Source organism: Dama dama, chromosome 20 (genome assembly GCF_033118175.1).
Source record: "Dama dama isolate Ldn47 chromosome 20, ASM3311817v1, whole genome shotgun sequence".
In the NCBI taxonomy this organism is placed as follows: domain Eukaryota; kingdom Metazoa; phylum Chordata; class Mammalia; order Artiodactyla; family Cervidae; genus Dama; species Dama dama.
Genome location: NC_083700.1, coordinates 51,473,843 through 51,762,200, shown reverse-complemented (window position 1 = coordinate 51,762,200; position 288,358 = coordinate 51,473,843). Strand labels below are relative to the sequence as shown.

General features: G+C 38.3%; 2 protein-coding genes and 1 pseudogene across 3 annotated transcripts; 2 read left to right on the top strand and 1 right to left on the bottom strand.

Annotated features, from left to right (window-relative positions):
* Positions 1-49,069: 49,069 nt before the first annotated feature.
* HFM1 (helicase for meiosis 1) lies at positions 49,070-252,945 on the bottom strand. Its single transcript, XM_061168448.1, has 40 exons — positions 252,772-252,945; positions 158,709-159,292; positions 155,242-155,361; positions 149,291-149,403; positions 147,774-148,074; positions 140,987-141,252; positions 140,681-140,728; positions 130,731-130,801; positions 130,170-130,302; positions 129,278-129,429; positions 128,636-128,713; positions 128,285-128,443; positions 126,088-126,288; positions 125,916-126,004; positions 121,101-121,144; positions 120,893-120,994; positions 120,344-120,489; positions 119,296-119,390; positions 118,560-118,693; positions 117,700-117,747; positions 115,764-115,844; positions 108,892-108,983; positions 107,321-107,427; positions 107,180-107,227; positions 95,894-95,991; positions 95,679-95,807; positions 90,122-90,207; positions 89,803-89,886; positions 89,527-89,684; positions 88,053-88,156; positions 87,449-87,595; positions 66,655-66,735; positions 66,292-66,407; positions 63,186-63,265; positions 62,072-62,175; positions 56,702-56,815; positions 55,277-55,367; positions 50,163-50,274; positions 49,918-50,069; positions 49,070-49,177 (listed from the first exon to the last, which is right to left on the bottom strand). The coding sequence occupies exons 1-40, from the start codon at positions 252,943-252,945 to the stop codon at positions 49,108-49,110; spliced, it is 5,112 nt and encodes a 1,703-aa protein (XP_061024431.1). The 3' UTR covers positions 49,070-49,107.
* Positions 132,233-132,947, top strand: LOC133040239 (LIM domain transcription factor LMO4-like; annotated as a pseudogene).
* A 614-nt stretch (positions 252,946-253,559) lies between the features above and the next one.
* CDC7 (cell division cycle 7) lies at positions 253,560-280,054 on the top strand. 2 transcript variants are annotated; one of them, XM_061121402.1, is made up of 13 exons: positions 253,566-253,668; positions 254,036-254,236; positions 254,322-254,517; positions 262,817-262,900; positions 264,631-264,766; positions 268,153-268,246; positions 268,332-268,474; positions 269,478-269,730; positions 270,367-270,462; positions 271,242-271,420; positions 272,229-272,311; positions 276,869-277,018; positions 278,291-280,054. In XM_061121402.1, exons 3-13 carry the CDS (start codon positions 254,427-254,429, stop codon positions 278,686-278,688), a joined length of 1,707 nt encoding a protein of 568 aa, XP_060977385.1. In that variant the 5' UTR covers positions 253,566-253,668; positions 254,036-254,236; positions 254,322-254,426; the 3' UTR covers positions 278,689-280,054. The 2 variants fall into 2 exon arrangements, with proteins under 2 accessions (XP_060977386.1, XP_060977385.1); XM_061121403.1 differs by lacking the exon at positions 254,036-254,236 and having other exon boundaries at positions 253,560-253,668.
* The last annotated feature ends 8,304 nt before the right edge of the window (positions 280,055-288,358 follow it).

Genomic DNA, 288,358 nt, shown 5'->3' with positions numbered 1-288,358 from the left:
TTTGCTGACATCGCTGCTATTTATTTTTATTTGTTCTGAGAAAATAGCCAATAATGTCCAATTCACTGAATTCTGCAAACACAATGTCTCCCTCTCAAAAATGGCAGTAAATACTAGCACCTTTGCATGTAGCTCACAAAAAGTCCAGTGTCTGAAGCTGGACGGGCTTCCCACACAAGGCCCAATTGTTTGAGTCTCCTCTCACGCTTGCAGGGGTGTTTCTGAGCAACAAGCCTGTGATCCAGTCTGTTATTTAATTTATGGTAGAGGAGCCACTGAGCACAGTCCTAAGACAAAGTCAAATAAATAACATTGACTGGGATCTACTGATGAAACCCCTGGTCAGCAGGATGATGACCTCCCAGAAATGTCCATTTCCTAATCCCTAGGACCAGTGAATATGTTATCTTACATGGCAGAAGGGGTCTATTGGCTTGCTGGGGCTTCTCTAACAAAGTACCACAAACTGGGTGGCTTAAACCACAGAAACTTAGTTTCTCACAGCTCTGGAGGCTACAGGTTCAAAATCAAGATGGGTCCTTCTGAGGGCTGTGAGGAAAGCCTTTGTCAGTTCCAGGCCTTTCTCCTGGACTGTCTATTCCAGGCCTCTCTCCTGGACTTATATCTTCTCCTTGTGTTTCTTCACATCATAAGGAAATCAATCATATTTCATTAAGACCTGTCCTTCAGGACAAAATCTTCACTGATTACATTATGACTCAATTTTCAAATAAGTTCACATTCACTTCCATCTTTGAATCTGGGAGACACAATTCAACCCACAATAAGGTACTTTGCAGATAGGACTCAAGTTAAGGACGATGAGATGGAGGGATGACCCCAAATGATCCAGACAAGCCCAGTGAGTCCTTAGAAGTGGAGAACCTTTCCTTCTGTGGTCAGGAAAGAAAGCTGTGATGACAGAAGGGTGCTAAGAGCAAGCAACACAGCTGGCTTTGAAGGTGGAGGAGGGGCCACAAGGCAGGAAATGGCGGTGGCCTCAGAGGCTGGAAAAGGCAAGGAAACAGATTCTCCCGCAGAAAGACCTCAGCCCTGCTGACACCTTGACTTAGCCCAGTGAGACCTGTTGTCAGACTTCCTACCCACAGATCACACATTTGTACTGTTTTCAGCCACTCGGTTTGTGGTAATTCGTTACACAGCAATCAAAAACGAATACAACCCCATCCCAACCACAGCCCCTAAATTCACCACTCAGGCTCCCATCCCCCGTAAGTACTGCCTCTCTTCTGGGAGTCACTCTCCATAGAACTTCCCCCGCGGAACTGATCAGAGCTGAGTCAGGCAGGCCGGGAACACACACCGCGGCTCTGTAACAACCTAGAGGGGTGGGGAAAGGTGGGAAGTGGGAGGGAGTTTCAAGCGGGAGTGGACTTATGTACTGCTACTGCTACTGCTGCTAAGTCACTTCTGTCGTGTCTGACTCTGTGCGACCCCATCCCTGGGATTCTCCAGGCAAGAACACTGGAGTGGGTTGCCATTTCCTTCTCCAATGCATAAAAGTGAAAAGTGAAAGTGAAGTCGCTCAGTCGTGTCTGACTCTTCGCGACCCCAGGGACTGCAGCCTACCAGGCTTCTCCGTCCACGGGGTTGTCCAGGCAAGAGTACTGGAGTGGGGTGCCATTGCCTTCTCCGGGACATATGTACATCTATGGCTAATTCATGCTGATGTATGACAGAAATAAAAGCAATACTGTAAAACAATCACCAATTAAAAATAAAAAAAATACCAAAAAAAAAGAAAGTCAGGTTTGGTATCAGCTTCCTGGCAGAGGGTCTGGCCAGCCCACGGCCCCTCCACTGTGCACCCCGACTTCAGAGTAAGACCAGACAGCATGGTCAGAGGAGATGCTCCTGTCCGCCCGGAGCTGACAGAGCAGGATGGACAGTCTGGAGATCTTGAGCTGAGGCTCTGGGACCAGGAGTTGGGAGCTGGTTTCTGTTAATGACAGAGATATGGAGGGAAGGTCTGTGTGTTAGCACTGCTGAGGGTCTGGGCGCCGTGCTGTCCTGCCTGCATCAGTCTGCAAAGAGGTTGCATGACTGGCCAGGAGCCTGAGCACTTGGCATTTGCTAATCCAGAAAGTCCAACCAAGGCTGCACTGGAGACAAGAAGTGAAAAAAGTGACAGTGTAGTTGCTCAGTCATGTCCAATCCCATGGACTGTAACCCACGAGGCTTCTCTGTCCATGGAATTCTTCAGGCAAGAATACTGGAGTGAGTAGCCATTCCCTTCTCTGGGGGATCTTCCCGACCCAGGGATTGAACCCAGGTCTCCTGCATTGCAGGCGGAGTCTCTACTGTCTGAGCCATCAAGGGGAGAGAATGAAAGGGAGCGGCAGAAAAGGCCAGGGCAGGATGTTGCCATCCATCCGGGGTGGCAGGAGGAGGCTGCCACTCCCGGCTGAAAGAGGTCTCAGAAGAGTTTCCGGGTTCACTGTTAACAATGAAGTGTTGTCAAAGGACTCCGCCTTTTCTCTCCAAATCCAGTAACCAATTTCTGGAGGCCTCATTTTCTTCTAGAAGAGCTAAACCACACATCTCTTACTGTAGGTGGTTCTTGCCCTTATCTCTCCTTACACAAAGGCTGGCGAAATACTCAACTGCCTCTCAGTGCTTTTGTTTTGTTTTAACATGTTTGATTTTTGAAAGCTGTTAAGACCTAGATTGGAAACTCTTAGATGATCTGATCCTCTCCGGTGTCAGGATGCTTAAACAAGGCTCTAGTCTTTCCTTTGTATCTATTCCATCAGGAACTGCTGGAGATAAAAGCAAATGTCTTAGAAAAGCAAGTGTGACATCTGGTTCGCTATCAGGAATAAATCTCTACCTGCCAAGCAAGACTGTAAGGCAATCTGGAACCAGTTACTATGCAAACTTGTTTTATTTCAAAACCGTATATCACCTGACTTACCTTTCTATTTATTGCCTGTCTTGAATTCTGTTTCAGTATCAAGACGCTCCTAATGAAACACAGTTGACCTGAGTTTTGAGGTGAATGGTGAGAAAGGAGTTTGTCAAAAGGACTTAAAGGGAAAGTGCTCTTATTTCCTCTAGCTTTTGTGGCTGCAAAGTCACCCCAGAAACCAAGCTGCAGTTCTAAAGGAAGGGAGGGAAACTGGTGGTGCTCTGATGCCCAAAATTCCATCATAGGAGCTGGTTTGAAGACGTAGTAAATGAGCAGTACATCCCTGCACAGACGGGTAATGTGGGGTCAGGTGCCGGTCTGGCCACTGCCTGGTGTGTTGAAGGGTCTCGGATGGAAGATGCTGGAGAGCAGTCCTGTGCTTGCATGACCTGCTCTCAAGTGCCTCCCTCCCTCCCCTGTCCGGGCATTGGCGAATTCCTTGAGATGACTTTCAGGTGATGGGGGCAGCTGTCGGCTGCTGTATGCTGAGCAGAGAGTGCCCCAGCTTTTCCAGAGGCTTGTGTCTTCCCCAGTGAGTATTTGATGTGCAAGAACCCAGCAGAGCCAAATGGCAGGCAAATCCATACATCCTCAGCGTGAGAACATAAGACTGGGGCACAGTAGGCCTGTAACAGGACCGTTGTTTATACAGCAGCTTTCAGATTTTCTTACTTCCTGTGTGTTACCCTGTAATACCCTTCAGAAAATCCTGGTGAAGATGCTGCCGTCTTCCCCATCTTACAGATGAGGACATGGTGCAAAGGGCTGCCTGACTTACTGTTAAGTTGAAGTGCGCCTCAACCCCCTTTCTCCTGACTCTGATGCAGGGATCTCAAACTCAGATACCCGAAGGAGCAGGGGAGTGATTGTGGGAGAACAGTGGCCTGGAGAGCACGCGGCCCATCCTCAGGGCAGCATCCCTCAGCAAAAGAGGTGCTGCCACCTGAGAACTCAGGTCCAAAGTTGCCAGAGCCTTCCAGTTTTTGATTCCACAATACGGATTTGTGTGTGTGTGTGTGTGTGTGTGTGTGATGGCAACTTATTCAAAATGTTTGATAAAAACTAAAGAACAGGACTTCCTTGGTGGTCCTGGGTCTGACTCTCTGCTCCCAGTACAGGAGGCCCGGGTTCAATCCTTGGTCAGGGAACTAGATCCCACATGCTGCAACTAAAGATCTTAAGTGCTGCAACCAAGACTCAGCATAGACAAATAAATAAATATAAAAAAACCCCACAACACACACACTGAAAACAAAAACAACTTTCTGGGTCTTAAGTAGCTGTCTGAAGGCCCTGTCTTGTTTGCCCCCAGGTTGCAATGTCTGCTGGTGGCTCATTTTACATTAACTGAGCACCTACTATGTCCAGGGACTCTGCTGAGTGCTGGCAAACAGGAAGAGTCCCTATTTAAATGGAGTCAATTTGCTGGTGGAGGTTCCTTAATCCATATCCACTGAGTATCTATTTTACATCCATATCTACTTTAGACTCAGCTTCTAGTCCTGGTCACATGCTGGCTGCTAGAGTTTGGAAAAAAACCACACAGTTGCACAACAAGGTGACTGTTTTTAATGCCACTGACTCTACAGTTAAAAACCGTTAACATGGTGAATTTTATGTTATTTATATTTCACAACTATAAAGTCATGCTATAAAACAATGTAATTTTTATCTTCAGCAAAGATAAAATCTAAATGAGAAGAGAAAATTTAGTGCTATCAAATACTTACCTCAGCAGATATCTGAGCAGCCACTGTGCATGAAGCACCAATCTAGGTGCTAGGAATAGAAAGTTGCAGGAAATTAGTTCCTGTCTCCAAATGTAGCTTCTACCCAGAGATGAGAGTAATGCTGGAAGCAGCCTAGGTGTTTGCAGTTGATAGATGATAACTCCTTGCCAGGCCCTTTAGAAAAGGCTTTGTGTACACTGGCTATTTCATAGGAACCTCAAATGAGCAACCCTATGGGCCTGATACTATTATCAACCTCATTTTACAGAAGAGGTGACTAAGGCTCAGAGAGGTCAGCATCTTGCCTTAGGTCACACAGCACTAGAGAGTGGAGAAGCCAGGGTTTGAGCCCACACACACTTGACTCCAGTGCCCACAGCAGAGGGGTCGTAAGGCGGCTGGTGTAACCAGCCAGCAGAGATCCATGGGGCTCAGGAGACAGAGAGCTGAGGAGGCTGGGCAAGATGGACCGAGATGCGAGTACCACACCCCGTGCAGGTAAGCGTGCTGCCAGCCTCCTGCTCCAAGTCCACCGCAGCTTCACAGAGCTCATGTCTCAGTCTGCGTGGCTTGCAAACAGCAGAAATGTACTGCTAACAGTTCTGAAGCCCAGAAGTCTGAGATCAGGGTGCCAGCACCGTCAGGTGGGGGCCCTCTTCCAGGTCACAGACCTCTCCTGTGTCCTCAAGTGGCAGAAGGGACGAGGGAGCTTGGTGGGGTCTCTTGTATAAAAGCATGCGTGCACAGCTGTGTCCGACCCTTTGTGACCCCGTGGACTGTAGCCCGCCAGGCTCCATTCTCCAGGCGAGAATACAGGAGTGGGTTGCATTTCCTCCTCCAGAGGATCTTCCTGACCCAAGGACTGAACTTGTGTTTCTTGTGTCTCCTGCACTGGCCAGAGGATTCTTGGCCACTGTACCACCTGCAAGCACTAATAACACTCATGAGGCTCTACCATCAAAACCCAATCACCTCTCAAAGGCCCCACCTTCCAACACCATCATCTTTGAGGATCAAGATTTCAGCATATGCATTTTGGGGGACACAAATATTCAGTCCATAGCAGCCATGAATGCTAATTTCTAAAGAGGGAGAGATGGAGAAAACGGGGAAGGACATGCTGGTCACCAGAAGCAGTTTAACACAGGGCAGGGGCGGGGGCTGCCCATACTGTGGAGCCCTCAACGCCCAGCTGTGACAGCAAAGGGTGACGTCACACACCGTGGGGGACATCTGAGGGTGATGGCAGCCGTGGCAGGGCCCGGGTACCTGCCTGGAGCTGGTACAACCTTAGCAACAGACACCCCGCCTCACCACGGGACTGGAGGAAGTCGTCAGGTACCATCTAGCAGTTTAGTGGGCTCAAGTTGAAGACTCTTCAAGTAATGGGATGGTTGGCTTCCAAGGGCGCCTGGAGGTTCTACCAATATGCAGGGGGTGAAGACTAAGAAATGCAGTTGGGTGTAGCTGATGCAGCGCTGTTTTGGGCAGATGAACTGAACTGTAGATACAGGGGATATGACACTCAGCCAGGCTGGCCTGAGGCACATGTCACTCACTCCATAAATACTGAGTATGTTCCATGAGTGCCATGCTCTGCTTCATTTTTTGAATTTTTATTAAAAAATATTTAAATCAAGGTGTTTTACTGAAGTATAGTTGATTTACAATATTAAATTAGTTTGAGGTGTACAGCATAGTGATGCGGTATTTTTACAGGCCATGCTGTTTTCAATGTTGGGGACACACCAGTGAACAAGGCAGGTGAGTTCGCCGAGGGCAGGTAGAGTTTATTATTTGTATGGATAATACACAAGTTAAAAAAGTATATGTAATAAGAAATTTTCAGATAGTGACAAGCATATAAAGACGACAGGGGAGGAGCTTGAAAGTGCTGGTGGTCACTAGGCTAGCTAGAACATTTAGGGAAGGTTTCTCTGAGGAGCTGACTTGGAGCTGAGACCTGAATGGTGAGATAAGTGTGGCCATGAGTTGGCACGCAGAAGGCAGAGGGGGACGTGGTGCTAAGGCCCTGGGGCAGATGTGAGCTCACTTTCCTACAGCTTTGAACATGTCTGAGGAAAGGAGGAAGGTCAATGTGGTTGGTGGGAAAAGAAAGGTGAAGAGATGAGGTTGGGAGCGGACCAGACCATACTGGGTCTTGCAGGCTCCAGGCCATAAAAGCACATGTTCTGGAGCAGCCTCAGCACTGAAGCAAGGAAGGAAGACGTTTCTGGACCAGCTGGGAAGGGTCCAGGGAAAACAAGCTGGGCCACAGAGTGAACTCCTGTGAGTCTGGTTGACCGTCCAGGTTGCAATGTCCAAAGGGACATGGGCAACCCAAGCTGGGTACAACAGGGCGTGGTCATCTTAACGCGAGGTGCCCCTCTGCAGAGCAGAATGTAGACGCCCATCTAGGAAGTGCCCAGCCAAGTCAGCCCCGGCCAGTGGTGATGGGGTGGAGGTAGAGGCAACACAGGAAAAGATCCCGGGCAGGTTGACAGGGCCTCTGTGGGTTTCAGGGCTAACTGGGGAAGAGAAGCCAAAGCCCAGGTAGCCGCTGGGTGAGAACGCTGAGGGGCTGAAGGCAGCTGTAGCGGAGGAGGGTTTGGGGGAAAGGTGATGGCGGGGCACGGGCTCCAAGCTCAGTCCTAGGAGGAGCACTGGCAACAAGGCTGGTTTGGGCGCCACCTGCTGGCGGGACGCAGCTGCGGCTAGTCTCCCGGTTCTAGTCAGGACCACCTGAAGCGGAGGCCAGAGGGGACTTCGTGATCGAATTCTTATTATTTCAGTTTTGTTTAAGGTATGAATCCAATAGATGCTAAATTTTCTGTGCAGAAATTTTAAAGTAGTATCAAAAACAGGGGAAATGACTCAAATTCCTTAATCACTTGAAAAAGACAAAGGATTTGCAAAGAGAATTTTTACAGTGAGCAGTCATCAAATCCCTTCTTTCACAGGGTTGGTGGAGGGGGGCAGTCTGTAGCTATTCCTTGCATCAAGCTTACAGAGAGACTCCAAGGAGAGTGCTTAGAGAGCGTGATCGTGTTTCCTGAACAGAAAGACACTGGACTAGGACCTGACTTCTGCCTACAAGATCCAACACACTTGAAATGGGCTGTCTGCCTAGGAAAAGAGAGTAAAAATAAGCAGTTGCTGCTTCAGGCAGAGTTAGTAGGGGCAAAGAGTGTGCGTGTGTGTGATGTGTGTGGTGTGTGTGTAGCCAGGTGTGTGATGTGTGAGTGTGTTGTATGTGCAGTGTCTGTGTCGTGTGTGTGTGATGTGTGTGGTGTGTGTAATATGTATGGTGTGTGTGGTATGTGTGTCGTGTGTGTCTGGTGTGTGTGTGATATGTGTGTGGTGTGTGTGTGCACACAGGGGTGTGTGTGTGTGGTGTGTGTGTGGTGTGTGTGGTGTGTGTGCACGCGGGTGAGTGTGTGTGTGTGTGTGTGTGTGTGTGTGTATGCATGCCCCCAGATGTTTTGGAAAAGAGGAGTTTTTGTTGTGAGGTGGTTGTGGTGGTGGTTGTTTTTCAAGGAAATAGCAGGTATTGATGTAAATAGCCAAGTATAATAAACATCACAGGTGGTGCAGTGGTAAAGAAAACACCTGCCAATGTAGGAGATGCAAGAGATGTGAGTTCGATCTCTGGGTCAGGAAGATCCCTAGGAGGAGGAAATGTTTACCCACTCCAAAATTCTTGCCTGGAAAATTCCATGGACAGAAGAGCCTGGTGGGCTACAGTCCATGGGGTCACAAAGAGTCAGAGGCAACTGAGCACACAATAAACATGACAAGATAGGAAATATTATGTTTCCCAAAGTGAATGTCTATTTTTTTTCTGATTACAAAAATGTTGCATGCTAGTCAAAATTTAAACATCTCAGTAATATCCACTAGTAGAAAATTAATTTCTCCTTTATTCCCCATGCTGGTCTTCAGGCCGTTTCCATCGGTAACAATCCCCTACCTTCTGGGGTTCGGTCTTCTGCGCTGTGACCAGCAGGTGGCAGCACGCCACTGCATTAAAGGGACTCAGACACGACGTCGATTGGAGAGGGAAGTTTCTGCCAGCAGAGAGCTACGTAAAATGGATTTAAATGTTTTTTAAGTTTTAAAAAACGATGTCAAGAAAACCTCCAGAAATTTTTTTTTTTTACATGTTGAGAAATGGTCAGTTCTGGCCACTATGGCCTAGATTATTGCCCCTGAGCACTGAGATTTTGAGAACAAGAAAATAAAAGTTTAGAAAACAAAGGAAACTTACTGGCTTATGTAATTGAAAAGTCCAGGGATTTTTTTCTGAGGAAAGGGTTATGTGCTTCAGGTCTGGCTTGATCTGACTTCATTCTATCATTAGGGCTTTGGTGCTGTTTTCCTGATGTTTTCTGCTCTCCACAGCCAGCTTTGTCCTAAGGCTGCCTTTCCTTCTGCTGGAAAACGGTCACAGCAGATCTAGCCCTCATACCTGCACGTTTCACCTTCTAGAATGCCTCTCACCCCCGCCTTTGCACTGTCCCTCCAAATGCTGCCTTGGATCTCAGCAGCCTGGATCAAATCACTTGCCCTTTCTGAAAGCAAACACAGTGATCGGGGGATGGAGTTGTGTTCATTCACTGGAGCCTGAGTTTCATGCCCCACGAAAGCAGCCAAGATTCCCCTGAAGTACATGGACTATGTTGGGGTGAGGGAAATACCTGGGTGACTAAGAAGAGCTAACATGGGGGGAGGCGTGGATGTTTGGTGGCCACGTGTGGACCATCAGCGTGACTCTGGTACCCTAGGTCTTGGGGAGTCTTAGTGATCACCTGGGAAAGGCATAGGACCAAATCGCAAGATATCAAGTCGGACAACCTCTTCCAGGCCTGCCCACTCTGAGCCACCTTCCACCCAGCCAGCCCCTGAAGGGCTTCTCCAGGCTGCACATTTGACTGAACATTTCTCTACTGAGAACCCTACTGATGGCTCCTGTTCTCCAAGCTCACGTCTTTAGCATGGCACATGAGGCCCTGAACCCTCTGGTTCCCAATTTCTCCAGCCTCATCATCAGCCGCTACTATCTCCAGCACTCACTTTAGCCTCCAGCCACCCTGATCTGCTTGTTCGTGTCTTCACTCTGATGGCAAGGTCTTTCCATTTTTCTCACCTGAGTCGACTTCTCTTCCTCCTTCCAAAGTTAGCTCATGTGTCACCATTTTCTCCAAAGCATCTTCTGTTGATGCCCCCAGGGTGCATGCTGCCCTTGCCCTTGGCCTGAATACCACACCGGGTGAAAATCCGCAACATGGCTTTAACTACATAGTGTTGCAAAGATCTGCTAGGCATGGGCCTCCCTCTCCTGAACTGTGCAATTCTGGATGGCATAGGACTGAGGCAGGTGCTCAAGACTTGTTTAAGGAACTGCTGGAAGGCATTTTCAACCCTCCTCTGCAGCACGGGGTGGGGGTGTTTTCTTCTATGGGAGGCAGATAGTGGTTTTTTCCCCCTGAAGAACTGAACTTCCTCAGTCTACTGTCCCCCGCCCCCCCCCACCCCCGCGCCGAATCCCACCATCCCATTGGCCTGAGTGATCTTCTAGGATCCCTTCTAGTCTTAAAGTATATGATTCATCACTGGAAATAGCACTGGAGCCACAGAAAGTCCCACTGATCAAGTTGGTGGAGAAGCTGAGCTTCCTTCTACAGAAAGTCAGGAGTGGATCATTGGAAATAGTCCCGGGTTTTGGATGTACTATGATCTAAGTCATACAAGCTTTCCATAGTCTGCAATCACTCCATTTTATTTCCTCCAAAAAAGGCATTTTCATTTTTGCAGAGATTTCTAATTTTTTTTCTTTTCTTCCTAGTTTCCTGGCTGATGTGCTAGGGTGGAAAGGTCCCAGTGTTCCATGAATTGGCAGGGAGGTCAATAGAGTTGGGCCATTTGGAATGACATTACCATGGCTACTAAGGAAAGTTCGCATTTGTTGAAAGCTCACTTTATTACCTATCATTTTACATATACAAATGCATTATAAATTATCATGTGTGATTCGATGTTTACAATATCCTGTGAGGTCACACCAGTATTATCCCCATTTTACAGATGAGAAAACTGAAGTACAGCAAGGTTACATTGCTTGCCTAAGGCCGTGAAGCTACTCAGGAACCAAGACAGGATTCAAATGCAAGCACTCTGGTCCCCCAGACCCCAACCACCATTCTGTACTGCCAGTCTTCTCCAGGCTGTGTAGGATGAAGGAGGGAGGGGGCATCCAAGCTGGTGGGACCTTCCCTGAACTGCCACCCGGGCAGCTGGATTCAAATGACCCGACCTGGCCCAGCTGGACCCACCCAGGAGTCTTTGCATGTGGGTGCTCAGTCGCTCTGTCACGTCTGATTCTTTGTGACCTGAAAGACTGTAGCCTGCCAGGCTCGTCTGTCCTTGGGATTTCTCAGGCAAGAATAGTGGAGTGGGTTGCCATTTCCTTCTCCAGCGACTTGTCTTTAAAACACCCTACATCCTGATTATGAGAATTAAAATGCCTGCTATAGATCAATCACATGACAATCTTCAGAACACATCACAAGCTTTATTTCACTAGAGACTGACAGTGGCTCTGTGACGGAGGTGTATTAGCTCCATTTTACAAGAGGAGAGTGTGAGGCTCCACAAAACTAAGTGGCCACTCATGTGCCCCTAACAAGTGGACAGAGGGCTGGGACTTGCTCTGGGGCGCCTGTCTGTGAACTCAGAGCTCAAACAACACCCAGCCAGGCTGCTTCTCCCCTCGCAGCCCCTGCCCAGCGGGCCAGGCAGGTCTGATGATGGAGATACCTGCCTCTGTGTTGAGAGTGACCTTTTGCCGCATCCACTCCCAGTCTGTGCCCACTCCCTTTCCTCCAAACATCCCCTTTGCCCTTTGCCTAGAAATGTTTGAAGTTTGCCTCTGAGTCACTGACTAATCTCAGCTGGTAGCCAGTGTCCCCTCCCTCACTTCATGGGTCATCATTCCCCACATCCCTTCAGAGTCCTTGGGTCTGTGGAATTTCAGGGACACTAGAGCCTGAAGTGCTGGCCAAGGTCAGACTTGCACTTTGCCACCTTTTCCAGAGTCCATCCAGGCTCCCTTAGAGCCAGCACTCGGGGGAGAGAAGTATGAAGGTCATATTTCTAGTCTTCCTCTCTCAGAGTAGATGTTGATTAAGGCCTGCCATTTGGTCATTCAAATAATTAAGGAAAGCTCACTCCAGGGGAAAAAAAAAAAGGCCATCTCTTTTTACTGGAGTCCCTGAGACCCCCAGCAAATCACTTCTCCTAAGTAAGTAAACCCAGTCACCCTCTCTTACCCGCACTGAGACCTGGACTGTTGGAGGCAAGTCAGCGGCATTGAGCCATCCTGAACAACATTATTATGACTGATAAGGACAGTTCACATTGTGTGTGTGTGTGTGTGTGAAAGAGAAAGTTTTACATTTATTTTACTATGTAAGAGAAAAATAAATCCAGTGCATCAAATTTTTGCAAATTACTGCTTGAAATAAGGCCAAAGAAGCAGTAAGTTAAAAAATGGGAGGGGGAGAGTTGCTTGTTATAACATAGAAAGTAAATAATACAGATGGAACCCAGGTATAACATTAAAAATTGCTCATACGGATGGAGGGGTTGGGGGAGGGGAGATCCAAGAAGGAGGGGATATATGTATACATATAGCTAATTCACTTTGTTGTACAGTAGAAACTAACATGATATTGTAAAACAACTATACCCCATAGGTTTTTTTAAATTGCTTATATGGTGTATGAATATTAATAACTAAAATTTGGGAAACACCACTGCCCGCCACTGAATCCTCACAAAATTCTGTGACAGACAGCTCACATTTTTTTTTTTTTTTTGAGAGCTCATTTTGTTAGTTAAGCTTCACTGAGCTCTCACTAGTGCAAGATATCATTTTAGTATATGTATAGATCACTTGATAGTCACAATCTTATGAAGTAGGCACCATTATCATTCCCATTTTACAGATAAGGAAACTGAGGCATACGAAGGTTAAGTCCTTGCCTGCGGAATGAAGCTAGTTCGAATAAGAGTAGCCAGGAGCTAAGACCAATCCCTGCTCCACCTCCAACTCCCCAGGCAGGTGGGCATATCTATCTACTCATTTCTTTGAGTATTGGCTAAGTTCAGGGCATGCAGAGGAAATAAGGCATAGGCCCTGGTCTCTGTAAGTTTGGACTTCCCAGGTGGTTCAGTGGTAAAGAATCTGCCTGCCAATGCAGGAGACTCAGGCTCCGTCCCTGGGTAGGGGAGACCCCCTGGAAGAGAAAATGGCAACCCACTTCAGTATTCTTGCCTGGAAAATTCCATGGACAGAGGAGCCGGGTGGACTACCGTCCATGTGGTCACAAAGAGTCAGACACGACTGAGTGACTCTGTAATTTCAATGTCTGACTTCCTGATAGTGAAGACAGACATGTGAGTTACAGCACAAGGAAAGAAGTGCTGGGAGCTGGCAGGTAGGAAGTGTGAGGGAACAGAATGGGGAATTCACTGAGACAGGAGGATGCCACACAGGGGAGGTCCAGGTGCCAAAGTTCAGAGCCATAAATGAGGATATTCTTACTGGAATGGGGAAGGTGGCATATAGCTACCAAACAGCTGAATGACCCCCAAGATTCCCAGCCACTGGCCAAATACTCAGGTGCCCCTTTCTGTAGAGATTCATGGGCAGGTGATGGGAAGAATTACCAGGGGTGTTTCATGACAACATGAACCCCCTCTCTGGGCCCTCTGAAAATGCATGCTGTGGTTTTCTGATATTTTCCGTTGTGTCATGAAATTTATGACTGATCTCACAGAGCAGCCAGAAGGTTCGGAGGCAACTGATGATATATGTGGGCCTTCTAACTCCTTTGAGAAATGATTCAATTGTGTCTCTTAGAGTGATTTAATCCTAAATATTAGGCTGGAACGAATAGGAAATGCAAATCTGTCTGTTCTGTTTAAGGGTTTTGCACTCGTTGATAGTTTCAAAACTATCATGCAGAGAAACAACGTATTTTAACAAATAAATCTTGTTGGAAAATGTAGATGCTTTGACAAATTAGGAAGTCCACCAAATCACAAATTTCTTTGTCAACTCTTGCTTCCAGCTGGCAAGCAATTAAAATAACATTCCAAGAAGGTTTAACATTCATGATTACATTGTTTGATTATTGCGTTTTCTGTGTGTGTGTGCTTAGTCATGTCTTTGTGACCTATGGCCTGTTGCCCACAAGGCTCCTCTGTCCATGAAATTTTTCAGGCAAAAATACTGGAGTGGTTTGTCATTTCCTCCTTCAGGGGATCATCCCAGCCCAGGAATCGAACTCTTGTCTCCTGTGTCTCCTGCATTTGCAGGCGGATGCTATTGCACTTTCAAGATAATGGTTTTTCAAAATTCTATCTTGCAGCTAAAAATTAAATAGCGACTTCTGGGTATGCATGGCATTCTTTAATAAAATGAGACCCAATGCAATATTCTCAGAGGCTGAGCAGTAATATAGAAGAGATTTACCGTAGTCCAGATGAGTGAGATCACTGATCCTATAGAATTCTTATTATTTTCTCAAGCTAAACTCCAGGGAATGCTGGGAATGACCCCACAAGCTCCATTTACATCTTCCAGGATCCTACATGGGCTTTTCTCTCCCACGTGGATACTAGAAGAATTCTTGCGGTCTTTTGGCTGTGAGCTGGGGAAAAAATGCCTCCTTAGGGAAAGCTGTGGATGGAGCTGTTTATTTGTGTCCACTGTAAAAATGTACCTCTGAATTTTAGAGCAGTGAAATACTATGTTTGACACTATAATGATGAATACATGCCACTCTCCTTTTTTCATAACCTATAGAATGCACAACACCAAGAGTGAACTGTAAAGAAACCGTGGACTTTGGGTGATAAGGACATGGAATGTGGGTTCATCAATTAGAACAATGTATCACTAGGATGGGGGAGGTTGATAATGGGGGAAGTTATGCAGGTGTGGAGACACTGGGTATAAGCAAACTGCATATGCTTTCTGCCTAATTTTGCTGTGAACTTAAAACTGGGCTTAAAAAGACCCTTTGGGCAACTCAGCACAGTATAAAGCCTTTCCCCCTAATTCTGGCAACCCTGACCCTGCCAGCACCCCGTATTCTCAGACTGCTCCTTCCTGATCCACTACATTTTGTGCCAGATCCGAACACTTGACTTTATTTCTTGATTGTCCTCAGGAGCTGGATGTCCAATCAATGTTTGTGGTGGAGAGTCCAGTGAGTGCCAGACCCTGGCTTACATTTGGGTTCAAGCTTGGCTCAGACCCCGTCTTCAGGATCTACACTGAAGAGGCCCCAGGTGAGTTTGCATACAATAGTAGGTCTGATGTGCTTTTCCATATCGAATATTGATTTGATTTAAAAAATTATTTACTATACCTAAAATAAGCTAAGAGGATAAGGGGAATAAGATCAGGAAGATGGCAGATTGTAATTACTTTTCAAAATATATAGTTTTATATCATTTCTCATTCTTGTTAAAATTATCCAGCATCTTTACCATATCACCTACAACAAAAAATTGTTTTGTACTTTAAAATTTAAAAAAAACTCATTTACAAATGTCCTGAGTGGTAGATCCATCCTGTGTCCATTTATCAGAACAAAGAGAACAGAAGCCCCTGGGAATGAAATCCACGAGTGCTGGCAGCATCTTCCTCCCTGGATTCACCTGCTTCTTGCAGCCAGGCTAGGCTGGGTGGAGTGGGTAACAGACAACTACAAGCAGCTCTAGCTTAGCACAACGAAAGCTAGTCTTCATCCACCCAAAGTCCAATGTGAATCTCACTGGCTGGGCAACTCTGCATCATAGGCTCGCGGGTCCAGCTCCTGACATCATGTGCAGCTCTGACATCCCAGAATCCTTTGCTCCAGGCACAGAATTAGCAAAGCCGGGGACCATGGAAGAGCCTGCGAGGCATTTTGGGGGCCAGGCCTTCAAGGCATTGCACCTCTGCTACATGCAGTAAGGAAGCCACTTCCACTGGGGAGGATTTTGAAGCTGAAAGGCCATTTTCATTTTTCCTAGAATTTTTATACTCCATCTACCAGGCTTGTTTCCTTCTATATCGATAGTCAGTCATTAAACCAGAGACACTTTGCCACAAATGTTCTGAGTGGCCCGCTTCCTGGCCCACGTCTCAGGAAAGACCTCTGTGTTAGGACAGGGGGTTCGCATGGGACAGCCTTTTTTATTTTTCAAGAAAGGGATAAAATAATACACAAGAAAGGGATAAAATAATACACAAAATACAAGTATATATGCAGCAAGAATTCTATAAAGGAAACTATTGAAAAAACAAACCCATCCTATTTTCCTGGGACCCATAAATCAGCCCAGAGTATGTGGCATATGCTGCATTGTAGGCCAATCTTAAGTTTTAAAAACATCATTCTCTTCCTAATTGGAAGAAAATATGTGGTTCCATCTAAAACACTTGATTCATAATTAAAAATGTATATCATATATGCTCAAATATAAGGTGAGGACTTTTTTCCTATAAAATTATCCCTTGGTGAGAATTCCCTGGCTGTGTTTAGGATTCTGAGCTTTCACTGCCATGGCCCTGGTTCAACCCCAGGTTAGGGAACTAAGATCTCATAAGCTTCATGCATGGCAAAAAAAAAAAGGATTATCCCTTGGTAAAGAGAAAGTAGCCCATATTTATGACCTCAGAAAGACTCTCATGAGGCTGCTCTCTTAATTACTTTCATGTAAATAGCAAAGTACTGCTTGGGGAAGATTCATCCATGTTAAAGTGGGTCCAGCCCAACAAACTCGGACATTGGGTACTCTTGGCCAAGGTATCTGTAGTGTGAAGATGAACACAAAGGGCTGTGTCCAGTTAACTTCCAGGGTTTCAACTAGCCTTGGTTAGTTTTACATAGAAGCATCAGTTTGTATTAGTTTGGTTTCACTGAACATCCAAGTCATTTAGCTCTTCTTGTTCTGATTCCATAAGCCTTCCTCTGACCCCAAGCAACCTTCTGATGATGATGCCGTGTCTGCCTTCAGGAAAAGAATATACTCGTCATGTAGGCTTTTGAGCATTTTGGTCCCTAGGACAGTCGATTCTTGTTGCCAATTAGTACTCTGGCACATTGCTTTTATTCTTTAGCCGCATTGCTTGGCTCTGTGTGTGCGTGTGTGCTCAGTCATGTCCAACTCTTTGCCAACCCTGTGGACTGTAACCCATCAGGCTCCTCTGTCCATGGAATCTTCTGGGCAAGAGTATTGGAGCTGGTTGCCATTTCCTATTCCAGGGGATCTTCCTGACCCAGGGATTGAACCCGTGTCTCCTGCATTGGCAGGTGGATTCTTTACCACTGAGCCACCTGGGAAGCCCCCACTACCTGGCTAACGTGGCTTTATCTAAAAAATAGGTCTGCTTTAGGTGGATTATTCTCAATATGCAAGGCTGAATCTAGACTAGCACATGGATAACCCATAAAGGCAGTGGTGGCCACAGTCAAGGCTTCTCTGAATATGGACAGCTGATCTTGTTCTTCAAGAAAATTTTTTGACTTACTGGGTGAGTGAAGGAGGGCTACTTTTTTATATGACAGGTATTTTCTGTTTCAATTTGTAAGCTATCAGTCCCCACCTCTACACAGCTCTAGGTTGCTTCTTTTTAGTGTACCAGGAATGAATTCCGCACGTAATACCCCAAATTTCTATGTTACTGGCAATTCTGGAGGCAAGAAACTTATCTTTTCTTAATAGCAATTCCTGAAAAGGAAATCACAGTATTTTTACAGCTCAGTTTAAGAGCTGAGCTGTGATGTAAGCTATGTCCTCCAGGTACAAAGACAAAGACTGTGGCCGATGAGGTTGACAACCAATACTTTCTTTTTTGGTGTAAAACCTCCTCCCCATTTTTAGGGCATGTGCTTCTTGGCAGGCTCTCATGTACACACACATGCATACATGTGTATAATTCTGAAATAAAGCTTTGATGGGTTCTTGAGTCTGTCTTTTTTTTTCTTTGACAACTCTATTTACACTTGTTAAGTTAGCTTTCTATAACCAAGGGAGGCCAGTTTAGACACAGGTTTTAAATAAAAACTGAAAATATCAGGAGCTGCTGCTTTCATAGGAACTTAGAAAATGAGAAAGTTTCTCAGACAGTTTTGTGGGGCAGGAAAGCAGATGTCCAGTCATATGTAACATAACAAACTAAGGGGATAGTTCTGAAGGAAGTGCTTCTAACTCCCTGCAATGTGATCACATGGCATCCTGTCCTCTTGTAACTTTTTGTTTTGGTTGCAGTTAATCAATTATGGAGGTACTGGATTAATGTCTGTATTCTTTCAGGTTCTAAGAAAGCAGGGACTGTGTATGACTCTTTTTCCCTCTGAAAACTCAGCACCTAATACAGTGTCTTACCCTATAAAGATGGAAGATGGTTGGCAAATATTAGATGACTGGATAATATACCATCCAGGGGACTATGTCTTTCATTTTTGAACCTCTAGTGCCTAGCAGAGAGCCTGGCATAGCAGGGATTCAGGCATCAGCTGTGGAAGGAAGGAAGGAAAGAAGGGAGAAAGCAATTATGACAGGGAGAGGTCACCTCCATCCCATGAACTCCTGTGTAGTTGGACTTGAGGATTCCTGATTAATATCATCAAAGGGAAAATCTCCTTCTGTTAACAAAAGATATGAAAAATAAACAGAATGCCATCTAATTTAATTTGAGCAGCAAAGCAAGTGACTAACGAGGCATCTCTGTATTTGGGTAGGAGGAGGATTCTCTAAGTGCTATCTGGAAATGGCTTTAGTTACTTTGGTGACTGTTATAGTCTTGTGAGAATAATCTCCTCTTAATAAGGACAATTACTTAGATTTATTACTCCTCTGTGGTCTTGTTAAAGATCTAAGAAGAATCCTATTTAAATGAAAGAACAATAGGAGCTTTTTAAAGGGAACAAGATTTAATTAAAACCCAAGCACTGGACTGGTACCTCTGTGCCTGGGTGGCAAAACTGGGTTAAAAAAAAAGCAGAGTAAATAATGGCAGTTACTTCACCTACTTTTGGGGAAACAGGTCCGTTTTGAATGAAAAGGCCTCAAAAGGTTATATGTATTCAGATTACACAAAACATGCCTTCTTTGAAGGTGGCCTTTGGAATCAAGTCCTCCCACTTTGTTTAATGAATTATCCTTCAGAATGGAGATAATGAGCTCCATTACCTGCTGGGGCGCCTGATCTGAGAGGCAGAGCTGGCCTGACTGATGGGAATCACTGTGATAATAGGCGGTGGTATTTAAAAAGTACTTTATAATGTTCCCAGTGAGGACCCAGAGTGCTCTCAAAGAAATACATTGTGCCAGGGTCCCACCCCCACAAGTAGAGAGGCTCAGGGGGGAACTCAGGGTTCTTCCCGCTTGAATAACAACAGCAAGATTTGTTTGGAAAACCCCAAAGCTCTGACCCTGGGGAAATGTCATAAAAATAACTGATATTCTAGAAGCTAACCAAAATAATAGAATGAAAGAAAGTAAGTGTGGTAACCCATCAGATGAGAGCCTAATAGGCTGCCGTGTGTGCGGGGGCCTTGGACTGACGGCTTCAGCTTCCCGGCTGTCTGATGCGACTGTTACCGTGTTGGAGTAACACACAGAAATACAGCTCTCTGCTGTCTGTAGCATTATTCTGCCCTAAATAAATAACCAACAGCAGTCATTTAGATGCATTTTGGGTGACGATGGCACATGGGAACTCAAGTCATGTAACGTGAGCCAGAAGTATTTCCACATTAAATTATATTATTGAAAACAATGAAGGCGTAAACAAGGGGTGGGGTGGAGGCGGGGAGGCTCTTTCTTGGCTTATGAGGTATGTTCTGATTTTATGTCACCCTAGTGGTCAACAAATGTCATACCAAGAACAGATGAGCACTAAATGAATCTCTTCTTGTGATGATTATAACAAGACTGTAAAATGGAAAACAGTAAATATAACTCATCCTTATTAAGACTCTCTGGTATTTGTTTCCAGCTAGAGCTCCTAACAAGAGAGTAAACAATACTTGGTCTCTTGTGATTGCTAATTAAAATGCAATAAATTATGGAATCAATTTAAATTCTGGATCAGCTCTACCGTGGGTTCAACAAACCTCCTAAATTTTATCTTCCCCTTGGGGTCTCTTTTCCAGAACCTGGGATGGGGGTGCAGTGTGTGTATGCCTGATCTCTCTCTTTTGTTTGCTATTTAATTGCTGGTGGCCCCTTTCAAGGAAAGAAAGCCAACAGCAGGATGAATTCCATCATCCTGGCATATGTCTTCCCTGCCTCTGAGGCACCTCTTTGCTTTTGGCTTGGTGTTTAAACCAGGATAAGACTTGGAATTGCTGCTCAAAGTAGTTCAGTGGCCTTGGCAAGATCCCAGGAGCAACCAGATAGCCGGGCTTCCCCCAGTCCTGTCTGGGCCCAGCAAGAACAGTAGGGTTTTAGTGGTCCCCTTACATGCCTAACATAGGAAGGCCAAGTGTTTGTCAGCAAGGCCAGCAGGAGAGGAGGCTAGTGCCTCTAAGAGAGGAACATATAGATATGATATAGGTATAGATAGGTAGATATAGTATACAGTGTACAGTGATATAGATGTAGTATCCTAAGCCAGAAATAGTTCTGCATTGAATTTATATACATATATATATATATATATATAGAGAGAGAGAGAGAGAGAGACTTATATGTACATAGATGTATATATAGTTCTATATCTATATATATAGCTAAAATATATAGTATATATAATGTTTACATATCTATACTATGTATATCTATAATATAGATATATATATTTTAAATTATATTAAAATTGTATAATCATAAATTATATAATTAACAATTACAAATTACTCGGAATAAGTACGGAGAAGGCAATGGCAGCCCACTCCAGTCCTCTCGCCTGGAAGAGTACTCCTCTCCTATGGGCAGAGGAGCCTGGTGGGCTGCAGTCCATGGGGTCTCGAGGAGTCAGACTGAGCAACTTCACTTTCACTTTTCACTTGCATGCATTGGAGAAGGAAATGACAACCCACTCCAGTGTTCTTGCCTGGAGAATCCCAGGGACGGGGGAGCCTGCTGGGCTGCCGTCTATGGGGTCGCACAGAGTCGGACACGACTGAAGCGACTTAGCAGCAGCAGCAGCAGCAGGAATAAGTACAAATAATATGTAGTTATTAACATATTAATCTATAATATGTATTATCTACATACTATATCTATTGATCTATATATATGCAGTTTTGTTTTGAGGCTATTTTAAATCTAGTAGAACTCTGCAAGAAAGGAAAATATTCTAAGCAAGATTTATCTGAGAAAAGCAAAGCTATTTTCACACATGTGATGGCAGTTCTTTCAAACTGTCAGCAAGAGGACAGGAATAGCCTGCTGTAACTTATGAGACTAACCCCAGACACTGGACTGAACAGAGACGCATGGAGCACTTTTCTGATCGTTCCTTTTTGGCACCAGCATGGAGCAGGTGAAGCATGAAAAAGAGTGTGTATGTTTGGTCCAGTCAGAACACAGTTCAACTAGGGCAGTCTTGCTAGGCACAGTTCCAGGTAATACTACAGTTTATGTCAGAGCAAATATACACATAAGTGTGCTTTTTTCTGGTTTAGAAGATGTCTACTTTTCTGCATCCTTCAGATAAACAGCATCAGCACTTTCATCCCTTTCTACCTGAGAAGCAAGCTTGTCATAATAGGAGACTTGCCACATCCCGGCTATTACTCACCTGTAACTCAGGAGGATTATTTTCTGTCTTGCTTGAATGTGTGAGGTGTTCCCATCCAACCAGTACTTAATAAAGTTGTATTGGTTATTTTCAAGGCAAAGGACATTTTCATCTTCTCGATAGGGTCCCTTTCAAAGTCATCATAATGTAGGGGAATAAACAGAGATCTCAGAGTAAGTCAGAGTGCATGTGTATCTTCAGTTGTATCTGACTCTTTGCAACCCTATGGACTATAGCCCATGGACTCTCCTCTGTCCATGGGATTCTCTAGGCAAGCATACTGGAGTGGGTTGCCATGCCCTCCTCCAGAGGATCTTTCTGACCCAGGGATCGGGTTGCATCTCTTACATCTCCTGCATTGGCAGGTGGGTTCTTTATCATTAGCGCTACCTGGGAAGCCAGAATAAGTTAGAGTTGGGTTCAAATCTCTGTTTTGTCTTTTATTAACTGCATACTCTTTAGCAAGTTTGTTTTGCCATATATATAATGGGGTTAATAACGTCTACCTACTCAGGGCTATTATATAGCCTAAGCAAGTTCTTGTATGTAAAATGCCCACAACATCCAGTAGACTAAAAGAGCAATTTAAATTTTGGTTTTGTTTATTCTATTAACTTATTTTTATACCTATATATCATCTTGTATATTAAAAAACCCTAAGTACCACCCTCTCTCAGGCTTCCCAGGTGGTGCTAGTGGTAAAGAACCCACCTGCCAATGCAGGAGACACAAGAACCTTGGATTTGATCCCTGGGTCAGGAAGATCCCCTGGAGGAGGGCATGGCAACCCACTCCAGTATTCTTGCCTGGAGAATCCCATGGACAGAGGAGCATGGCAGGCTACAGTCCATGGGGTCACAAAGAGTTAGACATGACTGTAGTGACTTAGCAGGCACGCACAACTCTCTTTCGTACCTATTGCCCAGGTTATTTTCTTAGGGTAATAAGAAAAGAACTTAAAGTGCAAAGGATGGTTTTTCTTTTCTCAGAGACCACACATACATCTGCAGAGGCAGATGGGTAACTTTCCAAAGTTCCTCAAGCTTCAGATCATCATCATAACTAAGAAGGGAACGTGCCCCAAGTGAGATCATTAATGTGCAGTGCACAGTAGAAGATATATTCCTCCCTAACCTGTAACAGGGCTTCCCTGGTGGCTCAGATGGTAAAGCGTCTGCCTGCAATGCGGGAGACCGAGGTTCGATCCCTGGGTTGGGAAGATCCCCTGGAGAAGGAAATGGAAACCCACTCCAGTACTCTTGCCGGGAAAATCCCATGGATGGAGGAGCCTGGTAGGCTACAGCCCATGGGGTCGCAAAGAGTTGGACACAACTGAGCGACTTCCCTCCCTTTAAACTGGGCCCAGCAGCCTGCTGGTCAGGATGACCAAATTCTGTGTTCTTGTGTGGGAAGAAAATTAAAAACCAGAACCCAGCAATCACTTTCTCTGATCCAACACTGTGGTAGCAGCTAATGAACATTTAATTGTGTATTAGTTTCATTCCACCCTAGAATATTTGACAAGAAAACTGTCGGCAGAGCTGCAAACAACAACCAGAAAAGACTGCATCTCTAGGAAAAATAACCAGGTGACAAAAGGAGTCTCTTGCTCTGTCTGTCTAATTGCCCTTGTATTTCTGACCTGACGGTGCCCTGTGCAGTGGGCCTTTTCTGTATGTCCTCATTCTTGGGTGCATAGTCACTCAGGAGTCCATCTTCTCATTTCTTTCTCCTGCTGGATGACCTTTTTGCCTCTGGTATAGCTCAAAGATGATGGGGTCCTGCAGAGCCAGTGCCAAGTCCATGGTCAGGAAGATGAGTTCAAACAATGTGGGCAAGAGGGTAGAAACCCCAGGCTGTTGAAAGGCTGTGGGTGGACCACTGTCCTCAGATAGGAGAAACACTGTCAGAAAATAAATGCTTCCAGGTGCTAGAAGAGGACAAGGAAGTCCTTTTTTTTTTTTTTTTTTTAATCACAGAAGTTACCAAGCTTAATAGATATAAAAAAATTAAAAAGAAGAAGCCCACAATGAAGATACTTGACTTTAGCGCTTTTTAAAAATTAAAAATAAGGAACGCAAAACACTTGCCTTAACAAATCTGGCATTGTTTTATGGCTGGTGAAGGGGGTGGATATGAGTGAAAGGATATAGAAATCTGAGGGATTATAAAAGAGAAGCTGGGTTCAGGCACACATCAGGCAATCCCTTGAGTTCCAAATACATCTTTACCTTTAGGATCTAGAAGAAGGCGAGAGCGCAGCGCCTGTGTGAAGCACCAGAAGGAATCTTTGTAAAGCTGGTGTTTCCCAAGCAGCGCAGGTCAAAGAGGAGACCCAGCTCAGACAGAGGGCAGCCTGCAATCAACCCGTTCGGTAGGAAAAGAGCCCCAACTGGATGCTGAGGTAGAACGAAGAAAACCTGGTCAACCCTGGGCCAAAGCTGGAGAGAATTAAGGTGAGCGGAGCTCAGGATCAAGGAGGACAATTCCGGCCACGTTCCCCCCCCCCCCCCCCGCATGCGCTCTCACATCCGCGCCACACACTCGGGTCTGGAGACCATCGTTATCCCTGTTTACCACATTCCTCAAGAGAGGCCCCAAACTCAGTGATCATTCCTCGTACCCTGGACACTTTATGCACATTCAGTCCAGTCTGTCACATCTTCTGACCCCCTCTCTTCTCTTCTCCTGAGGTTCTTCCGCTGTGCTACCTGGAATTCACTGTCAGTTGGCAGCAATAGGCCTAGTCAATCCTCTGCTTGTCTTACTTCACGCTGACACTTGCTCTTCTGAGGACACTGCTTCTCTCGTGACTTTATGTGGTAGTGGCTCCCCGGCTTCAAATTAACGATCCTTTCCCCCTTTCACTGACCCTGAAGTCCCTCATGTCCTCTTTTCCCAGCTTAAGTCTATGTTGGGTCATTATAGTCACTCCCAAATTTAAGCCTGGCCTTCTCGCCTAAGCTACAGTCGGACACCCACTTGCCTATGTGACATCTCCACTAGTGGGTTTCTCAAGCTCTAACTTGTCCAAAATCAAGCTCAAAATCTTTCACATCTGCTCTTCCTGCGGTCTCCTCTGTTTTAGTAAATGGCGTCCCTTTCTTCTAACTGCTCAGGTCAAGACACTTCTTGCCATCTTTAGGTCCTTCTCTGTGTGCCTCTATTGAGATGTAATTGACATGTAACAGTGCGTGAGTTAAAGGTGTACTATATGATGATTTGATAAATGTATACACTGGGAAATGAGTACTCATCCATCACCTCACTTAGTTACCTTCTTTTGTGGTGAGAACATTTAGCTTCTACTCTTTTAGCAACTTTCAAGTATATAATAGAGTGTTGCTAACATAGTCACCATGCTGTATATTAACACACCCAAAACTTACTCATTTTGTAACTAGAAGTTTGTACCTTTTGACTGCCTTCACCACATCCTCCACTCCACCATCCAGGCAACCATCCATCTACTCTCTGTTTCTGTGAGTTTGTTTCTTCTTTCAGATTCCATGTGTAGGTGAGATCATACAGCATTGGTCTTTGTCTTGTTTCACTTCACATAATGCCCTTAAGTTCCATCCATGTTGTTGCAAATGGCAGGATTTCCTTCTTTCTCTTGGCTGGATAATATTCCATTATATATATAAATACACCACATTTTCTTTATCCATTCATCTGTGGGTAGATGTTTAGGTTGTTCCATGTCTTGGTGATTGTAAATGATGCTGCAATAAACATAGGGGTACAGATAATCTTTTCCAGATAATGATCTCATTACTATCTCATTACTACTAGATATCTGAGTGATTCTCTCAGATATCTACCTAGATATTGAATTGCTGGATCATATGGTAGTTCAATTTTTACTTTCTTGAAGAATATTCAAGATTTTCTAGAGTGGCTGTACCAATTTACAGTCCCACCAACAGTGCACAAGTTTCCCTTTTATTCACATCCTTGCCAACACTTGTTACTTCTTGACTTTTAAATGACAGCCATTCTGACAGGTGTAAAGTGTTAACTCATAGTGGTTTGGATTTGTGTTTCCCTGATGACTAGTGCAAGGAGATCCAACCAGTCCATCCTAAAGGAGATCAGTCCTGGGTATTCATTGGAAGGACTGATGCTGAAGCTGAAACTCCAGTACTTTGGCCACTTTGAAGAGTTGACTCATTGGAAAAGATCCTGATGCTGGGAGGGATTGGGGGCAGGAGGAGAAGGGGACGACAGAGGATGAGATGGCTGGATGACATCACCAACTCGATGGGCATGAGTTTGAGTAAACTCCAGGAGTTGGTGATGGACTGGGAGGCCTGGTGTGCTGCGGTTCATGGGGTCGCAAAGAGTCAGACATAACTGAGTGACTGAATGAACTGAATTGATGATTAGTGATATTGAGAACCTTTTCATGTACCTGTTGGCCATTTGTACATCCTCTCTGGAAAAATGTCTGTTGAGGTTCTCTGAGTCCTTTCTTTCTCTCATATCTCATAATCTGTCAATAAACCCTACTGGCTCTACCTTAAAACTACACTCTGGGTTTGACCACTTATCACCATCACCACCATCACATGAGGGTCCAAGCCACCCTCTTCTTTTGCCTAGATTCTGCCAGAACTTCCTGATTATTCTTCCTTGCTATCCTTCAGCCCATTCCCCACACAGCAGCCAGAATGACCCTGCTAAAACTAAAACATACTGGGTCACCACTCAGCCCAGAACCCTCCTACGACTTCCCACATGGTGCAGAGTAAAGCCAGGTCCTTACCAAGCCCTGCAAGGCAAAGCTGATCTCGTCCCAGCCCTGCCCGCATTCCAGCCTCGTCTCCTGCTTTTCCCTCCCACCTCTGCTTCTGCCACAGAGGTCTCCCCACTCCTCCTCAGGTGCCAGGAGTGAGCTTCTACCTCATGCTTCTGCACTTGCCTTTCCTCCCTATCCTAAGTTCAAACCTTCTCGGAGAGGCCTTGCCCTGGCCAGTCCAATAAACCCCACTCCAGACTCCTTTTATTCCCCTCCCTGCCTTATTTTTACTCTTTATCACTGCCTAACATACTTATCTTTTACATACTGTATCTTTGCTCTATTTTATCTATTTATTTTCTGTCTCTTTCAGACAAGCAAGAGATTTTTGTCTCTTTTCTTCACTACTGAGTCCTCATTGCCCCAGATACTGCCTGGCAAACAGTTGTGTAATAAATGGGTGAATCCCCAGGCTCTGGGAGTGGGTCTTTGGAGACAGCACAAAGAAGGAAGGTGGAATCGCACTGCAGTGGTGGTGGAACCGCGGTTTGTAGGAAGAGAAGACACGGGAGGGAACCTGGGGGACAAGTTCCTTGAAATGAGGGCCTGCCTCATGGCCCCCATGATTTCCTCAGCATCTGCCACACAGCTAGGCCCCAGCAGCGGCTCAGAAATATTCTCCCAGTGAGCATACTTGCTTTAGATTGAAGAAATCTGAGAAAGGAATGGGGCAAATACAATCAGAGTTGTGATTTTAGAATCTGCCTATAAATCCTCAGGTTACAAGGAGTCTGTCACTTGGGTACCCTCTTGTGAGGCCACCTTTTTCTTCAATATTTAAATAAAAATACCTCAAGTCTTGTGGGGCATAAGCTATGGGAAGTCCAGTAACCTTCCCCAAAGGATCTTAGTAAACCCTTGGGCCGCTGCTCTCTCAGTCACCCCTCTCTCTAACCTCTCGGGCCTGCCAACGCTCCACCTGACGTGTGTCAGCATCATCCTGGGCTGCTCCTCTCTCTCATCCCGTGGAGACCACCCCTGTGAGCCCTGGTAATACAGCGTCTGCAGCAGGCTCATTCTAAGATTAGGGTTATACAACAATTTTGTTGTTGTTTAGTCACTAAGTCATGTCTGACTCTTTTTGTAACCCCATAGACTATAGCCCGCCAGACTCCGCTGTCCACAGGATTTCTCAGCCAAGAATACTGGAGTGGATTTGCCATTTCCTTCTCCAGGGGATCTTCCCAACCCAAGGATTGAACCCAGGTCTCCGACATTGCAGGCAGATTCTTTACCAACTGAGCCACCAGGGAAGCCCCCTATACAACAATACATGACACATTTAACATGAAAACTTGTTATCCCTGTTCCTGAAAGTTCCTGGTCTTCCCTCACTGACCACCACTGCCCCCCGACCGGCCCCAGCCCAAGGTTTCTCCCTGCCCTACTTTTCTTCTCGGGCCACACACAGACCCAGACAGGATGAGCCTGGCCTGTATGTACACCTTCACTTCCAATGTCAGGACACCGAGACCAGGTCTTACAAAACTGTTTCCATTTCAACTAACTATGTGTGAATTTGGAAATATGGTTTGGATTATCTCAATTTATTATTTTGTGAGCACTATTTCCAACCTGGAAATGGTTACAAAATTGCTTCCTTCTCAACCCAAACGTGTGGTGGAAAAATTAAGAACAATTCAAATGGGTCTCACCTCACCCAGGAGCCAATAATTCAAACTACAAAGTCCCATTCAAACCCTGACTTTATCAGCCACTGTGGATTAAGGGGAGGAAAAAAGAGAAGGTCAGGCATTGGAGGGGATGCCCCAGCTGTTTGCACTCACTAGGCCATGGGGTGTGGGAAGGAATTAAAGCTAACAAAGATCTGCTTGCACCTCACTTCAATCATACATGTTTTAGGGATCAAGTTGCAAAAAGCCACTTGCGTCTAAGAGCAGGCTTCACTTAAGGAGGACAAGCTGGCCTCCCAGCCACCTCTGGAGGATCTCTAGCCTGAAGATCAGCAGTGTGTGTGGCTTGTGATTGTGGATCAACACCCATTCTACTTCAGTTCACCTAAGGAAGCAGTTCTCATAGTGTGGTCTCCACACCAGCCACATCAGCATCAGCTTTACCTGGGAACGGGTAGACACGGACCTCTCAAATCCCACCCAGACCCACTGAATCAGCAAGCTTGGGACTGGGGCCCAGGAATCTGTGTCCTCAAGTCTGAGGACCACCGACTTGGCCTTCTGTGCAGCCTCTATGCAAAGTCAGGCCTCTAAGCCTGGTGAAATCTGATCGATCCTTTTCATGTAAAAAACAAAACAAGAAAAAAGAAGCCTAACTTTATTTTTACAGAGAGATGGACAAAAAAGGCACAGAGAGGATGCTGATGTGATGATCTAAATTACTAAGCACAGCAATGGTCTGCGTGTCCATGTCTTTGGAGGTCAGGTGCTGGTAAGGTCAGCCCTCCAGTGACCAGCAACGGATGCACAAATGAATGAAGAAGTCCCGTGAACTGTCCACTGAGCTGTCACAATACCCCAGGGTCCTCTCTTAGAACCAACTCACTTTTAGGTGTACCTGGTAGAAGCCGTGGCCCTCGCAAATCTGTGCCAAATTCTGTACCAATATCCCTCCATCTCACAACCCTAGACAAGAATTTCTTCTTCGTTTTAGAAACAAGAAATCTCAGGGAATTAATTCTTCACGTTTACACAGGAAGTAAGTGATGGAGCTGGAATTCATCTTAGAATGCTGAACCGCAAAATGCCTGCTCTCTCTCAAGGCAAAATCCTGCCTTGTGTGGTTAGAAGTGGTGAGGGGGGTTAACAGGGCAGCACACGGGGCGCAGGAGGAGGAAATGCTCAGGCTGTGTGTGTGTTAGCCACTCAGTCGTGTCTGACTCTTTGTGACCCCATGGACTGTAGCCTACCAGGCTCCTCTGTGTATGGGATTCTCCAGGAAAGAATACTGGAGTGGGTTGCCATTCCCTTCTCCAGGGGATCTCCTCAACCCAGGGATCGAACCCGCGGCTCCCGCCTTCCAGGCAGATTCTTTAGTGTCTGAACCACCAGGGAAGCCAAGGCAAAGTGGGGCCTGAAAACCACAGCCCAAGAGCCTCAGCAGCCACTACTGAGTGCTAACTGGTGACAAGAATTTATTTTCACAAAGAAGTTCGTATGTCTTCACTCAAATCTAAAAGGAAGGGAAATATGCAATTATTGTAGAAATGCTAAAATGCAATATAGTTACACTGAATGGATTAAAATTTAAATATCATTTAGGGAAGACTGAGGGAAAACAAACCCATTTCCTGATGATGTTGGCTAGATAAAGTGTCCCTGCAGTATACTTCTATTAAGCACACGGTGAGCTTTTGAAGAATGGGTTTAGTCTTCAGTTCTGGACGGGTGAATAGTGTATCCATTTCCTGTATTTCACCCCATGAACTTAAGCAATGATGCTCAAAGAATTGCTTCTGCAGTTTGGGCAGTCAGTATACACCTGGAAATGCACTTTAGAGAGTTTAACTGAAACCAAGCAAAAGTCAGCACTTGGTTATTACTATTATTGTTTTAATAAGCATCTTCAGCAAACCTACCAATCTTCCCTTAAAAAAAAAATCTAATTCTTTTTCTCTGATGACAAGGGAATAACGTATGAAAATATTGCCTTGCAGTACAAAGAATGATGCAATGACAGGCAACACTCAAACCGGCGATTATTTAGTACTGGGGCCTCCTGCCTGTTTCTAACATGTTGATTAGCTCTGCCCTTGCCAGGCGGGGTTGTGTCTTCCATGTGAAATGCTAGAGAGAGCAGCTGCATTCCTATTCCAAGGATGGAAGAAACATTAATTATTCTCTGGAATCCTATGGGGTGAAGTGGGATTTTTTTCTTCCTTCCCTTCCCCAAACACAACAGGAGAATTATTTCCTAATAAAACTTCCACTAGGCCAGACTAGTGTAGATGGAACATAATTTTTAATAGGCAGTGGCCTGGAACCTGACAGATACTGGCAGAGTGGGTGCCCCTGTTTTAAAAAGCTGAATGTGGCTGACAGTAATGCCACCACTTCCTTACGTCTATTAGAGTCAGTGTAAGGTTAGACAAATACATTCCCACCAGCACAAAATAGCAACCTTCCAAAATGTATGTCAGTGGTATATTTACAGCCAAATCCAGGAGGGGCTTGTACTTCTTACGCTGTTCCCATTAATGAGACAAATGTCAGCATCCATAAGCTATTTTTTTGTTCCTGCTTATCAAATCTTTCAAAAAATTGATAACTAGTCTTTATAGATTGTGAAAGTCAGATATAACTCTGAATGTATTACCTCACTGGACCCCTTGGGGTAAACTTATCACCTGGAAACCATTTTACATGGACGATTTGACTTTCATGTGGAGTGTCATAGTGCACCCTGGATGGAAATCTAAAATAAAATATCTGGACTACAACCTTCCTCTTGGTGGGATTTATGATTCCCTCAGTACAATAATTTTGAAAATTGTATCCCTTATGCTACAAGACTTGATATATTATTAACTGCTTGAATTGGAAAAGCTTTCCAATAGGCTTACGTGCTATCTAGAGGCATGGATTAATTTTTTTGGAACTACAAGCTTATCTCCAACTGTTTTTCAGCAGTCTAAACTGCCTACTTCATCTTCTGTCTAGAGCAGATGAGAGTGTCCATCTCCTCTCTGGCAGCAGAGATGGGAGGCTCATGCTTTTAGCAGAGCTCTTCCGGAAGACGATGACCATTGATCCACTGGAGAATCGGTTGTGTTCAGTTAATCACACCCCAGAGAGACCTGAATCCACTGGTTCTCTTTCTATTTCTTGTGGCGTTTTTTGGTTTTAATTCTACTCTGGCAGAACTGAACTGGTGTACAGAGAATGCTGATAGGAGGGAGTTGGTGGGGGGGGGTGCGGAATATTGTTTTTGTGAGCCTAGGGAATAGATTTTTGTTAACTTTAAGGGACTTGTACTGCCACAGGGAAACTATCCACCTTCTTCTGCTTTCATGGCCCCTCCCCCTCTTCTCATCCCAGACACTGTGCCTTGGAAATCAGCCATGATTTTCTGGTGTATAAGAACCACCAGACTGTCCAAAGGCAGAGAGACCCAGAAAGCTTCCCATGGGGCTCTTCTTATAAGGCTCTTTCCCTTCAGCCATGTCAGCTGGGTTGGGAATACATGGAATTATCTGTTTTACAGTCAATTCTGTATGTAGTCAAGATAAGGCTAACTGTCCTAACCTGGGGACAGCTTCTATAACCACTAATTCTGGGGACATGAAAGTGCAGGGTTTGGGAGCACACTGCAGTAAAAACCAACATGTTCTATGGCCCAAGGTGCTAGGAACATGGGGACGTATTTAGGATCAGTCACATGGCTCAGTGGTGAAGAATCTGCCTATCAAGCAGGAGACACGTGGGTTTGACCCCCAGGTCAAGAAAATCCCCTGGAGAAAGAAATGGCAACCCACTCCAGGATTCTAGCCTGGGAAGTCCCATGGACAGAGGATCCTGGCGGGCTACAGCCCATGGGATCACAAAAGAATCAGACATGACTTGGCGATTAAAAACAACGCCACAAGAAAATTTGAAATTCCCTGAAATTTCACAGCTCATGTATGAAAGAATTAGAGGCTCTCTCCAATTTGATAACAATCCTAAAACTTTGCATGATGTTACATATAACACATTGTAAAGATGAAGTAAATTTTAAAAACTATCATTCATAAGAAACAAATTTTTATCAACTACATTACAGGGTAGACTGAACAGGTAGTCAATTGTAGAGAAAGTGTTATAAAGGTGTATCCAATTAATCAATCAAAGTAAGTTAGTTTTGTGGCTTTTGTGAGGCCTATAACTTGCTGTGTTGCTTCTTTTTTATAATTTGTTCTGTTTTTCTCTCCACCTAAGTAAATATTCACTTTGTACTCAATTTTGTATCAAAAATTTCCAAATTGAATAAACTTTAGGCTTCACAATATCTGGATCTACCCCTGGATGGGTTAATTGCCCTTCTCTAGTAATGGGATGCCAAATTTTGGGTAATATAATCATCTCCTATGTATAATCTAATCAATTCTAAGACTAAGCTTTATAGAATTTATAGTTTTAAAATCTTGATTAAACCTAGAGCTTTATATAATACCTCTTTATGGAAAATATATAGAATATATCAGCAAATCAACACTGAGATACTTTTTTCAGGTTAGCATAACCGAGTTCTGTAAAAGTTTTAAAGTTCTCTGTGAAATACATCTACTTATGGTGAGTTTCTCAGTTTTTCTTTTTCCAGACTTCCCTGGTAGCGCAGTGGATGGGAATCCACCTGCCAATGCAGGGGATACAGTTGGAGCCCGAGAAGATTTCACATGCCTTGGAGCAACTAAGCCCGTGCACCACAACTTCTGAGCCTGCACGCTAGAGCCCGGGAGCCATAATTACTGAATCCTGAGAGCCTAGAACCTGTGCTCCACAAGAGAAGCTACCACAATGAAAAGCCTGTGCCCTGCAATGAAGAGCAGCCCCTGCTCGCCACAACTGGAGAAAGCCTGTGTGCAGCTATGAAGACTCAATACAACCTAAATAAATAAATTGTTTGTTTTCTTTGCTAGCTGTTTAATTATTTATTCATCATCTTTAATTATCTCTTTTAAAAGTTTATATATACCAAGGACTTTCATCATCCAGTAAATGTTAACACTGAAGGTTTAAAAATATGTTGAGGATTAGTTACCTGACTCATTTAATGAATAAATAATGCAGTGATCAAATGCTGAATTGATATGAGTAAAGTCTGTTACTTAAAGGATCACAAGATACTATTTTTCTATAAGAAAATCTAAAGTTATCACTTAAGGGATCATAATTTACAGGAAAAAGTTCTCCCTGAGAAGGGTGCAGACTGGCTGGCAAGGTGAAGGGGTTGGTATGTATTTCTCTGGCCTTCCCAGCAGACAATATACAACAAGATAAATAAGTTCTATCTTGCAGGTGAGGAAGGAGCCGATAAGCATTGAACTGATGCACAGCCAAAATTGGGGGCAAATTTCAGAGGAATTCCTTTGGCCAGCATGCGGAACACTTGCCTGGAAGCAGTGCAGATGATTCCAGGGTCTGTCTCTTACCAGCTATGAAAAGCCACAGGCAATTTTTAAACCTTCTGTGTGTTAACTTTACTGGATGATGAAAGTCCTTGGTATATATACACTTTCAAAAGAGATAATTAAAGATGACTAATAAATAATTAAACAGCTAGCAAGGAAAAGAATGATTTATTTATTTCATCTGCACTGGATCTTCATTGCTGCACACAGACTTTCTCTAGTTTCAGACAGCGAGGCCGTTCTTCCTTGACCAGGGATTGAACCTGGGCCCCCTGCATTGGGAGCATGGAGTTTTAGCCACCGGGCCACAAGGGAAGTCCCCCTCTCCACTAATCTTTTAGCCAGGGTGTTGGAAAAACTTTAGAATATGGAAACTGGAGCTTCCCTTGAGTGAGTGACTGATTGCTCAGTCGTGTGTGACTCTTTGCGACCCCATGGACTGTAGCCCACCAGGCCAGAATACTGGAGTGGATTGCCATTCCTTTTCCCAGGAGATCTTCCTGACTCAGGGTTCGAACTTGAGTCTTCCGCATTGCAGGCATATTCTTTACCATCTGAGTCACCAGGGAAGTCTTTGGCTCTTCACAAAAAAGGTTGACCCTGCAGAGGACAGAGTGAAAGCAGAGAAATCACTGCTGTCTCCTCCCCGGAGGTTCCTGGACATTCAGCCCTCTTCGTTAGCTATACAGAAAACCAAGTTTGCAGTTGGTAACTTTGGCTGTCACTGAGCCTATGCATTTGTAGAGCATTTAGCTTATTGACCTAAATGTTCTCATGTTTAGGAAAAAAAAATGTAGTCTAATTAATTCACAATAAAAATCTTCGCATAGAAGATAAAACTCATCTAACCCAAACAGAATGGAATATGTGACAGGATGCAGTCATCAGCATGCAGCAGCCTTAAAAATTACAATATCTGACCTTAATATGTGTGAATCTATCAGGATTCCATTGTCGACATGTATATTTTTCAATATTCTTCTCTAAGCTGAAATCATGTCATTTATATGCAAATGACCACATCCTCAGCAGCTGCTGCTTCTCCGTTGAAGCTGAGGGACTTATTTGCACTTAATAAAGCCTCATAAATAGGTTTTGCTTCTAAAAGGGTGGGGAAGCAGGAAACCCATCATAGCCTTTTACAGTTACAAGCTTCTTTTTGTTTTGAAAGCAAGCGGACACCTCTAAGAGGATGGTTCTCAGTTACCAAAAGGAACAGGGCTCCTCACCCAGTCAGCTTGCCCCTTTTCTGCTTGGGAAACAAATACTTCCGTCCTTCTTGGTACCTTCTTCCCATGGCCATCGCCAGTCTGCATCTGGGTTATGATTTAATCCAGACTCTCGTACAAGGAGGACTGCTCTCTGAGTGGAACCTCCAGCCAGGTGGGAAGAGCAGGTGTCCAGCCCCAGGAGCCCTCAGGCCCCCTCAGGCTGTTCTGTCTGAAAGGAGAAGGAGGAAGAGGAGAATTCCTCCCCAAGTGGAGGAGAATTTTTCCTTTTATGAGTTATGAGTTTCCCTTTAAAACACTCCACACAGGGAAGGGACAGCATATGGGGACTGTTTGTACCCTCTGAGGGCTCAATCAAACAGCGTTAAAGGAACATTAAAAACTCAGCTGAACTCAGGGGGTAAGTACATAGAAATTCTCCTTCTCTCCTCCCACTCCCATCCTCCTAGCTGGTCTTCTTTGTCAACAGAATTGGATGGAAAAGGAAAAGACTATATGCATTAGGTGTCCATATAATATGAATTCTACCCATTTTCTATTAACGCTCCCATAAAACCTTCCAGGCTTCTACACTGGGGTCAACAGAAATGTTCAATTTACCATTTAAGACCACTTAGGACATGCTTTAAAAAAAAAAGAATATTATAGGATAATTGTCTCCTGCTGTTAGATGCTAAGATAAACCTGAGGCACTTATGAAAAATAAATAATGATGGGAAGCAGGTCATTTATTTTTAAAGCACCGTGCTGCTGATTTGGTAATAATGACCTATTATCCCTGTCAGAGTAATAGAGTGTTCCTGGAGTTTCAGTTCTGGTGTGTAAGCAACTGGCATGATAGAGATGATTACACTGTCTGATAAATGTGTATAATCATTGAATACACTGGTTGACAATACTATCATTAAATTGTCACCAGCTAGGCAAAGAGACAAACATCTCTACCATATCAACCTATCAGAGATGTTTATAACTGTGAAAACATCCAAACATAATACTAATGTAAAAGACACACACACACACATAAAAATCCAGCTACTAGGAGCAAAATGTAGCCAGAGAAGAGCTGACAAGAAGGGATACATGGTCCTTTAGTCAGGAGTCCTGGACTCTAGTCTCATCTCTCTGAGCCTCAGTTTCTTTAATTTTAAAAATAGAGATCATATCTGTCCTGTGCACTTCACAATATTATTATTGGTATCAAAGTTGTAAAAAATACATAAGTGAAGTGAAGTCGCTCAGTCGTGTCCGACTCTTTGCGACCCCGTGGACTGTACCCTACCAGGCTCCTCCGTCCATGGTATTCTCCAGGCAAGAATACTGGAGTGGGTTGCAGTTATAAAAAATACAAAAAACACAAAATATACAAAATGAGTATATATGCTCAGTCATGTCTGACTCTTTGTGACACCATGGACTGTAGCCCACCAGGCTCCTCTGTCCATGGGGTTCTCCAGGCAAGAGTACTGGAGTGGGTTGCCATTTCCTCTTTCAGGGGATCTTCTTAACCCAGGAATCAAACCGGTGTCTCTTACATCTGCATTTCTAGGAGGGTTCTTTATCACTAGCAGCACCTGGGAAATCCCCTGCAATCTTTATCAGCATCCATTTCCAGAATTCTTTTCATCTGGCATCACTGAAACTTTGTGTCTGTTAAACAATAACTTTCAATTCCCCCCTCCTCCCAGCCCCTGGCAACCACCATCCTATCTTCTGTCTCTATGAATTTGACTGCTCTAGGAATATAAATGGAATCATACAGAATTTATCCTTTTGTGTCTGGCTTATTACACTTTGCATGATGTCCTGAAGTTTCATTCATGTTGCAACATATGTCAGAATTTCCTTCCTTTATAGCTTAATAATATTTCATTGTATATATAAGCTGTTCTTGCTTATCCATTTATCTGTTGACGACTACCTGGGTTCCTTCTACCTTCTGGCTATTGTGAATAATGTCATGGTTTATATGAATAAGGAAGTAGAAGTATATTCTATTTATGAGTATTCTAAGTATGAATATGTTTCTTTAAGACCTTGTTTTCAATTCTTTTGGGTATATACCTAGAAGTGGAATTGCTGGATCACATGGTAATTCTATGGTTAATTTTTGAGGAACTCCCATACATTTTTTACAGTGTCTGCACCAGTTACATTTCCACCAGCAGTGCACAAGGGTTCCAGTTTCTCTATGTTCTCAACAAGTCTTATTTTCTGTTTTTTTTTTTTTTTTTAAATAATGGCCATCCTAATGGGTATAAGGTGGTATACATTGGCTTACTTTTAATACAATGATGTACAAGAACCATTGTCTAATATTATCATGAAAATTTTCACATTTGGGATGACATTTTCTTTTATTTTTATTGAAGTATAGTTGATTTACAATGTGTTAGTTTTGGGTGTACAGTGAAGTCACTGAGTTATTACATACATATTATCTATTCTTTTTTCAGATTCTTTTCCCTTACAGGTTACTATAAAATATTGGAATGACATATTTTTTAACCATAGATTAGATACTAATTTGCCAAGTATGTTTACAACTACGGTTCAGAGTGATTTAGGAACTCCTCTAATACCTGTTATACATACATATACGACAGGTATATTACAGATATAGCTTCAATGGAAATTTGCCCCCTGGAAATTATTTATATGCTAAATTATACATATAATTCATACATACATGAAGAGTGATACTTAAGAAGTTTTATAATTTATACGCATGCAGGATCAGTCTCTCAGCTGTGTATGATTCTTTGCAATCCCATGGACTGGAGCCAGTCAAGCTTATCTGTCCATGGAGTTCTCCAAGACTATTGGAGTGGGTTGCCATTTCCTCCTCCAGGGGATCTTCTGGACCCAGGCATCAAAGAAGGGTACCACTGAGCCACCTGGGGAGTCCCCAAGTCCCAAGTGTTTTACTCTTGCTTAATTTTGCATACAGAATCGAGGATAAATAGGTGAAAAGATACTGTGCATGGTTGTAAATACCTTTTTAGAAAATGTTTTTGGGTTTTAAAAACCTGGGAGAGGGAAATTAACTCACAAAAGGACTGATTTCTTCCCATACTCAGGAACCCTCACCAACATTCCATTTTGCAAAAGGCCTAAAAATGAACAGGAACAAAATGAGCCTCTGCTGCAGGACCTCCAAGTCTTGACTTACAGGCACAGGAAAGTCATTTCAGTTCAATTAAAATGACATCAGTGTGGTTCTGGGCCATAAGCCCATTGGATTCTGCTGTGACAAATGGTCACATATTTAGTGGCTTAAAACAACACAGATTCATCACTTACAGTTCTGGAGGTCAGAGGCCTCCTGGGGATAAAATCAAAGCTACTTGATTTTAAAACCCAGGGCTTCATTCCCTCCAGAGGATCTAGGGGGAGAATCCATATCCTTGCCTTTTTCCAAATTCTAGAGGCTGCCTGCATCCCTTGACTTGTGACCCCTCTCTCCATCATGGACTTCCCAGGTGGCTCAGATGGTGAAGAATCTGCCTGTCACGCAGGAGACCCAGGTTCAGTCCATGGGTCAGGAAGATCTCCTGGGGAAGGGAATGGCTACCCACTCTAGTATTCTTGCCTGGGAAATTCCATGGACAAAAGGGCCTGGCAGGCTATAATCCGTGGGGTCGCCAAGAGTCAGACACGACTCAACGACTAACACCACTCCTCCTCTCCATCAACGTGGCATCTTCAAATTCTCTTTTTCTCCCGAGCTCTGCTTCCACCCTCATGTCTTGTCTGATTCTGACTCTCCTGCCTCCCTCTGTCATTTACAGGGACCCTCGTGAGTAGGCTGGGCTAACCGAGATAATCCAGGATAATCTCCCCATCTCAAGATCCTTAACTTCACATCGGCAAATTTCCTTTTGTATGTTATTGACATACTCACAGACTTGGGGATTAAAATGTGGACATCTTTGGGGGCCTTATTTTGTCTACCTCAGGTATGGATTACACATTCTTTCCTCAGTCATAGGGCCTAGATATTATCTGTATTTTACTGTCAATACTTCAAATGGGACAAGCTGGTATTCGGAAAAGCCAAAGTTAATCAGATAAAAAGCAGATATCAGCATGCACTCTTTCACATCACCAAGAGAATCAAAACAGTATGACAGTAAATTTGACTTCTTGTCATGTTGAATTCTTCTTTCAGTGCTACATTATCAGAAAGAGGCAGTATTGTTTTAATGTAATTTATATAGTGCCTTCCCCTGAGTGATGAACCGAATATTCCTCAGTATCCTTGGAGAATTAGGCTATCTCTTTTTATCCCAGCTCAGCCACTCCAGCAATATAATATGCTGCACTATAACATCTGTGTGCAAGAAATAAATCAGACTCACTAAATTTAAGGATGTTCACTTAAAGAAATTCTTTGGAGTTTTTTTTCCTCCTCACTTGAAAATGCTCTTCTTTGGGTATTATAAAGCCATTGACCCATATTAGATTAATTAGGTCAATTAGCCTTTAGGTAGTAATTACCACTCAGATGGCTTTGAATAGTTCCTTTTTAATAAAGGTGTGCTTTGAAAAGAGATTATCAAATTCCTGCCATGTAGTAGCATTAAGGAAACATGCATTTAGCAGTTCTTTCTGCAATGTGGTTTGGGTGTAGCAGTGACACTGGGTAGAAAAAGCTTAAGGACTTTACCTTCATGAGTTGCTTATTCACATTCAACCGTTGTTAAAAGCCACATGGGTATTTTCTGTTCAGAGAAGTTGTTGATAGCTCTGAATGTTGAGCCTAATTCAAAGCAACTCCCTCTCTTTTTCTAACCTGTCGATAGGAATTCCCACATTTTTAGACTGTCACTGGCCCCAGCACCTAAAATGGGACTCCCATCAGCCAACACATTTATCTGAAACTTTTTGCTTTCTGCTTCTCTCCTTCAACAACATTCCCATATTTATGTTAACACTGACAATAGCTGCCACTTAATGAGTATTTGCTAGGTTCCAGACATTTCACTTTTTAAAATGTTTCACTTATTTATTTATTTGGCTGCCCTGGGTCTTAGTTGCAACACATGGGATATTTAGTTGCAGCATGTAGGATCTAGTTGCCTGACCAGGAATCATACCACAGGCCCCTTGCATGGGGAGCGTGGAATCTTAGCCACTGGGCCACCAGGGAAGTCTCCCATTGCACGTTTGTTATTCATTATTCCTAATTGTTACCATGAGTTAACAGTTATTTGTTGAAATATTTGCTCTAGATACTGGAGATAGTCAAGTGGATATCCTTTCTCCACATGATAGTTGAGGAAACTGAGGCAGAGGACCTTAGTGAGGCGCTCAGGCCCTGGACAGGGGTCGCTGCAGGCAGCCCAGGGGTTTACAGGGAGCCCAGGGTCTGTCTGGCTCTGCGGCTCCTCCCACCCCACCAGTCTGCTCCAGTGGGGAGAGGGGTACTGGAACTGCTGTCTCCTTTCAAAGCTGGGTTTGAAAACTCACCGGACTGTTTGGTACGTAAGGTTGCTGCTGCTAAGTCGCTTCAGTCGTGTCCAACTCTGTGCGACCCCGTAGACGGCAGCCCACCAGGCTCCCTCATCCCTGGGATTCTCCAGGCAAGAACACTGGAGTGGGTTGCCACTCCAATGCATGAAAGTGAAAAATGAAAGTGAAGTTGCTCAGTCGCGTCCGACTCTTAGCCACCCCATGGACTGCAGCCTACCAGGCTCCTCAGTTCATGGGATTTTCCAGGCAAGAGTACTGGAGTGGGGTGCCATTGCCTTCTCCGACATAAGGTTGCTAATGAACTCCAAATCTTTGAGGAAAGTTTAAAGGCACTTTAGGAACCAGGGTGAAAAATAGGTAACTCACAATTACTTAGAACACAAGTTTGACCCCTAGTAAATTAAAGGTTTTAATTTTTTTTCAGGAGTCTGATACACATACAGGTGTAAAAAAGTTGATGTACTACCTAAATGAATACATATAAATGATGTGAGGTGTAGTTCTAGGTGCATCCTTGCTGCTGTTTTTATGAAGTGAAAGTAAAAGTCGCTCAGTCGTATCTGACTCTTTGCAACCCCGTGGACTATAAAGTTCATGGAATTCTCCAGGCCAGAATACTGGAGTGGGTAGACATTCCCTTCTCCAGGAGATCTTTCCAACCCAGGGATCAAACCCAGGTCTCCCACATTGCAGGCGGATTCTTTACCAGCTGAGCCAGCAGGGAAGCCCATAGTTCACTCAATTTCTGATGTTTGGATCATGAAGCAGTGCTAAATTGTCAGTTGTGCACTGACATCATCATGTTTTGTAGTCTTTGATTTCCCATGGAACAGAAAGGACTCTGAGCAAACTTACTCTATTGCTGAGGTCTGGACATTTCGATCACCTGGAATATAGAGATAACTTTGTTTCTGTCAGTTTGTTCTACAAGTGTATTAAGTTTTAGAACCTAAAGCCTAAATAAAGTTTTAGCTTCCCAGAAGAATCAGAAATTTTCATATTGGGAATGTAAAAATTGAGTTTCTGGAGGACAATTTGACAATAATTTGTTTCAATAATTTAAAGGTACATTTCTAGTGAAAGATTAATGTAGAAGAATGCTCATTGCAATACCAGTTATTAAAGAACTGAAAACAATCTAAATATATATGAATAGGGTAGTCATTAAATGTTTTGCACACCATGTTCATTCTGTTGATACATGAAAACTGATTATGTATAACATTTATATTATATTGCTAAATGAAAATAAAGATAAAAAAGACTATAATTTCACTTTAAAGTGTGCATGTGTGTATCTGGATGACTGTATTTCAAAATATGCAAACTGTGATTACCATCCAGTGGTGGGATGGAGGGTGATTTTAACTTCTTTGTACATTTCTGTATTATCTGAAATTTCTTTTATCCACATTTCCCATTTAGACCACTCAAACCACCCCCCACTGACAACAATTCTAATGCATGATATAAATCTTTGAGTCTGCCTATATTTCTATAAAATATATTTTCTTGTTTTTTTGTACATATACTTTAAATTTACTTAGATAGCTTCACATTCTATATCTTAACATTTTTCACCTAGTACTCATTTTTAGGCCTCTGTTGCTATGTGTACTAGTCTATTGCTGAATTATTTTCATAGTATAAGTACTATAAATAAACATATGTTATTTTCATAATCAGAAAAAAATCCAACAAAACTCTTTTTATTGAAAAGATTTCTTCTAACATAAGAGCATAAAACCATAAATTACATGATTTTGTAAATGGAATATCCAACTGGAGAATTATTTATTACACTGAGAATTTTATTTTTCTAAACACCTCTACTTTAGAAATGTATTTGGAATATGTAACTTTTTTCCATAAGTGTAGAAAATTCAAAGAGCAAAGAGAATATTTCTATGAAGACCCTAAAGTAATTTATTTTAGGAGGCAAAAATTTCAAAAGACAAAGTTATTTTGATAGTGGAAAATAGTGAAATGAACTTAATAAAGTGTGTTCTCACTATATATTAAAAATGAAATTAAAATCATTTAAAATAAAAGAAATATGACATTGCAATGCAAACAGAAATTGAGGAGAATCCCAGAAGGATAGGAAATGGTTGATGGACAGCACAGGAAAATGAAAAGACAACTGGAGGAAGTAATAAAGCCTATGGGGAAAAACTTGAAATTTATATACTGAAAGTTCATAATTTTCAAGATAAAAATCTAATAACAACTGATAATCCTTTTCCTTTCTTTCAACTTTAATTTAAGGATAAAAATAGAACTTTTAAGAATTACTTTATACAATCATATTTTTATAAGATAGATATCAAATACTCTCAGTAAGATTTGTGTTTAACTTTCAAACTTCTCAAAACAGTATATTCCTAATTGAGAGACGCAGAAAAAAAAAAATCACATGTAACTATTTATTATGTGAGAAAATGGCAAGATGAGAGTCACATTTCAAGCAGATAATGCTTAAGTCCTATGATCCTGGAAAATGTCACAAATAACTGGGTTTCTTCTCTTTCTTTTTTAGGGTAGTTTTCACATACAGCAGACAGAAAGCTTTATGACACAGCACTAGCAGACAAAACCAATTTGTCTTTACAAAAAGGATTTTGTTGAACACAGGCTCTCCTCTCTCTCTTCAAAATACTGGGTTTCAAAATGAAGTCATTGACCTAGGAAAGATAAACAACTAGGCTTCAGGGATCTGGAGGCAGGACAAAAAGCAGGTTAAAGAACAGAAGCTTAAGTGTGAAAACTGAAAAACAAAATAATTACCTGAGGCTCAGTGCCAAATGGGAAGAAGAGATGTCTACTGATGTTGACAGGTGACCTGCAAAAGGGACAACCCACTCCAGTATTCTTGCCTAGAAAAATCCCATGGACAGAGGAGCCTGGCAGGCTACAGTCTGTGGGGTCACAAAGAGTAGGACATGACTGAATCGACTCAGAACGCACATACACATGTATAAAATATATATATAACATATACATAATATATACATAAGAGAATTTACCTCATAAGGCTATTATAAAGATTAAACGTATATGCCATCTATGTTCTATGTGCCAGAAGGCCTTACTTAGGAAGTTTTTTTTAAAAAGAAAGTATGTTTAACATTTGAGCATCCACCTGAGGCTCAGATCTGAATTTTTATGCCGAGATTAGTGTAATTGCAATGTTTTCCATAGATCATATTGTATCTGAAGATATTGTTATTAATAATATTAAGAAATGAGACCTCTTGCACAAATCTATCACTATTAATGATAAGTGAGTAGAAATATGGTCAAGAAGTTGTATAAGAGAGAAAAATCAGAAAACAGATGCAGCTAGAGAGCCATTTGCTGAGGTGCAGATATTCAGTTGCAGAGAGCTAATTCCCAAACTAAAACTAAGGAGAAGAGGCATAAGTCATCATCACCATCCTCACCATCATCTCATGACTCAGATAGCACAAGAGAGTCTCAGTCTTCTGATTCTGAAAGTGCTTCTGAAGATAAATTTTTAAAACGAAAAAAGAAACATATGAAAAAAATTCCTGAAAACACAAAAAAGGAAAAATTAAAGAAAAATGCATCTAGTGAAATGAGACTGAAAATCTTGAACATGACTCCAGTCTATTGTCCATTCAGAAGAGATACTCCTATACTTGAAAATAGATTCCTACCAGGAACATGAGACCAGAACCTCAATGGAAAAGGAAAACCAAAAATCAAATGGTCAAGAAAATGACCATGTACATGACAAAAATAAAAATTTGATCACGTTATCAAGCAAGCCCTAGGACAAATGGAGGCAAAAGTGGATGAGAGTTGTGCAAATTAATTTCTATTTTGTCTCAATTTTCAAGTTTAGAGACCTGTTGATGAATTTCCTTTGTTATTTCTGTATTTTCATTGTTTTTAGGTTTTTGGCTTTTTTTTTCTTTTTAATGTGACTTAAACTTGAGTTGATCTTTTGATAATCTGTAACCTGAATAATTTGTCTTGCTAAAATTTTAATACACTTGAAATGAAAAAAATTGTAGCAAAATTCTTTTAGCTTAAAAAAAAATTCTAATTGGTAAAAGTTGTTTCCAAAGTTAACAATTTAGAAATAATAAAAACAAAGGTGACTTTAGTCATTTATATAGTTTTAAAGGTTTGAAGCCATCTAGTGTCACAGGAGGTAACTTCAGGCAAAATGTTAATGTCAGCTGAATTTTAATTCCTCTTTTAATAAAACATTTTATAACTACAACATAAAATTCATGACTAGGTTTATGGACACTTTTCTAAATCTTTCAGAATGCTATGTGGGGTTTGAGTTATTTTGTTTGGGTTTGTTTGGGTTCATTTTGTTTTGCTGAAGTATGTAGGGATTTTTAAGGCAGGTGTTAGTTTAGGGAAAGGTTTCTGAATTGAAATGTGAAAATAAGAAAGACAAAGATTGCTCTTTTGAATGATCTGCTCTAATTTTAAAATTTTATTTATTTATTTATTTAGGGCTGTGCTGGGTCTTCACTGCGTGCATGCTCTTCTCTAGTAGCGGTAAACGGGATATTCTCCAGTTGTGATGCATGGGCTTGTCATTGCTGTGGCTTCTCTTGTCGGGGACTTTTAATTAGTTAATTGATTAATTAGGGTGTGCGGGCTTCAGTAGTGAGGCACATGGGCTTAGCAGTCGTGGCTCCCGGGCTCTAGAGCACAGGGTGGAGAGTTGTGCCACAGGCTCATCTGCTGCGTATCATGTGGGATCTTCCTGGATCAGGGTCGAACCATGTCCCCTGCATTGGCAGGTGGACTGCCTTACTGAGCCACCAGGGAAGCCTGAATTATTGCTTTTACATTACGTTAATAAAACAAAACTCTACAGGGCATCGTAGTGCCTCTCAAAGCTACATAACAAAATACCCAGTTGATGTATGAGAATTATAAAGATAATTTAGACAGTTGGTGTAGAAAACCTATACTGAGAGGTAATTAAAGAAGAGCTATACCACCGTGCTACATTTAAAATAGGAAATATATGTGCAGAAAACCAAGTAATCATCATTAGTCTTTTATAATTGTCTTCTGGAATGGATCCTCTTATAATTCTGATATCATCCTCTTCTCTTCCTTTCCAGTGAAAACAAGTGCTTCCTACACTTTAATGTGCACATAATCACCCAGGGTCTTGTTAAAATGCAGATTCTGACTCAGAAGGTCTGGAGGGAGGCCCAAGACCTTCTAATCAACTCCCAGGGATCTCCCATGTTACTGGTCTTCAGAACAGACTGTAGGCAGCAAGGTCTTTAACTACTGGCAGCCAGGAGTTGAAATACCAAGAAATAATACGTGCCAGCGTTTTCCCTTTTGTTTTGTTTGTTCCACTAACTAATCAAAACTCACACTAAATTCTTAGCTTACTTACTTAGCTTAATTCTAAGTTAGCTTAGTTTACTCATCTTTGCCCTGATTTCCTCCTCACTGGTACCTTTTCTATACATAACTGTTACTAAGATGCATTGGTATCCAATGTTCTCCCTCTAAGTTAGGGGTCCTTGAACAGTATATTCCCTACAGTTCCTGTTGCTCCTATTTTCTAGAAATGGAGTCTTGGTAAAGAGACTATTTCATAATCTACTAAGGAGTAAATTGTGATAATATCTAGAAAAGTGAGTAATCCAGTGATCATTTGTATTGGACTTTAGAATGTATTAGAATATGCCAAAGATTTATAATTACATTTTACTTATTGTAATATTAAAATAGATTTGTGTGCTCTGACCATAAACCAACTAAGAATGTTGGCGAGAAGGGAATGGGAGTGGAGGGGACCTATTTGAAAGCATGAGGAAGTATATATAGGAGGGAGGTCTAAGATTAAAATCTTTTCTATGGATGATAATCTGTGGAAATCAAGAGTTCATTATTCAAATCCTATGTGATTTAACACAATTCAGATATGACAACTAAATATTGTATTTATCTCACCCCTTCCCAATGGGTTATTTGAAGTGCTGTTAAGGACAATTTCTTTTCAGTACAAATAGTTACCATTCATTGAACACATACTATGTATCAGTATTTAAACTAAGAACTTTCTATGTAGTGGCTTACTAAATTCTCACTCCATACCTATGAGGTAGCTGCCAAACAGTCAATTAAGGACATTTTTAATCAAAAAAACTTCTGAAAATTTAGCCCAACAAAGATTTTTGTGAAAGCTCTGTTGTATGGTTCATTCTATAGGAGTAAGTTAACCCAATGTATTTAGAACATAACTAATATTTTTTTCCAGTCCTTCACTTTTAGTCTGTGTGTCTCTTGTTTTGAGGTGGGTCTCTTGTAGACAGCATATATAGGGGTCTTGTTTTTGTATCCATTCAGCCAATCTTTGTCTTTTGGTTGGGGCATTCAACCCATTTACATTTAGGGTAATTATTGATAGGTGTGGTCCCGTTGCCATTTACTTTGTTGTTTTGGGTTCACGTTTATACAACCTTTCTGCATTTCCTGTCTAGAGAAGATCCTTTAGCATTTGTTGAAGAGCTGGTTTGGTGGTGCTGAATTCTCTCAGCTTTTGCTTATCTGTAAAGCTTTTGAATTCTCCTTCATATCTGAATGAGATCCTTGCTGGATACAGTAATCTAGGTTGTAGGTTGTTCTCTTTCATTACTTTCAGTACGTCCTGCCATTCCCTTCTGGCCTGGAGGGTTTCTATTGATAGATCAGCTGTTATCCTTATGGGAATCCCTTTGTGTGTTATTTGTTGTTTCTCCCTTGATGCTTTTAATATTTGTTCTTTGTGTTTGATCTTTGTTAATTTGATTAATATGTGTCTTGGGGTGTTTCGCCTTGGGTTTATCCTGTTTGGGACTCTCTGGGTTTCTTGGATTTGGGTGGCTATTTCCTTCTCCATTTTAGGGAAGTTTTCAGCTATTATCTCCTCGAGTATTTTCTCATGGCCTTTCTTTTTGTCTTCTTCTTCTGGAACTCCTATGATTCGAATGTTGGGGCGTTTCACAGTGTCCCAGAGGTCCCTGAGGTTGTCCTCATTTCTTTTGATCCTTTTTTCTTTTTTCCTCTCTGCTTCATTTATTTCCACCATTTTATCTTCTACCTCACTTATCCTATCTTCTGCCTCCGTTATTCTACTCTTGGTTCCCTCCAAAGTGTTTTTGATCTCATTCATTGCATTATTCATTTGTAATTGACTCTTTTTTATTTCTTCTAGGTCTTTATTAAACAGTTCTTGAATCTTTTCAATCTTTGTTTCCAGGCTATTTATCTGTAACTCCATTTTGTTTTCAAGATTTTGGATCATTTTTATTATCATTATTCTAAATTCTTTTTCAGGTAGATTCCCTATCTCCTCCTCTTTTGTTTGACTTGGTGGGCATTTTTCATGTTCCTTTACCTGTTGGGTATTTCTTTGCCTTTTCATCTTGTTTAGATTGCTGTATCTGGAGTGGGCTTTCTGTATTCTGGAGGTCTGTGGTTCCTTTTTGTTGTGGAGGATTAACCCAGTGGGTGGGGTTAGACGATTGGCTTGTCGAGATTTCCTGGTTAGGGAAGCTTGCGTCAGTGTTCTGGTGCGTGGAGCTTGATTTCTTCTCTTTGGAGAGCAATGGAGTGCCCAGTAATGAGTTTTGAGATGGATCTATGTGTTAGGTGTGACCTTGGGCAGCCTGTATGTTGATGTTCAGGGCTATGTTCCTGCGTTGCTGGAGAATTTGCGTGGTATGTCTTGCTCTAAAACTTATTGGCTCTTGTGTGGTGTTGGTTTCAGTGTAGGTATGGAGGCTTTTAGACAGTCACTTATTACTTAAAGTTCCTTGTAGTCAGGAGTTTTCTGGTGTTCTCAGGTTTTGGGCTTAAGTCTCCTGCCTCTGGAGTTCAGTTTTATTCTTCCTGTAGTCTCAGGACTTCTCCAACTATACAGCCCTGATAAGAAAACTTCTAGGTTAATGGCTAAAACATTCTCCCTCTACCAGGCACAGTACTTTTCACTTAGCAGATCACAATAAGTGTTCTTAAATTAAACTGCTTTTTCTTTAGTGTCAAAGTCTATGTATGCTAGATGAGCAGACTGCAGTGAACCAATTTTTCATTTTAATGGTGTTTAATAACCTTTAAATGTTGTAGCATGATTGATTCAGATGCAGAAACACCAATCGTAAAGATGACTAAAATAAGGGCTTGGTTGCTCTTACTTTTCAACAGAGACAAAGTCTCTTTTACTTGTTCTAAGTTTAATACATATGATGCCTCATAAATGTTTACTAATAACAGCCAACAACCTCATCTTCTTCTCTATTTCTCTTTCCTCTAAGGCTTTTATATCTGAAGAAAAATTCCTAAAATTTCTGAAGTGGCTTCAACTTCACACTGTATCTATAAATAAATTAGATAATAAATACTGCTTACAGTGCCTATGATACTACTTATTAATAAAGAAATCTGAGAGATAACTCACTGGAAAATAATATCAAATAGCTTTTGCTGTATTAAAAATCAACATAACAAAGTTTTAGAATTCACCACATTGAAAAACAAGTTAAAGGAAGACAGTCTACACTGATTGACATTTCCTTTATTATTGCTTGAAATGATATAAGAAAAGGTTCAGACAGCCACTGGATTCTTAAAAATCTTTAGTAAAAAAAAAATCCTTTAGTAACTTAATGGTGAAACATTGATACAATAAATAGATTTACTGATCTACAAACATTTTGCCTTCACAGAATTTCTTCTTTAGAAAATATTAAATTGATTCTGGTCTATATCCAATTAATAACCAAATAATTATTTCTAAATGAAGCTTAATTATCAGCTTATGAAACAAAGCCACTGTAAAAGTGCTTTTCAGGAAGTTACAATATTACGGGGGGCGGGGGGCGGGGGGAAATCAGTCCAAATATTTTGTTGCAAAAAAAGTCAACAAAGTTGGTCAAATCCAAGAAAAAAAATCTGAACAAGTATGAACTACTTTTTAAAAATAAAAATCATTCTTTGTAAGTAGGTGTCTTTATACTTTGTCTTATTAATATAAAAAGCATTTTTGTCTGTTTTAGAAAATACCATCAAATATTCCCAGAAAAGACTTTATTTCATCAGCTTCATCATCAGGATGAAACCTACTGGGGGGAAAAGCAAATGTAAAAGTAACTATTTTTATAACACAAATTTATAATAAATAATATACTAAAATATTAAATGGATAAACTTGAAGATTGCTGAGAGGTAATTTATCAAATGAACTTCAATATGCATAATCTTATAGGAAGTCTGGGGGAAATTAGAGTTCATGAACTATTAAAGGTAGAGACAAGTATATTAGATAGATATTTCTTTAGACAATTTGGAAAGTAGTGTCATTTAATCAGTCAACAGGTCTCCAAACCTTGACTATTCAAGAGGGAGAGGGGAAATTGCTAAAGGTAACCATAAAAACGATCAGCAGTAGGGGCACTGATTAGATTTAACCTGACTTCTTCTTTGAACCTGTAGAATTATAACAGAACTTGGTGGCTGAAAAACAACTAGAACATTAGAAAAATTAACTGATCTCATTTCTCAAGTGACCTCATATTTCATATTATCAACATATTATATTCAAATAAGTAAAAAAGTTTATTAATGTAATACAGTGTTTTAATTACTAGCATCAAATACATAGGTTCTCAAAAATTGAGATATTTGACATTTTGAATTATCTTAAGGAGCTTAGTTTACCAGAGGTCTAAAATTTTTACATCTTTAAGTAAATAAAACATGTAGGTTCTGATCTTTAAAATGAACCAAGGGAAAAGGAATGCTGAAATTCTTTGTAGAAAGCTTTCACTTGTATAGTCTTAAAATATTTTTAAAGAGTTCTTACCTGAAATCAGTCTCCTTTTTACATTCACTTCTAATAAAGCAATCCACTTTCTTATTAAAATTTGAAGAGTTTGATATTTTTTCAGAGCGAGTAAAGCATAGCTTTTCAATCTCTGGTGACAGACTTTGTTGTTTTCTTTCTTGTAAATGGACCTATATTTTGAGGTTAAAAAAGTCAGCAACCATTGAAGGTTTAACTATTCAGGCAGTATTTAAAAGAAAAAAGAGAGAAGTGTTTCTTCTTATAATACTTGCATTTCCAGATTGTTGAGGTAATTGTGTCATGGAGGATGCACCAAACTTGGACATAGCAGAATTTGGTAAATAAATATCTGGCTCCTCATGTGATGAAACAAAACTAAAAATCAAAATGAATTACTTGATCAAATATGGCAAATAAGAGAAACAAACCATTCTAATTTAGATCAACAGCAATTCTTTGGAAAATATGATTAGTTTATCATATTTATCACCCATACAATTGATGCTCTATTTCGTAGACTCATGGTGAAGTTGGTGTATCTCCTTTCTTTTTGACAAAAAAGCAATTTATATATTCCAAATTAAATACGAATACTACTTTTAAAGGCCTACAGAAACAATCATTCAGCAGTTTTCATTAGAATTGCATCTTATGCTTAATCATCTGTCGTCAAGCAGTCCATAAATCTTCTCTAAATCCCATTTGCTTAACTTTTAGTATCTTTTCCCTATTCTGGTCTCACTGTAGACAGGCATCTCTAGTTATCTTCTCATGAGTAACTGTATATTAGTGTTCATCTTTAATCTTTTATATTAAATTCATTCATTAAAAAACATTTATGATTCACTACCATATGCCAGATATTGTACTAGGAGCTAAGTATAAGTAGTAAACAAATCTTTAGGAGGTTATCATCTATAAAGGTGCAGACAATAAACAAACAGTAAACATAATTACAGATCCTGAAGTGATATGAAGGAAATGAACTTAGTAATAATATAGTAGGTAACAGTGTGGAGCACAAACCCACTTTAAAAAAGACGGTCATGGGTGCCACTCTGAGGAGGTGACAATTTAAGCTGACACAGGCTAAAGTGTGACAGTCATGCAAGGAGCCATAAATAGTAGATGGTGTAGGGAAGAATCACACATATTGCTCGGACAGAATCTTTTTACCTCTTATAGCAAGGAATGGCAAGGAATTAAAACAGTAAGAAGATTATGAAAGGAAGAGCATGTGTCTCCTTTTCATCACAGACCCTCAGCTCTCACAGGCCTTCCCAGCAGCAACTTCTGGGACCAGTTTTTCAGAGGTGTCTTGATAGAACTCCATTTTAAACCCACCTATTTTCTGTTGGTCACTTTTAAACTCTTCCAAAATTACTTGTACTTTTCTACAGTTGTGGTGCACAACACTGTTCATATGCCTTGTTACTTTCCTACTGTGATCTGCCTACTTTCTTTACACCCATGGCTTTGTTTCACTGTGATGCTTCTGATCTGTTTACTCTGTATGACTTAAGAGTTAGAACCAATGAATGGAAATGATAAAAAGACAAATTTTAAAAGCTAGTGAATGACCTGAGAAATCCAAACATGAAACGAGCACTGTAGAATGAATAAGCTCCTGGTCACTGGAATTGTCTTGGTGGAAACAGCATCATCACTTGCCAGTAATGTTGGATGGTTATTCAAGGACCCAATGGAGGGGAGACTAAATGACATTTAATTCCCTTTAACTCTGGAATTCTATGAAATCTATGATTCTGTGATGTTGATACTAATGTTCAGTAAAATGACTAAATAATAGCAAAAATATCATATAACACTTACAAACTTAAAAAAAATTTTCAAGTAGGAGAAATAACTCTTTAGAAAACTAAACTCCGAATAAAAAGTTACCAACATTTCTTCTCTGTGGGAAAGTTTTGGCTCTGGCTATAACTTCTTTCCCTTAAGTTCTAATCAGGTGCAACATACAAATGCATTTTACATTACAAAGATACTTTATGTTGAACATTCCTAATATTATTTTTTCAAATGTCTCATATGCTCTATATCCTTAAATAATATTTATGTCTAACCACTTGTCATTTATGCTTCCCTGCTCCTTTACTGCAATAGTCTATCAATTTCTAAATGTACTCTTTGTTATCTATGAAACGACTCAAACATCCAATTCTATCTCTCAGTTTCTATCACCTCTGCCCCAGCTGAGGCCTTATCATGGCCTGTCTTTCTCACTGGCCACTATGCTCCTGGTGATCCCACCCTCTACAATTCATTCTACATATCACTGCTGCAATGGTATTTTTCTGATTGAATTATATAACCTTAATAGTTATAAGCTTAAATAGCCTTATATAGCTTAAATATCTTGGATGGTTCTTCACTGCCTACTATGGAGATCAGAACCCAGAGCCAACTAGGCTATAATGGGTCTATAAGCATTATTATTATTTTTTAGATAACAGGTGCTGCAGATACTTAAAAAAATTAGTTGTCAAAATTTAAATGTCAGGAGATGTCACATAAATTTTAGATTCTTAGCTTTTTTGAAAAATCAGAAAATCTGACAACACTAGACTTACAGTTCCTGCACTGCAACACCTGGTTAACTCTGAGCAGTGGTTATTCCATTTATAGGGGGCACTCTGCAGTTAACCTTGGCCCATCAGATCTGGAAGCAGTTTGAGTTTGTGAACCCTGACCTACTGGATACAGCACAGGTATCTAAATACGGCATTCATGGCCCCTCACAGACCTCAGCAATCTCAGCCTTAATTCTGTGGCAACATAGACCCATTTTACTGACCCTTGAGCACCAGATACCTTTTCAAACCTTATCCCTTTACATACACTCTTCTACCTGGAATGCATACAGTTCAGTCGCTCAGTTGTAACCGATTCTTTGTGACCCCATGGACTGTAGCATGCCAGGCCTCCCTGTCCATCACCAACTCCAGGAGTTTACTCAAACTCATGTTCACTGAGTCGGTGATGCCATCCAACAATCTCATCCCCTGTCATCCCCTTCTCCTCCAGCCTTCAATTTTTCCCAGCATCACGGTTTTTTCCAATGAGTCAGTTCTTTGCATCAGGTGGCCAAATATTGGAGTTTCAGCTTCAGCATCAGTCCTTCCAATGAATATTCGGACTGACCTCCTTTAGGATGGACTGGTTGGATCTCCTTGTAGTCGCAGGGACTCTCAACAGCCTTCTCCAACACCACAGTTCAAAAGCATCAATTCTTCAGCGCTCAGCCTTCTTTATGGTCCAACTCTCACATCCATACATGACTACTGGAAAAACCGTAGCTTTGACTAGATAGACATTTGTTGGCAAAGTAATATCTCTGCTTTTTAATATGCTGTCTAGGTTGGTCATAGCTTTTCTTCCAAGAAGCAAGCATCTTTTAATTTTATGGCTGCAATCACCATCTGCAATGATTTTGGAGCCCAAAAAAATAGTCTGTCACTGTTTCCATCATTTCCCCATCTATTTGCTATGAAGTGATGGGACCAGATGCCATGATCTTAGTTTTCTGAATGTTGAGCTTTAAGCCAACTTTTTCACTCTCCTCTTTCACTTTCATCAAGAGGCTCTTTAGTTCTTCTTCACTTTCTGCCATAAAGGTGGTGTCATCTGCATATCTGAGGTTATTGATATTTCTCCCAGCAATCCTGATTCCAGTGTGTGCTTCACCCAGCCCAGCGTTTCTCATGATGTACTCTGCATATAAGTTATATAAGCAGGGTGACAATATTCAGCCTTTCCTGATTTGGAACTAGTCTGTTGTTCCATGTCCAGTTCTAACTGTTGGTTTTTGACCTGCATACAGATTTCTCAGGAGGCAGGCCAGGTGGTCTGGTATCCCCATCTCTCCCAGAATTTTCCAGTTTGTTGTGATCCCAACAGTGAAAGACTTTGGCATAGTCAATAAAGCAGAAGTAGATGTTTTTCTGGAACTCTCTTGCTTTCTAGTTGATCCAATGGATGTTGGCAATTTGATCTCTGGTTCCTCTGCCTTTTCTAAATCCAACTTGAAATTCTGGAAGTTCATGGTTCACATACTATTGAAGCCTCACTTGGAGAATTTTGAGCATTACTTTGCAAGTGTGTGAGATGAGTGCAATTGTGTGGTAGTCTGAACATTCTTTGGCATTACCCTTCTTTGGGATTGGAATGAAAACTGACATTTTCCAGTCCTGTGGCCACTGCTGAGTTTTCCAAATTTACTGGCATATTGAGTGCAGTACTTTCACAGCATCATGTGTTAGGATTTGAAATAGCTCAACTGGAATCCCATCACCTCCACTACCTTTGTTCGTAGTGATGCTTCCTAAGGCCCACTTGACTTCACATTCCAGGATGTCTGGCTCTAGGTGAGTGATCACACCATTGTGGTTATCTGGGTCATGAAGACCTTTTTTGTATAGTTCTTCTGTGTATTCTTGCCATCTCTTCTTAATATCTTCTGCTTCTGTTAGGTCCCTACCATTTCTGTCCTTTATTGTATCCATCTTTGCATGAATTGTTCCCTTGGTATCTCGAATTTTCTTGAAGAGATCTCTAGTCTTTCCCATTTTGTTGTTTTTCTCTAATTCTCTGCACTGATCACTGAGGAAGGTTTTGTTATCTCTCCTTGCTATTCTTTGGAACTCTGCATTCAAATGGGTATAGCTTTCATTTGCTCCTTTGCCTTTCACTTCTCTTCTTTTTTCAGCTATTAGTCTTCTCTTTTGTACCTGTTAAACTCGGTTTTGTTTTTGTAATGTTTATTTATTTTTGGCTGTGTCTGATCTTAGATGCAACACAGGATCTTTGGGATCTACGTTGCAGCAGGGAAGATCCTTCCGTTACGGCATGTGGGCTCAGAAGCTGCAGTGCGTGAGCTTAGCTGCCCGGCGGCATGTGGGATCTTAGTTCCCTAACTAGGGATCGAACCTGTGTTCCTTACACTGGAAGGCAGATTCTTAACCACTGAACCACCAGGGAAGTTCATCTCCCTGTCAAACTCTTATTCAGTTTTCACATCTTGTGAAAAGTGAAGATTCCTCACCTCAGCCCCTGAGACCATGATTCAGTAAGCCTAGCATGGGGGCCCAGGAATGTGCATTTTTAATGTGTTCCCCTAGGAGTTGGACATAACTGAGCGACTAAGTGCGCGCGTGCGCGTGCACACACACACACGGTAATTTTGATTTGTATGATCTGACAAGAGGACTTTGAGAAAAACTGCTCTAAGATTAAGAGAGCTTAGCTTGGCTGATACCCTACTGCTTCTCTGCCATCTAATGACATGATCCTCCTCTCTACTTACATGTCATGAAAATATAAAGTCATAAGTATTTGAAACCAAAGTTCTAAAACTTGCCTCTTTGACGTTTCTCTTTGGAATTGGCCTTTTGATTCTTGGAACGGTAGCTTACTTTCCCCAGTACCTGAACTCAAAGTGTTTCCAAATCCTAGGTAAAGAGATAACATTTGAGATAAAATACCAGGAAACAGATGAATAAAGCTTTTCACAAGTTCTACAAGGACTCTCTCCAAACAGATATGATCTGGTTAAAATGAATGAAAAATTCTCAACAATTAAATTTACTGGGCATATTTAAAACAAAGGAGTGAAGCTAATGGAGTAAAACTACATAACACATATGTTAGCTTATTAGTCACTATAATTAAAAGGCCCCCAAACCACTTTTATTCATTTATAAGCCATGTAAATGATCAAGTCGAAGTTATTCAATATTTTCAGTGATCTGCAAGGGGTGATTTCCTGCTGTCAGCCATCCTGGGACAGAGTCTCTCCAACTCGCTATCTTGTCTTCTACTTACCAAGGTTTTCACTTCTCTGTTTTACTGAAATAGGCTGAATTTGCCAGTAACTCAAAGGCCTAATTCCATTATTTTTGGATTGTATATGATTTAAACACAATATCTAATACAGGAGAAACTAATCTTTTCCTCTTAATTATTTATACCTGAAAAGCCAATTCAGGTATTATTTCTGGTAGAAATAATATTTTTATGTTGTTTACTAGCATATAGAAATATTTTAAAAAATGGAATATTTTAAAATACAGCAATTGTTTACATGTCCATCCTAAACTCCCTAACTATTGCCTCCCCCATCCTCCTCCCTGCCCCTGCCAACCCCAGCAACCAGCAAGGACCTACTGTATAGCACATGGAACTCTGCTCAGTGTTATGCGGCATGGATAGGACGGGAGTTTGGGGGAGAATGGATACATGTATGTGTATGGCCGAGTCCCTTCACTGTTCACCTGAAACTATTACAACACTGTTAATCAGCTATACCCCAATGCAAAATAAAAAGTTCAAAAAAAAAAGGAACATTTTTGTCTTTCAAAAACATTACCAGACCATGTGAAATCTTAAAATGGAGAGCAGGATAGTCTCTTTTATGAGGGAAAATTTAAGAAATCTGAATTTGAATATAGCCTTTAACAAGAGAAAGGACAACAGAATAGAAAAAGCTCATTTGCTATATCATCATTATGGAATAACCTTGACCTCTGTCCTAGGGATAGGAAATGTTATTTGTGAGAGGGCCACATTTTTAGTTTTGCTAAAAATTATAATCTGAATAAATCAAAGCTAATTAAGTACATGCACCAAAAAGGCAAATAAAATTAGTTTCAAAAACTTGACTGAAAAACATTCGAGGAATTTCTTATGAATTATTTCATTCTAAAATACATACATTTCAAATAAAATACATACAATACATATATACAAAAATACATACAAATGAAATATATTTCATGCTATTTACCTGATGGGTTTGTCTTCTCAGTTTCAGCTGAAAAGCTAGTAATTTCTATTAAGTTTTCATCATCAAAGTCATCCCAAACTTCATTTCCCAGTTCAAAGTTCACTTTCAAAACTTCTGAAAATGAGAAATTACTTTTAATCACATCTGTCAAATCCTGGTTTCCAGATGCATTAAGATTTCTGTTAAACAGAACTGTTTGAGGGACTTTTTCACTTGAAGTTGTAGAATAGGTCCATCGAGAAAAATCTGTCATGTGTTTATATAAGTAAGTATAGGTACTTTTAAAACCATAAGCATTATTATGTATTGACATATGAAACACATCTTTCAACTGTTAACACTAACAGAGGTCTTTAGTAGTAGTTTTCTAAAGCACTGGGGTCAAGCACTATTGAGTACTGTAGTCAACCAATTTTATTTACTACATTACATGTAGTGATTGATTGCTACACTAAATTTAATTTTCAAGGTATTTTTCTAGATAAAATTAATTTTCCCTCTTAATTCCTTCATAAGAATAAGATTGGATTGTAACAGCTTCTAAAATGGGCTTCCTCTCCCACCTCTCTTCCTTACAAGTAGTTAATTTTGAGTATTGCTATGAAAACATATCTTTATTTTTCTCCTGCTAAAATATCCTCAGTGTTATTCACTGTATATAACCAGGGTTTAGAGCCAGACTACCCATTGTATATCCATTGTATGTAGCCTGGGTTAGAGTCAGACTACCCAGGTGAAAATTCCACCTCTCTGATTTACTGGTTGGATGATTTTAGACAAGTAATTTAAACTCTGAGCCTAGTTTTCTCTTCTGCAGAAATGGGATAATAATAGCATGTAACACGTATGATTATTATGGAAACTAAATGTCTTTACCTGTGCAGTTTCCATAGTAGTGTGTTAATAAATAGTCAATAATTTGCTTCTCCAAAAAATTTTGTGCATATATATGTATTTATTGTATGTAAAGGATGTGTGATTGCAGTCATGAAATAAAAAGACACTTGCTCTTTAGAAGGAAAGTTATGACCAACCTAGACGGCATATTGAAAAGCAGAGACATTACTTTGCCAACAAAGGTCCGTCTAGTCAAGGCTATGGTTTTTCCAGTAGTCATGTATCGATGTGAGAGCTGGACTATAAAGAAAGCTGAGCACCAAAGAATTGATGCTTTTGAACTGTGGCGTTGGAGAAGACTCTTGAGAGTCCCTTGGACTGCAAGGAAATCCAACCAGTCCATCCTAAAGGAGATCAGTCCCGGGTGTTCATTGGAGGGACTGATGTTGAAGCTGAAACTCCAATACTTTGGCCACCTGATGCGGACAGCTGACTCGTGAAAAGACCCTGATGCTGGGAAAGACTGAGGGCAGGAGGAGAAGGGGATGAAAGAGGATGAGATGGTTGGATGGCATCACCGACACAATGGACATGGGTTTGGGTGGATTCCGGGAGTTGGTGATGGACAGGGAGGCCTGGTGTACTGTGGTTCATGAGGTCACAAAGAGCTGGACACGACTGAGCGACTGAACTGAACTGAACTGAAAGGATGTGTAGCACACAATTTACACATGATAATATACATAGCATGCTCAATTGTAAATTCCACACATCTAACTGATTATCACTGAATGTTTTCATTGAATTTTGCCAAACTCTTGTATCTATCAACATATGGTTGCAATTGATAAATGTAGCTCTCACATTCATTTGTCAATTCAAATGTTGGTTGATATTTTTGTTGATTTTAATAAAAGTTGGAGAAGGAAACGGCAACCCACTCCAGTATTCTTGCCTGGAAAATCCCATGGATGGAGAAGCCTGGTAGGCTACAGTCCATGGGGTTGCAAAGAGTCGGACACGACTGAGCGACTTCACTTTCTTTCTTTAATAAAAGTAAAACAAAAAAGATGTGTTGGAACTTCACTCATTCAACCAAAGACTTAAGCAACTTCTTTGCTGAATTAGATAATTTTCCAATGCTAGAAGAATATTCTTTCAATTTTCCATGCTATCCACAATGTAAGGGCTACAGGCATGACACTGACAAATCTGCACTTTTAACATTTTCTCTGTCACTTTCTTAAGTATAAACAATAAGTCAAGCCATGATTTGTATTGTCTGCTGATTTCTATGATGTAAAGATTCCCACTATGACCGATTTCAAGCTACCAATGTGACACAACTGAATGTAAAGTTGGGAAGAAATGCACAATAGCACCTCTTTATGAAGTATTTCCATTGTACAGATACAAATATAGATGTAAATCTCATGTGTTAGTGTTAGTCACTCAGTCGTTTCTGACTCTTTGTGACCTCATGGACTGCAGCACACTAGGTTCCCCTGTCCATGGAATTCTCCAGGCAAGAATACTGGAGTGGGTGGCCATTTCCTTCTCCAGGGTATCTTCCCAAGCCAGGGATCGAACACGGTCCTCCTGCACTGCAGGCAGACTTTACTCACTGAGCCACCAGGAATACAGATAATAGTAAAATGTAGTAGAATAATGAGGAAATGGTTAGTTTTTAATATTTACAGTCTTAGTTTTTAATATAATTTATTTAATTGAAACTTTATATAATTAAACTTTAATAATGCCTGAAAGAATCCCCTTATACTCTCACAAGCCGGTATAAGCTCACTCCAGTAAAATTTTTCTTCACTTTAAATAACCTCTACACTATCCAAAACTTTCTTTATCCTTTTACTCTACCTCCAACTCCAGTTCACATTATTCTACTTTTGTACCTTGATAATACATACATATCTATGTTCTACAAAGAGAAGTAGGTACAAAGTACAATGGAAATATAGAGATATAGAGAAGAGGACCATCTGGCTAGATGGGCTGCTGCTGTTTAGTTGCTAAGTCATGTCCAACTCTTTTGCGACCCCATGGACTATCGCCCACCGGCTCCTTTGTCCATGGGATTTCCTAGGCAAGAGTGCTGAAGTGGGTTGCCTGCTATTTCCTTTTCCAGGGGATCTTCCTGACCCAGAGGGATTGAACCCAATTCTCCTGCTTGGCAAGCAGATTCTTCACTACCTGAGAAGCCCTGGCTTGATGGGGACTGGCAACTAAAGAAGGAAGAGATGTGAGCATATTTGTATGCTGGAAAGAAAGAGACCATAAGGAGAAGATATTGAAAATAAGGGCAAAAGAAGAGACACAGCTGGTCTCCAAAAGTTCCAGAGGAGGCAGAACTGGAAAAATTAAGATTACAGATGAAAGGATAAAATTTAAATAGAAGAAAAGGTAATTCATTTTTTTAAAACAGTTAAGGATGAGTACAGAAACAGAGAAATATATAGCTGTGGGGTGGAAAGTTGAAAGAGTTCATATATTATAGGTTTGATTTTCAATTCTCCACTGATAACTAAAAGTCAATTTCATTTTATAGAAATGGTATTGCTTGGGAATCAAGAGATATGGAATCTATTTCTAGCCTTGCCATTAATTAGATATGTGATTTTGGACAAGTCATTTAATCTCTTTGAGTCTTGGCTTCTTTCACTGTAAAATGAGAAGTTGCACAAAGGTCCCTTACAATTTAAATTGTACAATTCAACATGCTTTCTCATATAATTTCTAAAATCTTTTCTTCTTCTCTTCTTGAACATGGAATACAGATGATAAAAAATGCCATGTTTTTCTTAAAACAGTCTTAAGAGCAATATTTGAATACATTTAAAATATGTTTTGCCACCAAAGACTAATGTGTAAAAAGTATAATGAATATACTCAATTACTATTAATAATAGTACCAGATACTATACTAAGAGCTTTACACACATTATCTCATTTAATCCTAAAATTCCTAAAATATAACCAGATGATGAAATTGAGACAAACTGGGTAAGTTTTGAAAAGTCATTCAACTACTAAATGAGATAGGATTTGAATCTAGACAGATTATTTCTATATCCTGCAAGTTTAATTACTATATTATACAACTTCTTTAAAAAAAATGGGGGAAGCATTCAGTAAAAGATGGGTATAGTTATTATTGAGGTTTAAAGTATTTAGATGAGACTTTTGTATCATAATACAAATCACATTTGGAATGGTGGGTGGGAAAGAAATAAAAGTAGAAAAACTATGTAAAGACAACATGAAAGTAATCAGAGGGAAGGATAAACTCTGGTTTGGAGAAGGGCAGGGGATAGAGTAGCTATCCAAGGAGTAAGTTAGAGGGCTATAGGTTGAAGAGAGATAAAGATAAGAGGGCTAACAATCTTACACTTTCTATCCATATTGTAATGATATTTTTCAGGCTTTCAACAAATTGGATAAATGCTCTGATATTCTAGATGAGGTCAGGGGATTTTTTTTTTTTTTTTTTTTGATATTGGGTCTAATGAGTGCCACAGCGTCATAAGGGGTGGTGGGTACTCAAGTCCTTGCCTACTTCAGATCTTAAATTATGGCTAGTGACAGCAATAGAGTGAAAGAATGAAAGAAAGGGTGGCAATAGAAGTAAAAAACAATACACATATGAAATTGTTTTCAGAAAACCCCAAGCTTACCATTTCTATGTATAGGTACTTGAATAAACAACTTTATGGCCAGAATTATTTCTTACATGTTTTAACAGACTGGCTATTGGTACCATGATCCAAAGAAACGGTACTATTAATGGCATGATAAGGACTAAGGAGGAACCAGGCCCAACACTGAAGAATTTATATGCGTTATTTCATTAATTTAATGACAGACACAGATATAAAGCAAATCTATTTTACAAATGTTACAAATATCCCATAAACTCGGTTATAGTCTCACATTATCATAGAGACTGTAAAAAATCATAGTTTTAAGATCTACAGAGATATTAAAGTCACTAAATTTTCTATTCCTTAATTTTAAAGATAAGATTAAGCTCAAAAGAGGTTAAATAATTTTACCAAGGTCACACAGCTATTTTGTAAAATGAAACTAATTTTATAAACAAAAAAATTATTTCAAATAATTCTAAAGACACATAAAAGTAATAGTTTGGCATTTTAATACTTTAAATGTTCAAAGAACCCTTATATTCTCAGCTTTTCCTCATATGATCTTTTTAAATTAATTTATTTATTTTAATTGGAGGCTAATTACAATATTGTGAAGGTTTTTGCCATACACTGACATGAATCAAATAGTCAATGCTATGTAGGAAAAGATTTTAAAAATCTGTGACAGACACAGAAAGACCATCTGAAATAACAGACCCAAGAATTTGAAACTGGATCAATAACTGAAGAGAAAAATGTTGACAAGTTAGTAATGATAATAATTTTAGATGTTGGTTTTTCAATAACATTGCTTGTTAGTCCAAAGTAGTGATAAATCATATTCTCTCTCAAGTAAACATCAACAGTAATTTACCTTTGTCTTGATATGCCGATGGTTGTTGTTGACCTTTTGTATAGATCTCACGCTGATCCCTCTGCTCCATTACAGGCAATTCAGGTGTGTTTAAATATTCTGACCTTTATAAAGATAAATAAAACCATGAAAATGTTAAAGAAAATATTACAATTAATCTGACTTTGAAAACTACTTATTCATTTAAGTGAGAAAAAAATTGGTTCATCTACTCAGTACTTCTATGATTAACTGTACTAGCCTGAGTAGTAAAGGGTTAAAAAAAATCACTGTTTAACGGAAGTGACAACTACTTAGGTCATGTAGTCATCTTCACATGCCCCCATAGATTCCCGATATCTGTGTGTAGCCTTAAGAACTTATTGCTAATGATTCTTTCAGTTAGATAACAAAAGCTAGGATCTCTTGAAGTACTGTTGGCATCTATTCTGATTGGTCAGTGGCTGTTCTGTACTGACTGTTAAGCATATTAAATGCCATCCCAGCATATGGAATGCCCTTATCTGGAAGGGAAATTACATATACTGTTATCTTTCAGGCATCATAATATAGGAAAAGAATGCTGAGTTCTCATCTAGAGCCCTCTGCTTACTAGGAATATGAGTTTTGGTTATTTCATCTATATAATGAGATAAAAAATACCTTGATTTATAAGCCAGGTTGTTGCTAAGGTCAAAAGAAATAATGCACAAAAGCTCAATTTTTAAGTTATAAAGTATTTTATAAATCTGAGATATTATTAATATAGAGTGGGCCCTAAACAGAAAAGATTGGACTTTGTACACTAACATGATTTCCCTTTTTAAAGTATACTCTTGTCACCTGTTAAGTTTATAAGGTAGAGAGAACCTGAGGGCATGACACATAGGATGACTAGCTTTTCCAAGAAAGAGATGATTTGATCTATGTTAAAGGTATACTATAACTACAGAGTTCTAAAAAAACCTGGGGGTACAAAAGATAAAACTCTTATGGTGTCATTATCTCATTATAAAACTAACTAATTACTATGATTTAAAGGTAGCCAGTAACAATCTTTCTCTGAGTAAATGATTATTTGGAGAAACAATTTATGATGAATAGTTTACCTCAGATATTAACATTATATTTGTACCTTGCTATACTGGGAAGAGAAGGTTTTGGAGCAAAACCAAAGTCTTTAAGGTCCACACTTGGAGATTTATTCATCTGCATCTATTAATGAAAAATAACAAGTTCAACTATCAATTTCACATCAATACCTTTTAACAAATGAGACAAACAGCAAAATTCTTACTGACATATATAGTCCCAAAACCAACAAATTATAAGAAACACAGGCTAATTCTCAATTCAAATCTCCTCCTCAGGCCCTTCTTAAATGCTGATATTCTTCATGGTTCTTCTTCACTAGGCCATCTTCTCTTTTCACTCTACACATTCTCAAAGATCTCATTTGTTCCCATGGCTTCAGCTACCATCTACACATGAACGACTCAAATCTGTAGCCCTCTGTAGATTTGAGCTCAGTTCTCTTTCCTGATTTTCTAGTTCAGCTCTCTCCTGACTTTCAAACAGCTATATCCAACTGTTTATAGAACATCTTTACCTAGACATCTTGTAGGCCTCTAAATTCAGTATTTCTCAAACGAACTTATCATGTCTCTATTCCTCCAAACTTGCTTTCCCTTTAGAGTTTTTACCCTAGTGAGGCCCCACTTTTTCCCCAATCGCTCAAGCCAGAAAGTGAAAGTGAAGTCACCCAGTCGTGTCCAACTCTTTGTAGCCCACCTGGATCGTCCATCCATGGGATTCTCCAGGCAAGAATACTGGAGTGGGTTGCCATTTCCTTCTCCAGGGGATCTTCCTGACCCAGGGATCGAACTCAGGTCTTCCGCATTGCAGGCAGACTCTTTACCGTCTGAGTCACCAGGGAATCCCAGAAGGCTAGGCATCATCTTTAACAATTCCTTCTACTTCACCTCTCATAAGCAATTAAGTACCAACGTAGCTGATTCTACCTCTGAAAAATATTTTAAACCCAGCCACTTCTCTCCATTGCTACTGCCACTACATGAGACTAGGCCATTGTCTTGCCTGGATTACTGCAAAACCTCCCAAATGAATCCTTACGCTCTTTTTCTATTATCTTTAATCCATTCTCTACATTGCATCCAGAGTGAACTTTACAAAACAGCCACTGATTAAAGTCCTTTAGTGATTTCCCTTTCAGGATAAAGTCCAAATCTTTAAAATAGCAAAATTGTTTTCATGATCGGGATCCTACTTATTTCTTCACCCTTATATGTCTCCACCCTCCTACTTATACATGAACTCCAGATATACTGCATTACTTCAGTTTTTAAAAAGATCTGTATCTCTTTCTCTGCTCTGGGCCGCTGCATATTCTCTACATCTGAAATAATTTTCTAACCCTCTTCACCACAACTCTGGTATTCACCTCTCTCAATCCTTGGCTTATGCCTATATATCCTTCAGGTCTTAGTCATGTTTATCAGGAAACCTTTCCTGGCCTATTGAAAATGGAGTGAGTGTACTTTCTATGTAAGTTCAAGTTATCTTACACTTCTGTCACAGAATCACTCATCACACTATGTTGAAACATGTATATTATCTAGGGTGAAACAGATCACCAACCCAGGCTGGATGCATGAGACAAGTGCTCAGGCCTGGTGCACTGGGAAGATCCAGAGGAATTGGGTGGAGAGGGAGGTGGGAGGGGGGATCAGGATGGGGAATACATGTAAATCCATGGCTGATTCATGTCAATGTATGACAAAAGCCACTACAATATTGTAAAGTAATTAGCCTCCAACTAATAAAAATAAATGAAAAAAAAAATAAAAAAAAGAAAAAACCTACTTACTTATTTGTAGCCTTCACTCAACTCTAAGTTCTATGAGGACTGAGACTAAAACTCTCTTATCATTGTATCTTCCACATCCACTATAGTGCTTGGCACATTCTTGGTGTTCAATGAATGTGAAAAGTAAGGAAGGAAGGAATGATGTGAAATAAATATGAAAAAAAAGAAGGAAAAACTTGGGATACTAAAAAATAATTGTCTCAGAAAAGGTGGTTGTCATTTCAAACTGCAAACCTCTCCATGTTTCCCAATAGTCTCCGTATTTTAGCTTCAAGACTCAGAATCTTCTTTTTATTAAAAAAAAAAAACAACCCTAGAAAAGAAACCAGTCAATCCCGTAGGACATCAACCCTCAATATTCACTGGCAAGACTGATGCTGAAGCTGAAGCTGAAGCTCCAATACTTTGGCCACCTGATATGAAGAGCTGACTCATTGGAAAAGACCCTGATGCTGGAAAGACTGAGGGGAGATGGAGAAGGGAGAGACAGAGGATGAAATGGTGGGGTGGCATCACCGACTCAATGGACAAGAGTTTCAGCAAACTCTGGGAGATAGTGAAAGACAGGGAAGTCTGGCGTGCTGCAGTCTATGGGGTCTCAAAGAGTTAAGACATGACTTAGAGCTGAACAACAACAGAAAAGATACAGGCGCTCTGTCATTTTCTTGGCTCTGTTCTGTGGCTTGATCAATTATTTTGCCCTGGATATGATGACCAAGGCTTAGAGTTAATTTGCTAGTGACTTACCAACCAGAAGGAATTCCCATTCCTTCATCACTTGAAAGGGAGACTCTTGCTCAGTACTCATCTAGGAGAGTGATGAGTCACTCTCATAAGTCACAATTAAAATCAGCTTTAGACTTTCCAGCCCAGTCCACCACAGATGGAGCCACGAAAAGGCAAGAGGATCTAGTTTCAATTGCTGAACCAAAGCAAGCCACATACCCCTCTCCATTTCCCCTTCTCTGGTTTAAAAAAGTAAAAAAAGGCTAATGAAGGAAAGGTTTGTATAACTATGCTCCAAAAATGGATTTATAGATTATTAAAAATTATAGTATCTTTCCCTATGGGCTTCCCTGATAGCTCAGTTGGTAATGAGCTATCCTGCAATGCAGGAGACCCCGGTTCACTTCCTGGGTCGGGAAGATCTGCTGGAGAAGGAATAGGCTACTTATGACTGAGTCAGACATTTCCTTCACACTTTCCTTATAGAAACTATATTATGAAAAAAAGTCATATTCCTAGTCAAGCAACTCTAAAGTACTTCTGTGGATACCTATCTAATTGATACACAGAATAATGGGATACTCATATACATTTAACTATAGAACAAGGGATAAATATTAAAACTAACCTTCAGACGTTTAACTGGAGGAAGAGATGAAACAGCATTTCTATTTCTTAAATCAGATAAATATGAAGAAATTGTTGATTCTTTCACTTCTGACTTCTGTGCAACTCCAGTTTTACCTATGAAAGGAAATTCTAGATTCTTTAAGTTCAATTTTAGGTATCATTCAAACAAGACCAAATTTCTGCAACATTTCTAATCTAATATTTACTTTTAAAAAATGTTGTCCACAAAAGAAATAAAAATTATTTGAGTTATAAGCTGCATAATACAAATATCATGCATAGATAAATAAGGATATGATTACTATTCCCCAAAGACCTTTTAATTTTTAAAATCTGAAATAAACTGTTTTATGGAACTCACAGCAGTCATGTCCACATGTAAGTTTATTTTTACAGTGATGATTACATTCTCGGTTCCCAGGTTTTTTGCAGGCAGTCATTCCTAAATCAATAATAAGGGGGGGAAAAAAATCTCTTTTTCACTGTATCTATTAACACAACTGTTAATTATAATTAATTTTTTTTTTAATTTTTATTATTATTATTTTTTTTTCCAGTGGGTTTTGTCATACATTGCTATGAATCAGCCATGGATTTACATGTATTCCCAATCCCGATCCCCCCTCCCACCTCCCTCTCCACCCGATTCCTCTGGGTCTTCCCAGTGCACCAGGCCGGAGCACTTGTCTCGTGCATCCCACCTGGGCTGGTGATCTGTTTCACCATAGATAGTATACATGCTGTTCTTTTGAAATATCCCACCCTCACATTCTCCCACAAAGTTCAAAAGTCTGTTCTGTATTTCTGTGTCTCTTTTTCTGTTCTGCATATAGGGTTATCGTTATCACCTTTCTAAATTCCATATACATGTGTCAGTATGCTGTAATGTTCTTTATCTTTCTGGCTTACTTCACTCTGTATAATGGGCTCCAGCTTCATCCATCTCATTAGGACTGGTTCAAATGAATTCTTTTTAATGGCTGAGTAATATTCCATGGTGTATATGTACCACAGCTTCCTTATCCATTCATCTGCTGATGGGCATCTAGGTTGCTTCCATGTCCTGGCTATTATAAACAGTGCTGCGATGAACATTGGGGTGCACGTGTCTCTTTCAGATCTGGTTTCCTCGGTGTGTATGCCCAGAAGTGGGATTGCTGGGTCATATGGCAGTTCTATTTCCAGTTTTTTAAGAAATCTCCACACTGTTTTCCATAGCGGCTGTACTAGTTTGCATTCCCACCAACAGTGTAAGAGGGTTCCCTTTTCTCCACACCCTCTCCAGCATTTATTGCTTGTAGACTTTTGGATAGCAGCCATCCTGACTGGCGTGTAATGGTACCTCATTGTGGTTTTGATTTGCATTTCTCTGATAATGAGTGATGTTGAGCATCTTTTCATGTGTTTGTTAGCCATCTGTATGTCTTCTTTGGAGAAATGTCTGTTTAGTTCTTTGGCCCATTTTTTGATTGGGTCATTTATTTTTCTGGAATTGAGCTTCAGGAGTTGCTTGTATATTTTTGAGATTAATCCTTTGTCTGGTTCATCACAAGCAAGGAAATCGAAACTGTCATCAAAAATCTTCCAGCAAACAAAAGCCCAGGACCAGATGGCTTCACAGCTGAATTCTACCAAAAATTTAGAGAAGAGCTAACACCTATCTTACTCAAACTCTTCCAGAAAATTGCAGAAGAAGGTAAGCTTCCAAACTCATTCTATGAGGCCACCATCAACCTAATTCCAAAACCAGACAAAGATGCCACAAAAAAAGAAAACTACAGGCCAATATCACTGATGAACATAGATGCAAAAATCCTTAACAAAATTCTAGCAAACAGAATCCAACAACATATTAAAAAAATCATACACCATGACCAAGTGGGCTTTATCCCAGGAATGCAAGGATTCTTTAATATCCGCAAATCAATCAATGTAATACACCACATTAACAAATTGAAAGATAAAAACCATATGATTCTCTCAATAGATGCAGAGAAAGCCTTTGACAAAATTCAACACTCATTTATGATTAAAACTCTCCAAAAAGCAGGAATAGAAGGAACATACCTCAACATAATAAAAGCTATATATGACAAACCCACAGCAAGCATCACCCTCAATGGTGAAAAATTGAAGGCATTTCCCCTGAAATCAGGAACAAGACAAGGGTGCCCACTCTCACCACTACTATTCAACATAGTGTTGGAAGTGCTGGCCACAGCAATCAGAGCAGAAAAAGAAGTAAAAGGAATCCAGATAGGAAAAGAAGAAGTAAAACTCTCACTGTTTGCAGATGACATGATCCTCTACATAGAAAACCCTAAAGATTCTACCAGAAAATTACTAGAGCTAATCAATGAATATAGTAAAGTTGCAGGATATAAAATTAACACACAGAAATCCCTTGCATTCCTATATACTAACAATGAAAAAACAGACAGAGAAATTAAGGAAACAATACCATTCACCATTGCAACAAAAAGAATAAAATACTTAGGAGTATATCTACCTAAAGAAACAAAGGACCTATACATAGAAAACTATAAAACACTGATGAAAGAAATCAAAGAGGACACAAACAGATGGAGAAACATACCGTGTTCATGGATTGGAAGAATTAATATTGTCAAAATGGCTATTCTACCCAAAGCAGTCTATAGATTCAATGCAATCCCTATCAAGCTACCAACAGTATTTTTCACAGAACTAGACCAAAGAATTTCACAATTTGTATGGAAATACAAAAAACCTCGAATAGCCAAAGTAATCTTGAGAAAGAAGAATGGAACTGGAGGAATCAACCTGCCTGACTTCAGACTCTACTACAAAGCCACAGTCATCAAGACAGTATGGTACTGGCACAAAGATAGAAATATAGATCAATGGAACAGAATAGAAAGCCCAGAGATAAATCCACGAACCTATGGACACCTTATCTTTGACAAAGGAGGCAAGGATATACAATGGAAAAAAGACAACCTCTTTAACAAGTGGTGCTGGGAAAACTGGTCAACCACTTGTAAAAGAATGAAACTAGAACACTTTCTAACACCATACACAAAAATAAACTCAAAATGGATTAAAGATCTAAATGTAAGACCAGAAACTATAAAACTCCTAGAGGAGAACATAGGCAAAACACTCTCCGACATAAATCAAAGCAAGATCCTCTATGACCCACCTCCCAGAATATTGGAAATAAAAGCAAAACTAAACAAATGGGACCTAATGAAACTTAAAAGCTTTTGCACTACAAAGGAAACTATAAGTAAGGTGAAAAGACAGCCCTCAGATTGGGAGAAAATAATAGCAAATGAAGAAACAGACAAAGGATTATAATTAATTTTTATCCACCTCTTTCCTTTCTGGTGGTATAAAAAGATCATGATTTTCACACTTCCTCAAAAATTAACCCATTTAATATGTATTTTCAAAAGATATTCTGGTAACAATCAGTCCCTGCCCACCATTAGCTCTATCCCAGCTTTTCACAAGAAGCACTGAGTCACCTATAAGTTTCTCTTAACCTCCCTAATATAAACAGAATTAAATACCACAGAATGTCAGTTAATTCTTGCTGAATGAGGTGGAGTTTTGAAACTTTTTTTCTACTTTATACTTAAGCCTGAAGAATCTGGAAAGAAGCAAAACTCATGGCATTTTATTGGCACCAGAGACAGCAGCTAATAGGACACCATGCATATTTAATAAATGTTAGAAATAAGTGCTTTAGGGATATAAATAATTTGCTATATGAATTCACAGAAAGGAGAGATTGCTTCCAGCTTGACCCCTGTAAGTTAGAATTAATACACCTAAATACATAATTTAATTTTCATTTATTATATTTAAGTAGGCTTTTTCTTGATTCCAAATGTCCAAACAACATTTAGGAAGGGAGAGACATTTAAGCTGATCCTTGAAGGACAGACATGGTCTGGACATGAGAAGGGGACCACAGGAAGACGTCCCAGGTACAGAGCATGATATCCAAAGGCAGCAAACCACAGACTAGAGAAAAGAATTGGTATATTTTCATTGGAGCACAGATTTTTAAATGAATTAGATGTGCTGGAGATAGTGAAGAGCTTTGAATACTTCTGTAATCTTCCTGGGACCTTTACTCTTCATTTTCAGTGTGTTACTCAATCAACCTTTTTCAAAGCATGGCATATCTAAACAAAAATAATATCTATACAGCACCCTGGGGTAAGTGAATAAGGCTGCTCACCATATGAGGGAACTAGTTAGATGCCATGAGACTGAGGAAATCAATGTATTGGGTACTGAAAAGGTAATAAAATATTACTGGCAGCTGGAAGCCGATAGCTAAACCATAGTGTTCCCAATTGAACATAAACAATTTTGGCAAAATATAAACAATACTCAGATAAGGCCACTCGATGATTATAATGGAAGACAGACACGAGACTACTGTATAATTATTTCTGAAAGTAGAGACAAGGACACTGAAGAACCACAAAAATAACTAAACATCTCCCTCTTCTGGCTAACGCAAATGACTACTATTTCTTTAATCCATTCATCTCCAAGACAAGACATACCAAAATATCCAATACACTACTTGCCAACAGCACCCAATCTAGAACTGACCTCTGCTTTCCCTAAGTCCTTCTAAGAATCGCCTGGCACAAGCTGAACTCCTTCTGATTCCCTGAGATGACCCCCAGTTCTGCAGATGCTAAACTCTCCTTTGAGGCAGCAAGTTAAAAACTACCTAACTTTCTTCAAATATGGGCTTCCCAGGTGGCACAGGGGTAAAGAATCTGCCTGCCAATGCAGGAGACACAAGAGATGCAGGTTCAATCCTTGGGTCAGGAAAATCTCCTGGAGTAGGAAATGGCAATCCACTCTAGCATTCTTGCCTGGAAAATACTACGGACAGAAGAGCCTGATGGGCTACAGTTCATGGGGTTGAAAAGATGGGATATGATCTGAGCGACTGAGCATCATCATCACCTCAAATACAGGTATGCTCCTAGCGGCCCTTGTCTGAAAGTTTTTAACATTATATTTTACAAGGTGTGCCACAGCTTACTGGTTGAGAAGTTTTGTCCCAGTTCATGATCTCTGATTTCCCTGAATCCAGTCCTACCATGCTACACTTTATTTTATATGCTGTTGCTTAGTTAATCCTCCCAAAATTCAGCTCTGATCAGACCATCTGCTCACTTAGAAACATTAGTTACTTCCTGCTGCCAACAAAATTAATTCCATATTTAAGGTCCTCCACGATGTAATTCTTATCATCCCTTTTAGAACCCACGTTAACCCTTACCATCAAAATATATCTATTTGCCATTAGTATTCAAACAGTTCCAAGCCTTTCTATGATTGTACCTCTGATATTGCCTCTTGTCTTAGAGACTTTGTCTACCAGAAGCCTATCAACTTTTAAGGCTGACTCAAATAGCACCTCTATCATGGAGATCTAATCATTAGGAAATCACTCTGATTACCTAAATTGGAAGTGGTTTCTCTCTCCTTTGAGCCCTTATGGCATTTCTTTGTCCCTCTCACTAACTGTATGCTGCCTCATACTTAATGTATTTATATGAAAAACACAATAAGGAAATATAGGGCACCCTAAACTAGAGTAAGATAGCATGAGTCCTAATATGGGCTGTTCTCTGTAGAAAATAGGGGTTAAAAATAATACTGTTTTGTTATCTCACAGAAGTAAAAAGATAAAATGAAATTATGTATGTGATTGCATTTTAAAATCAAGTAATAAAAATATTAGTATATGTATTAACTCTATTATTACATTAACTAAAGGTTATACAAGTATAGAAGGAGAGGAGCACAATGCTATATATAGCTATATATAGCTCTATATATATAGCACAATATAACAGGGGAATGGTCTGGTTAGGAATGTTTTGGAAAGCTCCTCTAAGGAAGTAATAATTGGACTGAGGACTGAAAAAAGAGCAGCATTTACAGGGGTAGGAGAAAGAATGTTTCAGGCAGAGGGGATAGCATATGAAAAAGCCCTAAGACAAGGGAAAGCAAGGCACACAGAGAAATTAAAAGAAGGTCAATGTGGCTAATGCTCAGTAAATAAGAGACAGTGCACGAGATAAGACTACATTGGTAGAAAGATCAGTCTATGTTCCGCGGGAAATGGCTCTACCATGGCACGCTGGTGATTGCATGCTACCACCTAGGCAAGGCTCTGCTAGTTACAGAATGCCCTCTGATCTTCCCTGGGACATGTCAAGATATGTGGTCTTGTGAGGAACTGTTTGTAGGCCATTTCTCATCTGCCTCCTTGGCTTGTAGGAGGCTCCCTATCTTGCATAAGGCTGCCAAGAGGCAGTTTCTCATCGGTCTCCTGGTTCTAGTCAGGCATACGACTGTCCACTTTGCCTCTTTCAGGCACAGCTATAGGCTATAAAACTATTTAGCTATAGCCTAGAGTTGACTCCTCAAAAACTTATCTTTCATGTTATCTGGCCCCTCCAATTCAGTGTCATCCTGTGAGATGATGGATACATGCAGCTGATATCATGCTGATCTTGTTTTGCCACCTGTGTAAGTAATAAACTGTCTAAACACATTTGGGTCTCTTGGGTCCTTACTAGTCAACCCTATTGGAGGTGAAGCAAGACTTACATAGCAGCTGGCACCCCACTGCTACTTAGGAACTCACTGTCTATGTGATAATATGGAAACTTGTTGAGAATGTTAATGATTTGTATTTTTATTCTAAGAGCTATGGGAGCCACTGAAGTGTTTTAATCAAAGAAGGAACATAACTGAATCTGCATTTTGAAAAAGCAATCTATGGAGTGTAGTATGGAAAATGGATTTGAGAGAGGACAGAATAGATGCAAGAAAACTAGTTAGGAGGTTACTGTAAGAGAACAGATTTGAGAGCACACAGAGTAGATAGAAGAAAATTACGGGAACAGTCCAGAGTGGCAGTATTAGCAGGTTCAAAGAGAACGGACTAATTTAAGAGGTATACAAAAGGTAAACGTATTTTTCATGCAGAATCAAGTTAGTGTTTTCTTTCTTGAGCAATATTTTATTTTCCCTGAAGCTTTACTGCCTTCCTTTTAGTCTAGCAATGTCTACCTTAAGTTTCCTTATTAGTTCATTCAATATTCCAAAGATAAGGACAACTACATGAAAACACCTTGCCCGCTTACTCCCCCTCAATAGTTATCTCTTTTCTAGAGCCCTCCAACCTCCTCCCAATGCAATCTAGGCCTGTACTATAGTTGTCATCCTGGAACTTCCTTTCATTAAGCTCCTGGGTTGAATCTACTATTGCTGGATTCTTTGACTTTTTCTTTATTGTTTAACTGTTTTGTTTGATTGTGCTTATCCTTGAACAACTGCCTGAGAAAGGATGTATGAAAGTTAAAATTTCTGAATAATTGAATATATTAAGATATCTTTACTTTGACACTTAATTAATAGTTTGGCTAGGTATAGAACACAGGGTTGGAAATCATTTTTTTCCCCTGGACTTTTAAGTCCACTGTCTTCTAGCATCCAGTATTGCTGAAGAAAACACTAAACTATTTCGATTTTTGTTCCTTAGAAGCATTTATGATTTTTTCTCTATCCATGATGCTCTGAAATGTTGTCTTCTTTGTAGGTCTTCTTTCATTCATCCTAACTAGCATTGTGCTAAGTTGCTTTAGTCATGTCTGACTCTGTGCAACACTGTGGACTATAACCTGCCTCCCATGGCTTCTCTGTCCATGGGATTCTCCAGGCAAGAATACTGGAGTGGGCTGCCATGCCCTCCTCCTGGGGGTCTTCCTGATCTGGGGATGGAACCAGCATGTCTCTTAAGTCTCCTGCATTGACAGGTGGGTTCTTCACCAGTAGTGCCATCTAGGAAGCCATAAATAAACCCTTTTGATGTGCAGACTTATGCCTCGCTTTAAGTCTAGAAAATCTTCTCAAATTATTTCTTCTGATTTGCTTTTTCTGTGTTTCTGGAACTCTTATTAGTTGGGTATCAGGCTGCAGATTGCCCTCCTGTCTCATGTTTCCTGTCTCTGATCGTTTTTGCTTTCATTCAGATTATACTGACTTTATCTTCTGGCCCTCCAGCTAGGCTATGTTTTTTTTTTTGAATCATAGTTTTTACTTCCCTGTGCTCACTCTTCTCTAATTGATTTTTTTTCATGGTATCCTATTGTTTTATAGTTGCAATTTAATCTTCAATTTGTCTGAGATTACTAATCTGTTTATATTACATCTGTGAATTATCCTATTTTTCTTTTATCCACTTTCTGTTTACTTATTTGGGGCTTTCTTTCACATGTTCCAAATTTTCTTTGAATATCTCTTTATCCATGGTTGTCTGCCTATGCGGCAGTCCTATTATATCTTCACAGATGAGAAAATTAATTCACAAAGAGGTGAACTAACATGTTCAAGACTATGCAATAATAAGTAGCAAATTTCAGATCAATTTAGGTAATCAGAGTAGGTAAAATTCAGATTAATTCAGGTAATTAGATTAGGTAAAATTCAGAACAATTCAGGTAATCAAACTCCAGAGGCTGATCTCTCAACCACCCTGCTTTACTGGTTATAGCAGTTGCCTTACTTCTCCCCCCATATGATGCATTTAATTTACTTAGTGATGAAATTTTATCAAGTAATTACTTACTTGATCAAAGTGGAAGAGGAAAGCAAAAAAGCTGGCTTAAAACTCAACATTCAGAAAACTAAGATCATGGCATCATGGCATCAGGTCCCATAACTTCATGGCAAATAGATGGGGAAACAATGGAAACAGTGAGAGACATTATTTTCTTGGGCTCCAAAATCACTGCAGATGGTGACTGCAGCCATGAAATTAAAAGACGCTTGCTCCTTGGAAGAAAAGCTATGACCAACCTAGACAGCATATTAAAAAGCAGAGACATTACTTTGCCAACAAAATTCTGTCTAGTCAAGGCTATGGTTTTTCCAGTAGTCATGTATGGATGTGAGGGCTGGACCATAAAGAAAGCTGAGTGCCAAAGAACTGATGCTTTTGAACTGTGGTGTTGGAGAAGACTCTTGAGAGTCCCTTGGACTGCAAGGAGATCCAACCAGTCCATCCTAAAGGAAATCAGTCCTGAATACTCATTGGAAGGACTGATGTTGAAGCTGAAACTCCAATACTTTGGCCACCTGATGCAAAGAACTGACTCACTGGAAAAGACCCTGATGCTGGGAAAGATTGAAGCCAGGAGAAGGGGATGACAGGGGATGAGATTGTTGGATGGCATCACCGACTCAGACATGAGTTTCAGCAAGCTCCGGGAGTTGGTGATGACAGGGAAACCTGGCCTGCTGCAGTCCATGGGGTTGCAAAGAGTCGGACATGACTGAGCAACTGAACAGAACTGAATTTACTTAGGGAAGGAATCCATGGTTTATAGGGTGGGAAGAATAGGAGGAAATGCCTTGCAGGTTGTTTTGCAGTAAGGGATAAGGAGTCACTTTGTCCCTTATCCAACAACATCTAATAGATGAACTTATAAACATTACCACACGATGGTGCACAATGACTATACACATTTGTTACCAGTGGTGGAAATTATAACTAGGATCTGCAAGTCTAATTATATAGATTCTGGGGACACCCCAAAATTTCAAGGCAGAGTTGAAAGAGTTGACAAGTCTTGCTAGGAATGAGAGCTTTATTCCAGTTAGTTTATAGAATACTAACCTATGGATATTACCTAAGTGACAGAAACTTCTATATTTCTTTTAGAAATGATACTTCAAAAACATAAGTGCTCCTCCACCCACACTCCACTCCCTAAGTTCTGAGAATTGCTGAATTTGTCTTATTAACAAACACAAGCTTACAGAGATTTATAACTGGAAAAATAAGGTTCTGAGAGAAACTTGACATAAGATGTACATTTAGGTATCAAATTAACAGATCCCATACTCCATCATTATCAAAATCTGAAATGTATGCATTTTCTTAGTTCTGCCACATAATATATTAATTTATATGTTTTTAAAGCTCCAGTTCCAAGTATTTAAAGCAAAAGAAATCATTAATGTGAAATAGAAATGCATTTGAAGTGAATACATAAAATTACTTTAACAAGGTCAATAATGACCAATAAGGTAAGGTCAGGTAAGATTTTTTTAAAAATCTAGAAAAAAACAAATTAAAAATAGGAGGCATCCTTGCCATATTTAGGTTCACATCCTAACTATGTGTGCACGTGTGCATCAGTCATATTGAACTCTTTGTGACCCCATGTACTATAGCCCGCCAGGCTCCTCTGTCCATGGGATTCTCCAGGCAAGAATACTGGAGTGAGCTGCCATGCCCTCTTCCAGGGGAGCTTCCCAACCCAGGGACAGAACCCACACCTCTTCTGTCTCCTCTATTGGCAGCTGGATTCTTTAGCACTACTGCCACCTGAGAAGCCCCCCTCTTAACTATAAATTCAAATAATTTGGATGTTCATAAGCTTCTGGAGTTAATATTTTTAAAAGAACATTACTTTCATTTTGTAGTTCCTGATATATGCTAATCACATTTATGCACTTTATAATTTTACTTTTTAAATGAGAAGACAAATCTCCTTTTAATTTTTGTCAAATATTATACTATCATTTTGTTATTTATCAAAAAAAAGGGTAACACTGATGAATTGGAGTCCTTGATTTGCAATTTAATGAATATATACACTGAAAACTATAAAGAAAAGCAGACTGCCTTTTGACTAGTATTTAAATGTACACACTTCCGAAGTGCTTGGGCACTGATATTATCCTTGCATTCTTCAAATACATTAAATTTTCATACTCAAAAGGCATAGCCAATGCAAATGAACTTATTAATGTCAAATTAATTTTATTCAAATGAAACAAAGCCCATACTTCTATTTGAGAATGCATTTAAAGTATCAGTTCAGTTCAGTTCAGTCGCTCAGTTGTGTCCAACTCTGCGATCACGCCAGGCCTCCCTGTCTATCACCAACTCCCGGAGATTACTCAAGCTTATGTCCATTGAGTCAGTAATGCCATCCAACCAGCTTGTGCTTCTTAAAGGATAAGAAGTTTAAATGCTAAGAATAAAAGTTAAAACAATTTTTACAACTGAAAATGTGTATTTTCACACTATCTGATCTTAAAAAAATAGCAAAAATATTTTTCCTTAAAATTTACAAAAATTTTTATCTCTTGGACTATAACTACAGCTAAAAAATGTTTTCAAAGTGTTATAGGAAGCATAATAAGAATTTTAAATTCTATTATGTTACTCTAAGGTGCATACTTTTGTCTAAATATGGTTCTACAATTTGACAAAATAAAATAATAAAATAATTGTTGAAACTGAAAGCACATTTGGAAACAATCATTTACGCAACTAGATTTTCTGAACTAAATATTTTAACATTTAATAATATGGTCAGACAAGAGGTCAGAAAAACAGAAATTTGTATTGTTTTGAAAGGCTATTTTCACAACCTTAGTAGGGTAAATCTATGATTCCATCATTGTGTAAGTTTACTGAGAAAGAAAATGCAGGTAGTGTATGTATGTCATACATGAAGAGATAATTATACATCTTTATTTGGGGATATTTGATTTGTATATAAGAACTGAATTATATATCCAGGATGTATAACTCAGATATAATTCAGATATAATGTATATTTCAAATACAATCTGACTGTATAAATCAGAATGTATAATGGGATGGTTGTATATATAATATGTGCATATGAATGGGCTATGTGTATAATAAAACACTTGCCTGATAGGTGGCATCTTTGATCTGTTTTCTACAGGGTCATACTGAAAATCTGGGGGACTTTTGCTCTTAAAAAGTCTCATGCTAATACTAAGTATAGTAAACATCCTAATTTTCACTACAGTTGCAAGCAACAAAACAATTCAAGCTATTTTAAACAAAAACAGCTACAATAAGAAACCCCCTGTGGGTGTGGTGGAAATGTATTACATTGTTGATCAGTCAACAAGTCAAGCCGGACTCCTTGTGACTCCATGAACTGCAGCACACCAGGCTTCTTTGTCCTTTACTATCTCCCGGAATTTGTGCAAACTCATGTCCATTGAGTCCATGATGCCATCCAACCATCTCCTCCTCTGACTCACCCTACTCCTCCTGCCCTCAATCTTTCCTAACAGTCTTTTCCAGTAGTACTGGAGCTTCAGCTTCAGCATCAGTCCCTCCAAAGAGTATTCAGGGTTGATTTCCTTTAGGATTGACTGGTTTGATCTCCGTGCTGTCCAAGGGATTCTCAAGAGTCTTCTCCAGTGCTCAGCATTCTTTATGGTCCAACTCTCACATCTGTACATGACTACTGGAAAAACCTTAGCTTTGACTATACCGACCTTTGCTGGCAAAGTGATGTCTCTGGCTTTTTAATATGCTGTCTAGGTTTGTCATAGCTTTTCATCCAAGGGGCAATCCTCTTTTAATTTTGTGGCTGCAGTCACTATCCGCAGTGTCTTTGGAGCCCAAGAAAATAAAATATGTGACTGTTTCCACTTTTCTTTCATCTATTTGCCATGAAGTGATTAGCCTGGAGGCCATGAACTTCGTTTTTTGAACACTGAGTTTTAAGTCAGTTTTTTTCACTCTTCTCTTTCACCATTATCAAAAGGCTCTTTAGTTCATCTTCATTTTCTGCCATTAGAGTTGTACCATCTGCATACCTGAGGTTGTCAATATTTCTCCCAGCAATTTTGATTCCAGCTTGAGTCTTCCAGCCTGCCATTTTGCATGATGTACTCTTCATATAAGTTAAATAATCAGGGTGACAATACATAGCCTTGATGTACTCCTTTCCCAATTTGGAACCATCCATTGTTCCATGTCCAGTTCTAACTGTTGCTTCTTGTCCTGCATACAGGTTTCTCAGGAGACAGGTAAGGTGGTCTGATACTCCCGTATCTTTAAGGATTTTCCACAGTTTGTTGTGGTCCACACAATCAAAGGCTTTAGTGTAGTCAATGAAGCAGATGTCTTTTTTGGAATTCCTTTGATTTTTTTTATGATCCAGTGGATGTTGGCAATTTGATCTCTGGTTCCTTTGCCTTTTCTAAATCCAGCTTGTACATCTGGAAGGTCTCGGTTCAGGTACTGCTGAAGCCTAGCTTCAAGGATTTTGAGCTTTACCTTGTTAGCATGTGAAATGAGCACAACTGTATAGTAGTCTGAACATTCTCTAGCATTGCCTAATTTTGGGATTGGAATGAAAACTGACCTTTTCCAGTTCAGTGTCACTATTGAGTTTTCTAAATTTGCTGGCATATTGAGTGCAGCACTTTAACAGCATCATCTTCTAGGATTTGAAACAGCTCACCTGGCTTTCCATCATCTCCACTATCTTTGTTTGTAGTAATGCTTCCTAAGGCCCACTTGACTTTACACTCCAGGATGTCTGGCTCTAGGTGAGGGGCCACACCATCATGGTTATCTGGATCATTAAGGCCCTTTCTGTATAGTTCTCTGTATTCTTGCCACCTATTCTTAATCTCTTCTGCTTCTGTTAGGTCCTTTCCATGTCTGTCCTTAATTGTGCTCATGTTGGCATGAGATTCCCCCTTGGTATCTCCATTTTTATGAAGAGATCTCTAGTCTTTCCCATTCTATTGCTTTCCTGTATCTCTTTGCATTGTTCACTTAAGAAGGCTTTCTTATCTCTCCTTGCTATTCTCTGGAACTTTGCCTTCAATAGGATATATCTTTCCCTTTCACTTCTCTTTTCTCAGCTATTTGTAAGGCCTCCTCAGACCTTCCTGCCTTCTTGCCTCAGACCACTTTGCCTTCTTGCATTTCTTTTTCTTGGGGATGGTTCTGGTCACCACTTCCCGTACAATGTTATGAACCTCTGCTCACAATCTGGTTCTTCAGGCACTCTGTCTACCAGATTTACTCCTTTAAATCTATTTGTCACTTCCACTGTATAATCATAAGGCATTTGTTTAGGTCATAGCTGAATGGCCTAGAGGTTTTCCCTACTTTCTTCAATTTAAGTCTTAATTTTGCAATAAGCAGCTCATGAGCAGAGCTATAGTCAGCTCCCGGTATTGTTTCTGCTGACTATATAGAGCTTTTCTATCTTTGACTGCAAAGAATACAGTCTGGTTTCAGTATCGACCGTTTGTTGATGTTCATGTGTAGAGGTGTCTCTTATGTTGCTGGAAGAGGGAGTTTGCTATGACCAGTGCATTCTCTTGGCAAAACTCTGTTAGCCTGCTTCATTTTATACTCCAAGGCTAAACTTTCCTGTGACTCCTGATATCTCTTGACTTCCTATTTTTGCCTTCCAATCCCCTATAATGAAAAGGACAGCTTTTTTTTGGTTGTTATCTCACAGAATCCAAAAGCAGTGGGGCAGCTAGGGATCAAGAGGGACTGAAACCAGTAAATGGAAAGCCAGGAGAACTTCAGCTCTAGCGTTCTCACCTTCCCTTCCTTCTGTACCTTTGCTTTAGTCTTCTCTTACATGGTCCAGCTATCTTTGATCATTTCTGTACATGGGAAAGGATCACTACTGATAGCCTTGATTTTATATACTCTCCGTGTAATCCTAATTCTTAATTGTTTTTCTTAAATGGAAGTATCTCTTTCCTTCTAGGAATTTGGACTTTGGCCTGAATAAAAGAAGGTTACGCTAGCTACTGATAATTTTGCTGTTGGAAAAATAGCGGCCAGAATGAAGGTCCAAGGAGAATGTAGTATAAACAAGACAAACAACCTACTTGCCCCTTTCTCCTGGAATTACTAATCTACTTTCTGTCATTATGTATATGTCTATTATAGACATTCATACAAATGGAATCATACAATATCTGATCTTTTGTGACTGGCTTCTCTAACTAGGATGTTTTCAAGGTTCGTCTATGTTGTAGCATATATTAGTAGTTTATTCTTCTTTATGGCTGAGTAACATTGCACTAAACGAATATGCCACATTTTACTTATCTATTAGTTGATAGATATTTGGGTTGTTTCTATTTTTTGGCTGTTAGGAATAATGCTACTATAAACATTCACATACACATTTTTATGAGGATTTTTTCATCCATTTGGACATACACCTAAAGGAGGAATTCCTGGGTCACATGGTAATTTTATGTTTAACTTTTTGAGCAACTGACAAAATGCTTTCCAAAGCAGCTGCACAATTTCATATCCCCACTACCAAAAGTGTGAGAGTTTCAATTTCTCTACATCTTTGCCAACATTTGTCATTGTTCATCTTTTTTATTAAAGCCATCCTACTGGGTGGTAACACCCTGGTTTTGATTTGAATTTCTGTATTGATTAATGATGTTGGACATCTTTTCATGTTGTATATTGGCCATTTGTAGCTCTTCTTTGAAAAATATCTACTTAAATTCTTTGACCAGTTTTAATTGGGTTGTTTGCCTTTTTACTTGTTGAGCTGTAAGATTTCTTTATATATACTAGATACTACTCTTTTATCAGATATATGATTTGCAAATATTTTCTCATTCTATGGATTTTTTTCCCACATACTTTTTCTTCACTTTCTTGATAGTTTCATTTGAAGCACAAAACTTTTCAATCTTGATTGATAAAGTCCAATTCATCTGTTTTTCCCCCCCTTTGGTTGCCTGAGCTTTGGGTGTCATAGCTAATAAGCTACTGCTTAATCCAAGGTCATGAAAATATACATCCATGTGTTCTAAGGGTTTTACAGTTTTAACTCTTATCTTTAGGTCACTGATCCATTCAGAGTAAATTTTTATGTATAGGATGAAGTAGAGGTTCAAACTAATGCAACTGGTTATCAGATGCCCAGCCATTTTTGGTGAAACACTACTCTTTCCCCAATGAATTATTTTGGCATCTTTGATCAGAATCAATTAACCATAGATGTACACATTTATTTCTGTACTTTCAATTATATTCTATTGGTCTATTATTATACCAGTACTACACTATCTTGGGAATCACTGATGGCTCAAATGGTAAAGAATCTGCCTGTATTACGGGAGACCCAGGCTCGAACCCTGGGTTGGGAAGATCCCTTTGAGGAGGAAATGGCAACCCACTCCAGTATTGCTGCCTAGAGAATCCCAAGAACAGAGAAGCATAGAGGGCTATAGTCCATGGGGTTGTAAAGAGTCAGACACAACTGAGTGACTAACAACATAACACAAATACACTACCTTGATTATTATAGTTTTATAGTAAGTTTTGAAAACAGGAATTGTGAGTCTCCATGTACGTTCTCTTTTTGAAGACTGATTTGGCTATTTTGGGTCCATTACATTTCTGTAAGAATAGAATCAACTTGTAAATTTCTGTCAAAAGAAGCTGGAATTTTGAATAGGGATTGCATTGATTTTTTTGAAATAATTTGGGAAATGTTGCCATCTTAGTGATATTAAGACTTCCAATCCACAAACATGGTATATCTTTCCACCTATTTACATCTTCTTTAATTTCTTTCAATGGTGTTTTATAGTTTGCAGGGCTCACATCTTGCACTGTTAACAAAATGTTAACAAAACTTAACATTTTGTTAAATTTATTAAGCATTTTATTCTTTTTTGATGTGCAATTTTTAACATTGGCTCTATATTCAGTGATGTTTCTAAATTTATATATTAATTTTAATAGCGTGTCCACAGAGTCTTTTATATTTTCTAGGTACATAATCATGTTGCTTTCAACTAATGATAGTTTACTTCTTCCTTCCCAATCCTTATCCCTTATATTTCTTTTTCTAAATAGTTGTACTGACTAGGACTTCTATCACAATGTTAAAAAGAAGTAGTAATAGAGAAGACATTTCATCATTCTCCATTTAAATAGGAAAGTTTAAAAAATATTTCAATGTTGTGTACAACATTTGCTATATATTTTTAATAAAAAATTAACACTGGATTTTTGTCAACCTTTTTTTGACATCCATAAAAAGGATCACATGTTTTTTTCCCCTGTTAATGTAAGAATTATATTGATCCATTTTTAAATGCCAAGGCTTTCTTGCACAGGTGGAATACGCTATACTTTACTGTATAATGCTTTTTAAATATGTAGCTAGATTCCACTTGCTAATAGTTTGAACAGTTTGAATAGTTTCTTTTAATGTCCTGGCCAAGTTTTGAAATCAAAGTCATGCTGGCTTTTGAAAATTAAAACAATAGAAAATATTCATTTTTTCTAAAAAAGTTTGGGTAAGTTTTACATTGCTGTGCTGTTCTGTGTGCTCAGTCATGTCTGACTCTTTGTGACCCCATGGACTATAGCCCACCAGGCTCCTCTGTCCATGGAATTTTCCAAGTAAGAATATGAGTGAGTTGCCATTTCTTACTCCAAGGGATCTTCCTGATCCAGGGAGCATAGCCACATCTCTTGTATGGTGGAATATAACATAATCCAGAATCTGCAGATATAATGTCTGCCATACAATAAGAACTTATGAAACCTGCAAAGAGGCAGGACCATATAACTCATATTTAACTGTATAAGAAAATGAAGTCATTTGAACCTCAGGATTTCTTTGTGGAAAGATCTTTTTAAATTTCTTCAATTTTATTACTAGTGCCAAGACTACTCAGATTTTCTATATCTTCTGTCAGTTTTGGTAAGATTTCTCCTCAAGGTATTTGTTCCTTTTTACTTAAATTATGTCAAATTCATTGGTAAAGTTATTTATAATATCTTGGCAGATTTTTTATGCCTATAGGATCTGTAATGATATCACCTTTTTCATTCTTGATATTGTTAATTCATGTTTTATCTCTTCATTTTCAGTCTTCTATGGTCTTCTGTGCATTTATCTCTTCTTGGGTTTGCTGAAATTCTGAATCTGTGGGTTGATGTCTTTCACTGTTTTGGAATATTCTCAGCCTGTCTCTTTGAATACTGCATTTGTCCCATTCTTTCTCTACTCAGACTTTATGCATATGTTAGCATTTTGAGTATTATACTCTTTTGTGTTCTTTCTGTTCTCTTATCTCTGGGCTTCCATTTGGATGTTTTCTATTGATATATCTAACAGTTCATAAATCCTGTGTTTGAACATATCCAAACTAATATTAAACCTAACTAATGAGTTCTTCACTTAAGATACTACATTTTTCAGTTCTAGAAAGTTCATTTAAATCTCTATGGATTCCAATTTTCTGGTGAAAATTTCCATCATTTCATTCATTTTATATATTTCCTCCTCCTACTTTCTTGAAAATATTAATCACAGTTATTTTATAATCTTTAAATGCTAACTCTACCATTTGAATCACCTACAGGTCTGTTTCATTTTCTTATATAGTTAATTATGAGTCATATGATCCTGCCTCTTTGCAGGTTTCATAATTTCTTATTGTATGGCAAACAATATATCTGCAGATTCTGGATTATGTTATATTCCACCAGCAAGGATTTGCTTTTTTCTTTGTCAGGAAAACATAGTGAATGGCTGATCCCACAAACTGTGTGATGCAGCCCCAAAAAAGTGCAGTTTGGTGCTATTAATCTGATAAATAACAACTAACTGTTGTGTGTATAATGTAGAATAAAGAAGATTAGTGGCATTCTATCATTTTTGAAATCATTGAGAATCAAATTTCTCAGCATAGCAGAAAGGAGATACAGATCGTTGAATATAGATCATTGACTTTAAGGATAAATACTATAGCTCTGAATTTGATTTGGACATTTAACTATATATCAATTATGCATTTTGTCTTTAAAAACAAAAAATCACATATTTCATAATTTTGTGCATGGAAAAAGGTAAGAGATAATCTCTCAATGGCAATGAGCTCCTCAAGCACACAAATTATTTATCATGAAAAGAAACCAGGGATCTTTAGAGAAAAGGCTTATTACAGATCTGAGGCTGGAATTATAAAAGGTAAGCCTAGAACATCATATCATCCCATACAGCACGAAAGCTATCAAAACTACTAAGGACATAGCAAAAGGATTCAGGAGCCAATCTGGTATATCTAGATGGTATCAAGATGATATATCTATATTTATTAGTAATCAGCAATTTGAACATTACCTCAGTATTGGATAATAATTAGTTACCATTAGTTTTTTATGTAATGCAGTTATTTTTTCTTAAATCCTTACCATTTACAAATATATACTAAAACATTTATGGAGGAAATAATATAATGTCTGATTTTCTTCAAAAAGATATAAGGGGAAATATGAACAGAAGTACAGATGAAACTATATTAGCCCTGAGCTGATAACTGTTTAAGGTGGGTGATGGGTACATATACACTTCTTTCTACTTCTCTATTTGAATGTCCCATAATAAAAAAAAAATTGTCACTGCTTTGTCTTATCAAATCTGTTAATTCTTATACATCACTTACTGTATCCCTAACATGGCCATAAGAATGGAGTGGGTATGAAAAGGGAAAATATATATAAAAAACTAGTCAATTTTTTTCTCCAAAAATCACCCCAGAAGATTCTTGAGCTTTCTTTGAAGAAAGGAGTACAAATGCTGCAGTGTCTCTTTGGAAGGAGCCTGAGGTTCAGCAGCAGCCTAAGTGAACCTCAGCTGAAACGAATTGTGACAACGGTATTCAGCCAGCAGGGATATTTCCTGCAGATGCACCCAGATGGTACCGTCAATGGGACCAAGGACGAAAACAGCGACTACACCCTCTTCAATCTAATCCCTGTGGGCCTGCATGTGGTGGCCATCCAAGGGGTGAAGGCCAGCTTCTATGTGGCCATGAATGGTGAAGGCTATCTCTACAGCTCAAGATCAAGCCCTGAGCCTTTCGAATGGGAGCACTGACTTCAAGACCCTAGACTACCAGAGAACTAACCCTAGAGAGTATCAAATAGTGAGAACTCACACAAAGGAAACGACCTGAATACAAGACCCTGCATCACCCAAACACCAGTAGCACCCTGTGAAGGACATCTCATCTAAACAACAAACAAAACAAAAATATAAACCCAATCATCAGCAGACAGGATTACCACCTTACTCAGCCTTGCCCATCAGAGGAAAAACAACAACAAAAAACAGCACAAATCTCACCCTATACAAAGCTTACACAAACCACTGGATCAACCTTAGGAGGGCAGAAACCAAAAGGAAGAAAAAATTCAACCTTGCGGCCTGGGAAAAGCAGACCTCAAACACAATAAGCTTAAAACAAATATTGAAAAGGCAGAGAAATACTACACAAATGAAGAAACAAACTAGAAACACAGAAATCCAAATAAATGAAGAGGAAGTATGAAAATTACCTGAAAAAGAATTCAGAATAATGATAGTAAAGATGATCAAAAACCTCAAAAACAGAATGGAGAAAATGCAAGAATCAATTAACAAAGACCTAGAAGATTAAAGAATAAATATACAGAGACAAATACTACAATTACTGAAATTAAATACTCTAGAAGGAATCAATAGCAGAATACCTGAAGCAGAAGAACAAACCAGTGAGCTGGAAGATAAAATGATGGAAATAACTTCTGAAGAGCAGAATAAAGCAAAAAGAATGAAAAGAACTGAGGACAGTCTCAGAGACTTCTGGGACAATATTAAACGCACCAACATTTGAATTATAGAGGTCCCAGAAGAAGAAGAGAAAAAGAAAGGTTATGAGAAAATTTTTGAAGAGATTATAGTTGAAAATTTCCCTAACATGGAAGAAAATAATCAAGTCCAAGAGAGGCAAAGAGTTCCATATAGGATAAACCCAAGGAGAAGCATGCCAAGAGACATAATAATGAAACTAACAAAGATTAAACACAAAGAAAGACTATTAAAAGCAGCAAGGGAAAAGCAACAAGTAACATACAAGGGAAACCCCATACATTTAACAGCTGATCTTTTAGCAGAAACTCTGCAGGCCACAAGGGAATGGCAGGATATATTTAAAGAACTGCAAGGGAAAAACCTACAACCAAGATTACTGTACCCGGCAAGGATTTCATTCAAAACTGATGGAGAAATAAAAAATCACCACAATTTGACAAATACTAACTATAAGAATTCCTACTATGTATTATTAATGCAATTATTAGAAAGCCTAAACATCTAATTCCAGAGTATCCACAATCTAAATGAAGCAATACTATCCTGATGATACCATCCCCAGCCTTATATTTGCTTTAATGCAAAACAGGAATAAACACATCTATTTACCTTTTTTGGGCCCTGCTACAGTAGATCTACCTGAATGTTTAGAATGGGAAATCTCTGTTTCTGATTTTTTTTGTATAATTATTTGATTTCCAAATCTCTTGGGTCCTAAGTAAAAGACTGTAAATTTCCGCTGTATATCAAGTCCAACTGGAAAAAGAAAAAAAAGCATACAAATGCTTACGTCATATATATTCATGCATGAGACCACTTATTTGTTTTTATACCTCTTATATTTTATACCCTGTTGAACTAAAAGGTCTAACAAGTTCAGGAAATAAAAATGTTTTAAAGAAACTTTAAAAAAGTATAACAAATGAAAAAGTGCACATCTGTCATAAAAGTAAAAACCAATGCTCCTACAATAATTGAAATTTACCTTAAAAAATAAAATGTCTATAAATGAACAGATGAAAATTTAATTTTATTATCCTAGTTTACACTGTTTTTACATACCCAAATACAGGAAACTTCCTTTAAAATTATTCATTTTACTTAAATTATTTTTACACAATATCACTTATGTTGTTTTTCTGTTTACATAAAGGAAATTTTTAAGTGCTATCATATTTTTTACATTCATGTATTCATTATTTCAATGACTTACCATATTCTGAACTAATTAGATTTATGCTAAGATCTTCAGATTGAAGAGCTCTCCTCACATCAAACTTTTTAGCCCAATTTCCAGCTTTTAGCAAAACAGAATCCCTGAAAAAATAATGTGTCACTTAAATTGTGATCTTGAATGTTAAATGAAATAATAAACTAATCATCAAGGGCCAACTGATACTAAGGTATGTCCCATCTGGTAGTAAACTTAAGTCAGTTTCTGAAAACTACTTTCCCCAAGTTCTTTGGATAGGGAAAATGGAATTTCAATGGAGCTACCATTTCCATAATTTACTTAACTATATGTTCACCCAACAGCTGGTTCTAAGTTGCATACAATCACTTCAGGCCCACCTGTACATACAGTTGTTATTGACAACCTATGATCTTGCCCTTAAATCACTACCACTTTTAAGTGGCTATACATAAGTTACATGGATTTCTGAAACTTTGAGTATTGTTTTAATGATATAAAATAGTTTGTACCTAATAACATCATATCACCAGCAGTCAATTCTGTGACTGAACTTATTTTAGCCTCCTATAGTCAAAGTCATTAGATTTACTTGTCACAGAGAATAAAGATTTATATAATTTTATATTCTCTGTAAGTGTATTATGGCTAGTTGCAGGAGAGTAACTATTAGTGAAAAGCATATCCTTAATCAGTCACTGTAGCCTCTTTAGGATCCTTGCATGGGGGTTTTAGGAAAGTATCTTACAGTACACTGGCAACAGTCAGGAGATTCCCATTCCAGTTACTACCATATTGAACTTACAGGTATGTTATATGCTTAGGAGCATAGACTCTGCAGTCAGAATGCTGAGCTTTGAATCTAGTTTTTGCTATAAACTACGTATATAACGATTAAACAGTTCAATACCTGGAACTTACTAAGTGCTCAAAAAGTATTAGCTGCAGCTACAACTATTATCCTCAGAGTTTGCTTATGACACCCTGGGAGAAAATATATAGGAGTATCAGAAAAAAGGCTGAAGTAAAAATTATAGAATGATATGCTAGAGAACAAGATATAAGGCAAGGTATCTCCTTTATCTATTGTATCTGGTTGCCTGGATCCTACAGTGGCTCTAGCAGTAAAATTTTAATACAGAAATAGAAAATATATTTTGAAGATTGCACTCAAAGAGTAATAAGGTCATGAATTATAGGAGAAAAGCAACAAAATAAGATAATTCAGCAATAATGAATTAGAGCTACTCCTAAAGGTCATTTATCACTGGTTTCAAACCAAAGACTTTATACTTTGTTAAGCTGAGTACTAAATAATCTAAAACAGATCTAATATTAATACCTTCTTTAATAGACAATTTCTTTTATCCCATTATAGAATCAGGAAAATGTAATTTAATTGACCCCACCATTATTTTACTACTCTTTTCTTCAGCAGAATCTTTCTTTTATAATACATGCTTAAAAATAAAATAAATAGAAATTTCATACTTACATAATTTTGTGCTTAAAAACCAGTTGATTATCTGCATCCCCTATGATCAAGGTGACATAGTGAGAATTTGGTGCTGTTCTTTTAGTTTGTAGCTGTTCAAAGTTTCTTAATGTAACAGTCACTAATATTTCTGCCATGGTATCACTATATCTTGTAATCTTTAAAAAAGGATAGGCATAAAATGTGTTAAAAATAACCTTACTACTTAGCTCCAAATCAGTTATGGGTAGCTTTATTCCTGAAAATCAAAACATATGAAAAATAGAAAATATTTACCTGTTCCACTTCAAGTTCATATTTTGGTAGATACATCACTGTTTCTTTTATCTGAGTTCCAAAAGGGGGATGTCTATTTAAAATCTAAAACAACATACTTATATCATTATGTTCTTACTACAACACTAAAAACTCTTTTAGTAAAATACCTTTTAGAGTTAACAATTTTAATACCCTTATTGCCCAAAATTTTAAATTAAAAATACATATGACTATGACCGGGAAAATCATTTTTTTAGTAGAAATAAAGATATAAAGGTCAGGCTTTGGAATATATACAGAATTCAAGTAACATTAGGAATAATTAAATATTAAATACCAGCTCAAGTTCCCTTGCATCTGTTTCTTCTATTTTTTTAAAGGAAGTCAAACCTGCATTTACCATAGCATTTGATAATGTTATACCTGTGGAAAATTAATCAAACATAGTTTTTAAACAATACATTTTAAACTAAATCTACACTTAAATATTTAACAACTACATTACTAAAAAAAGAAAATCTGAGAGCAGACTAATGATTTTTAAAGTTTCAAAAAGATATTCTCAATTGGATTGATTGGACTGTGACATTATTTGGTTCTTCATATTTATTTTTTCAAACTTAAATAAAACACTCATATGCTTTACAAAATAAAGAGGAATTCTTTGATTCACGTGATGTATCAACCTTTAGTTTTACCTTGTCATCCACGGAGCAAGTACCAAGAAACATCTATGGTTATACTCGTGTTTTTTTTTTTTTAAAGGCAACATGATTCAGGGATGGAATAGTGTTTTATGAAGCTATGGCTTTCTGAGCATTTGTCTTAGAAATTGAGTTCTCTCTCTGTTGCTGTACTAATTTAGATAATTTTACTCTTCTGCCTAAAATTTCCAATGTCTTCCCATTGCATTTAGAATAAAGTGGCAATTTCAAACTCTCTTACCTATGTGACTTGACCACAGCCTACCTCTCCAATCTAATTTCCTGCCATTCCCCTCTTGCTGACTATACTGCAGCCACATCAGCTTTAATTTTGCTCCTTAAATACATCAAGAGCTCTTCTGCCTTTGTACCTTTTCTGTTTCTTTATGCATTTAAGAAACTGTAATTTTTAATTCTTATACTCACATGAATGAATTTAGCCAAATCCTCAAATAGAAAATATTGTCCGAAGTATAAATTTCCAAAGTAGTACCACCTTGTTTAAGGAATATATATTACTGGGGAGGGTATGATACTTCTTTCCTTACTCAAAGTTGACTATTTTTGAGAATTTCTCTTACTCATTCTTAAGACACAACTCCTAGTATTCTTAATTCCTTAATTTTAATTTCCATTTTCCCTTATAACCTTTCCTGAGTTTTAATTTTTAGTTGATAAACACTGTTGAAAATCTACTTGTATTCATTATTTTCTCCTGATGCTCAACTTACTTTTTTGTTTGGACTCTCTCACTTTTCTATTACATGAATTTTGCTGGGCAATATTTGTTTCTTTCTGTTCAGCTGTACTGAGGAAGTGTGAAAAACGCCTGTGTTCAACAATTTGGAAGGGATAAGACGCAACTGATGCCCAGACTGACAGTATTCTAGAAAGTCAGAAAGACTGACTTCTTCAAATATAGTGAAATTTTATTAATAATCATTTTTATGGATAATTCATACTTTAATGATTTTGCTACTGGTGAGCATTTAAGATTATGCAATTATAAATAATCTGTACCTTTGTACAAATTTATATTTGTACCTATATGTGTACCTTTATATTTCTATAAATTTAACTGTTAGTGAAACAGCTGTTTTAAAAAGATTGTGCATTTTAATTGATATTGTTAGACTTAAGCTCCAACCAACACTGCATGAGCATGTTCATAACCTTATTTTATCTCCTACAAGACTTGTAGTTTTTGCTCATTTGGTGAGTGAATATTTTTTCATTTTTACAATTTTATTGACTGAATATAACTGATTTACAATAAACTCGACATGTGATTTTGTGTGTTTATGTGTGTATGAGAAACTATCACTACAACCAAGCTAATAAACAACACTATTGCTTCTAAAAGTTTTCTTGTGCCCCTTTGTAATTTGTCCTGCCCTTCCCACACTGTCCCTAAGCAACCACTGATCTGCTTTCTATTACTATTCTGTTTCCTAGTCTTTCATTTAAATGTAATTAGTCTGGCTTCTTCTACTCTGTATGATTATTCTAAGATTCATCCATGTTGGTATTTGTGTCAACACTTCATGCCTTTTTATTGCTGAGTATAGCTGAAACTCCATTACTTTGGCCACCTCATGGGAAGAGTTGACTCATTGGCAAAGACCCTGATGCTGGGAGGGATTGGGGGCAGGAGGAGAAGGGGATGACAGAGGATGAGATAGCTAGATGGCATCACCGACTCGATGGACATGAGTTTGAGTAAACTCCAGGAGATGGTGATGGACAGGGAGGCCTGGCATGCTGCGATTCATGGGGTCACAAAGAGTCAGACACAACTGAGTGACTGAACAGAACTGATATATATCCATACCATGGGATATAACACTATTTTCCATTTGCCTGTTCATAGATATTTAGGCTGTTTTCCAATGTCTTTGTTACTAGAATTGTGTGTCTACATGCTTTCATGCTTTTCTTTCTCTTGGGTACCTAACCATGACAGGACAGGTGGCATGGTAGGTTTATGCTGAACTTTTAAAGAAGTAATCAAATGGTTTTCCAAAGTGGTTTTAACATTTTACATTTCCACAGTGAGAGTTCCAGTTGAACCATATTCTCTCCAGCACTCTGTCAGTTTTTAATTGTGTACTGTGTGTACTGTATAATTTCAATTGTGCTAAATTAAATTAATTAAATTAACAAATTTAATAAATTGTGATAGATATAATTAACACATTTAATTTTAATTGTGTGGATGTGTACTGGTATCACATTGTCATTTTAATTTGCATTTCTCTTATGACTAATGATGTTGAACATCTTCTCAGGCACTTATTTGCCATACACACATCTTCTTAGATGATGTGTCTGTTTCAATCTTTTTGCCCACTGTTTTATTCAGTGGTTTGTCTTATTATATATTCTAAGTATAAGTCCTCCATCAGATATATGTTCTGCAGATATTTTCTTATAGTCTGGTGGCTTATTTTATCTTCTTCCTCCTCCTTCTTTAACAGTATTTTATGAAAAGCAAAGCTTTGATTAAATCCACTTTTTTTTCTTTTATAGTTTGTGCTTTTGCACTGATTCTAAGACATCTCTGCCAAATCTAAGATCACTTGCTGCCTCTGAAGATAGAGGAAAAGGGCTATGATCAAGGAATCAAGTATTCTTTAGAAGCTGAAGGCAGGAAAATGGATTCACCCCTAAGGAAAACAGCCTTGCCAAACCCTGATTTTATCCCAGTGAGACCCACATCAGAAATCTAAAGAACTTTAAAGAAAATAAATTTCTGGTGCTTTAAGTCACAAAGTTTGTGCTAATTTGTTATGATGGCAATAGAAAACTAATATAGCACAGTTTTTCTAATTTTAGCTTCTGATTTTTTCTTACTAGTATGTAGAAATAAAATTAATATTTACATATTGACCTTGTATCCTTCAACCATGCTTAACCTCTCCTACCTCCCATGGAATTTTCTACATAGATGATCATGTGATCATGTATTAATAAAAACATGCATACTTCTTTCTTTTCTAAACTGTACGCTTTTCTTTTTTTTTTCTTGGCTGATTGTATGGTTAGAACCTCTAGTATAATGTTTACTGGAATTAGTAACAGCGGGCATCCTTATTTCATTCCTGATCTTAGAGGTAAAGCATTCAGCCTTTCACTATTAAATATAATGTTAGCTATAGGTTTTTCATAGATGTCCTTCATCAGTTTGAGAAATTTCCTCCTTTTTTAAATTTGTTGAGAGTTTTATTAGAAATGGATTTTGCATCTTGTCAAATTTTTTAACATCACTGAGATGACCATCTGTTATTTTTTTAGTTTGTTAATATGATAAATTACACTGATTGACATCAAGTGGTCAACTCATCTTGTATTGCTGGAATAAACCACATTTGGCCATGATATGTTCCCCCTTTTATTTATCACTGGTTCAATTTGTTAAAATTGTATAAAGAATTAGTGCATTTATATTACTAAGGGCTACTGGTCTGTCCTTTTCTTGAATGTCTTTGTTAGGTTTTGATAACAAGGCAATGCTGACCTCATAGAATGAGTTGGGAACTATCACCCCCCTTTCAAATTTTCTGAAAAAGTGTTTAGAATTGATACCGCTTCTTATAAAATGTTCAGTAGAATTCACCAGTGTAGCCTTCTATGCATGGGGTTTTCTTTGTAAGTTTTAAACTACAAATTTATTTAATAAATATAATCCTACTCATGCTGTTTCTGGAGTGGGCTCTGTCAGTTTGTGTTTTCAAGGAATTTTCCCATTTCATCAAAGTTGAGGAATTTAATGACATAAGGTGTTTTATAACATTTTCTTTCTATCATTTTGTTATCTATAAGATCTACAGTTATATCTCACATTTTTGTTATTGGAAATTTGTATCTTTTCTCTTTCTTGATCAGTCTGACTAGAGTGTTAATGATTTTAAAATAATCATCTTTTTGTTTCATTGATACTTTTGTTTTTAATTTATTTATGTTCTTTCAAAATTCTTATTTTCTGCCCACTTTGGGTTTAATTTGCTCTTTTTCTCATAACATGAAACTGAAATCACTGTTTTGAGACCTTTCTACTTTTCTAAGGTAAGTGTTTTAGTGCTATAATATTAATAACCATTTTACCTAAGTTCAAATTTTTCTGAAAGTTGTGATTTCCTAAATGTTGTATGTAACCTCCTCCCTAATTCAGAAATCTTGTATTTGTGGAGTGGGTGTGGCATTTGGTTTGCCAGGACTTAAATACTGACAGGAAGGTGAGCCATTAATCAAGAAACTTTCTTCTACTTTGACCTTACTTTCATGATCCAATCTCCACCTTCACCCCAGCTCCCAGGACTGGTCAGCTCCTGACTGATTTTCTTCACTGATTTCAAACTTCAAGGAAATACAAAGTAGTACTTCCTCAAAAAATAGTTAGAGATCTTTGTTCTAAGGAATAATCAGAGAACCCCTAGCAAACCATTACCTAAAGTTTTAATGTCCCCAAGATGCATATAAAGTTATAAAGTTAATAAGATTATCAGTCATGACATAACAACTGTCTTTTTGGGGTCCTTAGCTATCTAAGAAGGAGTAGGGTCACAAAGTCAAAGACACCAAACTGGAAAATTCCAAAGTGTTTGAGGCATATCCCAGTCTTTGTAAATAGCACCCTCTAGAGTTTTTGAGTGTGTGTTCTGAGCTAGATCCCAACAGACAGGAAATAAATTTGTCTAAAGATTTTTATAGTATCTCTATGAAAATCAGTACTAACATTGAAATGTTACTGAAAAAAGAGAAAAAGGTATAAATAAGTGGCATAATTTTTTGTAATGAATTAGGAGTGACCAGGACTGCTAGCTCTGTACCTTGTCATTGAGATCAAAACCAAATAGTCATAAAAGTAGAAGAAAGAACACAATATAGTTACCTAATTACTATTTCAATAGTAATAGTAAAATAAAATTTCACTCTTGGTTTGGTTTCAGAACAAATTTTAAAATAAGAGTATTCATTTTTATTAGATTTCCAAATTGATTTCAAATGCACTCTTTAAGCAGAAGAAAATGAAAATCAGATTTTCAAGAGAAGGAAAGTACAATAACTTACTTAGGCCCATAGGCACACTTTTCCTTAAAGGTCTACCATCATAGAACAATTTTCCTAACAGTGAAATACAAAAATAAATGGCAGACATTGATACACTGCCTACCTGTACTCAGTACCTACCAATTTTTTCCAGCTGTTTGGATACATGTGGAGAGTTTTCCCAAAGTTTACACCTAAAACATTTAGCTAAAATCAAACTGTTCAATAATACAGCAAACTTTTCTTGAGTAGCCACAAAATCTGATAACCCTAAAAAAAAAAAAAGTTTCCAGTATTAAATCTAGTATACTATTTTACTGGGAAAATATTGAAAATCTAACAAGTCTGTAACATACATCTTGTAATTCGTGAGCCATTTCTGAAAATCTTTGAGGTATCTTGTGTCAAAGCAAAGTCTTGTACAGGAATGCATCCTAGCTGAGCCTGAATAAGACTGGGGAAAGAAAAATTTCATTATTTCTTTTTAAAAATTACTATCTCACAATATTTGACATAGTGACTTAAGTCCGTCTTCTTAAAATTCCTCTCTGCCTTGATTTCTGTGACATTATACAGCTCTGTATCTTTTATCATTATTGTTGCAAGTCATTGCTGACTTCCTCTTCCCAACCTCTGAAAGGTCACTTCTTATTTCTCTACTCTTCTTTATTCACTCAACCTCTCTTTCTCTCAAAAAAATCTCATTTCTTCTCAAGACTTTCATTATAATCTCTAGACTGACAAATTTCAAATGATCACAGGGCACTTGCACTTAGACTGTTTTTCCTTTCCACCTCAACACATCTAAAATTGTTTCCATATTTTTCTCCAATAAAGCTCTGTCTTTGAACTTTACTATATATAAGTACTATAGAAAACAACACAATTTATATAATCAACAAATATTTACTAAGTGCCTTCTGAGTGGTAAAGCATCCTGTTAGGTGCTGAAGATTCTGTTCAACATTTGAAGGTTGGTAGCTTATTAGTTCCCTTGGTATCTCTAATTTTCTTGAAGAGATCACTAATCTTCCCCATTCTGTTGTTTTCCTCTATTTCTTTGCATTGATCGCTGAGGAAGGCTTTTTTATCTCTCCTGGCTATTCTTTGGAACTCTGCATTCAATACCAAGGGAACATTTCATGCAAAAATGGGCTCAATAAAGGACAGAAATGGGATGGACCTAACAGAAGCAGAAGATATTAAGAAGAGGTGGCAAGAATACACAGAAGAACTGTACAAAAAAGATCTTCATGACCCAGATAATCACGATGGTGTGATCACTCAACCTAGAGCCAGACATCCTGGAATGTGAAGTCAAGTGGGCCTTAGAAAGCATCACTACGAACAAAGTTAGTGGATGTGGTGGAATTCCAGTTGAGCTATTTCAAATCCTGAAAGATGATGCTGTGACAATGCTGCACTCAATAAGCCAGCAAATTTGGAAAACTCAGCAGTGGCCACAAGGACTGGAAAAGGTCCGTTTTCATTCCAATCTCAAAGAAAGACAATGCCAAAGTGTGTTCAAACTACCGCACAATTGCACTCATCTCACAAGCTAGCAAAGTAATGCTCAAAATTCTCCAAGCCAGGCTTCAGCAATATGTGAACCAAGAACTTCAAGATGTTCAAGCTGGTTTTAGAAAAGGCAGAGGATCCAGAGATCAAATGCCAATATCCGCTGGATCATCGAAAAAGCAAGAGAGTTCCAGAAAAACATCTATTTCTGCTTTATTGACTACGTGAAAGCCTTCGACTGTGTGGATCACAATAAACTGTGGAAAATTCTGAAAGAGATGGGAATACCAGACCACCTGACCTGCCTCTTGAGAAACCTGTATGCAGGTCAGGAAGCAACAGTTAGAACTGGACATGGAACAACAGACTGGTTCCAAATAGGAAAAGGAGGACATCAAGTCTGTATATTGTCACCCTGCTTATTTAACTTCTATGCAGAGTACATCATGAGAAACGGTGGGCTGGGTGAAGCACAAGCTGGAATCAAGATTGCTGGGAGAAATATCAATAACCTCAGATATGCAGATGACACCACCCTTATGGCAGCGAGTGAAGAGGAACTAAAAAGCCTCTTGATGAAAGTGAAAGAAGAGAGTGAAAAAGTTGGCTTAAAGCTTAACATTCAGAAAACTAAGATCATGGCATCTGGTCCCATCACCTCATGGGAAATAGATGGGGAGACAGTGGAAACAGTGTCAGACTTTATTTTTTGGGGATCCAAAATCACTGCAGATGGTGACTGCAGCCATGAAATTAAAAGATGCTTACTCCTTGGAAGGAAAGTTAGGACCAACCTAGACAGCATATTAAAAAGCAGAGACATTACTTTGCCAACAAAGGTCCATCTGGTCAAGGCTATGGTTTTTCCAGTGGTCATGTATGGATGTGAGAGTTGGACTGTGAAGAGGGCTGAGCGCCGAAAAATTGATGATTTTGAACTATGGTATTGGAGAAGACTCTTGAGAGTCCCCTGGACTGCAGGGAGATCCAACCAGTCCATCCTGAAAGAGATCAGTCCTGGGTGTTCATTGGAAGGACTGATGCTGAAGCTGAAACTCCAATACTTTGGCCACCTCATGTGAAGAGTTGACTCATTGGAAAAGACCTTGATGCTGGGAGGGATTGGGGGCAGGAGGAGAAGGGGATGACAGAGGATGAGATGGCTGGATGGCATCACCGACTCGATGGGAATGAGTTTGAGTAAACTCCGGGAGTTGGTGATGGACAGGGAGGCCTGGCGTGCTGTGATTCATGGGGTCGCAAAAAGTCGGACACGACTGAGTGACTGAACTGAGCTTATTAGTTGATTATTAGAAACAAGCAGTTGCTTGGCTATAAAAATTTGAGTGGTGGTAAGATTGGGTGGAGGCTATGGTTTTTCCAGTGGTCATGTATGGATGTGAGAGTTGGACTGTGAAGAAAGCTGAGCACCGAAGAACTGATGCTTCTGAACTGTGGTGTTGGAGAAGACTCTTGAGAGTCCCTTGGACTGCAAGGAGATCCAACCAGTCCATCCTAAAGGAGATCAGTCCTGGGTGTTCGTTGGAAGGACTGATGCTGAAGCTGAAACTCCAGTACTTTGGCCACCTCATGTGAAGAGTTGACTCATTGGAAAAGACCTTGATGCTGGGAGGGATTGGGGGCAGGAGGAGAAGGGGATGACAGAGGATGAGATGGCTGGATGGCATCACCGACTCGATGGGAATGAGTCTGAGTAAACTCCGGGAGTTGGTGATGGACAGGGAGGCCTGGCGTGCTGTGATTCATGGGGTCGCAAAGAGTAAGACACGACTGAGCGACTGAACTGAACTGAACTGAAGACTGGAGAAGGAAATGGCAACCCATTGCAGTGCTCTTGCCTGAAGAATCCTAGGGACGGGGGAGCCTGGTGGGCTGCCATCTATGGGGTTGCACAGAATCAGACATGACTGAAGCGACTTAGCAGCAGCAGCAGCAAGAGGGGAGAAAAGGAGTTACTATCTATTGTACCTACTGTATCTCAGGTTTTTGCTACCTCTTTTATCTGTTTACTTATCTAACCAGGCCTTGATATGCAAATCCCCCTAAGATTCTAACTAAAATTATTAGACTTGTATTTTCTGGGGAGATCTATTATAAGATCAAAAACTGGTATACGAAGAGAAAGGGTAGAATAATTATATTTCATGGCTTGCTTTTTGTAAACAATATATGAAAATAGGAAGAAGCAACTAACTCACATCTCAGAATGGATGTATATAGCTGAAACTATAGAGTAATTGGGCTTCCCTGGTGGTTCAGTGGTAAAGAACTTGTCTGCCAATGCAGGAGACATGGATTTGATCCCTGGGTCAGGAAGATCCTCTGGAGAAGGAAATGGTAACCCACTCCAGTATTCCTGCCTGGGAAATCTCGGGGACTGAGAAGCCTAGCAGGCTATAGTCCATGGGGTTGCAAAAGAGTCGGACAGGACTAAACAACAACACAACAGACTAATTACCTTTTTTGGCTATAATATATGCTTCTGAAAATTATTTTGTTACGTCTATTTAGAAATGGTTATACACCCCAATGTTCACAGCAGCATTATTTACAATCACCAAAGAATAGAAGCAACCTAAGTGTCCATCAACAGACGGATGGATAAAGATTGTGGTACATAAATATACAATGAACTAGTACTCAGCCACAAAAAAAAGAATAGAATTTTGTAATTTGCAGCAACATGGATGGATTTGGAGTCATTATGCTAAATGACTGGAGGAGGGCATGCCAACCCACTCCAGTATTCTTGCCTGAAGAATCCCCATAGACAGAGGAGCCTGGCAGGCTACAGTCCATGGAGTTGCAACAGTTGGACACAACTGAACGACTAAGTACAGCACAGCATGCTAAGTCAAATAATTCAGACAGAGAAAGACAATTACTATATGATATCACTGTTATGTGTTATCTAACAAATAAAACAAACTAGTGAGTAAAGCAAAAAAAAGAAACAGATCCAGATAACAAACTAATGATTACCACTGGGGAGAGAGATGGGAGCAGGGCAATATAAGGGTAGGAGGAATATAGGATGATTATGGAATTATACGAAATCATGTGTGTGAAACTTCTGAAAATTGTAAAGCACTGGCAGGAAAGCTATGACAAACCTAGACAGTGTGTTAAAAAGCAAAGATATCACTTTTCCGACAAAGAGCCATATAGTCAAAGCTATGGTCTTTCCAGCACTCAGGTACAATTGTGAGAGCTGGACCATAGAGAAGGCAGAATGCTGAAGAATTGATGCTTTTGAACTGTGGTGCTACAGAAGACTCTTGAGAGTATCCCGGACAGCAAGGAGATCAAACCAGTCAATCTTAAAGGAAATCAACCCTTAATACTCACTGGAAGGATTGATGCTGAAGCTGAAGCTCCAATACTTTGGCCACCTGATGCGAAGAGCTGACTCATTTGAAAAGACTCTGATGCTGGGAAAGATGGAGGGCAGTAGGAGAAGGGGGTGACAGAGGATGAGATGGATGGATGGCATCACCAACTCAATGGACATGAATTTAAACAAACTCTGGGAGATAGTGAAGGACAGGGAAGTCTGGTGTGCTGCAGTCATGGGGTTGCAGAGTCGGATATGACTGAGCAACTGAACAACAAAAATTAGAAATTAACAACAAAAGAATGACTATTTAAAAAAATTACTTTAAAAATTTTTAGCAATTTAAAATAATTTTTAAAGAAGAAACCAAACTAAAAACTAAAGAAATTATAAACTATTTAGAAAGAACAGCAATAGACTTAGAAAACCTATAGAACATTAGATTTACCACTCAAAGTGGTACTAACTGGAAAATTTGTCTGACATATTTTATAGAAAATTAAAAAAAAACAAAATAAATGGAGAAAAACACAGTTGAAAAGATTACAAAATGAAGTAGATGGGAGAAAAAATAAAGAAAAAATGAGAAATTAATGAAATAGAAAATTATAGTAAAGATAAAAATGTAAAATTAATAGAATATTAAATATGATAAATAAGTCAAAAATAAATGGCTTGAAGAGATCAAAATTTAGAAATCTCTAGCAAATCTGATTAAGAGAAAGGAGATGATACAAATAATATTAGAAATTAGAAAAGACATATATTTAGAGGAAATTTTACCTTATTAGAGAACAAAATACGTCATGTCATAAAAACTGACAAGCTGGGTGAAATGAATAGCTCAGGAACATATAAATTAACAATGATTTATTAAAAAAAAAGCTAGAAACCTTCAAAGAACAAAAAATATGAAATAAATTGCAGAGAAATCCAACTTTTAGATTCAGTGACAATGGTGAGCCATAACGGGTTGCTGGCTCTCCTCTTTGAACTCAAGACTATTTTTACAAATAAGTGAGAAAGAGGTTGATGGATTCCAGAATCAAATCCAAAAAGTGTGAGAAATTCTCTGGTGGTGAAACACTAGAAACTTGACAACTAAAACAGTAATGAGACAAAGATATTTGCTCTCTCTGAAACTAGAGAACATATAATAAAAGTTCTATCTACAACATAAGATAGTTTCTTATCTATAAGATAAGAAAAATAGAGTTATAAACTATTAGAAATCAAGAGATAAAACCATCACTATTTATAAATATGGCTGTCTCTCTAGGTAATCCCAGCAAACCATCTAAAGGACAACTCATTGTTAAGGGAGTTCAGTGAGAACCAGGTAAAACAATCAAAATTGTTTTTGACTGACTATAAAAAGGAGTGTAAAGGACTCACAATATCAAACTCTATAAAATACCAAGAAATAGACCTATCAAGAAATATAAAACCTAGTTCTAATGAGGTGGATGAAACTGGAGCCTATTATACAGAGTGAAGTAAGTCAGAAAGAAAACACCAATAGAATATATTAATGCATATATATGGAATTTAGAAAGATGGTAACGATGACCCCATATGTGAGACAGCAAAAGAGACACAGATGTAAGGAACAGACTTTTGGACTCTGTGGGAGAAGGTGAGGGTGGGATGATTTGGGAGAATGACATTGAAACATGTATATTATCATATGTGAAAGAGATTGCCAGTCCAGGTTCGATGCATGAGACAGGGTGCTCAAGGCTGGTGCACTGGGATGACCCTTAGGGATGAGATGGGGAGGGAGGAGGAAGGGAGGTTCAGGATGGGGAACACATGTACACCCATGGCTGATTCATGTCAATGTATGGTAAAAATCACTCCAATATTGTAAAGTAATGAGCCTCCAATTAAAAAAAATTAAAGAAGAAATATAAAACCTAAATGATGAGTTATAAAATATCACAAAGACAGAAAGATCTGAGTAGATGGCTAGAGATATCATACTTTTAAATTTCAGTACTGAGAAAGAATAATTCTTCCAAAAATTAATCTATAAAACCAATTTCAAAAGGCCTTTTCCTAGATCTTGACAAACTGATTCTAAAGTTCATAGGGAGGAAAAATGCAGGAATATTCTAAATGTTTTTTAAAGAACAGTAAGAAGGGACTTGCCTCACCAGATAACAAAACATGCAATAAAATGGTAGTAAGTAAAGCAATGTGGTAGTGTCACAGCAACAAAATAAACAGACTAACAGTAAGTATCCAGAATGAGACCCTTAGGAATTTAGTTTATGTGAAGATGGCATTCCAAATCAACAGGCAGAGAGAGAAAGACAACATATTTATTAAACACTCCTGACTGTCTTTCAGGGATGAAATATAATTAAATTCCTAATTCATATCATACATAAAAATTAACTCCAAACCTATGAGAAGCCTTCAGATAAAAATCAAATGATTTTAAAGTATTAGAAGAGATGACAGGAAAAATCCTATGATCTTAGGATATGTGGCAGACTGCTTTATATACATAACATTCGTTTTCTATTTCCATCTTAATAGCAGAATCCTAATTTTAATAAAGGCACACTAATAACAAGACATTTCTCTGTCTCCTTTGCACTTGGCTGTAGCCATGTACTCAGTGTGAAAGTGTTATCTGAGACTTTCAAGAAACCTACTGAAAAGAGAAAGGATATTCAAGTGTAATAAATGGCTGAAGCTCTAGCAGTCATTATGGACAATGAGATGACCTTGAAATAGAAGTCATGTGTGGGATAGCAAGGCAAAAAGACAGGAATACAGATTTGAAAATTTTTTAATATAATTTTTTACTCATTAGATTGACAAAACTTCAAATATACAAAACAAGTATTGGAAGGATGTATGGAAATCATTCTTTTTACAATATGGATGGCAACTGTAAATAAGAGAAGCTTTTTGAATGCAATTTGCATTAAATATTAAATCTTCTCATGTATACCCTTTCACCTGGAAATTCTTGAAAAATATGACATAAATACAAGGAAGTTCATTTCAGCCTTATTTGTAATAACAAAAATTTATAAGCCACCTAACTCTTCATCAATAAAAGAATGGTTAAAAATTACAGTATGTTCATACTATAGAATACATTGCTGTTAAAATACACACTGGTATTAAAATAAATGAGGTTAATATGTGGAGGTACTGATACAGAATTTTCATATCACAAGAGCAATAATTACAGTAAGACCTTTTTATATACAGACATGTCTATTAGCACATATTAAATATATATGTACTAAATAAATAGAAAGGAAATTGGAATGACCCACAGAAAACTACTGATAATAGTTACTTCTGGGGGTCAAAGGAGACCTGATTTTTTGCTTTATAAATTTTAATTTTGAATCTTTAAAAATGAATCCATGCATTACTTATTATATAGGTAATTGATATAAGAATTATATAAGAAGAAACAAATATGAAAAGAAATCACTGATTTGGAAATATATCCTATAAGTTCATTGAAAAATACCAATTAAAGAAAACAGAGCTAATGCTGAAGAGGATAGACCTCAGAATTATGAAAAATTAAAAAACAGCAATAAAGGGCAGAAAGTTGAAGGATAAAATTTTTAAATTAAGAGGATTAACACCTGCCTATAAAAGAACCAATCTGAAATTCAGCAAAGTAATAAGAATATGAGAGACATGAAAGTGGTATATATTAGCCTTCATTACCCACCAAAAGACTGTACATTTTAGATTAAGAAAATACCCCCCAGCCAGTCACTCTTCCTAGTCATATCAAGTAGTGACATAAAGTGGAAAATTACAAAAGGAAGCTAATTTATGATACATATGTGTGCATGTGTGCCAAGCATGTGTGCCAAGCTAATTTATGATACATATGTGTGCAGTTGTGTCGACTCTTTGCAACCCTATAGACTATAGCCCTCCAGGCTCATTTGTCCATGGGACTCTCCAGCCAAGAATACTGGAGCGGGCTGCCATGCCCTCTTTCAGGGGATCTTCTTGACCCTCAGGGATCAAACCCGATCTCTTACATCTCCTGCATTGGCAGGTGGGTTCTTTACCACTTGCGCCATCTGGGAAGCCCTATGATACATATAGAAATAATTATAAAGGCATGAATTTTAAGAATCTGACAGTCCTAATCAAAAGAATGCATGATCCAATCCAAGGCAAGGTAAGTGAAAGCATTAAAATTACAAATATAGTGTTCCCAACAAGATGCTTGTGTAAAAATACCTTGATTTAATTTGACTCATTAGTTAATGCAACAGGGTATATTGTGAAATCCATTGTGAGACTCAGGAGACCTAGATTCTAATTCTACAGCTGCCCTCAGTATAGCACCATAACCTCAAGCAAGTCACAACTTACCTAGGCATCACTTACTTCATTTGTAAAATGAGAGGATTGGGGTACATGATCTCTAAGTTCTGCATGATCTCTAGGGATATTTAAATTTCTAGAGAAATATGGCTAAGAAACAGAACACTAATTTCTGCCCTCCAAGCTGTAGATCTGCCTGATGAGTAGTATACAACAGTGAGAAGTTTGTTTCTGAGATGTCAAGGTATTTGGGAAATAAAGTTTAATAAGACTTTAGGAAGTATCCTAGAGAAAGAGTGACCTCCCTTAGCTAAGGAGACAAAAGGAAATTCTTTGGCCAACTGGTTTTATTGAGCCCCATGAAAAAAACCATTTTTACTTTAAGTCACATGGTCTAAATCAAGTTGTTTAACACTAAGATATAACTACTCAGAAAACCAAGCACTTGATATAGCAGAAAAAGTATCATTGCTTGTGTGATTGCAAACTGAGTAAAGTTATTACAAGCTACAATATCATTTTAGTTCACTCTTCCAATTACTCTCCTCTATACAGACTTCCCATTCCTGGCAGAACAGTCACCCCATTATCACATATGCATGCCTTTACTCAGGTTATTTCTTTTAATATATCTTTCCAAGAACATCACTATTGTTCTACAGATATTTACTACATGTGTTTTCATACTGCCCATTATTTTTATACACATGGTTCTCATTCAAGCCAACTTGAAAGTTCTTGCGGATGAGAAGCACATCTTCTTTCTATTGTCTACCATGCCTCAACAGATCACACTCTCAATGTTTGTTGATTTAAAAATTCACAAATTATCTTTTTAAATTAAAGACAGAGTTTGGAGAAATTAATTTTACATCTGCATTCCGACTCCTCATTCTTATGTAAATGTTCTTTCTTTGTATTAAGGAAAACAAATTTAAAATGTTTTCAATTTATAAAAAACCTTCATAAATATGAATCATGGACAAGTAATCAGTATTTTAAGACATTTAACAATTAATTTTCTTAAAGACAACCTCTTTAACAAGCGGTGCTGGGAAAACTGGTCAACCACTTGTAAAAGAATGAAACTAGAACACTTTCTAACATCATACACAAAAATAAACTCAAAATGGATTAAAGATCTAAATGTAAGACCAGAAACTATAAAATTCCTAGAGGAGAACATAGGCAAAACACTCTCCGACATAAATCACAGCAGGATCCTCTATGACCCACCTCCCAGAATATTGGAAATAAAAGCAAAAATAAACAAATGGGACCTAATTAAACTTAAAAGCTTTTGCAGAACAAAGGAAACTATAAGCAAGGTGAAAAGACAGCCCTCAGATTGGGAGAAAATAATAGCAAATGAAGCAACAGACAAAGGATTCATCTCAAAAATATACAAGCAATTCCTGCAGCTCAATTCCAGAAAAATAAGTGACCCAATCAAAAAATGGGCCAAAGATCTAAACAGACATTTCTCCAAAGAAGACATACAGATGGCTAACAAACACATGAAAAGATGCTCAACATCACTCATTATCAGAGAAATGCAAATCAAAACCACAATGAGGTACCATTACACGCCAGTCAGGATGGCTGCTATCCAAAAGTCTACAAGCAATAAATGCTGGAGAGGGTGTGGAGAAAAGGGAACCCTCTTACACTGTTGGTGGGAATGCAAACTAGTACAGCCACTATGGGGAACAGTGTGGAGATTCCTTAAAAAATTGGAAATAGAACTGCCATATGACCCAGCAATACCACTCCTGGGCATACACACCGAGGAAACCAGATCTGAAAGAGACACGTGCACCCCAATGTTCATCGCAGCACTGTTGATAATTGCCAGGACATGGAAGCAACCTAGATGCCCATCAGCAGACGAATGGATAAGAAAGCTGTGGTACATATACACAATGGAATATTACTCAGCCATTAAAAAGAATTCATTTGAATCAGTTCTGATGAGATGGATGAAACTGGAGCCCATTATACAGAGTGAAGTAAGCCAGAAAGATAAAGACCAATACAGCATACTAATGCATATATATGGAATTTAAAAAGATGGTAACGATAACCCTATATGCAAAAGAGAAAAAGAGACACAGATGTACAGAACAGACTTTGGGACTCTGTGGGAGAAGGTGAGGGTGGGATGTTCTGAGAGAATAGCACTGAAACAAGTATACTACCAAGGGTGAAACAGATCACCAGCCGAGGTTGGATGCATGAGACAAGTGCTCGGGCCTGGTGCACTGGGAAGACCCAGAGGGATGGGATGGGGAGGGAGGGGGGAGGGGGGATCGGGATGGGGAACACATGTAAATCCATGGCTGATTCATGTCAGTGTATGGCAAAAACCACTACAATATTGTAAAGTAATTAGCCTCCAACTAATAAAAATAAATGGAAAAAAAACACAATTAATTTTCTTTACCAATTTACTTTCATTTCTCTTGTTTTAATCCTTCCTTCCATTGGAAATCTGGAAATAAACAAGGCAAACTTTTATTATTATTACTTATTTTAGCTGAATGAAACCTTTTTAAAAATTATTTTAAACATTTAATTTCTGTACCTGATAGTTACCCGATTTGGATCTTTGTTCAAAGTATTCAATGCTTTCTTTTCATTTATTCTTAATTGTACATCTAGAAATTCCTTGCAGCTGGCTATCATTGTGACCTATAAAATTTCAGCATTTGTTCATTTGGTTATGTCTATTCTTTACTTCTTTTCTCTCATTTATTTTTCTGTACTTATTTATTTTTAATGCTGCTTTGGGACATCACATTTAGCACATTTTGCCTTATACATGTTGCTTCTTTAAGGATTCATTCATTCACTGACAAATATTTACAAACACCTGTTATGTATGCCAAACTCTGCTACACACTGGGACTATAGCACTAAGACTGTAAAGATTAACAAGATGAAATTTAAAATATTCAGCCTAGCATATATCACATGATAAGCACTCAATAAATGAAGATTTCATTACTATCACTATTACTACTATTATATTATTGTTCAGGTTTCTATAGTTTGCAAATTGTTATACTTACTGAGGATAAGTTTTTAATAAAAAAGAATGCTGTTGGTATAAAGAAATTTGTATTCTAGAACCTACCTAATTCTCCCAGATAATTTTGAGCAAAGCACTCTGCTTTGAGTTCTCACACCTGTAAAATGAAACTAGAACCTTTTCTAATTCTAATTCTCTTTTACACTTACAGATCTCAAAATCAGATAGGTTAAAGTTAACTTGATTTCTTCTCAGTTAAGAATAACATTCAACACAACACTGTAAATCAACTATACTTCAATAAAAAGTAAATTAGAAGAGTATTCACATGAAAATACAAGCCTTCTACTCATCAATTTTTGTACAATTTTTAGTATCAATATAATAATCTTATTGCAATAATCAACTTAGATATTTTAAATAAAAAGTTTAAATTTGAGAATTTAAATGACTTTTAAATATAAAAGTCATGTTTCATGTTCATATCCCCAGTTAAGGAAGGAAGAAGCAATATAGTTACAGGTGCCAAAAATATGACTATGCTTCTATTCACTGCTACAAAGGTACCCCACTGGCAATATTTTAGGATAGCTTGTTTTTACTTCCCATTTTCTCCAAAATTAGTTCTTTTTTCTGGCCTATCATCAATACCATTCTCTTTCTACTGTTATTGTTATCCTGATGCAAAGGATTTAGGGAAGAGTTGCAAGTAACAGGCATGTGTCTTTCATTCATGGCAGACTTTCCTAATATATCATGCCACACCATCTTGGAATCATTCTCAACATATTATACTTGGTGGCCACTACCAACGTAATCAGAATTATCACGTAAGTTGAAAGGTAGTTGCTATCCTTTCTTCGGGTATGTATATAAATTTTCTTAGCCCTAATACAAAGATGCTAATGGAAATATAGTCTAGGGAGTAATATTACACATTTAAATTTAATTAATATTCCATAATTAAAGGCAAATAAGGAGGAAAAATATAAGCACTACTAGAAATGCTTTCTTTTCTGCTCATTTATTCTTAAATTGTAGGAGATCTACAAATTAGTCGTTTCCCCCAATATTATTTTATACTATATCATTGTATACTTATTTTCTTGTGAAAATTAATTTACCAGATCTGACAAAGTTTCTTTTCCACTGATTGTACAAAATTTCTTCACTGTCTCAAATGTGATATAATACCAAGCCATCAATCTTCCTGCCTCTGTAGAGAGAGATGGAAAAATAAACATTCCAAGTCAGCTGATACAACTTCCATTTTCATCAGTTTAACACACATTTCTTTAGCATCTCTACTGTGCCTTTAATAGCATCAGGTAGAAAAGACACCGAAAAATCTAGAAAACAGTTTCTGGAAGCTACAGTTTAGCTGGGGAGACAGCCACATGTGAAATAGCTAGACTAGAGGACAAAATTAAGTTAATAATAATGTTTACATATACCAACTTATGTACTGAGGAGATTAAGCCTAAGAGAATGGTCAGTGTGGGATTACCTTCTACAGAAAATGGGCTTTGAGTAGCATTTTAAAGTAAGCTATAGGCCTTAGCAGAAAGAAATACAGCCATTATGACCTCAGGAAAGAACAAGACTTGTTTATCAAAAGAGTAAAGTTAAAAAGACTATCTTTAGAATACTCTAAAGAGAGATATAGCTTAATAAACATACAACTACAAATTCAGGTCAAACTGACTTGCTTGAAATACTTGAGCTACCACTTACTAGTTATTAGGTAATCATGTGCAGGTTACTAGTTTCTTAAAGTAATAGGGGAATGATAGAAGCATGCATCTCATATGTTTATCATGAAGACAAATAAATGCAATAATATACACATAGTACTTAACACAGTGCTTAACATTAAATAAATGTTGCCTACTTTTATTATCAAAACATGATGAGTGATAGAATATGGAGACTCTGAAAGATGCCTGAAATGCTATTAAAGGAGCTTAGATTTTGGTTCTGATTTGTAAAATAACAGAGGACCACTGAAAATTCTTGAGCATTATTTTAATGAAACTGGAATTTGAAACTAAATTGTTTTGGAAATAAAACATTAGCTTGGCTGAGGGTAGGAGGATGGGCAGAGTGAGGATAAGTAATTGATGAAATGGAATTCACTTAAAATGTTACTGGCTTCAATTATAAGTTGTCAAAAACAGCACAAAGAATTTCAGTGAACACACAGAAAACAGCTGAGAAGAGGAAAATGGTATACTGCTTCTCAAGGAAAGGTCTAATATTTACCTATGTGCTACAGGTTTTGCTGAAGAATAAAGAGTGTGACATTCCATCACTTAGAGTCATCAGGAACAAGGTACAGTGGACAGAACTTAACCTCAGGAGTAGCTACTTTCTCAGTTAGGAGTCTAGTGAACATGTTCACCCAAAATGTGAGTAATGCAGTGGTTCATAAAAGTGATATTCTAAGAGCTGTGTGTGAGACAGTGAGAATATGACTACCAAGAGAACTAGTATATATTATATTTGAAAGTGAAAGTCGCTCAGTCTTGTCCAACTCTTTGTGACCCCATGGACTATACAGTCCATGGGATTCTCCAGGCCAGAATACTGGAGTAAGTAGCCATTCCCTTACCAGGGGATCTTCCCAACCCAGGGATCTAACCAGGTCTCCTGCACTGCAGGCGGATTGCTTACCACCTGAGCCATGCTCCTCTCATCCTGCGCTGTGTCGTGCTAAGTTGCTTCAGTTGTTGTCTGACTCTGTGTGACCCTACGAACTGCAACCCACCAGGCTCCTCTGTCCATGGGATTCTCCAGGCAAAGAGTACTGGAGTGGGCTGCCATGCCCTCCTCCAAGGGATCTTCCTGACCTAGGATCGAACCCCTGTCTCTTATGTTTCCTGCATTGGCAGGTGGGTTCTTCACCACTAGTCACCTGGGAAGCCCCTTCTTAGATGTTTATAAATTACTATAGAGTATCTCCCTGCTGGAGAAAATGAAAGTTTTTGAGAAAAGGCTTATATTTGCTGGCTGATTAGTAAGAATGAAAGTTACCTAGCTAAGGTATATAAATAACCTAGAAATGACTATGAAGAAAATCAGTCAAGGGAGACAGAATGGAAAGAATTTTAAAAGATTTGCACGTGAAGAGAGAAAATAAAGAGACAACTCACTATCAATATAGCTTTTGAATGATAAGTATTTTCATAGTAGCAAACATATGTATGTCAAAGTAGAAGTCATAGAGTTGGAGTGAGGAAGGGAACTAGAGGTGATGAGAATGCACCTCTCGTATCTCCTCCTGCAAGAAGGGCTCTAATGGATGGTCCCGGCTGCTATGTTACGAATCTATCATATGTACACACCAAGATCACACTTTTCATGAGGTGCTCCAAACAAATGACTGAGCATGGCAGGAATATTAAGGTAGACCTTAATGGGACTCCTCGGATGGGCAACTTTGAATTAAAGATTCCCCATCAACTTTGCCAAATGGTCTTAGGACTGCAATGCAGGACAGAATTCTCCTTCCTTTTATCTTTCCTTCCTTTCCTTCTTCCTTCCTTCTCTCTCCTTCATAGAGGTTAAGATTTGCATCCCAGTTTAATGACTTTCTGTGCCTCTTGCAGTTACTGTCCATTTTCATAAGGTTGTTAATCCTTAAATTTGCACAAAATAAGACATGGTCTTTTGAGCTCTCCTTCCATATACATTAGCAGGCAGAAGAGCTAAAAACCCAGACAAGAACACAAGCATATAGATAAAAATACCTAGAGACTTGAGTATTATGATTACAAATTAAAAAGGCAAAAGCAAGAAGCAGAATTACTGGAACATACAGACTTATTTAATACAAAAAATACACAAACAGATAAAAGAAAATAATAGTAAAACAAAGGATCATGAAGTCATAAAAAAGAATTAATTAGAAATAATATGCAAAGAGCATCCACCCACATTAACAGTAGGCTTAGTAATTATGATGGCAAAATCACTTCAGCATTCTTGCCTTGAGAACTCCATGACAGTATGAAAAGGCAAAAAGATATGACACTGAAAGATGAATTCCCCAGTTCGGTAGGTGCCAGGAAGCCTGGCATGCTGCAGTCCATGGAGGCACAAAGAGTCGGACATGACTGAGGAACTGAACAACAACAACAAAGTAATTATGAACCAACCCCTCTGCTGAAGGCAACCAAATCAGAAAAATGAAATACATGAAATATCTTTTACTAATCATCAAAGAACTAACATGATATTTATCTGGGAGGGCACTTAAAACCAAAAGAATAAGCACACACAAAATATTTATAAAAACTGACCACATATGGGTCCATAAAACAAGTCTCAACAAATCTCAAAAGACTGAAATCATACAGAGAACATTATCTGATACAAAGCAACTGTATCACATATCAAGAACAGTGACAATGAAACTAGAAAAGAAAAATAATTAGAAAACCATCAGATGTACAGAAGTTACAAACCAGATTTCCAAATAATCCATAGGTCAAAGAAGAAACAGTGGAAATTAGAAAATACAACAGATTGATAACGAAACTATTACAAATCAGTTAATAAAAATTCTTTTTTATTTATTTTTATTTATTTTTATTTTTTAGTTCTACCAGTTTATTGCTACCAACCCATCTCCCTCCACCCTCGTGCACACGTGCTCAGTTATGTAATCCCATGGACTTCAGCCTGCCAGACTCCTCTGTCCATGGATTTTTCCAGGCAAGAATACTGGAGTGGGTTGCCATTTCCTTCTCCATGGGTTGCCATTTCCTTCTCCAAAAAATTCTTATCCTTAAATAAATACATAGTATTCCTATATTTTTATGTAAACCTTTATTTCCTATAAATATATAATATATGCATTCCTATAAATTCTCGTATAAAACTGCATACTAAAAATAACAACGCTTATGGAAAAAAAGTATTGAGGCAAACAACAAATTCATACAACATTGTAACAAAAGAACTAACCTAAATAACCCTAATAAAAATACTAGCACAGTTAAAAATACATGTTAAATTCCTCATAAAGAAATAAGTACATTCATGTATATATAACACTTTGTGTGTGTTTAAAGTAACTGAATGGTTTAAGGTGTAACAAGAGTTGAGTATGCTGAGTTAATAAACACAAAGGACAAAATATCCAATGATTGCGAATTGCATAATATGTGTTTTCAAAGCAGAATATATAACCAACCTCAGCACAGAGGAGTAGGTAAAAGGGCATCATGCACAATAATTCTTCTGACAATTCAGCTGCATTCAGCTAGAAAGTATATTTTATGTTAAGCTGCTGTGATGCTAAATTTTATGTGTCAACTTAACTGGGCCATAGGCTGCCCAGATACTTGGTCAAATATTATGCTGGGTGTGTTTGTAAGGATGTTTCTGGATAACATTAACATTGAATTGATACACTGAACACTGATAGAACATTAGTGTTCTTTGCAATATTAATGGATATTCCATTTAGAACATTTCTCTGGGCAAATAAAAATGTAAAAATCCTAGGCTAACTATTTTTCCTCTTAGCACATTTAATATGCCATTGAACCCCATGAATCTCCTAAAGAAGATTTAGAGTAAAACTGCATTCTCTATTTCAGTTTGGAATCTCTTCCCTACACCCTCAGAATACACACTGAGATAAACTGTGAGTATGACACAAAGATCTGAATAGATTTTCACTATATTATTTATTGAAATATCACTCTCAGGGCAGTAGTTCTCAATTTTATGTGCAAAAATGCATCCAGGGTTCAAGCTTAAAATCTAAATTACCAGGTTTTACTCCTAGAAGTTGAGGATTTTAAGTCTGGAGTAGGGCTCATTAGTTTCATTTTTAACATAACAGCACTCTCAGATGATTTTGAGAGTAAGTAGTTAACCCAACCACACTTAGGAAACATTACTCTGCTATGTGATAAGGAATATTTTCAGCTCCAAGACTGGATTGTCCTTTTGGACACATCCTGCCTAGACATGCAATGAGTGAGGAGTGAAAGAGAAACCAAAGACATCAAACATTTTATAATTTTAGGCTTAACAAACTGGTTAGGCTATTGAGACAGAGGGGCAGGTAGAGATATTTTCCTAACATTGGACAAAAGAGAGCAATAACTCATGTTTTCAGAATTTTTTTTCCTATAAATGTTCACTACCCTATTTGATCATCATAACAACCTAATAAGGTAAATATATATATTATATACTCTTGTAATATATATTTTTATTTTGCAGATATGTATTAGTACTAAGGCTTAGTGAGTTTAAGGTCCCAGCTAGCATAGTAGCAGAAACAGAACTGAAATCCAGGTATTTGAAACAAATATTTTATGTTCATATCATTGTACAGTATTCCAGGTCAAATTAATGGCTATATGCTTCTGAGTGTCAAATTTCATGTCATATATGTAAGAAAAGATTTCCAATAGAAAATTAATGGTCAAATGTTACAGTAAAGGTGAAAGACCAAGATCAAAACCACAATTACATAATGACTATAGCTTAAGCTGTGAAGGTAAATTATGTTTTCAAAAAAATTATCATAAACTGAAAATAAAGGTCCAACATCTGCATGTTTAAGAAGCCCATTGTAAGGCAAAAAAAGTCAGCAAACAGAAATTCATTAAAGAAGCAAAAAAAGAGAATTAAAAGCAAGTTAAAAAGAATAAAATTAATCAAGTAGTATTCATTGATGAAGAAAGACAGCAAATAGTATATCAATTATTAGGTATGTTTAAAGGCAGAAGAAATGGTATCAGTGGATTCAAGAAGTTCCACAGGGAAAGAATGACAGTGGGAATAAGATTCTTGAGAGTTAAAGTATATAAAGAATAGATGATGAAGTTATATTAGTGATCCCTCCTATTGTATAGCACAGGAGGTACTCTACTCAGTACTCTGTGGTGACCTAAAAGGGAAAGAAACCCAAAAAAGAGGGAATATACTAATATGTATATGTATAGCTGACTCACTTTGCTGTACAGTAGAAACTGAAATACAACATTGTAAAGCAACTATATGCCAATAAAAATATTTTAAAAATAAAGTGACAGGGTTAAAAATAAAAAAGGAAGAAGTTATATTAGTGATTCTCATGCCTCCTCAGTGAGACATCCTAGAATACAAAGAAGGTAATTGTCACAAACAAATTAGATTTACCAGAATGAGGACCATGGGAGAAGAAAAAAAATGTTATAAATCTAGGGCTGAAAGTTAGGGAGGTAAATTGTTTTTAAAAACCTTATACAAATAAAGACATGACACAAAATCATACATTGCTATGGTATGGTTGCAAGTACAGAAAAATGCATTTAAAAATAGAAGGAGACATGAAATGCTAGATAGTCATATATTGATTTTTTCAAACTTTTCTATGCTTCCCAATTTTTATTAGGCAAACTCTCTGTTTTAAAAAAGATTAATTCGTTATAATGAAGTCAATATTTTTCCCCAAGAAACTTCTAATCATGTGTGCTAAAAACTACAAAACATTCTTTATTGCTTCTATTATACCCTATATAGAATCAAACTCTTTCTACCCCCTTCTGATGTCTATGTTAGAAGCTTTCTCTATCTCCTTTATACTTTAATAAAACTTTATTACACACACACAAAAAAAGAGAGAGGCAGAGACAGAGAGAGAAAGAGAAGGCACCCCAAGTAACCATCTTTATAAGCCTTGTTTGAATAAGTAAGAATTGGCAAAAGTTTAGCTACAAGAGTTACAATGGGACTGAAGCAACCCAAAGATTTGAACTTTTCAATCCTCTGCTAAAAGTCACCAAAGTTAGTGGACACAAATTTCATGCCTGTCAAAAAGGCAGCTCTATAATCTTATAAATAGGACTCATAATTTATCATGCTAATAATGATGATACCCTGTTGAGAACTGAAACCACAATTTAATTTTACCATCATCTAAATTTTAGTGGAACAAATATTTCAATTTAGTCTTAATTGTTAAATTTACTAACAACAATGAAAAAATTACCAGTTGGTTTGAAATTAATATCCTCATCCATTTTTATCAGGTCCAGAGATGACAAATCATTCAGATTCTTCAAACACAATTCTGTTCAATTGTAAAAAACACATTTTAACTTTAGTAAAATAAAGAAGCAACAAAAAACAGAATTTATTATTAAATATTCTGTAGTTGTGTTTCTGTGTAATTTTTCTGGGAAGAACTGTAGTCCCTACTTAAGTGGTAAAAACAAAACAAATGAAAAAATCTTATTTAAACAAAAGAGCCACCTAATACACTGAAAAATTTTTCTAACAGTAAAAATAATAAAAATAACACTCAAGTGATAACATTTACAACTTAAAATGATTTATTTGTATTATCTCATTTAATCCTCAAAAAGACCTGAATGAAATTGAAGGTTTAGGCTATGTAAAAATGTGAGATGTGTTCCAAGAATAAAGAGAGTGCAAGGACCTGAAGGGGAACAGCTTGATGTGGGTACAGGCAAGGGGATATCAAACAGGACTTTGTGGTGAAGGTTTGCATTTTATTCTCAGTGTGATGGTAAAAAGCTGCTTCCCAGGTGGTGCTAGTGGTAATGAACCCTCCTGCCAACGCAGGGGACCTAAGAGATGTGGGTTTGATCCTGGGTCAGGAAGATCCCCTGGAGGAGGCCCCCGCAACCCACTCCAGTATTCTTGCCTGGAGAATTCCATGGACAGAGGAGCCCAGCTGGCTATAGTCCATAGGGTCACAAAGAGTCGGACACGACTAAAGTGTTTAGCAAACGCACAGATTGGTAAAGCTACTGGAGAATACAGAGCAAGAAAATATAACCAAATTTAGGAAACAGCATAATCCATGCTAAGGATCCTTCCTAAGAAATTTAAGGCACACCTCCAAGGAAACTAAAACATTCTATCCAGTTACATAATAAATTGAGCTATTCATTATAGGGAAAAATTAGCCACTCTATAATAACTGAAAATAAGACAAATATGAACTGTTACCAATAGTTAAGAAAAGTTAAATCATTACAGTTACCAGAATATAGCAAGATATTTCTTGGTAATATTTCATGAAGTATTTCTCATTTCATGTGTATTTGATCATTTTGATAAAAACAAAATACGCTTTTAAAACTCCATTTCAAATTTAGTCAACACAGAAAGCATAATACAACTATTTTACAGATCTGTTTCTCAACAGCAGCATTATTAATGTAAGCTATCGCTTATCAGCATTTTTTAACAATATATTTATTCTTTAAGAATGATAATTTTACTACTTCATCCTTATCTCTGAATTTTTATTTGCCATATGTGTATATACAAGTAGAGAATAAATTAAAATTGGCTAAATATTTTTAGGGATCTAACAGTTTTTTCTTTTACTGGAAGACAGTCTCAGTACAATGTAGAGGCAACAATTTCTACTCCTAATAAATGCTCAACAATCTTCTGATATTTTCAAAGATATGTAATGAAATACTGAGTTCAAAAATGAAGGAATGAAAATACTCATTTCAAAAATGAGATAATGAAATTAACTGAAAACTAAAACTGAGGTTTGACAGGAATACTTCATTAGAACAGACTGGGATAAGAAGCCCATAATCAAGCTAGGCTTATATTTTCAATTAAAATTAAACTAGAAAAGGAAAATAAATAATAAAATTGTATATCTATAGGCAACATTTCCAAAGACCAGGATCATTTTTAAAAATAAATTAACATGTCATACAAAGGAAGATATTCTGATAAAATTAATAGATTAATTCAGAAAAAAAAGTGTATGTGCAAAGCTTTATTTACCTGTGAAAAAAGAAATCTATATATTTTTTCTGCAAATAAAGTAATTTAAAGAAATATTTTACTGTACTATTCCTATTTTCATAATAACTAGACCTTTTCATTAAAATTTACAGAATATAATTTTTTTAGAAGGAAATGCATCTAACCTTGTAATTTTGATTCAATTCCATCTTTGCTCAATCCAGATGCAAAACCTATATAAGTTATGAAAATTTATTAAAAATAGAATGAGATTTATTCATCCTTAGAGGCTTACTTTGATACCCCAGTTAACTAGAAAAGAGTAGTCTAACTAAATCTTAAATAGAAAAAAAAAGTACCTTAAAGTTAAAAAAAGGCTTAAAGATCTATAGAAATAACCACTGTTGTGAAATCCTTTCAATATCAGTTGGCTTTCTTTTGTTAATTTTATTGTATAGGAATACTACATGTATTTTTTCCTTTTACAGATCTGAAACTTTTGAACCTGTGGAATTAGAATGGTATTATAGCAAGTCAGGTTTTAATTTGATATTCTGCAATCCCAAGTATTTTTATTTTATAATCTTTACCACAAAAAAGAACCCTCTAGAACCAACATAACCACAGGTGTTATTAGCTTTAGAAGGAAGATGAAAATTCCAGCAGCAACAGTATTACCATATATTTTGGTTTGAACACCAGTTCAGACAAAATTCAAAAACTGTTTTTGATTTTAGCCATCAGGGAAGCCCTTTAACTTATCTTAAATAGTTCTAAGCATTTAAAAACTTTTTACTGGAGACAATTTTTTTCTAAAAGGTTTATCTTTAACGGTGTTGATTTCAAGCCTTATTAAAGGACTAGAAGTAAAACAGATAAAGATTTCTCATGTTTGTCTGCTCTTGCCTCTAAATGTATTTGTTATAGTTGTTACTTTTACTTCTGCTACCTATTAACTTCTATAATCTATTCTGTGACCTATTAGTAAAAAATAGGCCCAATTGGCTTGATAAAATTACTACTTTTCAAAATCAAAGTAACAAACCATAATGAGATGGATTTTTCAAGGCTCTGATATAAAGCAAGGTTGATCGTATCCATTCCAAAGCAATATTCACATTTGTGATAGTATGCAATACTATCTCTGCATTTAAATGCTCAATAAGATGTCTGTGCAAACTAATGGGGAAAAAAAATTTTTTTCATTAGTAATATGTATTTCAATGTCATAAAACATTGTTTAGAATAATATTTGAATAATTTAATGATACAGTTGAATATAACTGAATAATATTGCTACTTTAATAATTCACAAAAGTTAATTTTCAAAAATACGAGTAAACCTTAATGTCAGTTTTACTTTTCAAAAGTTATAGATTTCTTTCTACTCCATGACTCTAGAAGACAACATTGCTTTAAAAAAAGGGTGGGGAATAGATTACATCCTATTTTCCCCAAGAGTATGATAATCAAAGACTTTACTAAAAGGTCTCAGGTTACCCGTCTCCTATTATTATGCAAATTTTAAAGATGTGAAAATTATATTCCTCTTATTACTAATTTGGCCTTTTATAACAAGAATACATGCAACTGCATGCTGATAAACAATGCTAAACAACTATTACACTGTCTTTTACTAACAATTAATTTCTTAAAAGAACAAACTTTCTAATTAGGTTATTGAAAAATTCCAAGAAAATGGCCTTAGAAAATCCCTAATCTATTAAAAGGAAAAATACAAGACATACTAACATTATTTTTTGGAATATTTTACATATTACCTGCTTTCTACAGTGTCACTGCAAGCTAGCATCTGAATATACTTCTCTTTTGTGCTTAACCGAGTCATAATAACTGCAGTAGCTGTAGTGTCAAACTGGAAGAAAAAAAAAAAGGGAGACATTTAATAAAGAAAAGTACATGTTGATACCAGTTTTCTTCAATAACTCAAGATTTTCATTTTATATTAAACAATTGCCTGTCTTAAATAACAGGTCAAAAAGACCTTAAAAATGCTTCTGAATTGAATGTTAACTGAAAATTTACCTTAAAATCCTCCCAATAATATAGACATAAAAATACACTTTAGTTTCAATATAACAATTTTGGCAATAGTAAAACCAAAACAAACTTAGGTAACTGGTTAAAAGCTGCAAGATTTGGTGTAATTCACATATAATCTAAATTATCCTATAAAAATTATAAATTTGTATAACATAATATTTTGTTATTCTCTGAAGACATTCCTCCTAAATTTTACCTTAGTACATATATGAATGACTTTTTCATTCAAGAATTTGTCAGATTAGGCCATGTTTTGTAATGTATATGGGCTGATTTTTAATTGTCACAATATCTGGGGACCACTACTGGCATTTTGTGATAGGATCCAGGGATGCTACATGTTCTGCAATGTCCTATGCAACAAAAAACAGTCCCATCCAAAATGCCAACGGCATTTCCATTCAGTATAAAAAGCAAACAAAACAAAACAAAAAAATCCCCAAAGCCAAAAAAAAAAAAAAAAACCCAACCCAAAAACCCTGTAACAGCATATATATTCACAAACTCAATCATTCATCAACAAGGAGTTCAGAGGGAGTGAAGGGAGTACTTGAGATTTGTGAAGGGAGCTATGTGGGACTTTTGGTGAGACTTGTTTTACGTCTACTCCTCCATGATAGTAGTAGATTTTCTTAGTTACATTTATTTTTAAACCTACTCTAAATGTGAAATATTAATCTTTCATTTAACATAGAATACACATTTCTTTTTGCTTTTTACATTGTCTTTAAAATGAATTACAAAAAGTGAAATACTGTCACTTACTTGAGGTCGACCAGCTCTACCAATCATCTGTAGAATATCTGTTTCACTGTATTCTTCAAACATTCCTCCAGCATAATGCATTGTAGATTTTATAACCACTAAGTGAGCAGGCAAATTGACTCCCATGGCTAAGGTACTGGTAGTAACTATCAAATTAAAGAATATTACTTTTAAGTCATATAACTTTATTGTTTCAGGTAAAAGTTTTCTTATGAAAGATATATTTTTATAAATGTATAACAATAAAAACTTATATATAGGAAATTTAGAATAAAAAGAAAGAAAAGAACATCACCATGTAAAATAATATATCTTAAAGCTGAAAAACTACTAATTCCTATTTTTCAAACTGCACAGTGTTTGCTAAAATAATAAAGAACTAAAACTGCAAGAGAGTTTACTGTAGCACGTATTTATACGGGTAGTTATATAACTTAGATTCTTGGAAGAAAAACAGAAATAAGTAAGAATACCTGAGTTTTTTCTTTTTTTCTCTTAAAATATTTTCCAAAAGACCTTATAATATCCACAAGAAAAAGGTTTACTTACAAAGAACTGGTATATCTCCAATAGTAAAAGCTCCTTCAACTACTTTTCTATCTGACAGTTCCATACCAGCATGATGATAAGCAACACCATGTATTAAGATATCTACAAAAGAAAAATGTCATCTGTCATGTACTTTTAAAGTTAATTAGTAATTGGTTCCTTTTATCTATAGCTGAAAATATGATTTATAAATTATCTCTAAACCTACCTCTCAGTTTTGAATCTTTTATGGAATATGTGCACTTTTGTAACCTATTTAAAAAACACAAAATTATTGAGTTTTTCCTATTAGCATCAAAAACTTGGATAGTGTATTACTTAATTATTTTGAAGACTACAGATATCAAAATATGTTTATAACATCATTTTTCAAAAACCATCTTCAATAAGTAAAGACTATCTAACTTTTACACTGAGAAGTCCCTAATTTTACCACTAGGCAAAACAAAAACAAAAACCCTTATATAATCCAATTTTTAAAAGGGAAGAGGACCTGAATAGACCTTTTTTTTCAAAGATGACATTCAAAAAAAAAAAAGATGACATACAAATGGACAACAGGACAAGAAAAGGTGCTCAACATCACTAATCATCAGGGAAGTGCAAATCAAAATGACAATGAGACACCACCTCACACCTGTCAGAATGGCTATTATCAAAAAGACAACAAATAACAACTGCTGATGAGGATATGGAGGGAAGGGAATCCTTGTGCACTGCTGGTGGGAATATAAACAAATGCAGCCACTATGGAAAACAATATGGAGATTTCACACAAGTTTTAAAATAAAACTACCATATGATCCAGCAATTTCATTCCTAGGTATTTATTCAACAAAAATAAAAACACTTAATTCAGAAAGATATATGCATCCCTATGTTCACTGCAGCATTTACAATAGCCAAGATATGGAGGCAATATGTGTCCAACAATAGATGAATGGATATATAAGATGTGGTACACACACACACACACACACACACACACACACACACGTGGAATATTACTCAGTAGTAAAAAAGAAATGAAATCTTGCCATTTATTTGTAACCACACGGATAAACTTAGAGGGTATTATGCTAAGTGAAATAAGTCAGATAGAGAAAAGCAAAAATTATATGATTTTCCTCATATGTGGAATCTAAAAAACAAAACAAATGAACAAACATAGAATAAAAATAGAGTAATAGATACAGAAAACAAACAGGTGGTTGCCAGGGAGGAGGGGGGAGCAAAGGGAGAGCAAATGTATAAGTGAGATTAAAAAGAACAAACATACAGTTACAAAATATGAGTCATGGGTACAAAATGTAAAGTGCAGGAATACAGTCAATAACTATGTATCAATATTACCTTATATAGTGACAGATCATCATGACGATCATGACAATCGTCACTAGACTTATTATGACGATCATCTCGAAATGTACAGAAAACACCAAATCACTCTGTTGTAGAACAGCAACACTGACCCCACAGAGTTGATGGTCAATTATACTTCAAAAAGGAATAAACAAATTTTCATGGAAAAAGATGGTGGGGAAGGGGAACTAGATGAAGGTAGTCAAAAGGCACAAACTTCCAGTTATAAGATAAATAGGTTGCTGTTCAGTTACTAAGACATGTCCAACTCTTTGAGACTCTGTGGACTACAGCACATCAGGCTCCTCTGTCTTTCACTATCTCCTGGATGGCTCAAATTCATGTCCATTGAGTTGGTGACACCATCTAACCATCTCATCCTCTGCCATCTCCATCTCCTGTTGCCTTCAATCTTTCCCAGCATCAGGGTCTTTTCCCGTGAGCTGGCTCTTTGAATCTGGTAGCCAAAGTACTAGAGCTGTGCTTCAGTAACAGTCCTTCCAATGAATATTCAGGACTGATTTCCTTCAGGACTGACTGGTTTGATCTCCTTACAGTACAAGGGACTCTCAAGCATCTTCTCGAGCCCCACAATTCAAAAGCATCAGTTCTTCATTGCTCAGCCTCCTCTGTGGACCAACTCTCATTTTCATGCACAACTACTGGAAAAACCATAGCTTTGTCTATACGGACCTTTGTCAGCAAAATAATGTCTCTACTTTTTAATATGCTTTCTAGGTGTGTCATAGCTTTCCTTCTAAGGAGCATTCATCTTTTAATTTCAAGACTGCAGTCACCACCAGCAGTGATTTGGGAGCTCAAGAAAATAAAATCTGTCACTGCTTTCACTTTTTCCTGTCTATCTGCCATGAAGTGATGGAACCAGATGTCTTAATTTTAAGTTTTTTTAATGTTGAGTTTCAAGCCAGCTTTTTCACTCTCCTCTTTCACCCTTATCAAGAGGCTCTTCAGTTCCTCTTCACTTTCTGCCATTAGAGTGGTATCATCTGTATACGTGAGGTAGTTGATATCTCTTCTTAATCTCTTCTGCTTCTGGTAGGTCCTTACCAGTTCTGTCCTTTATCATGCCAATCCTTACATGAAATGTTCCCTTGATATCTCCAATTTTCTTGAAGAGATCTGTCTTTCTCATTCTATTGTTTTCCTCTATTTCTTTGCATTGTTTATTTAAGAAGGCTTTCTGATCTCTCCTTGGTATTATCTGGATCTCTGTATTCAGATAGGTATATCTTTTCATTTCTCCCTTGCCTTTTGCTTCTCTTCTTTCCTCGGCTATTCATAAAGCCTCCTCAGACAACCATTTTGCCTTCTTGCATTTCTTTTTCTTTGGGATGGTTTTGGTCACTGTCTCCTGTACAATGTTATGAATCTCCATCCATAGTTCTTCAGGCACTCTGTCTACTAGATCTAATCCCTTGAATGTATTTGTCACCTCCACTGTATAATCATAAGGAATTTGATTTAGTTCATACCTGAATGGCCTAGTGGTTTTCCCTACTTTCTTCAATTTAAGCCTGAATTTTACAATAAGGAGCTCATGATCTGAGCCACAGTCAGCTCCAGGTCTTGTTTTTTACTGACTCTATAGAGTTTCTCCATCTTTGGCTACAAAGAACATAATCAGTCTGATTTTGGTATTGACCATTTGCTGATATCCATGTACAGAGTTGTCTCTTGGGTTGTTTGGAAAGGGTGTTTGCTATGGCCAGTGTGTTCTCTTGACTAAACTCTGTAAGCCTTTGTCCTGCTTCATTTTGTACTCTAAGGCCAAGCTTGCCTGTTCTTCTGGGTATCCCTTGACTTCCTACTTTTGAATTCCAATCCTTTAAGATGAAAACTACGTCTTTTCTTGGGGTTAGTCTAGAAGGTGATATAGGTCTTCATAGAACTGTTAAACTTCAGCTTCTTCGGTATCAGCGGTTGGGGCATAGATTTGGAGTACTATGATGTTGAATGGCTTGCCTTGGAAATGAACTGAGATCATTCTGTCTGTTTTGAGATTGCACCCAAGACTGCATTTTGGACTCTTCTGCTGACTCTGAGGGCTAGTCCATTTCTTCTAAGTGATTCTTGCCCACAGTAGTACATATAATGCTCATCCAAATTAAATTTGCTAATTCCCATCCATTTTAGTTCACTTACTCCTAAGATGTTTAATCCTGCAATCTCCTGCTTGACCACGTCCAATTTACTTTGATTCAAGGACCTGTATTCCAGGTTCCTAGGCAACCTTGTTCTTTACAGCATTGGACTTTACTTTCACCACCAGACACACCCACAACTGAGTGTTGTTTCTACTTTGGGCCAGTCGCTTTATTCTTTCTAGAGCTATTTATTAGTAATTGCCCTCCTCTCTTCCCCAGTAGCATACTAGTTACTTTATGATCTGGGGTGGGGTGGGGGGCGCTCATCTTTCTGTGTCATATCTTTTTGCCTTTTCATACTGTCCATGGGGTTCTCCAGGCAAAAATACTGGAGTGGGCTGCCATTTCCTCCTCCAGTGGACCAAGTTTTGTCACAACTCTTCCCTATGACCCATCCATCTTGGGTGGCCCTGCATGACATGGCTCATAGTTTCATTAAGTTACAGAAACTCCTTCACTGTAACAAGGCTGTGATCTATGAAGGGGAAGATAAATAGTTACTAGAGATGTAATGTTCAATATGATAAATATAATTAACACTGCTGCATGTTATATATAAAAGTTGTTAAGAGAGTAAACCCTAAGAGTCTCACCACAAATGAAACATTTCTATTTCTTTAATTTTGTATCTACAGGTATGGATGACAAATATTCACTAAACTTAATGTGGTAACCATTTCATGCTATATGTAAGTCAAATCATTATTCTTTATACCCTATACAGTGCTAGATGTCAATTGTATCTCAATAAAACTGGGGAAAATAAGGAAATGAATAGTTAAAAATAAAACCATCCAAAAAAAGAGGGAAGACCCCCGAAAGCTCAGGAAACACTTTCACTATGAGAATACTACCAATTAACTCCCTGAAGTTAACTAAATTTTTTCAAAATGTAAAAAATTCTTAAATTTAAATGCATGCTATGCAGAAAAACTATTTTAAAAAAAATCTATGGAGACCAAAGTAAACAAAATGTTGGGTATGTTAGACAAGTTTAGAAACCTTAGTAACAGAATCTTGGATAGAAAGAAACAGTAGAATGTTAACATTTAACAATTAGGTAGAAGAAGTGAAAAGGGACTTAGACTGAGTAGAAAGCAAAACAGGAAGAAACGTGGTAGACAGTAATCATGACAACACACAGACTGGTGTTTTTAAAAAAGGTGGGAGTGGTCAAATGTGTTAGAGGCTCCTGAGAGATGACTTGACAAGATTGGCTTTAGTAAAAGATCACAACAGATGGATTGGAAGTGAGTAAAAAATGAAGAAATATGAATAATCTTTCAAATATGGCTTTGAAATAAAGAAGACAGGATCACAGTTGTACTAAGATTCATTGTCTTATTAATCCTCCAAATTACTATTATCCTTATTTTACAGATGAGGAAGCAGGCTTGGAAAAGTCACGTACTTGAAAAGGTCAACCCAGTTTTCTCATCTCATTTAGGTTATCCCTGAAAGTCTTTCTACATACAAGAAAATATTTTTAAATATACCTCTGTTTCTGTTCCACAGTCATAATAAATTTTGCGTCTTTCACAAGAACAGAAGCAGCCTGTTGCACACCTTTCCTTGTTGCACAAAACTAAAAATGAATGAATAATTTTTATATTAATCATATTAAAAATTAAACACTGCATTAAAAAATAATCAACCAACAATTCATACCACAAGTGTGGGTTTCTGATCAGAGTATGTTTGTATAATACTGGCAATTTTGTAGTTGAGGGTTAAATCAAACTTGAATTCAGTTTGGTTATCACTGCTGGGAAACCCAAGAACCACTTTCCGAAGTTTCACTGGTCTATGTCTCTCATCCATTTTCAGACACACAGCAGATCTTTCACCATCTGAAAGCCATTCTGCAATCTTTAAATGACAGAAACACACACAATGAATTTTTTTCTAGTAAAGTTCTGTGGCTAAAATGCCCAATTGCAGATCACCTTAAAGTCAAGGTATAAAAATATTTAGTCAAGTAGTCTTTTTCAATATTACATATTTTAAAGACACTATTCAATTGACATATTGGTAAATATTTTCAATTAGCAGCGTTTCAAGATTACACCAACTTTTTAACATGATAAACTTTCAATTATTATTGTTTTGTTTTATTTTCCTCCTATAGAGTCCAAATTAAAATTAATTTCAGCAAAGAAATTTAATTTCTCAGTAGCACTGTAACTTCTTTGCTATTTTTCAGAACTATGCTCCGATATAGCTGACACTTCTTTTGTGTTATACTGAATACCAGCTGAATATAGCAAAGTAATGATTGGTATAGGCTGGCAAAGGTTGACAACGTTTCTAAACAAAGAACAAATAAACACTTGTGAGATGGAAATGCCAAAAGCATATTTCAGACTCAACTCTAGAGTCCTTAGTTAATTTCTGGAACTGTGGAGAGCAATCCTTAACTTCACATAGACTGGTTAGGCTTCATGCTCTGCTCTGAAACTGTTTCTTTGACAGGAAGATTAATGAGTTTCTAATTGCATAGGAAGGAATTATTAAAACATCTTCAAGGCTCTCATAGGTAGGGATGAGAACACGAATTTACAATTTGAGAAGGCCAAGGATAAAGGCAAAAACTGAGGAACAGGACTTATAGAAAGAGACAGACGGTGTTCACAGAAGTAATGATTATCACAAAGGGGAAGAGAGTTTGAAGAATTAGAGTACTGATATTTAGTAACTGCTTACAAATCAATATAAAAGTTTAGTATCCCAGTGTGAAAGAGGACAAAGTCTATGACCTGGCAAGTTGCAAAAAAAAAGAACTTAAAGTGACTGCCTAAAATATTAAAAATATTTACTTCAGTAGTAATCAAAGCAGTACAAAATTTTAAAATAAGGTACTATTTATAAATAATAATAACAATTTATAACAATAATTTCATTACACTATCCAGCATTAGACTACAGATAAATAGCTGATGGTAGAAATATAAATGAATGTAACATTTATTGACATGGAAACACTAAAAAGTAGCATGCAAGTCATAAATGAGTATTCATATTATAAATTCATCAAAACATCTAGAAGGACAAATGCTGGGTTTTTGTTGTTTATACATACTTTAAAATTTTCTCTATTAGTCTTGAATATAAGCAAAACAAGTTGTCATTTTAAAAATAAAAATGATTAACTGTGTTAAAGGCAAAATTTTACACTAGATTAGACAATACTGTATAGCAGCTTTTATGAAAACAACTTCTAAGAATTAGCTAAGGGAACAAGTCACCTTACAAGTAGGCTGTTAAATAAACAGGAGTGAGAAAGCAGAGTGAGACTGTCCTATTTTTCAAGCTTGCCAAAAAACTGAAGAAAAAAGTAGGACATGTATTTGTTACAGAAAGTATAATATTGCACAATTATTTCTTTACCTGTTCGTGTACCCTGTTAACTGTGAGATTCTCCTGAAGAGCAGGGTCTATATGTTTTCACTTTTGCATCTATCATGAGTGCCTATGACAATTCCAGGCAAACAGAAATGGGGGAGGTGGATGGCAATCATTCAACTAATTATTTCTATTTTCTATCATATTTGCTAGACAACTAGAATCAGCTGATTACAACAATCATATTAGTCAACTTATGAAGTGTCTAAAACCCATGAAATTATGACTTTTAGATACTAATAAACAATGGACTTGCACCAAACATACTTTATTAAATCCACTCAACCAAATTTCATGGTCTTAATACTGTCATATCTATGAGATCTAACCATAACTTTCCACAACATACCTTCCAATTAAATTGGTTAGGTGATTATAGAAAAAAACTCCTCACTTTTCTCTAAGATTAAATATTTCACTAAGCCATAAAAAAAAAAACTGATAGATTAAAATTCTAGCTTACATCCTCAGCATTTGGAATTGTTGCAGATACAGCCACAAATCTCATTGGAATAATACTGTTGGTATTTTCTACAGCATGAGATAAAAACTGCACAGTTTTCATTCTGCTGACTACAACTTCAAGAGTTGGTCCACGATTTTCATCTTTTACAACATGTACCTGAGGAAAAAATTAAGACTCATTAGCTAAAAATAAAAATCTATCTAGTCAACTAAAATGTAAAAAAATATTAAACACACTTCCCTAAGAAAATAAGCATTTTCCCCTTGAAGGGATAAAGCACGTATAGAGTCTTTCCATTCAAATCATCTCTTTGTGTTTATATCTGAAAGTGAATAATGTGTTCATTACCTCATCAATGAGAAACAATCGAACCAGCTGGACCAAAGAGTTGTCTCTCCATTTTCTAGTCATGCTATCCCATTTTTCCTGGAAAAAAAAATGCAAGTGGTTTAATATGATAAGGAATTATAATAAGTATTATTAAGATATTGATAAAATTTTAAGATGACATTACAGATGATGGGCAATATTTTAGTTATTAATGTTCCAGTTAATATTGATGTCTTAAAAGTATCCAAAGAGACTTAAGGAATTTTGATAATATTGTGTTTAAAAAACTGAACCCCCATTTATTTTTAACTTTAATTCAAAATTATAGTCTAATTACCCTTTTTAAGCTCTGCCAAGGTCCTCCCTCTATAATACATAATATTTGGATAAAAGAATACAGCAACAAGTATGATTATAAGTTGTCCACAATAACAAACTGCCTATCCATATCTTTTGCCAATTTACTCCCTTTAGTTGTTTATCTTTTACTAATTGACTTGTTACTGTTCCTTATATACCCTGAACAGTAGTACTTTTTGTTTGTTTGCTTCACATTGCAAATACATTCTTCTACTTTGTATTTCCTTTTAGTTTTTATTCATGGTAAAGAGAAAGAGATATTTTCTAAAAAACAAAAATATATATATAAATAACACCTACTGGAGTTGTCATAATAATATGGGCATGCTGAATCTCAAATAGGTCATCCATTACTGTATCTCCAGTGAGTTCTTTACAATTCAATCCTATTGGTCCAAATTTTTTTTTCCAATCATCAAAACGCTGACTACACAGGGCTTTTATTGGTGCCACTGCAATATAAGATATCCATTTTGAATGTCAGTGCAATTTAAAAATTATTTTCACAAATGTTAATAAAGTTAGCACACATCTAGATGCTACCTAATATTTATAAATTAAAAGTTAATAACATAAACATATTCAGAAATATAAAGTTAATCACTGAGCAGAACTAACAAGATAAAATTGTTCAGGAAATTGTAATTAATAGTGAAGAAAGGTAAGGCAGGAAATTATCACCCTTTATGATCACTGTCTTTTTTTAACCATGTGTATAAATTTGGGGGGCTTCCCGTGTGGCTCAGATGGTAAAGAATCCACCTGCAGTGTGGGAGACCTGGGCTCAGTCCCTCGGTTGGGAAGATCCCTTGGAGGAGGGCATGGCAACCCACTCCAGTATTCTTGCCTGAAGAATCCCCATGGACGGAGGAGCCTGGTAGACTACAGTTGACAGGGTTGCAGAATCATGACATGACAGAGTGACTAAGCACATAAATTTTTTGATGAAAAAAATTTTAATATATATCTTAAAAAGGAGAGTAGAGGGAAATCTGGGAAAATGTGTTTTGAAATCTGGGAAAATGTGTTTTGAATTCAATGTTAACAGGACCAAATGTGATATGTCTTTATTTTAAAAGTATGAGAAACTAAATAATAATTCTTATGTATTGAATTTGAACTTATTTCTTACTTTTACCTCAATGGTTTTTCATTATTATGATTATAACTCTTTCAATATACAGATACTTACTGTAAACAATTTTAATGTTTGACCATGGCAATGGTACTTCCATTAACAGTCTTGTTATAGCTAGTTCAAACACTACAGTTTTCCCAGAACCAGTTGGAGCACAAATCACGAAATTCCTATCTGTATAAAGAAGCTAAAAAAATAAAATTTAATCAATCATAGGATAGAATTTTTCAATGCTCAATTTGTTAGAAAATATGCCTTAGGAAGAGGCTATGGAATAATAGTTCAAATAACTTCTAAACTTACTAAAATAAGCTTGCTTTAGATCCGCCACTCTCAAAAATTAATACTATTAATAATTTATCATCAAGTTTTGTCAAAGTAATATGCTAGACCTAGAAGTAAATAATTTATTTAGCTTTCAGAGACAAAGTCTAAACAACCCACCTATGAAAATTACATGTGTTCATTTAACAAACATTTTTTGAGCTCCTATAATGTACCAATCACTGATAGCAATAAGGACATAAAAATGAATGTGATCTGGTTCTTGTCCTTAGAGAGCACACAATCCAGTCAGAAAAGGTAGACAGGTAAATAATTAAACAAAATACTTACATCATCAAAGGCTTTGGACTGTATATAATTGAAATATGGGAATTCTTTGAAAATACTTCTAAATTTAGCAGCTGAGAATAACATTAAGGAGTCAAATATTTCAAAATTTTAAAAACTGGTTACTCAACTGAAAAATTAAATCAATATTGACTGACAATATTTAATTTTGAGGCTTTAATATTTGCTATTTTGGCATTGTAAGAAAGGGACAGACAGCTATAGAGGGAAGGATGGAGATGGCACCACAAGAGGCTCAACTAAGAGAAAGGATCAGTGAACTTAAAAGATAGGACAGTGGGATTAATGCAATCAGGGCAGCAAAACCAAAAAGACTGAAAAAGAGTGAAATTAGCTTAAGAGACTTATGGAACAACATCAGGTGGACCAATATACACATTATAAGGGTCCCAGAAGAAAAAGAGGTAAAGGGGAAGAAAGCTTATTTAAAGAAATAATGTCTGAAAACTATCCTAGCATGGGGAAACAGACATCCAGATCCAAAAAATCCCAGAAATTACCAGAGAAGGTGAATCTCAAGAGATCCATATTGAAACACACAGTAATTAAATTGTCCAAAGTTAAAGACAAAGGGCTGCCCTGACAGCTCAGTTGGTAAAGAATCCATCTACAATACAGGAGATCCTGGTTCAACTCCTGGGTTGGAAGATCCACTGGAGACGGGATAGGCTACCCACTCCAGTACTCTTGGGCTTCCCTTGTGGTTCAGCTGGTAAACAATCCACCTGCAATGCGGGAGACCTAGGTTTGATCACTGGGTTGGTTAAGATCCCCTGGAGAAGGGAAAGGCTACCCACTCCAGTATTCTGGCCTGGAGAATTCCATGGAATATACAGTCCATGAGATTCACAAAGAGTTGGACACAACTGAGCAACTTTCACTTGCTGAACAAAAGACAAAGAGAGAACCTTAAAAGCAGCAAGGGAAAATCAACTCATTACAAAGGAATTCCCATAAGACTATGAGTGAATATTTCAGCAAAACCCTGGTGCAGCAGATTGTGGAATTATAATTTTTGGGTATGGAAAGGAAAAAACTGCCAACCAATTCAACCAAGTAAGAATGTTTTACTTAGCAAAGTTTTCCTTCAATTCTGAAGAGTTTTTGCTAGAAAAAAACTGAAGGTGTGGCAGCAGTTGCTGCCGCTGCGACGTGCTGCACGGGCCGAGGGCTCCTGCAGCTGCTCGCGCGGAGCCGGAGGCGGAGAAGAACCGCGAGGACCGAGGCTGACACTTCTGCTCCCCGCCGCCAGCCACCTAGCGCGGGCCCCTCCAACCCAGCCTCAGAGCTGCGCGTTTCAAAAAAAAAAAAAAAAAAAAGGCAGCCCTTAGTCCCTTCCTCCCCTTTCCTGCTTCTGCGATAACATTCCCCCCTCGCTCCAGCTCCGCCAGCCGAGGCATCCCTTCCCTGGAAGCCGAGCGGCTTCACTCGCATTTCGCCGCCGTCGCCTCTTGGAATATTGCAAGATAAGGGAAAAGCAGATCATGGTGAATCCGGGCAGCACCTCCCAGCCGCCCCTGGTGACGACCGGCTCCCTTTCCTGGAAGCGGTAGGCAAACTGTGGGGGCAAGATTGCAGACCGCTTTCTGCTCTGTGCTATGGACAGCTACTGGCATAGCCGGTGCCTCCAGTGCTCCTGCTGCCAGGTGCAGCTGGGTGACATCGGCACGTCCTGTTACACCAACAGCAGCATGATCCTTTGCAGAAATAACTACATTAGGTTATTTGGGAATAGTGGTGCTTGCAGTGCTTGTGGACTGTCTGTTCCCTGCGAGTAAACTCGTCATGAGGGTCCAAGGCAATGTGTATCATCTTAAGTGTTTTACATGCTCTACCTGCTGGAATCGCCTGGTCCCGGGAGATCGGTTTCACTACATCAATGGCAGTTTATTTTGTGAACATGATAGACCTACAGCTCTCATCAGTGGCCATTTGAATTCACTTCAGAGCAATCCACTACTGCCAGACCAGAAGGTCTGCTAAAAGGTCAGAGTAATGCAGAATGTGTGCCTTCATCTCAGATCTTGTTCATCACTGGTGGATCCCATGTGTCTTCAGTAGACAAGTCACCTTTGTAGCTAGCACCAGTGCCAGCTCCATGCCATTGCACCTTCTTTAGTCTTGTTTGCTTTTCCCGCATTTATTGGTGTATTAAAATGACTGAATATGAACATTAAGGACTCCGTGAACTTGAGCTAATGGGAGACTGTAGAGAAAAATGAAAAAAGATCCACTGGAGGACATCTTTGGAGGGGGGAGGTGGGCTTGGGAAGAGGGAAATGACTAATGAAGCTAATTAAAAGAAGCATTCAAATCTGCTTTCTACCCTCATTAACAATTAGCAGGGCACTGGCCAGAGTTTGTACCCTGTGTTTTACCTTAACAACATTCTGTTTGCTCTTTGTATATTTAAGTGTTGTAAGGAAATGTTTCAATCAAAACTGAACATGAGATAAAGGAAAAAGATGTGGCTTTTGTGATAATTCTATCACAAACACTTTTACTGTATCTCTGTAAAATACATTGTATGTGTGCATATAAGTGTTTTTATTCTATTGTTGCTACGCCCATGGCAAAGACAAAAAAATTGGAAAAAAAATCAGGCTCATAGCAGCTACTATGTAGAAATTCCCTCCTACTTCTAATTTGCTGAATGAAGAAAAAAGGCTTTTATTTGTGATATTTTCAGAGACATTTGCTCTAGTATGGTGTATTTAAATAATAAAAGTTTAAAAGAAAAAAAAAAACTGAAGGTGTTGGTTACCACTAGACCAGTTTTACAAGAAATGCTAAAGGAAGTTCTTCAAGCGGAAATGAAAGGATGCTAATTAGTAAAGGTAGTTAATCACTTATAACTCCAGTATAATGGTTAGAAGATAAAAGTACTATAATAATTTATTATTGGATACACAATTTTAAAAGATATAAATGTGGCATCAGAAACAAAATGTGAGGAAGTGAGTATAAAATTGTAGAGCTTTTGTATGTGTTCAAATTTTTTATCACTTTAAAAAAGACTGTTAAAATTGTAAGACTTTTTAATGCAAGTCTCAAGGTAACTACAAAGCAAAACTCTACAGTTGATACAAAAGATAAATAGAAAAGAGCAAGAACATACCATTATAGAAAATCATCAAATCACAAAGGAAAAGAACAAGAGAAGAAAGAAGCAACAGAACTACAAAATGTCAAAATACATTAAAGTAGCAATAGTAAGTCCATCTCTATCAATAAATACTTTAAAGGTAAATGGAATAAATTTTCTAATTAAAAGACATAAAAGTGACTGAATGGACTTAAAAAAACAGGACTAACTTATTTGCTGCCTACAAGAGATTCATTTCAGCTTTAAGGATACACATAGATTGAAAGCAGAGGGATGAAAAAAGATATTCAATACAAATGGAAATCAGCACATAGTAGAGACAGCTCAATTTATATCAGCAAAATAAATTTAAAGACAAAAACTGTCATAAGAGAAACAAAGAAGTCATTATACAATGATAAAGCAGTTAATTTATCAGGAAGATAAAGCAACTGTAAATACTTATGCACCAAACATTGGAACACCTAAATATATAAAACAAATATTAACAGATTAGAAGAGAGAAATAGACAGCAACACGATAGTAGTAGGGACCTTCAAGATGCCACTTTCAACAATGGATAGATGATCCAAAAAGAAAGTCAGTAAGGAAATACTGGACTTAAACTATGCCTTACACCAGATGGCTCAAACAAATATATACAGAGCATTCCTTCCAGCAGAAACAGAATATACATTCTTCTCATGTGCCCACAGAACATTCTCCAAGATAGATCACATGTTAGGGCACAAAATAAGTCTTAATAAAGTTTTAAAAGAAGACTGAAATCATATCATGCACCATGTCCAATCACAATAACACAAAACTAAAAACTCAACTAAAAGAAGAAAATTGGAAAATTCACAAATATATGGAGATTAAACAATAAGCCCCTGAACAACGTGAACAGGGTTAAAGAAGAATCAAAAGGGAACATACCCTGAAACAAATGAAATGAAAACACAACATACCAAAATTTATAGGATCCAATAAAAGCTGTTCTAAGAGGGAAGTTTATAGTGATAAGTACCAAAATAAAAAAAAAAATCAAAAACAACAATCTAACTTCACACCTCAAGAAACTAAAAAATGAGGAACAAAATAAGTCCACAGGTAGTAGGAAGAGGAAATAACAAAGATTAGAGGAGAAATAAATAAAAAGAAACATCAGAAAAATAACATAGAAGGTCAATAAAGAATAAATTTATTCTGGAGAATAAATTTAAGTAAAAGATCTGTATATTGAAAATTATAAGACATTGATGAAAGAAATTGAAGACAAAAATAAACAGAAAGATATTTAATGTTCATGGATTCAAAGAATTAATATTGCTGAAAGTCCACACTACTCTAAATGATCTACAGATTCAATGCAATCTCTATCCAAATTCCAACTGCATTCTTCATAGAAATAGAAAAAACAAATAAAAAATCATAGAAAACCACTAAAAAAAAACACACACACAACCCATATAAAGCAATAAATACTAAGAAAGAAGAACAAAGCTCTCTAGCTTTGCTTCCATAATATGCCCTGATTTCAAACTATACTACAAAGCTATGGTAATCAAAACAGTATGATATTGACATTAAAAACAGACATATAGATCAATGGAACAAAATATCCAGCCCAGAAATAAACCCATGCCTATATGGTCAATTAACTTTCATCAAAGGACCATGAACTAGGAACAGATACTCTCTTCAATAAATGGTGATGGGAAAATTGGATATCCACATGCAAAAGAATGAAACTGGACCCGTATCTTACATCATATGCAAATATAAGCTCAAAATGGATTAAAGACTTTAACAGAAGACTTGAAATCATAAAACTCCTAAATGAAAACAAAGGGAAAATGCTTCTTCATACTGGTTTTGGCAATGATTTTTTGGATTTGATACCAAAAGTGAAAGCAACAGATGCAAAAATAAACAAGTGCAACTATATCAAACTAAAAAGCTTTTGCACTATTGAAGAAACCATCAACAAAATGAAAAGGCAACCAATGGAATGGGAGAAAATATTTGCACACCACACATCCACCAAAGGTTAATATCCAAAATATACAAGGAACTTAAAAAACTCAAAAAACAAATAATCCAGTTTAAAAATAGGCAAAGGACCTGAACAGACATTTTCCCAAAGAAGGCATACAAATGGCTAACAGCACATGAGAAGGCACTCATCATCCCTAGTCACTAGGGAAATGCCAATCAAAATCATGAGATAGCACCTAACACCTGCAAATCAAAAAGATAAGAGAGAAATGCTGGCAAGGATATGGATGAAAGAGAACCCTTGTACACTACTGGTAGGGATATAAATTGAAACAGTCATTATGGAAAAGAGTATGGAGTTTCCTCAAAAAATTCAAAACAGAAGTACCTATGATCCAGCAACACTTGGGTTATATCCAAAGGAAACAAAAGCAGTATCTCAAAGAAATGTCTGTACACCTGATTTCACTGCAGTTATTATTTACAGTAGCCAAACCATGGAAACCATTAAGAAATGAATGGATAAAGAAAATATATATACCACAGACTATTATTCAGCTTTTAAAAAGAAGGAAATTCTGCCATTTGTGACAATATGGATGAAACATCATACAAAGTGAATTAAATAAGAGAGAGAAAGACAAATCCTGCATGATATCACTTATAAGTGGTATCCTAAAAAAAAGGTCAAACTCATAAAAATGAGTTGCCAGGGGCTGGGGATACAGGAGAAACATAGGCTGGTAAAGAATACAAACTTTTTGCTATAAAAATATTAAGATATGAGGACCTAATGTATAAAACAGTGAGTAGAGTTGAAAATAACTGTATTATTTGCTGAGAGAGTTGAATTTGTGTTCTCACCCAAAAAAAATTTTAAAAGGTAAATATGTGAAGTGACAGATGTGTTAACTAACTTGATGGTGGGAAACTTTTGTAATGTATATGTTTATCAAACTACCATACTGACACTTTAAATATATTATAATTTTATTTGTCAATTATACCTTAATAAAGCTTGTGTGGAGGAGGAATCAAATATTTCCAGTCCCCAGTCACATTCCATATTCTGAAAAGAACTTATAAAGTCCTTGTAGAGAAACAAGACTATCCAAGGGTTATACTTTGACAATAAGATCTGACAGAAGAGATGCAAATATATATGTGAAAATATATCAAAACTAAGCATGAAGTTTATCTTTTCCAGAGTGATATTTTTTCTTATTCATCTTGACTAGGCCACTTGATTTTTATCTCTTTTTTAAAATCCCAAATTTCATTTTTTTTAAACTGTTATGTTTCATTAGCTGATATATATTGTTGCTGGTCACTTCACCCCTTAATTCCTTTGTTTTTGGTAATTTAGTTGTGCTAAGTGGTGGATTTAATTGTAATTATCAGCATATTGGCTCAATAGGAACTTAAATCAGCCTTCCTCTAAGAAAGCTCAAAAATATTAGTAGATATAAAGAATAAACTGTCTCCTTTCCAGTTAAGAGTCTATTGCCAGTTGGGGAGATATTAGTACTTACATGGTATTAGTCTTAGTCACATTTGTCAACTACACTTAGTAAACACTATGCAGAATACATTACTAGATTTAGAAAGCTGAGAAAGTTATAAATAAAGAAGAAAGTGAGTTCCAGAAACTGAAGCTGTTACAATCTATTAGGAGATATAAAACAAATAATACATTTCAGAACACAAGTATGTAGTTATTTAAGCAATTACATTTTTATAAAGGTATAAAAAATTTGACAGATTGTGGTAAGTGAGGCTGTTAAAAGTTAAACCAAAGCACATTATAGCTCTGCTCAAATTCCCCCATTTCTCTCAAAGTATATGGCCACAAGGCCCTACATAGTCTTGCCTCCCCACTTCACCTTTGTGTTTCTGACCTCATGTCTACTACTCTTGCTTCTGATTCATTTCCTCCAGCTTCTTTTTCTAAAGACCTACCCTGATTCCTGGGCTTCCCTGATAGCTCAGTTGGTAAAGAATCTGCCTGCAATGCAGGAGACCCTGATTTGATCCCTGGGTCGGGAAGATCTACTGGAGAAGGGATAGGCTACCCATTCCAGTATTCTTGGGCTTCCCTTGTGGCTCAGCTGGTAAAGAATCTGCCTGCAATGCGGGAGACCTGGGTTGGGAAGATCTCCTGGAGAAGGGAAAGGCTACACCCACTCCAGTATTCTGGCCTGGACAATTCTATGAACTGTATAGTCCATTGGTTCACAAAGAGTCGGACACGACTTCACTTTCACTTTTCTTTCTTTACCCTAATTCTTCTATTTAATTCTAATCCTAAACATCTATTCCAGCATTCCCAATTTAATCTCCTTTACTCTGCCCCATATTTCTCTTTTCTCATATTATTTATCACCTTCTAAAATACTATAGGACTTATTTATATACTGTTAAAATTGTTCCCCACCTTCATCTCAAAAATGTTAACTTCTCAAGGGTAAGAATTCACTGTCCGTTTTCTTAACTGGCATATCCCAAACCTAGCACATAGTAAGAACTCAATTTATGCAGGTTTGTATATATTAAATCAAGCAGATAACTCACAAATCTTTAGTTTACTTTCAGTTGTATACTGTGTCAGAATACTCATTCCAAAACAAAAATGTAATACTGAGTTTATCAATCCATCAGCTTTTGAATGAATCTCATTTTTTCCTTCAAAATATATCTCTTCCTTTAAAATATTTATTTTTAACAAGCCCACAATTTGGTCATCATGCTGGTTTTTCTCTCATTAGGTAGTTCCATGTCAATTTACACTTGCAAAAATGAATCTATGATTCAGAGTAGACGTAAAATCAGTTTTCTAGCTTATGAGAAAACTCAGCTACTAAGTACATCATTTATCATCACTATCAACACTTGATATCGAATTTTTCCTTTTGTCCAACAAATTCTCACTCCCAGTAGTTACGTGTTATAATAGTGTATGGGGGGGAGGGGATGTCTACAGACCTGAAAATGACAAAGTACTGTGACAGATCAATGTGATCAAACTTCTACAGTCCTCAGGATTCAAATATAGCAAAATTCTATCAAATAATCAGAAAATAAGTCCCAGAAATCCCCAGAGTCTCAAATTACCATGAGTAAGATACAGTCTTCCACTTTAAATACACACTTGGAAACAATAAAGTATAGTAAGTTCAGTGAGTTTGACAGAAAATGAATACAAGGGACACAAGAGTAGGCAGCAGTCTTAACTAACAAAGAGACCTAAATAGTAAAACCACTTCAGCTGTGCTAAGATAGCAAGAAAATCTTTAAAACTCTTCAAAAATAAGTGTCATAAAATGGCAAGTTTAGGTATGGGATAAGAATTTCCCATCATACAGATAATGAAACTAGCTTTAACTGTTTACTGCTAACCTGTTTCCTGCATTCCCACACCAGAATTTATTTAGGTCACCAGAGAGAAGGAAGTGCAGCGAGATTGAGACGCCGTGATGAATAGGAGCCCTAATGGCTAGCCATGTGTGACATTATATCATCATTTATAACCCTTCTATAATCTTCTCCTCCCATTCCACCCATTCATTTATCTGCATTGGAGGCAACTTTTCACAAGTGGCCAAGCAAACATTTTCTAACTATACTTTAGAATTATCTCAGTCCTCAGGATACCCAGGATAAGAATCACTCATCCCTAGATTTCTCCAGCTCAACTACCTAATATCTGAAATTCAGTTTCTGTTTTGCCAACTAGATCATTACTTTTGTGGATTCTAGAACATTCCCCAGCTTTGAGTCACTAATTCCATAATCCTAAAGCATGGTTTTGGTAATGTAACTTGACTTGCTCAAAAATACTTCATGGTTTCTCTTCATGGCTTAATAAATGGCATTAAATGATCTAATCCTACTATATCTACCCATCATTATTTTCTATTAATATTACCCTTTTAATCATAACTTTTTTCACCCAAGCTGGAATTCTTGTTCTTTTCAAACATATTCCATACTTTCTTATCCTCCCCCTTCCTCATGGGCTACTTTTTTGCCAGAAAAACTTCCCTACTTTATACGGCTTTCAACGTATTTAAAGATAAAGAAGATATACAAGACTTGGTCCTTGCCTTCAAGGAGTACATAGGTCAAAGGGAAATAGTCACAGAAACAGCTGATGAATTATAAAATAGAATAAATATACTGTAACAGACACACACTAACTATCAAAGAAAAAATGTTATCTTAAGATACGTACCCAAAACATACATACTCAAAATATTTACGTTGGAAATGCCCAGAAATATAAAATAGTATAAACTACAAATTAGGTTCTTTCAAAAATTACTCAATTTGTAAAAATGTCCCCAATCCATAGAATGTCCCATTCTCAGTCATTTCCCCTACCCATGTTTATACCAATACCTAAAGCGTAAGAAATTATCTGTATCAATTTGTAAGTAAATATACTAAAAGTTCATTCAATAATATAAATCTCATATCTGTACTTGCCACTGACTGGTAACCAACAGTGCACAACTGGCACCAGTCTGCAGATGACACTTTTAGTAGCACTATCACACATATTGGGACTCTTACATGACCCAAAAGATACACATTTCCCTCTTTTGCTCTGTCAGCCAAAACAAACAGAAATGCAATGAAATAAAATGTTTTAAAATTATGACTTCAAATATAATGCTGATGTAGTAAAATACTTTGCTGCTGCTGCTAAGTAACTCCAGTCGTGTCCGACTCTGTGTGACCCCAAAGACGGCAGCCCACCAGGCTCCACCGTCCCTGGGATTCTCCAGGCAGGAACACTGGAGTGGGTTGCCATTTCCTTCTCCAGTAAAATGCTTTAAAGGATACGAATTTCTGTGACAGCCTTCAAGGAATCTAAACCTTTTTCTGTTACCCCTAGGGAAAAAAAAGTCCTACATTCTTATGGATATTTTTAAACTTTTCCATAAAAGCTACTTTAATAGAATTTGTATAAACTTTTTACTAAGAGCATAGATAAAACAATATTAGATCACAGGTGAAAAAATGCAATATAATAAATTGCACACAGAGTGACAACCTACTCAAATTTATTTTTGTATTCTTACCTATCTATACTAAGAAATACAGACTAGACTGTACTCATAAAATCAAATGAAAAAAGCAAGAAATTACCTTGAACTGTATGAGGCTGGGATGCAACTGGAAAAGATGGTGCTCTGATTATGCCTTCTCTGATTTCAGAAGCAAAAAGTGTATCACTGGCTGTCAAAATGTTACAGTCTGCATATTGAGGTTTATACTTACTATTGCTACCATTCCATGATTTCCCTTTGTTCATTTCTGTTTGGACAATTTTCACTGAGCCAATATTAGAGTCCGAGCTTGCATGGTCATTGGAGTAAGCATCCTCATGTATATTATCAGATATTTTAAATAACCTGCAAAAAAATTTGCATATGTAATCGTTACTTAGAATGTAAAAAACTAGCATAAAATTGGTAACTTTAAAAATACCTATAGATCATGGCTTATTAGAACACAAAAGCTAATCATTCTCCTAAAGTATGATTTGTTAAATTTACCGATTATGGCTTATTAGAACACAAAAGCTAACCATTCTTCTAAAGTATGATTTGCTAAATTTACCACCAAATTATGTCTTTTCACTTTCTTAAAACTCAGATAAATCCATCTGTGGTGGCCAGCCTCTGAGACAGCTCCGAGGATCCTTGTATCCTGGTGCTCACACTTTTTTGGAGTCACCTTCTTTGAATCAGGACTTGCCTATGAGACTAGCAGAGTGCTGTGGAAGGACAAGCATGTGACATCTAAGGCTAGGTCATAAAAGACTGTCACTTCCACACAGTCTCTTAGATCATTCATTCTGAGGGGACCTAGCCATTATAACATGAGAACACTGAAGCAACCCTACAGAGCAGCCCATGTGGACAGGTTCTTGTCAGTAACCAGCACCAACTTCCCAAGCACTGTTCAATAATAATTTGAGTGTAAGAAATGGCTCTCTGCAAAGTTCTGTAAAACAAAGAAAGGCCATCTTTATAACTGTAGTTTACTGTAGTTGACTGATTCAAAGACAATCCATCAAAGTAATTTGTTCACGGTAGCCCTAAGGGAAGAAGTGATCAATAAGATTACTAATAATACAACACTAGCACGTTATAGAATAAGGAAGAGAGCTGACAGCGGGTTATCAGTCTTATAGAATTGGGTAAGGAATGACACCCAAATAATTATGATATGAATACAAAATATTTTCTGTTATTTTCACTATTAATCTTAATGATAGGTTTTTTTGTGTTAGTCACTTCAGTTGCATTCAACTCTTTTTGACCGCATGGATTATAGCCTGCAAGGCTCCTCTGTTCATGGGATTTCCCAGGCAAGGATACTGGAGTGGGTTGCCATTTCCTCCTCCAGTGGATTTTCCTGACCTAGAAATCGAACCTATGTCTCCTGCATTGCAGGCAGATTCTTTACCATCTGAGCCACAAGGGAAGCCCAACTTTTTGTATGAGAACAGTAGTCATGTATGGATGTGAGAGTTGTACTATAAAGAAAGCTGAGCACCAAAGGATTGATGCTTTTGAACTGTGGTGTTGGAGAAGACTTTTGAGAGCCCCTTGGACTGCAAGGAGATCCAACCAGTCCATCCTAAAGGAGATCAGTCTTGTGTGTTCATTGGATACTCATTGGGAGGACTGACACTGAAGCTGAAACTCCAATACTTTGGCCACCTGATGCAAAGAATTGACTCATCTGAAAAGACCCGGATGCTGGGAAAGATTGAAGGCGGGAGGAGAAGGAGACGACAGAGGATGAGATGGTTGGATGGCATCACCGACTCAATGGACATGAGTTTGGGTGAACTCCGGGAATTGGTGATGGACAGGGAGGCCTGGCGTGCTGCAGTCCATGGAGTCGCAAAGAGTCGGACACGACTGAGCACCTGAACTGAACTGAATTGAATCTTTCAAAAAACTAGAGACATGTATTCTGAAACAAACTATAGAGCTGCATCCTCCAACGGCAGCAGTTCTGCTTTTGAAGACAGAAAATTCAAAAACAGATGGTTAATCTTCCATAATACAACAGAATCCCATTTTAAAATGGTATTGAAAACAAGGAAAACACTGATGCCAACAGTGCTATATGCTGTGATATAACTTAAAAGCACAGATTTTGGAATCAGACAAATCTGGGTATGAATCAAAAGCTCCTCCACTTTCTATCTGTATGACTTTAAAGTTAAGAGTTTGAAACAGATTTTTCAAACTGTAAAAATATTATCCACACAACTACTTATTTAAATTCCCTGAACCTCAGATTCTTCCTAGGTCCTTTGGCTCTTCCACTCCACACTCTCCTTTGTCCTTTGCTTCTTTACTGAATTTTATATTTACTTCCTGGTCTTAACAAAAATATTTATTTGCCCTGGAAAACTCTCGCTCTTAAAAAAACTCTTAAGTGGACAAAACTGCTAATTCTCTCACATTTCTTCTCCACACTAAATTTACACCATTACTTTTCCATTCTCTCACAAAAGTATCTGTGCTATCCAGCTATGCAACATTGTATTCCTCCTTACTGCATATATCCTATATCACCCTCTGGTCACTTTAGAATCTTTTCCTCTTAATTACAAGCTCTTCCATAAACTGAGTTGTTGTTGCTGTTCAGTTGCTCAGTCGTGTCGGATTCTTTGTGACCCCACGGACTGCAGCACACCAGGCTTCCCTGTCCTTCACCATCTCCCAGAGTAACTGAGTTACTTCACCATTTACATAGACAACCCATTCAAAATTCTACCCTCTACGTTTCTTAGCCTTTTATCTCTAGTAGCTTTCTCCCTCATCTGATTTCAGTCACCTACTCTCCCACCTTAGATGTTATCATTATCCTCTTCTCAAAACAACAATTTTAAAAAATCATTTTCTGACCACAACCTCTTATCCTTTTAGCTTGTTTGCTCAAGGTACTAATGAGGTCAAAAAACAAAATTACTATAATTAACCTCTTTATTTTCTCCCAAACTATCTTCCCCTTCACTTTTCTCAGGTACCTTGAATACATTTAATACCATGGCATATGTTTTCAATCACTCTCTTATCAATATTCTAAATCCCTCTCCCCTTTTATACTTTTATCATACTTATCTTGCAAATCTAAAATTCTATGTAAATCTATCTACTATTTTTTCATAATTGCAGTCAAGTGGTAGAACACTATTGAAAAAAGCACAACTGTTAGGTAGATGAATAATATTCAAATTCAAATTCACCATCAGCCAAGACAGAAGAAACAAAATCAATATACAAAAATCAATTGTATTTCTACACACCCTCAATAGACAATCTGAAATTCCATTTAAAATAACATCAAAAAGAATAAAGTACTTATGAGTAAATGTAACAAAATAAGTATAAGGCTTGTCCACTGAAAACTACAAAATATCTTTGAAAGAAATTAAAGAAAACCTAAATAAGTGGAAAGGTATCCCATGTTCACAGATTGGTAATCCTAAGTAAAATGCTTTCTTAAATCTGTGAGTAATTCTAGCAAAGTATTATACCGAATGCACGGTAGTGGGAACTCCCAAATTTGTAGATCACAAGGCAGAAATTTGGGTAGCCTGTCACCCTATTTTGGATAAGGAAATGGCAACCCACTCCAGTGTTCTAGCCTGGAGAATCCCAGGGGTGGGGTCGCACAGAGTCGGACACAACTGAAGTGACTTAGCAGTAGCAGTCACCCTATTTGTGACTGGCATTTGAAGTAGGGTAGTCTTGTGGGACTGAATCCTTACTTAACTCTTGGGGCCTGATGCTAACTCTAGGAGTTAGTAAGAAAACTGAATTGTATTGCTGGACACCAATTGGTGTTGAAGAATCAGATAAATGGATGGTAAGAAAATACTCCAGACTTTCCATTTATGGTCAATGGATTATCAGTGCAAGTGCCATGTCATTCAATGGGGAAAGAACAGTTTTGTTTTGCTTTTAACAAATGGTGCTGGAACAACTGGATACCTATGTGCAAAAGAATGAAGCTGGGTTCCTACCTTGTACTATATTGAAAAATTAACTCAAAATGGATGATAGACCCAAATGTAAGAGTTAAATCTTAGAAGAAAATGGAGGAGTAAGTCTTTACAACCTTGGATTAGGCAATGGTTTCTTAGATAGGACACCAAAAATCCAATCAAAAATTAGAAAAATTGGACTTCATCAAAATCAAAAACTTTTGGGCAGCTAAGGATATGAACAGAAAAGTGAAACACAGCACACAGAATGTGAGAAAATATTTGCTACTCGTATAATTGATAAGGGATTTTCAACCAGAATAAATAAAGGACACTTACAACTCAACAATAAAAAGACAATACAATTTAAAAAAAAGATAAAGGATATGAATAGACACTACTCCAAATAAGATATGCAAATAGCCTATAATCACATGAAAAGCTGCCCAACACCTTTAGTCAGCAGAAACACACAAATCAAAACCACAATGAGACATACATCACACTCATTTTGTATGGCTATAATAGAAAAGACAGACAACAAGTACTAGCAAGGAAGTGGAGAATTTAGAAACTTCATATACTGCTGACGAAACTGTTCAGCAGTATAGTTACTTTGTAAAACAATTTGGCAGTTTCTCAAAAAAAGATAAATACACAGTTAACATATGACCCAGCAATTCCACTTCTAAGTATAAATCCAAAAGAATTAAAATATATTTGACCCTTGAACAACATAGGTTTAAACCGCATTAAAATCTACTTAATACTCGCATTTTTTTCTTCTTCAATAAATACTACAGTACTATATGATCTGCGTTGGTTGAGTCCACTGATACAGATCTACAGATAGGGAAAGCCAACTATAAAGTTGTACTTCAATTTCTGACTTCCCAGGAGGTCAACACCTTTATTAAGCCCTGTGTGTTCAAGGGTCAGATGTATATATTCACACAAAAACTTACACCTGAATTTTCATGGCAACATTATTCATAATAGCAAAAAAGTGGAAACAACTCAAAAGTTCATCAATTGACATATCAATAAACAAAATGTGATATACCCATTCAATGAAATGTTACTGGCCATAAAAATAAAGTACTGATGTATGACAGAACATGGTTGAACCTGAAAATGTTGTGCTAAGAGAAAGAAGCCAGACAGAAAAGGCTCCATTTATAATATGAAACATCTAGAATGGGAAAATCCACAGAAACAGAAAACAATTAGTAAATGCCAGGGGCTGGGTGACGGATGGAGAAATGGGGAGTAACTTAATGAGAACAGAGTTAGTCTGGGGCAGTAAAAATTGTATAGTAGTGATGGTTGCACAACTCTGTGACCTTTCTAAAACCTATAAATTGTACATTTCAAAATAATGAATTTTATGATATGTGAATTACATCATAAAAAATTTTATTTAAAAATTCACAAACATCAACCTCAACTGGGACCTTCACAGTGTCCAACAATTCTACCATTATTCTAATTAGATTGCTTTCCCATTCTCCGTAATTTCTTCCACTCTTCTCATACTTGCTCAATACCCCTTCTTTCCCCCTCAAGCTCCACAGATGACTTCATCTCTTATGTCACAGAAAAAACAAAAACTATCTCTTCTGAATCCTAAACCCATATATCCAATTGTCTATTTGGACAATTTGTAAGTACTTAAAACAACATGTACAAATTCGTACTCATCACCTTCCCCTATTCTTCCTTTGCAGTTTCTACATCATGAAAGAACACTATCATCCTTCATCAATCTGGCCCAAGTCAGACACCTAGGAATCAGGTCGTAGGTCAGGCTACCATTTTCTCTCATCTAGACTAATAAAATAATCTAAATGACCCTTCACAATGTATTTCAGTTCTCTTCTAATTTATCCTACTGGGGCAAAAATGGACTTTAAATAAAAAAGAATATCTAATTTTACTTCTCTGCTTAAAACGTAGGACCTTAGGGCAACAGTTCTCAAACTTTTGTGTGCCTAACAATCATTCAGAAAATGTGTTAAAAATAAAGATTCCTCGGTCCCATCCCTACCTTGATCCAGAGTGTGATTCAACAGAACTAAGGAGCCAGGAATCCAAAATTTTAACAAGCACTCCATGTGATTCTGATGCAGTGAGTTTACAGGCCACAATTTAATAAGCACTACCTTAAAAGTACAAATTGTTTCACTCCCTACAAGATTCTGAATGACTTGACCCCTCCATACTTTGTCTCTTAGTATGCTCTCATTCTCTCTTACTTTAAACTAGAAAAATTTCTAAGAATAAGCCAAGCTCTGAGCTACTTTAGTCCTTTTGCACAGACTATTCCTTCTGCCTGGAACACTCTCCTTTATTTGCACTCAGCTTGACTTTACTCTTCCTTAAATTTACAAAACCATTTCTTCAGGGACATCTTCCCTGATTGTGCAACAGATTAGGATCCCATATTAATAGCCATTCTCAAACAATGGTCAAGATTCAGAGAGTTCATAGGATCAAAACAATTTTCCATAACACTTTTTTCCCATCATTTTAATTTACAATATGGTTAAATATCAATAGATATAACCCCCAAAAGCAAAAGCTCAATGGGAATCCTCAATAATTTTTAAGTGGAAAGGGGTCCTGAAAACAAAGTTTGAGAACCTATGCTCTAACCATATATCTCATCAAAATAATTGTCATACAAAAAGTATTTAATTATTTTTATTTACTACTTGCCTTTCCCTCGATAAACTGTAAGCTCTCTGAAGGCAAGAACCTATGGCTAGAACTCAGTTAAGAGTGTTGAGTACACAATAGACCTCTATTTGTTGTTGATTTTTTTTCTCATTCAGATTCTACCATACTTCAAACTTCTGGACATACACATAAATATTCAACTGTATCACTGAATATCATTTATTTCATTTAATTAATTACCTTTTGCAGAAGGCTGACGCACTCACTCCTGTATCTTGTACAGAATTAACTAACTTTGTATCATCCGGAACACTTTTCTCAAGTTCTGTCTCAGTGCCAATGTGATTTTTGCATTTCTGAAAACCATATGTCAGCTTGCCAGCAACATGTAAGTCATGGTTACCTGCCCCTCCTAAATTTAGATCATCTTCTTCATATTCATTAGAAGGGAAGTCAAACTGGAATTTTCGAGTTTGTGAATTTTTGTCTTCATTAGTTATCTTTAAATTTGACGGTAACATTTTTGATCTTTTATTCTGACCTACAAAAAAGAAACACTTTAATTACTACACATTCTCCTTGAAAACAAACTTAAAAAATGATGACAGAAAAATTTAATAAAATTTTTCAAAAGAGCTTACTAGGTGAATATGAAAACAACAAAATGATCTGTAATACCATATGTGATTTTGAAATACAATAGTTGTTATTCTTATGGTACATCATAACTGAAGGATAACCCGAAATTAGTTAAGAATTATTGAAATTTAGTTTGAAATTTAAATTAAGTTTACACTGTAAAATAGGTTTAATTTCTGACCCACAGAAATAACCATAACTGGAAGTGGGTTGCAAGAATACTGGGGTGGGCTGCCATTTCCTCTTCCAGGGGATCTTCCAGACCCAGAGGATTGAACCCATGTCTCTTATGTCTCCTGCACTAACAGGCAGATTCTTTACCACTCCACCAACTGGGAAGCCCAAAATCAAGATAACAGAATGTTTTCATCAAGGCGACAGAACTTTAAAGGTGTCTTTACAGAGACTTTATAAGCATCTTTGAAAGTTTGGAAGGCATTTGGAGGCCTTTTTAGGCCTTAAATTTGCCTTATCATTTACACTATACTAGTATACATACATATTATATATATGGGTGTGTGTTCTATTATAACACACAATAGAATTACTACATTCTATATATAATTTGCTATATACAAGAGTATAAAATATATAAAAATTTTGAGACTTAATAATAAAATGCACATGCATGAACCTACTACTTAATTTAAAAATCAGTTTTACCAACAATATCACATTAGATCACATATACTATTTGAGTGTGTTTGTTTTCTAACTTTGTAAAGATGATAACAAACTATATAGTTTTTGCATCTTGTTTTTTTCACTCGATATATTTCATGAATCTGGTTTCCAAAACCAGAGGATCCTACCTTTAGTAAAGTCTAAGACAAAAACTAAATAGTGACAGTTTTAATGGGATGAGGAAATAAATTCACTGAACAATATAACAGGTGTGTGTGATAGTATATTTTGTGCCTGCAATATATATATGTGTGTATATGTATTTATGGAGAAGGAAAATGTTTCAGATTTTAAGGTTTGGTGAGCACTATTTTGAATAAGTCTCTTTCATTTTATTCCATTAAAATAAAAGAAATGAATATTTCAGTATTAGATTTTTTACACTGACATGAGCTGAATGGGTTTGACTTCACAACTTATATGTGATAGTTTACCTAACAGTTTATGACTTTCTATTTCTTCCTCTAATGCCTGAGTATCTGGAATTTCTGAAATCAGTGGAGCAGGTGGAAGAAACCAATCCAAAGATTTTTCACTGTCTAGGTGGCTATATAAAGTACAAAAATATAAATTTATGTTAACATAGATATAACATCAGAAACTCCATATTTATTAACTAGACATAACTCAGTTACAAACTGGAAAAGGTCAGTTTTCACTTCAATCCCAAAGAAGGGCAATGCCAAAATTGCTGCACAACTGCAGTCATTTCACATGCCGGCAAGGTAATACTTAAAATCCTTCAAGCTAGGCTTCAACAGTACATGAACTGAGAACTTCCAGATGTATAAGCTAGATTTAGAAAAGACAGAGGAACCAGAGATCAAATTGCCAGTATCTGTTTGATCATAGAAAAAGTAAGGAAATACTAGAAAAGCACTGACTTCTGCTTCATTGACTATGCCAAAGCCTTTGACTGTGTGGATCCCAATAAATTTTGGAAAATTGTTAAAAAGATGGGAATACCAGACCAGCTTACCTGCCTCCTGAGAAACCTGGATGTAGGTCAAGAAGCAATCATTAGAAATGGACATGGAAAAAAGGACTGGTTCAAAATCAGTAAAGAAGCACATCAAGGCTATATACTGTCACTCTGCTTACTTACCTTATATACAGAGTACATCATGAGAAATGCCAGGCTGGATGAATTACAGGGTGGAATCAAGATTGCCAGGAGAAATATCAATAACCTCAGATACGCAGATAACACCACCCTTATGGCAGAAAGTGAAGAGGAATTAAAGAGCCTCTTGGTGAAGGCGAAGGAGGAGACTGAAAATACTAGCTTAAAACTCAACATTCAAGTCAAAACAATCTTGAGAAAGAAGAATGGAACTGGAGGAATCAACCTGCCTGACTTCAGACTATGCTACAAAGCTACAGTCCAAGACAGTATAGTACTGGCACAAAGACAGAAATATAGATCAATGGAACAAAGTAGAAAGCCCAGAGATACATCCACACACCTATGGACACCTTATCTTTGACAAAGGAGGCAAGAATATACAATGCAGAAAAGACAATCTCTTTAACAAGTGGTGCTGGGAAAACTGGTCAACCACTTGTAAAAGAATGAAACTAAAACACTTTCTAACACCATACACAAAAATAAACTCAAAATGGATTAAAGATCTAAATGTAAGACCAGAAACTATAAAACTCCTAGAGGGAAACATAGGCCAAACACTCTCTGACATAAATCACAGCAAGATCCTCTATGACCCACCTCCCAGAGTAATGGAAATAAAAGCAAAAATAAACAAATGGAACCTAATTAAACTTAAAAGCTTTTGCACAATGAAGGAAACTATAAGCAAGGTGAAAAGACAGCCTTCAGAATGGGAGAAAATAATAGCAAATGAAGCAACTGACAAAGAATCTCATAAATATACAAACAGCTCATGCAGCTCAATACCAGAAAAATAAACGACCTAATCAAAAAATGGGCCAAAGAACTAAACAGACATTTCTCCCAAGAAGACATACAGGTGGCTAACAAACACATGAAAAGATGCTCAACATCACTCATTATCAGAGAAATGCAAATTAAAACCACAATGAGGTACCATCTCACGTTGATCAGAATGGCTGCTATCAAAAAGTCTACAAACAATAAATGCTGGAGAGGATGTGGAGAAAAGGGAACCCTCTTATACTGTTGGTGGGAATGTGAACTAGTACAGCCGCTATGGAGAACAGTGTGGAGATTCCTTTAAAAACTGGAAATAGAACTGCCATATGACCCAGCAATCCCACTGCTGGGCATATACCCTGAGGAAACCAGAATTGAAACAGACATGTGTACCTAATGTTCACCGCAGCACTGTTTACAATAGGTAGGACATGGAAGCAACCTAGATGTCCATAGGTAGATGAATGGATAAGAAAATTGTGGTACATATACACAATGGAATATTACTCAGCTATTACAAAGAACACATTTGAATCAGTTCTAATGAGGTGGATGAAACTGGAGCCTATTATACAGAGTGAAGTTGTCAGAAAGAAAAACACCAATACAGTATATTAAAGCATATATACGGAATTTAGAAAGATGGTAACAACGACCCTATATGTGAGACAGCAAAAAAGACACAAATCTAAAGAAGAGACTTTTGGACTCCATGGGACAAGGTGAGGGTGGGATGATTTGAGAGAATAGCACTGAAACATGTATATTACCATATGTGAAATAGATCACCAGTCCAAGTTAGATGCATGAAACAAGGCACTCAAAGCCGGTGCACTGGGAGAACCCAGAGGGATGGGATGGGGAGGAAAGAGGGTGGGGAGTTTGGGATAGGGGACACATGTACACCTGTGGCTGATTCATGTCAATGTATAGCAAAAACCACCACAATATTGTAAAGTAATTAGCCTCCAATTAAAATAAGTAAATTAAAAAAAAAAAAAACAGCATTAAAAAATCTAAGATCATGGCATCTGGTCCCATCAGTTCAGTTCAGTCGTGTTCGACTCTTTGCAACCCCATGGACCACAGCACACCAGGCCTCCCTGTCCATCACCAACTCCTAGAGCTTACTGAAACTCACATCCATCAAGTCGATGATGCCATCCAACCATCTCATCCTCTGTCGTCCCCTTCTCCTCCTGCCCTCAATCTTTCCCAGCACCAGGGTCTTTTCAAATGAGTCAGCTCTTCACATCAAGTGGCCAAAGTATTGGAGTTTCAGCTTCAACGTCAGTCCTTCCAATGAACACTCAGGACTGATCTCCTTTAGCATGGACTGGTTGGATCTCCTTGCAGTCCAAGGGACGCTCAAGAGTCTTCTCCAACACCACAGTTCAAAAGCATCAATCCTTCGGCTCTTAGCTTTCTTTAGAGTCCAACTCTCATATCCGTACATGACTACTGGAAAAACCATACCTTTGACTAGACGGCCCTTTGTTGGCAAAGTAATGTCTCTGCTTTTTAATATGCTGTCTAGGTTGGTCATAACTTTCCTTCCAAGAAGCAAGCGTCTTTTAATTTCATGGCTGCAGTCACCATCTGCAGTGATTTTGGATCCCCCCAAAATAAAGTCTGCCACTGTTTCCACTGTCTCCCCATCTATTTGCCATGAAGTGATGGGACTGGATGCCATGATCTTCGTTTTCTGAACGTTGAGCTTTAAGCCAACTTTTTCACTCTCTTCTTTCACTTTCATCAAGAGGCTCTTTAGTTCCTCTTCACTTTCTGCCATAGAAGTGATGTTATCTACATATCTGAGGTTATTGATATTTCTCCCGGCAATCTTGATTCCAGCTTGTGCTTCATCCAGCCCACCGTTTCTCATGATGTACTCTGCATAGAAGTTAAATAAGCAGGGTGACAATATACAGCCTTGACGTATTCCTTTTCCTATTTGGAACCAGTCTGTTGTTCCATGTCCAGTTTTAACTGTTGCTTCCTGACCTGCATACAGATTTCTCAAGAGGCAGGTCCCATCACTTCATGGCAAATAGACGGAGAAAAAATGGAAGCAGTGACAGACTTTACTTTCTTTGGCTCCAAAATTCCTGCAGTGACTGCAGCCATGAAATTAAGACACTTGCTCCTTGGAAGAAAAGCTCTGACAAACCTAGAAAGTATGTTAAAAAGCAGACACAATACTTTGCTAACAAAGGTCTATATGATCAAAGCTATTGTTTTTGCAGTAGTTGTGTACGGATGTGACAGTTGGACCATAAAGAAAGCTGAGCGCCAAAGAATCTATCCTTTCAAATTGTGGAGGTAGAGAAGACTCTTTGAGAGTCCCTGGGACAGCAAGGTGATCAACGCAGTCAATTCTAAAGGAAATCAGTCCTGAATATTCATTGGAAGAACAGATGCTTAAGCTTCAATACTTTGGCCAGCTGGTGCGAAGAGCCAACTCATTGGAAAAGATCCTGATCCTGGGAAAGATTGAAGGCAGGAAGAGAAGGGGATGACAGAGGACGAGACAGTTGGATGGCTTCATCGACTCAATGAGCATGAGTTTGAACAAACTCCAGGACAGGAAAGCCTGGTGTGCAGCAGTCCATAGGGTCACAAAGAGTTGGACATGACTGAGCAACTGAACAACATTCAGTTACAAACTCTTAAACTTAATATACTGCCTTTCTGTGATGACTTTGCTTTATCCTTATAGAGCAACGTATAGCATTTCCCTATACGTTCTCAATCTTTTTTCCTTGTGTGTCATGGGATTAAAGATACTGCTCTGAGGTATGCTACCTAAATAATCACTATAACTCCATTTTATTTTCTCCAATTCAAATACTGTGACAGGGATCTTAAATCTGCTCCAATATAAAAAAAGAAAGTAAAAAGTCATTCCAAAACTTCAGCATCTTAACCAATACAAGTTAACAAATTACTAATGATACATTGGACAACTAATCATGGATCATAAGTGTGTAAATGACACCAAAACATTACTACAAATTAACGTCTTAACCCAAATATTCCTGGTCCAAAACCATCTATGACAACAGAAAAGCCAAGAAACCAGTTGAAATTGACAATTAGTTTAAAAACCTGTAGTAACTGATGAGATTTTGTCACCCTATTGGCATCTGCCTATTGCCTTATTGTTCAGCTGTGATCCTATTAACATGTAATGTTTTAATTTTTCCTTTCCAACCTAAGTTGGCTTGTCTTTCATTAGAACAAAGATAAGTGTTAGGAAACAGAAAATAAAGTTGAGAAGAACACCACATAAACTGTCTAAGCCAAGTCCTGAGGATTTGATGATCTTTTTCCTTATTGCTTTGTTTAGGGTTTTATCTCCCAGAAGAGGCCGTCTTTCACTTTTCTACATCGCATAGCACCTCAAACAAAACTACACAGCTCTATTTTCCAAATCAAAAATCTGCAACACATTACCTGACAATATCGAACAGAATGTCTGACAATACACCAAAACAAGTGAAATTTAGGACTATGTCACAGAGTTCTAAGATCATCACCAGGGTCAATAATTCTCTAGGGTGACTCATGTGTGTGTGTTAGTTGCTTAGTCCGACTCTTAGGACTCAGCAATATAGTCCTACTCATGACTGTTATGTGAAGTCTGAAGGAAATAACAATACTTTATATTATTAGAAGAGCAAGCATATGTTCCAAATTTGCTGATGCCAGTCCTGATTAACAACTGTCATTCCATTTGGATGCACTCTTTCACTCTCAAAAGTGTCCCAGTCTGAATTTCATGGTCACATTATTTATGAATGATTCTTCCATATATGTGTTGAACCTCAAGCTGACTATAAGTTTTTTTAAAGTAAAAGTCTTTATAAAGTCTTTACGTCTTATTCAGTCAATATTTGAATAAATGAAAGAATAATGAGCAATAAATAATTTACATCAATGTTTCACTAAAAAAGAATAGAATACATAGAAAATTAGAATTAAAATGATTCACATGTGAAAATCCTTAAAAGCCAGTATTTAACAGACTCCCTACTCCCCAATTCATATCTCCCTTGGTGTGACATTTTTATTTCCACCCCTGCATTGAACCTGCATTGAATCTGACTACCACACTTGGCCTTTGGCACACTGCCCTTTGTTTCCAAAAGTTGCCATCATCACTCCTTGTCCTGAGCTACTCTTTGACCATTACTTTCAGTCTTTACTTTAGCCAAAAGTAACTTGAACAAACCAGAAATGCAAATAAATGAAAGCCAAACAGGCAAGAATCTATCCTATTTTTAAAATTATAACATATTAAACTTCAGTTATTCCCTTATACCTGAACTCCTAGTTTACCAAGTATATGCCTGAAATGTCATTCTGTTGATCCCTTATTTTTTATTTATAAATTTATCAAAGATAAAACTAAAATGCCGTAAGAATAAAAAACCTAAAACAACAGACTATTATTTTTTAAAGCAGACTTACTTTTCAGCTTCATCTGTTTTTTCAAAAAACAAATTATCCAAGGAAAACATGGAGTCATTTGATTCCAATATTGTTAAAAGCTGGACTTTGTCATAAATCTCAAAAAATACCAAAATCCAGCTTATAGCCCATTTACAAAGATGTAGGAAAAAACTGTCTAGATCCATAAACTATAATTATTAATTTCCTAAAATAACCACAGACAGTCTTTCAGTAGTGTCTTCTGCAACTTCCTCCTAAGTGCTTAAATAGTCAAATACATGATTCTGTTATCCACTCATTCACACATAGTCACACATGTATGCCTCTCTTCATGCTGCACAAATGCTTAAAATGTGTTTTCTTCCATTCTCCACCTGACATAATCCTACCCATACTTCACGGTACAGGTCAATGTTATTTCTTCTTCAAAGGCTTCTTTGAATTTGTCCTCTTATGGAAAACAGAATTAGTGACTCCTTTTAGGCTCTTAAAATACTTTGTTCATACCATTATTTTTGGGTATAGTGCATTTTATTGTGATATTGTATAGGATAGTACATTTTATTGTGAATGTGTGTGTTTCTAAAAATATATTGTGTACATATGCAGGGATTTCCTTCAAAATCAAGGGACAGAGTAGGCTTGCTTCAAAATAAATAGGAAAATAATTAAGGAATACTGATGAAAAAGATTGGCAATGAGTTAATAATTGCTAATGCTATGTAATAGGTACGTGGAGTTCCTTAAAATGTTGTCTATTTTTATATATGTCTAAAGTTTTCAAAATAAAAAAATTAACAAGTTTAACATATATATGTTTATATTCATATTATATAACACACACATATATATGCTTAAAAAGATAATGTTTACATTCAGCAGTGTTATCTAAATGTAAAGGATAAAAACATTCAGTATTGGCTACCCGAAAAAATAATAAAAATCTGGGCTTCACAGGTGGCGCAATGATAAAAGAATCCACCTTCGAATCCAGGAGACACAAGAGACTCAGGTTCGATCCAAGGGTAGAGAAGATCCCTGGGAGGAGGAAATGGCAACCCACTCCAGTATTCCTGCCTGGAAAATCTCATGGACAGAGGAGCCTGGCAGGCTACAGTCCACGGAGTTGCAAAAAGTCAGACACGACTAAACACACTCTCACACACCCACAAAAGAACCATGTCTCTAAGTAAGCAAGTAAGTAAAGTCGCTCAGTCGTGTCCGACTCTTGGCGACCCCATGGACTGTAGCCTGCCAGGTTCCTCTGTCTATGGGATTTTCCAGGCAAGAGTACTGGAGTGGGTTGCCATTTCCTTCTCCAGGGGATCTTCCCGACCCCCTGCACATCAACACTACATCTCAATTTTTTTTCTGATTTCTGAAACATAAAATTCTACACGACAAAATATGAAATCAGATGCACATATCATAAAATATAAGCCACATTTCTATTTATTCTGTGATAGTTAATATACTGCAAATCTTTCCTTAGGATGGAAACTAAAATCAAAGACACTATATGAGCGCCATCTCGTGGGGAAATCATTACCAAGCCAGAGCAAGTCCCTTCAATTTTGAGCCATCCCTGATGTGATGAAGAGACATATTATTACATCAGGAAGTATGTAGGGAAAAGAGAAATGTTTCCACATGTACTCCTTTACAAAATGCTACTAACAAAGGGCTAAATCTGATTATATTAGGACTGTTCTTACTTTATCAGAATATTGTAGGGGTTTTCCTTTGTTTAGTTATTGGGCTTTTCTCCTTTCCATCTGTTTAGCATAGTTACCCTCTTCATTTTTCTCAATTTATTAATCATTTAGTCACCAAAAAAAGAAAAAAAGGCAAAGTTCAAACAAATTAGCATGGTTCTATAAATGTTTTAAACAATTTAATTATATGAAAAATAGAAGCATAGGATAACAGGGCAGAGAGGCAGAAGGGAGTTACTCAGAAATTCTAACTGGAGTCTTTAACATCTTTAAAGAATTTCAAAAATTGAAAACAATTACTTGATAAAGTATAAACAAAAATGCCAGTCATGTTTCTAGAGCATTTAAAAGTAACCAATAAAATGTTCCTTTTCTAGTCTTAGGAGAACTATGTAATCTTAAACAACAGAAAGAGTTTTCAAAATTAAAACTCACCAGATCACTTTTATATGGCTATGCTTCCTCAGAATGTAAGTAGAAACTCTTAAGGTTAACACACATGTGTTTGAACTCTTTATTCTAAAAGAAGCTGCAAGCAAAACAATAAAACTGCATATTAAAAATATTTCTGAAAAAATATTTCATAAATTAATCTAAAAACCTCCTACATAAACAGCAAATATTTCCAAGAGAACTTCTGTTTTGATGTTTAGTTCTGGCATAAAAGAGAATATAACTTGTTTGGGTCCATAATAAAAACACTGTGTATATATTTTCATACTGATGCAGCCCTATGAAAGAAAACATCCTTTCTATCTAAAATACTGCTTCCCCAAATTGTGCATTATTTTTCTTCACAGCACTAATTTATAACTGCTCAGTTGTTTATCTTTCTCCCTGTAGAGAGAGTCAGTTCTTTTTATTACTAATGTATTCCTTTAGCTCATAGCAGATGATCCATAAGAATTCTCTGTGGAATAAATGCATTAGCAATGTTCAGTTTACAAAAATAATTTTAAATAAAAATAATTTTCCATCAATTCTGAGTCTTAAAATTTTACCCCCCAGATCTTTAATGGTCAGTTTTAAAATGTAATTCTTTTCTAGTTCAAGATACATGCAATCAAATCATTAAAGTTTTAAAAGACCATAAATTTGACACTTGAATTATGTAAATAAATGTTTTTAAAAACATAGGCTTGACAAGGGACCTTGCCATACTTCAATATGAGTTTGTTATTGAAGAAATGATAGATTTTGGATTTTTAGGTTTAGAGTTAGATTTTCTGAATACGTTTCTGTGTTAGATATTACAAAGTTCTAGTTTCAGCGTGTATGAAATTGTTATTTTACTTTTTAAGTGTTTGCTTTTGCTCTAACCACTCTTAAAACACTTAAAACTGTTTTTGTAACTACATAATTTGATGAGTGTTGAGATGATCTACACCTTACCTAATTATTTTAGTGACAATTTACCTTACTGTATAAAATGTTCAGATCCGATAGTTATCTCTAAAAATTTTTACTCTCAGAAATACACATTTCAAAAGTGCAGAAACCTAGACATGAAATACTGATTTGCCAAAAATCGGTAGTCAGTGAAGACTCAGACCAACATTCACTGGCAAAACCAACCGTCACAAATGACTGCAGGGAAGTAAGTTTACAAAATGAACGTGGGAACAAATTACCACCCTGAGTCTCAGCCAGAGAGAGGTCTTTACAGTAGGAGGCCTGATCTCCACCACCTGCCCGGTGAGACGCCAGGGACCGAAAGGCTACAGCAGGAACCGAACTGAGGTCTGAGGCAAAAACACCCCCTTGATGTACCCTAAATCCGGGCAAGCCCACCCCAGACTCCCGGGCGCGCGGCGGAAGGCTTCCGTCTGGGCGAGTGACCAAGACGCGGGCGCGAGCGCCGCCACCGCACCCGGGAATCTAGGGTCGCGTCGCTGCGGACTCACGGCTACACGCACGCAGGCCTCCCGCTCCGCCCCGGACGTGAAACACACTTTGGAATAAACACGCGGGACTCCGGGAACCGTCAAAGCAACGCACAAGTCCGCTAGCGTTGTGGGCGGGCGGTCTGCCAACCTGTCCCTCACAAGCCGGAGCCGCCTCAGGCCTCGCCTCGCACCTTCTGACTGGAAGGCGGCTGAGGAACCGCGCGGGCTGGGGCGGGGACGGGGTCCCGCCGACGTACTACACCTCCCCGCGCCCGCCTCCTGCCGCCCGACACTCGCCTTGGAAAATCGACCACTTCCCGGCAGCCACCCTGGCCTCCCTCCCCGCTGGGTCCCTGTTCTCCCCTCTTTTCCTTCCTGTGAGAGCCCCGAGTCCCAGTCCCCACCTTCCTCAGCGGGCGTCCGGGCTCCCCCGAGGTCACCTCCTCGCCGGCCCTGGGAGCCGAGCGCCTATTCACCGGCCCAGAGGACCCCCAGCCTGGCTAAGCCGAGCTCCAAGCAATGGATCGCCGGAGCCCCCAACCTCTCCCTTCCCGCCTCTCCTTGTTTTCTCCAGAAGTTTATAATCCCTTTTAAATATATGGCTCTCCGGATATTGTTGCCTATTTTCATTGAATAGAATGCTTAATCCTTCCCTCAGCTGTTGGTAATTTTAGTTTCCCTCCTTAAGAATCGGTCTGAGGTACCTCATATACATGGATTTATGGATTTAGACAGTGTTTGTCTTATGTCTGGCCTATATCATTTACCATGATTGTTTCAGAGTTTATCCATGTTGTAGCAAGTATCAGAGTTTTATTCCTTTTAAGATGGGCTTTTCTGATAGCTTGGTTGGTAAAGAATCCGCCTGCATGCAGGAGACGCTGGTCCAATTCCTGGATCGGGAAGATCCGCTGGAGGAGGGATAGGCTACCCACTCCAGCCTTCTTGGACTTCCCTTGTGGCTCAACTAGTAAATCCGCCTGTGATGTGGGAGATCTGGGTTCGATCCCTGGGTTGGGAAGATGCCAGTGAGAAGGGAAAAGCTACCCACTCCAGTATGCTGGCCTAGAGAATTCCAAGGACTGTACAGTCCATGGGGTCGCAAAGAGTCAGACAGGACTGAGCGACTTTCACTTTCATTCCATTTGTGGTCTTGGAGAAGACTCTTGAGAGTCCCTTGGACTGAAAGGAGATCAAACCAGTCAATCCTAAAGAAAATCAGCCGTAAATATTAATTGAAAGGGCCGAAGCTGAAGCTCCAATACTTTGACCCCCTGATATGAAGAACTGACTCATTGGAAAAGACCCTGATGCTGGGAAAGATTGTAGGCACGAGGAGAAGGGGAGGACAGATTATAAAATGGTTGAATGGCATCACCTACTCCATGGATATGAGTTTGAGCAAGCTCTGGGAGTTGGTGATGGACAGGGAAGCCTGGCGTGCTGCAGGCAATGTCCATGGCATCGCAAAGAGTCAGACAAGACTGAGTCGAGGAAACTGAATTCCATTTGTAGGTATAACCTCGGATATGCACCACCCTATGGCAGAAAGTGAAGAGGAACTAAAAAGCCTCTTGATGAAAGTGAAAGAGGAGAGTGAAAAAGTTGGCTTAAAGCTCAACATTCAGAAAACGAAGATCATGGCATCTGGTCCCATCACTTCATGGCAAATAGATGGGGAAACAGTGGAAACAGTGGCAGACTTTATTTTGGGGGGGGCTCCAAAATCACTGCAGATGGTGACTGCAGCCATGAAATGAAAAGACACTTACTCCTTGGAAGGAAAGTTATGACCAACCTAGATAGCATAGTAAAAAGCAGAGACATTACTTTGCCAACAAAGGTCCATCTAGTCAAGGCTATGGTTTTTCCAGTGGTCATGTATGGATGTGAGAGTTGGACTATAAAGAAAGCTGAGCACCGAAAAACTGATGCTTTTGAACTATGGTGTTGGAGACGACTCTTGAGAGTCCCTTGGATTGCAAGGAGATCCAACCAGTCTATCCTAAAGGAGATCAGTCCTGGGTGTTCATTGGAAGATCTGATGCTGAAGCTGAAACTCCAATACTTTGACCGTCTCATGCGAAGAGTTGACTCATTGGAAAAGACCCTGATGCTGGGAGGGATTGAGGGCAGGAGGAGAAGGGGACGACAAAGAATGAGATGGCTGGATGGCATCACCGACTCGATGGGCATGAGTTTGGGTAAACTCCGGGAGTTGGTGATGGACAGGGAGGCCTGATGTGCTGCGATTCATGGGGTCGCAAAGAGTCGGACACAACTGAACGGCTGAACTATAATGAACTGAATGACTAATGATGTTGAGCATCTTTTCATGTGCCTTATGGCTATTTTAATATTCTCTTTGGGGAAGTGTCTATTCATATCCATTGCTAATTTTTGTGCTATTTGTTTACTATTATTTTATTTTTTTATCTTTTATTATATATTTTTAAAATATTTTGGTTATTAACATGATTTGTAAATATTTTCTCCTATTCAGTAGGTTTTCTTTTTGCTTTCATGATAGTATCCTTTGATACACAAAAATTTTTAATTTGGGTGAAGTCCAATTTATTTTTTTCTTCTTTTGTAAACTGTGCTCTTGGTCATAACTGTAAATTCACTCCCAAATTCCATTATCATGAAGATTTACTCCAATGTGTTCTTCTGAGAGTTTCAATTTTAGCTCTTAAGTTTAGGTCTTTGATCCATTTGAGGCATACCGTGGACCAACAAGTTGTATTTATTTCAAATAAAGGGGGCAGGGTGTCTTGAAAGACTGGAAGAACTTAAAAAACAAAAAATAGATGTTTATGACACAGGAACAAATAGATTTCTGCTAATACAATTGATGCTTTAGGTTCTGGCTCATAAAGTCAACATAATAAAAATTTTCTCTACTTTGTAGCTTTCATTCTTTTTAAACTCTGGTCAAGAGAAGCTGATAATTGAAAAATTAGTGCTAATGGCAGTAGAGAAGGAAGCACCAAGAAATGTTGTAACTTCAAGACTATTTTTCTCTGTATGACAGACAGAAATATGTTGTGCTATTGTCAGACTTGGAGAAGAAAAGGTAAGCCCATTTGGGAGACTCTGAAAAGTGTACAGTTAATATCTGAGGAAATAAAAAGGAAAAGAAAGAAATCAATCTGGTATGATGGGATTCATGGGAGGAAAGAAAAATTCAGAGGTTATGCACAATCATGTAAAAGAGTCCAATGCTATCTATACATTTAATAGATGCTTAAATAGAAAAAGCATGAAGGGTTCATAGTCAAAAGTTAGTTGTTCTTGAGGGAAAGATTTAGTAAGTCTCTATGTAACCAAGAAAATAAACGAAAAATGTTAATTAGAAGTAATTCCTTGAGTTCCAGCTTCTAAGAAGTATGTTTAATGATACAAAAGAAACTAGTACCCATATTTTAGGAGATCCATTTGCTCCGTTTGCTTGTTTTTAGGCAGAAATTGAGTCTTCAGTCAAAATTAATTTAAAATGTCTGTTTTCTGGTTTTCTGTTCTCCAAAGCCAAGAATGTTGATTTTAATGAGACCGCTGGATAGGGTGCTCCAATTAGACCCGGAGCCAAAGCATCTCCCAGCCACAGCTAGCCAAAGTGTATTAATACAAAGAATATAAGCCTTCCATAGAAATCAGTTGATAAAGACTCAGTATTCAATGGCTGTTGTTTTTCTTTCTTGTAATTACATAAGTAGAGTCTAAAATGTAACACAAATCTTGAAGTAAGAAGCAAACATGCCAGAACAGAGGCTTTGGGACAGTATTCCACACTGGAATAGAATTATTTCCTGATTAAAACTTTATACCCATTTCTTCAGAATGAGTAAATGGAGAGGGATAACTAGTGCACATTCTCTGTGGGTAGTTGTATTTAGATTTGTGTAACAAGTTGTACACACTTCTCCTTACAGAGTATACTGCGTTTAGTCATTCTTAGCAAATTCTTCTGCCATTATTGTAAAGTCCCTGGGTAAATAGGAATAGACAATTTCTTCAGGTGATTAGAATCTGAAGGAGGTAGGCTTTACCTGAATGGCATCCAGAATCTTATATAAGACTGTCTTAATAAAACATGGGATATATCTACAAAGATTCTTTGAGGGAACTTTTAAAAGCCACTGACAGACATTTTTAAAAGATTTCTAAATATCAGGGGTCAGAGTATAAAATAGATTTTAAGAACAGACATTCTTTGTTTTGTTTTTATCTAAAGATAACAGTAATTAGCAAAGTCTTGCAGTAATATGATCAAATTGTTATGGTTAACATGTTAAATTAATATGATTAATTTAAATTGTTTATATACTGTTTAGAATTAAGATTGTTTCTAGAGGTGATTGTATCACCATTGTGTCATTGGGCTTCCCAGGTGGTGCAGTGGTAAAGAATCCACCTGCCAGTGCAGGAGATCCAAGAGAGGCCAGTTCAATCCCTAGGTCTGGAAAATCCCCTGGAGAAGGTAATGGCAATCCACTACAGTATTCTTGCCTGGGAAATCCCATGAACAGAACTGAAGGGCTACAGTCCATGGGGTTGCAAAAGAGTTGGACACGACTAAGCATGCATGCACATTATATCATTATTGCAAATAAACAGATTTGCAATGTTACAAGTAACCTGTTGGGCTTCCTAGGTGGTGGTAGTGGTAAAGAACCAGCCTGCCAATGCAGGAGACATAAGAGATTCAGATTCGATCCCTGGGTGGGGATGATCCCCTGGAGGAGGTCATGGCAAACCACTCCAGTATCTCCATGGACAGAGGAGCTCGGCAGGTTGCAATCCCTAGAGTCACACAGAGTTGGATGTGACTGAAGCAACTTAGCATACATGCAAATAACCAGTTAAGATACTGGACAGATTGGAGTTAGGACAGAATAACAGAAATAAGAAACACCATGAAGAAATAAGAATAATGCATCTGCCTAGAATCCTTTCCAGGAAGCAAGAGGGAGTGGTGAGAGATACTACTAAAACTAGCAGGTAATTATTCATTTGTGATATATATTGAGTTAAGATGTATTTAAGCATGGGTTATCTCAAGTTTAAATATGTCAAAGCACTGAGAAAGCCCAGTACATGTAATAGCATGCACTTTGTTCCAGGGAACAAAGTTGGGAGTGCTGTATCCTTGTCTGCCCGGAGCCTGAAGCCACCACAAAGAAAAATAGACACGTCAGTTTTCTCACAACAGTTGTCACTATGAATAATCACCAGAGAAGTGAAAGTGAAGTTGCTCAGTCGTGTCCAACTCTTTGCGACCCCACGGGCTGTAGCCTACCAGGTTCCTCCATCCATGGAATTTTCCAGGCAGAGTACTGGAGTGGGTTGCCATTTCCTTCTCCAGAGGCTCTTCCCAACCCAGGGATCGAACCCGTGTCTCCCACATTGTAGGCAGATTCTTTACCATCTGAGTCACTGTTGTTTCTCACAACAGTTGTCACTATGAATGACCACCAGAGAAGGGAAGGGGCTAAATCTGAAAATGTTCTCTTGCAATTCTAGCTGTTTGTCCCCCCTGCCCTGACCCCCCCAACCCTGTTGCCCTGCCCTAAGGCCTGGGAACATGAGATAACTTTCTGGAGGAAGAGTGGGTATAACAAAGTGCATAAGGAATAAAAGTAGCTCAACGGATGCTGAGGTTAAGGCCCCACCTTACCCCCAGTACTAGGCACCAGGAGAAGACATTTCCATTCAGGGAGCAGCAGATTCATGAAGAAGCAGCAAAAGAAGGTGTAGGGACCAGGTTGTGGAGGAGAGGCTACTAAGCTATGCTCACAGACCACTCCCAGGGCCTGGCCCTGCTAAGCCTTCCAGAGTGGAAGGTCCCACCCTGATAGAGCTCTGCTGGCCTCGGAACAGTGCGTAGCCTGAGCACAGGCAACAGTATGAAGCAGCGGAACTGTTACCATGGCTGCAATGGCAGCTGAAAGTAGGAGGTATGAATCAGCCAGGAAAGTGTGCCTGTCTTATGAAAAGTGTATGCTATTTGTGATAGTTGACAGGACTGATTGCTAAAGCCAGGAGAGTTTATGAAGCCCTTCCTCCAGTTGCCAGCTGGGAAACAGGAGGGACATTTGGGTGGGGAGTGTCAGAGGAGCTGGGATTCTGACAATTAGGAGGTATGGTTTCAAAGTAATAACTTGCTTTGTTGTCTTTGGTGGGGAAAAAGTCACTTGCAAATGTTACCTTGCTTTATCTAACTCAGATTAGTGACCTATGAAACACCAGTGTCACAACAAAATATATATAGCACTCTATAGCTTAAAGCATTTGTTCATTCAGTGTATGGGGAAAATGTCTAAGAATTCGCACAAATAGTTAAGTGAGGGCCTGAGACAGTAGACGCATTGTCTGTGTGTGTGGATAGAGTGGATCCAGTGTGGATGGAGAATATATGTATTTAAAAGGAATGTTGTCCTTCTACTAGAAACTAGAGTGGTGTGGGTTAAAGCAAGTCCAGGTGAGACCATTCTGGCCAAGAACACATTCCAAAAGGTGAAAACTGTTGTCTTAAGAAAATACATGGAGATTGGGAGGGAAATAAAAACCCTATATGCCTAGGAAACAACAAGATAAAACAATGATTAATGTGAAAGTGAAGCAAGTTAATGTGTATTGTTAGAATTTTTTCAGATAACTGTGGAATAAAAAGAGCTGTCAAACTTGCAGGTGTTATTGAACATTAGGAAGTGTACTTGCCTATTTTTTGTGTCCCTTAATTAACAGAAGACTTAAACAATTCTATCCTAGGAAAACAATTACACCATTAACTCCAAAAAAGAACTCCTGCCAAATCCCGTAGCCTGTGTTCACACTTTCTATCCCATCAACACTTGTAGAAATGCGCAAGTAACCAACCAGTCGGAAACTTCTTTGTGGGTTGTTTTGTATCAGAAATCATTTGGGGAAGCTGTGTTTTGTTTTGTTTTTTTCTAGATGATTTCATTGTATTCTATATTTCTGTAATTTTATGTTAAAACAGTAAGTGGACTTGTGATGTCACATAATGAATGAATATTTGCATAACTGTTCAAAAGTTTCCCTTTAAAAACTTACCTTTGAAAAATAACAAAAATGTTCTACTAAACAATGTTGAAATATAACAATTTGAGTTTTGAAGTCATTCATTTTGCGGAAAATATGTTCCTGTTTTAAACAAACAAAAAGAAACCCTAAGATTTTAACTTGTCCTTATAAATAAAGAGCTTACTGCTGCTGCTGTGAAGTCACTTAAGCAATATACTAAATCATATTTAGAAGCAAAAAAAAAAAATGGCAACTAAGATTATTAGACCTAAAAGTTCAGATAAAATTGAGAGCCTGTGTTTGTCTTCTGTAACAAAGTATCTCCTTAATTCAAGAAAAAAAGAAAAAGAATCCAGCATCTGATTTAAGTATGTGAAAGTGTCGGTCCTGTCAGATTCTTGGTGACCCCAGGGACTGTAGTCTGCCAGGCTCCTCTGCCCATGGAATTCTCTAAGCAAGAATACTGGAGTGGGTTGCCATTTCCCTCTTCAGGTATTTGGGGAAGTTTTAAAGAAATAAATTATTTGGTAGGCCATTATCTATAATACTGGAGAATTAGAATTTTTTTCCTGGATTGAAAAAAGTACCATTCACACAGCTTATCTGAAAATGTATTCAAATGAAGAAATATTCCAGAAATTAGAATTTGACTTTTAATATAGTAATTTTGGCTGGATTTCTCTATGCCTGGCTTTTTCTACATTACCATATTGTTTCCTTTGAACAGCAGTTGTCACTAATTTGGTTGCAGTTGTTGTATTTAAATATTCAATTAGAAAAAGTTTATTGTTAAAATCTCTGACTTTGAACAAAGTCTTATTTCATTTGAAACATATGCTGTTACCTAGAGTGGACTTAAAGTATAAAGAAGATACATTTTTCCTTAGACTTCATTCCCAAGTGGCATTTTCTCAACATATTCATATATACAAATGACATAAAAAATATATTCAGCAAAGCATCTTCTAAACAACTCTGAAATTTTTTAATTTTTAATTTCACCCAACTTAACATCTGAGCTGCCATATGTTTTGAATTTTTCCAATCCATAGAGATTACATAGCAAGTCGCAAACCACATGACTGGAAAATCTAACAACCAAAGTTAGGGATCATTAATCTTTACACAAAGGGAAAAATGAACATCCCTTCAAACACATATCTGATACAAAACTAAAAAATTATTTTCAAGTCACAAAATGTTGGTGTTTCTTTTCACTTCCATCATTTTTAAGCAGAATGTATCAGTTGATTTATATTTCCTAATTGAGAAAGTTTCTCAGAGGTTTCTTACCTGTGCTTTCATTTTCAGATGCTAAAAATGAATAAAATCTTGGGTCAAATAAATAATTCCAGCTCCTTTTTTATACTGAGAGATTGATTTGCTTAAGATCAAAAAGCCAGTCACACACTGGCAGGCAGAACCAGAGAACTCAAATTTCCCTATACCTGTCCCCTGCTCTTTCTAAAAGTATGCTATCTCCCTTGAACAAGTCTAAATAGATAATGTACAGCACATTGCATTTAGTTTTGGAAGATTCTTTTTATCAGTAATGTTGACAAACTAAAGTATATTCAAAGGTGGGAAACAGGAAGGTTAAATAGCTTAGGAATTACATAATTTTTTTTAGAGTCAGAGAGTGGGGAATTGGGGAGAGGTGGTATCTAATATGGAGAATAAAAGACTAAGAGAAGTATGGTGCCTCTTTTCAAACATTTGAGAGATTCTTACAGTGTAATAAATAATTTGATCATGCTTTTATAGGTATGGTTTCAAAGGGCAGAACCAGGACAGAATTAGTTAAGGGCTGTTACTGACTGAGAAATAGATTTCAGCTATGGAGAATGATATGAAAAAGGCTTTCTCATTTTTTTCTTATCAAATATATTGATAAATAATTTATGTACAAAACTGCATCCATTTAAAACATACAATTGAATCAGTTATGACAGTTGTATACATCTGTGAAATCATCATCTTAATAAAAAATATTGAACATTTCCAGCATCCCCAAGACCCTTCCTCCCTTCTGTAAAGATATCAGAAGATGCTTAATGGAGAATCAGGACTTTCACCACTGCCCAACAATGAGACCACGTACCCTTCACACTGTCAGTGGAGACCACAAGGTGAGTTGTAACATGGGCCTCTGAACAAAACATTCAAAAAGTGGGGATGTTTATTCCAGTTATAAAATTAACAAGTTATGGAGATCTAATGTCCAGCATGGTGATTATAGCTAATAATAGTGTATTATACACTTGTTGCAAAGAGAATAGATCTTAAATGTCCTCACCACAAAAAAAGAAAGGCGATTATGTGACAGGATGGAGATGTTAGCTAATGCTATGGTAGTAAACATTTACAATATATAAATGTATCAAACCAACATATTTTAACCTTAAATTATACAATGCTGTATGTCAATTATATCTCATTAAAGCTGGGAATAAATGTTTTTTTTCTAATCACATAGTCCACATTTTGCCTTCAAAATTTGTCTAAAAAATAATCTCTCTGTTCAGTCTCCAGAATCCTCAGGTAGTTGTGTTTTTCTGCATTCTGTCCAGAGTTATAACACTGCTATTTGTGGGAGGATTGGTTTATAAGATATTCAGCTTCTCCATACCCAGAACAAGACTTACCATTTTAAACCTTGCATATTACTAAATATTGGGCCGAAATACGTGATTTCCTTGCACACACCAAGATTTGTATGAAACTTTCTTAGGATATAGTTAGTGACAACCTCAAACCAGAAAAAGCAAGATTATTTTTCAGTAATTACTCTGTGTACTCTAAATCACGAAAGTCTCACATTCTACACTAACACTCCTACACTTTCAATATGATAATATAAACTTTCAAAGTAAAATTTTTAGGATGACTGCCTTAGTTACTTTAAAAAGAAACTTCTACCTTCATGTTTTAAATAGTAACTATATTTGGCCCTCCGTATCCATAGTTCAATGTCCTCAGATTTAACCAGCTCAACCAATAGTAGATCAAAAATATTTAATTCCAGAAATTTCCAAAGAGCAAAACTTGAATTTGCTATGCACTAGATACTGAGGGATGTCTCCTAACATTTAAAGTGTTTGCTTCTTTATCTTCAATGATTTGATTTTGAACAGAGGAAACAGAAAATCTTAAAGACATAGATTTAGAAATCTTAGTAATTTGAAAAATCAGAATTGGGACTAAAACTTCACTGAAATTTTAGCACACATTTGGTAGTTTAAAAAATTATGATTTTTTGAATTTGATAAAATTTCATGACAAATGATATACATATGTAAATCTGATAGGAACAAAGTTCACTTGTATGCTGTTTTGATAGTATATGTAAAAGAATTTCAATTGTTCTGTTTTACTCTCTTCATTCTTTCTGAATCAATATTGCTAGATGATTACCAAAATTCATTTTTTCTATCTTCCAAACAACTGGAAAATATATCTGGACTTCTCCAGCAAGAGATAAGATCTGTGACTCCCACTCGCAGTTAAGTGTAGCCACATGACTCTATTTCTGCCAATAAAATGTGATGCAAGTGAAGTGTGTCACTTCTGACACAGATCATAAGATACACTCTTTTCCACTAACTAGCTAGAACTCATGTGCATGATGGTAAGTCGCTTCAGTCATATCTGACTTTTTGCGACCCCATGGACTGTAGCCTGGCAGGCTCCTCTGTCCATGAGATTCTCCAGGCAAAAATACTGGAGTGGGGTGCCATTTCTTTCTCCAGGGGATCTTCCTGACCCAGGGATGGAATCTGTGTCTCTTGCGTTCACAGGTGGGTTCTTTACTGCTAGCACCACCTGGGAAGCCCAGCTGGAATCAATAGTGATGAGCTTTTGATCATGCAAATGGCAATAGTGCCCCAGAAAACAGCACAATATGATAGATGGAACATGAGTTCCTAAACGATCAGAACCAGAGAGGCTGTCTACCAAGCTGGAACACTCACAGCAGACTTTTACATGAGAGATGAATAAACTTTACCTTCTTTAAGAAACTGAATTAATATTAGGTTTCTTTCAGCAGAGTAGCCTTACCCTGATTAACACACCCTGCTTTTGGTCTGAGTTTTTCAAGGTGATGGTACAAGTAGGGAGAATAGAGTAAGCAGCAGATTCTACAATTGTTCTGCCCCATGCAGACTTCCCTGGTGGCTCAGTGGTAAAGAATCCGCCTGCAGTATAGCAGGCACAGAAGACATGGGTTCAATCCCTGGGTCAGGATCCCTGGAAAAACCATAGCTTTGACTAGACGGACCTTTGTTGGCAAAGTAATGTCTCTGCTTTTTAATATGCTGTCTAGGTTGGTCATACCTTTCCTTCCAAGGAGCAAGCGTCTTTTAATTTCATGGCTGCAGTCACCATCTGTGGTGATTTTGGAGCCCAAGAAAATAAAGTCTGTCACTGTTTCCACTGTTTCCCCATCTATTTGCCATGAAGTGATGGGACCACATGCCATAATCTTTGTTTTCGGAATGTTGAGTTTTAAGCCAGCTTTTTCACTCTCCTCTTTATCACTTTCATCAAGAGGCTCTTTAGTTCCTCTTCGCTTTCTGCCATAAGGGTGGTATCATCTGCATATCTGAGGTTACTGATATTTCTCCTGGCAATCTTGATTCCACTTGTGCTTCCTCCAGCCCAGCGTTTCTCATGATGTACTTTGCATAGAAGTTAAATAACAGGATGACAATATACAGCCTTGACGTACTCCTTTCCCAATTTTGAACCAGTCTGTTGTTCCATGTCTAGTTCTAACTATTTCTTCCTGACCTGCACACAGACTTCTCAGGAGGCAGGTCAGGTGGTTTGATATTCCCATCTCTAAGAATTTCCCAGAGTTTGTTGTGGTCCACACAGTCAAAGGCTTTGGCGTAGTCAATAAAGCAGAAACAGATGTTTTTCTGGAACTCTCTTGCTTTTTCGATGATCCAACGGTTGTTGGCAATTTGATCTCTGGTTCCTCTGCCTTTTCTAAATCCATCTTGAACATTCTGGAAGTCCATGGTTCAGGTACTGTTGAAGCCTGGCTTGGAGAATTTTGAGCATTACTTTGCTAGTGTGTGAGATGAGTGCAGTTGTGCAATAGTCTGAACATTCTTTGGCATAGCATTTCTTTGGGATTGGAATGAAAACTAACCTTTTCCAGTCCTGTGGCCACTGCTGAGATTTCCAGATTTGCTGACATATTGAGTGCAGCACTGTCACAGCATCATCTTTTAGGATTTGAAATAGCTGAACTGGAACTCCATCACCTCCACTAGCTTTGTTAGTAGTGATGCTTCCTAAGGTCCATTTGACTTCACATTCCAGGATGTCTGGCTCTAGGTGAGTGGTCACACCATTGTGATTATCTGGGTCATGAAGATCTTTTCTGTATAGTTCTTCTGTGTATTCTTGCCATCTCTTCTTAATATCTTCTGCTTCTGTTAGGCCCATACCATTTCTGTCCTTTATTGTGCCCATGTTTGCAAGAAATGTTCCCTTGCTGCTGCTGCTGCTAAGTCACTTCAGTCGTGTCCGACTCTGTGTGACCCCATAGACAGCAGCCCACCAGGCTCCCCCGTCCCTGGGATTCTCCAGGCAAGAACACTGGAGTGGGTTGCCATTTCCTTCTCCAAGGCATGAAAGTGAAAAGTGTAAGTGAAGTCGCTCAGTCGTGTCCAACTCTTAGCGCCCTCATGGACTGCAGCCTACCAGGCTCCTCTGTCCATGGGATTTTCCAGGCAAGAGTACTGGAGTGGGGTGCCATTGCCTTCTCCAAATGTTCCCTTGGAATCTCTAATTTTCTTGAAGAGATCTCTAGTCTTTCCCATTCTGTTGTTTTCCTCTATTTCTTTGCATTGATCACTGAGGAAATCTTTCTTATCTCTCCTTGCTATTTTTTGGAACTCTCCATTCAAATGGGTATATCTTTCCTTTTCTCCTTTGCCTTTGCTTCTCATCTCTTTGTATAGCTTCTCAGCTATACAAAATAAGGGCTTTCCTGATGGCTCAGAGGTAAAGAATCCACCTGCCAATACAAGAGACATAAGAGATAAGAGTTCGATCCCTGGGTCAGGAAGATCCCCTGGATTAGGAAATGGTAACCCACTCCAGTACTCTTTTTTTTTTTTTTCATTTATTTTTATTAGTTGGAGGCTAATTACTTTACAATATTGTAGTGGTTTTTGTCATACATTGACATGAATCAGCCATGGATTTACATGTATTCCCCACCCCGATCCGCAGCCCCCCCCCCCCCCCCCCACCTCCCTCTCTACCCAATCCCTCTGGGTCACTCCAGTACTCTTGCTTAGAAAATCCCATGGACGGAGGAGCCTGGTGTCCATGCGGTCGCAAAGAATCGAACATGACTGAGCGACTTCACTTTCAGGTCATCTTTCTTTTCTCTCTTTTATCTTGCAGATATTTTCTCCCACTCCATAACTTGTCTTTTCATCCTCTTAACAGTGTCTCTTGATAACAAAAGTTCTTAATTTTAGTGATGTTCAATTTATCAACATTTCCTTTTTTGGTTAGTGACTGGTTTAAGAAATCTTGGACAACTCCAAGTTCATAAAGATATTCTCCTATGTTATCTTCTAGGAGTATTATTCCTCTGCTTTACACGAGAACTGATTTTTTTTTTTTTTAACGAGAACTGATTTTTGAGTGTTGACTTTCTACATGGATATTCAATTGACCTGGCACTACATGTTGAAAAGAATATCCTTTTCCCCACAACATCAGCAAAGATGCAGTGGCATCTTGGCTATGTATATTAAGTGTGAATTTATGTCTGAACTCTATCCTGTTCCAGTGGTCTATTCGTCTACCCTTGTGACAACACCACACTGTCTTAATTGTGGCTTTAGAGTAAGTCTTGGTATTTGGTAATAACAGTTTTTACAACTATATATTTTAAAACTTTCTCTTTATATGTATTTCCATATAAATTTTATAATTAGTTTGTCAAGTTCTAAAAAAATAAAAATTGTGCGGCATTTTGGTTAGCATTGCATTCTCAGTAGGTGTATCCAAGAGAATTGAAAATCTTGCACTATTATTATTATCAGATGGTTTCCTGCTTATTTTTCATTTTCTTTGTCTCACAAATTGGGATATAAGTTCCATGAGAGCAGAAACTTTATTCTTTTTTTAATTGCCCCTTCCAGAGCCTAGAGTAATACCTGGCACATTGTATGTTCTTAATAAATAGTTTTGAAATAATTAATTAATAGTCTAACTAAGATACCTTTTTTATTCTCCTCTCCACCTTTTTTTGGTCAACCCACCTCATCCTTCAGATCTGAAATCATCTGCCAGTTCTTCAGGGAAACTTTGCCTGATCTCAAGAGTGAGACAGGCTCCTCTGTTACCTATCACTTGTTATGACATCCTATACTTTTTTTTTTTAGCACTTACCTACATACAATTATGTAATAATGGTCAACATTAGTCTCCCATGCAGAAAGTAAGCTCTGTGAATGTAAGGACCAAGTCTGTATTATCTGTGAATGTAAGGACCAAGTCTGTGCTATCCTGGCACTTGGCCTGGTACCATGCTCAAGGCAGATATCAAAAAAAAAAAAAAATTATTATTCTCTAGAAGAGGCCTACTTAAAATCAGAAGTTATTGCCAACATTTTTCTATCCTAACATCACAAATCTCTCTAGTTGTTTCTGCTGCTTTTATCTCCTAGATTATTTGGTGGGCATTCTCTACCAGATTTCCTGGGGTGGGAAGCGAACCCTTCAGGACCCCTACCCAGAGTGGTTGAATCAGGACACTCCTGAACTGGAACATGGAATGGTATGTTGCTAACAAACTCTGCAGTAATTGTTGCAGTGGTGAGTTTGGCACTCACTTCCTTGGATTACATTCATGACACTGCTGCTTTATCTCTTGCATGCCATAATTTTTGTAACACAGCTCTGGGTCCAGTTTCTCTCATCATCCCTGCTCATGTCATCTTCTGCTTTTGCTCTCAAGGCTGCATTTTTTCTTCAGCCATCTGCCCTCCAAGGACAGCTGGAAGACCACCCTGACTGCCTAGTTAAGAACCTCATTAATCTCATCTTTATCCTTCTGGTCATGCTGACCACCCGGCTAGAGGGGTCACACACTGTCACAGCTCTCTGATCCAGCTTCAGAGACACTGAAAAGGAACTCGCCTAAGAGTTAGGGAATTTTGAGCCAGGAAACCAGAATTTGCTCTCTGTGTGATCTTGAAAATGTCAGTTAACTGCTCTTCACTCCAGGTGTAATAATAATACCTGCTTTCCCTACCTTAGGAATATGAGGATCAAATGATATGATGCATCATGTCAGAATTTTGTAAACTATGAACAGATGTATAAATATTAATTATAATTAATAATCTCAGCCATCCAACTCTTTGCATGATGAGACGGACTGTTTACACACTGTGTGTTTAATGGGAAATTATATCCTTCCTAGCATTGCTTTGTTCCTCGTAAGAAATAAACCAACTGGCTAACTGTTGTCTTCTCTGACTTCAAAACTTCCCATATACTGTGGTTCTGGCTACAGAGTAAAATCTGTTAATACTTTTGATCTTTTCTATTTTTCATTACTTATCTGTATGGGTTACACAAAATTGCCTTTAGGAGCCTGGATTCAGTCAATCTAGGGTAAAAGCAATATTTTTCAAGTAATAAAAGTAGAAAAGTCGCAAGTTGTTCTTTTGAAAAGCCAGGAGGGGACTTCCCTGGTGGTCCAGGGGTGAAGGCTCTGTGCTTCCACTGCAGAAAGCATGGGATCAATCCCTGGTCAGGGAACTAAGGATCCCGTGTTATTCATGGCAGTGGCCAAAAAAAAACACAAAACCCCAAAGTATTAACCTATTAGGTGAAACAATGATTGCCACTTCTGTAATGAACTCTAATGATCCCTCCCCTGTAGTCTTATCACCCAATCCTATTGATTCTAATTACTAGTTAATTTCCTCTCCCCTTAAACTCTACTGACATTGTCTTGTTTAAACCTTTCTCATCCTTAATGCCAACCATTAGAATTCCCTCCTGAGTTAATTAACTGCCTTTGTTTGTTGCCTTCCAGTTCTTTCGCACTGCCATCAGGGGTCAACAAGCTATGGCTTATGGACCAAACAATGACAGTCCATAATATTTTAATAGGACATAGCCACATTCATTTATGTACATTTTGTTTATGGCTGCTTTGGTGTCACAGCTGCAGAACTGAGCAGTTTCAAAAGAGACCAGGTAGCCATGCAGTGGGTTGAATGATGGCCCTTCAAAAGATGTGCATGTGAACATGTTCAGTTGCTTGGACATATCCGACTCTTTGTGACCCCTCCAGGATCCTCTACCCATGGGCTTATCCTGGCAAGAATACTGGAGTGAGCTCTCATTTATAGGAGAACTTCCCAATCCAGGGATTGAACCTGATGTGTTTACTTCCACATCTCTGGAACCTGTGAATATTACCTTTTTTGGGGAAAGCATCTTTGTAGATGTAACTAAAGAAAGAATCACAACATCATAGATTATCCAAGTGGGCAGTAAAGTCACTGATAAGCATCCTTGTTAGAGACACACCTCAAAGGCATGTGAGGGTGTGATTGAATGATGTGGCCAAGGAAGGCAAGGGATGTCTAGTCACCAGGAACCGGTAGACACAAGGAACAGAATCTCCCTGCCCCCAAAAGTCACTGGAAAGAGTGCAGTCCTGCTGACACCTTTATTCTGGACTTCAGTTCTCCAGAACTGTGGGGGAAAAAAAAAGATTTCTTGATATTTTAAGCCACTAGGTTGTGGTAATTTTTTTTACAATAGTCCTAGGAAATTAACCCAGTTCACAGTTCTAACATTGACTGTCCAGTACTTTAAGATAAGGTTTGTCAATTCTTGCATTTAGAGTTATCTTTTCTAAAATACAAATCGAACTTATTAGCACAATTTGTGAGAAACTTAACTAAACCCTACCTCCTTTTCCAGCTTCATATTACCCACTTTTCCTCTTTATTTTCTCCTCCTTTCTTTTCTTTTTTTAAATAAACCTTTAATTTAGAATATATGTAGATTTAGGGACTTCCCTGGTGATCCAGAGGTTGAGACTACGCCTTTCAATGCAGGGGGTGTGGGCTCAATCCCTGGTCGGGGAGCTAAGACCGCACATGCCTCACGGCCAAAAAAACAAAACATGAAACAGAAGAAATATTGTAACAAATTCAATAAAGACTTTAAAAATGGTCCACATAAAAAAAAAATACAGAATACATGTAGATTTACAGAATAATTGCCGAGATAGTATAGAGGATTCTCATATACTCTGAACCCAGTTTTCCCTTATTAACATTTTACGTGTCAACTACAAATTGGCACTTACCAAGAGCATTGCCAATGACTGAACAACAAAGGCATTTGCCATCTGCCTCTATGGAGATTGAACCCCATGCTGCTATAGCTGTTGACCTTCAACAATCCCAGAGGGAGTTTAGGGTGGAGAGAGTCACTCTGTGCTCCAGGGAATCTAGTGGGACGGGTCTTTAGATAGTTGGATGTTTTTAGCACAGATTTTAAGATCTCAATCCTTGCATCCCCTCATATCTAGAGACACACTAAATCCCTTCATGGTGACATCAGACCCTCATGACTAACAAAAAAAACCTTTTGTAAATTGAGTGCTTCACGGTATTGAACTCCCCCTTCCCTTCACCAAAACCTTATATGTTGACTTTCCCCGACTGCTGCTTTGGAGCAGTCTCTCAGAGCTATATGAGTTGCTGACTTCCAGGCTGGAACCTGTGAATATTACCTTTTTTGGGGAAAGCATCTTTGTAGATGTAACTAAAGAAAGAATCACAACATCATAGATTATCCAAGTGGGCAGTAAAGTCACTGATAAGCATCCTTGTTAGAGACACACCTCAAAGGCATGTGAGGGTGTGATTGAATGATGTGGCCAAGGAAGGCAAGGGATGTCTAGTCACCAGGAACCGGTAGACACAAGGAACAGAATCTCCCTGCCCCCAAAAGTCACTGGAAAGAGTGCAGTCCTGCTGACACCTTTATTCTGGACTTCAGTTCTCCTCATTTTGCCCCAAATAAAACTTAACTGACAACTCTCAAGTTCTACATCTTTTTTAGTCGACATGAGTATGGTACAGTTGTCACAGTTAATAAAGCAATATTCAGTTCAGTCGCTCAGTCGTGTCCGACTCTTTGTGACCCCATGAATCACGGCACACCAGGCTCCCTGTCCATCACCAACTCCCGCAGTTTACTCAAAGTCATGTCCATCGAGTTGGAGATGCCATCCAGCCATCTCATCCTCTGTCGTCCCCTTCTCTTCCTGCCCCCAATCCCTCCCAGCATCAGGGTCCTTTCCGATGAGTCAGCTCTTTGCATGAGGTGGTCAAAGTATTGGAGTTTCAGCTTCAGCATCAGTCCTTCCAATGAACACCCAGGACTGATCTCCTTTAGGATGGACTGGTTGGATCTCCTTGCAGTCCAAGGGACTCTCAAGAGTCGTCTCCAACACCACAGTTCAAAAGCATCAAATCTTTGGCACTGAGCCTTCTTCACAGTCCAACTCTCACATCCATACATGACCACTGGAAAAACCATAGCCTTGACTAGACGGACCTTTGTTGGCAAAGTAATGTCTCTGCTTTTTACTATGCTGTCTAGGTTGGTCATAACTTTCCTTCCAAGGAGTAAGCGTCTTTTAATTTCATGGCTGCAGTCACCATCTGCAGTGATTTTGGAGCCCAGCAAAATAAAGTCTGACACTGTTTCCACTGTCTCCCCATCTATTTGCCATGAAGTGATGGGACCAGATGCCATGATCTTAGTTTTCTGAATGTTAAGCTTTAGGCCAACTTTTTCACTCTCCTCTTTCACTTTCATCAAGAGGCTTTTTAGTTCCTCTTCACTTTCTGCCATAAGGGTGGTGTCCTCTGCATATCTGAAGTTATTGATATTTCTCCCAGCAGTCTTGATTCTAGCTTGTGCTTCTTCCTGCCCAGTGTTCCTCATGATGTACTCTGCATAGAAGTTAAATAAGCAGGGTGACAATATACAGCCTTGACGTATTCCTTTTCCTATTTGGAACCAGTCTGTTGTTCCATGTCCAGTTCTAACTGTTGCTTCCTGACCTGCATACAGGTTTCTCAAGAGGCAGGTCAGGTGGTCTGGTATTCCCATCTCTTTCAGAATTTTGGATCACAATAAACCACACAGTCGAAGGCTTTGGCGTAGTCAGTAAAGCAGAAATAGATGATTTTCTGGAACTCTCTTGCTTTTTCGATGATCCAGCAGATGTTGGCAATTTGATCTCTGGTTCCTCTGCCTTTTCTAAAACCAGCTTGAACATCTGGAAGTTCACGGTTCACATACTGCTAAAGCCTGGCTTGGAGAATTTTGAGCATTACTTTACTAGCGTGTGAGATGAGTGCAATTGTGCGGTAGTTTGAACATTCTTTGGGATTGCCTTTCTTTGAGATTGGAATGAAAACGGACCTTTTCCAGTCCTGTGGCCACTGCTGAGTTTTCCAAATTTGCTGGCATATTGAGTGCAGCACTTTCACAGCATCATCTTTCAGGATTTGAAATAGCTCAACTGGAATTCCATCACCTCCACTAGCTTTGTTCGTAGTGTTGCTTCCTAAGGCCCACTTGACTTCACATTCCAGGATGTCTGACTCTAGGTGAGTGATCACACCATCGTGATTATCTGGGTCGTGAAGATCTTTTTTTGTACAGTTCTTCCGTGTATTCTTGCCACCTCTTCTTCATATCTTCTGCTTCTTTTAGGTCCATATCATTTCTGTCCTTTATCAAGCCCAAAGCAATATTAGTACATTATTAACTTAAGTCCATTCTTTATTCAGATCTCCTTAGTTTACCTGTTTTCCAGCCCAGGACCTCATTCACATTACATTTAGTCATCCTATACCTTTCTTTTTCTCTCTTTCCTTTCCATCTTTTCTTGTTTGTTTTTTCTACTCTGTGCCAAATAGTAGGCATATAAACAAGCATGGCTTCTGCTTAGAAAGTCCAGTGAGGCTAACTGAAAATGAAAAGTGAACAAATTAATTAGTTAATAGAGTCAAGATAAATGCAAAGAAGAATGTGAATAGGAGACAGACAGAAGCCACATTTAACAGAGTCATATTAGGGAATAACTCCATCTGATTATTATTATTATTATAATTTTGGCTGCGTGGCATGCAATATCTTATTTTCCTGACTGGTAATCAAACCCATGCTCTCTGCATTGAGAGCACGGAGTCTTAACCACTGGACCCACCAGCAAATCCCCTGATTATTTTTTAAAGGTTATTCATAGTGACAGTAAAAGTTGCAGGAGAAGCACTCATTAAGGAAGCTATTGCCATCGTTCAGGTTAAAGATGACAATGGCTTGACTTGAATTTTGCAATGGAGATGGAATTAGAGATAACAGCCACATTCCAGAGTTATTTTTGAGGTAGAAACAAAGGGTCTCGATAAGTGTAGCTGTGGATAAGGATGTTCTATCCTCCAGCCATACTAATCACTTGTTCCTCCTCATACTTCCCTTGATAGGGAAGGTTCCAAGCTCTCATAATTATTGAATCCTCTCTGGGTAAATACCCTTTTCTTCCCTGGTTGTTTTACTGGTAAATAATTTCTCTTCAATATTCTGTTCTCTTTAATATTTTTCACCACTTCTGCAAAGCCTTCCTCTACTTTGCCTCTGTGTTCCTCCCTCCACCCCACCTCTCTGAGTGAGGGATCTTTCCCCATTCTGTGCTTATAGCAGTCTACACTGGTTTGTGGCACCCTGCATTGCACTGCTATTTGCTTACATATCTGTCTTTTGAAGGCGTCATGTCATATTCCTAGTACAGTCCCTGGCACAGACAGGAGTAAATGAATATTTAATTGATCCCATCTTTACTACAATTTTGGGCTTCCTGTGTGGCTCAGCTGGTAAAGAATCCACCTACAAGGCAGGAGACCTGGGTTTAATCCCTGGGTTGGGAAGATCCCCTGGAGAAGGGAAAGGCTACCCACCCCAGTATTCTGGCCTGGAGAATTCCATGGACTGTATAGTCCATGGAGTCACAAATAGTCGGACATGACTGAGCAACTTTCACTTCACTTCACCTACTGTAATTTCACAGAAAGGGAAAAAGAATGTTACTGACAAATTTCATGTTAGAAATCATTATAAAAACCATCACTGGCAAATCTAAAATATAAATAATGTCATCCACAATGCACTTATTACTTCTGATCTTTTGTAACCACATTCCTTGTTAAAACTTGTAATTTAAACAAGTGTCTTTTATTCTAAAATATATAGAACTCTCTATTTAAAGAGACATCTATACAGGAGTCATATTATTTTGTAAAGTTTCAGTCTTCATTTATTAATTCCTTCACTCTTTTGGTTTCAAGTAAGAACCGAGTCTCCATGTCTAAAATTTAAGAATCACTCAGGTATATCAAAGAACTGAAGACCCAAACTTTGATTAATCAAAAGTTTATGGAGATGTTCTTAAATGTGTGTATGTTTCAATTCCTTTTCTTTCAGAATACTGCCTTCTGTTGGATCTCATGAAATTAGGTTATGAAAGAGCAATATTGCATAGGAACCTGGAATGTTAGGTCCATGAATCAAGGCAAATTGGAAGTGGTCTAACTGGAGATGGCAAGAGTGAATGTCGACATCCTAGGAATCAGCGAACTAAAATGGACTGGAATGGGTGAATTTAACTCAGATGACCATTATATCTACTACTGTGGGCAGGAATCCCTTAGAAGAAATGGCATAGCCGTCATAGTCAACAAAAGAGTCCAAAAAGCCGTACTTGGATGCAATCTCAAAAATGACAGAATGATCTCTGTTAGTTTCCAAGGCAAACCATTCAATATCATGGTAATCCAAGTCTATGCCCAACCAGTAACGCTGAAGAAGCTGAAGTTGAACGGTTCTATGAAGACCTACTAGACCTTTTAGAACTAACACCCAAAAAAGATGTCCTTTTCATTATAGGGGACTGGAATGCAAAAGTAGGAAGTCAAGAAACACCTGGAGTAACAGGCAAATTTGGCCTAGGTGTATAGAATGAAGCAGGGCAAACACTGATAGAGTTTTGCCAAGAGAACGCACTGGTCATAGCAAACACCCTCTTCCAACAACACAAGAGGAGACTCTACACATGGACATCACCAGATGGTCAACACCGAAATCAGATTGATTACATCCTTTGCAGCCAAAGATGGAGAAGCTCTATACAGTCAGCAAAAACAAGACTGGGAGCTGACTGTGGCTCAGATCATGAACTCCTTATTGCCAAATTCAGACTTAAACTGAAGAAAGTAGGGATAACCACTAGACCATTCAGGTATGACCTAAATCAAATCCCTTATGACTATACAGTGGAAGTGAGAAATAGATTTAAGGGACTAGATCTGAAAGACAGAGAGCCTGATGAACTATGGACGGAGGTTTGTGACATTGTACAGGAGACAGGGATCAAGACCATCCCCAAGGAAAAGAAATGCAAAAAGGCAAAATGGTTGTCTGAGGAGACCTTACAAATAGCTGTGAAACGAAGAGAAGTGAAAAGCAAAGGAGAAAAGGAAAGATATTTCCATTTGAATGCAGAGTTCCAAAGGATAGCCGGGAGAGATAAGAAAGCCTTCCTCAGCGATCAATGCAAAGAAATAGAGGAAAATAATAGAATGGGAAAGACTAGAGATCTCTTCAAGAAAATTAGAGATACAAAGGGAACATTTCATGCAAACATGGGCTCAATAAAGGACCGAAATGGTATGGACCTAACAGAAGCAGAAGATATGAAGAAGAGGTGGCAAGAATACACAGAAGAACTGTACAAAAAAAGATCTTCACGACCCAGATAATCACGATGGTGTGATCACTCACCTAGAGTCAGACATCCTGGAATGTAAAGTCAAGTGGGCCTTAGGAAGCATCACTACGAACAAAGCTAGTGGAGGTGATGGAATTCCAGTTGAGCTATTTCAAATCCTGAAAGATGATGCTGTGAAAGTGCTGCACTCAATATGCCAGCAAATTTGGAAAACTCAGCAGTGGCCACAGGACTGGAAAAGGTCCGTTTTCATTCCAGTCCCAAAGAAAGGCAATCCCAAAGAATGTTCAAACTACCACACAATTGCACTCATCTCACACACTAGTAAAGTAATGCTCAAAATTCTCCAAGCCAGGCTTTAGCAGTATGTGAACCGTGAACTTCCAGATGTTCAAGCTGGTTTTAGAAAAGGCAGAGGAACCAGAGATCAAATTGCCAACATCTGCTGGATCATCGAAAAAGCAAGAGAGTTCCAGAAAATCATCTATTTCTGCTTTACTGACTACGCCAAAGCCTTCGACTGTGTGGTTTATTGTGATCCAAAATTCTGAAAGAGATGGGAATACCAGACCACCTGACCTGCCTCTTGAGAAACCTGTATGCAGGTCAGGAAGCAACAGTTAGAACTGGACATGGAACAACAGACTGGTTCCAAATAGGAAAAGGAATACGTCAAGGCTGTATATTGTCACCCTGCTTATTTAACTTCTATGCAGAGTACATCATGAGGAACACTGGGCAGGAAGAAGCACAAGCTAGAATCAAGACTGCTGGGAGAAATATCAATAACCTCAGATATGCAGAGGACACCACCCTTATGGCAGAAAGTGAAGAGGAACTAAAAAGCCTCTTGATGAAAGTGAAAGAGGAGAGTGAAAAAGTTGGCCTAAAGCTTAACATTCAGAAAACTAAGATCATGGCATCTGGTCCCATCACTTCATGGCAAATAGATGGGGAGACAGTGGAAACAGTGTCAGACTTTATTTTGCTGGGCTCCAAAATCACTGCAGATGGTGACTGCAGCCATGAAATTAAAAGACGCTTACTCCTTGGAAGGAAAGTTATGACCAACCTAGACAGCATAGTAAAAAGCAGAGACATTACTTTGCCAACAAAGGTCCGTCTAGTCAAGGCTATGGTTTTTCCAGTGGTCATGTATGGATGTGAGAGTTGGACTGTGAAGAAGGCTCAGCGCCAAAGATTTGATGCTTTTGAACTGTGGTGTTGGAGACGACTCTTGAGAGTCCCTTGGACTGCAAGGAGATCCAACCAATCCATCCTAAAGGAGATCAGTCCTGGGTGTTCATTGGAAGGACTGATGCTGAAGCTGAAACTCCAATACTTTGACCACCTCATGCAAAGAGCTGACTCATCGGAAAGGACCCTGATGCTGGGAGGGATTGGGGGCAGGAAGAGAAGGGGACGACAGAGGATGAGATGGCTGGATGGCATCACCGACTCGATGGGCATGAGTTTGGGTAATCTCTGGGAGTTTGTGGTGGACAGGGAGCCTGGCGTGCTGCGATTCATGGGGTCGCAAAGAGTCAGACACGACTGAGTGACTGAAGTGAACTGAACTGATGTAACTTATTTAATCAGCTTGATTTATAAATTTAATTAGTCCATGCTGATTTTAAGGGTGGTTTTCTTCTTTTTTTTCATTTTATGTTTGAGTATAGTTGATTTACAATATTGTGTTAGTTTCAGGTGTATAGTAAAGTGATTCATTTATACATATCCATGTATCCATTCTTTTTCAGATTCTTTTCCCATGTAGGCTATCACAGAATATTGTCATCTTAATTATCTGATAACTTTAGCCCAGAATCCCTTCAAAAGATATTTACCTTGTATTTATTTTCATATTAGAAACATGACTCACAAGCTGGTCACATTTTTATAAATAGTAAATACTACATTTCCTAAAATCAAGGGCAACTTCCAACAAGTATGCCTTGTTCAAAGTTTTATCAATTCCTTTGAAGATTTTCTCAGAAAAAAAGAAATGATATTCTGCTAGATTCTACAACATATTGTAATATACAATACCTAAAAAGCCTGGAATTGAGGTTGCACAAATGTAGCTAATTTTCAAATCTTTTAAGACATCAGAGTCTTTAAAATGTTAGCTAATTCTTGCAAAGAACTACTCTAAATATCTCAACTCCAGACTGGGAGTCAGAAAATTATGGCTTATTTTCAGACAACAAATATTCAGAGTTATTCATTAAATGTATACAAATAACTTGCTATTTGTTTCTATTATGTGTAGAATTTGCTGATTTCTGTTTACTTGTTAGCTTCAGTCAATAATACCAATTTAGATACTTGAATTGCTGGAAAGCAGTACCTCATTATGTTGAACATACTCTGTTTTGTATTTTGGATACTAATGTGCATGTATAGAGATGTTTTTAAACATTTTAAACATCATTTAAATATTTAAATAATAACACAGCAACCTTCAAAAGTTCCTTCTGGGAAAACACTTTCCCCCCACCAACAACATTGTCAGACAAGATAGTCAGATGGGCCATATTAAATTGAAAGTTCTCTTGTAAATAATCTTTCACTATTAAAGAATTCTGACCTCTGACCCTGCTTGTTTTTAAAGAGAAAAACTGCCTCTTATCTATGAGGGAAGCCTATCTTTCTGAAAAAGAATATCTTGGTCCCATTAGCTAAACAAATAGCTGTAGTCTGGACTCCTCTTTGGGTAAGTTTCCTCTGCCACCACCATCTCCAGAGTTTAGATGGGAAGCCTTTTGTTTGCATTCCAAAATGGCTCTGTTAATATTTAGACTAAATCGACTATGTCTAAGTCAACTCAATCAAAGTGCTGTTAAAGATCTTCAGGGCAGAGTAACTTACAACATCTTTAGTGGTAACTATGAGAATGGGAATAAGAAGGACAGAGAGAAGGAGGAAAAAAAAAGAGAGAGAAGAAAGAAAAAGGCAGGGGGAGGGAAATCCTTAGGGAGCTTTGAGAACAATGGTCCCTCTTATTAAAACATTTTTCCAATCTCATCAAGATTTGAGCAGATGGAAACCACAGAATGTCTGGGTATGTTCCAATGGCCCTTGAGTTTCTTTTGTACTACCAACATGCCCAGATTTCATGCCCCTTTAGAAACTTGGCTCTGGCTGAAACATGGACAATAACCAAATTCTTTCCCTCTTTTCTCTAAACATAAATGGAAGCCCTCATATGGTGAATGTATATTCACCATAAATGTGAAATTGCTTAGGAAGTATCCAGAGCAATCTCATTAATAGGAAGTAGAAATATTCTGGTTACCAATTTCTAGAAACACAAAATTAAGTCTGTAGGATCAAGGCTGCTAGTTGTTATCCAGTATCCGTTCGCTCTATTTTTGTAATGAAACCACTGAGTTTTAGCTGCTCAGAATATAAGCTACACTTACCAATCTGCCTTGCAGCTAAGTATAGTCACATTACTGACTCTGATCTGTGGAATCTGAGATGAAGTGATGTATGCACCTCTTGATCTGCCCTTAAAAGGGAAAGGATCTACCCTCCATGATTTTTTCCCCTTTTTGTACTAACTGAAATGCAGAAGTGAGGCTGAATAGTTTTAAGCAATGTGTGCATGGGAAATACCTTGTGGCAACATGAAAGAAGCATCCTAGATTCCTGGATACTCACCAGGTTTCCTGAAGCAAAAAGCTACCTTTTAGCCCTGGACTGCCAACCACCAGACTGTTACACAAGAAGAAATAAAGAAATAAGTGTCTACCATGTTTAAGTCATTAATTTGGGTCTCAATCTAGGTACTGTTCCTATATTCTGAAACAGACCACTATGCCAGTGAATTAGCCAGGAGAATAACAAAAATAGCCTAACGTTGAAAATTATGTTCAAAAGGATGCAAAGAAACTCAGATGTAGTCAAAACATTAGCATCACAAGTAAAAAGTTGAAGTTTATAATAGCCAGGACATGGAAGCAACCTAGATGCCCATCAGCAGACGAATGGATGAGAAAGCTGTGGTACATATACACAATGGAATATTACTCAGCCATTAAAAAGAATACATTTGAATCAGTTCTAATGAGATGGATAAAACTGGAGCCCATTATACAGAGTGAAGTAAGCCAGAAAGATAAGCACCAATACAGTATACTAACACATATATATGGAATTTAGAAAGATGGTAACGATAACTCTATATGCAAGACAGAAAAAGAGACACAGATGTATAGAACAGACTTTTGGACTCTGTGGGAGAGGGTGAGGGTGGGATGTTTCGAGAGAACAGCATTGAAACATGTATATTATCTAGGGTGAAACAGATCACCAGCCCAGGTTGGATGCATGAGACAAGTGCTCAGGCCTGGTGCACTGGGAAGACCCAGAGGGATCGGGTAGAGAAGGAGGTGGGAGGGGGGATCGGGATGGGGAATACATGTAAATCCATGGCTGATTCATGTCAATGTATGACAAAAACCACCACAATATTGTAAAGTAATTAGCCTCCAACTAATAAAAATAAGTGGGAAAAAAATAAAATAAAATAAAAATAAAAAATAAAAATATATATTTTATTCATTGATTGATTTGGCTGCATCAGGCCTCAGTGGCAGCGTGCAGGACCTTTTGTTGCAGCTCATGGACTCTGGTTGAGGCGTCAGTGTCAGTGGCTGCACTGCACAGGCTTCACTGCTCTGTGGCGTGTGGGACCTTGGTCCCCCTCAGGGATGGAACTCACATCCCCCACATTGCACACTGGATTCTCAACCGCCAGACTACCAGGGAAGTCCCTGGAAGGTTTTTAAGATAAAGAGTCTCCCAGAATTGAAAGAGACACATGTACCCCAGTGTCCACTACAGCACTGTTTACAATAGCTAGGGCATGGAAGCAACCTAGATGTCCATCAGCAGACGAATGGATAAGAAAGCTGTGGTACATATACATAACAGAATATTACTCAGCTATAAAAAAGAATGCATTTGAGTCAGTTCTAATGAGGTGGATGAAACTGGAGCCTATTATACACGGTGAAGTAAGTCAGAAAGAAAAACACTGATACAGTATATTAATGCATATACACGGAATTTAGAAAGATGGTAAAGGCAACCCTATGTGCAAGACAGCAAAAGAGACACAGATGTAAAGAACAGACTTTCGGACTCTGTGGGAGAAGGTGAGGGTGGGGTGATTTGAGAGAATAGCATTGAAACATGTATATTACCATATGTGAAACAGATCACCAGTCCAAATTTGATGCATGAAGCAGGGCACTCAAAGCCGGTGCACTGGGACAACCCAGAGGAATGGGATGGGGAGGGAGGTGGGAGGGGGATTCAGGATGGGGGACACATCTACACCCATGGCTGATTCATGCCAGTGTATGCCCAAAACCAACACAATATTGTAAATCAGCTTCCAATTAAAGTACATTAATTTTTTAAAAGAGCACTTACAAGATTTTTATTTTAATTATGCTAATCTGTTTTCAAAATAATATTGTGTAAAAGCCCAAAGTAAGAAGCAAACAGGAAGCAGAATATTCTTCCTAAGGTTGAAGCAGTTGCCCTGACCCAGGATTTCAGTTGCCCAAATTCTTTGGCTTTTCTGAACCTCCCTTCTCAGGCTCTGGAGGGTTATTCATAGCAAGGGGTTTCTTGGTGTCTTAGAGGTTCCATGAGGGCTCATTTAAATGCCATATTTGTACTGTTAGCAGTTTGCTGTACTCATCAGTGATAGCATTCATATATATTTGCTTGGATAGAAAATATTTATTTCTTAGTAGAAGGAAATGGTAATCCCTTTTAACCAGTATGTAGTACCCTTCATTTTGGTAAATATCAGTTTAAATGAAGTGCTGTTTTTCCCATGGTAGGTGTATTAACAGCAAGCACTGATTTCTTTTCCTGAATGTAGATATAGAATTTCCTCCCTTCAATCTCTCCATTTGAAAAGTATTATATAATAGTGACATTGAATATTTGGTTAGGTTCTGAATAAGAAGTTGTTTAAACCTTTTATTTTTGGTTATAAAAAGAGGACCAAAAGAATGCTTTACATCTTCCTAACTTTTAGCATTTTTTCCAAAGATGTCTCTCTCTTTCTCATCCACTTTTAAAACAAGATTAGCTATCTACAGGACGCTAATTTCTGAGTCATTCTCTATATTCAGCCACTTATTCAGAGTATGACTATTGCCTTGGGTTTTGTTGTCTGCAGACCATTTTGAAGATGAATCCGAACACTGAGTTCTGAACAATCTTCTGGCCAGACCCAGAGCCACAGTGTATATTACAATGTAAGACTTGTTAGTAATGGAAAAAAGAATAGAATATTTTTTTACGAATGTGCTTATATTTTCTGGTTGAAGACAATAACTTCTTTAATATGAAAAGTATGTACACCTTCTTTATAACTTTTGTAACCCATAATTAATATGAAATCTTACCCAGGTGGTGCTAGTGGTAAAGAACCCTCCTACCAAAGCAGGAGACATAAGAGAAGGGGGTTTGATTCCTGGGTCAGGAAGACCCCCTGAAGGAGGGCATGACAACTCACTCCAGTCATTCTTGCCTGGAGAATCCCATGGACAGAGGAGCCTGGCAGACTACAGTCCATAGGGCTGCAAAGAGTCAGACACGACTGAAGGAACTTAGCAAACACGCAGGCATTTACCATCATTAGGAAGAAAGGGTAAACATAATTTCCATGCCAAAAAATAGAAAAGAAAACCATGCTAGATCAAATAACTCAGCTAAATGTTTCACAGTAATTTGTGTTGATAAATTATTATCATTTGGTAAAATTAGGAATTTTATGATACCACTTTCCAGTTTATTCAATGCAAAATTTAAAACCACCAAAATTGGCATCGTTAATGCTGCAAAAGTTCTTTTTTTTTTTTTTCAAATTTGTCTGGCCTTGGTGTACTATCATGCTCACTGGAAATAAAACTTCAAGAGTGAGGAGAAATAAACGGGGTCCAAATTTTTCTGAGTCTGTAGTACTTTCATCATAGTGTTCCTGGAACAGGAGGAGAGTGGGGATAGACAAAAACAGCTTCAAGGAACTAGCTACTTTGGAACACTAAACCACAGTCCCTGAGCACATTCTATTTTAACAATAGCCACAGAGCCCTTTCTAAAGAATTGCCTCATCTTTAATATTTTAAACCCAATGCCTTAAGTGATATACTGGTTATTTTCCTCTCTCTGGATGATTCTTACTTTGATGAGTTGCTTTATGTCTCTGGATTTCAGTAGATGGTCTGCAGGGTATGGCAAAATATTTCACGTTTGGTTGCTCAGATTTCTATACACTTCTGACAAGCTGCTGGATTTATGGGCAAAGCAAGATTTTCTCTGAATGTGCTTCTTTGTTCTACCTTGGGTTTTAAAATAATTTTCCTATAAATCCTCAACCTTTTTTTTTTTTCTTATTGGAAGTGAATAAAAAGCAAACAGAATCCTTATTATAGCTTACTTTTCACCTAAGCAGTACAAAAGAAGATCTTTCAAAATCCATAATCTTTGTGACTGAAAGTTTATGGCTTTCAGTTTCTTACAAATGAAAGTTTGTATTATAGAAAAACTAACTTGAGAAAGTGTTTTCCAAGGTTGGTGCACAGTAGGTGCTTAACAAACTCATGTTAATTGCTTTCTTTTGAGACCATCAGGAGGTTCTTCTTTCTTCTATCCACAGAATCATTATTATGCTAAAGTTATCCTTAACACTCTCACGGACTTGGAATAATTATACTTAATAAGCATCTGCATGTGTGCATGTTCCAGTCACATGCGACCCTTTGTGACCCCACGGACCACAGCCCGCCAGACTCCTCTGCCCATGGGATTTTCCAGGCAAAAATCCTGGAATGGGTTACCATTTCCTCCTCCAGGGGATCCTCTTGACCCAGGGGTTGAACCTCTGACTCTTGCATTGGCAGGCATATTCTTTACCACTGCACCACCTGGGAAGCCCCAGCAGCATCTGACTACCTACTGTATTCTGAAATTGAGATTTCAAAGCCATCATGGTGTTCCTGAATGGAAAGAGGTGGGGAGGGAGCAGCACAGGGTGTGGCTGGTAGCACGCTCTGGCACTGCCCAGACTTGTTTTGGAGTTAGTGCCCCTAGATAAGTCACTGAACTCCTCTGTACCTCTGTTTCCTTACCTATACAACGGGAGAAAAAACACCCACCTGGGAAGGTGACGGTACAGGAGTTACTGTATAGCACAGAGAAGTATACTCAATATTTTCCAATGAACTATAATGGTAGAGAAAGCAAAAAGAATATATATATATATATATATGAATAACTTTATACTGGAAACTAACTATATTATAAATCAACTAAATTTCAATAAAAATTAAAAAACAAAAGCCACCCCCGCAAAAAAAGAGGTGTTGGTAAAGACATAAGATTATGCATGTAGAGCCTAGCCAAGTTTGTCATTATTATCAAAACCTGAAGTATCAGGGAATAAAAATAGCCCATTTTAATATTTATAAAGGTATGTCTCCTATATATATATATATTTATACTAAATTAGCACTTTCTACATGTGCTATGAAGAACATGAGGAAACTTATTTTCTAGAGAATATAATGATGCATTAGATCCTACCAACTTAATTATCAAAAATTATTTTTTTATATATTTACGTGTATATGGAACCAGGATAAACACTGAGGGGGAAATGCAAAAACAAAAAATCCTGTGTCTTCATGTAATATCAACTCAATCCTTCTAAGGTTCTGCTTTAAATAACAATAGTTTAATTTTTCATCTGGCTTTTAAATTTATGCTGTAATACATTTTCACTGTTCACCAGAAGTGATATGTTATCCCTTGGAAAGAGCTAATTGAAAGCCATGTTTCACTTTTTATTACTCTTTGTTTTAATAATATTCTATAAACTTAATAATTAAATGAAATTAATTAGCCTACAAGATTATAAAAACCAGAGTAAAGCAAAAAACAAGTAAAAAAAAAAGTCTTCCTAAGACATGCATATCAATGATAAACATTACCCCCGTTTAATCTTATATATCGCTTAGAGATTTTAATATACTGGCTCTTGACTCTATCTTTATTCCTTATAGTTAAACTTATCCCATCCCAAATAATCTTTTTTAGGCAGAACTTAACCCTTACTTCTTCCCTTTCTGCTGGTACCTTTTGCTGATGCCTTACTGCTAACTTTTGCCACGTTTTCTCTGGAGCATCAACCCAGAACATCATTGCCCTAAAATCTCCTCTAGTTTTTCCTCACCTAGATAGGCTGGCTTAATTCAATCCTTCCTACTTTTTTCCTCACAACATATATAGCACATATAAGCACACTTCATTCTATTGCACTTCACTTTATTGTGCTTCACAGATACTGCATGTTTTTAAACAAATTGAAGGTTTGTGGCAATCCTGAATTAAGCAAGTCTATCTTTCCAACAGCTTTTGCTCACTTCATGTCTCTGTGTCACATTCTAGTAATTCTCACAATATTTCAAAGTTTTCATTATTGTATTTGTTATGGTGATCTGTAATCAGTGATCTTTGTGTTACTAGCGTAATTTTCTTGGGACATCACAAACCATGCCCATATAAGACAGTGAACTTAATGATAAATGTTGTATGTGTTCTGACTGCTCCACCAACCAGCTGTTCTCCCATCTCCTTCCTTCTCCTCAGGCCTCACTATTCCCCAAGGTACAACAATATTGAAATTAGGTCAATTGATAACCTACAGTGACCTCTAAGTATTCAAGTGAAAGGAAGTGTTGCATATCTCTCGCTTTAAAGCAAAGGCTAGAAATGATTAAGCTTAGTGAGGAAGGCATGTCAAAAGGCTGAACCTTTTGTGCCAAACACTTGGCCAAGTTGTGAATGCAAAGGAAAAGAAGAAAATTAAAAGTGCTACTCCAGTGAACACATGATGCTCATTTTCCATTCTGAAAATTCTAGGGCCCTAAAAGTCAGGCTAAATCTATTCTGCCTATACACTATAAAAATAAAGCCTGAATGAAAGCACATCTATTTATAACATGGTTTACTGAATATTTTAGCCCACTGTTGAGATCTATTATTCAGAAAAAAATATTCCTCTCAAAATATTACTGCTCGGGACTTCCCTGGTGGTTCAGTGGTAGAGAATCTGCCTTGCAATGCAGGGGATGCAGGTTAGATCCCTGGTGGGGAAACTAAAATACCACACACGGCAGAGCAACGAAGCCCACTCGCCACAACTAGGGAGTGCATTCGCCACAACAGAAGATCTTGGGTGATGTAAGGAAGACCCTGCAGGCCGCGACTAAGACTTGACACAGCCAAATAAATAAGTGAAAATATTACTGCTCACTAACAGTGCACATGGTCACCCAAGATATCTAAAGGAAATGTATGTGCATGCTGAGTTGCTTTAGTCATGTCCGACTCTTTGTGACCCTATGGACTAGAGCCCTCTGGGCTCCTCTGTTCATAGAATTCTTCAGGCAAGAATACTAGAGTGGGTTGCCATTTTCTACTCTGGGGGATCTTTCCATCCCAGGGATCGAACCCGTGGTTTTCACATCTTGCGCACTGGCAGGAGGGTTCTTTACCACTAGTGCCACCTGGGAAGCCCCATAAGGAGATGTGTAATGAGATTAATATTTTTTCATGTCTGCTCACACATCTTCCATTCTGTAGCCCATGAAGCAAAGAGTAATTTTGACTCTCAAGTCTTATTATTGAAATTCAAATCCTTCTGAAAAAGATTTTTCATTTCAGATGCCATTAAGAACACTCATGATTCATGGGACAAGGTCAAAATATCAACGTTAACAGGAGTTTAAAAGAGCTTGATTCCAACCTTCATGAGTAGACTTCATGAGTGACTTCAAGACTTCAGTGAAGGAAGTAATTGTAGATGTGGCAGAAATAGCAAAAGAAATAGCATTAGAATTGGAGCCTGAAGAGGTCACTGAATAGCTGCAATCTCATAATAAAATTTGAAAGAATAAAGACTTGCTTTGTATGGAGGAGAAAAGAAAGCAGTTTCTTGACACAGAAACTACTCCTGGTAAAGATACTGTGAAGATTGTTGACATGAAAATAAAAGATGTAGAATATTACAGCAGTGGGGTTTGAGTGGACTGACTCCAATTTTGAAAGAAGTTCTACCGTGGGTAAAATGCTACCAAACAGCATCACACACTACAGAGAAATCATTCATGGAAGGGAGGATCTATTGATATGCAAACTTCATGGTTGTCTTATTTTAAGGGATTACCACAACCACCCTAACCTTTAGCAGCCACCGTCCTGATCAGTTTCAGATGGTAAAGTCTCGCTGGTGGCTCAGATGGTAAAGAATCCTCCTGCAGTGCAGGAGACCAGGGTTCAATCTCTGGTTTCGTAAGATCCCCTGAAGAAGGAAATGGCAACCTACTCCAGTATTCTTGCCTGGAGAATTTCATGGACAGAGGAGCCTGGCAGGCTACAGTCCATGAGGTCACAAAGAGTCAGACACGACTGAGTGACTAACACATACACCCTGATCAGTCAGTAGCCATCAACACAGAAGCAAGACTCTTCACTAGCAAAAGTATTATGAGTCACTGAAGGCTCAGATGATGGTCAGCACTTTTAGCAGTGAAGTGTCTTTAATTTAAATATATACACTGTTATTTTAGATGCAAGGCTATTGCGCATTTAATATGCTCTAATACAGTATAAACATAACTTTTATACTTACTGGGAAAAAATTCATGTGATTAGCTTTATTATGTTTTTGCTTTATTGTGGTGATCTAGAACCGAACCTACAATCTCTCTGAGGCATGCCTGTATTGTTACCTGTGTGGATACCTTTTCTGCTGCTCTTCATTATTTTGTGCAGACCCATATTTCCCACCTGGTGTCATTGTCCTTCTGCCTGAAGGACTTCCTTTGGCATTTCTTGCAGTGAAAATTTGCTACTGATGAATTCTTTCATCTTTTGTATGTCTGAGAAAGTATTTATTTTGCCTTCGAAAGATATTTTCACTGCTTATAGAATTCTGTTTGACAGTTTTATCCCTTCAGTGCTTTAACAATGTTGCTCCACCATCTTCTCACTTACATTATTCCCAGTGAGAAATCTGCTGTCATCTTTATCTTTGTTCTTGTACATTATAACATGTCCCTTCTACTCCCAACCCCCCGCCTTTTGGCTACTTTTGTGATTTTTCTCTTCATCGTTATGGTTGAGCAGTTTGAATATGATGTTCTTCTGTGTAATTTCTTTTTGTTTGTTTTCTTTGCTTTGGCTTCACTGAGCTTCTTGCTCTGTGGGTTGATGGTTTTTTACCAAATTTGGAAAAGTTTTAGCTATGATTTCTTCAAGTATTTTTTTTTTTTTTCTATTCCTCTTCCTCTCTCCTCTCCTTCAGCAACTCCATACAGGTATATTAAATTGCTTGACTGTTTACTTTTAAAATTCTTTTTTATCTGTTTTATTTTAGATTATTTCTATTAATATCTTGGAGGTCACTAATTTTTTCTTCTGCATATCTAATCTGTTGTTAATTCTATCTAGTATATCTTTACTTCACATATTGTTTCATCTCTAGAAGTTAGATTTAGGTCTCTTTACATTGTCAATATCTCTATTTCACTTTTTGATGATAGAAATACAATTATACCTGTCGTTTTAATGTCCTTGTCTACTAATTCTAACTCTAACATTAACTCTAACATAACATCTAACTCTAACTCTAACTAATTCTAACATTTTCAATTAATTCATTTACTTTCCATTACAGGGTATATTTTCCTATTTCTCTGTATATCTGGTAATTTTTAATTGGATCCACTGTAAATTTTAACTTCTTGTATCCTAGATATTTTTGTATGTCTATAAACATTGTTGGATTTTGTTAAGTTACATGGAAACAACTTGGTCCTTTTGTGTTTTGCTTTTTGTTAGAAGCAGAGTAGTATCCAGTCTAGAGATAATTGTTCTCTGTTGAAGCAAGTAGCACTTATATAGTCTGCTTACTGCCCCATAAACTTCGAGGTTTTCCTCTCTGACTGGTATGGAATGAGCATTATTTCTAGCACAGTTACTTCCAATCCATTAGGTGGTTCTTTCCCAGCCAAAGGCACATGTTCCCTGGCCAAAGGTAAGATTTTCTCCTTTCATGGTTGTGCTTATCAGTACTCACCTGAATACTTGAGAGGATCCTCTGCTGATCTCTGGAGTTCTTTCTCTGATAGCTCTTTTCTCTGTAATTCTCTTTTCTGTAAACTCTAGCTGTACTGATCTCCCTACACTTTCAGTCCTATCTCCTTATCTCAGGGATTCTTTCAGACTCTATCTGGGTTCCCTCTTCCTATGCTGGAACCTGGAAGCACTCACTGAGCATACCATACCCCACAAGTCATGATTGGAACACAAAAAATATGTAGAGTTATTAACTTACTAGCTCTGAAACCTATAGAGACTGGGGTGCTTGTGATACAAGGAGACCAGAATCCTCTAAGTGGGCAGATTCCTAGGCAGTGTTCTTTTTGAATGTCCTGTATCTACAGAAGCAGGGAAAAGCAACTGGAGTGGCATACAGAGAAAGGGTTTTAGCGAGTAGGCATAGTAAGAATTCATGAATTCCCCCTGGGTCAAATATTGGGATAGTAGGAGGGTTTTAGCAATCTTGCTGGTGCCCCAACTAGATGGGAATTCTGCTAGTTGACTTAACTCCAGCAGCAAGAGGCCATCCTTGAGGGTGTCGAGGAAGTGGTTCCTCTGAAGAATCCCACAAATGTCCCCACAAGAAATGGCAATCAGACGTCTGTCACAGAGGGTACAAACACCGAGTCAACATTAGCCAGAGAAGCAGTGATGCACATCAGTTTCAGTAATGGGCTCAACTAAAACACTCGTGCACTTTTCCTTTCAACTTTCTCCCCTGCCCTCTAGAAGAGAGCTTGAAGAGGGAGAGTGAGAGGAGGGCATGAAAAGCAGCTCCTGTGTCCCTGTCCCTCTCCCGTGAGCTACAATCAAGCCGGGGCTCGGGAGGAAAGAAGATGACAGGATTCTAAATTGACCAGATTGATTGCTTAATAACTGAAGGTGACTGGGAAATTATGTATTTGCCTAAGATTCTATTCAGAGAGCAATGGTTGGAGAAAAATAAAATCACTTAACATTTATTCCCCAATAAATTCAAACTGCTAGATAAATTGGTTACATTTCTACCCTCAACACAGAGCCCCCAGTGCATAAGAACTATTTGCCAAATTAAACAATTAATAGCCCCTGATTATTTGGAATTGTAATTCTTAGATAATGTATGCACATAAGGCAAATTAAAATCTGCAAGGACTAAATGTTAGCCATTAGGCAGCTGCCTGAATTTTCCAACATTTAGTTTGATCAGAAAAACTCAATGATACGAAATTGATTTTCAGGGAGGAGCCAAGATGGCGGAGGAGTAGGACGGGGAGACCACTCTCTCTCCTACAAATTCATCAAAAGAATACCTGAACGCAGAGCAAACTTCGCAAAACAACTTCTGATCGCTAGCTGAGGTCATCAGGCGCCCAGAAAAGCAGCCCATTGTCTTCGAAAGGAGGTAGGACAAAATATAAAAGATAAAAAGTGAGACAAAAGAGCTAAGGACGGAGATCTGTCCCGGGAGCTCTTAGGCGGCATTGCTTGGGGTAGGGTCCGGGCCTGAGTGCCCTGAGGACAATCGGAGGGAGCTTCTGTGAGTGGCCAACTTGAACTGTGGGAGACCAAAGGAGAGAGAGTAAATTAACCAGCCCGAACACACTGCCGGCCGTTCGCAGAACAAAGAGACCGAGAGGGTCCAGAGAGGAGCTCGCAGGCTGCGGACCGGCCCAGCCCCGCCGGAGGCAGGAGGCAGGGGGGGAGGGGAAGGTCGCAGCGAGACACAGGGCGCAGGCACCCGACCGGCGCGGGCGGGGACTGGGGCTGGGGACGCGGAGGGCAGAGGGCGCGCGCACCCGACTGGCGCCAGCGGAAACTGAGATTGGGTCCGCGGAAGGGAGGGGGCGCGCCACACCTGGGGAGAGTGCGCCCACCAAGCCCCTGGCTGCCTGGACCGCTCTGACGGGGAAGGCACAGAGAGCAGGCGCAGCTTTTCCTTCCGCGCTTTTGTGGAACACCCGAGGGCTGGAACCTCGCGCAGCGCGGGGCGCGCTCCATATAGAACAGCCGGGAGCCTGAGCGGCGCAGACGGAGAGGGCAGCGTCGGCCCCTCCTGGCAGCGCCAGCCTGTCCCCGCGGCGCAAGCCCGTCACCACAGCGACAGCCCCTCCCGGCAGCGCAAGCCCCTCCCCGCGGAGCGACGGAACTAGCTACCTGAGTAAGAGTCCACCTCCGCCCGCCTGTGTCAGGGCGGAAATGAGGCTCTGAAGAGACCGGCAAACAGAAGCCAAATAAACAAAGGGAACCGCTTCAGAAGGGACTGGTGCAACAGATTAAAATCCCTCTAGGAAACATTGACTACACCGGAGGAGCCTGTAGATATCGAGAAGCGTAAGCTGGAACGAGGAGCTATCTGAAACTGAGCCGAACCCACACTGACCGCAACAGCTCCAAAGAAATTCCTAGATATAATTTTACTTTTTTCTCTTTTTTTTTTTTAATTTTTTTATTTCTTTTTTATTTTTTATTTTTTTTCTTTTTTCCTTTTATTTTTTCTCTTTTATTTTCCTTTAAAATCCCCTATTACTCCCCCATTACTCCTTAACTTTCATTTCCATAGACTTTTACGATTTTTTAATTAGGGGGAAAAAAAAATTTTTTCTTTCTTTCTTTTTTTTTTTTCTTTTTTTTCTTTTTCTTTCTTTTTTTTTCTTTTTTTTCTTTCCTTTTTCTCTTCTATTTTCTATTTTTCTTTTTCTCTTATTTCTTTTAAAGTCCTCTAGTACTACTCTACTACTCCTTAATTTTCATTTCCAATACACTATAACCTTACAAAAAAAAAAAAAGAAGAGAAGCCCTATTTTTAAACTGAAGATTATTCTCTCCCAATCTTGACTCTCTGTTTTCTACCTCAGAACACCTCTATTTCCTCCTTTCCCCTTCTCTTCCCAATCCAATTCTGTGAATCTTTGTAGGTGACTGGGCTACGGAGAACACTCTGGGAACAGACAGCTGCGTAGATCTGTCTCTCTCCTCTTGAGTCCCCCTTTTTCTCCTGTTCATCTCTATCTCCCTCCTCCCTCTCCTCTTCTTCATGTGACTCTGTGAACCTCTCTGGGTGTCCCTAACGGGGGAGAATCTTTTAGCCATTAACCTAGAAGTTTTCTTATGAGGGCTGTATAGTTGGAGAAGTCCTGAGACTACAGGAAGAATAAAACTGAACTCCAGAGGCAGGAGACTTAAGCCCAAAACCTGAGAACACCAGAAAACTCCTGACTACAAGGAACTTTAAGTAATAAGTGACTGTCCAAAAGCCTCCATACCTACTGAAACCAACCACCACACAAGAGCCAATAAGTTTTAGAGCAAGACATACCACGCAAATTCTCCAGCAACGCAGGAACATAGCCCTGAACATCAACATACAGGCTGCCCAAGGTCACACCTAACACATAGACCCATCTCAAAACTCATTACTGGGCACTCCATTGCTCTCCAAAGAGAAGAAATCAAGCTCCATGCACCAGAACACTGACGCAAGCTTCCCTAACCAGGAAATCTCGACAAGCCAATCGTCTAACCCCACCCACTGGGTTAATCCTCCACAACAAAAAGGAGCCACAGACCTCCAGAATACAGAAAGCCCACTCCAGATACAGCAATCTAAACAAGATGAAAAGGCAAAGAAATACCCTACAGGTAAAGGAACATGAAAAATGCCCACCAAGTCAAACAAAAGAGGAGGAGATAGGGAATCTACCTGAAAAAGAATTTTGAATAATGATAATAAAAATGATCCAAAATCTTGAAAACAAAATGGAGTTACAGATAAATAGCCTGGAAACAAAGATTGAAAAGATTCAAGAACTGTTTAATAAAGACCTAGAAGAAATAAAAAAGAGTCAATTACAAATGAATAATGCAATGAATGAGATCGAAATTGATTTTCAAATGAATTCACCTGCAATACAGGAGACCTGGGTTGATCCCTGGGTCAGGAAGATTCCCTGGAGAAGGGAATGGCTACCCACTCTATTATTATTGCCTGGAGAATTCTGTGGACAGAGGAGCCTGGCAAGCTATAGTCCATGGGATTGCAAAGAGTCAGACATGATTGAGCGACTGACACTTACCTAAAGTCTATCACTCACTCAAATGTAAAAGCAATTATTTAAAATTTTTATTTCTATTATAAACTCAGGTATTTTTGTGTTATTTTTCATTATTTTTGATGAATTTCTCCCTTTTCCTACATTAGGGGAAACAATATGCTTTTATGAAATACTATCTGGGGCTAAGGTGATACATATGTGACAGTTCTTTATCATAAAAACATAAGTGACCCATTAAAAATTACCCCACCCCAATTTAGCAAAAAGTAAACCATATTGAATTTACACTGCCCCATGTGATGGCCTTCCCAGGTGGATAGTGGTAAAGAACCCATCTGCCAATGCAGGAGACTTAAGAGATGCAGATTCAATCTCTGGGTCTGGAAGATCCCCTGGAGGAGGAAATGGCAACCCACTCCAATATTCTTGCCTGGAGAATCCCATGGACAGAGGAGCCTGGTGGGCTACAGTCCACGGGGTTGCAAAGAGTCAGACACGAATGAAGAATTAGCACACAGCACACACCACTAGATGGCCTGATCCTCTCAAAAAAGAATAAGAGCAGTTTAATATTGGACATTGGTATTAATTGTCTGTAAATAATGAGAACTAAGTTCAAGTAAGAGTATTGGACTGAAATATTTTCAATGTAATGAATGAGCTTTAATTAACTCTTCCTGATATTTTTTTGAAAGATTATTCCCACTTCTACTATTATATTTTATCATTTCCCACATGGTATATGCTATTTGCCTTTTAAAATTCTCAGAATATACTGCTCTGGAAATGATTAGGAATAAACTGTCTAATTCCCATTATCACACATCTTTTCAAACCACATACTTATAGGTTCATCATTGGAAAGAAACTCATTGTCTGTAAAGCATTTCATTAAAGAAAAAAAATGAGAAGGCTTCATTTAAAAAAAGATCACATGCCTTGCATAAAATCATTTGTTATTCATAAAGTATTAAAATTCTTTAATAAATACCTTAGATATAATTTTTTCTCCCTTTACATTCATAGAACTTGCAATTATTTGAGACTTGAGCATTAATTCTGTAAACTAATTTAGAGACCTCAAATCCCTAGTCTTCTCTTAAGTGCAGCTTGCCTTTGGGTTATTTCCCTGCTCATTAGTACCTTGAGCACAGGATGGACACAGAAAACAAAAGCTCTGTTCTTTTCTAAATGCACTCCTGGAATATAAATGACTGATGCTTCAATAACTCAGGTCCTTTATTTAGAAAGGAAGAAGATGGAAAAGAATTAAAGATGAGCTATGTCTGGCACAGCTCTATGTACCAGGCCCCATAGGCATAGCAACACTGGGGCAAATCCTACTTTTAAAAAGCAGAAATATAAGATCTCTTGTCCAGGTTCTTGGAATTTCCCTCCATTCATATTTTTGAGCATGACCTTTGGTGCTTTCCATGATCATTCCATTTTGTGAGCCCAGAAAAGTAGCACACAGGTAGCACGTGTTTCTGTAAAGACTCCGTTTTATTGTGTGTTCTTATGCTTGCATTGTTTCACAAAAAGTGCCTGAAAAGTTAAGGCTACTCTGGCAGCATTCACAAAACTTCAGACTTACTGAAATATTTCCAATTAATCTATCAACCACAAATATATGAGGTGAATATAATAGCAATTGCCTTGCAGAGTTATAGAGGACATTAACATTCTTAGATAACATTATTAGAGGGCTACAAACATGGATAATGTATGTAACACATGCCTTGCACATTAATAGATGCTCAGTAAATGATTATCACTATCATGAAATTGAACTATAATAAAATATGTTCAGCAATGACAATCATCTTAATTATTTATAGTGGTGGTGGTGGTTTAGTCGCTAAGCCATGTCTGACTCTTGCAACCTCATAGACTGTAGCCCACGAGGCTCCTCTGTCCATGAGATTTCCCAGGTAAGAATATTTTAGTGGGTTGCCGTTTTCTTCTCCAGGGAAATTATTTATAGTACTTTTAACAAATTTGTATCATTTTAGATAATTCAGTAGGTACCTCAGAACATAGAGGTATCTCAAGGTTATTGTGCTCTAAATTTTCCTTTCATATCTTGATTTCCTCCTCTTCTGCCACCCCTATGGATTAGTAACCCTGATTTTAGTTATTTGCCCTAGATATAATCTTGGCCTTCCCTCAAGTCACAATTTCTGGAATCTCATCAAAGGTAAGAATTTCCCAACACATCACCTTCACCCTCTCTAGAATCTTGTCTGATGGTAGAGAAAGTTTGGGCACCACACTCTAGTGATTCTGATACCAGTAACAAACATATTTTAAATTAGCCTCAGCAAAAGGAATTTATAGGTAATGATTCTGACTCCAATTCCAATGCACATGTGTTTGTGGGTGTAGATCCCCACATCACCAAGTAATTCTCCTACACCAGCTGACTGTACAATTCAGCCTACAATTCATCTCAATTCTGAGACCATCTACCTGGGCACAGTATCAGATCCCACAGGTTAGGAGCTCAATCCCACAGCACTGCCCACCCTGCCTTCAGATACCAGTTAAAAGCCCAGGTAATCACTCATGCTTCTGACTGAACTGCTATACATCAGAGATTCCCATAACCCCTTTCTTGGGTTCAATTAACTTGCTAGAGTAGCTCAAAGAACTCAGAGAAACATTTTACTTACTATATTACTGCTTGACTATAAAGGGATATAACTCAAGAACGGTCAGGTGAAAGAGATATACAGGGCAAAGGACAATGGCATGGAGCTTCTGCACCCTCTCCAAGTGTGCCACATTCCCCAAAGCTCCATGTGCTCAACAGCCTGGAACCTCTCCAAAATCCATCCTTAGGGACTTCATTACATAGTAGGCATGACTGATCAAATCACTGGCCTTGGGAGATTAATTCACTCCCTCAAAAGTGGGGGGTGGGGGTGAGAAATGAAAGTTCCAACCCTCTAATCACAAGGTCGGTTCTCTGGCAACCAGCCCTTATCCTCGGGTGGAGTCCAAAACTACCTCATTAACATAACAAAGCCTTATAGCTCACATCACTTGGCAAATTCCAAGAATTTTAGGAGCTCTGTACCACAATTGAGGATAAAGACCAAATACATACATCTTACTATAAATCACAGTATCGCAATTAGAAATTGTGATTGTTTTACAGATTCAAAGGGCAAGAACAGAAACAGGGCCTCAAGGAAGAAATAGAACCAGGGGCCAGAAAGTCATTAAGAAGCTCAGCCTCACCACCCTCCTTCCCACCCCCACCCCATCTATGTCATTTTTGTTCCAAATCTGTCCTCAGTTTTTATTTTCATGTGGCCAGCACAGCTTCCAAATTTATACCATCTTTGCTTACAGGAAGATTTCAAACTTACTAGATGACTCAATCCGAATTTCAAATTCTCGAGAAAGGATATGATTGGCTCTGTTTAGGTCAGGTGTAATCCACTTTGCTCCAATCACCTATGGACAAAGGGCAGATTCAGGTAATATCGATATGGCAACCAAGGATCCATTTTCATGTTCTCAGAGAAGAGACATTCAGACCTGAATGGTATCACCTACATGGTGTCTTTCTCATTCTTCCCCTCTTTTCTATTCCACTGCCACCATTCCTGGCCCTTCAATGGAAAGGGAGGCCTTCCCACATACATATCCCAAAGCTTCCCTCCTCCTGTCTCTTCCACCTCTGACTTTCTTCATTTACTTTCACCTATTTTTGTCATTGTTGTTTTTTAACTTTTTTTTAATTGAGATATAATTGACTTATAACATTATATTAGCTTCAGGTTCCCATATGATGATTTGATATTTGTACAAACTGCAAAATGGTCTCTACAACAAGTCTAGTTACCATTTGTCACTATACACAGTCACAAAATCTTTTTCTTCTTGTGATGAGAATTTTCACAATTTACTCTCAGCAACTTTCAAATATGAAATGCCTTATTATTTACTATAGTCACCATTCTACACCTCACAACCCCATAACTTATCTGTAACTGGAAGTTTGCACCTTTTGACCCCCTGCACTCATTTTCTCCTCCTACCCACCTGCCCTCTGGCAACTACCAATCTGTTCTCTTTATCTATGAGATTGGTTGTTTCTTTTGCTTGGTTTTAGATTCCACATATAAATGAAAACATACAGTATTTGTCTTTCTCTTTGTGGTTTATTTCACTTAGCATAATGTCCTCAAAGTCCATCATTTAGTCACAAATGGCAAGATTCCATCCTTTTTTATGGCTAAGTAGTATTCCATTGTATGTATATGTATATATATATATACCACATTTTCTTTATCCACTCATCATCCATCAGTGGACACTTAGGTTGCTTCCTAAACTATTGTAAATAATGCTGCAATGACCCTGGGGTGCATGTGTCTTTCTGAATTAGTGTTTTTTTTTTCATTTTCTTTAGATAAATTCCCAGAAGTAGAATTGCTGTATCATATGGTAGCTCTATTTTTAGTTTTTTGAGAAGTCTCCATACTGTTTCCACAGTGGCTGCACCAATTATATTTTCACAGTACACACGGGCTCCGTTTTTTCCACATCCTCGTGAGCATTGCTATTTCTTGTCTTTTGAGAATATCCATTCTGACAGGTGTAAGGTAGTTTCTCATTGTGGCTTTGGCTTGCATTTCTCTGATGATTAGTGATGCTGAGAATAATTTTCACCTCTTTAGTTTTAACTTCTTGGTTCATACCCCAGGTTTTATTTCTTCTCTTGGTCTCTGTGATTTTGCAATCTTTGACCACTCACTTGGCACATTAAACTTCAACTTTCCCTTACAATTTGTGACTCAGCTTACTTCTCTTAGTCTATCAAATCCATTGGCCATCTCAGATGAAGGGTCTTGTTATAGTCCTAACTTCCTAGAACCCCACTCCCAGCTTCTCCGTCCATTTCAGCAGTGGTCCCATGAGAGGGAGGAGAGAGAGCATGAGCCTGCAAATAGCTTAAAGATGAGCACAATATTCCTAAAACATATCTTTGATCATGTCATTCTTTGCCTCAAAAATTCTTCTGATTCTTTGACCTGATATTCAGAGATCTTTCAGAGTCAGGCTCCAGCTATTTCCCCAACCTTTTCTCTATTTTCTCCATGAAGTTTCTAACCCACACACATTCCCTGAATGCTTTGCACAGAATTATATTGCAGGTCTATTGTACACCTGGCACCTGGTGAGCAATATATACTTGTTTCCTATATAAATAAATGCACAGTAAATGTTGGTCTGGTATAATTGGATTTACTGACTCTAAATAGTTTCTACAATATAGCTCTATGGAAAATGTGAAAAAGTACACTAAACCTATACTGACCCCATGGCACGTGCAGGTTATGGCTTTGAAATAAAAATTCTGACAGCAGCATATTTCCTACTTGTCTTTTCATAAAAATAGAGTACAGAATATGACAGGAAAACATCTTAGCTATTTGCGTATGCTGGTTGTTTGAATTCCAAGATAAATAAAAGTTTACTGTATTCCTAAATTCATCCTTTACTAGATGCCAGTAACTTGGGCTGTATTGTGAAGCCATCTGTAATTTTTTGCCTCTAGGATCTTTTGGCCTCTGGACAATATTGTTGCTTATCCTTTTTACCATGCTTAGCCAAGTAAAATGAGACAAAGCCTGTTTTGTATGTTATAAGAGCAATCACTTCAAGTCAAATTCTTTCGAGTCCATTCTCACATTATTTTGTGCCACAGATACAAAATACTTTGACCCTCAGTCTCTAAAATCTGCCTTTTTGAAAGGTCACAATGAATCAAAATACTAAGAAATGATTTAACCATAAACATTTTTTGCTGATGTATGAAGATACTCTTGTCAAAGCGATGTTTTACTATTAAACAGACTATGTCTGTTTTAGCTCACCACATAAACCAAGCTTTAGTGTAGGTATCAATAAATACTTGTTCAATGAATGAATGAATGATATGGAAAGACAGAATTATGTATTTCTATTTAATGACAGCTACATTAAATGGAGTTATGAGTAGGTCAATTAATTTTAAAAGTAATTAAAGAAAATAAAATATCTAGTAGAGTTAATTAAATGTATTCTATTTTATTCATTCCATAACTTTCTCCCCCTTTCTTCTTTAAAAGGAAAATTATATCTTTTAAAATTTGGTATTAAGATTTTTCAGCATTTATGTTAATGTATACTTATTACTGCTTCTGTATTGAGTCTTAAAATGTATTTTATCTTGGCATAGTGACCTTTAAATTTCTTTATTCAACATTGTAACTGTCATGTATGCAAGATGGGGTTGAAGGGAGGCATGATGTCTCAGTCTGAATTCCTAAAATTGATGCTGTGACAATATTTAGATGAAGTTTTCAAGGACTACTTTTGCAATGGTAAAGGGCTGTCTTATTAAAGGGTCATTCAATCCCTGCCTTTTAAAAAAATCATAATCAAAATCTTTCAAAAATTTTTTTAAATTTTAGAAAAAAATTTTTATTATACATGAGGCTCACTCATGAAACTATGATTCCAATAACTTTTCACTTATTGCCAATTACGTTAAATGTGTAACAGGATTCTCAAGGTTTTAAAATATATCTAATAATATTAACAATAGTTAACATCTGTTCAGAGTCCTTACTCAATGTCAGATACCATGTTGGGGCTTTTACATTGGAGAAGGAGACGGCAACCCACTCCAATACTCTTGCCTGGAAAATTCCATGGACCAAGGAGCCTGGTAGGCTATAGTCCATGGGGTCGCAAAGAGTTGGACACGACTGAGCAACTTCACTCACTCACTCATCTTACTTTAAACTTACAATATGGAGAAGGAAATAGCAACCCACTCCGGTATTCTTGCCTGGAGAATTCCATGGACAGAGAAGCCTGGCGGGCTACAGTCCATGGAGTCGCAAAGAGTCGGACACTACTGAGCAACCAGCACACACACAGAGACTCACAGTGACCCTATTTGTGCCCACTACACAAACAGGAAATCAGGAATTGAAAAGCAAAGCGGTGCGCCCTAGCTCATACAGCTGGCAAATGGCAGGACCGGGATTTGAAAAACCAGATCTTTCTGATACCAAAGCCTACAGTTTTCAACTCTGCAACATTTTGGCAAGGTCCCCTAGTAACATAGTCCTGGGGAAGGTCATTTCAGAAAGGCAAAGCCTTGAAGGAGGCCAATTGCTTCAGCATATCTTCCAGGGCTTCAGTACAGATTAGTATTTGCCTGCTTGCCAGAGGTAAATTGAAATTGTACAACAGGAGAAAGAGTCAGAACCCACTGCATTTCCAGAGTTAGTGCACTGCAATAGCTGCTACATCATGGATTACCAGACTCTTGTCATTTGGAAAGTGGGTTAAAAACAATTACGCTTAATTATGAGGTTTAGATGAAAGAGCATGGGGAGTCTGGAGAGCTATTTTAAATTGTGTGAGCGTGAGGATGTGGGGTTGACTGTAGAAGGAGAAAAAAAGAGACCCTCTTTCTGACCCTTTCTACCTCAAAAGGAAAAAATACCCACAGCTCCTGCTCATGGCTGCATCTGGGTTTTCCTCTTTACCTGGGACTCCAGGAATCAGACATCTCTGGGAATTTTTCAAAGTTCATTTGTTCCCAGAGGGAGTGCAAAGGAATGGCATGCTTTTAGATCCCTGTTTGCTGACTTAAGCCAAGAATGATGCTTCTAGACAGCAGTGGGAGTTGAGTATGTGGCTGAGTGCAGCATGTGTCCCCTTCATTTTATTAGAGTTCCATCCTGCAGACTGAGGTTGTTAGATGTCATCTTAAGTGTGTGTTTTTCTCACTTTTGAACTTTGACCTTAATTTAATCTGGGCAGGCATATGTAGCTACTTGCTTTTAAACAGAGACACCAGCATTCCTCTTGTGTCAGCATTTAAACTCATACTCCTTGAGCATCAAATACTCCCAGAAAGTTTAGCATTTCCAGACTTAATTTCTTAAAATCAGCAGTGATGGCTCTTGAAAAGAAAGACTCAGCTAGCATGCTAAAGTGAAATTTCTAAGGCTGAGTATACAATAATTGCTTAAATGGTACTTTGCAAAAACTCTGATCCAGTTTTTCCCCTCATGTTAAGTAACATATATGTGCCTTACATACACACACACACACACACACACACACACACACACTTCTAGGAGTAGTTTCACATCCCATTCTCATTCCAGTCTCATCACTATGCTAAAACTGCTTAGTTTTCACTAGAAAACTTTATATAGCTACATTTCAAGATCTTTTAGTTCTTTTGTTGTTGCTAATCCAGTTAAGTTCCTTATCCCTGGTTTAATATAGCAAAACATACATAAATTTTGTCCAAATGAAGTGCCTCCCACCCTCCACCATAGCAGGATAGATGCAGTGGATTTTTCCAAGACTCCTCAAAGTTCCCACAGGACATATTGCTGCCAGTGACTGTATCTGCACCAGGTGGAATCTTGCTAAATCCAAGACACTTAACTCTGTGCAGTGCCAAACCATTTCATACTTGGAACTTGCATCACCATCCAGGAAGCACCTACGCGCTTTTCTTTAAATGGTCTCTGGTTTTGGTTTCCATGTTAGCACACCCCTCATTTTCTTTCTATTTTTTGGTATTCTATCTTGGTCTCTGATGTCAGCTTCTCATCTGGTACCCAATAATTAAATGTCAGCATTTCTGAAAATCCTGTTCTAGGCCCTCCACTCTTGGCTGTCTATACTTTGCCCTGAGAAAATATCAATTCCCATGAACTTCAGTTGTCTATACACTAACAAATCCCAAATCTCTGGCACAGGTGACACTTCTGAGTAACTGACTGAATATGGAACATGCAAGTCATTATGGTATGGATGTCTCAAAGACGTCTTCAAGTCATTCAGTAATTCCAAGACTGAACACATGGATGAGTGTTTCTTACCTTAGTTTGTGGCTCCATTATTCATCCAACTATAAAGTCATAAACCTGGGGCTCATCCTTGACTCCCACTTTCCCTTCATCCCTCCAATCCAGTCAGCCAGTTAAATTCTTAGATATAATTTACCATTGTTATCATTCAACACAGAGTGGCTTTGGCCACAGATGCAAGCATCCTAATCCCTGGGAATGGGTATATCCCATCAATGGTTTATCTACTACCAAACATGGAACTAAAGGAAGACCATCACATCTGTGACAAACTCTCCCCCAGTGATGGTAGTTCACTGCCAGATGCCCCAGCAGTAACATCAACTGCAGGTTACATGCAGTTCCTGGAAGTAACACCAACTCCATCCATTTCTCTCTCACAGATGTATGACACATGGAACTCTGCTTACTGTGATCTGTACCCAGATTTCATTTTCCAAGCAAGTATTCCAGTCTTTGGGATAGTTACGAATATATAGACGTTCTGGCTTTTTCCATCAGTCTTTGTGGGCTGATTAATATGAGCCACTAATGACAAATAGATCTATGTTGTAAGTGTTGATAAAATCCAGTTTCTCAATCTATAGGGCTGAGAGCCAGATCATAGGCTGTGGTGAATTCACCAAGATAATCTATCCTGCAGGGCCTCTTGAAAGGAGGCCAATTGATCTTGCCTAGAGATACCCATGTGCTTTCCATTTGAAATGTCTCTGAGGTCTTCTTGGGAAGATGCCTAAAGTCCTTGAAACATTTGTTGAAAAAAAAAATATACAGAAATGTCTGATTTAGTTGAAGACATGCACAGACTTCGTTTATTGATGGGGATTATTTGCAAAAATATGATGGAATCTGCAATCTGCAGAGGGAGTTGCTTCACCAGCCATTCAGAGTGCCTGGATCTGGTATTCCTCCTACACTGGTACATAGAGTGGCTACACAAAGAATTAACAATGTGGTATTTCTCATAATAGCAACCTGAATATAAATGCCTTTGTTCATCTAACACTTTATCTCTCTCCCAAAGAGGACTGACCACCATATGAAATATGCCTTTGAGGTCCATTTTGTGACAATTAAGGCTTCCCAGGTGGCATTAGTGGTAAAGAACCCACCTGCCATTGCATGAGACATAAGAGACGCAGGTACAATCTCTGGGTCAGGAAGATCCACTGGAGAAGGGCATGGCAACCTATTCCATATTCTTGCCTGGAGGATCCCAAGAACAGAGGAGCCTGGTGGGCTGTGGTCCTCAGAGATTTGTTGTTGTTGTTCAGTTGCTCAGTCATGTTCAACGATTTGTGACCCCATGGACTGCATCACACCAGGCTTCCCTGACCTTCACCAACTCCTGGAGCTTGCTCAACTCATGTCCACTGAGTCAGTGATGCCATCCAACCATCTTGTCCTCCGAGATGGTTCAGCCCAAATAGCTGACTCTAGCACACACAGTGCCTGTTCGGTTCAGTCCACCATAACTGAGATACTGAATTGCAGTCCCTGAGAGCATTCTGCTGGGGTCACTGTAGCCATGGGAAACACCTGGCCATTCTTTATGTGTGGCAGGCATTGTAGGGCTTCAAGAACTTCTGTGGCCCATCCAGCAGAAACCACAAATGACTTTAGGAACTTGGAAAAATGAGCAGCAATGAGGTTAAAAAGGACAGCGAACTTCAAGGAGGAAACAGCTACCCCTGAGTACAGGAGGGAGAAAGTAGGGCATTTCAGACAGAGAAGTTTTGGGAAGTCAAAGATGAGCTTTAAGAAAATCACTTTGCAGAGAACAGAGGATACAAATCAGCCTGTAGTTAAGAAAACCATTCAAATGGAAGGTTGGTGCCAGATTGTGGAGGACCTTGAAAGTCAGGAAAAGGAGTTTAACCCTGATTGACTGGGAAAAGATAGCATCTTGAGGACAACTTGGAGACCAAGAATCAGGAAGACTAATCAGATGACAATTGTAATAATCAGGGTCTAAGAATGTGAACTAAACTTGTTGCTATAAGAAAGATAGGCATTTCTGAAAGGAAAATGGTGCAGTAGAAAGTAATCCAATTCACAGTTATAACCAGCCATCATGCAGAAGAGATAGTGTTGGGGGGTGGGGCGGGGGGGGAGACAGGGGTCATGAATCATTCAACGGGGTCCATAAAATGCTCATAAGCACCCACCTTGCTTATGAGGTGTCTCATTCATCACACAAACCTTGACCCAAAATTCTGGAACATTTTGCTCTTCCTTGTCTGAGCTGCAGAACTTTTTGCAAAAGGGGAAAGTTTTCTAGGCTTTTAGAAAATTGTTGGCCCACAGGGAAAGAAAATCACTTTGGCTGTCCCTTTCTCTTTGTCCCTGGCATTTAATCTGTCATCAAGCCATGCAGATCCTAATCTTTCCTTGTATCTCCCCCCTTTCATCCACCTTTGCTGCTTCTGTTGTCGTTGCTGCATTTGGATTCCTACTATAGACACCTAACACATCACCCATCCTCCAGTCTTGCGCCTTTCCAATCTAGTCTCCATACTTCTTTCAATGAACTGATAATCTTTGTAAAGCACAAACCTGATGATGTCAAGTCCACTTTAAAATATTAGTGGTTTCCTGCTAAACACACTTAGAACAAGTTCAATGTCTTTATTCTAATATACAAAGGTTATCTTGACTTGGCCCAAATCTTGCAAACAGATATATTTTGTCTGGCCACATGATATTTTAGTAAGTTTGGGAAAATTCACATAAAAATCTGTATGTTAGATCTCTTGACAGATAACCAAAAAGATATCTGGCTATATTGGGGCCCTCATTCATAGTGACAACATCAGGCTGGAGTGAGGAATAGTTGCCCATTTGGACAAAGCATGTGTTTTCTGGTTTGTTACCATCTCCACTCTCCATATTGTATTTCACCTAGTCTATTTCACTCATTCAGCATATCTGCTTAGCTTCTGGAAGCATTATTATTTATGGCCTATAGATAGCCTTACATCATCCTCTATTACCTCTTCCCTCACACCCTTATTTTACTGAATTACTTATATTGATATGAAGCGGCATTATTGCAATGTCATATAGCTTCAAGACTGTGACTTTGTAAATGTTGCTTCCTCTGTTTAGAACATTCTGCCTTTACCCTTTATCTATCTAACCTCAATTTTCCTTCAAAACAACTCTAACTTTCCCTTGATTCCCAGGCTCCTTTCTTTGCCTCTTCTTTGCAGTTTTCAACTCTTACAACCTCACTTTTATTGCCCCCATCACACCTATATCTGCTCTTTCAGAGTAACTATCATACCTGCTCTAGTTAATAATTAGTATATTTTCTATACTAGACTATAACCTTCTTGAGAGATTTGTGTTTTGTTTGTTTAGCACAGTGCCTGGCATCTTGTAAGAGCTGAGTAAATATTAAGTGACTGCTGCTGAAAAAACTTACTTAGAAGTAATAGGCAAAACCACACAGTACAAAAGAGGATGTAAAAAAATATGGGAAGAGGGAGAGGACTGAACAACAGCTAATGGGTGAGAAAAGTGAAAGGAAAGAAAGAACCGCTTTAAAGGGGAATTTGTCTATACTGTCACAGAGGCAAAAGGAAGAGAGTTGCAAGTTCCAAAGAAAGGAGACTCAGAGTCATCAAATGCCCTAGAAATACCAAGGATGGCAGAGCACTGAGAAAGCCCAGGCTTTAGACAAACTGAAGTCTAAACCTAAGTTCACCATTTAGTAGCCATGTGAGTCTAGCAAGTTAATTCATTACTTAGCTCTTTTGAAACTCAGTTTCTTAATTTGTCAAGTGAAAGCTACTGTGTCAGGGGAATGAGTAGAAGTAAAAAGCCGAAAACTAAGAGAACTATTTTCATTAAAAATTCCATCATATGTCTCCTTTGGAGAATTGTCTGTTTAAATCTTCTGCCCACTGTTTGGGCTTTTTGTTTTCCTGGTATTGAGCTTCATGAGCTGCTTACATATTCTAGAGATTAATCCTTTGTCAGTTGTATCATTTGCAATTAAAGACACATGTACCCCGAATGTTCATTGCAGCACTATTTACAATAGCCAGAACATGAAAGCAACCTAGATGTCCATTGACAGATGAATGGATAAAGAAAATGTGGTACATATTTACAATGAAATATTACTCAGCCATAAAAAGAATATATTGAGTCAGTTCTAATGAGGTGGATGAAGCTAGAGCCTGTTATACAGAGTGAAATAAATCAGAAAGAGAAAAACAAATATCATGTATTAATGCATTAACATGGAAATCTAGAAAAAATGGTATTGATGAAACTATTTGCAGGGAAGAGAGACACAAATGTAGAGAATGAACTTGTGGTCACACTGAGGGAGGGGGAGAGTGGGATGATGGAGACAGTAGTATAGAATCAACATATATACACTATCATGTGTAAAATGGTTGTAGATGGCTGGTGAGAAGTTGCTGCATAATTCAGGGAACCCACTCTGGCACTCTGTGATGACCTAGAGGGATGGGAGGGGAGGGAAGAGAAGCTCAAGAAGGAGCTTCTTGAGCTTATACAAATTATACAAATATGTATAATTATGGCTGATTTGCATTGCTGTATGGAAGAAACCACGCCAGGAATGTGAAGTCAAGTGGGCCTTAGGAAGCATCACTACGAACAAAGCTAGTGGAGGTGATGGAATTCCAGTTGAGCTATTTCAAATCCCAAAAGATGATGCTGTGAAAGTGCTGCACTCAATATGCCAGCAAATTTGGAAAACTCAGCAGTGGTCACAGGAATGGAAAAGGTCCGTTTTCATTCAAATCCCAAAAAAAAGGCAATGCCAAAGAATGCTCAAACTACTGCACAATTGCACTCATCTCACACACTAGTAAAGTAATGCTCAAAATTCTCCAAGCCAGGCTTTAGCAATACATGAACCGTGAACTTCCAGATGTTCAAGCTGGTTTTAGAAAAAGCAGAGGAACCAGAGATCAAATTGCCAGCATCTGCTGGATCATTGAAAGAGCAAGAGAGTTCCAGAAAAACATCAATTTCTGCTTTATTGATTATGCCAAAGCCTTTGACTGTGTGGATCACGATAAACTGTGGAAAATTCTGAAAGAGATGGGAATACTGGACCACATGATCTGCCTCTTGAGAAACCTATATACAGGTCAGGAAGCAACAGTTAGAACTGGACATGGAACAACTGGTTCCAAATAGGAAAAGGAGTACGTCAAGACTATATTATCCCTCTGCTTATTTAACTTCTATGCAGAGTACATCATGAGAAACGCTGGGCTGGATGATTCCACAAGCTGGAATCAAGATTGCCAGGGGAAATATCAATAACCTCAAATATGCAGATAACACCACCCTTATGGCAGAAAGTGAAGAAGAACTAAAGAGCCTCTTGATGAAAGTGAAAGAGGAGAGTGAACAAGTTGGCTTAAAGTTCAACATTCAGAAAACTAAGATCATGGCACCTGGTGCCATCACTTCATGGCAAATAGATGGGGAAACAATGGAAACAGTGACATACGTTATTTTTGGGGGCTCCAAAATCACTGCAGATGGTGATTGCAGCCATGAAATTAAAAGATGCTTACTCCTTGGAAGGAAAGTTAGATAGCATATTAAAACCAACCTAGATAGCATATTAAAAACCAGAGACATCACTTTGCCAACGAAGGTCCGTCTATTCAAGGCTATGGTTTTTCCAGTAGTCATGTATGGATGTGAGAGTTGGATTATAAAGAAAGCTGAGCACCGAAGAATTGATGCTTTTGAACTGTGGTGTTGGAGAAGACTCTTGAGAGTCCCTTGGGCTGCAAGGAGATCCAACCAGTCCATACTAAAGGAGATCAATCCTGGGTGTTCATTGGAAGGACTGATGTTGAACCTGAAACTGCAATACTTTGGCCACTTGATGTGAAGAGCTGACTCATTTGAAAAGACCCTGATGCTGGGAAAGATTGAGGGCAGGAGGAGAAGGGGATTACAGAGGATGAGATGGTTGGATGGCATCACCGACACAATGGACATGGGTTTGGGTGGACTCTGGGAGTTGGTGATGGACAGGGAGGCCTGGCATGCTGCAGTTCATGGGGTCACAAAGAGTCAGACACGACTGAGTGACTGAACTGAACTGAACTGAACAGATGGAAGAAACCAACACAATATTGCAAAAATTATAAAACAAAAAATAAAAAAGAAGAAAAAAAGAAATTTCATGTAAATAAAATTTTACTAGATGTATTTTTTAAAAAGTGCTATCATACATTGGTACCCTTCTATCAGTGTGTGGCAGATCCATTCTCTTGCACTTTTTCGTAGAACATCAAGGCATCAGGACTTTAGGCCACTGACAGTGGTAACCAATGGGGTTGATAGAGATGCCCAGAAGAAACAATAGTACCAGTAAAGAGCAGCAATGGAGGACCACACAGATGCCCAACAAAGCCCAGAGAAAGCAGCACTAACGCCTGGAAATCTGCAGCAACATGTGCGTGGCAGACACAGTGGTACCTAAGAAAGATGGTCACTGGCTGAACTTGTCTGTGAACACGTGAGGCTCCATCTGAGGACTCCCAGAAATATTTTAGTGAAAGGAGGGAGTTTTGAGAAGCATTAGTAGGTAAGAGCAAAAGCCAGCAAAATTTGGGTTATATTACCATGGACAGCTGTTAAGCTTCAAGATAATGCATAGTAGAGAACCTGGCACTTTGCAGTCACTTTATAGGTACTCAGAAAAGATGATGTGTATTGCTATTATCATGATGAGAAGAGCCAGTCATCACAAAGACCTCGTCACATTAACTGCCTTCCACTTGCTTTTTATAGGTACTATGTTTTACCTTTTCTTTATCTATGTTTATCTCTTTCTAAATTCAACCATAAGACCAGTCTTTTTCTGCATACCTGCCCATGTTTCCTACTTTATTCCATCCTCCACCTTGGGTCCCAACGTTGCAAAGCATCAGAGAAATCCAATGGAAAGATTTCACTTCATTTAGCCAATACAACATACCTTCTGTCTTATCTGCAATGGAAAATATGCCATCTAACCTCTCAGCCCTTTCCCTTCAGGCAGAACCTGCTATCTCCTGAGCATTTCCCTCATATTTTTGAAACACTAGCAATAGACTTTTAAGGAGGGCCCAGTAGGATATTCAGTTTTCCTGTCTCTTCATTAGCAATGAGTAGTTTATCTTTTCCATGTATGACCTGAAGGAATAAATGAGCTCCTTCATGTTTCTAATAGTCTCAACTGATAACTTACTCAATAACCGAAAGATAACAAGTTGCAGGAGTGTGTTTCACCTTTTAAAAAAATATGCCACTCATATAATTTTATATGCTTGTCTTGATGATAATTTGATTACAAATTACATTGTCCAATTTTAATGTATTGTTCACAATTAAAAAATACTTTTCAACTTTGTCATGTTCTAAAGGTTCCTCAAAGCAAAGAATAATTGACGTTTATTTTTGAAATATTGCAAATTATAAAAAAGAAATTACTTCATAATATTTATGTGATCTCTTAAAATTGTTAGAACAATAGACATACATAAATTTGCAGACATAGAGTCAATATTTTTTTTCATCAAACTGAGCTTTAAATATACTAGAAAGGTAGAGTGAAACATTTAAAAGAGTAACTGTAGTGCCATGTACACACACACACACACACAAAGCTTATTTATTAATGAAAAATAAAAGAACTGCATTTTCTAACAATAAAGCTGAAAAACAGCCTTTCCTACACAAAGCTGAATGTTTCCAATGAGGACAACCAACAAAATTCTCTAGCAAGAAAAAGAAATTGAAGAAGGCAGGGAGTTGTTCTAAACTCTAGAGTTAGTTCACCAGGTTCTAGGACCATTAGTTGATTTTCTGACTTTCTGACCATTCCTGACAACCTGATCTCCTAACATCTAAAAAGGCAAGAGACACTTCAGAGGATCAAGGTAGTGTACTAGAGCAGAGAATCTGTGTTTACTGAAACCATCATGGCTTCAGGTCATTTATTTTCATCTTCAGAATCTAATCAGCTTCATAGGATATTAAATACACTCACATATATGCTATCTATGGATAACATGCACAAATTTGGTAATTTTACTAGAAATTGTCTTAGTGAAATATCACACAATGGTTCAAAAGGAGTGTTTTATCTAGGCAGCATATATTTTTATTTACTCATAGATATTTAAGAACTCTGAATACATTGGTATGTAACATGGAACTGCAGATGATTTGAAATTCTTTTTGCCACTGCACGTTGAAAGGGCAAAGAAGGTTTAAAAAACCACAGCAACAGATGTGGATGATGAAACAAAGGAGAAATGACTAAATAGTATACACTTATTTATATACATATTGAACTATGATTTTTATATCAAAGTAGCTGTTGACTTACATCATCTAGATTTGAAAACAAAGACCCTTCTTGATCTCAGACTCTTGAATGATTGCATTGACTTTATTACATCAGGAAAAATCTTGGTAATTAAGGCTTTGGGTATCTCTAGCTTACCTCCAAATGGGAACATTTTAATAGACTTATCTTAACTAGAGCACTTCCCCAGTGGCTCAGCAGGAAAAAGAATTTTCCTGCAATGCAGGAGACACAGGAGATGCAGGTTCAATTCCTGGGTCTGGAAGATCCCCTGGAGAAGGAAATGGCAGCACACTCCAGTATTCTTGCCTGGAGAATTCCATGGACTGAGGAGTCTGGTGGGCTACAGTCCAAAGGGTCACAAAGAGTCAGACACGACTGAGCAACTAAGCATGCACACCTGTGTATAAACTAGAAAAAGGATGATCACATAATTTATTGTCCAAGTCATGACAGTTTGGGGAAAGAAAGGGAGCGCTAACCAGATTGCTCATGAAGAAAGCAGGCATAAATTAGGACTGGCAAATGGGTGTGCATGCTCATTCTAGTCTAGCTGGAGATAAATCCCTTCTCCTGTTTCAACTTTCCATAAACATTTCCCAGTTTAGCCTTGTCCCACCCCCATGGCACTATGGTAGTGTGGAGGGAGAAGTCCATCTTTCATCCCTATCCTAATTTCTCCCTTAATTCAAAGAGGCTTCATTTTCCCTTTGAGAGATTTCTTCATCAGCAACATTCAGCACTTGCCTATATGTCCAGCATCAATAAATCAAATGATTATCAAAATTAAATACAACATATTCATCAACTAGATAAAAGATAAAAGATTTTCAAAGACTAAAGACAAAAGAGACTGTAGGTTATCACATGATGACTCTGTTTGAAATGTAGTGGAATAATATCTATGAAGTATTAATAGATTATTTTTCTTTGACACTTTCCCGTCTTTTAACACTCCCCCTCCTTTGTTGCCTCAGGGAAGGGGTGTTATAGAAGAAAGCAGATTTTAAAGAGCCTCTTTCTTGCTTTTAAGTTTCAGAACCTGGGCCCTGAGGGGACCTGAACAGACTCAGGGCAGTTTTTTAGAAAAACAGAAAAAGAAGAAAAGAAACAACAAAAAAAAATAAGAACCTGGCTTCAGGCCTGGAGGGTGGGAGGAGGAGAGTCAAAGGGAAGAAATAAAATCTTAGAAGCTTGGTCCTTGAGAAAAGAGCATCTGCACTTCCTCACTCCATCTGTCAGATTGAATTGAGACCTGCAGGAGCCTACAGAAACTCAAGATAGGTTTAGGAGAGCCAAGAAGAGAGGGCAGTCCTGTAGGTGGCGAGACCTTGGAGAAGAGCTGGCACCTTAGACAGCCTCACTCATCTCCCAAGGTGCTACAGAAACCATGGAATGCCTTCTGTGTGCCCAAGATGGTGATGCCCTGACATCTTACAGAGTTTTCCATTGCCCAGCTCGTCATGGGAGTACCTGATCGAGCAGCAGAGTGAGTGCTGTGGCCCAAGGGGAGGGGCCAAAACCCAAGGGTCTTTAGGAATGAGCCTGAGGGCCAGCTCAATGACAGACTGCAAGAAGCATGGACTGAGAACCCAGTGAGGTCACGGTGGCCCCAGAGAGTGTCAGCTTGGCCAGATGAACTAAAATCCAACCCCAGACTCTCACCCAGGCACTCTCTGAACATCAGTACCACCATGGGAAAAGGGAAGAGAAACCCCAATTTGAATGAAGCTATGTTTCTGCCATCCAAGGGAAGTCTCAAAACAGAACCTAGGTTGAGCTAGAAAAAAAGAAAGACATTTATATTTCTTGTTCATCTGTTTTTGTGGACGACAACTTGAGCCCAGTACCTATAGGTAAGGACATGCAAGACAATGAGCCATACTGTGATCTACTCAAAAAGAACAAGGAGGAAGAATACCAGCCAGAATAACATTGAATCCAGACCTCCTCCACTTATACAGTGAGTTAAGATAAACTCTGCACCTCCATTCTTTTAAGGCCACTTTCACCCACTCTTTTAAATAAGTCTTTTCAATGTCATTTCCTTGATGCAATCCCCTTCTTTCTATCTCCAATACCACTGCTTTAGCCCAAGCACTCACTGTTTCTCTTTTGCATTAATGTGGTATATTAATAATAATAAAAACAATAGCAACAACAAGCTAATGTTTCTTGGGGCCTCCTTAAGTGGCAGGCATTGTGCTGCTTGCAGTATCTCTATATTAACTCTTTTCATTGTCACATCAATCCTATGAGGTTGTTACTAGACTTATCCCCATTTCACAGATGAGAAGACTGAGGCACAAAGAGGATAAGTAAATTGTCCATGGCCATACAGCTAGAAAATGAGAAAGTCGGAAAATCCAGGCCTAGGCGTTTGTCTCCAGAGCTATTTCAAATGACTACTCTATCCTTCTTCCTCTTAGTTTCCCAACTCTCCCTGCATCTAATATTGTGCTTCCCTCTTCCACCTTATTACTGATGTAATCTTTCTAAACCATAAATCTAAAGTGAGTACATCTTTTATAAAACCCTTTAACTGCTCCCCATTACATTTTCCATAAAATTTAAACTTCTTAGAAAGCCGATATGATTCAGCTCCTGCCTGTCCAGTCCCATCCCACAGGCATAATTTCCTGGCAGCATAGAATTTTTCTAACATATAGTACTGGCAGTTATTCCCTGACCCAAATGAATAGACTGGATGTCTCACACACAGACACCCCAATTTCTGCTTGCTCCTTTATGAGTTCTCTTCTCTGCGTCCTGGTTTTCAAAGCACATGTTTAGCACCCTAACCTAAAAATATATAATGTTAAATTCTAATCAATAACTTTCTTGCCTGATTAGTGAATATTTGGTCTATATTCTCTTCAATACCGTGAGCATCCTAAAGTCAGGCTAAATTTGATTCTGTTTGTGTTGGACCAGAATGTGGCAGGCACTCAATATAGTTGCCAAATGAAACAACTGATCAAAACATTTTTCACATCCTCATCCATTCTGCTCAATTCAACAATAATGTTACAAATATAAATGTCAGGGACTTTGAAATACTTTTGAATTCAATTCTTCCAGCAAGACGATAAGACAGCCATCAGCATTTCAGTTTTAAAGATAAAGAAAACTGAAACTGAGAAGTGCATATAGAGCAAAACAAGAATAAAATGTATTATCTTGCAGGATTTTTTTGAGAATTAAAGATATCATAAGTACAAGTACTAAATGCAGCAGTAACTCAATAACTGGTGATCCTTAAAATTATTGATCCATGGTAAGTGCCAGGACTGATTAACATTAACTATATGTCAGGGCTGGCCCAGATATACCACATCTGCTGATAATTTAAAATGAATGACTCCCTTTTCTTCTAAGAAAGTGACTTCCTTTCTTTAGTGCTCATTCTGATCCTTTGATACTAGTCCCTGCTTCCCACAAGGTCCACATTTCTAACTTCCAGAAATCATTTCACAAAATGAGACACAGCTCCCCTCTGGGGACCTCCTGATCCCGCTTTGCAGAATACATTCTTACATTTTTCCCAGCATTTTGAAAGAATTTCCTTCCTGACTTTAAGACACTGGACGCTGTCCGTTTCTTGTCATTTTAAGAGTTGATGAGTTACAGCCTTGCCTATGCACAGTTATGGAGGACTATGAGAGGACCAGCTGGCTCTGCTCAGATGAACCAAGCTAGACTCCCTCAACCTTCAATTTCACTCTCCAGCCCTTGGAAATGCTCATGCTCTCTAGTGCTCATGGGGTACCATAAAATATTTGCTTCCCATTGCAAGGTGGGATTGGGTTGGTGCTGCCCAACCCAAAGAAGCCGTCTCTAATTTTAAGATGCCAGTCCCAACTGTGCTCCTAACCTGAAGGCATGCTCCCCCTCCTGGCACTTCTGGGCCTCTCCCCAGGAATTTTAAGGAGAAAAGAAAGGAAGAGAGGAAGAGTACAAAGAAAAAGCCAAGAGGGGGTCCCAGATGAGACCTCACACTCACTCAGAAAATAGGATCTCAATTTGAAGATCTGTTAGAGTGGAAGTGAACAGTGAAGCCGAGAAGTTACACTGATGAGCTGCGTTTGGGCCACAACGAAACTGTTTGCAGGTGTTGCACAGATGAGTCTTAGCAACTTACCAACATGTTTTTACTCCATGTTTCCTCCTACCTCACAACCCTTCTCTCTTCATAGGTGGCAGACAGAATACGAGGAGTGTGTCAAAGAAAAGATGAGAGCAAGCCATAGATAAAATTTCTTATTTTGTGCACTTCAAATTCATAGGCTTAATATTATTTTATCAAACTAAACATTTTACATGTATTCTCTTCTTTAATTGCCATAAGTATATGGTGTGATAGACAGAATAATGGCTCCCTCAAAGATATCCACGCCCTAAGCCCAGAAACCTGTGAATATGTTGCCTCAAATGGTGAAATTTTGTGGATGTGGTTATAAGAATCTCGATAAATAAGATGTGGTTCCTGCCCTCAAGGAGCTCATTATCTGACTCTAAAGGTCTTAAACTTTGGCACAAAGAAATGAGACTCAACTAGTTAGCCTCCTGGATGTGAAAAAACTGCAGAAGCTAAGCACATCTTGTTGGATGTTGCTGTTCTATTTTGTCTGGAAAAATTTAGAAAATAAAAATCTAGTAAACAGCGGTGGGGTGGGGCGGGGTGGGACGGGGCGGGGGGAGGGTGGAATATCTCAAGGATATTGAGATAGGGAAATAAGCCTGAATTATCCTGGTAGATATTGCATAGGAACCTGGAATGTTAGGCCCATGAATCAAGGCACACTGAAGTGATCAAACAGGAAATGGCAAGAGTGAACGTCAACATTCTAGGAATCAACAAACTAAGATGGACTGGAATGGGTGAATTTAACTCAGATGACCACTATATCTACTACTGTGGGCAGGAACCCCTTAGAAGAAATAGAGTAGCCATCATGGTCAACAAAAGAGTCCAAAAAGCCGTACTTGGATGCAATCTCAAAAATGACAGAATGATCTCTGTTCGTTTCCAAGGCAAACCATTTAATATCACGGTAATCCAAGTCTATGCCCCGAACAGTAACACTGAAGAAGCTAAAGTTGAATGGTTTTATAAAGACCTACAAGACCTTTTAGAACCAACACCCAAAAAAGATGTCCTTTGCATTATAGGGGACTGGAATGCAAAAGTAGAAAGTCAAGAAACACCTGGAGTAACAGGCAAATTTGGCATAGGAGTATAGAATGAAGCAGGGAAAAGGCTAATAGCATTCTGCCAAGAGAACGCACTGGTCATAGCAAACACCCTCTTCCAACAACACAAGAGGAGACTCTACACATGGACATCACCATGATCAACACCAAAATCAGATTGATTATATTCTTTGCAGCCAAAGATGGAGAAACTCTATACAGTCAGCAAAAACAAGACCAGGAGCTGACTGTGTCTCATCATGAACTCCTTATTGGCCAAATTCAGACTTAAATTGAAGAAAGTGGAGAAAACCATAGACTATTCAGGTCTGACCTAAATCAAATCCCTTATGACTACACAGTGAAAGTGAGAAATAGATTTAAGGGACTAGATCTGATAGACAGAGTACCTGATGAATTATGGACAGAGGTTCATGATATTGTACGGGAGATCGGAATCAAGACCATCTCCAAGAAAAACAAATGCAAAAAAGCAAAATGGCTGTCTCAGGAGGCCTTACAAATACTGTGAAAAGAAGAGAACTGAAAAGCAAAGGAGAAAAGGAAAGATATTCCCATTTGAATGCAGAGTTCCAAAGAATAACAAGGAGAGATAAGAAAGCACTCCTCAGTGATCAATGCAAAGAAATAGAGGAAAACAATAGAATGGGAAAGACTAGAGATCTCTTCAAGAAAATTAGAGATACCAAGGGAATATTTCATGCAAAGATGGGCTCAATAAGGATAGAGCTGGTATGGACCTAACAGAAGCAGAAGATATTAAGAAGAGGTGGCAAGAATACACAGAAGAACTGTACAAAAAAGATCTTCACAACCCAGATAATCACGATGGTGTGACCAGTCACACTCACCTAGAGCCAGACATCCTGGAATGTGAAGTCAAGTGGGCCTTAGGAAGCATCACTATGAACAAAGCTAGTGGAGGTGATGGAACTCCAGCTGAGCTATTTCAAATCCTAAAAGATAATGCTATGACAGTGCTGCATTCAATATCCCAGCAAATTTGGAAAACTCAGCAGTGGCCACAGGACTGGAAAAGGTCTGTTTTCATTCCAATCCCAAAGAAAGGCAATGCCAAATAATCCTCAAACTACTGACAATTGCACTCATCTCACACACTAATTAAGTAATGCTCAAAATTCTCCAAGGCAGGCTTCAGCAATACGTGAACCATGAACTTCCAGATGTTCAAGCTGGTTTTAGAAAAGGCAGAGGATCCAGAGATCAAATTGCCAGCATCCGCTGGATCATCAGAAAAGCAAGAGAGTTCCAGAAAATCATCTATTTCTGTTTATTGACTATGCCAAAGCCTTTGACTGTGTGGATCACAATAAACTGTGGAAAATTCTGAAAGAGATGGGAATGTCAGACCACCTGACCTGCCTCTTGAGAAATCTGTATGCAGTTCAGGAAGCAACAGTTAGAGCTGGACATGGAACAACAGACTGGTTCCAAACAGGAAAAGGAGTACTTCAAGGCTGTATATTGTCACCCTGCTTATTTAACTTATATGCAGAGTACATCATGAGAAACGCTGGGCTGGAGGAAGCACAAGCTGGAATCAAGATTGCCAGGAGAAATATCAATAACCTCAGATATGCAGATGACACCACCCTTATGGAAGAAAGTGAAGAGGAACTAAAGAGCCTCTTGATGAAAGTGAAAGAGGAGAGTGAAAAAGTTGGCTTAAAGTTCAACATTCAGAAAACTAAGATCATGACATCTGGTCCCATCACTTCATGGCAAATAGATGGGGAAACAATGGAAATAGTGACAGACTTTATTTTTGGGGGCTCCAAAATCACTGCAGATGGTGACTGCAACCATGAAATTAAAAGACGATTACTCCTTGGAAAGAAAGTTATGACCAACCTAGACAGCATAGTAAAAAGCAGAGACATCACTTTGCCAACAAAGGTCCATCTAGTCAAGGCTATGGTTTTTCCAGTAGTCATGTATGGATGTGAGAGTTGGACTGCAAGGAAAGCTGAGTGCCGAAGAATTGATGCATTTGAACTGTGGTGTTGGAGAAGACTCTTGAGAGTCCCTTGGACTGCAAGGAGATCCAACCAGTTCATCCTAAAGGAGATCAGTCCTGGGTGTTCATTGGAAGGACTGATGTTGAAGCTGAACTCCGAAACTTTGGCCACCTGATGCAAATAGCTGACTCGTTTGAAAAGACCCTGATGTTGGGAAAGATTGAGGGTAGGAGGAGAAGGGGATGACAGAGGATGAGATTGTTGGATTGCATCCCCGACTCACTGGGCATGGGTTTGGGTAGGCTCTGGGAGTTGGTGATAGACAGGGAGGCCTGGCATGCTGTGGTTCATGGGGTTGCAAAGGGTCGGACATGACTGAGCGACTGACTGAACTGAACTGATCCTGGTAGATTCAATGTAGTCACAGGGTCCTTATAACAGGGAGGCAGAAGACTCAGAGTGGAAAAGTGATGGTGGAGGCAGAGATGAGGTAAGGTGAAGTGAGATGAAGGGGAGAGCAGGGGAGGGGCAGGAATGAAGTTCAAGCTGTCATTCGCGGGTCTAACCAGGACCAGGGAATGTTTCTGTGATATCAACAAGGTTCACGTTTCGTCCTGACATAAGAATAGAGTGAATTTGTTTTTGTCTTGATGCATCCTGGTCACAGACTGGTCTCGTCAGATGTTGCTGTTTTGTCAAATTGCTTATGTTGAACAGGAGAACAGAATGGCCTTGCCAACAGCACAAGGCTAGCTCTGGTATGTTAGGGGCTGCTTCTTTCTTCCTCATTTTTCACATGGTTTGTACAATCACCCATTTGCTGTTTCTTTCTTTATTTAACCATGCCTTTCTGTTGAACACATAGGCTGTTTCCAGATTTTCAGTATTACAAATAAACCTGTAAATTTATGCCTCAAACTGCCTTGAATAATAAAGAAGATTTACTGGCTCTTATAATTTATACGTCAAGAAAATGAAAAGACTAGCCACAGGCTGGGAGAAAATATTTGCAAATCAAATACATGATAAAAGCCTTATGTGTCTGAAATACATGAAGAATTCTCAAAACTCAATAAGAAAACAACTTAATTGTTTTTAATGAACAAAAGGTTTGAACACATTACAAAAAAGATATACATTTGGCATACAAATATAAACATATGAAAATATGCTCAGCACCATAGGTCATTAGGAAAATGGGCAATGAGATACTACTACACACTGATTAGAATGACAAAAATGAAAAAGACTAATCATACCAAGTCCTGGCAAGGATGTAGAGGAACTGGAATCCTTGTAAACTGTTGGTGGCATGTAAAATGGTACAATCACTTAGGATAATGGTTTGGCAGTTTCTTAAAGTTCAACATATACTCACTGCATTATACAAGCCTTTCTACTTCTAGGTATTTATCTTAAGAAAAGGAAATATATGTCCATAGAAGTGATCATAGCAATTTTACTGATCATAGCCCAAAACTAGAAACAACCCAAATGTTCATCAACAGGTGCATGGATCAACAATTGTGGTACATCCATACAATAGCACACTACTCAGCAATAAAAGGGAATGAAATTTTGATATACACTACACGATCAAATTTTTTAAATAACTATGCCAAATGAAAGAAGCCAGATCAAAAAAGTGCACTTATTTATATAAAAAGTACATTCTATTTATATAAAACTCAGAAAACACAGCTAGTCTACAGAGAAAGAAAGTGTATCAGATGTTGCCTGGGGAATGAGACTGGTGGGAGTGATTACAAAGACACAAGAGAAAACTTTTGAAGGGAGAAGTTCACTGTCTTGTTTGTAATAATGGTTGTACAGGCTACACATACATTCATTAAATTATGCAATTAGCTTATTTTATATCACTATACCTCCGTAAAACTTTTCTTAAAGTGGGGGAGGGTAGGGACTTCCTGGTGGTCCAGTGGTTAAGACTTTGCCTTCTAATGCAGGGTGTGCAAGTTCAATTTCTGGTCAAGGAGCTAAGATCCCACAGGCCTCGTGGCCAAAACATGAAAATGTGAAATAGAAACAATACTATAACAAATCCAATAAAGACCTTAAAAATGGTCCACATCAAAAAAAATCTTAAAAAGTGGGAGGGGAAGGGTAGCATGGGCTTTAATGGAGCCTGTGACTGTCATCACAGATCTGATTTCTTTCCCTTTCCCCACTGTGCCTCCTGTTCTGCAAGACAGAAAGCATCCCCCAATTGACAGGGAATTTCCAAGCTGGTTGACTGAGACCTGAAATTCACCCTGACTGAATATGCTTAGGTCATGTGGCTACTCTCCATTAACTACAGCCAGGGAAAAAAAAAACTTGGGGAACTGGGTTCACCACTGGAGGTGGGGTCATGTATCTTTGCAACTCTGAATATTTTCTTGTGAGACTCTTAGGAGAATTACTTTGGGGAAAAAACAAAGTTTTTAAGGGCTAATGTCCTGGAGAAAAAAGGAAAAGAAAAGCACAGTGAAAAGGGGTAACTGAGGAGACTTCAGTGAAGGACTATTTACAAAGATGGGAGGAAAATAAAAGAGCTAATGAAACTGCTGGGGCGGGGACCAATAGCAGCAGGAAGGGTGAGGCGATGGGACAGGGAACCTGCTCCATTTTCCAGACCTGAAGGTGAATGGAGGAGCTGTTCTTGGGACCTGGTGAGAGTGAAAACTGTGGGAGAGGAGTTATGGGTTACTGTGGCACTAGGTAGGGAACGCGGTCAGTCAATTTGGAACTCAGCAGGGAGGGAGCTGTGGAAAGAAAACCCCTACCTCTCTTTCCTCTTCATCCCTCCCCGGTAGTTAAACAACCTCATCCAGAGTCTAGAGGGTAAGAGACCCTGGGTGATGTGGTCGAGTCAGTAGGGATTAGCCTCTCAGGATGCAGAATAGAGTGGATATTAAACAAAGAGAATGTCCAACACAGTACTTGCTCGATTGCTTTCCAAAGAGCTACCATTATAATATTGTATTTACCAAATTTATGACATTTTGATTCTATTTGTTTGACTTAGTATGAATAGAATGCTAGATTTCTAATTTACATTCATTCCAAACTTTGATATAGTTCCATGTACTTTAGCATCTAGTATTACTGCTAAAATTCTAGGAAGTTTATTACCTTAGCAATTTTTTTAAAAAGTTTTTGAATGAGGCTTGAAATTCCTAATCCAGTTCTGAAAATATACAGAGATACTTTTGTAGAAAACTGTATTTTCCTTTCCCGGGAGTTCCCTGGAAGTTTAGTGGTTAAGACTTCATGCTTCCATTGCAGTGGGGGCACAGGTTCAATCCCTGATCAAGGAACTAAGATCCTGCGTGCAGTGCAGTCAAAAAATAAAGGTACAATATAAAATACAAAATTTTGTGTTTTCCTTTCTTAAAATACCACTGCCAGATGATTAATGAGGGACTTTTGTGGCCTGCTGAGAAACAGCCTTCTGTTTTATCCCAATCACCACACCATTTGCCAAAAATGTTTCATGTTGTCCTGGAAAAACTAAAGTTCTCTGAAAGGCAGGGAAGCTGGGCATCTGGTGTCACAAATGGGAAAGGGCTTTTTAAAGGACTGTCTTGCTAGCTTCAAAGGCTTAAGTCAAAAGAAAGTTCAGATGATTACTTTCTCTAGGTTTCTGCACTCTCCCCAAATTCAGAATGGAATAGTTCTCAGTTCAGTTCAGTTCAGTTGCTCAGTCGTGTCTGACTCTTTGGGACCCCATGGACTGCAGCATGCCAGCCTTCCCCGTCCATCACCAACTCCTGGAGTTTACTCAATCTCATGTTTATCGAGTCGGTGATGCCATCCAACCATCTCATCCTCTGTTGTCCCCTTCTCCTCCTGCCTTCAATCTTTCCCAACATCAGGGTGTTTTCAAATGAGGCAGTTCTTCCCATCAAGTGGCCAAAGTATTGGAGTTTCAGCTTTGGCATCAGTCCTTCCAATGAATATTCAAGACTGATTTCCCTTAGGATGGACTGATTGGATCTCCTTGCAGTCCAAGGGACTCTCAAGAGTCTTCTCCAACACCACAGTTCAAAAGCATCAATTCTTCGGCGCTCAGCTTTCTTTATAGTCCAGCTCTCACATTCATACATGACTACTGAAAAAACCATAGCTTTGACTAGACAGGCCTTTGTTGGCGAAGTAATGTCTCTGCTTTTTAATATGCTGTCTAGGTTGGTCATAGCTTTTCTTCCAAGGGGTAAGTGTCTTAATTTCATGGCTGCAACCACCATCTACAGTGATTTTGGAGACCCCCAAAATAGAGTCTCTCACTGTTTCCACTGTTTCCCCATCTATTTGCCATGAAGTGATGGGACCAGATGTCATGATCTTCATTTTCTGAATGTTGAGCTTTAAGCCAACTTTTTCACTCTCCTCTTTCACTTTCATCAAGAAGCTCTTTAGTTCTTCTTCGATTTCTGCCATAAAGGTGGTGTCATCTGCATATCTGAGGTTATTGATATTTCTCCTGGCAATCTTGATTCCAGCTTGTGCTTCATCCAGTCCAGCGTTTCTCATGATGTACTCTGCATATAAGTTAAATAAGCAGGGTGACAATATACGGCCTTGACGTACTCCTTTCCTGATTTGGAACCAGTCTGTTGTTCCATGTCCAGTTCTAACTGTTGCTTCTAGACCTGCATACAGATTTCTCAGGAGGCAGATAAGGTGGTCTGGCATTCCCATCTTTTGAAGAATTTTCCACAGTTTGTTGTGATCCACATAGTCAAAGGCCTTGGCATAATCAATAAAGCAGAAATCGATGTTTTTCTGGAACTCTCTTGCTCTTTCAATGATCCAGCAGATGCTGGCAATTTGATCTCTGGTTCCTCTGCCTTTTCTAAATCCAGCTTGAACATTGGAAGTTCATGGTTCACATACTGTTGAAGCCTGGCTTGGAGAACTTTGAGCATTACTTTGCCAGCAAGTGAGATGAGTGCAATTGTGCAGTAGTTTGAGCATTCTTTGGCATTGCCTTTGGGGTTGGAATGAAAACTGACTTTTCCCAGTCCTGTGGCCACTGCTGAGTTTTCCAAATTTGCTGGCATATTGAGTGTAGCACTGTCATAACATCATCTTTTAGGATTTGAAATAGCTCAACTGGAATTCCATCACCTCCACTAGCTTTGTTCATAGTGATGCTTCCTAAGGCCCGCTTGAGTTCACATTCCAGGGTATCTGCCTCTAGGTGAGTGATCATACCATTATGATTATCTGGGTCATGACTATCTTTTTTGTATAGTTCTGTGTATGCTTGCTATCTCTTCTTATCTTATGCTTCTGTTAGATTCATACCATTTCTGTCCTGTATTGTGCCCATCTTTGCATGAAAGATGGGTACAATTAGAGATACCCTTGGTATCTCTAATTTTCTTGAAGAGTTATCCAGACTTTCCCATTCTATTGTTTCCTAAGTGGATACAAATATAAAATAGCAGTCCTCTCTATTTGTCTTCAAAAAATGTAAACACATGGTAGGTGCCACTAAATGAAAGAAAAAGATGGGACATTCCACTTGAAAACAAGCCATATTAGGAAATCGGAGAGCAACTGAGGAAAGATAGCAACTTACTTTCCATTGTAAAACAGGTTCATGCCTTTACTTTCCAAGGTTTGATATCTGTTTTAAAATGATGTTATTTTCTATGAGCAGCAGTGGGCACAGTATAAACGGTGAGTCCCTCTGCACACCACCTTGATCTGCAAATCACTTGGGCCAAAACCTATCCAATGAGGGCTATGCTTCAGGTAGACAGCCAAATGCTGTAAAGCAGGGTTTTGCAAACTTCAATGTGCATGGAAATCATTTAAGATCTTTTAAAAATACAGATTCTATTTGAGTAGGCCTGGGGTGATGCCAAGAACCTGACTCTCTAAGCAGTTCCCAGATGATGCTGTTGGTCTTTGGAGCACATACTGAATAGCAAGGCTATAAAAGTGCAAACTCAGAGTCCATCCTGATAGCAGATGTGTGATGCAGGAGGATAAAACTTGTCATGTTAGGAACTAGTGGGAACTGGTGAACTAGAGCATGTATGCTCTGCCTTCAAGCATTCAAGCAGCAACCGTGTGCTTTCCCTAAAAAAAAATAAATAAACTGGTTGAATTCCACCCCTACCAGTTTTCAACCGCTGCACAAAGGAAAAGAATGTCAGGCAACCTTGGCCTAGTAGCAGAACCTGAGTAATAAACTAGAGGGCTATGCTTACTTGTTCAGAATTTTCTCTCAGTTTAGCCCTCCATGGACTCTTGTCTCAATGTTTCAGGGAACATGCACATTAACTAATAATGAAGCAAGCTGTTGCACTTAAAACTTTTAAAAGATACTTGGGCCCAAGTAGTACATCTCTGCTTTCTCTCTCTGAAACACAAGAGGCTTAGAGAAGTATTCTCCCTTATTTACAGTGAGGGGATATTTTGGTACCTTGAAGGTTCCTCTGAAGTCACGGAGTGGCAAAAGTCACAGAGTGGCAAGATCAATGGAAATAGCTGCCATGGTACCAGGCACCGTGATGCTTAAAGGAAAGGGGGTGAAGCAGAAGGGGGAAAAGAACCACATTGTTACTGAGAGTGATAATGCACCCAGAAACATCAGGATGGGATAGGATGGGATTTCCCAGGCTCTAGGAACCTACACAGATAGATTGAACAAGAATCAGCCAAACACATGGTACATTAAGATCACTAAGAATTGGTTCATTTGTCTTATGTGGTCACTTGTGTCCATATTGTTTTATATTCCATCTTCAGTTCCATGTTTTGAAACAGATTAGACCAGAACAATCTGATACAGATATAACATGAGCCACACATACAATTTTAAATGTTCTAGCAGCCATATTTAAAACGTAAAGAAGTGAATTTTATTGTAATAATCTATTTCAATTGAGTATATAAAAATGTGTGATTTCAACATGTACCAATATAAAAAATGAGATTTTTCACATTTTTTTATACCAAGTTTTAAAAATAAGTATGTAATTTATCCTTATGGCACATCTTCAGTTCAAACTAGCCATATTTTGAGAGAGTGAAAAAGTTGCTCACGTGTGTCTGACACTTTGCAACCCTATACAGTTCATGGAATTCTCCAGGCCAGAATACTGGAGCGGGTAGCCTTTCCCTCCTCCAGGGGATCTTCCCAACTCAGAGATTGAACCCAGGTCTCCTGCACTGCAAGCGGATTCTTTACCAGCTGAGCCACATTTTGAGTATTCAATAGTTATTTGTGGCTACTGTTTTGGACAGCATAGGATTAGAGTGTACTACATACATCTTGTAGTTTAAAACTCTCAATTCACACACATATTCTTAGTCCATAGGACTGATTTCCATAAAACATTAAATATTATTTACTATGTCTTAAAGTTTATTCTAAAATGTATTATAATGAATATAATCATTCATTTCATAAAAATGCATCCCAGATAATATATTTATTTACCAGTCTCTCTCCACTTCAAGTGCTTTAGTAGAGGATCTGACTTGGTGGGGTTTTTTGTTTTTTGTTTTTTTGACTTGTTGTTGACCAGACACAAAGCTATGTATTAACTGCTTTAGTTAATGGAACTTAATGAATGAAGAAATTTTTTTCTCAAGTATTGATGCTGTATATCTAATTTAGAGGTTAATCTAAGATTATAAAAATGGAAACAAAGTTATTCATAGTTTTAAAGAGTTTTGGGGGACCAGTGAAGCATGTTAAAATTATGTACTTTGAGAATACTGAAGTAGTGGTTTAAACAAGCTCTAACTAGAGTGATCATCTGTTCCAGTTTGCCAGGAACAATGCCAGTTTATGTCTGTTATCTCATCATAATTATTAATGATTCTCCCTTTTCACTCTCAAAATTATCCTAGCTTAAACAATTTTGGATCAAGTATACAGTCATCTCAGTTATAACAAAATGACCGTTTGTGGTAAAATTTTTACCACTTTTTTGTGGTAAAAATCTGAGCATTAATTGAAGCTTGAATTCAAATTACTAACACATATATAGCTTATACTTAAAAATTCTTTCTCAAGAAAAACAAAAACCTATGTTGAATTTTCCTATGTACAATCTTGTATTCAGGATAAAGAAAGAATGAAGGATCCATCTATCTTTTTTACTCTTCATTCCAAGACTATATTCAATAGATGTATGTTACTACAAAAATGAATTCTAGAACATTGATCCATGGGCATCATAGAGTTCCTTTATTTTCTATGCCCTACTCTTTAAGATTAATTATTTTGTTCCTACAGGCCAACATAGAACTCTAACCAATATGTTAGTATTCAAAAGGGTTTTGTTTTTGTTTTCAAAAAAAAGCTATATAGATGTATTCTTTCTGCCACTAAGGTTATATAACTACTTATTTTTAAAAAATAAGGAAAATATTTTAAGCAGTTTATATTAACTCACAACAGCCCACCTGGAATGGTCTGATATCAGGTAAGATATTCTTAATATACTACCGAGATGGGCTCGCAGTTGACTGGTGGGGAGGGAGTCTGAGCCTGCAGATAATTTGTCTTTAATTCTTGAAGCAGGTTGAAAGGAGCAGACACAGATAAGTGTTGGCATATAGCCACCCCTCCTGCATGGTTGACTTGAGATATGAACATAGGTTTTCTAATTCCAAGCAAGGCTTTTCTCACTTCCTTCAATATGTCAGATATTATGATGTAATGAAAAGAGCAAACTCTTGGAATTTGGGGGGGTGAAATAGAGAGGGAACACATAGGCAGATATAAATTTGTTAATGTTCTAGTTGTTAGGTTTGTAGGTATTCATTATACTATCTTTAAAAATAAATAAATAAATAATAGATTATGCAAGGTCCAGTGATGGCAGCATGTCCACAAACCAAAGATTATACTTAATTAAAATCTGTGCTAATGGAGGTACTCTTTTTTTTTTGTTCTAGCACTGTTGTTGAAAGCTATATGAACTTACACTCTCCAACATAAATCACAGCAAGATCATCTATGACCCACCTCCCAGAGTAATGGAAATAAAAGCAAAAATAAACAAATGGGACCTAATTAAACTTAAAAGCTTTTGCACAACAAAGGAAACTATAAGCAAGGTGAAAAGACAGCCTTCAGAATGGGAGAAAATAATAGCAAATGAAGAAACAGACAAAGGATTAATCTCAAAAATATACAAGCAACTCCTGCAGCTCAATTCCAGAAAAATAAATGACCCAATCAAAAAATGGGCCAAAGATCTAAACAGACATTTCTCCAAAGAAGACATACAGATGGCTAACAAACACATGAAAAGATGCTCAACATCACTCATTATCGAGATACCATTACACGCCAGTCAGGATGGCTGCTATCCAAAAGTCTACAAGCAATAAATGCTGGAGAGGGTGTGGAGAAAAGGGAACCCTCTTACACTGTTGGTGGGAATGCAAACTTGTACAGCCGCTATGGAGAACAGTGTGGAGATTCCTTAAAAAACTGGAAATAGAACTACCATATGACCCAGCAATCCCACTTCTGGGCATACACACTGAGGAAACCAGATCTGAAAGAGACACATGTACCCCAATGTTCATTGCAGCACTGTTTATAATAGCCAGGACATGGAAGCAACCTAGATGCCCATCAGCAGATGAATGGATAAGGAAGCTGTGGTACATATACACTATGGAATATTACTCAGCCATAAAAAAGAATTTATTTGAATCAGTTCTAATGAGATGGATGAAACTGGAGCCCATTATACAGAGTGAAGTAAGCCAGAAAGATAAAGACCAATACAGTATACTAATGCACATATATGGAATTTAAAAAGATGGTAACAATAACCCTATATGCAAAACAGAAAAAGAGATACAGATGTATAGAACAGACTTTTGGACTCTGTGGGAGAAGGCGAGGGTGGGATGTTCTGAGAGAACAGCATTGAAAAAAGTATACTATCAAGGATGAAACAGATCACCAGCCCAGGTTGGATGCATGAGAAAAGTGCTCAGGGCTGGTGCACTGGGAAGACCCAGAGGGATAGGATGGGGAGGGAGGCGGGAGGGGGGATCGGGATGGGCAACACATGTAAATCCATGGCTGATTCATGTCAATGTATAGCAAAAACCACTACAATATTGTAAAGTAATTAGCCTCCAACTAATAAAAATAAATGGAAAAAATAAAATAAAATTAGCAAGAAAAAAAAAAAGAAAGCTATATGAACTTGGCAAGGCACATAACCTCTCTGAACTGAACTTTTGTAAATCTATGTGTTTCAGTCAGGGTTCTCCAGAGAAACAGAACTGATAGGAGACAAAGAATGAGAAAGGGGATTTATTACAGGAATTGGCTCATGTAGTTATGGAAGCCAAAAGTCCCACAGTCTGCCGTCTACAAGCTGGGAAAACAGGTGGTGAAATTCAGTCCAAGTCTGAAGGCTTGAGAACCTGGGGGTGGGAAGTAGGGGAGGAGGGGTGATGGTGGAAGTCCTGATCTGAGTCAGAAAGCCTGAGATTAGGAATACCGATGTGTAAGGACAAGAAAAGGTCCTTGTCCTACTCTCTTTTGTTCAATGGATTGGATCATACCCTCCAGAATTGGTAAAGGTAATCTTTACTCTACTGATTCAAATGCTGGAAATACCTTCACAGACACACCCTCCCCCCCAAAAAAAATGTTTTACCAGCCCTCTGATCACCCCTTAGCCCAGTCAAGTTGACATATAAGATTAACCATCACACTGTTTGAAAAAAATAAAAAATAAAAACCTGATTTACTGCCTGCCCAACAGGATTATTGAAATATTACACTAAAAAATTTTATGTGAAAAAAAAACAACAACAACACAGTGCCTGGTTCATAATAGGCATAGTTGGGGGACTTCCCTAGTGATCCAGTGATTATCAGTCTGTCTTGCAATGCAGGGAACTTGGGTTCCATCCCTGATTTGGGAGCTAGGATCCCACATGCTGCGAAGTGACTAAATTTTCGTACTGCAAGTACTGAACCTGGACTCTGCAGTTGGCGAGTCCATGTGCCATAACTAAAACATAGCACAGACAAATAGATATATAATTTTTTAAAAATAGGCATAGTTAGTTTTCTTCTTTTTCATACTACCTGCCTCCCCTCTCAATGTCACTATCCACATAAAACCTCTTTCATCAGTCATAAGTTGTTTTTAATTACTTGACTGCTTTGTTTATTTTCTGTTGTTGAGACTTCAGCTCCCACTCAATCAGGTATAATTTGCTAATATCCTTTTTGACATACTCCGATTTCAGTTATGATAAATGCTGTGTACATTTAAGGAAGGAAGGGAAAATGGGAAAGTAACTATAATGGGTTGAATAGTGCCCCCAAAAGATTTGCCCAACTCCAAATCTCTGCAATCCGTGAATGTGACCTTACTGGGGAGTAAAATGGACTTTGTAGATGTAATTAAGCCAAGGATCTCAAGATAAGATCATTCTGGATAACCTGGGTAGGGCTTTAATCCATTTACAAGTGGCCTTATAAGAGACATATAAGGAAAAACAGGGAGAGAAAACAAGGTCATGTAAAGATGGAGACAGAGATTGGAATTATGCTGCCACAAACCAAGGATTACCTGAGCCCCCAGAAGTTGCCCCAGGCAAGAAAGACCCTGTCTAGAGCCTTCAGAGAGAGGCAGCCCTGCTGACACCTTGATTTCAGATGTCTGGCCTCCAAAACAGCAAGAGAATAAATTTCTGTTAATTACAGCAGCCAAAGGAACTGATACAAGAACTAGCAACTACTGCATGCTAGCGCTCTCATAGGAGCTTCACAACACATTGTGTTGTTTAGTCCTCAGAAGAACATGCTCAGGTAGTATTGCAGTCAATGCTTACTTTTAGATGAAGTAACTTATCCACAGTAACAGAGCTAGTGAATAATGAGGTGAGATTAAATCTAGCTGCATCTGATCATGAAGCTCATACACTATCCACTGTACCATGCTAAACGCTAAGTCGCTTCAGTCATGTCCAACTCTTTGAAACCCCATAGACTGTAGCCTGCCAGGCTCCTCTGTCCATGGGATTCTCTAGGCAATAATACTGGAGTAGGTTGCCATGTCCTCCTCCAGGGGACCTTCCTGACCCAGGGATTGAACTCACATCTCTTTATGTCTCCTGCATTGGCAGGTGGGGTCTTTACCACTAGCGCCACCTGGAAAGCCCATGCTACCTGTCAAATATATTATGGTTATCAAAAGAGAATGTTACACTGAAAAAAAAAATCAAAGTTTTCTTTTTAACCATAAACGTGTGAAGTAGTCTCACCATATGTGTTCATAAATATTTTCCACCTGCTTGATAACTGAACAGGCAAGAATGTTAAAGTAGAGATAAAATGCAATATTCTGTTAAGTATGTCAAGCAGTGCTATACTTCAATATTGGTTCTTATGTTTCTTTCTAATCTTCTATTTTTTCTTTTAGATGACCTTAGTTTTTCATTTATTCATTTAATAATTCATATGTGCCAGGCATTGTGCTAAGTGATAGTGATTTAAAAATGAATATAATTCCTGTCCAAGTTACTCTAAAAGGAAAATTGCAGCTTATAAGTTGTATAAAATAGATTGTTCAAATACTTCAACCATTGATAATGTAATGCTACTAAAATTTTCATACCTTCAGCTCTTTACTGCTACTTTGACAATGAAGATTTGCCACCTTGGTGTGAAATATAAATTTACATAAGCTCAGTTTTATACAGTATGCATGGAACAAGTTGTCAACATGACATAAGTACATGTAGTTACTGGTCATGACAATAATAGGTAGGAATGGGTAAGGGTCAAAGAAGACCCATTCAACTTCTAAGTTTTTTCATAGTTTAGCTCAACTCACTAGGTGAATTTTCCTAACCCAGGAACAAGAGGTTTATCAGAGATGATCTCATTTAAGTTAGGTGACCAGTCTCAGAAGACTCTCAACATTTCTGTTACTTAAACCTGTTAAACTGCATTTGTATTGAACACCTCTCACACATGTCGGAAGATAATTTTCTATTTTCTATTCACTTTTCTGCACATCCTGTGATAGAATCACTGATAGCTATTGCTGTAGAGTTTTTAAGGATATCTATCCCTGGTGGCAGATGGTCGATAATTCACCTACAATGCAAGATACCCGAGTTCGATCCCTGGGTAGGGAAGATCCCCTGGAGAAGAGAATGGGCACCCACTCCAGTATTCTTGCCTGGAGAATCCCATGGAGAGAGGAGTCTGGAGGACTACAGTCTGTGAGGTCACCAAGAATCAGACATGACTGAGCAACTAACACTTTCACTTCACAAAGCAAAGCTTGGGAGGACTGAAATAGTATTTCTCTCTGGAAAAGAGGGCAGATTTATTTGTTGACCAGTGAAATAAAGATCATGTCTTTCACCAGAGAAAAGTTTGAGCAGGTTTGCTTGTGACCACTCTGGCATGTGCCACCTGCAAGGGAAGAGGGAGAACAGAAAACAATGGGGAATAGAAAACAATGGATAAATACTTGTGGCTTCTCTTTCTCTGGGTGAAAATTTCCACGGCACATTTCACAAGCCCACTCAGAGAATTCTGCAAGATTATCCACAGGGGTGGCCAGACCCTTAACACATCCTTGCCTTGGCTTCTCCTCCTTCCTATCTTTTATGCCTGTTCCCTGGAATCACACAGTTTAATAAATATTACTGGCCTTAAGGGGAACCCACACAACGACCCTGTCTTATATGTCTAGGTTTTAGCGATTGTTATTTTCCCATAAATTAATGTCTGGAGTATTTGGAGAGTTACTATTATCAGGCTGGGACTAAGCTGCTTAATGCAAAAAATCCTGGGTGCTAACGGAATCTAGTGCTTTTCAAGTGCCTTAAGAGGAGTGGTTAGTTCTTCTCTTAATTTTGTCATAGGACTTCCTAATTCCTATTTAAAAAGAGAAAATATACACTGATGACCAAAAAAAACCATGAAAGAGAGAAGTGGGCATATTCCATAAATACATTAGTTTCTATAACTGCCTACTCAAGATTAACTTAAAAAAATAAGAAAAAAGACTGGAAATTTTGAGATGCTGGCCATTAAACCAATTTTATAATAAAGTGTTCAATTTGTTCAAGCAAAGTGTAAAGTTACAGGAACTTATCCTTCATTTTTAATATTCATGATGACTATCCATGGGTAAACTGCAGTGGAAATGTGGTGGAAAGAATGCATTGGCCAGGGGTCTTGCTACAAGGGACTATCCTGTAAAGTTAACTTGCTTTGACAAGTTCCAGATGTGCTTCATCTGACCAGAATTATTAAGATCCTGGAGCTGAGCACAGATCCAGGAGATGTGATTTCTTACAATATAGAAGATGAGTGTTTATATAATCAATTGTCTGTCATATAGGATCTAAAAATAGAATTTTAAAAATTTTATCATTTTTGGTAAGACTGCTATTATGCTTTATGTGTGTGTCACATGAAAGAAGGCACTGAGCATTTTCATTTCTGGGTCTGTTTTTCCTTCCTCCGTTATATTTTGGTTGCCACTCTCAGCCATTTTCTTGGCTACGTGATGGCTTGAGGAGATGGTAGCTATACCTTCTTAAAGTTGATAGCTCACTCCATCCAAGGATGGCTAGTAGGTAAGGGATCCTCTTTAGATCCCTCCAACATATTCTGAGATTAGAGTTACCCTTTTTTGAGGAAGTTTCAGGTTTTTAAAGAGGTGCCATAAAAATTCTCCAAAAAAACTTATGCTGCTGCTGCTAAGTCATTTGCCGTGTCTGACTCTTTGTGATCCCACGGACTTTAGCCCACCAGGCTCCTCTCTCCATGGGATTCTCCAGGCAAGAATACTGGAGTGGGTTGTCATGCCCTCATCCAGGGGATCTTCCCAACCCAGGATTCGAACCCGCATCTCTTACACTGGCAGGCAGGTTCTTTACCACTAGTGCCACCTGGGAAGCTTAGCATAACTTATAATTTGCTCCAAATTTTAAGACACATGCTACTCTCTCTTTTTCTCATGGAGAGGGAGAAAGAATGTATTAGAACGTTAGTAACAACATAAGTGTGACTTAAACTGTTAAGAAGGATTAGAATCATTGCTATTGAGAACGCTGAAATAATTTTATGGCTTTATCACAACCCATCACCAGCTATACAAGTCAGGAAGGAAAGGTTCAGTGGATCTTTGCCTTCACTTCAAAGAGGCGCTGAGTATTTGCTAGCTACTCTCTCCTATCAGAATTAAATACCAAAGTCTTTGTCCATCCAGAGTCACACTGTTAGCAAAGACTTCCAGATATGGATTTATGCCGTATTTCTTCCACTCTGCCCTCTCTATTTTTTTTTTTTTAACATGGAGAGGATGACTGGGGACACTCTTATCAAGGAAAAGAAACTACAATTAGAAAGTACTAATCACAATTCTTAACTATTTTAATCAATAAATACTAGAGTGTCTTTTTTTTTTTTCTATATTAAATAGATGACTTACTGTATGGTAAAAATTTCCTCTGCATGCTTTAGTGGCATTTGTTTAATTTGTAAGTTCATGCCAAAATGCAAGCTGCTTTTGTGATGCTCCAAAAGCTGACAAACTTTTTCCATAAAGAGCCAGATAGTAAATATTTTAGGCTTTGTGGGCCACACATCTTTTGGCAGATATTTAACCCTGCCATTGTAGAGCAAAAACAGCCACAGACATTACATAAACAAATGAGCATGGCCATGCCCCAAAGAACTTTATGGCATTGAAATTTGGTTTTTGTATAACTTTCCTATGTCACAAAATAGTATTCTTTAAAAAAATTGTTTTAATAATTTTCAAATGTGAAATTCATTTTAGCTTGCTGTATGTACAAAATAGGCAGCAAGCTAGATTTGGCCCAAGATCATTGATGTTTCAATATAACTTATGAGAGTTACAATTTATCATTGTGCTTACAGTTTCAGAGTGAACTTGTGCCTATGCTTCCATTTAAATTGTATTTTAGTCTTTGGGGGGAGGGGCAAGGATTTACAACCTTACTGTAAAATTCTCCAAGCCAGGCTTCAACAGTACATGAACTGTGAATTTCCAGATGTTCAAGCTGGATTTAGAAAAGGTAGAGGAACCAGAGATCAAATTGCCAACGTCTATTGGATCATCAAAAAAGCAAGAGAGTTCCATAAAAACATCTACTTCTGCTTTATTGACTATGCCAAAGCATTTGACTATGTGGATCACAACAAACTGTGGAAAATTCTTAAAAGGATGGGAATACCAGACCACCTTACCTGCCTCCTGAGAAATCTGTATGCTAGTCAAGAAGCAACAGTTAGAATGGACATGGAACAACAGACTGGTTCCTAATTGGGAAAGGAGTATGTCAAGGCTATATATTGTCACCCTGTTTATTTAACCTCTATGCAGAGTACATCATGAGAAACACTGGGCTGGAGGAAGCATCAACTGGAATCAAGATTGCCGGGAGAAATATCAATAGCCTCAGATATGCAGATGACAACACCCTTATTGAAGAAAGTGGAAAAGAACTAAAGAGCCTCTTGAAAGTGAAAGAGGAGAGTGAAAAAGTTGGCTTAAAACTCAACATTCAGAAATTTAAGATCATGGCATCTGGTCCCATTACTTCATGGTAAATAGACAGGAAACAGTGACTGACTTTATTTTTTTGGGCTCCAAAATCACTGCAGATAGTGACTGCAGCCATGAAATTGAAAGATGCTTGCCCTTTGGAAGAAAAGCTATGACCAACCTAGACAGCATATTAAGAAGCAGAGATTACTTTGCCAACAAAGGTCCGTCTAGTCAAAGCTGTGGTTTTTCCAGTAGTCATGTATGGATGTGAGAGTTCGACCATAAAGAAAGCTGAGTGCCAAAGAGCTGATGCTTTTGAACTGTGGTGTTGGAGAAGACTCTTGAGAGTCCCTGGGACTGCAAGGAGATCCAACCAGTCCATTCTAAAGGAAATCAGTCCTGAATATTCACTGGATGAGCTGATGCTGAAGCTGAAACTCCAATACTTTGGCCACCTGATGCGAAGAGTTGACTCATTGGAAAAGACCCTGATGCTGGGAAAGATTGAAGGGAGGAGGAGAAGGGGACAACAGAGGATGAGATGGTTGGATAGCATCACCAACTTAATGGACATGAGTTTGAACAAACTCCAGGAGTTGGTGATGGACAGGGAAGCCTGGCATGCTGCAGTCCATGGGGTCACAAAGAGTCAGACATGACTGAGCAACTGAACTGAACTGAAGCACTATTGATGGGATTGTAAAATGTTATGTGCATGCTCAGTTGCTTCAGTCATATCAGACTCTTTGCAACCCTATAGACTGTAGCCTGCCAGGCTCTTTGGTCCATCAGATTCTCCAGGGAAGAATACTGGTGTGGGCTACCATGCCCTCCTCCAGGGGATCATCCTGACCAAGGGATTGAACCTGAGTCAGCTGCTGTGGAAAACTGTATGAAAAAATCAAATAATTAAAAATAGAATTGCCACATAAGCCAGCAATTTCTCTTCTGGGTAAATATCCCAAGGAAATGAAAAGTTCTTGAAAACATATTTGTACACCCAAGTTTACAGCAGCATTATTCACAATAGCTAAAATGTGGGGAAAAAAACTTCAGTGTCCACTGATCGATTAATAGATAAAGACAATGTAAGGTATGCATACAATGGAATATTATTCATCTGCAACAGGAAGGAAATTCTGACATATTCTACAACATGGATGAACATTAAGGATATTAGGCTTAGTGAAATATCAGGCACAAAAAGACTGATGCTGTAGGATTCCTCTTCCATATGGTACCTAGATTAGTCAAATTCATAGAGACAGAAAGTAGAATGATGGTTTCCAGGGGTTACGAGAAACAAGGAATGGGAAGTAACTATTTGGTGGTTATAGAGTTTCCATTTTGCAAGATAAAAAAGAGTTCTGAAAATGGATGGTGGAGATGCTGCACAACGATGTGGACTTAACACCACTGAATTTGTTTGTTGTTGTTGTTGTGGTTGCTAAGCCGTGTCAGACTCTTTTGTGACCCCACAGGTTATAGCCCTCCAGGCTCCACTACCATGGGATTTCCTGGGCAAAAATTGCATGCTTAAAAATGGTTAAAATGGTTAAGGTTATGTGTATTTTAAATAAAATTTTTTGTTTTAAATATAGTTGAGGTCTAACATAAACCAAGACCTTTGTAATCAAAGAGTCCTAGATTCAAATTCCAGCTCTACTGCTTACTAACTGGTTGTTGTCAGCAATTTACTTAGTCTTTTCTAAAGCTCATTTGGCTAGGCCATAAAACAGTTTCAGGAATTAATGAGATAGCACATATACAGGTCTTACTACAGGGCCTGATTGAGAGCCTAGTGACAGCCCTTATCCAATATAGCCTTTCTCTTTCTCTTATAGCAATAGTTCAAACATATATCAAATGAGATTAAAAGGGAATTCTTAGAGGTTTTCTCTTATTGAACTGCTATTAAATTTTCTTAATTTCTATTCAGGATGCCTGGATGAGAGGAAAGGCCCCACGTTATGTCGCTTGATGCCACTACCATGTTCTTTTACCTATAAATACCCATTTCTCTTACCATTCAGGCTTCCCTGGTGGCTCAGATGGTAAAGAGTCTGCCTGCAGTGCGGGAGACCTGGGTTTGATCCCTGTATCAGGAAGATCCCTTGGAGAAGGAAATGGCAACCCACTCCAGCATTCTTGTCTGGAAAATCCCATGGATGGAGGGGCCTGGTCAGCTACAGTCCATGGGGTCACAAAGAGTTGGACACGACTGAGCAACTTCTCTCTCTCTCTTACCATTCCAGTTTAAGGCTAAGCTTAAACATTATCCACCTACCTCAACTACAACTGGACCCTGAGGACAGGGTTGGGGTTGGAACCATTAATCCCAATTTTCTCTCAACTATCCACCAGGTTTTTTTAAAACTAATTTTGATTTGAGCCACAGCAAGCAAAAAAACAAAAACAAAAACAAAAGCCACCAGGTGTCAGCCTCTTTTTGTGATCTAGCCCCTGTATACAGGGAGTATCTGTTCTGCTTGTTCATATTCTCCCTCCACGAACTCCAGTGCAGCACATTCTCTTGTTTTAGGTGTTTTCTCACAGGAGAGATGTGTCTGGAGGCAAGTGCCATGTTAATTGACCTTTCCTGGACTGTTACTTTGACTGCTCCTAATGCTTATCTTCTGGGAAAAGCAAAAAGCAAAAAAAAAAAAAAAAAAAAAAGACAGAATCAAGTTTCAATCGGACACCTAGACAAGAAGAATATACTTAGGAAGTTCCTCCTGTGCCCAGGGTTCAGGCTGTCCCCTCTCCAACTCCTTCTCCCCACAGGGCTCCACTCCTCACTAACCACTTCCCTCCAAAACGGCTACACAAGAAGAAGGGATGTCTTCTTCACTGGCTAATTTGTTCCTACATCCACACACTAAAATCACTGACCTAGTTATTCCTGCTTCAGCTCTTTTCTCCTGTAAAGGAGACCACATTTGGCAACACTAGAAACAACATTTTTGTGGTCACATCAACAGTGATGAAAGCAGGGCTGTTACTTTTGCTTTCTTGGAAACTTTTAGTTTATAAACAAACTAGCTGTGTATCTCCTTTCAACATCTCTCAAAGAGGAATAAGCACAAACAAAATAGAAGGGGCTTGAGTGAAGCATAAAGCCTCAAGTAGGAATAAATCCGTTTTGAAACTTTTTCATAAAAGACCATTTTAGATCACCTATTTCAAGTTTTCATTCTCGCTCACTCATTCTCTAAACATTTACTGAAAAGGTCACATTGCTTATAGCCTTTTCCTCCTTTAGTTTATCTTCTACTCTCTCTCCTAAGTGATCTTACATAACTCATTTATTTCTCTCCCCACTCCTGCCCATTCTCTTTACTAGCTCTCTATTGCTCTCATTTTGAGAATAGCACACAAGAAACCTCATGATGAGGTTCCTGTTTACTCTTTAGCTTTTCTCCTACCAATAATCTTTCTCTATTTGTGCTGAAATAATACCAAACAACTTACAGCTCCCTGAATAGTCCTCTTAGAAAGCCTAACAGAATGCCTCTTCTTTCTCCATCATTGGGGAACTTCTATCGAGTTTTCAAAACCCAGCTTGGACTTCGATTCCCCCTAGAAAAAGTTTTCTGATTCAGAATTAATAACTCCTTCCTCTATGCACTTATTCCATTCTATTCATTCATTTATTTGACAAATTCAATAACATTTGACAAATATTTACTGACCTACTTAATACATGTCAAGTACTATCTAGGGAATTTCATCACCATTGTTGTCATCCTGGCTAATACTAACACACCATGCCAGGCACTGTTCTATATAATATACATTTATTAGTTCATCGACCTGAACAACAACTCTTTGAAGTATTAATAGATACTCTTACTATTGTCATTGTGTAAATGAAGCAACTGAATCCCAGAGAAGTTAAGTAACTTGTCCATGCTCACCCTGTCAGTCCAGTGTGAGAGAGCGTGTTCAAGACAAGCCTTGTTCATATTATAACAGAGACAACAAGTCTAATGAGGAAGACTGACATTAGCAAGCAATTATAACACAGTGTGATACAAGAATGAATACAAGATGCTATGGATGCATGCATGTGAGGCTAACCTATTTAATCTGTATATAACGATTTTGCAAGGCAGTTATTTTTCTCTCCCAAATTGCTAACTGAAAAACTAAACTTCAGTTCATTCATGGACCTTTGTGTATTTCAAAATTTCTTTTCTGTTCTACTGCAGTTTCAGAGTCAACTCATGGACAGCTCTTTGACTTTTAAATAATTTATGATTTTATTCATTTAATTTTGGCTGCACCATGTGGCTTGCAGGATCTTAGTTCCCCGACCAGGGACTGACCCTGAGCTCTTGGCAGTGAAATCGTGGTATCCTAACCACTGAACTGCCAGGGAATTCCCTATAATTTTATTTTTGAAATAAACATCTTTTCCCCAGGAAACTCTAAATGTTTTATCCTATGTGTATTTTACAGTGAATATCTAGGATTTTATTTTATAGCATGTAGGCTTATTTCACTTACCTATTTCTTAGTCCACTGGGCTGCTATTAAAAAAAATAATCATAGATTATGTGGCTTAAACAACATTTACTTCTCACAGTTCTGGAGGCTTGGAAAGTCCAAGATCAAGATTCAGACTGATTAAATGTCTGGTGAGAACACGCTTCCTAGTTCCCAGACCAGAACTACAGTATCTATGTCTATGACTATTGCTCCGTGCCCCACCGGCAAAAGAGGTGAGGCAGCTCTCTGAGGTTTCCCATGTAAGAGCCCTAATCCCACTCATGATGCTCTGTCCTCATTGCCTAATCACTTTCCAAAGGCCCCATCTCCTAATATCACCAATTTTGGGGGTTAGGTTTTAGTATCAATATGTGAAGAGGAGAGAGGCATAAATATTTAGTCCATAACAATTACCCTAAGAGACAATTTTTATTCATATTCAAAAGCTATGTACAGTTGACCTTTAAACAACACAGGGTTAGGGGTGCTAACCCTTTGTGCGATCCAAAATTCTTTACAGTAGGCCCTCTATACCCACAGTTCCTATATAATCATGGTTCTACCTCTGAGCACAGCACAGAGCACATCTGAGGATTAAGACAACTTCAGATCCTATAGTACTGTGCATGTGTAATCAGTCAGTCTTGTCTGACTCTTTGCGACCCTGTGGACTGTATTCTGCCAGGCTCCTCTGTCCATGGGGATTCTCCAGGCAAGAATACTAGTGTGGGTTGCCATGCCCTCCTCCAGGGGATCATCCCAACCAGGGATCGAACCCAGGTCTCCCACATTGAAGGCAGATTCTTTACCAGCTGAACTAAATAATCCTGATATCAGTGAACTCACACAGTTCAAATCTGTGTTGTTAGAAGGTTAATTGTAACTGCTTTATCTTCATCCTACAATGTTTATCTTTGAGGAGTTTCTAGGAGACTGCCTCAACTTCTCAGCTTAGTAGAGGACACAAGAAAATAAGTGGGGAGAGGATAAAACTTCCCTTAACTTTTCCTTATACACTAAGCATTTCTTTCCTTTTTTTTTTCCTTTTTCTTTTTTCCATTAGTACGTACCTCCATAGAGAGATATGATGAACAGAATTATTTGAAAGTTGTGTTGGGAACTTATTCTGCATCAACTGTACAACTATTCACAGCTCTTCACTCTTCCCAGAAGGAGAGACTCTACTCAACTCATACTAAGTGTCTACTTAAATGATGGGCGCCTGGTTTTCCCCATACTAGTTGTCTATAATCATTTGGAACCTAACCACAGATTGCCTGGTGTCCAAGAAGTTTGAACCCCGCTAATGAGATTATTCACCCTTGCTGCACACTGAAGTCAAATGGGGAGTTTAAAAGGATCTGATGCTTGAACCCTACCCCCAGAAATACTGATGTAAATGGTCTTGGCTTCCAGATTTTTAACGGTTTCTTGGGTGATTCTAATGTGCAGGCAAGGTTGACAACCTGTGTCATAGAACCGTAATAGAACCTCAAACATTACACAAATCATCCAGGATCCCTACAGACCACTGTAGGTTCTGATTGAGGAGGTATGGGATGGGGCTGAGACTCTGCATTTCTTTCTTGCACCTGTGTGCTGCAATGGAGCCCAGAGGCAGAGATACTACTTATTGCCTGGGGAGAGATTCATTTCAGTTCAGTTCAGTGGCTCAGTTGTGTCTGACTCATTGCGACCCCATGGACTGCAGCACACCAGGCTTCCCTGTCCATCACCAACTCCTGGAGTTCACTCACACTCATACCCATTGAGTCGGTGATGCCATCCAACAATCTCATCCTCTGCCGTCCCCTTCTCCTCCTGCCTTCAATCTTTCCCAGCATCAGGGTCTTATCCAATGAGTCAGTTCTTTACATCAGTTCAGTTCAGTTCAGTGGCTCAGTCATGTCTGACTCTCTGCAACCCCATGGACAGCAGCATGCCAGGCCTCCCTGTCCATCACCAACCCCTGGAGTTTGCTCAAACTCATGTCCATTGAGTTGGTGATGCCATCCAACTATCTCTTCCTCTGTCGTCCCCTTCCCCTCCTGCCCTCAATCTTTCCCAGCATCAGAGTCTTATCCAATGAGTCAGTTCTTCAAATCAGGTGGCCAAAGTATTGGAGTTTCAGCTTCAGCATCAGTCTTTCCAAAGAATATTCAGGACTGATTTCCTTTAGAATGGACTGGTTGGATCTCCTTGCAGTCCCAGGGACTCTCAAGAGTCTTCTCCAACACCACAGTTCAAAGCATCAATTCTTTGGCATTCAGCTTTCTTTATAGTCCAACTCTCACATCCATGCATGACTACTGAAAAAACCATAGCTTTGACTAGATGGAGCTTTGTTGACAAAGTGATGTCTCTGCTTTTTAATATGCTGTCTAGGTTGGTCATAGCTTTTCTTCCAAAGAGCAAGCGTCTTTCAATTTCATGGCTGCAGTCACCATCTGCAGTGATTCTGGAGCCCCAAAAAATAGTCTGTCACTGTTTCCATTGTTTCCCCATCTATTTGCCAAAAACTGATGGGTGGGATGCCATGATCTTAGTTTTCTGAATGTTGAGTTTTAAGCCAACTTTTTCACTCTCCTCTTTCACTTTCATCAAGAGGCTCTTTAGTTCTTCTTCACTTTCTGCCTTAAGGGTGGTGTCATCTGCATATCTGAGGTTATTGATATTTCTCCTGGCAATCTTGATTCCAGCTGGTGCTTACTCCAGCCCAGCGTTTCTCATGATGTACTCTGCATAGAGGTTAAATAAGCAGGGTGACAATATACAGCCTTGACGTACTCCTTTCCCAATTTGGAACCAGTCTGTTGTTCCATGTCCATTCTAACTGTTGCTTCTTGCCCAGAATACAGATTTCTCAGGAGGCAGGTCAGGTGGTCTGGTATTTCCATCTCTTTAAGAATTTCCCACAGTTTGTTGTGACCCACACAGTCAAAGGCTTTAGCATAGTCAATAAAGCAGAAATAGATGTTTTTTTTTTTCTGGAACTCTCTTGCTTTTTCGATGAGCCAATGGATGCTGGCAATTTAATCTTTGGTTTCTTTGCCTTTTCTAAATCCAGCTTAGACATCTGCAAATTCACAGTTCACGTACTGTTGAATCCTAGCTTGGAGAATTTTGAGGATTACTTTGCCAGCGTGTGAGATGAGTGCAATTGAGCAGTAGTTTGAGCATTCTTTGGCATTTCCTTTCTTTGGGATTGGAATGAAAACTGACCTCTTCCAGTCCTGTGGCCACTGCTGAGTTTTCCAAATTTGCTGGCAAAATCTTTGACTGTGTGGATCACAATAAACTGTGGAAAATTCTGAAAGAGATGAGAATATCAGACCACCTGACCTGCCTCTTGGGAAATCTGTATTCAGGTCAGAAAGCAACAGCTAGAACTGGACATGGACCAACAGACTGGTTCCAAATAGGAAAAGGAGTACGTCAAGGCTGTAAATGATCACCCTACTTATTTAACTTATGTGCAGAGTACATCTTGAGAAACACTGGGCTGGATGAAGCACAAGCTGGAATCAAGATTGCCGGGAGAAATATCAATAACCCCAGATATGCAGATGACACCACCCTTATGGAAGAAAGGGAAGAGGAACTAAAGAGCCTCTTGATGAAAGTGAAAGAGGAGAGTGAAAAAGTTGGCTTAAAGTTCAACATTCAGAAAACTAAGATCATAGCACCTGGTCCCATCACTTCATGGCAAATAGATGGGGAAACAGTGGAAACAGTGGCTGACTTTATTTTTCTGGGCTCCAAAATCACTGCAGGTGGTGATTACAGCCATGAAATTAAAAGACGCAGACGCTTACTCCTTGGAAGGAAAGTCATGACCAACCTAGACAGCATATTAAGAAGCAGAGACATCATTTTGTCAACAAAGGTCCATCTAGTCAAAGCTATGGTTTTTCTAGTAGTCATGTATGTATGTGAGAGTTGGACTATAAAGAAAGCTGAGTGCTGAAGAACTGATGCTTCTGAACTGTGGCGTTGGAGAAGACTCTTGAGAGTCCCTTGGACTGCAAGGAGATCCAACCAGTCCATCCTAAAGGAGATCAACCCTGGGTGTTCATTGGAAGGACAGATGCTGAAGCTGAAACTCTAATACTTCGGCCACCTGATGCAAAGAGCTGACTCATTAGAAAAGGCCCTGATGCCGGGAAAGATTGAGGGCAGGAGGAGAAGGGGATGACAGAGGAAGAGATGGTTGGATGGCATCACCGACTCAATGGACACGGGCTTGGGTGGACTCCGGGAGTTGGTGATGGACAGGGAGGCCTGGTGTCCTGTGGTTCATGGGGTCGCAAAGAGTCGGACACGACTGAGCGACTGTACTGAACTGAACTGACTGCAGCACTGTCACAGAATCATCTTTTAGGATTCGAAAGAGCTCAACTGGAATTCCATCACCTCCACTATCTTTGCTCATAGTGATGCTTCCTAAGGCCCACTTGACTTCACATTCCAGTATGTCTGGCTTTAGGTGAGTGATCACACCATCACGATTATCTGGGTCATGAAGATCTTTTTTGTATAGTTCTTCTGTATATTCTTGCCACCTCTTCTTAATATCTTCTGCTTCTGTTAGGTCCATACCAGTTCTGTCCTTTATCAGGCCAATCCTTACATGGAATGTTCCCTTGGTATCTCTAATTTTCTTGAAGAGATCTCTAGTCTTTCCCATTCTATTATTTTCCTCTATTTCTTTGCATTGATCACTGAAGAAGGTTTTCTTATCTTTCCTTACTATTCTTTGGAACTCTGCATTCAAATGGGTATATCTTTCCTTTTCTCCTTTGCCTTTTATTTCTCTTCTTTTCACAGCTATTTGTAAGGCCTCCTCAGACAACCATTTTGCCTCTTTGCATTTCTTTTTCTTGGGGATGGTCTTGATCACTGCCTCCTATACAATGTCATGAACCTCTGTCCATAGTTCTTCAGGCACTCTGTCTACCAGCTCTAATCCCTTGAATCTATTTCTCACTTCCACTGTATAATCGTAGGGATTTGATTAAAGTCATACCTGAATGGTCTCATGGTTTTCCCTACTTTCTTCAATTTAAGTCTGAATTTGGCAATAAGGAGTTCATGATCTGAGCCACAGTTGGCTCCCAGTCTTGTTTTTCTGACTGTATAGAGCTTCTCCATCTTTGGCTGCAAAGAATATAATCAATCTGATTTCGGTGTTGACCATCTGGTGATGTCCATTTGTAGAGTTTTCTCTTTTGTTGTTTGAATAGGGTGTTTGCTGTGACCAGTGCGTTCTCTTGGCAAAGCTTTACTAGCCTTTGCCCTGCTTCATTCTGTAGTCCCAGGCCAAATTTTCCTGTTACTCCAGGTATTTCGTGACTTCCTACTTTTGCATTACAGTCCCCTATAATGAAAAGGACTTTGGGTGTTAGTTCTAAACGGTCTTGTAGTTCTTCATAGAACCATTCAACTTCAGCTTCTTCAGCATTACTTTTCGGGGTATAGACTTGGATTAATGTGATATTGAATGGTTTGCCTTGGAAATGAACAGAGATCATTCTGTCATTTGGATAAGAGGCTTATGGACGCTTTCTAATGGGAAAGACTGACTGAGGCAGAAAATGGGTCTTGTTCTGATGGGCAGGACCATGCTCAGTAAATCTTTAAACCAATTTTCTGTTGATGGGACTTCCCTAGTGGCTCAGATGGTAAAGCCTACAATGCGGGAGACCCAGGTTCTATCCCTGGGTTGGGAAGCTCCCCTGGAGAAAGAAATGGCAATCCACTCCAGTACTCTTGCTTGGAAAATCCCATGGATAGAGGAGCCTGGTAGGCTACAGTCCACAGGGTCGCAAAGAGTGGGACATGACTGAGAGGCTTCATTTCACTTCACTGTTGATGGGTGGGGCTGTGTTCCCTCCCTGGGGCCAAACTATGGTGGAGGTAATGAGGTTAGGGGAGAAATTGGATTAGACAAAATAACTGAGCCTAAGCATGGGTTTTGGAATTGGGATAACTTGGTCTTTTCACACCAAAACACAGCTTTTCCTCCAGAAAATTTAATTACCTTCTGGAATGCTCTCATGTCTGAAATCTAAGTGTTCACCATTCCACACACCACATACTATCTCTGTCTTTCTAACTCAACCTTATACCTCCATTATACCAATCCTTACACTACAGAGAGAGTTCCAGTTCATTGTTCCCAGCACTTCTCATCTATCTATTGACTGATTGGCCCATCAATCTATGTATCACTATCTAACATCTTCCTAAAACCTCCCCCCTTCACCTCCCAAAGATTTAGTTGTGCAGCATTACAATCATTTTCTCATAAACACCTTACTCCCTTCTGTGTGATACTCATCCTTACTTAAATCTTTTCCACATCTGCATTCTCTTGACTGAAGTTTACTTGAGAAAATAAACATAATGCTATGCTGTCTGAAATCTAAACTTATGACACAAATAAAAAACAGGCTTTTAACTCTGCTGGCAGTATCATCATCTTTCCACAGTTCACCTTCTCACTCTCAGAAGGTACCTCTGACTTTCTCACTCTTCTAACCTCTAATAGCCCCTTCTCGATGAAGACATCATCTAATATTAAGAAAATTAATGTAATCAGGTCAGAGCTATTTTATTCTCCCACCCAAACACAAACCATTGCTTCTGAATTAAATCTTCTATCTTTCCCTCCTATTAAAAGGATGGGAATCTAGGTTCTTTTCAAAGGTCTATCCCCTCTCCTTATGGTTTGGAGCCATTCCTTCATCCTCCTCTAAAATGACATTATCACTTAGATATGTTAACAGTCATCTTAGACTTGATTATTCATTCTTGTAGGTATTTTCTTTTTCTTGAACATCAATTTTTTTTCTTAACTACATCATTCCCACAAAAAATATAAACACTTACCAGCCAACACAACAACAAAAACTTCCCTTGCTCTATTTGACCGACTATAGCCACCATCCTGTTTCTTTGATCTTCCCCTCCAAAAACAAAAACAAAACTGACCAACCAACCAACCAACGAAACAAAACCTTAAGACTTGTCCCACTTGTACACCTTTTGCTCTTCATACACTTCAGTCTTTCTGTCTCACTATGCCTCTGAAACTATTCTTGCCAGAGACTAATGACTGCCATCTTGCCAAATTCATTGTCACTTCTGTGTTATCTGTGTTCTTGCTACTTAACTTCTGGGAAGCATTTGCTATAGTAAACCACTCTTGTTCAATTGTAAAACTTTCTCCCCTTGATTACTATGACATCACCTTCTTACCTCACAGGTTATTCCTTCTCAATCTCTTGCTGGTTCTTCTTCCTCTGTGGCACAACTTTTAAATGTTGGAGATTCCCATATCCCAGTTCTCTATCTACAGTCTGTTTGGATAACCTCATCTAGTCCCAAAATTTTAAGTTTCATATATAAACTTATAACTGACATATTTATGTCTCTAGCCTTGACTCCATTTCAGATCAATATCTTCATCTGTTTACTTGACATTATCACTTAAACATCTTAACAGGCATCTTAGACTTGATTGTTATCAATGCCTTCCACCAAAAGACCACTAGGAACACAACTGTAATGAATAAGTTAGGTTTATTACTTGCTTCAGTGAGAATGTACAGCATGGACAATCATATGACATCTCAGTAACAGGGTGTTAGAAATTTGGATTTGTGTGAACTGTGGTGTTGGAGAAGACTCTTGAGAGTCCCTTGGACTGCAAGGAGATCCAACCAGTCCAACCTAAAGGAAATCAGTCCTGAATATTCATTGGAAAGACTGATGCTGAAGCTGAAACTCCAATACTTTGGCCACCCAATGCAAAGAACTGATTCACTGGGAAAGCCCCTGATGCTGGGAAAGATTGAAGGTGGGAGGAGAAGAGGACAACAGAGTATGAGATGGCATCACTGACTCAATGGACATGAATTTGAGTGTGCTCCGGGAATTGGTGATGGACAGGGAAGCCTGGTGTGCTACAGTCCATGGGGTTGCAGGGAGTTGGACACGACTGAGCAACTGAACTGAACTCAAATATTGTGATTTAGGGAAGGGCTCAGGGAGAGGGACTTTGCTCTGGATTGGAGGCTGTAGGAAGGCAGAAGTAATTCTATAACTGTGTATTTTAGTTAGTACTATCCAGAATGATTTGAGTATCAGCCACTGGAAAGAGGCTAAAATTATAATTAGCAAAGAAGCAGCAGTCACTCATATCAGCAAGGATAAGGAAATGTTTGCTCATTTTTGTGGCTTGGACAGTAGTTATATTTAGTCTATATTCCAATATGATTACGGAGGAATCTTTTTCTTGCTCTTGATCCATCATGGTCAGAGTGGCCTTGTCTGATGTTGATGTTCTGCGAAATTTTCCCCCCTCGAATTTACCAAGCTCATTCCTATCTCGACACTTACTGGCTCTTTCGCCAAGTAGTCTTTTTCCCATTTGGCTCCCATCATGGTGCCTCATTCTGGGTCACTATCACTTCCTTCCACTTTACTTCCTTCTTTGGAGCCCTTACCGACATCTGAAAGAATGTTGTTCATTTGTTTATTGCCCCTGCCTCACTAGAACTTGGCTCCATTAAGGGATGGAGGTTTTTTCCATCACATATTCACCTCTGTAAGCACAGCCTAAAGAAACCAGCCGCAGAGCCAAGAGCTCAAATGTATACTGACTGATTGACTGTCACTAGGTTCCTTTCCTCGAATACAGCCATAAACAATTGGCAATTGCCTTTTTTGTTTGTTTATTTTAACGGATAACTAAGGCACTCAACAAAAAGAAGTGAATATGGGAGTCAAGAAAGTTAATGTCTTTTTTTTTCCAGAGTGCCCAACGTCTCTGTAGTCAGGATGTGTTAGGACTACAGTACCTGAGACTTTTGAATTCGGCCCTTTTCCTGAAAATCTATTAAAGCCCTAACCTTAAGTTTCATTCTATTCTTTATTAAAGGATTATTCCCGGACTTTACATCTGTAACAGTTCTTTCAAACAGCCAGAGCCTCAGGGAAGAAACCCAACCCCCTTGCGCAATCTCGTAGAAGCAGAGGCCCTAGCGCCGAGGGCCTTACAGTGCGCATGTGTAACTAAAAGCGGCGAGGCGGGAAGTGTTGCGCAGGCGCGTTTGGCGGACTCGGAGGCGGCGACCCAAGCATCTGGGAAGCCCCAGAAGCCGTATTCCTTTAAACCGTGAGTTTCCGACGGTTTGTTCCATGGCGCGGGATTGTGAGGGATTAGGAACGAATTCTAGATTGTGATTTCCCTCTCAGTAACCCCCCCCAAACCCTTGAGGATCCCACTGACCCGCGGCGGGAATGTCCTGCGCCTGCGCACTAAGCATCCAGTTCGGTCTCGGGTCTCAGGGACTAGGTCCTTCCCCGCGGAGCTCGCGGGCCGGGCTCGGGCAGGGATCCCATTCATGTCCCCCTTCCCTTCTTCCCGGCGCTCCTAAGCCGTGACGTTATCATTTCTCCAACACGTTGCACTGGGCCTTGGACAAACCTCCCGGGGCTCCCTTTCGGTAGTCAAAAGTTCTCCTCCAACCCTCTTCCTCCAGGTCAAACCGTTCTCCACACTAAGGCCTCCCCCACCCGATTCGCTACCTCTGCAGTTCCCACCGCCGTCTGCTACCGGGAGACTCCCCGGGTAGGCAGTTTTCCCTTTAGCTCCTGCCGGTTTGTCTGGGAGGTGAAAGTGAAGCCCGTGGAATCTTTTAAAATGGTTCACGGTTTTCCTTCCTTTGGGGATTTGGACAAAGGTGCGTTTTTAAGTATTTGCTTTGGGGACAGTAGCATTTTTAGTGGTTAGTTCACTAAATGATTTAAATTTCTCATCTTCTCCAGTATTCTGATTTTCATAGCTGCTTTGGTCCCCCTGCGGACATGACCCTGTAGCTGGCATTTTGCACCCTACTTGCTTTGTGATTGGAGCCTGCTTTGGGGATTCAGATGGATAAGCCAATGGTTTTTTCTCCCCTTGGTGGCCGGTTTCAGGCGGATGGCTCATTAAAAAAACAAGAGCAGAATTTTAAACCACCAGGTATGTGTTTATTTCCAAAGACATGTAGGCAACAATTTTGTAATTTCCATTATTAAAAAAACAACCAAAACACTACATCTTAATGTGAGTTGTATGTTTATATAGGAGTATTTTACGAATCGGTAAAACATAAGATCTAGATTTAGGATTGCATTGCATTTTAGAAGGATTATAGTCCAGCCATGTTTTACAGGTGATGTTGCTAAAATCTAAATATTAGTGCTTGTCTAAGATCACAGTTTGTTGATAGCCAAACTAGAATTTCTCTTCTAGACCTGTGTTCTTATTTCTACTCACCATATTGCGTTAAGCTTGAATTTAGAAATGGACGTTGGAGGGACTTTCACTTAAGTATTCAAAGGTAGAATTCATTGACAAAAGTAAATGAAGTGTCTGTAGCAGTAATAAAGGATTGTATCTCAGTGTACATCATGAAATGTTTGATTCTCACCCAGACCTTGAAATGAGGAGACTATCAAACAGTGCCTGATCTTGTACACTATAATGTGCACCTTTATTCCTGCTGTAGCACTGTGTCTGCAACATAGTAGACATTCAATAAATATTGATTAAATAGGAGTTCCAATTAACTGTTGATTTTTTTCCCTTAAAATGTAGCTAAGTCTTCTTGTTCCATCTTTGTCTTAAGCATATTTAGTGCTTTTTCAAAAATATTAATTTTGACTTTTTGTTCATGAGATATACCTATATAAACTCAACACTACAAAATAGACTTTAACTTGAACCCTGGAAAAATATGACATCTCCTGCTTTTGCTTTCTGACTAAAGCTTAACTCATCTTTGATGTTAAAGTACCATATTTGATAAAAGTACCCTTTGATGTCCCTATTTGATGAAAGCCACTATTATTCCAGTTAAAGTATCTGCACTTAAAACTTTACACTAAAAAGTTATTTTTGACTTTGTCTTTGTATTTGCTGCCCTCATCCAGTCCCCCAGTTTTATCTTCCCATTCCCACTTTCATTCCCTTACACTTTTCTCCTGAATTACAGTGAAGTTTCTTACTTACACTGCCACTTTTCACTTCCTTTTTCATCTTCCAGTTCATTTTGTACACTGCCACTAGAATAATCTTAAAATGCCACTCTCATCCAGTTTCATGGATATCATGCCTCTTCAGTAATACTATAAGCTCCTTGAGGGCAGTATCTTGTATAGCTCTTGATGTACATTGTGCATTAGGCAGAGTATATGAATAAATGAATCTGACTTGGCTCTAGCAAATGTTCAGGTAAAAGCTATTATTGTAATATTCTTCTGAAAATCTGCTAGGAAATAAAGAGTGGGGTGGATTTATTCCACATTTCTAAAGTTTTGTAGCTTTTATGTTGCAGAACATTGAACATTATAAACAGTGCTTTTTATAATTTATAAAGCATGCTGAAATTGTATTCATATGGTTCTTTTTTATTTGACGCTTAATAAAAAGCTAACGTTATATCAAAAACATAACTTGAATAAGGAATAAAACTGATGAAGTCCAGGCGCATAACTGTTTCGTGTTCTAGTATGATTTGCCTTAATAGAATCACTTTTGAATGGTGGGATTTCTGTATATCTTTGTATTCCCAGAGCCTTACTCTGTTCAGCACATAGTAGGTGCTTGAAAATATTTGAATGCATGTTTTAATACAAAGATATAAAGTAGAAATCTTAGTATAATGGATACATAGTATGACCCTTTGTTTTGGGATATCTGTCAGCTTTTTATGTAGTAACTTTTTTTCTGATAAAAATTGTACGTGCTTAGAGAAGAAAATATAGAAAGAGAATATGCCACTATCCAGATGTTGCCACTGTTGACATTTTGTTACCTTTCTTTAGTCTTCCTGTGCATATAGAGATACATTTTTAAAAAAAAATTGGAGTCAGCCAATTTATTTCTAATCTCCATTTTTAACTTAGCAATATGTATCTTGAATATTTCTAAATGTAATTATTCTGTAGCTTAGACCACCTAATGTTCCATTGCATGGTATGCTATAATTTATTTAATTGCCTTTTCTTATTGAACCTTTAGATTGTTTGCCATTTTTCCTGTTAGAAAAAATACTGCAATGAATGAAGTACCTGGCATAGTTTATTCTATAATAGATATTATCTATAAACAGTAGATATATTTATAAGTGATATTTATAAACAATAGATATTATTTAAACTATCAAACGTTTATTCTTTCATATTTTCAGCAAGCTTTTATTTTTTTTTTTTTTTGAGTGTCTACCATATGCCAAGTTTAGTAAGTGATGAAGATCTTTTCAGCGAAAGAAGACACTCTATGTTCTCCTAATGTCTCCTGTATACTGTTGAACTTTATTGGAAGGCTTGCTTTTGGTGTGTTACGTGAATAGCTCTTAGCCCACACTTCTAAAGTGGGTTATAGGTAACATCCTGGTTGCCTGAAACAGTTTCAGTTTATGCCTGTTATCACAGTGTAATTATGAACGCCCCCTTTCACTCTCAAGAGTGTCTAGTTTAGGTGATCTCCCTAAATTATGTGATCTTAATTTACATTTAATTATGTGTAAAACAAGTTACAGGAAGCATAATTTTAGGCAGTACATGAAGCCCCAGAATAAGCAAGACTTATATTCCTGGAGTATCAGTGTTACTCCATTGTAAGTAATTGAAAGCATTTCATTTATATGATAGATATTTCTTAAACCTCTGTTACATATAACATAACACCTTGCTAGGTGCTAGTAATAAATCAGTTCATAAAGCAGACAAATAAATCAATGCCCTCAATCTAGTGGATAGAGACAGAAAATAGATAAATAGTATATTCAAAAGTGATTAGTGCAGTGAAAAAAAATGTAGCAGGGGAGGGGAGATAGGCATTGGGGAGGAGATTGTGATTTTAGTAAGTGTAACTGGTCAGAGAAGACTTCAGTGTGGTAACATTTTTTAAAAAATAATGTTGTTTATTTATTTGTTTTTGCCTGGACTGGGTGTTCGTTGCTGTGCAGGCTTCTGTCTAGTTGCCGTGAGCCAGACCTACTCTTCCCTGCCGTGTGCCAGCTTCCCATTGCGATGGCTTCACCTGGTGCAGAGCTCAGGCTCTAGGTTGTTTGGGCTTCAGTAGTTGCTGCTCCCAGGCTCTAGAACACAGGCTCAGTAGTTGTGGCGCACAGGTTTAGTTGCTCCCCGGCATGTGGGATCTTCCTAGACTGAATCCCTGTTTTCTGCATTGGTAGGCGGATTCTTTATCACTGAGCTACCAGGGAAGCTCTAGTATGGTAACATTTGAACTAGGACTTGAAGGTGGTGAAGGAGGGAGCTTTGCATATATCTGGGGAGGGGCATTCCAGGCAGAGCGGTCAGCAAGTGTGAAGGCCCTAAGCTGGGAGTATGCTCGCATCTAGAAATAGCTAGGAGGTCCTGTCAGGAGAAGGCAATGGCACCCCACTCCAGTATTCTTGTCTGGAAAATCCCATGGATGGAGGAGCCTGGTGGGCTGCTTTCTGTGGGGTCGCACAGAGTCGGACACGACTGAAGCGACTTAGCAGCAGCAGCAGCAGCAAGAGGTCATGTGACTGCAAGGAGGTGAGTGATGAGAGTGAAGTCAGAGAGGTGAGGAAAGGAGGTAGTCCTTTGGCTTTTATGTGGAGCAAGATGTGAAACCGTTAGTGGGTTTGTGCAAAATAGTGATATGGTGACTTATGGTCACTCTGGCTGCTATGTTACAAATAGATTATAGGTCCTTGTGGGTGAAAGCAGGGAGTATAGTTAAGGAGGTTGTTGCTATAACCATTTTAGATATATTACGAAACAGGAAAAAATTAATTTAAAATTTCAAAACAGAAGCCTAGATCTTCGTTTAAATAATATTTAATAATTTAAATAATATTTTATTTTGTGGACTTTTCAGGGTCTTTCCCCAATCCTCAAAGTGTATTTTCATTGGTCTCTGATATTCATTGGTCTCTGCCCTTAGTAGTATTTTCTAGCTTTTGACATGAATACTGTCTTCCAAGATCAACTCTCATCTTCCACTTCAGAATCTGGGGGTTTTTCCACACTGGGGATTTTTCATTCACTTTGATTGTCAGGAAGTTTTTCCGTTCAGAAACATCAAAGTTGTTCTGCAAGCAAGAAACCTTCATATAATCATAACTTGAATTTTGTACAGATGGGTAACTGCATAGTAAGTGCTGGTGGTATGGAAGCACATTGAGCTTGCATAGTCATTCACCTGGCTTGTGCATTACAGTATTTTACTACTTATCTTTTCTTTCTAGTTATTTCTAACAGCTAACCAGCGTCTCTACTACTAACTGCCAGCTCATGTTTATGCAAAGGGAGGTTCCGAACATGGAACTCATAGGAAAGCCATAGAATATTATAGTTGGAAGGTGAAGTTCATCTAATCCAACTCCTTTGTTTTACAGGTTAAAAACCTGAGCACTAATGTGGTTTAATGATAGGAGTTGACTCCAGACTCTTTAGATTTCAGAGTGTCTATATCAGCACTGTCCAGTAGAACTTTCTGCAATAACAGAGATGTTCGTATGTGGCTAGTGTGACTGAGGAAGTTAATTTTTAATTTAAATTTATTTAATTTTGATTACACTTAAATAGCCATATGAAACTGTATCATCCTACTGCAAAGCTATTGGTGTTATTAATCATGTGCATACAACAAAGCATACATACAGACACATACATTTAGTAATAAAAAGACCACAAAAGGTTGTTAAAATATTTCACCATACCTAAACACTGTTGATTGTTAAGAGATACCATTATTTTATGTACTGCTCAGAAATGCTGCCAGTTATACTGTGACACAAGGCTTTTCACTAGAAATATTTTTATATACCTACTGAAAGAGTTCTTTTAGATGTAACTAGACAAATAATTATATATCTCTAGTACATACATGAAAAGGAAAATAAACATTTCGGATCTATCTCTTCTGAATCACTTTTTGTATTCAGAGTTATTGATATCCTATTTTTTCCCTCCTAGTATTGTTCTCATATATTAGCCATGCAGAATTTCTTTGAAGAATTCATTAAAAAAAAAAAAAGCCATTGTTAATGGGTTTTTAAGAAAAGCCCAGTTATGTGGAGCTAACCTATGTTTGATTTGTACTTCATCACCTCTACAATTCCTCCCTATAGTCATTTGACTCTTGAGGGTTAAATGTGAATGTTTCTTTGATTTTTTAAATTTTCTTCAGGTTATTGACTCCTATTCTGTAAGTTTTGATGCTGACCAACCACAGTTGTAAGTTGCATCCCAGTTTGAGTTGTTAAAAGTGCGTCTTAGAATCAAAGAAATGTTATAGCAAATTGAACATATTTTAGTGCCCTTTCTGTGACACTGGAACTTGAAGTTGGTTGGATTTGACACTCATTAGACATGATTATAATTGACTGTGGCAACTATGACTGCTGGAAAGCCAGCTTTCCCCCCAGGCCTTGGTTTTGGTTTCCAGAGTGACAGAGTGTGGTAGCTAATAGTGAAGGGATTTCTGTTGTCTTTGGCTTCACTCTGTTGTAACTTATAAACTTTTGCTTTTTTTTTTTTTTGCAGCTGTCTGAGTGACCATAATGATAGTAAACATTCATTCATTCAACGAACGTGCCAGACAGTGTTCTAAGAGCTGAGTGCTTTGTGAATTATACAGACAGGGAGCCTGTACTGATGGAGCTTATATTCTAATGGGAGGAGGCAGACAGCAAACAATTAAATAAACAGCATAATTTTATAGTGGATAAGAACACCAAAAGACAATTAACAGGGTAAAGTGGATAATGGGGAGGAGTCTTAATTTAAGTAGGATGTCAGAGGAAACTGAAAATTGGTTTAGGCAATGTAAAGTTATAAGGGAAGAGGATTTCAAGCAAGGGGAACAGAAAGAGCAAAAGCCCTAAAGAAGTAATGTTACTAATCATAACCACAACAATAAGAATCACCAGTATAATTTATTTAATATTTACCATGTGTCAGACATTGTGTTAAAAGCTGCGCTTGTGTTTTGTATGTTGTTTCATTTAATCCTCATAGTCTTTCAACAGCATGGGTACTATTATTACCCCATTTTCTATAAATAGGGAAACTAAGGCTTACAGATGTAAGCTGTGTGCTTTAGAAAGGTCATACCAACTGGAGCCAGAATTTTGATTTAAACCTCTCACCTCTAAAACTGGCTCACATAATTACTGTTATATTACCTCTTGTTGTATTGAAATCCACAAAGCTTTTCCAGTTCACCTGCTTGGTAGATGGGAAGGTGTTTTAGTTGTTTAGTCACCAAGTTGTGTCTGACTGTTTGTGAGGGTAATTTAAATAATTTAAGTAAGTTCTTTTTGTTACTTAGATGGAGTGATAAGAGTAGAAAGACTTCTGGATTAGGTCTTCTTGGCCTCTTATTTAATTATCACCTCTTAGTATTCTTCCCCTCAAATTTATCTTCTGCTTGTCATCTTCCTGCTTAATAACTTTACACGGCTCTTACTTGCATCCTCTGCTTTTTCTTTGCGACCCCATGGACTGTAGCCTACCAGGCTCCTGCCTCCATGGGATTCTCCAGGCGAGAATACTGGAGTGTTGCCGTTTCCTTCTCCAGGGGATCTTCCCGACTCAGGGATCGAACCTGGGTGTCCTGCACTGCAGGCAGACGCTTTAACCTCTGAGCCACCAGGGAAACCTGAATTTTATCAACCACATTCAATTTTATCTTCTCTCCTACTCTCCCCTCTCTCCACAGTAATCCTTGCCTTTTTCCTTTTGCTTGTCTTTGCATACATAGTAGTTCCTTCCTAAAATGCCTTCTTGTACAGTTCTCTGTTTGGTAAATGCTTCGAAAACACTGGTTAACTGTCTCCTGAAGGTGACCGGAAGTTACCTTCAGAGATGTTATTATTTCTTTCTAGTGACTGGAAGTCACCTTCAATCTCGTTCATTCCCCTCCCCTTCTACCTAGTAATATATATGAGTAGGTGTATGCTCAGTGACTCAGTCGTGTCAGACTCTGCAACTCTTCTAATATTACAATTAAAATCTTGTATTAAAAGTGAGGTTTTAACCTCTGTCTTTTCCAATAGAGGAAGCTCCTAGACTCCTGCAATGCAGGATCCCTGGGTCAGGAGGATCCCTTGGAGAAGGAAATGACAGCCCACTCCAGTAATCTTGCCTGGAGAATTCCATGAACCGAGGAGCCTGACAGGCTACAGTCCATGGGGTTGCAAAGAGTCAAGCATGACTGAGCAACCATCAAGCTCCTGGAGAACAGGATCTTCACCAACTTTGTTCATTTGTTTTTTAATACAATTGCTGGGTGTGTTTCAAAAGACAGTGTTTGTTAAATGAGTGGGTTGATAGACTTGTCAGCAATACCTCTGTGAAATTGGGCAAGTGACTTAACTTCCCTGAATATGGTTTCCTTATCTGAAAGACCAGGATCATTATGTCTGTTCTCCCAATATCACAGTGCTGTTATGTAGATCTGAAAAAATGCTGTATCTGAAAAGATAATACATGTGTAGTTACTTTGAAAATATCTTAAACTGTTGCAGATGCAGAGTGTTGTTATAACTTTAAAAGTAGCTAATGCTTGGCCTAGATATTGTAATAAAATCTGAGAACTCTTAAGTATGTAAATATCCTTTGTATCCAGTAGTTTATCACATTTTGAATTATTGCCTTTCTGTATTTTAACCATGCAGGCTTTTGCAAAGAGCTTATATTTATTTAAAAGTATTGATTTATCTGCTTTCAGGATATAGGATACTACTGGTAATTGCGACAATTTTTAAAGAATATTTTTTTAACATTCCTGAGACCTTAAGTAGAGCTTCTTTCTAGGTTATACTGTGAATATTCAATATATAAAACTTTTCCAAGCCTGTAAGATTTTGCATCTTTGGAGGAAGGAAATAGTTTTCGAGAAAATTGCGTTGTGTCCTTGTCATGCCATCTAGTGATCACAGCTCAGATTGTTTAGTTATTTTTTAAACAGCTTCTTCATTGTGTTGTACTCTATGCAGTGACAGTGTGTCTGTCAGAATGTAGTTTTAGAGTAGCAGCAATTGGGTGTGAGTGATTCAGTTACTTTTCAGTTTTATCTGTTTCTTCAAGAGGTGTATGAGTTAGAGCAACTTGATGGGGTTTTAGTCTTATAATTTTAAGGTTTATTGTAGCTATTTTTGTTTGTAATTAATGTAATGTAACATATTATGTTTTAGAAATTATTTTGAGACATTTTAACCTAAGAAAATATAAAATATACCCATTAATTGTAACTGAATTCTTTTTTGTCTTGATAGGTGTTAAAAAAGATATTGAGAAGCTTTATGAAGCTGTACCACAGCTTGGCAATCTGTTTAAGATTAAGGACAAAATTGGAGAAGGTAATTTGGGTATATACTTCATTAGTTTTATAAGCTCTTTTTCCTTCCTTTTTTCCTTTGTATAATCTTGATTTTCATTATTATTTCTTATTAGATAAATACCCCTTTTAAAATACAAAGACCATGGTTATATTATTAATTGGCGTAACAACTTTTCTCTTTTCCTTGGAAAGAAAGGAAGAATGAATAAATACATACAGTAAAATGAACAGTCCTATTTGAAACTTTATAATTTTATACTATTAAAAGTATTGATATCAATATGTAAGTAATTATTAATGATAATTATCTATAAAAAGTTTAAGATTTAAGTGGGGGGGTTTGATCAGGGAAAGCCAAATCTTTTTTTCTCTTTTTCCACTGCAGTTAGGTAGAATTAAACATATATGAAACCTAAGATGGCAAATTGATGAAAATAAACTGGTACAATATTTATAGGATGGTCAGTGTTTACATAAATATCATTCAGAGACACAATCATATTGACTGAATGAAGAGCAAATTTAGCAGACAGATGTGAAGGGAATGAGAAGATAAAAGATAATAGAACTTTTTGGTGACTATATTGAGAGATAGAAAATAAAAACTTAGTAAAAAGGAAAAAAAGCAACTTCCATTTGTTCATTGTTTGCTTTTCACAGTTAAATGTCAGATGAGAAAAGGCTGAATCAGTGAGTGCAGAGAAATAAGATGATGAGATGATTTGCGATATAAAAATCAAATCTTTACATCTTTTTTCTTACCTGTTTTTGACACTTAAGTCAATTTTCTTACCTTTTTTCTAGCACTGACTTCGTATTCAAAAACTTTGTTTTGAAAAATTCTGGTGTCCTCTTTGTTGTTACAGTTTAGTTGCTAATTCATGTCCTACTCTTTGGGACCTTGTGGACTGTAGCCCGCCAGGCTCCTCTTTGTGGGATTTCCCAGGCAAGAGTACTGGAGTGGCTTGTCATTTCCTCCTCCAGGGGATCTTCCCGACCCACAGATTGAACCCATGTCTCCTGCATTGGCAGGGTTCTTTACCACTGAGCCACCAGGGAAGCCCTTCTGGTGTCCTCCTAACAAATAGCTAACTACTCTTGGGGAGGCAGAGGGATGAAGAGGCTAATAAGTTTGAAAATTATAGCATGTATACCACCTTTTTGGTTATTTATGATGTACTTCAGTACATTAAAGGTCTAGAAAATTTTGTAATGAGAAATCTATCAATTTATTTTAACTCAATATTTCTCAAATTTAATTGACCACCCAGTCTTTTATTTTTTTTCTGTTTAGTTTCATGGTAAATTTTAAAGTTTAAAAAACTTTTTAAAATGAAAAATGTTGTAGGTTTTCCTCTCCTAAGATTAATATAATTTTTATTTCTAACAGACTGGAATCCAAGTCTTAAGATAGTAATTTCAAATGGTAATATTGTAGAAAGATACTTACTAGAATGGGTCATACCATAGAAATACCAATATTTTATGCTGACCCAATCAAACAGATGTACTGTATAGCTTTACTGAACTAATATACCACCTAAAGAAGTGATGACAGTTAAGAATGTATTAAAAATTGAAAATAAGTTCTAATTAATACAGATGTATTTGCTTTTTGTGTTCAGTATCATTAGAATATTAACGATTAAATTATGATCATTTTAGTTTCCAGTTTTTAAGAATTATTTTAGCATTGTCTCATAAACATTTTTAAAAATAAAATATTAAAAGATTCTAATTGTTTTACAGGCACTTTCAGCTCTGTTTATTTGGCTACAGCACAGTTACAAGTCGGACCTGAAGAGAAAATTGCTCTAAAACACTTAATTCCAACAAGTCACCCCATAAGAATTGCAGCTGAACTTCAGTGCTTAACAGTGGCTGGGTAGGCAACTGCTGTATATGATGTTTAAGATTTTTAGATATTAATAGATACCCCATAGGGATGATGAGATTGTCTGTGAATTAAACATATTCTTCAGTCAGGTATTTACAGTTTGCTGGCACTTTTTCTCTAATCTTGGAATGGCTAGTGAAGTTTATATTAGTTTTTAGGGTGGAATTCCCTTGAGGCTCAGCTTGACTTCTGTTCTCTTATGACTTCTTTTTCTAATCTTCCTACCAAATCATAGACCTTGTCTTCCATGGTATAAAATGTGGGGAACTCTTATTTCACATCTCCCTAGATATTAACAGCTTCATCTCTGTTTTTATTTTGAACAACAGAATCTTCTAGCATGTCTTTGTCATTGGTCTGTCTCTACTAGGTCATTTCTGTCAACATAGACACATAATGTCATATCTCTTACCCTCCCTGTACCTCTGTCCCTCTTGCAGTTACTCCATCATTTCTTTGCTCCCCTTCACAACTGGACATCTCAAAAATTAACCTGCACAAACCTGTTTTCACTTTCACACCTCCCTTTTACCCACACAGAGAAACACACACACAGAGTGAGGCTACTCTCTGTGCTAAATGGAAACTATTAATATTTTAGAGTCAGCCCTGACTTCATTTTGCCAGTTCCTTTTTCTGTTCACATGAATTCCTGGCAGTGTTTAGCATAATTGATTGAACCGTTGTCTTTTGACTTCTCTGCTGCTATTCCTTGATTTCTTCCTGCTTTATTTGGCCTTCATTTTCGGTATCCTTTGTCAGTTCCTCCTCTTCTACCTGACCCCTAAATGTTGGAGTTCTTCAGTTCTTGATCCTGGGCTTTCTTTCTCTAGACTTTCTTAAGTGGTGTCATGTATTCCACATGGGTTTAAATACATAGTAGTGATTCCCATAAGTGTTATAACCTCAGAACTCATAACTGCAGATTTATATATATATATATATCCACCTGCCTATTTGACATTTTCATTTGGGTACCTAATAAACATCTCAAACCTAGTACGCCAGAAAGTAAATTTTTATCCACCTTCATTGGCCCCCAGAATAATATCTTGCCACAGTCTGTTTTCATCTGTCCATCTCAGCAAATGGCACCATAGTCTACCTAGATACTGAAGCCAGAAATCATCACACTCAGTTTCTCCATATTTCTCCTAGTCTACATCCATCATCATGTCCTGGCAGTTTTGCCTCCCAAATACATCTAAAATCTCATCCATATCTGTCTTATCTTCTCAACTGCTGTCTTAGTCTAAGCCTCGATTACTACATAGCCTGCTTCTTCTCTTCCTCTCATAAACCCATAGTCAAAGTACAGCCAGACTGATCCTTAAAATATAAAAATATGTATGTATGTAATTCAAATTGGATACTGTTAGTTCCACTAATTGTTCAATGTTTTCTCAGTGTTCTTTGAAAAATATCCAGCTTTATCTCATGTCAGTCTTTCTACTTTCTTCACTGTGCTCTAGTTTCTTTAGCTCCTCAAATTTGAGTCAGGAGCTTTCTCACTTCAGGGCCACTCCCCATTACTACTTCCCTAACCAGGAAGACCCCTGCCAGTCTTTGCATGCTGACTCCTTATCTTTCTGCCCTGAGCAACAACAGTATCACTTCAAAGCCATCTTTGATTTAAATGAGATCTTTTTTTTTTTTCATTGTTATAGCACCCTTTGATCTCTTTTAAAACCCTTATATTTTGTCTCTTTTAAAACACCAAATATAATAATATGGTTTATTATCCATATTGTCCACTAGATAGTAAAGTTCATGAGGGCAGAAATCATGTTAATTTTAATTCACTGTCACATCCTTAAATGTCTAATATAGTGTCTGTTGATTAACAGGGCGCACTAAGTATCTGTTGAATGAATGAACATGCTGTCTGTTTATTATAGAAGACAGGAGCATAAGGTGGCTACTGTAAGGCACCTACCTTCTAGTACCCTGAATAAGATTATTCCTTTTTCTATACTGTAAACAACTCCTACAACTTTTTCTTTCCTAGTTCTTCAGCAATGTACATGGTAAAGAAGTCTACCTGATCTTGTTTCCTTTCTAGCTCCCATACTGGTTTTTACTTTTTATTTGACAGATACTTCAGGAAAACTGTCTTTATATTCTGATTCCATTGTATTCTGTTTTTCCTCCTTAAATCCTATTTGGCCTCTTTCTTTCCACTTAAATTACTTTCTGAAAATTAGTTAATTCCACTTTGCTGTTAATTCCCCTTCACCAGAATGAAAGCCTTTCCTTAGTCCTTATTTTTGTTGACCTCTTTACTGATCACCGCTTGCTTCACAACTCCTTACTTGTGGATCTTCCTGCCTGGGCTTTCTGCCTTATTTTGCCCTCCAACTTGAGATTTCTCCAAGGCTCAGTTTTCTCTTTCAGAGAAGGCAATGGCAACCTTCTCCAGTACTCTTGCCTAGAGAATCTCAGGTACGTTGGAGCCTGGTGGGCTGCCGTCTATGGGGTTGCACAGAGTCGGACACGACTGAAGCGACTTAGCAGCAGCAGCAGTTTTCTCTTTAATAATTTCACAGCTTAATCACTTATCTATAGTACAGTCACTGACTTACACTTGACTTCTCACTTAAGATGTAGTCTTGTATCTAGATATCTTTGTCAAATTGATGAGGTTTTAGTTTTAATGCTTTTTTTCCCCCTGTTTTCTCTACATGCTTTGTTGGTATCGATGTTGTTTTACTCAGACTCAAAACCATGGAAATCAGTTTACCCTGTTTCCCTCATTTTGCTCTGAAGTGGTGTGGTGGTTAAGAGTCTAGGTCTGGAGCACACTTGCCTGAATTCAAATCCTGGCTCCATGACCTGCTAGTTTAGTTACCTTGGGGAAATTCCTTAGCCTCTCTGGTCCTGAGTGTCTTTATCTGTTAAAAAAAAAGGGGGGGGGCGGGGCAAGAAATAATAGTACCATCCTTATATGGTTGTTGTAAAGGTTATGTGAATTATTGATCACTATGATTGATCGATTAGATCAGAGCTTGGCATGTAGTGAATGTTCAATAATTATTAGCTATTTTTAATTTATTTATTTATTACTGTTAACCATCCTATCTCTAAGTCTTGTTAATTCATTTTTATTAGTCATCTTTTCCTTCTCATTCTGTCACTTCCTCATTTAAAGCTATAATTATCTTTGTTTTTGAATTATAACCTCATAACTGGTGCTGTTTTTGTTTAAAAAAAAAAAAATCTCAGTTAAGTGAGCATACTATCCTATATGATGATGGCTTTAAGTTAGCTTCCTTGTGTTATTTATGTAATGCTAAAATTGCATTTTTTAAAAAACTGCATAAAGTTTCAGTTCATTTGACCTTTCCTCCATAGTTCATTGTGCATTTTTCCACTAGGGGGCAAGACAATGTCATGGGAGTTAAATACTGCTTTAGGAAGAATGATCATGTGGTTATTGCTATGCCATATCTGGAGCATGAGTCCTTTTTGGTAGGTTTTAATATTTCTTGAATTTTTATCGGCTAAATATTTCATTGAAAACAATCTTATAACCTTATTCATAACTTTATTTTAGGACATTTTGAATTCTCTTTCTTTTCAAGAAGTACGGGAATATATGTTTAATCTGTTCAAAGCTTTGAAACGCATTCATCAGTTTGGTATTGTTCACCGTGATGTTAAGCCCAGCAATTTTTTATATAATAGGCGCTTGAAAAAGTAAGTATGGAAAGTTACCAGAAAATATTTCTACTTAAATGAATTTGTTCTTTGGGGTCCATCTCTTTGACTTAAAACATACCACAACAACCATGAACAGATTTTTCTGTTTCGGATTTTCATTGTGGTTCGGGAAGGGAAATACTCTCAAGGAGAAGATAAAATTGTGTTAGTAAGACAGTATACATCATTAATGGAGAAGGCAATGGCAACCCACTCCAGTACTCTTGCCTGGAGAATCCCGGGGACGGGGGAGCCTGGTGGGCTGCCGTCTCTGGGGTCCCACAGAGTGCGATGTGCCGTGGCTCAGTGGAAATAGCTAAGAGACTTAGAAAGGGTCTAGTTTTTTTTTTTTTAAACCTTATACATTTCTCTGGACTTCATTTTAGTAAATGAGGGGATTGGGCCACGTGATAGCCAGTTTCCTATTTCAACACTAAAAGTTTTGAGTTTTTTATTTTTTTCTGGTGATGATATATATAAAGGCATTGTAAGCTGACAACTTAAAAACTGCTGTTTATACAGTGGATCATATTGAGTATAGTAAGGAAAATAGAACCATAGTTTCTTTTCTTGGGTTTCTGTACTCCTGACTTGGAAATTTAAACCATGGTTTTTAATTTTTTTTTTTTTTTTTAATTTTAAACTTGTTTAATTAAAAATTATCTGCTATGATGCCATCTCCGCCACCATCAGAGAACAAAGGGTTGTGTTTACATCTGCATTTCTTTTCTGAACAAGCCATTGGAAGAAGGAGAGAAAAGATGTTTCCTGTGTGTGGGAGACATCTTTCCTTAATTTTCAGTAGTTAGCTATTAAATTGTCTAAGACAAGTTTTACCTTGTCTATAAAACTTAACTTTTCTTTCTTCAAGAATATTTTAAATCTTTAATTTATCACCAAAAGATTTACAGTTTCTGTGTGAATATGGTTTGAGCATATTATGATGTTACTAAGCTTTCAATGTTACAGAGAAATAAAAATGCTTATTTTTGTTTCATAGGTATGCCTTGGTAGACTTTGGTTTGGCCCAAGGAACCCATGATACTAAAATAGAGCTTCTCAAATTTGTCCAGTCTGAAGCTCACCAGGAAAGCTGTTCACAAAATAAATCCTATGTAATCACCGGCAACAAGATTTCATTGAGTGGCCCAGCAGCACCTAAAGAGCTGGATCAGCAGTCTACCCCAAAAACTTCTGTTAAAAGGCCCTACACAAATGCACAAGTTCAGACTAAACATGGAAAAGATGGAAAGGTTCTACCTCTCATTTCTTAAGTGCCAATACAGTTTTAGAAATGTACTCTGTCCAACAGAGGGAGTTCTAATTCTAGGATGATACTTGCAACTGAAAAATACATATATACATATATATATGTTGTTTATGCTTGTTATATATTCAGTTTGTTAGATTTCACTGAGATTTATAATGGATTGTTTTATGATTTGAAAACTGAACATTTTGCTTGTAGATTTATAATGTCTTTGTCACTACAATTCTATTATATAAGAAAAATGGAAAATCATAAAATTTTCCCTGCATGTATGAAGCTTATATTATCCTTTTTGAAAGAAAAACATTAGTTATAGAGGAAAAAAACTCCAAAGTGTCTATCTCCATTTTAGCTGCACAGCAACATGTAACATCCATGCAGGTGGTTTTATAATTTTTCAGTTATGTGTATTTGTGGACTGTGATAACACTACATGGCGGTTAAGAGCTCTGTCTAGACTGTTTTCTCCTTTCACAGAAGTGCTTTGGTGCCTGAGGATGACTTGGATGCAGCTGCTTTTGTTTTATGTCACTTAACTCTCAAAACTATGGCAGAGTACAGCTGGCAGAAAGTGTTACAGATATAATCCTTCTTTTCCTTGTTTTTGTTGGTATTGTAGGAGGGATCTGTAGGCCTTTCTGTCCAGCGCTCTGTTTTTGGAGAAAGAAATTTCAATATACACAGCTCCATTTCACATGAGAGCCCTGCAGTGAAAGTAAGTAATGTAGCTTCATAGTACAATCATCAGTCAGTGTCACACTGGAGAGAATTTAGGGAATGACCAGATTAGGTTTTATTATCAGTGAGTTATTAAGGTTTTTTTCTTTAGCAGAAGGTGTTACTGCTTTGAGCATCTATCTAGTCAGTGCTTTCATTTTCTCCAGGTATGCACTTTTCTAGTGGAATTTTTCATCATTTTTGATTACCTGCCTCATTGTTGCTCTTTCTCTAAGGGAACATTTAGACCTTGTCTGAATGGCCTTATCTCTCATTGGCTGGAGTTGTGAGCTCCCAACAACTAACACATTTCTGACACACAGTTGATGGCGTAAAGATGTTTGTAAAGTTTACAAAATTGTCATCAATGTTAAATGGTTTTAAATGGACTTATGATATCCTGTAGCAGCTAGATAGCATGAGCAACAAATTAAAACTGATTTTAGCTGATGTAATTGTGCAGTTTACAGTTCTGAAATGGAGTTAGACACTAGAACATAACTGTTTTATACTTTTGTAACATTTCAAGGAAAGTTCTAATAAAGTGCAATTCAAATATTCACCAGACTAGGACCAGTTAGTAAATTTTTATGTTTACTCAACACAGAAACCTAAAAAGACCTTAACTGTTTTGATAGGCAAGTGTTTGTTTACATTCCAAAAGCCTGTTCAGCAGTTTTGAAAGTTACACTTCCCCTATTGCTTTTACTGTTACTAGCATATACTAGCATCATGTTAAATGTCATGAAAATAGAGACTATGACTTTTCTTTTACAGTTTATGAAGCAGTCAAAGACTGTGGATTTACTGTCTAGAAAATTAGGAACCAAAAAGAAGACCATTTCTACAAAAGTCATGAATAGTGGTGTGATGAGGAAAACTGCCAGTTCTTGCCCAGCTAGCCTGACCTGTGACTGTTATGCAACAGATAAAGTTTGCAGTATTTGCCTTTCAAGGTAATGTGTTTGGATGGTGCTGTGAAACCACGAGTATGCTGCCAGACAAGATGAGAAATTGCATTGATTTTGGTAGACAATTGATATAAGTGAGTGAAAAGGAAAAAGGCGGTCCTGTGAACGGCACAGGCACTAATACAGATAAGTACCTTGAAGAGTAGATGACAGCTGTTGTCGTGTTTGTCCCCTTACACACATGTGCTCTTTGGGAAGCACACTTGATTTTACATGAAATGGTTTTGTAGCAGTAGGGATAGCTCTTTTGAAACTTCAAAATTGCATGCTTTACTTGGTGATTTAAGCTTATCTTCTTTTCTTTATTCCTGCCTGTGTAGAGTAACCTAAACCAAATACTAGAACGCTTGTTTCATACCTCCCACTCTTTTGCCACACATGAATTCCTTTCTTCCCTTCAGAACTTTCAGAAGCTTTCATGAGCCTTTCCTGATTAACTCAAGTGTGTAAGTGAACAAGTATCTCCGTAATTAATCACTCCAAACAGAAATAAATTTTTATATCCCAGAGTTCCTGTTGTATTCTATTTTTCCATTATGACTCGTATCCTACACTACCTCTTTTTATGTATGGAAGTACCTTGAAGCCCCTCTGAAATAAGGCCTGGGAACTGGTGTGTGGGGTGAGGCCTGTAGAAGCAAAATCCAGGATTTTCATCCCACTGGGTTATCATTTGTAATAACTTTTATTTATATAGATGTCAAAGTAGAATTTACTGTGAACTAAACTGATGAGTGTTATTTTTTTGGTCTTAAATAATTAAACTGGAAAAATCTTATTTTATCATCATAAGGCGGCAGCAGGTTGCACCCAGGGCAGGTACACCAGGATTCAGAGCACCAGAGGTCTTGACCAAGTGCCCCAATCAAACTACAGGTATGTTGCACCAGAAATACAGAATCCAGTTAAATTGGTTGCCATAAATTTCATTTTATGATTTTTGTCTACTTATGACTAAATTTGAGCTCTTCTGCTTTTAACTAAATTATATAAGTGGGTTCTAGCAGTGTGACATTCCCTTTTTGAGATAGTATTATTAATGAAATCTAGTGTTGCCTTTTTTTTTCCCCCAATAGATTGCATTTTGCTTATCTATTTACGAGATGATTTAGGAATACTTTTAACATTACCTTTGGGGGGGGGGGATTGTATTTAGTAGTCTTTGCTAACTTAAGACTTGTAACTTTTTATGTTTGCCTAATACCTCAAAATTCTTCTGGGACACACATGATTGTGTGTTTGATTAAAAAATTTTTTTGTTATGAAAACAGTATAATAGCGTTAAAGAGATTTTTTAAATTTATTTTTTATTGAAGGATAATTGCTTTACAGAATTTTGTTTTCTGTCAAAATTCAACATGAATCAGCCATAGGTATACATATATCCCCTCCCTTTTGAACCTCCCTCCCATCTCCCTCCCCATCCCACCCCTGTAGGTTGATAACAGAGCCCCTGTTTGAGTTTCCTGAGCCATACAGCAAATTCCCCTTGGCTATCTATTTTACATATGGTAATGCAAGTTTCCATGTTACTCTTTCCATACATTTCACCCTCTCCACCCCTCTCCCCATGTCCATAAGTCTGTTTTCTATGTCTGTTTATCCTTTGTTGGCCTTTAAATAAATTCTTCAGTACCGTTTTTCTAGATTTTGTATATATTCATTAGAATACTATATTTATCTTTCTCTTTCTCACTTACTTCACTCTGTATAATAGGTTCTAGGTTCATCCACCTCATTAGAACTAATTCAAATATGTGCCTTTCTATGGCTGAGTAATATTCCATTCTGTATATGTAAACTTCTTTATCCATTCATCTGTCGATGGACATCTAGGTTGCTTCCATGTTCTAGCTATTGTAAATAGTGCTGCATTGAAGAATGGGATACGTGTATCTTTTTCAATTTTGGTTTCCTCAGGGTATATGCCAAGGACTGGGATTGCTGGGTCATATGGTGGTTTTTTTTTTTAAGGAATCTGCATACTATCTTTCATAGTGGCTGTATCAATTTACATTCCCACCAACAGTGCAAGAGCATTCCCTTTTCTTCACACCCTCTCCAGCATTTATTATTTGTAGACTTTTTGATGATGGCCGTTTTGACCCGTGTGAGGTGATAACTCATTGTAGTTTTGATTTGCATTTCTCTAATAATGAGTGATGTTGAGCGTCTTTCCATGTGTTTGTTAGCCATCTGTAGGTCTTCTTTGGAGAAATATCTGTTTAGGTCTTTTTCCCACTTTTTGATTGGGTTGTTTGTTTTTCTGGTATTGAGTTGTATGAGCTGCTTGTATATTTTGGAAATGAATCCTCTGTCAGTTGTTTCATTTGCTATTATTTTCTCCCATTCTAAGGGCTGTTTCACCTTGCTTATAGTTTCCTTTGCTGTTCAAAAGCTTTTAAATTTAATCAGGTCCCACTTGTTTCCTTTTGTTTTTATTTCCGTTACTCTAGGAGGTGGGTCATAGAGGATCTTGCTTTGATTTATGTCATTGAGTGTTCTGCCTCTGTTTTCCTCTGAGAGTTTTATAGTTTCAGGTCTTACATTTAGGTCTTTAATTCATTGAGTTTATCTTTGTGTATGGTGTTAGGAAGTGTTCTAATTTCATTCTTTTACATGTAGCTGTCCAGTTTTCCCAGCACCATTTATTGAAGAGGCTGTCTTTGCCCCATTGTATATTCTTGCCTCCTTTGTCACAAATAAGGTACCCATAGGTGCATGAGTTTATTTCTGGGCTTTCTATCTTGTTCCATTGGTCTATATTTCTGTTTTTGTGCCAGTACCATACTGTCTTGATGACTGTCGCTTTGTGGTATAATCTGAAGTCAGGAAGGTTGATTCCTCCAACTGCATTCTTCTTTCTCAAGATTGCTTTGGCTATTTGGGATCTTTTATGTTTCCATATGAATTGTGAAATTTTTTGTTCTGGTTCTGTGAAAAATGCCATTGGTAATTTGACAGGGATCACATTGAATCTGTAGATTGCATTTGGTAGTATAGTCATTTTCACAATATTGATTCTTCTTACCCAGGATCACGTAATATCTCTCCATCTGTTTATGTTCGTCTTTGATTTCTTTCATTAGTGTCTTATAATTTTCTATGTACAGTTCTTTTGTCTCCTTAGGTAAGTTTATTCCTAGATATTTAATTCTTTTTGTTTCAATAGTGAATGGGATTGATTCCTTAATTTCTCTCTCTGATTTTTCATTGTTGGTATATAGAAATACAAGTGATTTCTGTGTATTGATTTTGTATCCTGCAACTTTGCTAAATTCACTGATTAGCTCTAGTAATTTTCTGATACTATGTTTAGGGTTTTCTATGTACAGCATCATATCATCTGCAAACAGTGAGAGCTTTACTTCTTCTTTTCTGATCTGGATTCCTTTTATTTCTTTTTCTTCTCTGATTGCTGTAGCTAGGACTGCCAAAACTATGTTGAAAAAGAAAAAAGTCTGTAACTTGAAAGAGTTGTCTTGATGCAGGAACCCAGAAAACATCTTATTGAATAGATGAATCCTGTTATATTCACTTATATCATGGACTTTACAGAAAAGTATTCATTGATTGTGGGTTTATTCTTTACTTGCTAATGACCTAAAAAATGAATAAAACTATCTGCTTCCACTAATAGATGAATCCTGTTATATTCACTTATATCATGGACTTTACAGAAAAGTATTCATTGATTGTGGGTTTATTCTTTACTTGCTAATGACCTAAAAAATGAATAAAACTATCTGCTTCCACTAATAGATGAATCCTGTTATATTCACTTATATCATGGACTTTACAGAAAAGTATTCATTGATTGTGGGTTTATTCTTTACTTGCTAATGACCTAAAAAATGAATAAAACTATCTGCTTCCACTCTAGTCAGGACACACTCGCAAATAATTATAAAGTAATTGTTAAGTATGGTTATAAAACTTTATACAGAGTATTTTAGGGATATTTAACTCTTCTTATCTGAAGGGATTATGGAGGGAAGTTCATGAAAGAGAGGACGTCTGAAAAGAGAATGAATTGGAATTGGGGATTTCGTGGGCAGAGGAACTCAAGAAACAGCATGGTCATACTGGAATCAATAAAAGTTTAGTGTTGCTAGAATGTATGGTGAAAGTCAAGGAGTGATGAGAAACCAACCTGGAGAGAGGTAGACAAGTTTGGATCACAGTTGTTACATGGCTTAGACTATATCCTGTAGGTTTTGGAAAGTTATTCTAGGGAAAAATATGGTAATAATTGTATTCTAGATGGGTCATTCTGGCAGGTATACAGAGAGGAGGTGTGTGCAGGTCCAGATGAGAGATGATGAAAACCTGAACGAGGACGTTAATAAAAACAGAAAAGTGAAGAATTGGAAAGGCAGCCGAGTTTGCTGGATAATTGGATGTGGGACTTGGGTATGAACTGGTGGGGAAAGGGCATCCAGGATGTTGATCAGATTTCTAGCTTGGGAGATTCGAATGGGTACCAGTAACCAAGGGGAGAATAAAGAAGTAACATGTACAGGGAAAGATAAAGATGAGTGGGGTCATCATTGATTTGAGATGTTTGTAGAAATCCACATAGAGATGTCCAACAGAAAAAAAGTAAGTAAAGTTCAGGGAGGTCTGGACTGTGTTAAAGGTGTTAATAGTTGAAGTTGTGAAGTGGATGAAGGGCCAGTCAGGGAGAGTATACAGGATAGAAGTTGGAACTCTGGGGAGACTTAGCCCTTAAGGCTTGGAGAAAACATTGAAGGAGCAGGCAGAGGTATAGAGGGAACCAAGAATGTCAGATGATGCAGTGGTCAAGGGGCTGGTGATACTGGGAGTTCAACCATTAGGAGAGAAGAGATCCCTAAATATGTATTTTTTAATGAGTTTCTTCACATGAGGCTGAGCTGGTCTTAGTCATAACTGCAAGAACTTTGGAGATTAAAGTTTCCACAATAAAAGTTAGGGTTAGCATCTAGCTGAAGATGAGCTTCTAATGTTTAATACTTTTCACTAAAGTGAAACACTCTCAATACTATGCTGTGTAACTCATGGGGTGCATTCAATTTTTCTTTCTTACATAGCTACTTTGGATGTATTTTGATGTTATAAAATGTGCATTCACTTAGTGGTGAAATGTCCTTTTAAACTTAACCAACTTTCATATTGCTCAAGAAAGGTAACACTGTATTTTGCATTAAGGATGTTAGACCAGGGATTCTCAACCTTGAAATTACGTAAAAACACCTGAGGAACTTAAAAAACTGATGCCTAAGCCCTGCTTCAGCACAATTAAGTCAGAGCCTCTGAGGGGATTGGGGCAGGGCATCAGAATTATTCTAAGGTTCTTAAGAGGGTTTGAATACACAGTAAAGATTGAGCGCTACTGATGTAGAAGTATCATAGATTGGGGATTTTTTATTTTAAGTGTGTTTTCTGTTACAGCAATTGACATGTGGTCTGCAGGCGTCATATTCCTTTCTTTGCTTAGTGGAAGATATCCATTTTATAAAGCAAGTGATGATTTAACTGCTTTGGCTCAAATTATGACAATTCGTGGATCCAGGGAAACTATCCAGGCTGCTAAAACTTTTGGTAAGCAGTTTTATATTATAGAATGAAACACATACCTTTGCTAATCTCCTGCAGATCACTTAATAAATTATTACAAAATTCTCTACAAATAAACATGTCGTATGTTTGTAAAGTTCTCTGTTGTTGTAACTACAAACTATGGGACACTCCTTTGGGACAAAATTTCAGTCAACCTACCTCAAAAGTAACTGGGCTGCCCCTTGCCCAGCCCCAGAATCAGTGTACCTTAATCAAAGTTGCATATCGAAATTATCAGAGGAACCTCAGGAAATACATATACTGGTCTCACCCCACCTTTTCCTGGAAAATATGATTCAGAAAAATGTTATACATAGAAAGGGTTGACATTTGTTAGTTTGAGAAAACAAGTAATTTTAATCAAAAGCTATTTCTGAGTAAGAACTACTGCAAAAATGATTATCCATCCCAGTGCCATGGTCTAATCTACCAGGAAAAGTCAGTGGCAGTCAGTCTACAACCTTATACTTTATTGGAAACTATTGGGTTGGCCGAAAAGTTCGTTCGGAGTTCTTAACACGAAAGAACCTTTCGACCAACCCAATGTTATAAGAAAATTTTATCTGAGGGTAATAGGATGAAGTTCCGCATACAAGGAAAGCAAGATTGTTACATCAGAAATTGTGTTCTTGCATGAGTATGTTTTTCAGTTGAGAAAATGATAGCTTGTATCTTCAAAGAATTTGTTGTCTAGTAGGTGAGACAGATATTATAATACAGGTTACAATACAGAACTGCAAGAGTAATAATAGAAGTTGTCACAGGATACAGCAGAGGCTTAGAATGATCAACTCTCTGAGAGTGTCAGGCCTCACAGAGGTAAAAATGCTTGAACTGAGTGGTGATGTAAGTGGGAGTATTCTGGGCATGGGGGTGGAGGGGGTGCAGGTCACCCTCATCAAAGACAGGAAACATGTGGTCAGAAACATGTAGAAGCTTGGAAGGGGAAGAGGGAATGGGAACTGCAGCTGATTAAAGATTACAGAATATGATGAAGCTGAAGATTTTGGCAGAGTCAAGAGAGTCCTTTATATTACTTATTAAGGCACTGCTTTCTACTTACCATCTCCCACTTTATGATTTGACCTTCAACTACATGATGTAAAACACAACTAAAATATGGCACATGGTGCTCTCTCTCCCATTCAGCGTAAATATATGCACAAAGCAAACAGTTGGACTTGCATGTTTCTCATGGGAGAGACTTCTGATATATTCAAATAATATAATATATGTATATTTTTTCTCTTTTAGGCAAGTCAATATTGTGTAGCAAAGAAGTTCCAGCACAAGACTTGAGAAAACTCTGTGAGAAACTCAGAGGTATAAATTCTAACACTTCTAAATTAACAAGTGATATACAAGAGTGCAGTTCTCATGACCCAGCTTTTTCAGAGAAGACAGAAAACCGTAAACTTTCTCACTTCATACAAACACCTCATGCACAACCCTCAGGGAATTCATCATATAAAGGCGACAGTAATGGCTGTGGGGGCAATTTTGAGGAGTCTACTACCAATCTAGAAGGCTGGGATGAGGTGCCTGATGAAGCTTATGACCTGCTTGATAAACTCCTAGATCTGAATCCAGCTTCAAGAATAACAGCAGAGGAAGCTTTGTTGCATCCATTTTTTAAAGATATGAGTTTATGATTATTCTTTAATGTTTATTATTGTGTATTGTGAGGTAAAGTGAAAAAGAGTTATTTGTAATAGCCATAAATTCTTGATTAGAGGCCAGGTCAGGGTGAATAATTTATTTAATATTTGCTCTCCTAGCAGATTCTAAAATACGGATTAAGATTACTTAAGTTGCCTAGGGTAGTTCTTTGACTAACAAAATGATCTTTGACTTAGATCTACCCAAGTAGAATCAGATCTTTCATTTACCTAATTGTTTGTAAACTGCCATCTGCAGAAATAGGAGCAGTCTTAGCCTGGTACATAGGGCTTCAAGGTATGAGTCTTGAAATTGAGGGTTGTGACAGGGATTAAAGACTTCAGTGAGTCAAAAGACTTCAGGTTTACTGGGTTTTTTGAGCTATGTGTGTTTCTGGAAAACTCAACCTGATGCTGGTCCTCTGATTATTCTGGAGGTAGAGAAGATAATTTCCTTTTTTAGAGGCATGTATTATACCTTTTATGAACACTAAAGCAATGAGAAAATATCGGGATATTACTTAAAATTGAGTTTTATTTATTCATTTTTTAATACTTTTTTTGTGTGAATTGCCATGTTTTTCTTAATGGTTTCTCTCTTGATTTTTCTGCCATCTCTACCCACATCTAAAACACATTCTCCTTGGAAATTTTATGGTGCTTTCCAAGGCTTCTGGGTACTTTGTTAAATACCGCCTGTGTTCATAGTTGGGAAGTTAAAATAATGTGTTGATAAAGGGAAGCTGTGGGACCAAAGTAAAGATTGTTAGTTCAAAATGCTTTTCTTTTTCTCTGAATATACATGGTTTTTGCATTCTATCTTAGATATAATTAGGTAGCTGCTAAAAGGATAGTGAACACAGAATTGACAGTGTTAATTGGAGATTCCTCCTCTGCCTAGAGCCATTCAGATCTCTATATCCTATTTTGAGTAAGTCAGTCCTGGTCAGAGAAAGATGCTTCCTAGAGTCTTGGGTGCATTGGGAAGAGTGCTAATGAAGTAGGCAAAGTAGAAAAGGAACTAAGATAGAGGTTTATGTATTATGACATACAAAATTTTATATATATATATAAATGATAGCATGTCAGATTTACTAAAGGATTGAGTCTAGAGGTGTAGGTCTGCCAAGAAGTTTCCCACTTGGTAGTCACAGAGTATAATACAACTTAGGGAGATTTAACATTCATTTTGTTGTTTTGAGCATTGAAGTTAGTTTGCCGTAATCCATATTCCATTTGGCAAGTATTATACTTGTATACCAGGGTCATTGATCTGCTGTCTTCTAATGCTGTTGTTTTTTCTCTTAAAAAAAAAATGTTCTTGAATTTGTATGTTTAATAAAGTCATCCTCATATTTTTTATGTCAATGTCAGACTACTCATTTGAAAAATGCATTTTTTTTTAAATAGTATTGACCACTAGGTACATTTTCCTTCTGGCATCAATGAGTTCTCTCTCAAACAAATAATCGGTAATAGATTAGCAGATATAGACCTGACTCAAGTAATTTATGAAAGATTGATGTATTTTTTATAGAAATGTGGTTCACAATCAACATGTTCTCAGAAAATTAACAGGAAGAAAAATTTACTAAAAATGCAAGTAAGGAGACATTCTCTAGGAAGTTTAATATTCAGGGCTATTGTTTCAACTTTCCATTAATGTCTTTGAATAGAAAAGTTGGAACATTTGACTTGAAGAATAGAATTTGGTTGTTATGCAAGGGAAGGAAAAGGGAGCTAGTCTTCTGAAAGATATGCAGTGTTACAAATTAGTTCTCAGGGAATTTCAATCCAGCTAGATAATGTTGCCTCAACTTTGGCTGTTTTGTGGATAAGAGTAGCAAGGAGCCTGTCATATTCTTCAGATTTTTCAGCCTTCTGAAGACTATCTCAGATATCTCCCTAAAAGATATTAGACAGAATAGACATTTCTAGGGAAAGATTTAGAAGATAACTAGTTAATGCTGTTTCCTATTATTTTGTAAGTTCCCAGAATATTCAGCTATTTTTCATTGTCGACTTTTTAAAATTCTTATTGCTCAGACTCTTGAGATAAAACTGTTATGGGTATTTTCATCTACTAAGCCATAGACATCTAGAACTATTAATGTAACAGGCTACAAGTATTGGTTTTCGAAACAGGCTGCAGCTCTCCAGCATTTTTAATGAAACTTTTCCTTATAAGGAGATGCTTATGGTTGTCTTAATGACCTAAATGAAAATGTGGCTCAAGAATGGTTATTCCAAAGAATTAAACTTAGTTTGTTTCAAAATCAGAACAAAAGTCATCAAGTGATGTTATTAATCTGTTTCTGGCATCAGCATTTTAGCAACAAAATGGTGTTACAGATGTCAGAATATTGATTGCATGAAATCTTGAAAACCACAAAACTCGTAGGCTTAGGTTTTAGTAATTTCTGCTGTTTATGTAATTTCAGCCCTTCGCGTCACCGAAAAGTTATTTATCTTAAGAAACTGTGGCCAAATTTGGCGGGTAATGCTGTCTGCCAGTGTCTGCAGATGGATTGTTTCCGCCTACAACTGTGCGTGCTGTCTGTGGTCTTTAAAGAACACTATCTAACACCAGGCAGAAATGTCAGTTCTCTGTTCAGGTTTTTTTCCTATATTCTTAGAACTGATGTTGCCGTTTCCTAATTTTGTCAAATTGTGTGTGTAAACTATCTTCCTTTCTTGAAAGGTGTATTATCACCCATGTACTAGATAACTAATCAGTAGTTAATGCCGTGTCAAATTACAGCAAGAGTTTCAGCAAAGTAACCACAAAGGTCAGTGCTAAGGCAAGTATATAGTAAATAGTGACATTTTGGAGATGTGAAGTGAAAAGCCATGATCTGAGATGCAGTTTCAAGTTGGGTGAGAAAATTATAAAAGTGAAGTTCAGAACAAAGTGACTGCAAAATAGTTTGTGCTTAATCTGACCTGCTGATTTTTTTTTCTCAATAGAAGAAAATGAACTAAAAGAATAAAATTTTCCGGATCTCTGTTTTGAGTACTTTAAAAAATTATCAATGTATGTAAAAGAATTCAAAAGGATGAGCATAAAAATTTGTAAAGTGTGTACAAATCTTTTATAGGGCAAGAGAGATGACTACAAAATAGACATAAATGGTTTATTTAAAAAATTTTTGTCATCGTGCCAGGGCTTACAGGATGTTAGTTCCCCAACCAAGGATCAAACCCAGGCCTCCCAGCTATGAAAGTGCCGAGTCCTAGCCACTGGACCTCCAGGGGATACCCAAAATGTGAATGGCTTAGGATCCCGATGCACCATGGACAAAAATTTGCTCTTTTAAATTGAACGCGTATGATGCTGTGCTATCCCTTAGGCAGATTCCATCTTGGACCCTACTGAAGCAATTCTTTGAGGAAGGTAAGGATTTAGCACTAGAAAATTAAGTCCTATCTTATGAAGGATGTCAAGAATAAAAGAGCTTCTAGAATCATCTCTAGTACTCGATTTAGAAAAGGCCAAAGTCACTCTAGCAGGAACCAAGAAGATGAATCAAGGGATTGGGCTTCTGACATCCTGAAATCAGAACAGTAATAACACTCAGCTGCGGGGGTGAGTGGCACACATCAGAAAGTGAAAGAGCCATCTGACAGTTCTTCTAATCAGAACTTTTGCATGCATTTCCTATCTATGTTCTATTCATGGTGTGTTTTTTATATATGTACTTAATTATGTATTCACCCTTAGTATAAATTCCTTCTGTAACTTCTCTGAAGACTAGCATATGATCTAGAAATGACTCCAACTAGGACAAGACTAAGACAGTAAATCAGAAACAGATGTATGGCTCCGTAGCCTCACATTGTTATTTCAACTCTGTCTGTAAGCAAAAGATCAGGGGTCCGGGGAATCCAGCCACCTTCTTATTTCTCTAGACACTCATCTTACCGCTTCTTTACCCAATAGAAGTTTCTCTGTTTCTTCTGGCATGTTGCTGGTCTTCCTACACACTAATGTTCTGACTGAAATAAAAACCAGCCCCACTGTATGTATACATATATGAGTAATCTTTAGACAAGTATTAGCAATGCTCCTTTACACTTCTCCCCACGGTTAGTGAAATGAATGTCTGGTGTTTTGTGAGTGTCCGTTCTGTCGTTTTAACTTTTTTTTTTTAAACTCCATAAATGGCAATATTAAATGTGTACTCCTCTTAAAAAACTTTAAAAGATCTCATTATTACTCTCTATGTGTTAAATATCAGCATCTTTACATCTCTATATTGTGTATTATGAAGAAGCATCTTTTTGGTTTGCCCCTGTACAGTGTAACCAGGCATTTATTGAGCAAGTGTTCAGTGAATGTTTGTTTAGTGAATGTATTTAAGTGTTAGGGGCTTCCCTGGTGGCTCAGACACAAGATCCTGCCTGCAACGTGGGAGACCTGGGTTCAGTCCCTGGGTCAGGAGGAGGATCCCCTGGAGAAGGGAATGGCTATGCTCCAGAGTATTCCTGCCTGGAAAATTCCATGGAGAGAGGAACCTGGCCACAGTTCATAGGGTCACAAAGAGTTGGACATGACTGAGGCATTTATTGAGCAAGTATTCAATGAATATTTGTTGAGTGAATACATTTAAGTTAACATTTAATTGATTTACTTTTGGGGGGAAAATATAAGCTAAAGTCTCTCTTAATAAGGGTGCCTGTTTTGTACGATTTATTTGGTAGGGAGTGACACCAAATTGTAAGAAAAATAAATGCCTCATCTCTCCTTGCATATGAAATTTAAATGAAGGCAAGATTTTAATGCCAGGCTTTAGGTTCAGAATAACCCTAAAGCGGTCTTTGGACTTCTAGTTGCCTTTCCCTCCCTTGGCCAGATTATCCACTGTTACTAGGCTCTCAGCAATCCCATCCCATCCCAGTTCAAATGATCATTTTCTCAGTTCCCTATACTCAAATCACAGAAAGGTAGAAACTGTTTTATGTTCTCCCCAATCCACACATACATTTTGTATCAACACTTTAGAGACAAGTACTCAGTCAAAACTGGGGTTGACTAAGGACCTGACTGACACCAGGGGTTATTTCCAAACCCCACTAACATAATCTCAGCCCTTATATTCTTAAAAATCTACAGGATTATAATTTTTCCTGTTGTCATCTGTCCTAAAATTTCCCAGCTTCTCACCCCCTTCCCATCCATATCAGTTCTAATTTTTCTCCACTCCAATTCCCATTGCACTGACCTCAGAGACAGAGAACAGCTGGTGGACATTCTGTTTGTAATAACCCTTAATATCCTTGTATAAGAGGCAAGTGAGCAAAAATTTTATAATTATTATAGTCATGGTTTTAGCGCCTACTGTGTGCCAAGCACAACAACAAAATCAGTTTGTTTTTTAAGGACTTACAAGCATGTGTAAATTCTTGTGGGAAATCATTATATACATGATTATGCTTTGCTAACGCGATTCATCTTCATACATGCAGAACCCTATTCATCTTGGATTTTTCTGAGGCAGCTTCTATTACAAAAACGTCAGTGCTCATTGATGTGTTCTGAGAATTCCAACATTTTCTGCATCCAAATTGTATGGAATGTCTTTTTAACTAGAAGTAGTGTGAAATTGTTAGAAACACATTCTAGTTTTTTAGCTTTCAAAATACGTCCGTTATATTCATAACATGTGGCATTTGAGGTTCTCTTTGGGAACCAGCTGATGTATATATTACTGAGTAAAATGCAGAATCTTTTAAGGCCATTTGAGCACCAAATGGGGCCGTAAGTATTTTCATTGAGGTCTCACACTTAAAAGTTTAGATGTAACAACTGGGGAACTAATGACCCCTTACTTACCCTTTGTCAATTAAAAATAAATCCTAGGAAATCCCCTGGCTGTCCAATGGTTAGAACTCCGTGCTCTCACTACCAAGGGCATGGGTTCAATCCCTGGTTGGGGAACTGAGATCCCACAAGCTGTGAGGCACAGCCAAATGAAGAAAACAACAAAACCCCTATGTCTGAGTATTCCTCCCCTGCAAGCAGGTTCATCAGACAGAGTCGGGGAAGGAGAGTAGGATGAGCTGAGAGAGTAGCACTGACATGTATACATTGCCATGTGTAAAACGGCTATCTAATGGGAATCTGCTGCATGATGCAGGGAGCTCAAATCCAGTGCTCTGTGACAAACTAAAAGGGTGGGATGGGCTGGAAGGTGGGAGAGAGGTTCAAGAGGGAGAAGGCTGTATACCTATGGCTGATTCATGCTGATGTATGGCAGAAACCAATCATGCTGATATGTGGCAGAAACCAACCCAACATTGTAAAGCACTTATCCTTCAATTAAAAACAAAAACAAACAAACAAACCCTGACTAGAGGCAGCATAACGTAAAGGAATCAGCCAAGTCTTTGACCTTTACTGTGAGTCTTGGTTTCCTCAGCTGCAAAATGGGGTTGATATGCCTGCCTATTGTTTGGAGGAATAAGTGAGAGCATGAGCCCTAGGATAATCACACAGTACACAGTTGTTTTTTCTACCCCAATTTTCCCTTCATCTCCCCCATACAGGGGCATAGGGCTGAGAATATTTGCATATATTTCTTCCTTAACCTTTTAATGTTTTTAAAGCACATCAGGGCTTTTATACCTTTGAGTGGAAAATTGCCCTAATCTGGGATGCTGTGAGCCTGACCCTGAGTAACATCATATTTACGTAGGGCGATGTTCTGTCTGTCCACCAGATGGCAGGATTTCCTCTGGCACGTTCTGTCAGCTGTCTAGACAAATTTGGACTGGTGTATCAGTAAGGCTACTAAAACAGGCAAGAAGGTACACAAAACTACTGGCCCTTACACAGTCAAAACATAATGATCATCTACCACACACTCATCTTTCACAGCCACAAACTTCTCAGATGTTCCACTCCTCTCCTGGGCTTTTGCATATCCTGCTTCCTCTGCCTGGAACACTTTTCCACCAAACCCCAGCCACCATCACGTGGATAATTCCTGTCCATCCTTCAGGGCTCAGTTCAGACATCACCTCCAGAAAAGCTTCCTGTATCTTTCATCCTGCGTTTGGTGCATGATATCCTTCTTCCCCAGTTCCTAGATCCTGTCACCATTCAGCACCATCCTCAAATGTTGCCTCCTCAAACAGCCCTCCCAGTTTACTTATTTATCCTCTCTTCCTCTAGCATCTAGATTTTGGGACAAGTAGAATCCAGTGTTTGCGACAAGTAGACACTCAGACCTCTATGCTAAGGAATGACTGTGCTCCCGTAGTACACTGTACCCTCCAGTACATGGCTTTTAGAGCTTATATCATCAGTCTTGCCTATATCACCTACTAGACTGTAAACTTCCTGATAACAAGAATCATGTCAATCTTCTGCACCATTGAATCTTCAGTGCCTGCCATACAATCAGGTCTTGATAAATACCTGTTGAAAAATGAGCACATGTAACTATACTATACACATAGGCACACAGTATGACCACAGTGAAGCAAATGATTTTGTTTTCCTTTTTGAAGAACTCAATGAAGCAGAGTAAGAGGATTGGAAGCAGGGACCTCTACTGGGCCTTTTCCCACCTCTATAGCAACATCTGTACGTCGAGTCCGCCAGGTGGGCCTTTGATAGCAGCTGCTCTAAATGGATAGATTTTATGTTGGTCTGAATTCTTGCGTGGATTTAGAATTCATGTCAAACTTTGTAGGAAGTTGAACATGGTTTACAAAGCAAGAGTTTGGGAGGCTGCAGAAGATTTGAAGAGATAGAAGAGATGTCTGTAAGCAGTCATTTGGTGACCAAACAGATATGATTGATATAAAAATATGTAACAGGAGAAGTTAGATTTAGACAGTTAAAGAAAGGCTGAGGTGTAGCGTTCAGAAAAAGGCTCAGATTTGAGCACAAGAAGCGTTTCTAAAGATGTGCTCTGGGTCTTGACCAGCACACGATGCACGTGTCCATATATATCAGAGGGTCTCAAGGTAGAAGCAGCTTTAGCCAGAGTCAAGAAGGCCCTAAATCTTTCCTTAAAGGTCCCGATATGTTATTTTTAAGAGAATGACAAGATGACAAAGTAGGTTTACAAAAATGATAATTTTTAAATATTTCATCTAACAAATTAACATCTTTAACATATATATAATTTACAATGTATGTTATATGTTAAGCCTGTTGAAATTGTTGATATTCAACCTTTTTTTTTTTTTATCTTGAAAAACAAAATGTTTCCATACAGTTCCATAAAACAACCTCATCTGGTGATAAATGTCAGAAGTCTCAATGTGAGGCTCTGCTTATCTCACGACTATAAGCGGTGCATTAAATCCACCCCTGCCCACCCTGACATTCAATACCAGCTGGAGTCTTAAGATTGAGGCGTCTCATCCATGCGTGAGCGTGAACTCTTAACCTCCAAACAAAAGCATTCTAAGCTTTCTGACCCAGGGTTGGAGGCTGATCACCTGGCTAAAAGAAAGCTGCGTTCTAGAGATGAAACCCATGTATTCATTAAAAGGTGAGGAAATGTCTGTCACATCTTTGTAATTCCCCAGGTGCAAATGTGGGAGCATGCTCTGTCTCTAATTTGCCAGGTTAAAAAAAAAAAACAAAACAAAACAGCAACAGTACCTGACACAAAGTGGCCCTGCAGAAATATTAATTGACTGACTCATTTTCTCCCTCAGCAGATCACCTCCTGGCTCTCTCCTGCTAAGAGACTGATTGTTTACTTGGTCTCCCCTGCTTCCATAGTGAAAACCAAGCTAATGACTCCTGGTTTTCCTTTCTCCTCCTGCCCTGCTTCCAGGCATATGCACCCTTTCTTTTTGTTGTTGTTTAGTTGATAAGTCCTTTCTGATTCTTTGAGATCACATGTACTGACTATTGCCAGCCAGAATGCTCTGTCCATGGGATTTTCCAGGCAAGAATCCTGAGTGGTTTGCCATTTCCTTCTCCAGGGGATCTTCCCAACCCAGGCATCGAACTCACGTCTCCTGCACTGCAGAGGAATTCTTTACTGCTGAGCCACCAGGGAATACTCCCTCCTAAATGTTCCAGATCTCTCGTGCTTCTTCAGCCTTCCCTTCCTTTGCATTCCCTTGAGCCCTGCCTCCTCCTGTAACCACTGATTAAAGATAAGCCAAATGACTGGCAGTAATTGAAGAAGCCCTGGCATGCCCAGCCCCCAGATCAGATCCTAGACTGACCTTTCCTGACCCCTGGAAGTCATGAGGTACACCTGGTGCTCTCAATAAAGAGACTGCTTGAATAATCCCAATGGGCCCAACATGTTTAAATTCTCATTCTCACTACCATAAAGTGAGATGGATCCAAATATGTTGCAATAGCCCAGGCTTGAGCCTGTGGCTCTTGAGTTATGAAAAGTTTCAGAAACTCCTTGTATGGTGATGTTATCGGCAAAGGACCCTGCCTGTCCTTAACCCTAGATGCAAGAATTCCATGTAACTTTCTTCTTATCTGTGCCCATACATTTTCAGAAGTGTCTCCCTGAATATCTGAACTCCTCGCCAGAGTCTAGGCATGACTCCCCTTTGGCAATTCCCTTTTTTCCTTCCCATATACCGTGTTGACACAGTCCATTGAAGCAGGGGCTTGGAAGTGGCACACGAGCCCCCTGCACCTGATGCTTCCCCAAGTGCACATTGAAGGGGT

Excerpts from the sequence above, each read along its gene's own strand:
- HFM1 (XM_061168448.1), bottom strand. The coding sequence starts at position 252,945 with ATGAGGCACCATGATGGGAGCCAAATGGGAAAAAGACTACTTGGCGAA. Across the intron at positions 120,490-120,892 it reads TGGAGATATACCAGTTCTTT|TTACTACCAGTACCTTAGCC; the intron begins GTAAGTAAACCT and ends TTAATTTGATAG. Across the intron at positions 66,736-87,448 it reads TGTAGCAGGGCCCAAAAAAG|GAATGACTGCCTGCAAAAAA; the intron begins GTAAATAGATGT and ends TTATTGATTTAG.
- CDC7 (XM_061121403.1), top strand. The coding sequence starts at position 254,427 with ATGGATAAGCCAATGGTTTTTTCTCCCCTTGGTGGCCGGTTTCAGGCG. Across the intron at positions 268,247-268,331 it reads TGGAGCATGAGTCCTTTTTG|GACATTTTGAATTCTCTTTC; the intron begins GTAGGTTTTAAT and ends ACTTTATTTTAG. Across the intron at positions 268,475-269,477 it reads TATAATAGGCGCTTGAAAAA|GTATGCCTTGGTAGACTTTG; the intron begins GTAAGTATGGAA and ends TTTGTTTCATAG.